Source organism: Myotis myotis, unplaced genomic scaffold, assembly GCF_014108235.1.
Source record: "Myotis myotis isolate mMyoMyo1 unplaced genomic scaffold, mMyoMyo1.p scaffold_m19_p_20, whole genome shotgun sequence".
In the NCBI taxonomy this organism is placed as follows: domain Eukaryota; kingdom Metazoa; phylum Chordata; class Mammalia; order Chiroptera; family Vespertilionidae; genus Myotis; species Myotis myotis.
The window spans coordinates 11,594,205-11,852,525 of NW_023416325.1; the positions used below are offsets into that span (position 1 = coordinate 11,594,205).

Below are 258,321 nucleotides of genomic sequence, written 5' to 3' on the forward strand. Positions count from 1 at the left end.
TCACACCATGAAAATGATGAATCTGTATGAGCCCAGGTTGTGACATAGAGAAGAGGTACCCCTCGAGCTGACCGTGGCGGCTGCATCTGAGCTTTTATGTCTCGCCATTTCTACAATGCATGTGGCTTCCTCTTATCCCAAAAGCACGCCTTCTTTAAAAATTTAAAAACCCACCACAATAAATGCACAGAAAGGCAAAAAAAAAAAAAAAAAAAAAAGAATATGCCCCCATGCGTGATTCAGTGGTTGAGCGTTGACCTATGAACCAGGAGTTCAGTTTGATTCCCTGTTTGTGGGCTTGATCCCCAGTGGGGAGCATGCAGGAAGCAGCTGTCAATGATTCTCTCTCCTCATTGATGTTTCTCTCTCTCTCTTTCTCCCTTCCTCTCTGTAATCAATAAAAATATTTTTTCAAAAAAAGAATATGCCGTTATGGTGGCATGGCTTGCTCATGGAGTGCCAACAAGCTGCTGGGTGCAGGGCCAGTCCTGAGACAGACCTTGCCTTATCCCAGCTACTTCCTGTACATTCCAGCCCCTTATCTATGTTTTGGGCCGGATGACAACTGGGCCACTGCTACCAGTGCTCCTTGCTGGGCCCTGTGGGTGAGCGGGGAAAACCCCTTTGCTTCCTGCTGCTCCGGGGCGTGCCAAACAGGACGAGGTGGCTCAGATGCTTTCTCTCACCTACACAAGCTCTCCACTCCTGACTCACCTGTTATTTGCCATCCCTTTCACACCACCTCCTCAAACCCCGCAGGGTGTGGGCAGTAGTATCTGAAGGAAATGAGGGAAGGGATGAGCTCCTGAATCAGAAACTAAAGGAAAAGATCCTCCGTTCTTATTGTGAATAGACCTGTCATTTTCAAAAAACGCTTACTATGGTTTCATGGCATCAAACACCTGTAAGACGGGAGCTGGCTGTTAATGGCCTGTCTGCCCACTGAGTACCAGACCCTACTACTAGCAAGCCCTACTGACCGTCCACAGGAGTTTGGGGCAGCCAGTGTCTGTTTAGGCCTTTCAGACATGGCAACAAGTGTCCTCCCTGGGTTTTTCAAAGGGACCCAGGGACATGACTGCTTGAGGAAGTCTATGAGGCTAAGTGCCAGGAGAATAAGCCATTTAGCAACAGAACCCTGACTTGCACCACACGCACAGGCATCGCTCTTCGAACAGTCTGTACCCGCTGCCTCCCACTTCTGTCTTACTAACCAGAGAACAGCCCACCTTTTCATGATAGAAGCAAGACCCAGACCCTTGATTAATGGGGTAGGAGTCGGATATTAGGAGAAATAGAGATTATTTAACCTTTTAAAGATTCAGTTTCATATTAGGCTTTTTTTTTTTTTTACTGAGAGGCCAGTGGTGGCTTTGAGGCAGAGTCCACCCGGGCCAGACACTGCTTCTCTGCACCTGAGTTCTCTCATCTGTAGCATGTGGATGACATATGCCTTGCAGAATGGCTATGAGAACTAAACATCATGTGTACAAAGGGCCTGGCCACATTAACTAGGCTTGGTAAGTGGGGCAATTATTACGTCTACATGAGCTTGTATACAATACTAGGATCAGATATTGATGACCATTGATAGAAACCAATCGCCATTTACAAGTGAGAACAAAATATAGGGGTCACAGGATCAGAGTTCTTAAAAGTGAGTACCATTATATAACAGGTTTGACCTGCCAAATTTTTAATATCCTGTGTGCACATATGTGCATGTATGTGGGTATCTGTGTATGCGTGTGTATACACAACTTCACTCACTGAGTTATTGTAAGCATCAAGGTAACACATGTCGAATAATTTTGAGCTGACAAGGGTGAATGTATGGGTTGAGTGAAGTGTCATAAAACGAGCAAAGCTATTATTATCTCAAGTGTGTCAGAGATTGAAATCTTACTAAGGGTTGTTATTAAATTTCTTCCAGCTAACACCATCAAAAGATAGATAAGCAAGGTGACGATGTATCCAAAAATACCGTGTTTCTCAATAAAAGACAATGTTCTAAAAGGGCTTGGCAAAGAGAGTCCTGCCATTGATATAACTGGTCACAAATAGGGGCTTCATCTCTTTAAGACTGGATTGATGGGTCCCATGGCATGAAGAATGGGAGACCATTCTCAGCCAAGCAAGGGGGCCTCCCTGCTTCCAAATGGTCAACCAGTGGCAGCAGCAGGAATAATGAGGACAACCTGGAAGCAGCCAGCCCTCAGGAAGGGAGTAGTCGATTCAGCAAGTGGTTAAATTATTACAGTCTCCTGAAGTCACTTTGTTCGGGGGGGAGGGGGGTATATAAAGGAATATACGATAATGCTAAAAGGAAGGCAGCCTCAGGTGGCCTAGACATACAAGCTGAGGACAAGTTTTCATTGCTCCAGTATCTGAAAGTAACAATTCATTTATTCACTTAACAAACACTTGCTGAGTGCCAACTATGTGCCAGGCACAGAGTTAGGTGCTGAGGGTACATTGATGAATAAGACAGGCACAGCCTGAACCTCAAAGAATTTAGTTAGTTGAATGGGACAGAGCCACACAGAGACATAATTTCACCTCAAAGAGCTGTAGTAGAACAAGAAATCGCATATAGAGGTATGTCTGTACTGCCGGGCTAACTCCGGGAGTGCTTGGAAGGTGTCACAGTAGGAAACCTGAGAGGCAGATTTGAAGGAGAGCTAGGCACATGCCCGTGGAAGAAAGAACAGCAGGGCCAGCAGAACGCATGAGCACTAGTGTGTGCACCACCCACCACGAGGAGGCAGGGGACAGTTAAAGGGCACAGGAGGAGCTCTGTGGAGCTGGGGACACCTGTGCACAGTGAGGAGCTGCAGAAGGTATGGCCACTGTTACTTAGAGAGCCTTAAAAGCCAATGTTAAGGAGTTGGAATTTTATCCTTGGGACAGCTGGGTGTTAAGACAAAGAGGTTTTTAAGGAGGGTTGAGACATGATCAGATTTATGTTCTTAGGGGTGAAATGGCCATGTAAAAGCCTTTTGTCAGACTTCTGGCTCTAGGTCAAGATAGAATAGATGCAGTTCTCCTTAATTTACTTGCTAAATACTAAAAACCCTGGCATTATATACAACGTAAAAAAAACTCTGGTCCTAGCTTGTTTGGCTCAGTGGATAGAGCTTCGGCCTGTGGACTGAAGGGTTCCAGGGTTGGTTCCGGTCAAGGGCACATGCCCGGGCTGTGGGCTCGATTCCCTGTAGGGGGTGTGCAGGAGGCAGCCAATCAATGATTCTCTCTCATCATTGATGCTTCTATCTCTCTCTCCCTCTCCCTTTCTCTCTGAAATCTCTATATATAAAAGGCTAAGTGTCCATCCGTTCAACCAGTAACTATGATGTGCACTAACCAGCAGGGGGCAGATGCTCAATGCAGGAGCTGACATGATGCGCACTGGCCATTTAAAAATAAACGGCACCACGGACAGGCGCTGACAAACCAACACTTGGCTTCCCCCAAGTGGGAGACAGGCCCTGCCACCACCCCAGAGCGACGTCCCACCAAATTGCAGCCAATGCTGCCAAGACCCCATGATGCAAAATGTGGCCCACAGCACAGCCCTGAAACGGTCGCTGTGGGCACCGGGTAATGACATCACGTAGCAACACCCAGCTTCCTCTCCCTAGCGACTAGCCTCCTTGGAGTTTCTTTAGCCCAGGAACACGACTTGCTTTATAGCCAGGTATAAACATTTTACAGTTTAATCAAATGTTTGTCAGGTGTTTTCACATGCCTCGTCTCATTTGATCCTCACAAAAGTCCTGGAGTAGTTAGATAGGAGATTTGGTAGAATCCTATTTTCTTTTCATTAGCCAGAAAACGGAGATTTAGAAAGTTTAGAAACTTGGCTGACTGAAAAGAAGTAAGAAATGGTGGAACTTGAAAGTGACTTCAGGTTTTCTCATTGCACAGAATATAGTCAAACACTGCTAAATACTTTACCCTTTGTTCTCCCTGCGTGATCTACAATAATAATCTGCTTCGTGTTGATATTTACTGCTGTGTTGCTGACAATTACCTGAAAGAGAAGTTGGGGTGCTTCACTGGGCTGGAAAAGTTTAGTTAAATCAGAAAGCAGGTCTAATTAAGCAAGTTTACTCTATATTTATAAAAGGCTAAGTTGACTCGTGCGTGTGCAATACATATAAAGCTCTCACTGGCACCAGTCACACATGTGTGTTTCTACCTGTCATTGTCGATCATGAATTTGGTTGACACTTCTATTATAGAAAAAGCGTGAATAGCAATATTAAAATATTTCTTCTAATTAATTTCCTTTCAATGTGCATGAATCTGTGCACCGGGACACTAGTAAAAATATATTTTAAAAAAAGAAGACTGCAAAAGTAGAGAGAAGGCAGATTAGTGAGGAACCTCCAGACCTAAGGAATGACCAAGTAGTGTTTTAGAGAGAGAGGAAAAGAGAAAAAGAGAGGGAGAGGGAGAGGGAGACTGTGAGGAAGAGGGAGAGGAAGAAGGAGAGGGAGGTAGGAAGAGAGAGAGGTAGGAGGAGAGAGAGAGAAACATCGATGTGAGAGAGCGGCATTGATCAGCTGCCCCCGCCCCCATGCATCCTGACCAGGGCTTGAACTCAAAACTGAGGCATGTGCCCTGATCAGAATCAATCTGGCAACCCCTCGGTGCATGGGAAATGCTCAGCCAACTAAACCACGCTGGCTAGGGCTGGGTTTACTTTTGCTTCACCTCCCCTTGACTGGGTGCTGGAGAAACTAGCAATCCACAAGTGCCAATCACACAAGCAAGAAGAAAGAAAAAACACCAATAAAAACTGGCTGTATCTAGCTAAAGGAACAAGAAACACTACAGAAAACACTTCCATCAGCCCCACCCCACTGCCATCAGCCTTGACTTCCATTTGCACCTGGCTGGGATGAGTTGTCCCCTGAGCCCCACCTTCAGGAGGGTATCAGAGAACTCCAAACAGGAAGCCAGGACTTACACACCATCTTCCAGTGGCAATGAGCACCCCACCTCCACCGCCACCACCATGGGTTAGTGGTGTCAGTGGAAGCCCAGTAGGAAGCCAGAACTCCCACTATCCAAGCAGTAATGAGGTGCCTTCCCCCACCCCGCCAAGGGTAGCAACCGAGGCTAAAAGGAAACCTGGTTGCTACAGCCCGCCTGACAGAAATAAAAACTCGATCCAACTACATGCTATCATCACTTTCTTAAAAAAGTAAACATACACTCATGATACAACCCAAGTTGCACTCGCTGGGCATTTAGTCCCATTAAATGAAAATTTCTCTCCATACAAACCTGTACATAATGTCCATAGCAGCCTGTAATAGCAAAAAACTGGAAACAACCAAAATGTCTCTCAATAGGAGGATGGTTAAACAAGTTGTGCTACATCCACACCACTGAATACTACTCAGCAATATAAGAAACAAATCATTGATGGATGCAACCACTGGATGAATCTCAATGGCATCATGCTGAGTGAAAGAAAGCTATCTCAAAAGGTCATACTGTGATTCCATTTATATAACATTCTTGAAATGACAAAATTATAGAGATGGAAAAAAGATGGGGAGGGGTGTGGTATGGCTCTAAAGCTGCTATTTTCAATTGGTATGCTGCAAGAATATTTAAAACATGCAATACCTGACTATTTAGTCAGGGACACTGACCTCCTTTCCCTTAGATTGTCACATTAAAAAACAACAACAGGCCCTAACCGGTTTGGCTCGGTGGATAGAGCGTCGGCCTGAGGACTGAAGGGCCCCAGGTTCGATTCCGGTCAAGGGCATGTACCTTGGTTGCGGGCACATCCCCAGTAGGGGATGTGCAGGAGGCAGCTGATCAATGTTTCTCTCTCATCGATGTTTCTAACTCTCTATCTCTCTCCCTTCCTCTCTGTAAAAAAATCAATAAAATATATTAAACAACAACAACAGCAACAGCCAACACAACAATAGCCATAGAGTGTGAATGCCCTGTCTTGAACCATAAATAGGTCAGATAATAGAATTTCACCTTATCGGTCATGTCGTATAATGAGGTTGCGTGTGATTGGTTAATTCTTGGTACCAGAAATCCTTATATACAAGTGTGGCACCTGATTTTTTTAAAAAGTCACTTTGGAGTAAAAAGGGTAATTACTATTATTTTTTGTAAATCAATCAAAATTATACTATTTCTTGTCAGATCAGCAACAAATTTATATTTTGGTGTGCTGCAGAATTTTAGTAGTTTATGTGTGCCATGGGATGATAACGGTTGGACATCACTGCTCTATAGGGTACGATCAGGGAAACGTTTGTGATGATGGATTAGTTTTGTCTCTCGATTGTGGTAGTGTTTACAGAATCAACATGTGAGAAAATGTCACACATAGAACTATATGTACATATTGTACCACGGTCAACTTGGTATACTGGACCTATCTGAACTATTTTTGCAACTTCCTGTAGATTTATAATTCTTTTATTAAAAATTTTTGTAAAGAGTGGGGGCAAAGCAGTCCTTTGTCAACTTTTTAAAATGTTTTTATCATCATTATTATTATTATTGTTATTGTTATTATTATTGATTTCAGAGAGGAAAGGAGAGAGAGATGGAAACATCAATGATGAGAGAGAACCATTGATTGACTGCCTCCTGCACAACTCCCCACTGAGCTGCAACCCATCCTGGGCATATGCGCTGACCAGGAATCGAGCCATGACCTCCTGGTTCCTAGGTCAATGTTCAACCACTGAGGCACACCGGTCAGGCCCTTTGTCAACTTTTCAATTTCTTCTAGTACTTCTCAGTGTGCTAATTCTAGAAACAGGGGTGGGTGGGGGTGGTCCTTACCTTTTAAATAGAAATCTTTCCCCTTGAGAGCATGCAGAGCAGCAGCATGGTCAGCTGTCCTTGTTCACTCCAGTTAACACCTAACTCGCCCTCATCAGTGCAGATTTCAGGATACTCCCTGGCTTCCAAGTTATTCTTACTTAACTTCCTCTTCACCTCTGGATGGCGAGGAGAGATAACACTCTTTCCTCAGACCAGGATATGTAGGCTTACAGAGAACTGGTACCTGAGCCATACAGTGATGGTGGAGAGACGAGATGCCAGCTCTCCCCAGGGCAATCAGCTTCCTTCTCAGCACCTAGGGGTAACTATGGGACCGCCCACCTGCCTTACACTGTTTTGTGTCTATAATTGGGAATACCTTTTTATTGTAACTTTGTGAAGCAAGAGCAATAAAACAGGGAGAACAGGTTGGACAAATGAAGTTGAAAATTAGGTTTAGAAACCAGAAGCACGTGACTTCAAAGACCTATGATTTTTTTCCATAGGAAAGGACCGAAAGGTCTTTAAGAGGAGACTTTTACTAGGAAGATTAAAGGTCTGAGTAAACAATCCAGGGCTACACTGTAAGGACTGCAGGTAGTCCTGCTACTCCTAGATGTCTATGGCAGCAAAGGCAGACACACACTGATCTGGAAAAACTCTTCCATCTCCTTTGGCCCAGCACTACCTTCACTCTAGAATTTTCCCACAAAACTCCTTAGTACTGGTTCCTAGTCCACTGTTGGCATTCCCGAAGAACGGGCTACAAGATGCAGAAATCAAGTCCCAGATTGAAATTCCTGGGAAAGAGGGTTCTGATCCTAGACCAACCTTCTGAGAAATCTTACTCTCAGGCCCAAGTCTCCCTCATTCATAACTAAACATCATCTAAACGTTCCCCTTTATGGCAACCTGAGCTCCAGTCATTTCTATTTACTGAGCACTGTTTCTGAGCCTTTTGCTCCTTCCTACTAATGCACATGGAACGGTTCCTCCCAGTTTATGCCAGAGCTTCATTGGGGGGAAGGGGATGCCCAGGCATCTCTAGAAAAACAAAAAAACAAAAAAACAGAAAACTCGTCAGTGTCTTTCCAAATCCTGTGCTGCCTTATTAAGTCCTTCAAGTCTAATCAAGACCTTGTCTATTTATTGCATAGAATGAGATTTCAGATGCTCACACAAGCCTCAAAATTAAAAAATTCAATCAGGTTGCAAATAGATGAACTATAAATGAATACACAGCTCGGTTAATTAACAAGTATTTAAAAAGTCAAATCTGAGATTTCTTATGAAAACTTCCAGCAACACAAACTTAAGAAGATCTGTATGCTCACCTTTATAATCAGATCCAATCTAATGAGACTTAGTTTGTGATCAAGAATTATCTTTCTTTGACCTAGCCGGTTTGGCTCAGTGGATAGAGCGTCGGCCTGCAGACTGAAGGGTCCCAAGTTTGATTCTGGTCAAGGGCACATGCCTGGGTTGCGGGCTCCATCCCCAGTAGGGGGTGTGCAGGAGGCAGCCAATCAATGATTCTCTCTCATCACTGACGTGTCTATTTCTCTCTCAATCTCCCTTCCTCTCTAAAATCAATATATATACATATATATATATATATATATATATATATATATATATATGAAAGAATTATCTTTCTTTGAGACTATTTTTTATCAAAACAAGGAAGGATATAGAGAACATTTTATGCTTCAGTGGAAAATTATGCATTATCCAGAGGAGTCCCCTCCAGGTTGCCTGATTTTAGCCCATAGTTGATCTAATTTACAATTCTTCAAATTGTAAATACCTCTGGAAAAGATCAGTTTTGCGTACATTTGGACTTTCAACATTCTTTTATCCCTGAGTTTTTTTCCTTTTCCTTTTTTTTTTTTTTTAGAATCAGTTATAACATCTGTTTATTTCCCTAATGAGTTAAAAAGTCTTTAACACATGTTCATGTAATATCTGTATGAGAGTTGTGATTTTACCTTTTTAGGAAAATTATCTTTTAACATATAAACAATTATCATGTAAGGCAGAAAAAAATATGTGCTACATAGAGTTACAAGGAGTGTACTAAGGTTGGCCAAGAGGAATTATTGCTTCTGATTGAGAGAAATCAGGTAGGTTTTTTAAAAATTCTTTTTTTTTTATTGATTTGAGAGAGAGAAGAAGGGAGAGGGATACAGAGATAGAAACATCGATGAGAGAGAAACATCATCCATCAGCTGCCTCCTGTATGCCTCCTACTGGAGATCAAGCTTGCAACCGGGGCATGTACCCTGACCCAGAATTGAACCGTGACCTCTTGGTTCATGAGTCAATGCTCAACCACTAAACCACACTGGCCGGGCTCAGGTAGGTTTTCATGGGGCAGGTAATGCTAAGTTAGAGAGTAATAGTAGTACTTTGCCTTAAGGGTGAGTAGAACTCCGAGACTCAGAAATGAATGGGTATTTCAGGCAAAAAAAAAAAAGGACTGCTATTCCTAAGGGACTCTCTTGACCCAAATGTTATTAGCACCCAGCACCCTAGAGTCCCAAAGGAAAGGCCAGACTCAATCCAGAGAGTCATGTAGGAGCAATGCCCAATTTGGAACCAATCCCAGAGGACGTCCCTATATATTATCCTACCTGGCAAAGCTTACAGTTCCCACTGCTCAGCGGAGGAAGGGCTCAAGGAGCATGAGGCACAAGAATAACTGGGACAACTGGCCCCATTAATTCAAAACAGTGTGTCTTGAAATGAGCATCACAACCTCTTTCCTGTATGTCACCTAGCAGAACTATGCGACAGCCTAAACAACTTCCCTACCTCCTGCTGCCTCCTTAGGCCAGGTATAAAGTTGTATGGATCTAACTGCATCTCACTTCTGGGGTCAAACTAATTTCATTAACAGCTATTAATCTATACATTTCCATTTTGCCAGTGATCAAGAGGAAGAGGTAGATAAGGGGTTCAGAAAATGTAATAGGTAGAAAAATACATATTTAGCAAAGCATTTACTAATTTCCAGCTACCACTGTTGACCCGCATCAGATTATATTCCTTCATGAATGGATTTCCCAGCCTAAGCCACGACGTGAAAGTCATACTTACTAGACTTCCTTTTAATACAAACACTATAGTGTGAGGCACTAAATGTGAATCTACTAACAACAAACCCATCTGCAGTCTTCAGAGACTTATGCCTAGCTAAACTACTGACTCCTATGGTGTTGGTTCAAGCTCCAACCCTACTGCAAACTCTCTTTTCCCTTGATCTTCCGCTGTTCATCTGTCTCAGTCCTGCTCCTTGCATTTGTCTGTATAGTCAAATCTCAGCTGTTTCTGGTCCCCCTTTATCTACTATCCCTGACCCAAGTTACTTGTACGATAAGAAAAAGGAATTACCTTCTATGAAAAAAGTCTCCCTGACCCTGAACCTAAAAGACTAAGCTGTATAACAATCAAGTTTTATGTATGGGATACAAAGTCCTAATGAGTGACATAAAAATGTGCTTGTCAGCTCTAATGGCAACTGCTTTCAACTCCTTAGTAAAAACAGAGTGCCCACCTGGGAAAACAGGGGAAGGCATGTCCTTCCTCTGGCTTAGCCATCCATTACTCAATCTTGGCAATGTGATGGAGTGGGTGGATCCTGTTGGATGAGGGTACTTACCTGTATTTAGCCTGAAGAATTCAAATGTAGGCATCATCTAGCCCTCTGGTTGAGCAACAAAAGGCATTCTAATTTGCAATTTAAATGATATACCTATCCATTTGGCAACTAGGAACTCTCTTCCCTTGATTCTCCCCCTTCTAAAAAAAAAAAAAAAAATGATGTTAGTGGTAAGAAGGCTCAGTGTAGAATGGAACAATGAGTCAAATCAAATCAAATGTCAATGTCATCATAACTTAGGGACATAGACAACTTTTTTTCTTAGGCATTAATACAGAAGGTCAAATTGGATGTGTTCCCATACCTACCTCACTCACTCCTGGCTAAACTATCCGAAACATCAAGGATTCCATGTGGCTAACCAAGGAAAGCATCAAGGCCTTGTCTCTTTGTACTTAACATGTTTCAGGCACTATGCTAACCACATACTATCTCACAACAACTCTGCTTAGTAAGGACTAGGTTATTTCCATTTCGCAGATGATGCCTGCACACAGGGTCTAAGTAACTTGCTTAAGGTCACACAACTGAAATGTAGTAGAACCAGGATTTAAACCTGACAATGGTCTTAACCACTGCATACTCTCCCCTAGCAGCAGGGCCTTTGAAAAACAGAGCAAGAAAGAACTTTAACAACAAAGAGCAATTTTTCAATCTCTGGAACAGTGATTTTCAACCTTTTTCATCTCATGACACACATAAACTAATTACTAAAATTCTGCACACCAAAATATATATATTTTTTGCCAATCTGACCAAAAAATAGGTAAAATTTTGATTCATTCACAGCAGATGGATATTGTGTTGGCTGTTGTCATTTGTTTTTTATTTAACAATCTAAGGGAAAAGAGATCAGTACCCCTTTCTACAGAGTCAGGTATTGCATGTTTTAAAAATTATTGTGGCACACCAGGCTCTAGAAGACTCTAGGGAATGTAGAAATATAAGTCAGTTTTCCCTTCCCTGAACTGAACCATGTAAATATTCTCTTACTCCCAATTCACCCTAAGATTTCAAAGCTTCTTTTATTAAATTACTATTTTGTTCTTTATACCCTAACTAGAGGCCTGGTGCACAAAAATTTGTGCACTGGGGGGGAGGGTCCCTCAGCCTGGCCTGCGCCCATTTGCAGTCCAGGACCCCTTGGGGGATGCCCACCTGTTGACTTAGGCCCACTCCCCAGGGTATCAGGCCTAAGCTTGCAGTCAGACATCCTTCTAGCAGCGAGGGATTCCTCGGGGGATGTCCGGCTAAAGGCTTAGGCCCCCAAGGGTTCGGGCCTAAACCGTTAGTTGGACATTCTTAGTGCTGCCATGGAGGTGGGAGAGGCTCTCGCCACCACCTCTGCGCTGGCCAGCCATGAGCCAGCTTCTGGCTGAGTGGCACTCCCCATATGGAAGTGCACTGACCACCAGGGGGCAGCTCCTGCATTGAGTGTCTGCCCCCTGATGGCCAGGGCGCATCATAGCAACCGGCCATTCTGCTGTTCAGTCAATTTGCATATTAACCTTTTATTATTATTATATAGGATGTCCCTATTTCCCCCCTTTTGCCCCTTCTACCCAGCTCTTGCCCCCCCCCCCCCCACTTCTCTCTGGCCATCACCATACTGTTGTCTGTGTCCATAGGTTGTGCATATATTTTCTTTGGCTAATCTTTTTTTTAAATTCACTTCTTTAAATTTTTATTTTCAGATAAGTGCTTATAACTGCACTATTATATATTTTCTATTATATCATTTAGAATTAAGATATTTTTTAATTGAACCCTTGTAAATTTTAGCACAATTTAATAAATTATGCTAGAAGCAATTAGGAGAAGATTTTTCATGTAATGCAGATACATTTCAACTAATATTTTATTTTTAATTTTTTAATATTTTAATTTGAGATAATTTCATACATGTAAAAAAAACCTATAAAATACTACAGCATATTATATGTACCCTTCACCCAATTTCTTAGATGTTAATAATTTAAACATAACCATTATACAACTAACAAAATTTGGAATATATTTTTCTTATAATCTCTTTAATGTCACTTAATCCATTTACTTTGTTTTTGTTAATCTTCACCCAAGGATATTTTTTCCATTGAATTTTAGAGAGAGTGAAGGGAAAGGGAGAGACACATTGATTGGTTGCCTTCTGCACACGCTCTGATAGGGACTGGGGATCAAGCCAGCAACTGAGGTACATGCCCTTGACTGGAATCTAACCTGGGACCCTTCAGTCCAAGGGCTAATGCTCTATCCACTGAGCAAAACAGGATGCAGCTTAATTCATTTACTTTTCATCTATATGTGTCTTTATATTTAAAGTGGGTTTTGTTTTTGATTCACCCTCATAATCTGTCTTCTTTTTTCTCTAAATGATAGTTTATTTGTATTTAAAAATACATTGGAAATACTGCATATGCCCATGATCAAGCTTATTTTCAATACACATTAAATACGGATGACATGGTTTGATCTGACAAGGCCTTTTTCAAAGTAGGGAGACTCCTGTACATTTCCACTGGCCCTGCTGCCAATGATGTATACTGCTTCCTTGCTAATGATGGCGGATGACCTTCATCTGCCATTTATTACCTGAACAGTTTTCCGACCATAACAATAATAACTGTAAGCTGATGCAACTGTGGTGAAAGCTATAAAACACCACAGTATCAGAAGATAAAAGCCGTGAGCATAATTGAAAACCAGAGCTGCCAAAGAAGCTGCTACCACGATTAACTGGACTGCTGTGTTTACCAAATCAGTTAGCCCAGCTAAAGCAAAAACTCCTAGTGCCACATTAAAATCTTCTTCAATGATCACATAGCCCAAAACTGGAGCCAAGCCAATTCTCGTCATTGACAACATATTTGGTATTGTCCATGGGTTTTCATACAGGCTGGCGGCACTCACTGGGCCCCATGGGGCCTCCGCGGCGGTGCCCTCTCCAGCTGGGGACTCCGGGGTCGCCTTTCCCGCACCTGAGCAGTGGCCCCACGGGCCTGCTCCAGGCAGCCCCAGGCATAGCACGGCCGGGCGCAGCCACCAGCGCTCTGCCAGGCAGCCCAGGCAGATGGGTACAGGCGGCAGCAGGGCCCCAAGGGAACGCCCCTTGCCCAGTCGCGCCCCGCACGCCCATGTGGCCCCATGCAGGGCACCCCATGAGCCCCGCGCCACGCGCGAAGCCAGCATGGCCCTGCGGCCGTGCTGCGGGAAGGCAGGCAGCAGGAGCTTAGCAGCTCGGGGCACTGACGAGCCGCTTCCCCACTGAGTGCCCACAACCTCCCCAGACCTCGGACACTTCCATACTTGTTTTCAAACCCCAGCGTCATAATCTGTCTTTTAATTGGTGCATTTATGCCACTGACTTTCAGAGTGCTTACTGACAGAGTTACTGCCATATCTGGTGGCTTCTGGGGCTTCCAGGGCCCGCCAGCGGCCCGGGACCAAAAAGGTCCCAGGCAGCAGGCAGGTGGCTACTGGGGCTTGCGAGAGGCTTCTGGGGTCACCCACGGGGGACTAGATGGTGGCTGGTGCTGTCCCGCCCTGCCTGCAGTATGCAAATTAGCCGCCATCTTTGTTGGCGGTTAATTTGCGTATCTCTCTGATTAGCCAATGGGAAGCATAGCGAAGGTACGGTCAATTACCATGTTTGGCTATTATTAGATAGGATGTTCTTCATGGTTTTTCACCCCTGATCTTCTCAACTTTTATATTACTGGGAATTCACCAGATTATAAAGCCAGGTGATTGGATGCCTAGCTGATTACTCAAGGTGTCTCTATGATTACTTACAGTGTGAGCTATGTTAGTGAACTTCCATACAGACCTGGCCTGCTGGAATGAACCTAATTTCTATTTAATCAGTCTTTCTTATAGAAAGGCCACAAAATACTGCAGCTTCTGGGTTCTAATCACCACCTGATGATAACTACCATGTCAGAAGTCCACAATTAAAGAATATTCCTTTCCTACCTAAACCTATTATTTGGGGGTAAGTTATAATGCTAACAAGGTTCTTTCAGGCCCATGGTTTTTAAAAGAAAAATTCACATACACACAAAAATAGAGCAAATAGAATAAAACTCAGACCTGCCAGTTACCTAGATTCACTAGCATCAGACTTTTGCTACTTATTTCATCTATTTTGTTGAATTATTTTAAAGTAAATCTCAAACATAATTTAATTTCATCCATATGTGCTTCAGGACATATCTATCTTTGTAGATATTTTCTTATACATCTCTAATGCCACCATCATACCTAAAAATTCCCAATTGCTTCCAAGATACCTTTTTCAGACTGTTGTTTTCTTTCACATCAGGATCTAAACAAGGTCCATTCACTATAGATCGTAATTGTAATATCTATAAGTCTATCAAAATCTAGAGCCACTTCCCAATTTTTATTTTACTTTTACTATTATTTAAATTTTATTTATTGATTTCAGAGAGAGGAAGGAGGAGGAGAAAGAAATGTTGATGTGAGATAGAAACACCTATGGGTTGCTTCCCACATATTCCCTGGCTGGGGATTGAACCCACCAGCTTTTGGTGCACAGGAAGACACTCCCACCAACTGAGCCACATCAGCCAGGGCTATTATATTTTTTAAATCGCTTTTTTATTTCCCATTACAGTTGACATACATCATTATGTTAGTTTCAGGTGTATACCTCAGTGACCAGACATTACATAACAAGTGATCGCCCCAATAAATCCCACACCCATCCAGCGCACTTAGTTATTCGTACATTATTGACTATATTCCCTATGCTGTACTATTCCGTAGCAATCAATTTGTACTTCTTAATCCAGTGGTCGCCAACCTTTCAGACCTCACGGACCACCAGTGGTCTGCAGACCACCAGTTGGCAACCGCTGTCTTAATCCCTTCACCTTTGTCGCCCATCTCCCCAACCTCTCTCCCATCTGGCAATCAACAAAAAGTTCTCTGTATCTATGAGTCTGTTTCTGTTCAGCTTGTTCACTTTGTTTGTGGATTCAATTGCTGATAGATATGTATTTATTGCCAGTTTATTATTCATATTTTTTAATCTCCTTCTTAAAAACCCTTTAACATCTCTTATATAGGCGGCCTGTGGCCGTGACACAGTAATGCCGCCGTGACCAAACGAGCAGCAGCTCTTGCGGTGGGCAGGGCACCAGCTACTAACAGCGGAGAGCTACAAGTGGCGATGGGCCGGGCGACCAGCTGAGGCAAGTGGAAGCAAGCTACTCATGCACAATTTCACGTGCGCTGGGCCTCTAGTTTCATATAATACTGGCTTAGTGGTGGTGAATTCCTTTTGCTTTTTCTTATCTGGGAACTCTTTATATGTCCTTCGAGACTAAATGATAGCTTTGCAGGGTAATCTTGGTTGTAGACTTTGTTTTTCATCATTTTAAATATTTCTTGCCAATCACTCCTGGCCTGCAAAGTTTCTTTTGAGAAATCAGCTGACAGGCTTATGGGAGCTCCTTTGTAGGTGATGAAATGCTTTCCTGTAGCTGCTTTTAAGATTCTCTTCGTCTTTAAACTTTTGCTTTTTAATTATGATATATTTTGGTGTGGGCCTCTTTGGGTTCATCTTATTTGGGACTCTCTGTGCTTCCTAGACTTGTATGTCAGTTTCCTTCGCCAAGTTAGGGACGTTTTCTGTCATTATTTTTTCAACTAGGTTTTCAATTTTTTGCTCTGCTTGGCCAGTGTGGCTCCATGCTTGAACACCAACCTATGTACCAGGAGGTCATGGTTCAATTCCTGGTCAGGGCACATACCCAGGTTGCAGGCACATGTCCAGGTTGTGGGCTTGTTCTCCAGTGTAGGGTGGGATGAAGGTAGCCAATCAATGATTCTCTCTTATTAATGTTTCTGTCTCTCTCTTTTCCTTCCTCTCTGAAAGCAATAAAAATAAACTTTTAAAACATTTCTTGCTCTTTCTATTCTCCTGGCATCCCCATGATGCGAATGTTGGTACATATGAAGTTGTCCCAGAGGCTCCTTACACTATTCTTTTTTTTTTATTATTCTTTTTTCTTTTTGCTGTTCTGATTGGGTGTTTTTTGCTTCCTTATATTCCAAATAACTGATTTGATTCTCGGCTTCATCAACTCTGTTGATTTCCTGTAAATTATTATTCATTTCAGTTATTATAGCCTTCATTTCTGACTGGTCCTTTCTTATGCTGTAAGGTGCTCACTAAGTTCATTGAGCATCCTTATAACCAGTATTTAGGACTCTGCATCTAGTAGATTGTCTCTATTTTGTTTAGTTTTGTTTTTTTTTCCTGGAGTTTTGTTTTTTCTTTCATTCGAGCCATATTTCTTTGCCTCCTCATTTTTCCAAGGCCCCTGTATTTGTTTCTATGTATTAGGTAGAGCTGTTGCATCTCCCAGGCCTGGTAGAGTGGCCTAATGTAGGAAGTGTCCTGAAGGGTCCAGTGGCATAGCCTCCCCAATCACCCAAGCTGGGCACTCAATGTGTGCCTCCTGAGTGGGCTGTATACACTCCTGTGGCAGTTAAGTCTTGATTGCTATTGGCACATCAATGGGAGGGATTTACCCAGACTGAACAGCAGGGGCCCCACTGCACAGAGCAGTACTTTAGCAGGGCTCTGGTATCTGCTGGGTCCATCCCAAGTGTGTCGCTTGTGGAGGTGGTTGGGTGGTGGTGCTTTGATGTGGTCTGAAGCTATCCACTGGGTACGCTGGCTCTGGGGCCTGAGAGGTGAATGCCTAAAGTCAGCCACTGCCTGTCTTCTGCCTGGGGCCACCTGCAGAAGCAATCTACGGATGGCTGCTTCTTATGCTGGGCTTGGAGGTGTCCAGGCGAGGCCAAGCTATGAAATCAAGGCTGGCTACTGCTAGTTCCAGGCCTAGGGCTTTATCAAGAGGAATAGAGCTTGCTGAAGCCAGATGCTACTTGTGAAATTTTAGGAAAATGTGAAGTATGAATCAAGACAGGCCATGCCTATGGAGAAGCCACTGGAAACAGTTTGTATGGGCCTAAAAGTTGGATGGGGCAGGGCCTCAGGGAATCACCAGGGTGTGGGAAACAGTGTGATCCAGGATGATGGAGTTTCAGATATGGTGCCTGACTGCTTTGTGAGGGAAGGGCTCATAAAAGGAACAATGGCTTCTGCCAACACTTCTGTCAGGGAGAAAGCGGCCCCACCCTGATGCCAAACAATTCACTTCCTCCCCGTATGCCTCTGATGCTTTTCAAGCTTCTGCCCCTGCATGGAAGCTCAGAGGGAGTGTCTGAGTAAGAATGTGTGAAGGCCCTTTAAGAGGAACTGCCAGGCACTCCAGCAGTCTCAGCCTCCCTCAACCTCAATCCTTGGTTTTTACAGCCAGAAATTATGGAGACTTTTCTTCCTGGCACTGGAACCTGAGCTGGGGAGCCTCATGTGGGCCTAGGACCCCCTTGCTCCTCTAGGGGGACCTCCACTGCTAAGATATCCCTCCCAATTTTTACCCACCACACCTGGGTACTAGACCAGCCTTTTCAAGTCTTTGCCCCTCCTACCAGTTTTGATGTGGCTTCATTAATTTTGTAGTTGTAGGACTTCCATTCAGTTTGATTTCAGGTGATTCAGAATGATGGTTGTTGTGTAATTTAGTTGTAATTCTGATGTGAGAGTGGGAGGAAGTGACTACCACATTTACCTATGTCATCTTAGCCATAAGTCCTCCCCATTTTTAAACTTCAAGCCATTAACTTGTTGAAGAACTTGGATCAGTTTTCCTATAAAATGACACATTTTCTTACTATCTGCTTTCTTGTGGTATAATTTGTTTCCCTCTCCCCATTCCTATAAATGAAATCCTTAAGGCTTTTCTCTTTACATATTATCTTCATCTAAACCAGAGAACAGAGGAAATTATTTGAATGACAATTTCCTCAATTCTCCCAAGTATGGTACATAACTAGTATCATTCTATTCTAAATGACTAGAGGTTAATTCATTACATACAATGGATTCTCTAGGGCAGTGAGACTTAATTTTGTCCCAGAACCCAATGAAAACTGCTTAAAGGTTTGATACTATTGAGTTTCAATTTTTGGAGGGACAAAACCACTTCATAGAAGGCACTGTGTACTTCATACTGTGTCACATCAGGAGGCACAATGTCCTCATGTTTGTTAGTTATGCTTTTTTAATTTAAAAAAAAGGAAGCACAGGCCTCCTGGTGCTTACCACAGGCTGTGTTCTTACACTGACTGTACAGAAATAGGAGGCAGAGTAAACTTGCCCCATATACACCTCAGCTCAGGCTCTTTGCCTGGTCTGTATTGTGAATGGGGAGACGTTAAAAAAAAAAAAAAAGGAAGCACAATGTCTGCTTCTCTCATTTTTAGTGATGTAAGGGTGGATGTGGGTTCAGATGATGACAATGTCCAATAGTTCCATCCATTAAGGATTGTTGTATGTGTTTTGGGGGGTGAGAAAGGAACCTAAGGCAAGAGTTGAGTGTTAACTTCTACTAAGGATGATCTCATCTTGGGAGCCTGGAAGGAATGATGACCCAGGCAATACAACACCAAACTGTCTTAAACAAAAGGGATCAATTTGACTTCTCCTTGGCATACCTCTCTAATAGTGGTCAGTAATACTGAGAACAAGACCGGAGATAGACCACTCATTTATACTTTAAGAGAGCTTTAAAAATCTAAGTCAACATATTCAAAGTCTTTCACCCAGAAGAATGGGCCTAACATGCCAGGAACACATTTGCTTTTATCTTCGATAATAGTGCCAATCTTCCAAATCTTTTTTCTGAGAAGTATGAAAAAAATACCCAAAATGGGACACAAAGAAAATAAATTATGCTCACTACACTTAGAGAAAAACTAAAAGAAATATTTTGCTTCCAAAACCAGAATCTATATAAATAAACACAGAAAAGTAATAACTGCTGCCTCCTTTATCACACCTTACATGGTTAGAAAACATAAAAGCAGCAGTTTCTACACTCTTCACCCAGTGGATAGTAAAAAAAGTTGGCAATCACTCTGGCCAGTGTGGTTCAGTTGGTTGGAGCCATTGCCCAATACACCAAAAGGTTTTAGACAGGGTGCATGGATGTTTTCCTTTCTCTCTCTCCTCTCCTCTCTTCTCTCTCTCCTCTCTCTCTCTTCAAAAATAAAAGTTGGCAATCTTATTCTTGCCCATCATAAAAGGCAAGGGTGAGGCCAGGACAATTAAGTAATAAACTGGAACAATGCAAGGGAGAGGACAGAGTTGACTAAATTAGAGCAATTTGTGTAAGCTGTTTAGGTTGGAATGTGCAGGAAAATATGTTGTGCATCAGCTTTCTGATTTTTGTTGTTGCAGGAAAACTAGTACATTAATATCCTCTGCCACCACCACATTCTGGCATTACTTCTATCACATATATGTTCCATCTCCTAGCCTGGATCCTGTAAGTGATAAAGTCCCTCTGGGGAATGGCACAGCTAAGCTTTTCTGGAGCTGTGTGCCTCTTACTGGACGTATGCCCATACTTTCCTCAATTCTTTTGTTCTGCTCTCCTAGTCCACTGTGACTTCCTGAACTTGCATCTACTCTGACAAGATCAGCGCTGAAGTCAGAATGAACTTGTCCCACCCTTACCTCACTGTCCACAGTAAAACCTATCACTAGATTTTTAGAGAGAGAGGAAGGGAGAGAAACAATGATTGGCTACATACCACATGCCGCTCATGGGAATTGAGCCCACAACCTGGGCATGTGCCCTGACTGGGAATCGAATCGGCAATCCTTTGGTAAATGGGATGATGCCCAACCAATTGAGCTACTGTGGCCAGGGCTCCCAAGCTCACTTTACAAGGCCAGCATTAGCCGGATTATAAAACCAGATAAAGACACTACAGAGAAAACTATAGGCCAATATTCCTTATGAATATAGATGCAAAATTTCTCAATAAAATATTAGCAAACTGAATTCAGCAAAAACATTAGACCATGATCAAGTAGGATTTATTCCTGGGATGCAAGATTGATACAATATCCACAAATCAATTAACATGACAGACCACTTAAACAAAAGGAAGGCTAAAAATCATATGATCAGCGATAGCAGGTTTGGCTCAGTGGATAGAGCATCGGCTTGTGACCGAAGGGTCCCATGTTCAACTTCTGTCAAGGGCATGTACCTCGGTTGCAGGCTCCTCCCCAACCCAGGCCCTGGTCATGGTGCGTGCAGGAGGCAACCAATTGATGTGTTTCTTTCACATTGATATTTCTCTCTGTCTTTCCCTATCTCTTCCACTCTCTCTAAAATCAATGGAAAAATTGAGGATTAAAAAAAAATCATATGCTCACAGCAATAGATGTAGGAAAAGTATCTATTGACAAAATCCAGTGCCCATTTATGATAAAAACTCTCAGCAAAGTGGGAATAGAAAGGTACATCTCAACATAGTAATACAGGCCATATATAATAACCTATAGTTAACATCATATTCAACCATCAAAATATTAAAACGTTTCCTTGAAGATCAGGAACCAGACAGGAATGTCCAGTTTCACCACTCTTATTAAGCATGGTACGGGAAGACCTAGCCACAGCAATCAGACAAGAATAATAAATAAAAGTCCTCCAAATTGGAAAGAAAGAAGTAAAACTGTCATTATTGGCAGATGACATGTACTATATAGAGAAAACCTTAACGATTCCACAAAAAAACTACTAGAACTGACCAATGAATTACGTAAAGTAGCAGGATACAAAATAAATATTCAGAAATTAGTTGAATTTTTAAACACTAATAATGAACTATCAGAAAGGGAAACTAAGAAAAACAATTCCATTTACAATTGCACCAATAAAATAAAATACCTGCTAATAAATTTAACCACAGAAGTAAACGACTATACTTGGAAAATTATAAGATACTGAAGAAAATAAATGGAAGTGTTAGCGTCATTAAAATGTCCACACTACCCAAAGCAATCTGCACACTCAATGCAATTCCTTTCAAAATGTCAATAGCCTTTTTCACAGAACTGGAACAAATAATCCAAAATTTATGTAAAACCAAAAGTATGAACAGCCATAGCAATCTTGAGAAAGAACAAAGTTGGAGGTATCACACTATCTGATATCAAATTATACTACAAGGATACAGTACTCAAAACAGCATGGTGCTGGCATAAAAACAGACATATAGATCAATGGAACTGAATAGAGAGCCCAGAAATAAACCCACACCTTTATGATCAATTAATATTTGACAAAGAAGGGAAGAACCTACAATGAGGTAAAGACAGCCTATTCAATAAATAGCATTGAGAAAATTGAACAAATATATGCAAAAAAACCCCCCTGAAACTAGACCACCTTCTAATACTGTATACAAGAATAAACTCCAAATGAAATAAAGACTTAAATGCAAGACTTGAAAGCATAAAACTCCTTAAAGAAAACATAAACAGTTAAATCTCGGACATTTCTCTTAGTAATATTTTCCTGACATATCTCCTTGGGCAAGAAACAACAGGAAAAAAATAAACAAATGGGACTACATCAAACTAAAAAACCTTGCACAGCAAAGGAAACCATCAACAAAACATAAAGAAAGCCTACTGAATGGAAGGAGCTATTTGACAATGATACATCCAACAAGGGGTTTGTATCCAAAACTTATAAAAAACTCAAACACAAAAATCCAATTAAAAATGAGCAGAGAAACTGAATAGACATTTCTCCAAAGAGGAGAGACAGATGGCCAATAGCTATATGAAAAGATGCTCAAGGTCACATGCTAAGTAAAACCATAATGAGATATCCCCTCATACCTGTCAGAATGGCTATTATCAATAAATCAATAAACAAGTGTTAGCAAAGATGTGGAGAAAAGGGAACCTTTGTGCACTGCTGGTGGGAATGCAGACAGGTGCAGCCACTATGAAAAACAGTAAAGAGGTTCCTTAAAAAATAAAAAATGGAACTGTCTTAAGACCCCGCAATTCCACTTCTGGCTGTACAGGGTGGGACAAAAGTAGGTTTACAGTTGTTCATAGTTGTTATGACTACTGAACTGAAAATTAAAAACATTCTTCAGAATTATCACCACTATGGTAGCTGACTGGCACCTTTAGCAATTTCTTAGCTTATTAACACCCACAAAAATTGTTTCCTTCTATTAACGTAATTACTCCCCTTCCCTTTCTCATAAAAACCCCTTGCCTTACTTCCTAATCAAAATATTGTTGTGAAACAGATCTCCACAACTTATTCATCTTGCAAAACTGAAACTACCCATTAAACAACTTCTCATTTCCCCTCCCACCAGCTCCTGGGTATGACCATTCTAACTTTTGTCTCTATGAACTGTAGCACTCTAGGTGCCTCATATAAATGTAATCATACAGTACTTGTCTTTTGGTGATTGGCTTACTTCACTTAGGTTACGGTTCCTTAAAGCTCATCCATATTATAGCATGTGACAGAATTTCTTTTTTAAGGCTGAAGAATACATTATTCCATTTTATGTCTATACTATGTTCTGTTTATCCACTCACCTGTAGATGGACATTTGGGTTACCTCCACCTCTTGACTATTGTGAATTCGTGCTGCAATGAACATGGGCGTGCAAATATCTCTTCAAGATCCTGTTTTCAATTCTTTTGGATATAGACCCAGAAGTAGGATTGCTGGATCATGGAGGCATCTCTTTAGAGTGACAAACATGTTCAAAAATTTGATAGTGGTAATAGTTGCAACAACTCTAGAATATACTTAAAACCACTGAATTGTATACTTTAGGAGGGTGAATCATATGGCATATGAATTATATCTCAATAAAGCTGTTAAAAAATACAACTCTTAAAGGCTGAATCAAGGATATAGTTACTTAAGGATTTTGACTGGACAGTGAATCTAGTTAAATAACCAATAAATTTTGTCACACAGATCATTTTGATCCTTATTTTCCATGACCTGGCTAGATGTTTAGGTGTTTTTGAGACAAAACCTAAATGCTCTTCAACAATGATCATTAGAGAAAGTATGAAAAAGAAACTGCCAGTATGCTTTTAATTCACAATATTAAACCTTTTCGTATTTTATGTCAAAAAGCACTATAAAGAAATAACAAATTGCCCTAGCTGGTTTGGCTCAATGGATAGAGCGTTGACCTGCGGACTGAAGGGTCCCAGGTTCAATTCCAGTCAAGGGCACATGTCTGGGTTGTGAGCTCAATCCCCAGTGTGGGGTGTGCAGACGGCAGCCGATCAATGGTTCACTCTCATCATGATGTTTCTATCTCTCTCTCCCTGTCCCTTCCTCTCTGAAATCAATAAAATATATATTAAAAAAAAGAAGTAACAAATTAATACTAGCTATAGGAATTTTTATTTCATCTGTTCTGTAGATATGCCATTCAGCAAATTTTTAAAAGATTGGGAACCGAGGCAGGATTTTACTCACTTTGACTTCAGACGCACTTTTGAAATGTCACACAATTATTTCACAAAGAAGATGCTCAAAAGACAGAGGGTTTATTTTCCCTTTTTTGGCAATGAAAATTATAAAATTAAAAAGGTTTATGACCAATTCGCTGAATGGGGAAAGAGGTAATAAGTTAAAACACACACACACACACCAAAAAAACCCCAAAGAAATTTTTAGAAAAAAAGTGCATCAAATTCAAATCCTTCTCATCTCTAATTGTTATATACAACTAGAAAAGCTAGCAGGAATCTAGATGACCACTGATGCGAAGAAACTCATTTCATCATCTTTCTTTTCTGCTTCTTCCAGACATTTCCAATTTTGTTAAAACTCAAAGATACAGTTTTAGAAAGACAATAAACAAGGTAATCTCAAAGATTTCTCATGATCTCTTCAGATCAGAACAGAGCAAAGTAAGATAAACCTTACTGGTCTGACTGATCATTTTTAAAACAATAAACTCCACATGGTTCACAGCAAAGAGGCAAGTGTGGAAGTCAACTTTCCATCGTGGTCCCAAGATGGAGACTGAAACGATGGTTCCAATATAATTGCAGAGACTGTTGTTACGTGGGACAGTCTTCCTTTCAGATTATACACTTTAACAGTTTTTCCTGAACAATCTCTCAGAGAATTGATTTTAAGCGAAGGCTGAAATACTAACAGTTGATTTCAGATTCTGAATATACATTTTTCAAAGTCCGTCTGTAGGCAGAAGCAAAATTATGAATGGCAGCTCGAAGAATCAAGGTCCCTCTATCACAGGAATTGATGACTGAATATAGTGCCCGGGTATAAGCTGCAAATAAAGGTTTGAACCGTGATGAATGAAGTCACATTTTAAACAACTCTCCCAACCTCTTTCCTATTACTACTGCTTCTCCACCCAGTCTCATAGGTATTAACTTTACCTATTGAGTAAATATTTATTGAGTACTTACTACATGCCAAACTCACCGTGAGGATAGGAAAGAGAATAGAGAGAATGGACAAAAATAATTGCAGTGCAATAATTCCAATCCAGAGACATACACGAAATGTCACCACATAATGAAGTTTGGAATGAATTAAAACTTCAGAAAAGATTTCCAGAAGTGGACATTTTAGATGGTCTGAAGGTTTAATAAGAGTAAAGGAAAGAAGGCATTCTAGGCAGGGAATCAACGTGTGAGTTTCAAAGGTATAACAAAAAATGTGACATGTATTGGTGTGTAACAATAGCAGATTTGATAAAGCTAGAGAGTCTTGCCTGGGGCCAGAGAGAAAATATACCAAATGTAAAAACCTAGAGATTTGAGAATAGGGGAATGGCATCATCAGATCTGTGGGGTTTTCATTTTTACTGATTTCAGAGAGGAAGGAAGAGGGAAAGAGAAATAGGAACATCAATGATGAGAGAGACTCACAGATAGGCTGCTTCCTGCACGCCCCACACTGGGGATCGAGCCCGCATCCCAGGCATGTGCGAGGAACAGGAATCAAACCCTGACCTCCTGGCTCCTAGGTTGATGCTCAACCACTGGAGCCACCCCAGCCAGGCACCGATCTGTGTTTTTAAATATAACTCACAGAACTGATAAGAAACTCCTATCATACAAATGCACTAGGAATGTATATACTTGCAGTAGTTTCAGTGCGTGCATCAAGCCTACATAGTCAGCACAGTATGTAAACCAATATATTTAAGGGTGGACAGGAAACAGAAACATTAGTGACAATAGAAAGGACTCCATTTTCTCCAGCTGGGATTCCTGATAAAGACAGAGTTTACACTGGTCCTCATTTTCCTCAGGGTTCCCTGGCAGAACTGGCAGTCTAATGTGGATACACATGGTCATAAATCTGCGTTAGATAACATTAAAGTCTTTAGATAACAGGGAATTCAACTAGATAGAGGCCTAACTTAATGGCCATAAAAGGCAAACTAACATTCTTCATTTACAGAAGAACCTGGAACCTACAGTAGAGTAAGCTGGAACCATTTCCCCAGCATAAATGGAGAAAGGATGATAACAGATCTCAAAGAGAAATAGAACTCACTATCACCAGTTTTTATTGCCTCGGAGTGGTTTTGTAAAGGGGTTGTAACAGCCTCTGATATATAGTAAGCACTCAATAAATGCTAAATTACTACAATCACTACTTTTTAAAAAAGTGCCACCAGGCCCTAACCGTTCCTTTAAGAAACTTACCTCTGTGGTTTTTATAGAAAATACAATTGTTGGCACAGGTATTAGGATGAGCATCCCAAAAATCAGGACCGCAGCCGCAGAGTGGAGGTAAAGTAATATTATACAGCCGCATTTTCTCTTGGATCTGGACCCTTAAAGCTTCTAGATACCTATAGAAACACAGTATGATCAGTGAACCACTAGAAAGAGAATGAGCATGAGTCCCCATTTTACTACCAGCTTTAACTGTGAAAACTATTCTGCACCTCTGTGCTCGACGCTTCCTCTTTGTATGAGAAATAGGAATACGTAGTGCTATTCCCAAGAGGTACTTGGTGAAGTTGTATGAAAAGACACAGGCAACTCTGGTAAGGACAAGAACACTGACCTCCCAAAGTCTCTTCTAGACCCAGAATTCCATGAGAGGATTCTGAAAGTACCTTTGACATTCCCTTTCTCTTCGTTGCTGTTTTTCTCTGGCTTCTTTCGTTTCCTCGAGCTGTAGCTGCGCTAACATCTCACTCATCTTCTCCCCTGAACATGGCTCTTCATGAAAGTTCATTCTTAATATCCTCTGCTCTTCAGCATAACGTTGCTGCTCTTTCTTTCTCTTAATTCTGAGAATAAAATCATAACATGGTTAGGAATTTTATAAAATCGTTATTTAGAATTAGCTTCTAGGTCCAAATAACTCAGGAAATTCCCAGAATTAAGGGAGTCAGAAAATGAGTTTAACACCCTAAAACAGCTTCCAAAACTCCTGCTGGCTCATCTGAGCTTTCCCTACAGCTCATGTATATAGAGAGAGCCTCTCAGATGGAAATGAGAGGTTACTATCAAGAATCCTATATAATAAAGGGCTAATATGCAAATTGTTCTCACAACCAGGAGTTCAACTGGGAGTTGGACCAGGGGGCAGGGCTGGCAGGCCAGCCACCCACAGCCCCTCCCCTCGGCTGCCTGGTCCGATGGGCTCCGATTGGGGTGGGCCAGCCGGACCCCACCCGTGCATGAATTCGTTCACCAGGCCTCTGGTTTGTCTATAAGAATCCAAGTACAAGAGCTTTCTCAGATTAAAACTACAAGTAGACAGGACTTGTTTTTGGCAAAAATGGAGTAACAGGGTCCAGAAACCAGGCCTGCCCTGCCACCCTACACAACCAAATCTATAATAATAAAAGCGTAATAGGCTAATTAGACCGGATGTCCTTCTGGACGACCTTCCAGATGAAGCTGGGGCTGCGAGGGCCAAGGTGGTGGCGGGTGGGGGCTGAGGCGGCTGCCGTGGCAGGTGGGGGCTGAGGCAGAGAAGGTGGCCTCCGTGGTGGCGGGGGCCGAGCCCCTTGCACCAATTTCGTGCATCAGACTTCTGGTATATAAATAAACAAACAAACCAAACAACCAGACAAAATACAAAAAACGATTGTTTTAAAAATTCTGGACATCAGACAATGAAAGACAATGATCCTTGACAGATGAGATGAGCCCTGTAACTGCCCAAGCTTACTGACTGCAAAGTTTCCAGGCAGCAGTACAGGGCAAAGCAGTTGAGGTAGAATGTAGTGGATTCCCTGAGCTGAGGAGATGAAGGTCAAAGTCCAGGGATACAAAGGCAACCAGAGTTCATAGGACAGAATAGCAGAGAGGAGAGAGCTGCTCAGAGAGAGGACTCAGAGATTTACAGAGGGGCTCCTTCTAACACCCAGCAGACTACTGTGCATGCATGCGAGGAAAGGGCCTGAGGTGAGAGACAGAGCCATCTAAAGGGTGTCAGGGAACAGTGCCTCGTGCTCACACAGAGCAGGGAACAGTGCCTGTTCCGCTAGTCACACTTAAAAACCTCATCATGCACAGGCACTGGGTGGTTTTCAGGAAGATCTATGTCAGTTGAGGGGAATAATAATTAGTCCTAGACCAGCCGTGGGCAAACTACGGCCCACGGGCCGGATCTGGCCCGTTTGAAATGAATAAAACTAAAAAAAAAAAAAAGACCGTACCCTTTTATGTAATGATGTTTACTTTGAATTTATATTAGTTCACACAAACACTCCATCCATGCTTTTGTTCCGGCCCTCTGGTCCAGTTTAAGAACCCATTGTGGCCCTCGAGTCAAAAAGTTTGCCCACCCCTGTCCTAGACCAAGTACTGCTCCAAACACACCTAACAAACTGTAAAAACAAAGCCCCAAAGTAACTTAACTGCATCTGAAAACAAAGCTCAGGAAAATTCATATGAATATAAAGATATCCAGCAACCAACAAAGTAAAATTCATAATGATGGACATCTAATCAAAGATTACCCGGCATGCAAAAAAGAAGGCAATCACAACTCATAATGAAGAGAATAATCAAGCAATCAAAACCAATGCAAAACTAAGTTATTAGAATTAGCACATAAGAACATTAAAACAGTTATTACATCTATATTCTATATATTCAAAAGTTAAGATATTGAAAAAAATGAAATCAAACATCTCAATAAAACTACACCTTTTGAGATGAAAATACACTGAAGCCTGGCCAGTGTGGCTCAACTGGTTGAGCGTCATCCCATAAACCAGGTGGTCACCAGTTCGATTCCTAGTCAGGGCACGTACCCGGGTTGTGGGCTCAATCTCCAGGAGGGGGTATGCAGGAGGCAGCTGATCAATGTTTCTCTCTCTCTCCCTTTCTCTTTCTCTCTCTGAAATCAATAAAAACATTTTTTTCTTAATGAAAAGACACGCCACAGACTGGGAGAAAATTTTTGCAAAGCATATATTGGATAACGGACTTACATCCAAATTAATTTAAAAGCTCTTAAAACTCAACAATAAGACAAAAACTAACTTAAAAATTTGGATTTGAACAGAAATTTCAACAAAAAACAATATACAATTGAAAAGATGCTCAAGAACTTTAGTCATTCGGGAAATGCAAACTAAGCCATAATAAGATACCACTACACACCTATATACAAATAGCTAAAATAAAAATGACTGACCATATGAAGTCTTGGTGAAGATGTAAGGAAACTTGAATTCTCTTACACTGCTGGTGGTAATATAAAATGGTATAACCACTTTGAAAAACAGTTTGACAGTTTCTTTAAAAAAGTGAAATTTATACCTATCATATGATCAGACTTTCCACTCCCAGGTATTTGCCAAAGAGAAAAGGTAACATATTTTGAAAGACTTGTCAACATGACTGTTTATTTGTAATAGCAAAAAACTGGAAACAACTCAAATGTCCATCAACCCATGAATGAATAAACAAATTGTGGTATCCATACAATGGAATACTATTCAATAGCAAAAGGGAATGAATTCTTTATACACATAATAAGGATGAATCTCAAAATAATAATGTGGAATAATTGGAGCTGGCCACAAGAATGTGTGTGTGTGTATGTGTGTACTGAAGGCTGGGTGCACGAAATTCGTGCACGGGTAAGGTCCCTAGGCCTGCCCAGTGATCAGGGCAGATCGGGGCCTTCCTGTCCTGGCTGCTGGCCGGGGACTTCCTTCATTCTGTGCCACCTCCTGGTGGTCTGCACACGTCATAATGAGCCATCCCAGTTTCCCAGTCGAACTCCTGAGGGGACACTTTGCATATTAGCCTTTTATACACACACACACTCTATGATTCTAGAAAATGCAAACTAATCTATAGTGACCTAAAGCAAACCAGTAGTCCAGGGGAGGAGGGATCAGGGAGGGGCCGGAAAGAGGGGCTATCATGGGCATAAGGAAACTTTTGAGGATGAAGGATATTTTCACTATCTTGATTATGGTAGTGGTTTCATGTATATATATGTCAAAACATCTAAGTTTATACTTTAAATACGTGCAGTTTCTTCAATATCATTTATACTTATTTTTTAAATCACCTAGAAGTAGAGAGGAAATGAGTAGCTCATTGATTCATAAGAAACCTAAGTAAAGAGCTTTTGTTAAGAAATAGGACTAACTCAGGACTAGAACTTATAAACATATGCTGATAATTTTAGTTTCTAAAAATTACTTTGAAACAAATGAGTTACTATTTTCTGAACAGCAGTATGAAATCAATTCACACTCTTAATAAGTCATTGACTACTGAAAATTTTGAGCTATCCATTAATAGCAGGCTAATTACTCCAGGGGAATTCAGGTGTTCCTTTTGTTAGATTAAGAAGTAAAGACATATAAGGCAGTGACCTAGGAATGTGAGAAAGGTGATGTGGGAGAAAGATCAAAACAGGCACATGCTCATTCACAACTGACTTGAAAATATATGTTGCCTTGCTCTCTAAAAGAGTACTAAAGTTAAAAGGTCACAGGGGCTCTTGGCTCGGGATCTACTTACACAGAGATTTTATTCCAAAGACAGTCAGTAAAGAAAAGTATTTTGAGGAAGTTCATATTTGCTTAGTTCAATAACTACTTACCTTGTGAAAAAGGGAAATAAAAAAAATATTTTTCTGTAGATAATTAATGAAATTGAGGCTTTCATTGGTGAAATTTATTTTTTTTATTTATTTTTATTTTTTTATATTTTATTGAGTTTTTACAGAGAGGAAGGGAGAGGGATAGAGAGCCAGAAACATCAATGAGAGAGAAACATCGATCAGCTGCCTCCTGCACGCCTCCTACTGGGGATGTGCCCGCAACCAAGGTACATGCCCTTGACCAGAATCGAACTCAGGACCCTTGAGTCCACAGGCCGACGCTCTATCCACTGAGCCAAACCGGTTCTGGCCATTGGTGAAATTTAAATAGAACCAAGTGAATGACAACAGGAAAGCTAAGTCACTTATAATTCCCTATACCAGTTATTCCTTATACCACTAAACTAAGAGTTAAGGAAGCAGATCAGCATTGTTTTTCAAATACTGGCACCTTAGGTCTTAATAACAGGCAGTTACTATAAATGATGGAATCAGCCTCTCCCCTTCTCCCTGTCTTTATTTCCTGATGTCCTCACCCACTCCAATATGGCTCCAAACAGCTCTCTCTAAGGTCAATTTAATCTATCTAGCACAGCAATTTTCAACCTTTTTCATCTTATGGCACACATAAACTAATTACTAAAATTCTGAGGCACACCAAGAAACATGTTTTTTGCCAATCTGACAAAAAAATAGGTATAATTTTGATTCATTCACACTGGATGGCTATTGTTGTATCGGCTGTTGTCAGTTACCATCCACTACCACCTGTAACTCATAAAGCTGCAGCGCCATCATAGACTATTCCCCCGAGATTCAAACCTATTTAACTACCTGCCAATTTGACATTTCAATGGTATTTTTCTGGGAAAAGAATCCACAGCTTTGGTCAGATTCTCAGGTTTAAGAACTACTGCCATGCAGTAGTTTCAAAAGGATCATAAAATAAAAAATGACAAAGATGCCCTGCTCAGTGGTCAGAGTGTTGGCCCACAGACCAAAGGGTCTTGGGTTTGATTCCAGGTCAAGAGCAGGGACCTGGGTTGCAGTTCAATCCCCAGACCCGGTCAGGGTGTGTGTAGGAGGCAACAATCGATATATCTCTCTCATGACAATGTTTCTCTTTCTCTCTCTGCATGCCCCCCACTTCTCCGCCCTACCTTCCACTTCACTTGAAAATCAATGGAAAAATATCCTCAGGTGAGGTTAAAGAAAAAAATGACAAAGATACATAAAAAAGCTGTTATAAATGACTATTTTATAAACAAGTTTTTAATCTTTTCTGATGTCTTTTAAGGCCTCTTGCATAAATATATCTTTTACTTATACACTAAACTAGGTCAGAAATCAACATGTCAATATATGCTTTTTTTCCAGAGCACTGACGTGAATATAATTATAGTAGTTTGCTGGGATGCTAAAGGTATTCTGAAACCATCGTCAGACTTCCAGTAAAAGCAATAAATTATAAATAAGGTAGGTCCCATAAGGCTGTCAGCTCATTTCTCAACAGGAACTTTGCAGGCCATAGGGACCAGCACAAAATATTCAAACAGATGAAAAGTAAGGACCTACAACCAAGATTATTCTACCTAGCAAGGCTCTTATTTAGAATCAAAGGAGACATCAAGAGCTTCCCAAAAAAGAAAAAGCTAAAGAAGCTCACTGCCATCAAAACAGTACTACCAGAAATGTTAAATGGACTTCTTTAAGAAAAAGAAAAAAAAAAGAGGAACATAATTATAAAGAAAATGGCAATAGCCCTAGCCAGTTTGGTTCAGGGTTGTGGGCTCAATCCCCAGTAGCGAGCATGCAGGAGGTAGCTGATCAACGATTCTCTCTCATCATTGATGTTTCTATCTCTCTTTTCCTCTTCCTTCCTCTCTGAAATCAATAAAAATATATTTTTTTAAAAGAAAGAAAATGACAATAAATACATACCTATTAATAATCACTTTACATGTGAATGGATTAAATACGCCAATCAAAAACATGGGGTAGCTGAATAGATAACAAAACAAGACCCATATATATGCTGTCTACAAGAAACCCACTTCAGATTGAAAGACAAACACAAACTGAAAATAAAGGTATGGAAAAAGATATTTCATGCAAATGGAAACAACAACAAAATCTGGGATAGCAATACTTACATCAGACAAAACAGACTTTAAAACAAAGGCTGTAACAAAAGGCAATGAAGAACATTTTATACACAACAGCCAAAATATGGAAGCAACCTAAGTGTTCATCTACAGACAACTGAATAAAGACGTGGTACATATATACAATGGAATATTACTTGGCCATAAAGAAGAATGAAATCTTACCATTTACTACAAGATGAATAGACCTAGAGGGTATTATAAATGAAGTAAGTCAGAGAAAAACAAATACCGTATGATTTCACTTACATGTGGAGTCTAAATAACAGAAACAAACAAAACAGAAACAAACTCATATATAAAGAGAACAAACTGGTGGTTGCCAGATGGGTAGGGGGCTGGAGGCAGGAAGGGGGAAGGCGAAGGGATTAAGAAGTGCAGATTGGCAGTTTCAAGATAGTCAAGAGAATGTAAAGTACAGAGTAGGAAATATAGTCAACAATATTGTAATAGCTATGTATGGTGCCAGGTGGGTAAAGGACCTACCAGGGAAAATCACTTTGTAAGTTATATAAATGTCTAACCACGATGTAGTATACCTGAAATAAATATAATATTGAATGTCAACTATGATTTAAAAAATTGTTATAAGGGACTAATATAATGTTGCTATCCCTGTGTGTGCACAATGAAACAGACATCAATATTTACATTTTAAAGAGACTCCTAAAAATAAAATATCACAGGTAAACTACATTAAAAGTATCCTATATAATAAAAGCCTAATATGCTAAGTGTCCGGTCGTCCATTCAACCAATCAAAGCGTAATGTGCTAATGATATGCTAAGGCCACTCAACCCCTTGCTATGATGTGCACTGACCAACAGGGGGCAGACAGTCGACCAGTTGACCAGTCGCTATGACGTGCACTGACCAATAGGGGGCAGATGCTCCAACTGGTAGGTTAGCTTGCTGCTGGGGTCCAGCCAAACGGGACTGAGGGAGATGGGCCGGACATACCCTGGAGCCCCCCCAAGGTCCCTCCTGGCTGGTCAAACTCCTGCATCCCTCCCTGGCCCCGATTGTGCACCAGTGGGGTCCCTTGACCTGGCCTGCGCCCTCTCGTAATCCAGGACTCCTTGGAGGATGTCAGAGAGCCAGTTTCAGCCTGATCCTGCTCAACACAGGAGCTGCTTCCTGGTAGTCAGTGCGCTCCCACAGCCAGAAGCTGGGCTCACGGCTGGCAAGCGCAGGGGCAGCGGCAGGAGCCTCTCCCGCCTCTGTGGCAGTCAGACATCCCCCAAGGGCTCCCAGACTGTGAGAGGGCGCAGGCCAGGCTGAGGGACCCCGCCCCCAAGTGCATGAATTTCGTACACCAGGCCTCTAGTATTCTTATAATTTCAACAACTCAAAAACCCTTGTTACTCAGTCATATATGATAAGGCCATACTACTAATCTTTTACAAAGTTAAAAGGAATTCTGCTTCTAAGATTAAGAAACTGATTTATTTCAGGAGTTAAAGAGGTGCCCTGTTAGAAAAATAACTTCTCAAGGAAGTGGAAGAAATCTTCCTCTTTGACAGAACAGGATTAAGGTCTAATCTGGCAGGGTCTAAATCTTTGCCTGCTGATCCTGTTTTTCTTTCAGCCTTCCTGTCTACTGTTTCCTGATTCTGACAGCATTCTTTCTCAGTGATTTCTAAAATCATTACTAAAAATAACTGAATTATTTACTACTAGACTCGCTATTTGGATTTCCTTTAAGCACGTCCAACCCAATATGCTCCAAACTAAATGTATACTCCCCACCTCTACCTACCTCCTTCCTGGCAAATCTGTTTTATAGCACCCCATTTACCTGGTAGCCTAAACCATAAACCTAAAATTTACGCTTGAATTCTCTGACAAATCTTATCAATTCTCTCTCGTACGCTCTTAAAACTGCCTTTTCCTCACTGCCTCCTGGCCCTGGCTTATCTGAAAGGCTGCGTTACAGATCCAAAGAGGTTAGGTGTTGGAGTCAAATAAATCTGGGGTAGAATCCCAGTTCTACCATTGCTAGGTAAGATCTTAAACAAGTTTCTTAACTTCTCTAGGGTTCATTTTTTTCATCTGTAAAAGGCAAAGCGTAAAATTTACCTCACGAGGTTACTGAAGCGAGGAAATGAACTAATGCCTCTAAAACACCCAACACTGTGCCTGGCACACTGTAAACGCTCAGGGAACAGTAGCTACCACTACCCTGCAGGACTGTGTGCCAATTAGAGACAATTATGTAAAGTGCTTGACACAGAGCAAGAACTTTATTGTAACAGGACTTTGTTTAAAATTTAATTTCACCTCTCATCTTTCTAAGTGTATTACTTCAATGATCTCCTAATACATAGTTTCAGTCATCTTATCTGTTCCCCACTATGCCTCTATATGGCTCCTGTTTTCAAGATAAAATCCAAATTCCTTGTCATGGCATACAAAGCTCTTTACGATCTTGTCCCCAGTAGGGGGCATGCAGAAGGCAGCCAGCTGATGTTGATGTGTTTCATTGATTCTTCTATCTCTCTCCCTTTCCCTTCCACTCTCTATAAAATCAATAAAAACATGTGTGCGTGTTTTTTAAAAGAAACAGACTCATAGATACAGAGAACAGACTGACAGCTCTCAGGGGGGTAGTTGGGTGGAAAAGGTGAAGGACCAGCAAACAAACAAACAAAAACACCTTATAGACAGTATAGGGATTACCAGAGGGAAAGGGGGTGGTGGAGGTAGACTGTAAAGAGAGGGATAAATGGGGATGAAGGAGACTAGACTATGGGTGGTGAGAACACAATATAATATACAGATGATGTATTATAGAATTGTACACTTGAAACCTATTTAATTAACCAATGTAACCCCAATAAATTCAATTTTAAAAAACTCAATGAAAAGATGGACTAAAGACCTGAATAGGGACCTCAGCAGAGAAGATATACAGATGACAAATAAGTACAGTTGATCCTTAAACAACATGGGTTGGAAATGCGTGGGTTCATTTATACTTGAATATTTTCCAATAAATCTACAGTTGGCCCTTTAGATCCCCCAGGTTTGCATGTGTGGACTCAACCACTGCAGATGGAAACAGTATTTCCAATCTATAGTCAAGAATCCGTGAATGCCAATGCCAATGCCATACCATAAATAAGGGACTTGAGCATCCACAGATTTTGGAATCCATAGGGGGGTCCTAGTACCAATCTCCCATAGATATGAGATGAGTGTAGTTAAGTTTTTGGGGAGTCAAAGCAATATGCAGATATCCAACTGTGAGGGGGAGTTGGTGCCCATAACCCCAACATAGTTCCAGGGTCAACTGTATATGAAAAGATGTTCCACATCATATGTCATTTCGGAATTGCAAATTAAAACAATGAGATACTATTAGATACTTAGAATGGCCCAAAGCCAAAACACTGAAAACACCAAATGCTGGCAAGGATGTGAAACAACAAGAATTCTCATTCACTGCTGGTGGAATGCAAAATGGTTTGGCTACTTTGAAAGAAAGCTTGGCAATTTCTATCCAAAGTAAACAAACTCTTACCATACAATCCAGCAAACGCACTCCTTGGTATTTACCCAAAGGAGTTAAAAATTTATGCCTACATAAAACCTGTATATGAGTATTTATAGAAACTTTATTCATAATTGCCAAAGCTTGGAAGAAACCAAGATGTCCTTCAGTAGGTGAATGGATAAAAATAAACTGTGGTACATTCAGACACTATAATATTACTCAGCACTAAAAAGAAATGAGCTACCAAGCCATGAAAAGGCATTGGAAGAACCCGAATGTAAAATATGGATTATAATGCGTCCATGTAGGTTTATCAGTTATAACAAATGTACCACTGAGGTACAGGATGTTAACAGTAGAAGAGGCAGGGGTTAAGTGGGAACTCTTTGTACTTTCTGCTTAAGTATCACTGTTTAAAAACATAGCCCTTAATCATCTATTAATACTTCCATCCAGATCAAAAATAGTTGTTCCCACTATGGCTCAGAAGGCAAAACCACTACCTGATTATTTCTAAAACTTAGCTTCTAAAATCACCTTAACTAGTAATTTAAGGATCACAATGAGGATCAAAAAACTCACTTTTCAATTCTCTTCCTGCATTCTTTTTGCCTTTGTTGTTCTTTTACTTTTTCTCTTTCAATATCCATGAAAAGTCGCCTATATCTCAGGTACCGCTTTTGACGCTAAAGGAAGGAAGTTAAAATTGTTAAGATTCTGCTCTCAGAGGACTTTCCAAGGACGGAAATTATCTTTGTGCCTTAGACAAGAAAACGATATGATATGGAAGCCACATGGAACGAAGTCCTTAATTTCCTTCTATTTACGGTGGCTCAAGATATCACATACAGCAAGACCTTTATATCTTCAAGCACATGGCCATTATATGTTACAGACAAGTCAGAGAAAGAAGCACTAATTTAGTTTGCCCTTAGTAGAGTCCCGTGTCAATGGCACTTGAGAAAATGACTATACTTGGTATGATAAAATATATACTATATTTACTATAACCAAGTAGTAAGTACCATAGAAGCAGGGCCACAGAAAGAATGTGAGAGGTATTTCATAACAGTAGTCACTAACTTTTCAAAATTAAAACCACACTCTAAGCCTAGCCTAACGTGGTGGGCAGAAGAGAAGGACTGAGGAATATAAGAGCATCATACTTTTAAAGGGAACAGGTATAACAAAAGCAAGTGCTACTACGATGTGTGATACATTCATACCTCTGGGTTGATATATTCTCTTTTAAGGACATAGCTACTCAAATAGCAATAGTATACACACAGACATGTTTGTAACCTTTTAGTAAAAACATTAAAAGTCTAATAGCAGTTCTCAATATTAAAGATATAGCACAATCATCAGTGACACTTTTTAAAAAATACAGATGCCCCAAACCTACCTTTTCAGATACCAAAAAATATATATATCTGAAAAAAGCTCCACATCTGATACTGGTGCATGGCCAGTGTTAAAAACTGTTGGTTTACACTAACTTTGGATTGAAAAGGGAGGAAAAAAGGAAGCCATAAATGAAAACTTTTCCTTTAAATAAGTTCTAGTGGCAAATATCACTAATTGAAGAAATTCACTAGGATAATATCTCTGATTTCACATCAAGGTACCCTAAATCCTAGGAGCTTAGAAGTTTAACATATTATAATAACTCAAGTAATTTCTTAGTCTTTATGAAATTTTTAGTATTAGCTTTTAATTATTAGGACACAACAAATTATTTCTATTTTCACATATATTGTTACAGTAGAAACACTGGTGTCCAAAAGCATTTATCATTACATACCTCTTTTTTGTCTTCTTCTTGATTTACTCCAAACTGAAGTCCTAGTGGAGTTTGGAATTCAGTGTTCCATCCTGATTGACATTTATCATAAACCTGTTAAAAAGTCCGGTCACAAAAAGTGACAAAACTGCTAAAAGTTAGCCCCTTGCACACTTTTGATATGTCCATCTATTGATTCTTTTCTCCTGCAACCTTGAGCTCAACTGAATAAAAAACCAAATACATATACATACATATATATATATATATATATATATGAGAATAAAATTTTAAAAAGAATGAAAGGAAGCAGTTTCAGACTGAATTAACCAAATAAAAACAATAAACCAAAGAAAAAGATTCAGACCCTAGCTGGTTTGGCTCGGTAGACAGAGCGTTGGCCCATGGACTGAAGGGTTCTGGGTTCAATTCTAGTCAAGGGCATGTACCTGGGTTGCAGGCTCGATCCCCAGCCCTGGTTGGGGTGCTTGTGGGAGGCAACCAATCGATGTTTCTCTCTCTCTGTTTCTCCTCCTCCCTTCCACTGTCTCTAAAAATCAATGGAAAAATATCCTCAGGTGAGGATTAACAAAAAACCAAAAACAAAGAAAAAGATTCAAGTCAAAAACATGGATGAACTAATAACAAATCAAAATGCACAGAATGAAAGTTCTTCTGATATAGTCACTTAATATCATTCTATCATGAGTGTGCTTGGGATTGAATCCAAGACATAAAACCAGCTCCCTTAATGTCTCAAATATATAAGCATTTTCAATTATACAACTCTGTTAAGAATAAGAGACTGAAAATAACAAAACAACTGACAAAGAGGGAGAAGACTGGAGCTAATTTCTCCCACATTATCAAGAAGTCTTATAACATCTACTTACTTGGACATCATATGAGTCAAATTATGATCTCTAACTTTTAGAAATAAAAGCTTAAAATTACTTTTGTCTTTTTAGTTTAAAGATTATTTTTCTTTCAGGAAAGTTGCAGGATACAAGATCATTATACAAAAATCAATTGTATTTCTATATACTTGCAATGAACTATCTGAAAACAAAATTAAGGGGGAAAATTTATTTATAATACCATCAAGAAATACTGAGAAATAAATTTTTAACAAAGAAAGTGTAAATTTTATACTCAGAAACTTACAAAACATTGCTGAAAGAAATTAAGATCTAAATGAATGGGAGGACACCTCATATTCATGGCTCGGAGGACTTAATGTTGTTGAGATAGCAGTAGTCCCCAAACTGATGGGCAGATTTAATGCAACCACCATCAAAATGTTAGTTAGATTATTTGTAGAAATTAACAAGATGATTCTTGAATTCATACGAAAATGCAAGGGACCCAAAATATCTGAGATGATCCTGGAATAGAAGACCAAGTTGGAGGACTCACTCTTCCCAATTTCAAAACTTACTACAAAAGTAGAGTAATCAAAGATCGTGTGGTACCAGGATAAGGATAAATTATATAGATCAACAAAATAGAAATGACTTTTCAGAAATAAACCCTTATATTCACACTCAAATGATTTTTGACAAGAGTGCCAAGAGAATTCAATGGGTAAGAATAATCTTTTCAACAAATAGTGTTAGGATAACTGGATATCCACATGATAAAGAATAAAGTTAGACCCCTATCTAACACTACATACAAAAATTAACTCAAAGTGAATCATAGACCTAAATGTAAGAGACATAAAATTCTTACAGGAACATCAAAATCAAATGCCACAAAAGAAAAAATAAACTAGTCTTCATCAAAATTAAGACTTTTATGGCTGCAAAGGAAACCATCCAGAAAGTAAAAAGACAATCCACAGAATGGGAAAAAAACATTTGTAAATCATATAACTAAAAAGGAACCTGTATGTAGAATATATTAAGAACTCACATAACTCAATAATCGAAAGACAAAAAACTCAATTACAAACTGGGCAGAGAATCTAATAGTTTTCCAAAGAAGAAATACACGTGGCCAATAAGCACATGAAAAGATGCTCATCACTAACCATCAGGAAAATATAACAATGAGATACTACATCACACCTATGAAGATAGCTATAATTTAAAAATGCAGGTAATAGCAAGTGCTGGTGAGAATGCAGAGAACTAGAACCCTCATATACTGCTGGTGGGAATAAACAGTAGTACAGCCACTTTGGAAACCAGTATGACAGTTCCTCAGAAAGCTAAGCATAAAATGACATATGCCCTAGAAACTTCACTCCTATGTATATACCCAAGAGAAATGAAAACACATCTCAACAAAAAACTTGTACACAAATGTTCACAGCAGCATTATTCATAATAGCAAGGTAATGGAAACAATCCAAATGTCTACCAACTGATAAATGGATAAATAAAATGTGCTAAATGCATAAAATGTAATATTATCCAACTGTCAGGAATGAAGTAATGCTACATGCTACAAGATTGATAAACTTTTGAAAACACGATGTTCAGTGAAATAAACCAGTCATAAAGGGTCATATTTTACATGATTCCATTTATATGAAATGCCCAAAAAAGGCAAATCTATAGAGGCAGAAAGTAGACTAGTAGTTGTCTAAGGCTGGGGGTAGAGGTGAGGGAAAAAGGCTATCATGGGTACCAGACTTTTCAGAGTGATGAAATGTTCTGAAATTGTTTGTGGCAATGTTTGTACCACCTTTTAAATATGCTATAAACACAGAATTGTACAGTTTAAATAGGTGAATTGTAGAGTATGTAAATTACAGTCAATCCTCCTATTCACATATTCCTTATGAATTCACCTATTTGCTGAAACTTATTTGAAATTCCAAAATCAATACTCACGGTGTTTTTGTGGGCATTTGCAGACATGCACAGAGCTGTGAAAAATTTGAGTCACCAGATGTGCACATTACCAGCTGAGGTTGAACAAGTTTGATACTGTAAACAAGTATCCTTTTCAAGGTATAATTAGTGCCAAGTTTTTTGCTTTTTTGTTGGTGACTGCTGTTTAAAGTGGCCCCCAAGCACAGTGCTACAGTAGCAGCTAGTATTCCTCAGCATAAAAAGGCTATGATGTGTTTTATGGAGAATATACATGATCAGATAAGCTTCATTCAGGCATAGGCCACACTGCTATTAGCCCCGAGTTCAATGTTAATGAATCAACAATATACTGTATTAAATAAGGGGTCTTTAAACAACAATTCATATACAACAAGGTAATGTATTGATCAGCTAACAAAAATGTGATCAGATGCTCCCAGGAACCTAACCTATATCTTCCCTAGGAGCAATGGTTCAGAATTCACTAATTTGGTGTTTGAGGCAACTATATAGAACATAGCTACCGTGAATGACAAGACTAGACTATATATCTCAATAAGGCTATGATTTTTAAAGTGATTCATTTGTTTGTTATAGGAAAATGAGAAATAGCAAAAGGCTTATGATGGTTCTCTCTAGAATTTTTGTGGAGTTTTTTTTTTCTGTTTGGATTTACTTTTGCTACAATAAAAATGAAATTATTTTCTGCTTTCAAAAAAGTAAGAAAAACTAGACTTCCAGCACTGGTAAAGGAGTAAGCCCACGACAGATTTCTCTGTCTTTCTCTCTCTCTCTCTCTCTCTCTCTCTCTCTCTCTCTCTCTCTCTCTCTCTCATTGATTGTAAAAAAAATTGTCGTCAGTGGGATCTGGGGAGTGTAGAGGGTGGGTATCCTGAAGGGGAGCGAGCTAGAAAAGAGGATCCTTTAATTCCGTGTATGAACTGGCACACATCCCAGAGTCACCCTGAGCTGTGTGTGCACAGGGCTGGACCTAGAGGAGGACAACGAAGGCTTTGAGAACTGAACTAACACTGAAGTCACTGTTCACAGAAGGCGAGAAACTACTGAGAGTCTGAACCCAGCCAGGTGATGCCTGCTGCAAACAAAAAGGATGCAACATTCTTTAGAGGATTTTGACAGAAACCAAAGTCTTATATAACATTCAAAATTGGACACGGAAGTAAAGGTAGCAAGAGAATCCAGAATATGGGTCCAAAGAGAGACAACTCTTCCTCTGAGATAGTAAGAATAGGAAGAATAGCGAAAAGTAAACAGCTGAGGCAGTTTTGTGTGATGGCTTCAATTTTCTTTATGAAAGCCAGAGAGTACGGGGAACAGCAAGAACTTTAAGAAGTGTTTAAGGATTAGAATTACCAGTGTGAGCTACGGGAGGGGCAGGCAAGAAAAATGCTAAGCAGTACTGGGGACCCAGCTGGGACTGTAAATGGTAGTATGAATGTGGTTCAAATCTACATGAATAAAGTGTTTTCTTCCATGAGGCTCGATTATTTGGGAATCTAAAATGAAAAAGGACTGATCAGGGCTGAGGATTTTCAGGGCTGGATGGCAGAAGGACAAGAGGAGGCAGTGACTACAAAGCCACACCCTCCATTGAACAGTCAGGGTTAGGTACCCCTCTTCTGTGCTCAGATAATGCCCTACGCCTTCTCTACAACTAGCCACGTTGCTTCATAACCATCTGCTTCTGTCTCAGTCTCTCTTGTTTAGAAATTGAGTGCTGTGTCTTCTTTTGCATGCTATCTTTGATATTTAGGACCTAAATAATGGCTAGCACCTAACAGGTGCTCAATAAATGTTTGACTGACTGACTTATTCATTCAAAACATATTTAGCAAGAGACTACCAGGTACCAGTATTGTGCTAAAGGCTGCCCATACAGAAGCTTACAGCCCAGTGGAAAAGATGTAAATAAGTAAATAACAACAAAGTCTTTTTTGTACTGAGAAGAAAATAGAAAGCAGGGATTTAAAATAAAAACCAAAGAAGAGGAGAGACCTATTTTTGATAATTTGCTCAAGGTAGTTTTTCTACGGAGGTGAAATTTTAGCTGAAACCGGAAGGATAAGAAAGGACCAGCTTTGTGAAGAAAAAAAAGACCATGAAGGGAGAGGGGGGGAAATATGCAAAAGACTTGAGGTAGGAAAGAGCCCAGCATAGTTCAGCATATATGAATGGTGATGCAGAATAAAACATGACATGCCCTAACCGGTTTGGCTCAGCGGATAGAGCATCCACCTGCAGACTCAAGGGTCCCAGGTTCGATTCCAGTCAAGGGCATGTACCTTGGTTGCGGGCACATCCCCAGTAGGGGGTGTGCAAGAGGCAGCTGATCGATGTTTCTCTCTCATCGATGTTTCTAACTCTATCCCTCTCCCCTCCTCTCTGTAAAAAAATCAATAAAATATATTTTTTTAAAAAAAGAATAAAACATGACAGCAAACCCTTAGGCCCGTGGTCGGCAAACTGCGGCTCGCGAGCCACATGCGGCTCTTTGGCCCCTTGAGTGTGGCTCTTCCTAAGCCTTAGGAGCCCCCTAATTAAGTTAATAACAATGTACCTACCTATATAGTTTAAGTTTAAAAAATTTGGCTCTCAAAAGAAATTTCAATCGTTATACTGTTGATATTTGGCTCTGTTGACTAATGAGTTTGCTGACCACTGCCTTAGGTCAACCTTATAGACCCAAACTAAAAATCCCAAAAGAGTGGCAGCTTAGTTCGGAAAACCTCAGCCCAAATCCTACTTTCTGCCTTTATGCCTCCTTTTCTTTTTGCTCTCCTAGAAGAGCCAAGAGGAAATTTCTCTTTATCTCTTTCATATATTGTAACAATGCTGGTTGCCTGAGGCTGTTTTTAAAATAACAAGATAAAACCACAAGATAGAAATTATCCAGACAGTGGTAAAATTCTAATAGACTTCAGTTAAGCCATGGAAAAATCTTAGTAGGGCCAGGATATTTTAATATTTTCTTGAAAAACTATTGATCTTCACTCAAAACACCAAAACTTTGACAATATAACAAAACCCTAACAAGCTCCAGCCCAAACTCTGAATTGTTTATCTCTTGGTGAAACCCTGCCATGTGCTCTAGCAGCTTATGAGGGAGATCTAGTCCTGGTCATTGGCTGGAAGATCCTCCTGACCCCTCCCTCTCAGAAACCACTCATTTCTTCTCCTCTCACACCATAAGAGAGAACAGCCACCAGAAATACACCTTTCACAAAGAACATACATATAAAATGTAGTTTTCCTAATAGGCAACAAGTACTCCTGACAATACTGTTTCTTTCAGTGAGAGCCCTAGAGTAATCTTAGGTCAGGATAGGTTTTACACTCTATGATATAAAACAAGAATCTGCTTTTTGCTCAGCCTTACCACCCGCAGCTCAGTAAGTGCCTGTACTCCTGTTTACAGTCTACTGCTCATACCTGCCTTCTGCTGGAAGCTTCTCTCGGGTGCTTGGCTGGAAGATACTGATGGCCATCCAGAAGCAAATCTCGCCATCTTTCAGCTGTTCCGACAGATGGCTGCTGCCTGGAGTATAAGCTCTAAAAAGATACAAAAGCACCCACCAAATGTATGAGCAGTGGCAGAATGGTAGTGAAAATACTACAGGCTGCAATGATGCCCTGAAGTCATCTAAATAGGTCAGAAGAATATGATACAGTATGGTATAAAAGTAGACATACTTCTGGCCACTATTTGGACCTTAATAGTGTCCACAAAGCAATCAAAAGTTTCTTCATCTATAAAACAAGGGTAATAATAAAATCTATCTCCCAGAGTTATTGTGAGAATTAAATGAGACAATGGACATAAGGTTCTAGATCAATTTTAGCTTAAGAATGTAAGCTGTCAGTCATAATAATATTAATGTTATTAATATTAAGAGACAACACTATCACCATCATCATCACTGTTGTTAGTAGCATAGCCCAGATCCAACTCTAATTTACTTTCTGCTGTTTACTTTTTACTCTGCTCTGCTGCTCTCTGGCAGAGCCTGAATCCTGGATTTAATGTACGACATATTCATGGCACTCCAGAAATAACTCCCTTCTCCATATCTCAACTGTCATATTACGTGAGACCTGCTCATAGTTCCTGTGCTGAAAGACCTCATAAACACTGAACATTTTCCAAGCAGGAGCATCATGCCAGGGCAACAGTAAATGCTTCAGTGAAGAGGCCTGAAGTCGTTTCAATAGGTCAGAATGGTGTGATACATCACAAAACAAGAAGAGATTATATCTTTGTCCATTATTACTGACCTTAAAACTAAGCCCCTGGAGCAGCTACCACACTGCCCTGTCAATCTTGAGACAAAGCCTAAGCCATTTACTCTCTGCTACTTACTCCTTACTAGAGCGTTCTCTACTTACTCTCTGGAGAGCCTAGGTCTTGAATTCTGGGTGAAACAAGCCAATGGCACTCCAGAAGCAATTCCTGTTTCAAACTCTCATTTCTCAAAAAAAAAAGGGGGGGGGGTTGCTTGGTATAGTTGTTTTAAAGGAACAACAAAATAAAAACTTCTTGTATAAGCAAAAATGATGGGTTAGTGACAATAATGTAGACTTCAGTGACAATCCCAGAATAATGATACTAGGGTAGGATAATTTAACAAGGGTGTGTGTGTGTGTGTTTAATATAAAATTTCCAGATACACATCAAAATAGGGAAAAAACAGAGTATAATGAATCCCAAGATACCCTTCACCCAGCTTCAATAATTGGCAACGTTTTATTTTTTCATCTATCTCTTCTCCCACGTTTTTCCTGGAGTATTTTAAAGCAAAACCAAGATTGTTCTGGCACTTCTTCTTTCTGCAATAGCATAGTTAAAAGAAGATAAAGCAACAAGGCAATCTATATAATAAAAGCCTAAGTGACCATTACAGTGGAACGACGAGAAAGACCAGTTGCTATGATGCACACTGACCACGAGGAGGCAGATGCTCAATGCATCTGCCCCTTGGTGGTCAGTGTGCTCCCACAGGGAAAGCGCCGCTCAGCCAGAAGCCAGGCTCACACCTGGCAAGCACAGTGGCGGTGGTGGGAGCCTCTCCTGCCTCCATGGCAGTGCTAAGGAGCAGCGAGCTGAACGGTAAGGAACAGCGAGTAGGTGGGCAGTAAGGAGCAAGGGGTCCCAGATTGCTAGAGGGATGTCCTCCTGCCAGCTTAGGCCCACTCCCGGCGAGAAGTGGCAGATGGAAATCACCCAAGAGGTCCTGGACTGCAAGAGGGTGCAGGCCGGGCTGAGGGACACCTCCCCCCCTCAGTGCACAAATTTCGTGTACTGGGACATTATAAAACAGTATTTTTATAATGTTGCTAGCATTTTCCCAAGGAAAAGCCAGGAGACAAGTTGGTGTCATTTTCACAAGTACTCCTACTTGGTGTCCCCAATAATTCATGCACAAACACTAGTAAAGTTCAGGAAGTTCTGAGGCAGCAAATAGCTTGTTGTATCCATCATAACTGGTCTGCAAACTGGATGCCTGGGTTTGGTATCCTGCATTGGTTGATCAAAAGTAGACTCCCTTCAGCATTTATAAAATAACTAGAGGCCCGATGCATGAAATTCATGCAAGAATAGGCATTCTTTCCCTCGGCTGCCGGCACTGGCTTCCCTCTGGCACCCGGGACCCAGGCTTCCCTTGTAGCCCTGGCTTGTCTGGAAGGTCGTCCGGAATAATTAGCATACTATGCTTTTATTATTATAGATGTATAAGGCCAAATAAATAGGCTAAAGGACTTGAGTTTAAAAAAACAATTTACTGTTAACCAATTATATAAAACCTGTTTCTCAGTTAACTCAAATGACAAAGGTATGCTTTCTCATCTGCAGTCTTTAGAAGGGACTCATTTTGAAATAACTGAAAAGGTGATATTGTTAGCCTAACTCTAGAAGCCTCCAATCTATGTATCCTACATATAAGCTACCTTGATAAGCTCCAGCCCAAATCTTTTTTTTTTTTATATATATATTTTATTGATTCTTTACAGAGAGGAAGGGAGAGAGATAGAGAGTTAGAAACATCGATGAGAGAGAAACATCAATCAGCCGCCTCCTGCACATCTCCTATTGGGGATGTGCCCGCAACCCAGGTACATGCCCTTGACCGGAATCGAACCTAGGACCTCTCAGTCCACAGGCCGATGCTCTATCCACTGAGCCAAACCGGTTTCGGCTCCAGCCCAAATCTTAATTTGTCTCTGTTACTCCTTTGAAAAGTGACATCCTCCCCACTGTCTTCTGTTCTACCTGATCGCCAGGGGAGGCTTGGTCCTGGACTTGAGGGTTAACATAATGATGATACTCCGGAGGAAATTCATCTCTCACTCTCACTTCTCTCAGAAAAGATGACGGCTGCTCGAAAAACATGTTCTAAAGGAACAACAAAAACAGAAAAGAAATTGCCTAACCAGGGTAACATGCTAATCATAACATTGTAGGCTGCAATGAGAACTCCAGGGAAATGCTATCAGGTGAAGATATTCTCATACATTTTGATCTGAACAAGAATGTGCCACTTTTAGCTCAACTCTGTAGGCCTTAATTTTTAATCCCAAGCCATATACAGAATAGTCTGACAAACTCCTCAAATTTTAAGTAATTTAGGATCTACTACTTCTTCCTACTTTATTTATGTCAGGGCAATTACCACAAGGTAATTCCACTAGCTTCAGCAAAAGCTGTAATGTAATCTTAGTAAATTAAAACAGTCTGATTCTATACCTAGAATATGAACATGGTGCCCTAGTCGGTATTGCTCAGTGGGTAGAGCATCAGCCTGTGGACTGAAGAGTCCCGGGTTTGATTCTGATCGAGGGCACATACCTCGTCACAAGTTCAATCTCTGGCTCTAGTCAGAGCACGTGCAGGAGGCAACCAATCCATGTGGCTCTCTCACATAATGTTTCTCTATCTCTCCTCCTCCCTTCCAGTCTCTCTAAAAATCAATGAAAACATATCCTCAGGTGAAGATTAACAACAAAAAGAAGAATCTGAACATGGTTTATCAGCCTTCTGAATCACAGAACTGATCTGACTGATATTGCTCATTAGACCAGGGACCTTTGCACCTGACTCTATTCTTCACATTACCAGTTGTTGAGAATGTCTAAAACCCAGCACTTCATTTCCCATTTATCTCTTTCTTATTCTGCTTTACCTGATCACTGATGCACACCTGGTCCTGAACTTTAGGAGTCGGAGACTGATAACCTGCCAGAGAAAAGCCATGTCTCCCTCTCTCATTTATAACAGAATATGGCTCCTTGAAGCGGACTTTCTAAAAGAAAATAAATACAAACTGTAAATTGTCCAGTAGGAGTAATATGATAGCAATATCATTCTGAGCTTTACTGTGAACTTTATGGTAATTTTTAAATTCAGGATACATTGGAATAAAAGAGAAAACCATACTTTTTGTCCGTTCTAGCTGAGAACAATTTTTGCAAGCTCCACACTAAACCTAAACAACTCAGTTCCTGCTGGTCTCTTTCCCTTTTGTGTCCGACCATGTCCCTGATGGAGGCCTGATTTTGATGGACATCCAAAGAAAATACCTCTCTTCCTCTCCTACCTATCCAAATTGATGCTGGCTGCTTTAACTTGCTTTCTAAAACAGAACAAGCACAAAATAGCAATTGTGCAGTTAGAAAGACATGTTAACCAATAGTACTTTAGGCTATAGTGAGAATTCTGGAGTTCTCTGAGGTCAGAGAATAACTGGACATCTTATGGAATAAAACAAAACCCTATACTCTATTCCACCTTAGCCCAGCCACACCCCTAAGTAATTCCTGTCAATCTCTTACTTCTTCCTTTTGGTCTAACTGATCTCTAGTAGAGGGCTGGCCTTGTAATCTGGTAAAAGATACTACTGAACACTTGTGGGCCACTCCTTCGCCCATCTTTAGCTATCAAAGCAGATTATGGCTGCCAGAAATAGTTTCCCTAATAAAGATTTTATTTAAAGTAATTGTCCAGCCCTAGCTGGTTTGGGTCAGTGGTAGAGCATCAGCCTGTGGTCTGAAGGGTCCCGGATTTGATTCCAGTCAAGGGCACATGTCCGGGTTGTGGGCTTCTGTGGGGGGCATGCAGGAGGCCACCAACCGATGATTCTTTCTCATCATTGATGTTTCTATCTCTCTCTCTCCCTCTCCCTTCCTCTCTGAAATCAATAAAAAAAATATAATATTTTATTTTATAAAAACGGTAAATTGTCCAGACAGGGTAACATGCTGCTGATATTACTTTAAGACTCAATGAGAACTCCAGAGCTTTTAGAAATCAACCAGGATATTATCTTTTCCAACTATGAATCTCCAAATTAGTTGCAATCTAGTCCCTGCAAATCCCACTCCAAACCTTAAGTAGCTTATTTCTTCTTGCTTTATCTCCTTCCCACTCCATTTTGCCTGATATCTGGGTAGAAAATCCTGGTCCTGACATTTGCATCGAGTATTCTGTTCATTGGAGAAAACATGCTGACCTTTGGTGAGAACACATTGCTCTCTGGGTAGAAAATGCTGGTGTTGAAATTTGGGTATGCTATTCTGGTCGTTAGCAAGAATATGCTGGTCTTTGGGTATAAAATGTTGGTTTGGACATTTGGGCATAAAATCCTGGTCCTGATATTTGGGTTGAATATCCTGGTCTTTGGGGAAAACATGCTGATCTCTGCGTAGAATATGTTGGTCTGGACATTTGGGTATAAAATCCTGGTCCTGATATTTGGGTTGAATATCCTGGTCTTTGGGGAAAACATGCTGGTCTTTGCGTAGAATATGTTGGTCCTGACACTTGAGTAGAATATTCTGGTCATTGGGTAGAATGTTCTGGTCTTTGGGTAGAAAAGCCTGATTTGGGGATAAAAAATCATGGACTTCCAACGTATTTCCATCTTCTAGTTCAATACTCTGGGCTTCCAGCATCAGACTCTGAGGTTCTAGCTTAACAACCTGGACTTTAAGTTCAATGGCCTGGGCTTTGGGTTCAACAACTTGGCCGTCCATAGGCTGGCCTGCCAGCTCAACAGCCTGGGAATGTGGCTCAATATTCTGGGCTTCCAGCTCAACACTCTGCACTCCTGTTAGATCACCCTGGGTCTCCAGCAGATCACCTTGGGTTTCTGAAAGATAATCCTGCGTTTCTGGCAGAATATCCTGTAACTCATTTAGCTGTTCCTCTTCTATTACAGCATATAATGGAGTTTTGAATTGTATTTTCTAAAAGTGAACATAAACATCAAATATAGGTTTTCCAGAGACTCTTAAAATAATCTTAAAAGGATATGGTAGTCAAACAAATTATTAGAATAAAATGTGAAATTATAGACTTTGCTCCACGTAACCTAAATCTATAATCCCAAACCAGTACAACAGTACTGGCATCCCTAGTCTAAGTCATTTTAGTTTAATTTCTATTATACTAACTCCTTTCACTCTGCTTTACCTGAACTCTGCTGAAAGCTTTGTTCTTCTCTTCAGAAAAGAAACCCTGTTGGTTCTTCCAAAACAATTTTTCTTCCCCTTTCTTGTCTATCGTAATCGATGAAGATTCCTCAGAGTCAGGTTCCTAAAGAACACACAAACAAAAATGAAAAAATTATGTCTATATAAAAATTTTAGAAATCCAAATGTATCTATTACAGGAAGAAACAATGTGACTGAAATAACATCCTAGGCTTTACCACACTACTAATACAATTTTAGTAGGTTAGTATAGTCAAATATTACAAAAACAGGACATTACAAAATAAGTGCAAAAATGTACACTCAAAACTATAAAATATTGTTGAAATGAATTAAAGAAGATCTAAATAGATTTCATCTTCATGGATCTCCAAAGACAATATTGTAAAGATAACATTAAACTCTTACACTTACTAGTACAGTCAACTAATTTTCAAGAAATATCAAGACAATTAAATAGAGAAAGAATAATTTTTCAGCCCTGGCTGGTTTGGCTCAGTGGATAGAGTGTCGGCCTGCAGACTCAAGGGTTCCAGGTTCGATTCCGGTCAAGGGCATGTACCTTGGTTGCGGGCATATCCCCAGTGGGAGGTGTGCAGGAGGCGGCTGATCGATGTTTCTCTCTCATTGATGTTTCTAACTCTCTATCCCTCTCCCTTCCTCTCTGTAAAAAATCAATAAAATATATTAAAAAAAAAAAAAAAGAATAATTTTTCAACAAATGGTGTTGGGGCAAGTAGATATCCATATTCAAAAGAATTAAGTTAGAACACTTCCTCAGACCACATATAGAGATTATAGACCACAATGGATCATAGACCTAAATGTAATAGCTAAGACTATAAAATTATTAGAAGAGCATATAGAAGGAAATATTCAGGACCTCTGATTAAACAATGGCTTATTAGATACCACACCAAAAGCACAAGCAACAACAACAGCAAAAAAACTAGATCAATTAGACACACCAAAATCAAAAATTCTGTGCTGCAAATGATAGCATTAAGAAAGTGAAATGGCCCTGACCGGTTTGGCTCAGTGGATAGAGGGTTGGCCTGCGGACTCAAGGGTCCCAGGTTCGATTCTGGTCAAGGGCGTGTGCCTTGGTTGCAGGCATATATCCCCAGTGGGAGGTGTGCAGGAGGCGGCTGATTGATGTTTCTCTCTCATCGATGTTTCTAACTCTCTATTCCTCTCCCTTCCTCTCTGTAAAAAATCAATAAAATATATTAAAAAAAAAAAAAAAAGAAAGAAAGTGAAATGACAACAACTCACAGAATGGGAGAAAATACTTGCAAATCATGTATCTGATTTGTATTGGGAATATATAAAGAACTCTTACAACTTAATAATAAGACAAATAACCCAATTAAGAAACAGTATCACACTGGCATTTTCTCCACAAGAAATACATAAATGGGCAATAAGCACATAAAAAGATGCCAGTGACAATTTCAGAAGCTTATGATTTTTGTCTTGGTGACCTGACAGCAGGCAAGCAAGTATATCTTCTGCTTAAAGCTCCAGGTCTGGAACAGCAATAACAACCAGACAGATTCTAATGTCAGTAAAAATAAATCTAACAAGGAAATGAAACCAGAATTCAAATAGATGGTTCTCCTTTCTGACTGGAAGATTTCCACTTCAGATAACTGAGAGGGTAGAAAACTTCAGACCTGAGGGAAAGATTACATACTTGAAATAAGTGATAAGAAAAACTTCACAAATTTCTTAATCACTCTCAATTATATGCAGATTTGTTTCTGATGTTACACCTGAAAAATACACATGAATTCTCTGAAATCAAGCAGCAGCCTGAATTCATCATCATCGTCATCATCATCATCATAACGTATTACACTTAAATGGCATCTCTGACGTATCAGCTGGCTTATGCAAGGATGTTATCTCAGGCTTCATCCTCCTTCCTTCTACTGGATAATTATCTCAGTCAGACCTGTGAATAGTACTCTTTGTGGGGAAAAACAATTGAGCAGTTTGAACATGTTCCACACCATATAAAATATCAATCTCTAGCATCAAATAAGCCCTTTTCTCTGGTTTATTAGAATGTGTCCAATCGCCTCTTTCTAACAGTACCCTGGAGTCAGTCCGAATCTACAGTAGGTATGGAAAGTGTCAAGATACCAAGCCACTGAGAAGAATTTAGGCACAAAAGAAACTCTACCTTGAGTCTCAATACGGCAATGCTCTTTAGGAAAAGGTAACCAGTATGAATGCAACTAGATGGAATGCCATATATGGATACACACCGCTGCCCACTTGTATTTTGATATTTAAGTATAAATTTCTTAACACTGAGACGGAAGACAGTATAGTTTAGTATTCTACCAACTGCAAACATATAAGTGACAAGTGTTTTTGACTGTTGAGATACTTAAGAAAAAAATACAAAAATAAAATATATATGTATAATCTAGGAAAATATAAAAGAATGCTAATTAGGAAGCAAAACTGAGGAAGAACTAAATAAAACAGTCTATGGTAGCACAAAAAAAAAGTAAAAAAGCCTAATGGTCCATTTTTCTAGATGCTGCCTACCAAAACTTGAAATTAATCCCAAAATTATGTAAACAAAGGAAAGTAAAGGAGTTTAGCATCCAAATATGTGAACACTGAAATAAGTAGGCACCAAAACAGTGTTATTTTACAAGTATAGCCTTAAATATCCTTTTCAGTTTAGCTCCGCATTTGGGTTCCAATTATTCACTCTTATGTTATCTGTTGAATCAAAACAATTTCTTTCTTTTTAAAAAATAACAGTATTTTTTCCTAATTAGAAAGCAAAATATATACATTATAGAAAACATTTTAAGTAAAGAAAACCAAGAGAAGAAAATAAAAATCACCTGTAATACAACTACTCAGAAATGATCAGTATTAACTTCTTGATCCACTTCTTTCTAGGCTTTTGTCTATGCACACAGCATTCTCTCCCCATCTCTTTATTTTACTTTATTTTTTTTCATAGCACTTACTGTTAGAAATTATATTCTATATAGAATATAATAGATATCTCTTTATTATATGCCTCCCCACAGCACAGAAGCTTCTTGAGGGATCTTTGTCCATCTTTTCACCTGCTTCTAACACAGGGGTGGGCAAACTTTTTGACTCGAGGGCCACAATGGGTTCTTAAACTGGACCGGAGGGCCGGAACAAAAGCATGGATGGAGTGTTTGTGTGAACTAATATAAATTCAAAGTAAACATCATTACATAAAAGGGTACAGTTTTTTTTTTTTTTTAGTTTTATTCATTTCAAACGGCCCGTAGTTTGCCCACAGCTGTTCTAACACAATGTCTTGGCATTTGTAGATGTCCCATAAATATTTGTTGAAAGACTTTTTAAAATTGAGATTATGCCGAAACCGGTTTGGCTCAGTGGATACAGCGTCGGCCTGCGGACTGAAAGGTCCCAGGTTCGATTCCGGTCAAGGGCATGTACCTGGGTTGCAGGCATATCCCCAGTAGGAGATGTGCAGGAGGCAGCTGATCGATGTTTCTCTCTCATCGATGTTTCTCTCTCATCGATGTTTCTAACTCTCTATCTCTCTCCCTTCCTCTCTGTAAAAAATCAATATATTTTTTTAAAAAATCATTAAAAATAAATAAATAAATAAATAAATAAAATTGAGATTATATTGTATATAATTTTGTACCCTACTTTTTTCACTAAACTTTACCTCACAGACACTTTCCCTTGTCTTCAGATGTTCTCTGAAATCATGATAGTTTTTAGAATGGCTATATATAGGTGTATCATAATTTTTTAACCATTCCCTGCTATTGGATATTTAAGGTTATTTCCAATTATTTTACAGTTGTAAATAATGTTGAAATTAGATATAAATAAATCTTTATCTATATTTTTATCACTATTAAAAAAATTTATTAGAAGTTAATTTACCTGTTGGGCGGGACAGCTTTTCCTTGTATCATGTGGAAACACTGTTGCATATTTTTGATTCATAGTTTTAAAGGATGCCAGCTGGTGACGTGCCTGTTTCATGGTTTTCCTAAGCTGTCAGGGAAAAGGGGAAAAAAAGCAAACAAATGTCTTAATACCAAATTCACTAAAGTGTTCCAACAAGAACACAGGCCCCTATTATTAAGAAATTCGAGACCTAAGACAAGAGGATTACTTATAAAGGAGACTGTGACCTGTTGATAGTGTTTTTACATTATTTTTATTAAGAGACTGCATTTCATAACTTGTTTTAAGTGCTCAAATTTTTTTAAATAAGGTATGTTTTATACTCTGTACACAAAAATATCAGAACCTAAAAGTTTGAATTATTACACTAGAAATTATTGAACAGACTTATTACCTTCTGGTCCTTGCATGCCTAATTACCTTTTATCACTCCTTGCTAGATGTCTCTAATTCCTAATCCTCCTAAAATCCTTTTTTCCTATTTACATGAACCCTTCTTCACCCCTACATTTGAAGAGTGTAATTATTTAAAGTATTTTCTCAAATCTCCCTTCTTCCATGAAGCCTTCCTAAGTTACCTGAGGACACAAACTCCAACATCTCAACAGAACCAATTAGTTTTAAGTACTCTAAGTAACAGCTGATAATGAGTATTAATACCAAGTATGCTGACTTTGTGTTCATTCCTAATCTCTACCTACTAATTTCAGTAAGCATCTATTTTTAATTCTTTTTCAGAGAAGCACAGCCTACTCTATATTTCACAAATCTGTATAGAATGTTCCTTAAAGGAAAATACAGAAATGAACAAAGATCCTTTTATTTAGGCTGAGCACTACATATCATATGGGAGAAAAGCATATCCCTGTGGCACGCAGTGAAATTATGGCAAAGCAGGGACCAGTTCTAACCCAACCAGTGAAAGTTTAATGAGATTAGTTCTCCCTTGGAAGGAAAATCATGACTCTGATTTATAGATATCTATCTATATAAAACCCTAGACTGAATGGTGTAACCACCAGCAGAACGACCAGTTGTTATAATGTGCACTGACCACCAGGGGGCAGATGCTCAATGCCGGAGCTGCTCCCAGACCGCAGGGCCCAACTGGCTTCGGCAGTGGGGGGCAGGGCTGGCAAATGGGCGGCACCAGGCCAGCCAAGGCGGGTTAGTGGAGGCCCCCAATTGCCCCGTTGGTCACCCCACAGATTGGCCCTGATCGCCAGCCAGACCTAGGGACCCTATCCATGTACAGATTTCGTGCACCGGGCCTCTAGTAAATAGTAAATACTGTTGTGATTTTTACTAATAGTGAAGTAGGGATAAAAAACACTTTCACAACCAGCCCATTTTCCTTACAGCATATATCACCTGTTTTGTTCTTGCTTCTAGAATGTCTATACCTCTAACCAGAGAAATCTGCTTGAAACATCACTCTTTATTCGACTAGGAAGGAGATTTCTACATTTGGTTAGCACAGAGTAGCTACAGGGATCACAACAGTTACTTAAAATGCAAAAAGAGGTATATGTGCAGTTGAGGTTATAAAAAAATACAAAGCCATGATTATGTCTCCTTTTAAAAACATATTTTTTATTGATTTTATGAGAAAGGAAGGGAGAGGGATAGAGAGATAGAAACATCGATGAGAAAGAAACATCGATCGTCTGCCTCTGCATGTCCCCCTGGGAATTGAGCCTGAAACCCAGGCATGTGCCCTGACCGGGAATTGAACCGGCAACCCCTTGGTCCATGGGTCAATGATCAGCCACTGAGCCACACCAGCTGGTGAATATGCCTCCTTTTACTCATTGCCCAGTAGGATGCATGTTATTGCCCTACACAATGTAACAGATTTAAATGAGGATACATAATTTTCATTTCCCATTGAGTTTAAAACTCAATTAGAGTCACAGATTGATTTTAGTCCCATAAGCAGGAATTTCAAGTGGCCAAAGCAGTTGGAATATATATTATATTCATTCTTTTGCTCTGTCATTATCTAAACCCTTCATCAAACCTCAACCCAAAGGCCCTTTCAATGACCTGCTATGAGGACTGAACAATGGCTACCCAAAGATATCTGGTCCCAATACCTGAAACTTTTAAATGTTTCTTTATAAGGAAAAAGTGCCTTTGCAGATGTGATTAAGTTAAAGATCTTAAGATGAGGAAATAATACTGGATTATCCAGATGGGCCCTAAATGCAGGCACCCCAGTGGGGACCCCCACCCTGAAGGGTGTGTGACCAGCTGCAAACAGCCATCATCCCCTCACCCAGGCTGGCCAGGCACCCCAGTGGGGACCCCCACCCTGATCCAGGACACCCTTCAGGGCAAACCAGCCAGCCCCACCCATGCACCAGGCCTCTATCCTATATAGTAAAAGGGTAATATGCCTCCCAGCACCGGGATCAGCGGAGCCGCGAGGCCTCCCGGCACCGGGATCAGTGTGACAGGGGGCAGCACCCAAACCCCCTGATCGACCCTGCTCTGTGTGTGACAGGGTGCGGCGCCCCAACCCCCCCGCCCCACGGGCCCTGCTCTGTGTGTGATGGGGTAGAGCCATAACCTCCCCATTGGCCCTGCCCTGAGTGTGAGAGTGGCGGCGCCCCAACCACCTGATCGGCCCTGCCCTGAGTGTGAGAGTGGCAGCGCCCCAGCCCCCTGATCCGCCCTTCCCTGAGTGTGACAGGGGGCGGTTCCCCAACTCCCCTATTGGCCCTACTCTGTGAGTGACAGGGGGGAGCTCCTCAACCCCCTGATTGACCCTGCTCTGTGCGTGACAGGGTATGGAGCCCCAACCCCCCTGATGGGCCCTGCTCTGTGCGTGACAGGGGGCAGCGCCCCAACCCCCTGATTGGCCCTGCTCTGTGCATGACAGGGTACAGAGCCCCAACCCCCCTGATGGGCCCTGCTCTGTGCGTGACAGGGGGTGGCACCGCAACCTCCCCATAGACCCTGCCTTGAGTGTGACAGGGGGCAGTGCCCCAACCCCCTAATCGGCCCTACCCTGAGCATGACTGAGGGTGGCATCGCAACCTCCCAATCTGCCCTGCTCTGTGCATGACAGGGGAAAGCGCCCCAACTCCCCAATCGGCCCTGCTCTGAGCCCGACCAGGGGCTGCACCTAGGGATTGGGCCTGCCCTCTGCCACCCGGGAGCAGACCTAAGCCAGCAGGTCGTTATCTCCCGAGGGGTGCCAGACTGTGAGAGGGCACAGGCTGGGCTGAGGGACCCCCCCTGCCCCCGAGTGCACAAATTTTTGTGCACCGGGCCTCTAGTCCTATACAATAAAGAGCTAATATGCTAATGGTCGTGATGCCCTCATGCCCTAACGACCGTTCAGCAGGAGGCTGCCCACGGCAGGGCAGAGCCGCAGTGTTGCTCCAGAGACAGGGTGGCAGCAGGGAGGTGCCCGGAGGAGGCGGGACCATCCCGTGGTGGGGAGGGCAGGGGTGAGAGCCTGTAGTGCCCCCTTCACCAGTCCTTTGCCACCCACTGCTTGCACTCAGCACGCCCACTGCCCACCTGCCAGGGGAAGGAGCGCAGCGCGCACCACCAGGAAGCGGCACTCGAAACTCCACAGTAGGCGCAGGCTTCCACACTCTCCTCTGGCGCCATGATGGGGCGGAGCCCCCATGTTGCTCTGGAGATGGGACCAGCCCAAGGTGACTGGGGGGGGGGGGGGGGGACTGAGGGCGGGGCTTGAAGTGGATAGAGAAGGCCAGACGGGTCGGGGGCGGGGCCAGGCACGCTCAAGCTCTGGGTGGAGAGGTTAGGGTGTCAAGGCGGGGCAGTGGGTGGGTGGGCGGAGCCATGCAATTTCGAATACCAGGTCACTAGTATCCTTATAAGAGACAGAGGAAGATTTGACCCATAGGAGAGAAGGTGATGTGAAGACAGAGGCAGAGATTGGTATGATGTGGCCACAAGCAAAGGAATGCCAGCAGACATCAAAAGCTAGTAGAATCAAGGAATGTAAAAATCCAAAAGGAGAAAAATGATAGCTATAATCAAATACTTGATGTGTTCTTAGAGCTCACCATGGTATTTTATCCTCTATAACTTGAGAGTACAAAACTAGACCCAGAGTAAAAATTATAGATTTTTACTCAATATATTGAAAAAATATTTGTAATTATTTCAAACCTTATAATAATTAAAGTCTAAAAAGTGAGTTGATCAATGGTGGCAATGTTCTAGCAGAAATTAGAGGGCCATATGTATACTTGAAACACTATAAAAAGAATTCCTTAGAGAGAGAAAGGTTAGACTAGATAATGTCTTTCCTTCTCTAACATTTAATGTAAAGTGTAAATAAATTCAAATATATTAGAAACTTCAAACACATATAGAAGCAGACAGAATACTATAACTGTTGGCCAATCTTGTTTTATTTATAACCCTCTACTTCACCTCACCCTTACATTATTTTGAAATACAACCCAGATGTCAAACTATCAAACTATTTCATCCTTAAATCACAAGAAAATTGAAAAGTACACTTACATTCAGAAAGAGAATTACATCACTATTTACTCAACCAGTTCTAGATAAACTAAAGGCGGCTGTGCTTGAACAGTCTCACTGTCTAGCTCTTAGTGACATCTAGTGGATAAGAACTGCAACAGAAACGACAAACTTTAAAAAGTGTCTATTGTCATGGTGTTGTGTGGACAAAAGTTTATAGGCTTGAAGTAGTTTTCAGTGGTCGCCAACCTTTCGGACCTCACGGACCACTGGTTGGTGACCGCTGGTTTAAATCACTGAACATTTAGTAGTTCATCTTTTAAGAAAAAAACATACTATAAAAACTTTTAAAATTTTTGAAACTTTTAAGGCTTCTCATAACTTGATTTCCTCCTACCTAACCTCATTTTCTGTTTTTTCCTCTATAAACTAGCATTAGAAAGGTTCTATCACTTACTCCAAATATATCAAGCTTAATACATATTCCAGACTTTTAACTGTCCCTCCTATCTCAAAATTCTCTTGAATTTACTAATTCAATTCAGCTTAACAATTCAAAATATACAGCTCAATTCCACCTCTTCCAGGAATTCTTCCCTAACTATTCCTTTGGAATTTAAATTTTTTTCAACTGCTAAAACACAACTTTATCACCAAATACAGCAAGTATCTCTATATTAATATCTACTAAATTGGGGGTCTATTAGCTTTGTATGTCTACTTGTAAATATAAACCCACAAAGGGTCCTATTTCACATTTTATTAGTATCCCTACAATGTTGAACAAACAGTACATCTGGTGGACTGATCTATTTATGTTTTATAAAGATGAAGTAAAATTCTTACTTCAGTGGGATTTATAGCTACAAGGACCACAAAAGCAAGGACTGTGTCCGTCTTAATCAATTTTCTATCCCTTTTACTGTATGCAGTGCCTGGCTCAATAAATATTTGCCCAACAAATTATTCATAATCTTAATAAAAGAAAACAAAAATGATTATAAAAATGATGACTACAAACAGAACAAAGACAAGAAAAAGCTGTAGTTTTGGATAAAGAAAAAAATGTTTTTAAATATTTCAACATAACATGTGCTTATAAAGCTTTCCCTATTTATACTAATAGCACAATTGGATTTGCTTCATACTGTGATCAAACACGTTAGCCGTTACACAACTTTTATTTTCACAAAATCATCATTTTCCATATTTTGCTTTCCTCTCACTATCCCTAGGAATACAATTTTTAAATGGTAAGATGAAGATAATTCCCACAGCAGACCTGAAATATATGATATCAACTGGACAAAAGCTCAGGCATACTATGAATAGAGTTGACTGGATGGCATCAAGTGATTCAAGTGAAAGGATCTACTGATGGTGGTTAATTTTGAAATATCAGGTATATAAAATGAATCACTAAATAAAAGTTACAGGTAAAAAAACCTCTGAATGTGTTAATTAAGACTTTCCTATAATATTACTTGACTTTTAGAATTATTTATTATGAGAATCGGATTAAACGACAAAAAAAAAATTAACAAACGAAACCCCCCACATATGTAGTAACCTTTTTGCAACAGAGGTTAGGATCACCCTGCCCGTATGCTACAAACTGAGACAGAGGAAAGGAGAGAGAAAAAAACATTGATTTGTTGTTCTACTTATTTATGCATTCGCTGATTGATTCTTGTATGATCTCTACTGGGGATTAAACCCGCAACATTGGTGTATTAGATGACGCTCTAACCAACTGAGCTACCTGGCCAAAGCTCTTTCTAATAACTTTTGAACTTTAACACTTTGGCACCTTATATAAGATGATTCTAAATCGGGTGGGCAAACTTTTTGACTCGAGGGCCACAATGGGTTCTTAAACTGGACCGGAGGGCCGGAACAAAAGCATGGATGGAGTGTTTGTGTGAACTAATATAAATTCAAAGTAAACATCATTACATAAAAGGGTACAGTCTTTTTTTTTTTTTTAGTTTTATTCATTTCAAATGGGCCGGATCCGGCCACAGGCCGTAGTTTGCCCACGGCTGTTCTAAATTGTGTTACCAAAAACAAATATAATATATTTTAACATATATTAAAATAAACATCATCCCACTATTTCCCACTTTATAAAGATTTTTAAAAAGGTGAGAAAAAGTAAAGTTGAATGTGATACCTCCTAATCTCTACTTCATATCCTAATATGTCATACATCTAAAAAAAATTGTAGATATAAAATAAATATGTACTTACAGCCAGGGCGTGTTGTATTAATTGATTCTGATTCTCTCTGTCTTGTATTCCATCATCAAGCTTCTGGGAAGAAGGTGACCAAGCACTTCCAATAGCAGCATTCAAAGTCTTTGGAAAAATCGTTGTTCTTCTAGAAGTTAAGTGTTCTAGATCTGAAGGCAGCATACCTACAGTGTCTTCTTTTTCTGCCTATACAAAGGAAGAAAGAGTGACATGATTCTAGTGAGATTCCACCCCAACCCAGTACAAATAATGTCTATAAGCAGCCCAAAAGATTTAAAATTGGTGCCAGGGGGAGGTAGCAGAAATCTGGCAAAAGACATTTACCAGGCACTTACTATGTGCTAATAATTTACATTATCTCATCTAATTCTCACAACAGTCTTATGAGACAAGTATTATATCCCCACTTTATAGGTGAAGAAACTACAATCCAGAGAAGTTGTCATTAGCCCAAAGTTCACATTGCTAATAAAAAAAAACATAAGCCAGGTCAGCATCATGGAAAAGTGAGAAGACCCCTTTGCATATCCCCTTACATCTACAGCAAGTTAAACATCTATACCATCATATCCCATGATCAACTGGGATTCATTCCAGGGGTGCAAGGATGGTTCAACAGCCGCAAATTAATCAATGTGATATACCACATTAACAAAATGAAGGATAAAAATCACATAATTCTGCCCTAACCGGTTTGGCTCAGTGGATAGAGCATCGGCCTGCGGACTCAAGCGTCCCAGGTTTGATTCCGGTCAGGGCATGCACCTTGGTTGCAGGCACCTACCCAGTAGGGAGTGTACAGGAGGCAGCTGAACGATGTTTCTCTCTCATCGATGTTTCTAACTCTCTATCCCTCTACCTTCCTCTCTGTAAAAAAATAATAAAATGTGTATTTTTTTAAAATCACATAATTCCTTTTTACGAAGATGGCATCGAAAGCTAAGAAGGAAGCCCCTGCCCCTCCCAAAGCAAAGGCTTTGGAGGCAAAGAAAGCAGTGTTGAAAGGTGTCCACAGCCACAGACAAAAGATCTGCACGTCACCCATCTTCTGACAGCCAAAGACACTGAGGCTCCGAAGGCAGCCTAAATATTCTCGGAAGAGCGCACCCAGGAGAAACAAGCTTGACCACTATGCCATCATCAAATTCCCCTGACTACTGAGTCAGCCATGAAGAAGATAGAAGACAATAACACACTTGTGTTCATTGTCGATGTCAAGGCCAATAAGCACCAAATCAAACAGGCTGTGAAGAAGCTCTATGACATTGTTGTGGCCAACGTCAACACACTGATCAGGCCTGATGGAGAGAAGGCGGCATATGTTTGACTGGCTCCTGACTCTGATGCTTTGGGTGTTGCCAACAAAATTGGGATCATCTAAACTGAGTCCAGCTGCCTAATTCTAAATATTAAAAAAAAATCATGTAATTACCTCAAGAGATGCAGAAAAAGCATCTGACAAGTTATAATATATAATTATGAAAAAAAAACACCCTAAAAAAATGAGTATAGGAGGAAGTACCTCAACATAATAAAGGCCAATAAGATAAACCCACAGCTAAAATCATACTCAATGATAAGCTGAAAGCTCTTCCTTTAAGATTAGGAACAGACAAGATACCCACCTTACCTATTATTCAACAGAGTATTAGAAGTCCTAGCCAGAGCAAAAAGGCAGGAAAAAAATTAAAGACATCCAAATTCGAAGGAAAGAAGGAAAATTGTCACTAATTGCAATGACATGATTACATATATTGAAAACCCTAAAGACTCCACCAACAAACTACTAGAAATAATAAACAAATCACATTCCTCAACTCCAAACTTTACTACAGAGCTATAGTAACCAAAATGATATAGTATTGGCAGAAAAATAGGTATACAGACCAATGGAACAGAATTGAGAGCCCCAAAATAAACCTACATATGCATGGGCAACTAATTTACAACAAAGGAGCCAAAAATATACAATGGAGAAAGGAAAGTCTTTTCAATGAACAGTGCTGGGAAAACTGGACAGCCATATGCAAAAGAATGAAACTAGACCACTATCTTACATCATACACAAAAATTACTTAAAATTGAATAAAGACTTGAATCTAAGACCCGAAACAATAAAAATACATAGAAAAAAACTAAGTTCCCAGACATTGGTCTCAGAGATGTTTTTTGTGAATTTGACTCCAAAGGCAAGGAAAACAGAAGCAGAAATAAACAATTGGGGCTACAGCAAACTAAACAGCTTCTGCACAGCAAAAGAAACCATCAGCAAAACAAAAAGGCAACCACCAAATGGAAAAGATATTCACAAATGACACGTCCGATTAGGGATTAAAATCCGAAATATATAAAGAACTCATAAAACTCAATAACAACAACAAAAAACAACACAAAAAATCAGATTAAAAAATGGGCAGAGGATCTGAACGGCATTTCCCCAGGGAAGACATACAGATGGCCAACAGACATGAAAATATATTCAACATCACTAGTTATTAGAGAAATGCAAATCAAAACCACCTCATTCCTGCTAGAATGGCTATTTTAAAAAAGACAAGAAATAGTAAGTGTTGGAGAAGATACAGAGAAAAGAAACCCTTGTACACTGTTGGTGGGAATGCCCTTCTGAATGTAAATTGATGCAGCCACTATGGAAAACAGTATGGAGATTCTTTTAAAAATTAAGAATAGAACTATCATATGGTAGTTACCCAGCAATTCCTCTTCTGGGTATTTACATGAAAAATATAAAAACACTAATTCAAAAAAATATATGTATCCCTATGTTTACTACAGCATTATTTACAATAGCCAAGACATGGAAACAACCTAAGTGTTAGACATTAAAAAAAAATTGCCACTGTAGTAACATGAATGATCTTGAGGGTACAATGCTAAGTGAAATATGTCAGATGGAAAAAGACAAAAATTATATGACTTCACTTATATGTTGAATATCAAACAAAAAGTAACAAAACAAACAAAAACAAACTCATAGGCAACAGACAACAGAATAGTAGTTACCAGAGAGAAAGAGCAAAATGAGTAGAGACAGTCAAATATCTGATAACAGAAGAGAACTAAATTTTGGGTGGTGAGCATGTAATAGAGTACACAGATAATGAATTTTGTTGTACACCTGAAATTTATGTATTATTAACCAATGTTACCTCAATAAATTTAATTTTAAAAAATAGCATAAGCCCGAATTCAAACCCCAAAAGGAATCCAAAACATTGTTTTTAATTAGTAGAAGCAAAAAATGAGTCAGAACCACACAGGAATAAAACATGGTTTCTCTACATACAAATCTACTGCTCTCACCAGCAAATCAGATTACACAAAGTATGGAATCTAAAGAAAGTGAGCTGGTACTGTCATAGCTTATCTCAGAACACATACACTTCCCACTCACTCTTTACTCAGGGCTCACTTTGAACTTACTTCTTCATAGAACTTCTCAAGCTGTTGCTTTTTTTTTAGCCTAATTCGTTGATTTACTCGGTGTTTGGCTTGTCTCTGAAAACGCTTCAAAGCTTCTTGTTTTTTTCTTAACTGTTCCTTTAGTTCTTTCTCAATTACATATGCTGCAGTCTTTAAAGATGAAAGACAGAAAATGAACTTTAATGTCAACCGTTTTTCCCAATAGGGCTTTGTTATTAACACAAGTCAGGAAACAATCCTGAAAAAAATAACGCAGTTCTATAATCCAAAATTCCCAGTAGAGTAAGGAAATCACAGGAATTCAGAGGTTACAATCTAGTCATAGCTAGTGAGTGCTGAGAACTTCAAAGCAAATCACAAACTAAAAATTGTTATTTGGAGTACTCAAATCCAATCTGATTTTTTCACTGAACTGAGAACAGTGTCTTCATTAATTCTTAATGAATCAATTCAAATCCATCTTATGTTCTACATTTTCTAAAATAGTGAAACAGTCCAGACACACCAGATTGCTCATCACTCACCAAAATATCTTCTTCTAAAATGCCTTCATACTCAGAATTATGCTCCATTTTTAACCCCGCATGCCCTCCTGTACGCTCTATCTAGTAAAGAGCTGCTCCATCTCCAGACCATCTAATACCCACCTCCTAGTACCTCCTACAATCCTTTCTTCTCTCAGCTCTGTGACGCTTAGTACCTCTGATTAACGTTAACTGAGTACAGTGTTTCTTGATTCCTTCATTAGATTATGATCTCTTTGAGGGCAGGAAATGTATTTAATTCTCCTTTATTTCTTCTATAGTATATAACACAGAGACCTGAATATAAAGATACTTAATATCTGTGTAATGCTCAATTCCAATACATATCCTAAACAATTTGGAACATTTTATCGCACTTGAGTCCCTGATCAGTATTCACAGACTTATCTTTCTTCTTTAAATACCATAGTCTTAGCACTTAATTATACATTACCCAAACTCTTAAAATCCTTTCTGGAAATAAGCAGAGTAGAAATAAATGAATATATACATACATACATACTTAAAAACATAAATAAAATAAACACTGCATTACTATTTAACATTTACTTTAAACATCCCTCATTTCTCCTCTCATATTAAGGACCACTAAGTAAACGTACTTCATACTTTTCACCTTCATGCTCAGCACCCTGTCTATACTATACGTTCGGAAGACCTTCACACACTGTGTGCATTCCATAAATTCTTACAGAATGCCCATATTTGTTAGGAACTAAGATGAAGATGGAAATGTGTGATAAGTAAGATTTTTCCCCCTGTGATCCAAGAACTCACACTCCATCAGGAAAAGTAGATATGTAAACAACTTACGATGAATGTAATGTGTTAAGTGTCACAATAAAATCTGAACAAATAGCGAAGTGAAACCGTTTGGGTGAAAGACTATAAAAATCTTCTTACAAAGTTATCCTCATGCCCTAACCGGCTTGGCTCAGTGGATAGAGCGTCGGCCTGCGGACTCAAGGGTCCCAGGTTCGATTCCGGCCAAGGGCATGTACCTTGGTTGTGGGCACATGCCCAGCAGAGAGTGTGCAGGAGGCAGCTGATCGATGCTTCTCTCTCATCGATGTTTCTAACTATCTCTCTCCCTTTCTCTCTGTAAAAAATATATTTTAAAAAATTATCCTCATGTGTTACTTAGTAGTATGAGTCTAACCACGTAAACAGGCACACATGTAAACTTTGCAGAAGTTTCCCTTCATCTCCTTCCTCCCTGCCATCCTGTACTTACAGCGGATCCATTCTTTAAGGACCAACACAAGCTGTATTTCCTCATTCATTCATGCAACAAGTATTTCCCGAAGACCTACCATAAACCAGGACAGGAATGAACAGCACAGGAAGGCCTCTGTCCTCATGGAATTGATAGGCACACACTTCCTCAGAATCCCCGTCAGAATTCATCTTCCCCTCCTCTATTCTCTTACGGCCTGAATCTCCACGACCAAACTTATCTAAAACTGTAAGTGATGCCCTAGCCAGTTTGGCTCAGTGGATAGAGCCTCGACCTGTGGACGAAAGGGCCCCAGGTTCGATTCCCGTCCAGGGCACCTGCCCAGGTTGCTGGACTCGCTCCCCAGGAGGCAGCCAATCAATGATTCTCTCTTGTCACTGATGTTTCTATCTCTCTCTCCCTCTTCCTTCCTCTCTGAATAATAAAAAAATATATATTTTTAAGAAAAACTTCAAGCGATAATGAATGTTGCATGAAATGTGGCCAACTGCGGTCCTGACTACACTGTAGAAGAGATAGACCGTTGCCTATTGCTTGTGCATAACAAGCATTCAAGAGTTTGTGAAGTAAACTGAAATACATACATGTATACGTATGTGAGTTTTGGCAAATACACCCGTGATTGTTCTATAATGCTAATGCAAGAATATATTATTTATGACCGAAGAGAAATAGCATCCTCAGACTATTTATCTTTAAGCACCAGAGAGGCAAAAAGAAAAAAAGGGAAAGATGGGGGAGGAACCCCAGGATTTAGTATTTCGGTTCACACTGACACTCACATACGCTGTGTTTCCCGAACTGCGCGGCGAGGCAGGTTCCACCCACGCCCCCACTGGCACCACAGGCTGGTTCCTCTCCGCCAGCACTGCCAGCACGTCCTTGCTCTTCCGGGGGTTTAAGGCCAGGGGCAACTTTGGGGTGTTTCGACGCTTCTTGCGGGGGGCCATACTTGCTGAAATCTGTGACTCCTGCTTAGGACAAAGGACAAGCCTGTCATCTTCAAACGACCGCGTTAGAAGCTCAACTTCCGAACCCATGAGCCGCAGGCCCCTTGGAGAAGGCGGCCGCCGGACCAAGAGCAAGAACGGGGATTCCTGAAGAAAGTGCGAGGAAAGAACGGAAAAGCGGTGGGAAGGAATAAGAGGGGAGAAGGGGGGGGGGGTTCAAGATTGCCTGGGGATAGAAGGTTCTGACAGAGGACTGTACCCAGGGGCGGCACGGCGAGGTGAGACTGGGAGGACCGACCGCAGCAGCGGGATAGAACGGGGGCTGGGGGGGGGGGGGGGGGGGGAACCTGGGTCTGAGGGAGAGTCCAAATAATCCGTATCCGGTTACGGGGAAGACGCTGAATGAGGAGGGGGTCCCAGGACAGAGAGAAGCCACTTTCTGAGGCCTTGGGGTCCCGCTACCGCTGAGTTAGCGCCCGCAACTCGCCAAACTCAAACGCTACCCGGGACGCTAAACGAACCCCCGCCAGTCAACCGCCACTTCCGGTGGGGCGCCCCGCCCCTCGGCCTCTCTGAACCCGCCCCTTCCGGACTACCCGGGGGCGGGCGGATAAGGCGTGAGGGCGGAGTTCGGGCCTAGTCCGTCACTTCCGCTGAGGGGGCGGGACTTGTGAAGGCGCCAGGAACCCGGCGGAAGGGAGTGGGTGCGCGGGGTCGCTGTGTGGTGTACCCGGCCGCGCGCGCTGGTCTGAAGACACTGCTGAGCCCTAACCGGTTTGGCTCAGTGGATAGAGCGTCGGCCTGCGGACTGAAAGGTCCCAGGTTCGATTCCGGTCAAGGGCATGTACCTTGGTTGCGGGCACATCCCCACTAGGAGGTGTGCAGGAAGCAGCTGATCGAAGTTTCTAACTCTCTATCCCTCTCTCTTCCTCTCTGTAAGAAATCAATAAAAAAATAAATATATTTTCGCCCTGATCGGTTTGGCTCAGTGGATAGAGCGTCGGCCTGCGGACTGAAGGGTCCCGGGTTCGATTCCGATCAAGGGCATGTACCTTGGTTGCGGGCGCGTCCCCAATGGGGGGTGTGCAGGAGGCAGCTAATCGATGTTTCTCTCTCATTGATGTTTCTGGCTCTCTGTCCCTCTCCCTTCCTCTCTGTAAGAAATCAATAAAATATATATTTTTTTTAAAAGATTGCAGCACACTTTGATTGTTGTTGATGGGAATTACCCAATAAATAGGAGAAAACTGATGATAGAGGAGAGAGATGGGATAATGTTTGCATCTACGTCCTTAAGTGGAGAAGAGGAAATGGGAATCTAGTGATCAGGTGGAGGCAGGGTTTCTTCTTATGTTGAATCCTTGTATCACGATCTATCTTCTTAGTGTCCCTGGACTCACTACTGGGAACCCAATTTTTCTCTTGCTAACTAAGCTTTGTTTTCTACAGTCCCTTTTGCCCACCTTATCCTCTGCTTCACATCTTATTTCAGAGCCTTCCTTTTTCATACTGGTTTTTCCTCCTGGGCCTGACTGAATGCAACTTCTTTCAGGAGTATAGTATGGACACTAGGCAAAGAAGCACAGGCTGAGTTGGAACTATGCAGACTTAACCTCCATGTTTCTCCTTGAAAAAAAAATCCTAAACACAGAGTTGTTAGAAGAGTAAATAATATTTGAAAAGACGGTTTGTAAGGGGCAATGCAAATGTATTACCAATTATACTTACTTATAGAATTAGACGCTGCTTTTCCAACTATATTTAAGCCCCTAGACAGGGATTGATTGTCTTCTTCTACTTTTGAATGAGCCTCCTTCCACCCTACCTTCCTCCCACTCCTCTTAGTGTTAGTGTAGGTAGCTAGTTAGTATCAATAAAGGAAGGGGGCAAATAGAATCAGACAATAAGCCTAATAAATTAGGGAGTTGAACCAGAAGGTAAGCCTGGTTCACTAGGAAGCCACAGCATTCAAAGGCTCCCCAGGGGACTGACACATCCTTGGCAGAAGGGACTTGATCTCATCCTGCCTTGTAGCAGGATTGGAGGGTTCGGGGGAGGAGGAGTGCATTCATCTTGGGCACATGCCCAATAGAAGCCAAGATGGTGCAGGGGGAGGTAGGCACATGTGCAGTAGAAACCAGATGACAGCATCAGAACATTAGGACTTGCAGCAGTAAAAGCCAAGATGGTGACCATAAAGGGGAGGTCTCTAGCCTGGGGAAAGAATCAGATTGGATAAGGGACACAGAACCCCAGAAAATCTAGGAAATGGATTGATTAGGAGGAGGATCCAGCACAACCCCTGAAGGATTGGGAAAGAGATTGGTCAGTTTGAAAGACCGGATAATATAATCAAAGCTTAACATAGGCCTTCTCTCTCTCTCTCTCTCTCTCTCTCTCTCTCTCTCTCTCTCTCTCTCTCTCTCTCTCCCTCTCTCTGTAACATGTGTTCATGAGGGCCCAAGTGAGGGCCCCAAGCGTGAACCTGGAAACAGCAAGGCATCATTGGCTGAAGCACAGCTGGGAACAGAGGCTAAGCCAGCTGGATGGGGTCAGAGACGGAACTGGGCTAAGCTTTGGCATGGATTGAACCAATGGCACAAAATTTCTGGACCCTGGCCCTTCTTCTGGGCTTGATGAAAACAAGGCTGGACTTCTTCCACGTGGGATGGATGGAGATAAGACATGATGGACCTAGCGGCAGTCTTTTATTTGTACCCCAATCTTACCACTACACCCTCCCATGTGTCGGTTCCTAGAAATGCTTTTCTTGGTACTTTGTGGAAGGACCCCATTTCCACCAGCAACATTACTAATCTCTGGAACTTGGAGTGCTCTTCACACAGCAGACTAGCTGATTTCCACTTCGGCCCCTCCCTCTTTGAAAAGAGGCGAGAGATGGAGGATGGGAGAGAATCCTTCCCGGACATGGTTGGTGAGAGGACACCATCTGAGGATCCAGGAGAAGGAAAACAATGAAGCCTTTCATGAGTTGGGGGTATTTGTGGCTTCCCCATGATTTTTCAATCTGTTTTTATTTAAGCACTGAAGCTTTAGAAGAACAGGACTCCAGAAATGTTCTCTAGAATGCCCTCACTACAGCTTAAATAGGTCAGCAAACTGGATCTTTCCATCACTTGAAAGCCAATTAATTTCTCCTCTTTGTTCCACTGGAGAGCTGCTGAATAGGGCACGTTCAGCAACCATGGACACAAGCCCGAGTTCCCCTCAGTTTCCGAGGGGGCTGGCATTCTATTCAGAAATCAAATATTTACTCTCAGCATAAAAGGCTGTGATGTTTTTCAGTTTTCCAGTATGGAAACGGGAGCACCTCCTCTGCCTTACAGAAACGCACCCAGGACCCCATGCCGCCCCGCACCCTGATCACATACTTCTCCGAGCAAACCCATACCTTTTGAGACATCATCTCTCTGCAGAATGCTCTTCCTCTGAGTGACCCCCCACAGTTACAGAAATCTGCAGGCAGCAAAACCAACATTCAGGATGAGGCTATGGGAAGGCTTTGACTCCATCTCCACTTTCTATTTGATGTTTCTCAACAGCAAGCCAGAGCAGGGCTACCTAGGAGAACTTCAAAAAAGAAAAAGAAAAGAAAAAAATGCCCTCACGAGGGCCATTCCTCCAGGGCCACACACAAAAAAACTTGTTTAGTTCCAAAGAGAGTTAGCTAATCTGTCTTTTTTGGTGGCTACTAGAACAGCAAGGCTCTGCCTCCTCAGTACAAAGCCTCACACATTCCTTGTTTCCCAGGCAATGCCACAGCTCTACAAACTCTCTGGCTGGCTTGGCCTCCTGGATTCTCTCTCTCTCTCTCTCTCTCTCTCTCTCTCTCTCTCTCTCTCTCTCTCTCAGTTATGGTAGGGACCGCTCTAACACCGTTCACCTATAGGCTTATGGAACAAAGAATCAAAAATAACTTCAGCAGTAATAGGGGCACAAGGAGTAGAAAGGCCACCTTCCATCATGTAGCTTAGTCAGAGAGCAAAGGCTACGGGTAAAAGGTCAGACCAAGCCTGAAACACACACACACACACACACACACACACACACACACACACACACAGGGAATGTCCCACTGAGGAATTAGGGAGGTAGTCCAACTCTGACCTATTTAAGCTCTGTTGGAGTTCAAACAGGGTCTCTAATCCAAGTTCTGACTCGTAGTTGCTAGATGACCTTTGCAAGTGACTAAGTTCTTAAATCTTAGCTTTTCCCGTTTGTAAAATGAAGATATAATCTCTACCTAAAAGGAATATTGGGAGAATTAAATAGGTATAAAGTGCCTGACAGTAAAGTGAGGAGTAGCTCACACACACACACACACACACACACACACACACACACAGAAGTTAGAGGAGGGAAGGTGTGGACAAGATGCCTCCATGTGAGAATCAGCCAGCAGTCCGAGGAATTAGCTTCCCCTCTCCCCTCCGAAGCTGCCCTCAGCCTACATCTGATGGTGACTAAATAGCCCAATTCCCTGGCCCCTTGGATGGGATAACTCTGAGGCATAGTCTTCATTATCTCCCAGAATTCCCTGAAAGGATTAAGCTGTTGCTGCCCGTGATGGGCATTTGATTGCTATGTAGCCTTTATTGGTTTCCTGCCCTTCCATGTCTCATTTCCCCAATATACTACCTGGTTTTACTAGGATCACCTTTTGAATAAACCAACTTCTTATCTCAGGGTCTGCCTCTGGAGGAACCCAAACTAAGGTACCAATATTCAAATTTCCAAAGTCCTAGGTCAGGACAATCTTTGACTCCCAACTCATGCTTTCTCAGTATATAATCTCTCTCTCTCTCTCTCTCTCTCTCTCTCTCTCTCTCTCTCTCTCTCTCTCATCTCCTGTATTAGTTTTTTCTTTTATATTTATTGTTCATCTTTAATACCGATTTAACTGGATGTCGTGTATTTTTTTTAAAATATGTTTTTATTGATTTAAGAGAGGAAGAGAGAGAGACAGAAATATCAATGATGAGGGAAAATCATTGATCGGCTGCCTCCTGCACTCCCCACACTGGGGACCAAGCCCACAACCATGGTAATGAAACCATGACCTCCTGGTTCATAGGTCAAAGCTCAACCACTGAGCCACACCAGCCAGGCTCTCCTGTATTAGTTTTCTATGTTGTATAACAAATTACCACAAATTAAGCATCTTGAACAGACATGCATTTATTACCTTACAGTTCCTGTGGGTCAGGAGTACAGGCACAGCTCAGTGGATCTTCTGCTCAAGGTTTCAAAAGACTTCAGTGAAGGTGTTGGCTGGTGGGCATTCCTCTCTGGAGCTTGGGATCCTCTTTCAAGCTCACGTGGTTGTTAGAAGAATTCACTTTCTTGTGATTGTGGGAGTGAGGTCCCTATTATCTTGCCAGCTGTTGGCTAAGGGTTGCTCTCAGCAACTAGGCTGCCAGCCATTGCTTGCCATGTGGCCCTTTCATACCATGGCAGTTATTTTATTAGCTGAACAATCTCTCTCTCTCTCTCTCTCTCTCTCTCTCTCTCTCTCTCTCTCTCTCTCTCTCTCTCTCCCTCCCTTTCTCTCTCTCTCCTGCTAAGTCTGGGTCTTACATCATATCACCTAATCAAGGGAGTGCCTATCCTATCACCTTAGCTATATTCAATCAGCTAGAAACAAGCGCACATATTGATTTGTGTGTAGTAAACTCTTCAGAAGTCGGAAGAGGAAGGGTTTTTAGTGTAGCAATGCAAGCTGTTCACGTTTTCCTCAGCTCCCCACCAAGTTGCTCTCCCATTCCCTCTCCCCTTCTTCATTTCTCACCCCTAATCTTTCCCCATCACCAAAGTCCTGTTTATTTCTAATGCACAGTGGTTTATCTTTTTGTTCCTTGACTACTTGTGCTTAAGGTTTTACCTTCCACTCCATATGGCATACCTAAATATTTTTCTTGTTAAAGACAGTTCCCTCTGTAAGAGGGATTTGGGTGTCATTTTTGGAAGATTTTTTCCATTCTGCTATGAAAAATTATTTACAATTTAGTGGAGGAGGCACAGATATGACTCAATAGCAGGAAGTGAATGAAGAAAAGGTGGGGGGGGGATGCTAAATATAAAAATCACCACTGATGTTACGCCATTAGTAAGGCCAAAACCTCTCTAGTAATGTCAGTGCCAGAACATTCTTCCTGGAGCCTGGGAACAAAGGAATAGGCCAAGTGGGTGGGGACATCCTGAAATCTAACGGTAGAGGGTGTGGAGGAAAGGGAACCCTTGTGCACTGTCGGTGGGAATGCAGATGGGTGCAGCCACTGGGGAACGCAGTACAAAGATACTTCAAAAAATTAAAAACGGAACTGCCTATGACCCAGCACTTTCACTTCTGAGAATTTATCTGATTAAACCTGAACCACTAATTCGAAAAAAATATATATGCATCCCTGTGTTCATTGCAGCATTATTTACAATAGTCAAGATTTGGAAGCAGCCTAATTGTCCATCAGTAGATGAGTGGATAAAACAGCTGTAGTACATTTACACAATTGAATACTACTCAGTCATAAAAAGGAAGAAAATTTTACCCTTTGTGACAACCTGGATGGACCCGGAGAATATTATGCTAAGTGAAATAAGACAAAGACAAGTACCATATCATTTCACTCATATGTGGAATCTAATGAACAAACTGAACTAACAAGCAAAATAGAAACAGATTCATACATAGAGAGCAGGCAGACAACTCTTAGGGGAGGTGAAAGTATTGACCAAAAAAGAAAAAAAAAAGGAAACTCATGTACACAGACAACAGTGTGGTGATTGTGTGTGTGGGGGGGGGGGGGGGAGTGGGTGGATGTAGAAGAGGGTATAGGGGGATAAATGGAAAATAAAATAAAATTGGTCATTATTTACATATCGTGTGTGTGTGTGTGTTTGTGTGTGTGTGTGTGTGTGTGTGTGTGTTGGGGCTCCATTCTGAGCTTCAGGAACACATCTGAGTGCTCACCACAGAGGTCTGAGTTCAGCAGGCCAGGGCTGCCATGGGTGCAGGGATGAGGAGTCAGGATCCCAGAGTCCCAGAGAAGGTGCCAAATAGGAATGTGCAACTCTGTGCAGCAGAAGGGCCAGGAGGACTGACCGGCCTGTGCTGCTCAGAAGAGGACAATGCCCTTGAAAATGCATCTGTTGAAATGCTCAGAGGAGGAAGGGGCATGGCCTTGGCTAAGCTAGGCCATTACCGCTGTCAGTCAAGCATCTGTCCACACCATTGTTTTAGCAGCCACATTATACAGAATTCAAAACCAGGCCCTGCGAGGAGACCTGTAAGAGTGGAGAGTTACAGTTTCTGCCCCAGAGAGTTTCCCAGGATAATGAGGAGATGGCTGCAGTAACCACATTTTCTGATTCAAAAATCGGACAGGCAGACTGACAAGTATAAATATACTTTTGAAGTTAAGATATGTAATGCTTATAATCAGGATGTAAATAAACAACAGCACACAGCCCACATTGTCAACAATTATATGGGACAGACATCCAGGGAAAGAAAACACACAGAACACATGGAAAGATAAAACAAGATAAGCAAGGACAGCTGAGGTCAATGTTATGTGTGAGAACAACTTGGCTTGACTGTTGACTTATGTCTCTGTAACCCAATTGCCTACAGCCTATTGGATCAATGGCCCCCTCAAAGCGAATTCGTTACTTCTGGGAATTCACAAAGGGGTGTCTCGTGTCTTCACAAAGTGGTCTGTCCTCGGCAGTCATTAGTTGGTGCCCTCCCTGCTCTCACTCCTCTATCCCAGTTCCCTCTCACAGTTGTTCTTTATTCTCTCCATTTATATCTGTAAAGGACATCTATCCATGTTCTTTATTCTTGAGAAACTGCCTCGATTTCTCGTCCATTCAATATTCAGTAACTCTATTTACAATATTCAGCACCTACTGTGTTTCCTGCCCTGTATGAGGCAGTAGGGCTACAGAGACCAGTAGACACGATCTTTCAATCGAAGAGCTCTCTACTCACTAGCAGAGAAAGTACATAAGCAGATGATATGAACTTCCATAGGTCTACTCATCTTAAAAAGACCTGAAAGAGGGCTGCAGAATGGCTCCTTCTACACTCAGACGTGCAAAGGAACTGTAGTACCTTTGTGCCTTTGCAGCTGCTCTTATCTTCCCATGAGCTTCCCACCCCCAGGGCAGCAAAGGAAACTAAATGTTAATCCATCCTGAGAAGCTCAGTTTGACCAACCACTTTAACATTCTCTTAAAGAAGCTAAGTCTCGCCGAAACCGGTTTGGCTCAGTGGATAGAGCGTCGGCTTGCGGACTGAGGGGTCCCGGGTTCGATTCCGGTCAAGGGCTTGTACCTGGGTTGCGGGCATATCCCCAGTAGGGGGCGTGCTGGAGGCAGCTGATCGATGTTTCTCTCTCATCGATGTTTCTAACTCTCTATCCTTCTCCCTTCCTCTCTGTAAAAAATCAATAAAAAATATGTTTAAAAAAAAAAAGAAGCTAATTGCTTAATCAGTGATTCACTTCCTCCCCAACCCAGGTCCTGTCTAAGAAGGTTGGGGGTAGTCTAAGTGATGCGGCTTCGGTGACCTTATAGCAACGGAAGGAGACAATGTGCATGGACTTATGTGGACTCAGGATTCCCACTGGTCTCGGATGAGCTATATGTATGACTCCCACCAGGTCAGCTGGTGGCCCCAGTCATTGCCTGCATAGTGTGACCCTTTGCTCCAAGTCAGCCCTCTGTAGGTTCTTTACCCTCTCAGTATCTCCAGGTCTTCTCAAGAGAGCTTGTGGGCACTTTGAAGCATTTACATATTCTGCGTGGGTATAAGCCGAAAGTTCATTTCTAGGGCAGGGAAAGGGGGGATGTTGAGACTTTAAATCCCTCTTCAGTCTTCCTCTGTCACATTTAAAATATATATATATAATTTCAGAGAGGGAGATAGATAGAAACATCAGTGATGAGAGAGAATCATCAATTGGCTACCTCCTGCATGCACCCCACTGGGAATCGATCCTGCAACCCCAGCTTGTGCCCTGACGGGGAATCGAACCGTGACCTCCTGGTTCATAGGTCGAACGCTCAACCACTGAGCAACACCAGCTGGGCTCCTCTGTCACATTTTTCTTTTCACAGTCTTCAGGCTAAAAAAGGCAGACCTCAGACTATTCCTGAACATCATATACTCTTTGTACCCTCAGACAATAAGCCTTAAGGCCTCGCCTTCACAGACAAAAGAGGCCATTTGTCTATAGTCCTGTAGAAGAACTCTGTTATCCAGTCCACAGGCTGTTGTTCTATGATATTTCAAGGGAGTAGATAAAAGGAATTAAAATATCCTTTTGTCCCTTACAGAGTTTGGCTTTCAAGCCTTTCGCCTTGCTACTGACTCTAAAAGACTATGTCAGAAGCTGAATGTTGACTTTCTCTTTTCCATTTCATACCTGCTGAAACAACAACAACTCTTTCAGAGACAGACAGGTGCCTTGAGCTGTCTAGGGAAAAGTTAAAGACACAAAAATACAGACGGAAAAAATCTTATTTATATAAATCAGAATGATTTTTGGAGTTCCTTTGTGAAGTTCAAAGCCAATGCTTCCCAACTCTCCTCCCCATCCTTTGACTCACTGGACTACACAATGGGTTTTTTGCTCTAGAAACTTGGTGGACTCAGGCTTTCTCCAGGATGTAAAAAGAATATTTTGAGAGGCAACTATTGCAAACCTAAGACCAGGGTTAAAGATTACCAAGAGGGGAGCTGTAAACTTTGGTCTCATCATGATATAAAGATTCCTTACAGGAATGAAAGAGAAGAAGAAGGAGACGAAGAAGAAGAAGGAGGAGGAGGAGGAGGAGGAGGAGGAGGAAGAGGAGGAGGAGAGAAGAAGAAGAAGAAGAAGAAGAAGAAGAAGAAGAAGAAGAAGAAGAAGAAGAAGAAGAAGAAGAAGAAAGGAGGAGAAAGCAGAGCAGGAGTTATTTTTTTAAAGTTTAAAATATCTTTGTAACAAAGAATTTCCTAGGCATTCTACTGTACCATGTCTTCATCAATCCTCCTAACAATTCCTACAAGGGAGCTACTGTTTCCCCATTTCACAGATGTGAAATTGAGGGTTAACAAAGTTGTGAGCCAGGTTTCAAGATTGCACAGTTAGTGAGCCTACATTCTACTGACAGCCTTCATAAGAATGGTAGACATAGCGATGAGGGGGCAGGGGAGCTAGAGGGACGCTCCTCCTCAAAGCCTGGAGACAAGAAAAGGCCACCAGGCTGAGAAGCTGGTGACAGAACCCCAGGATGCTGGCTGTTAGGGTGTCACCTTTGCCCTCGCTCTGACATGTTGGAGAAAATTAGCTAAAGGCAGAGGAATAAACAGAGTGGCTTCTGGAAAGAGGCCCCAGTATCTACATGATTCTATGATAGGACAGAGAACCCCAAGTAGGACCCGACAGGTATGAAAATAATTGAATTCAGGCCGTGTTCCAATCTCCTTCCTTTGGGATGGAACAGGGGTTTCCATTTCTTCAGCAGTTCTCCAGAGTCTCTCATTCCCCAGCCTTTGAAAAGCTTCTATCCCTCCCTCTTCAAAATTGGAGGTCTACCCCTGGCATACACCTGCCTTCTCAGGAACAAGGAGCATGAGGTGGAGACAGGATGGATTGGGGCACAAGTCCAATTTAGGGTGTGTTCCAGTTCAGTCCCTATTGAGCCCAAATCCTCATCTCCCCCTCATAGTGGTTCTCAGCACAGACAGGGAAGAATTGATGGGCCCCCGGGACCCATTTGATTGGCACCCCCTCTGAAGATTATCTCCTAAGCAAATACCCCCTTCTAAACTGGGGATGTAGGGCTTTGAAACTAGAAAATGCCAGGTCTGAAAGAGAAGAAAGAACAAGTCTAGCAACACACAGAGCTCTGTGTATTCAGAGAGAAGTTGGCAGGATTGTGCTCGGGCAGAGAAACTCCGAGTGGTACAAAGGGACGTGCCCAGAGTGAAGAAATCATGCTAATTGTCTGCACCGAAGCTGGAGAACGCCACCCAAAATGAAGAGAGAAAGGGGATCCCTGTCCAGAGTCTTCAGTGCCCTGCGCCTCACTCCTTTTGTCTACCTTCTTCTGATCCAGACAGGTAGGAGACCAGAAGGGTAAGAAAGGGTTTGGAGAAGGGACTGGGGCTTTCAAAACTGAAGGAGGGGAGAGTGGAGGGCCAGAATGCCTTTAGGGTGGGAGGAGGGGAGAGAGCTCAGCTGTGTGGGAAGCATCTCAGTGAATTCAGGCATTAGTGTTGAATGTATTTCTTCATTCTGCACGGTCCCTGCCCCCTCCCCCAAAAGGCTGCATGACTTCGGAGCTCCCACGGCATTCAGGACATTAGACGAAGGGCAATGAGCCATTTTTATAGGATGACTTGTTGGTACGGGCCAGTTCAGCATTCTTTGCAAGGATTATGGTGAGGCTTAGAGGGGTGGGGGAATCTTGGTTTTGTGCTTCCCTAACTTCCTGCCCCCACTTCTCTGAATGTAAAACAGCAAGAGATAGAAAGAATATTTGGCGATAACGAGCGTCCTGATTTTGGAGAGTAACACCAAACTACCCATAACTCACCGTACACCGTGGACACCTGTCTCCTATTTCACCCCCTACCAACTATTTGGAGAATTGATCTTATTTTAAGTATATTTGTTTATGTCCCCACACACTGTTCCAGAAAGCTTAGGAATTCACAATTTAGTTGGGCAAACAGATGCAGAGATCGTTTTAATAAAACACAGAAACTATTTTGAGTCAGATATGCAGAGGATGCCTGGGAGCAGAGAGAAGTCACCTACCCCACCAGGAAACGGGTGCTGGTGGTGCAGGGTGGGGTTGGGGGAATATCAGGGGAGGTCACCTGGGAATGTCTGCACTAAATTTTTAAAGGATCAGATAAAATAGGTAGGTGTGGGTGTGGGCATTAGAGTTGGGGAAATGGGCAAAGGTCGACAGCTTGAAATGGCATCCTGTGTTTAGGAGCAGCCCAGCTGTTCTCCACTGCTGGAGAGGAAAGTGTGAATAAGTTAGGCAAGAGCCTGGTGAAGTACACTAAGTAAAGCAGAATAGTCTGTAAACAGTGGAGTGGAGAGAGCATTGAAAGGTTCTAATCTGGGGGCTGGGAGGGCCAGACGTGTGTTGGGATAGCTCACTCTGTAGTGAGGCATTGGAGGGGAACTGGAGGCAAACAAGATGGAAAGGCACCTGTATGCATTTCCTAGGGCTGCTATAGCAAAGAACCACAAACTGGGTGGCCTAGAAAACAGAAATTTATTGTCTCACAGTTTTGGAGGCTAATAGTTTGAGATCAACGTGTCGGCAAAACTCAGCTGATGGAGATAGAAAAGGATCTGTTCTAGGCCTCTCTGCTTCTAGTAATTCCTTGGCTTATGGCAGCATAACTTCAGTATTTACATGATATTCTCCCTGTGTGTGTGTGTGTGTGTGTGTGTGTGTGTCCAAATTTCCCCTTTTTTATAAGGACGAGAGTCATATTGGATTAGAGGTCCATTTTCATCTTAGCTTATTACCTCCACAATGACCCCATTGCCCAAGAAGGTCACATTCTGAGGTACTGGGATTAGGACTTCAACATATGAATTTTAGGGGACACAACTCAACCCATAAAAGCCTACTGCAGTAGTTCATGAGAGAAATAGCATGGGCTGGAATTAGAATAAAGACAGAGGGAATGAGGAATGTTGAGATAATATTTTGGAGGGAAAGTCAAGACTTAGTGATTGATAAGAAGTGGGAGGGTCCAGAAAGGGAGGTATGGGTTCTGTGTATAACCTTAAACAAAAATTGTGGGGATATGATCATTACTGTTGTCCATGTTAAGGTTGAAATACCTATGACACATCTGTGGGAAAATGTTGAATAGCCTAAACCTGGGGAGCAGGGAGGCCAGGGCTGACGGGAGGTATTTGGAAGCTGTCAGCCCATAGGTAAGATTTAAAACAAAGAATGGATAATAGCACTTAGGATGAGAAAATAGGCTGAAAATGGAACATTGAGTAACCCCAAGATTTGTAGAGGAAAAAATCCCACTGGGGAGACCAAGAAGGAACAGTCACAGGGACAGAGGGAGGACTAGAAGACTGTGTGTGCAGAAAGTCAAGGGAGTTGAGAGTTTTCTAGAGAACCAACATCAAATGTATCGAAGAGGTCCAGTACAAGAAGTACCTAAAAGAGTCCGTTAGATATGGCATTTAAGAGGTTACTGTTGGCCTTACTGAGCAGAGTCTCAGTGGAAATGACAATGACTTGAGGAAATGAGATTTGGGGAATTGGGAATACAAAGTGCATATGAAATATACAAGTCAGAGATGTCCCTAACTCCTTCAGGCCATCATATGATAAGGAAAAAAAATTACAGAAATATATTGTTAGTCAATGTGACTGGGCAAAAACAAAAGGTGGCAAAGGGTCTAAAGTGTGGGAGAAATAATAAATATAACAAAAAATTCTAAATATAAACTATGCTAATAAGATATTAGTTATGACCTATGACAGGTAAGAAATCAGTGCAGGGTCAAGCCATTGTACTGCTGTGATCTGAGAGCAAGAAAGAGCTGACATTCTATAAGAAATTTCTGCCAAAACCGGTTTGGCTCAGTGGATGGAGTGTCGGCCTGCAGACTGAAGGGTCCCGGGTTCGATTCCGGTCAAGGGCATGTACCTGGGTTGCGGGCATATCCCCAGTAGGAGATGTGCAGGAGGCAGCTGATCGATGTTTCTCTCTCATCGATGTTTCTAACTCTCTATCTCTCTCCCTTCCTCTCTGTAAAAAATCAATAAAATATATTTTTTAAAAAAAATTAAAAAAAGAAAAAAAAAGGAAATTTCTGCCATCTTCAATATATTAATTAGGAAAATGCCAACTTCTTTGACAAATAAATTCCAAAATTGAAGTTATTGGTGTTAACCATATAGAGGTATGATGAAGTTTCCAGCTAGGCCTGGGATGAGGAAGGACTCTGCTCCATGAAGTTTTTCAGGGACAAAGATGATGGAGTTCTGTCAATTTTGACATGTGTTTCCAATGGTCACCCTGAGGTTTATCTCCATTTCTTCTAGGTAGAAAAAAATTTAAATGGGCGTGGGGGAGTCCTAAACCAGGGTATAGAGCAGTGATGGCGAACCTATGACACGCATGTCAGAGATGACACGCAAACTCATTTTTTTGGTTGATTTTTCTTTGTTAAGTGGCATTTAAATATATAAAATAAATATCAAAAATATACATTTTTGTTTTACTATGGTTGCAAATATCAAAAAATTTCTATATGTGACACGGCACCAGAGTTAAGTTAGGGTTTTTCAAAATGCTGACACGCCGAGCTCAAAAGGTTCGCCATTGCCCTAACCGGTTTGGCTCGGTGGATAGAGCATCGGACTGCAGATTGAAGGGTCCCGGGTTCGATTCCGGTCAAGGGCATGTATCTTGGTTGCCGGCACATCCCCAGTGGGGAGTGTGCAAGAGGCAGCTGATCAATGTTTCTAACTCTTTATCCCTCTCCCTTCCTCTCTGTAAAAAATCAATAAACTATATTAAAAAAAAAAAAAAAGGTTCGCCATCACTGGTATGGAGGGTACCTATCACTTTCACTAGTTCATCAGCTAGAACACAGTCACCTGGCCAAACCTAACATCAAGGGAGGCTGGAAAATATAGTTTTTAAGATTGCCACTAAAAGGGGAGCTTGGGCCATGTCACCCAAGCTCCCAAAGATTTACCTTAATCCCTTGTGCTTATGGCAGCAACCACCAAGCCAGGCTCAGATAAGTAACACTCAATATTTAATGCTCTGTCCCTAATATGGATTAATAAAATTTTCCTAAATTCGTCACAGCCCAACTCATGGAACATGCACCTAAGGCTTTCCTAGAGGCCCGGACAGTATTTTACAGACATACACACAGCATGCCACAAATCTAGATAATCTGATTTGCAAGATTTTACTCTTTGGGATCTCATAACTATTCCATCCTCTAAGGACCCAAGAAGAAGAAGTCCCTTGCCTGGATTCCATCCTTTTAGCCCTAAAATCCCCTTCACATGGTAATGGGAAACTTTTGCCAAGCAAAATTAGCACATAAAAATGAGTAGATAGTGGTGTCTTTAAAGGAAGAGGCTATTAAGGGAATCTGAGGCTATTGGCAGATACATTCTTGCACTTTACAGCTTGACATTGCTTGGTGTTACAGGAGGTCAAAATCCTATTTGATGAAGGCCGCCTACCTGACCCAGTGCGGCACTGTTTAAGTTGATCAGTCAATTTCCTTTTGTTCAGCCTTGGGTGGGAACAGACACTTCCTACATAACGATGCCTCAGAGACTAGAGGACAGTAATTAAGTTAATCACTTCTCAAGGCTGAATAGTCCTAGTCCCTTTTATTTCTACTGTGGATCACAATTGTTAGCCACTTCCTCATTTCTGTGTCCTGCTTTGGCTCCTGTCCCAGTTCTCTGTGTCCCTTGAAAGTTGTGGAACCCTGAGCGTAATACAGAGTCCAGTTTTGGCAAGAATTTTGGGAAACAGTGTTTCCTTGGCAAAATGCTCTCTTTGTCAGCTTCTGAGAAAGACTGTTCCATTCACTTCTGAACACCCATACATACCCCTGTAAGACATGGCGGGAGGAAGACTCCCACCTAGAGGAGAGTAATGCCTGGGGCAGTGGACGGCAAACTCATTAGTCAACAGAGCCAAATATCAACAGTACAACAATTGAAATTTATTTTGAGAGCCAAATTTTTTAAACTTACACTATATAGGTAGGTACATTGTTATTAACTTAATTAGGGTACTCCTAAGGCTTAAGAAGAGCCACACTCAAGGGGCCAAAGAGCCACATGTGGCTCGCGAGCCGCAGTTTGCCGACCACGGGCCTAGGGCAATCCATATACTATAGCTTCTCAGTGTTTTCATCCTGAGGAACCAGGTTTAATTGGCAGAAAGAGCAGGTGGAGCCCGATCTTACAAGGCCTTCTGGGGTTTTTTTGTTTTGTTTTTTGTTTTTAAATATATTTTATTGACTTTTTTACAGAGAGGAAGGGAGAGGGATAGAGAATTCGAAACATTGATGAGAGAGAGAGAGAGAAACATCAATCAGCTGCCTCCTGCACAGCCCCCACTGGGGATGTTGCCCACAACCAAGGTACATGCCCTTGACTAGAATCAAACCTGGGACCTTTCAGTCCGCAGGCCGACGCTCTATCCACTGAGCCAAACTGGCTAGGGCACAAGCCCTTCTGATCCCAAACTTTTTGTTTTACTCATCCTAAATCCCTCTTCTAAAGGGAATACAAATTGGGCTGGAGTTTGGGTGAATTTCCAAAATCATCTACCCCGTTGCAGGGCTGTTTTGCACTGTAAGATGCTACGTGCAGCTGGGGCAAGGATAGGAGAGGCTCTTGGTTTAACTGGAAGGTGGCCCAGTTGTCTTCAGACCCCTAAACTTCCCCTTTAGTGCACCATCATGTGACATACTCCTTTCTTTGTGAATCTGTGTCCCCATGCTTTCTCCATCACCCAACCCCACCTCACTCTCCCAATTTCCAATCAAGAAAACCTGACAAATTCACCCTAAGATCTAATGACTTATAAGCTACAGAGGATAAAAGATGTTTGTCTGTTTTGCTCAATGACATATCCCAAGGATACAGAACAGTGCCTGGCACATGGTAAGTGCTCAATAAATATTTCTATAAATGGTGTGGGGGAGCTGGACTCTTCCAGAGGAAAACTACCAGAGGCAGAGGGCCAGATGGAAGAAGAGCGAAGGGCCATGGGATGGGTGTGAGGGATGATGAAGGAGCAGAGGGGCCCAGAGCTACAGGGGGAGAAGAGAAGGCACCAGAGAGTAAGAAGGAAGGACACCTGTGAAGGGCGCAGAATGAATGGAGAGACTTGAAGACATCAGAGGAATTAAAGGTGGGAGCCCAAGGGGCTGATGCCGCCCTCTCCGCATGGGCCTCTGTTCATAGGGCCCCTGCAGGGGGTGAACATCACCAGCCAGGTCCGCCTGATCCATGGCACGGTGGGGAAGTCCGCACTGCTCTCCGTGCAGTACAGCAGCACCAGCAGCGACAAGCCCGTGGTGAAGTGGCAGCTGAAGCGGGATAAGCCCGTGACCGTGGTGCAGTCCATTGGCACAGAGGTCATTGGCAACCTGCGCGCTGACTATCGAGACCGCATCCGCCTCTTTGAAAATGGCTCCCTGCTCCTCAGCGACCTGCAGCTCACCGATGAGGGCACCTATGAGGTGGAGATCTCCATCACGGATGACACCTTCACCGGGGAGAAGACCATCAACCTCACCGTGGATGGTAAAGCACTCTGGCAGGGAAGGAGGTGGGCTGGGCCTGAGACTGGGGCAGGGTCTGTTAGGCCCTGGAACACCAACACAAAAACCACTTGGGAGTTGAGAGGAAGCCAGTTGGACATTAGCAGTTAGCAGACAGGCTACAGTAAACAGGTAAAGAGTGCTTACTCTATTCCAGAAACTATTTTAAGTGCTTTGCATATATTGACTCTTAATGCTCACAATAATCTAGGGATAGTAAATATCATTATCCCCATTTGCAAAAGGTGGCACAAAAGGGGGAAACTTAGGCACAAAAAGGTTGAGTAACTTGCCTAAGTCTTGCAGCTAGTAAGTGATTGAGCCAATATTTGAACCCAGGCAGCTGGACTTAGTCTTAGTTGTGCCACACTGGGTCAGTTTAAGACATCTTAGGAAGGTATTTGGGGAAAAGGGGAGGGAAGGTCCATGAGGGTGGGGACCATGGCTGCCTTGTTCAGTATTGTACCTCCTGTGCTTAGTAGGTACTCAATAAATAGCTGATACAGAAATGAGTGAATGGGGACACCTATAATACTTTCAACAATAAAGAGAAATTAAAAATAAGTCCATTAATAAATGAGTGAGTGAATGAATGGATGAATGGATGGATGGTGGTCAAGAACTTGACTAATGATCTCTGAAGGGCCTCTCTGATCACACACTGAGTTGTGTTGTGTTGAAGGTAGAAAGTTAGGAAGGTGGGAGGAGCTTTTGGCCCCCGGCTCACCGCGTCCCCTCCCCGGGCTCAGTGCCCATTTCGAGGCCACAGGTGTTAGTGGCTTCGACCACTGTGCTGGAGCTCAGTGAGGCCTTCACCCTGAACTGCTCCCATGAGAACGGCACCAAGCCCAGCTACACCTGGCTGAAGGACGGCAAGCCCCTCCTCAATGACTCGCGAATGCTCCTGTCCTCCGACCAGAAGGTGCTCACCATCACGCGCGTGCTCATGGAGGACGACGACCTGTACAGCTGTGTGGTGGAGAACCCCATCAGCCAGGGCCGCAGCCTGCCCATCAAAATCACCGTGTACAGTGAGTCTCCCTGCCTGCCCTCCCTTCAGGGCTCAAAACCCATGAGGGGCTACCGACATCCCCGACAGAGGGAGAGAGAGGCAGAGATGGGCCGGCTCTCCATGGAGAACAGCAACAGGTGGGAAGTGGGCCCTGGGCAAGCTCTGCCAGGAGCCAGCCATGCTGCCCGGGGCTCCTTTCTCTTCCACCCGCTGCAGGAAGCTCTCCGCACCACACCCGGAGTCTCTCTCACTTCTCTGCCTTTCTCTCTCCCTAGAAAGAAGCTCCCTCTACATCATCTTGTCCACCGGAGGCATCTTCCTCCTTGTGACCTTGGTGACCGTGTGTGCCTGCTGGAAACCCTCCAAAAAGTCTAGGTAACCCCTCAAGTTCCTCACCCTGAGCATCCTAACCCTGCAATCCACACCCAAGCTCTTTTCTAAGTCTCTTTAAATGCCTTTCCTCCCAGGGCCCTGCACTTCTTCCCAGGAGATCCATCTCACCACTGTGTGTACAGTATATGGAACCACCTCCTGCACTCACAACCCCCCCCCCCCCCCCCCAGTGACCCACACTGTTAATAATGGTTTCACTCGCAGGGCACCTTTCCCGGGCTAGGCACTGTGGTTGTGGTTAGCGCCCTACCCTTTAAGTATCATTACCTGCAGTTTACAGATAAAGACACGGAGGCTCAAATTGTCCACAGTCACAATGCCAGCGGCAAACTTAGATTTGACTCCTTCCAGCCCATCCTCCTGTTATCAGGCCCTTTTTACAGCCATCCACTCGCCCTTGTCCCCACCCCCGGACCTCCTCCTGCTCACACTCAGCAATTAAGCTCATGGAGTGCTGGGTTGATTTGCAGAAAGAAGAAGAAACTGGAAAAACAAAACTCCCTGGAATATATGGATCAGAACGATGACAGCCTGAAGCCAGAAGGTGAGCTCCCAGCGGCCCACTCGCCCAACCCATCCTCACTCAGATCAGTGGGCTTCTGGGAAAAGGCAGAACTGGGCCTCAAGGAAGCCGGCTCTGCAGGGCCCCTTCCTCCACCAACTGCCCGAAGACTGCAGAGCAGGGAGAGGTGCGGCCAAGGTAGGACCCCGCGTGTGGCTGATCCTTTGGTGGAGGTTGTGGCGGGACCTTGACTGGCCACTTGGGGAGCAGAACGTAGGTGCTGGCTGGTGGGGAGGGTTCTGGATCGGGGCCAGCCACCCCATTCTTTGCCCTGTGCAGCAGACACCCTCCCCCGAAGTGGAGAGCAGGAGCGGAAGAACCCCATGGCGCTCTATGTTCTGAAGGACAAGGTGAGCAGCTGTGGACCGGGTGCCTCACAAACACCAATGAGCCTCTACCACGTCCTGGTGCTAGATGTGTATATCCCTTTCTAGTACACAGAATGACCTGAGAAATGGGTGTGTCGTCCCCATTTTACAGGTTAGGAAAATAAGGCCGATGAATGTGACGGGACTTGCCCAGGATCAACCAAGAAAATAAGGAGCAGGTCTAGGCCTGTGGTCAGCAAACCACGGCTCCCGAGCCACATGCAGCTCTTTGGCCCCTTGAGTGTGGCTCTTCCACAGAATACCACGTGCGGGCGCGCGTGTACAGTGCGAAGTTGACTTAAAACTTTAAAGTTTATTAAGTTAATTTTAGGGAACATTGTGGAGTGAAAGAAGATGTAGTGTCGAGGATGGAGAAAGGTATATTGAGATGGTTTGGACATACAGAGAGGATGAACGAAAGGAGATAGACGAAACAAGTACACAAGACGAGTGTGGATGGGAGAGTTGGAAGGGGTCGACCTCAGCGGACGTACCTAAATCAGATTGAGGACGTTTTTTTTAGCAAAGGCCAGCTTAAGAGGACCCTAATGAAGTTAATAACAATGTACCTACCTATATAGTTGAAGTTTAAAAAATTTGGCTCTCCAAAGAAATTCCAATCTTTGTACTGTTGATATTTGGCTCTGTTGACTAATGAGTTTGCCAACCACTGGTCTAGGCCTTTAGTTCAGGTCTTTGAACATCAATCAGCTCGGGGCATTTCCCCTCTGTTCCACTAACGCTGCCCCGGGCTATCCTAGACAGGTGGAAAGAGGACAATAAGGAACAAAGCACTCAAGTTAATGCATTTCACTGTTTACTGAGCACCTATTATCTGCCAGGCACCGTACTAATTGGGGCTGGAGGGGAGGGTTAGAGGGGCGGGGAACCAGACCTCCGTCTGCCATCTTCCCAGGGGTGGGAGTGTGGAGGGAACTACCTCCTTCACTTAGGTTTGCCCAGTGCCCCTTGAACACCAGTCGCGCCCCTAAACCGGGCCGCTGTCCGCTGACCCTGGCGCGTGTCCTTGCAGGACGCCCAGGAGCCCGAGGAGGAGCCTGCTCCGGAGCCCCGCGCAACGGAGCCCGGCCCGCCCGGCCCGCCCGGCTACTCGGTGTCGCCGGCTATTTCTGGCCGCTCGCCCGGGCTGCCCGTGCGCTCTGCCCGCCGGTACCCGCGCTCGCCCGCGCCCTCCCCCGCTCCCGGTCGGACGCACACGTCTCCATCCCGGGCCCCCGGCTCGCCTGGTCGCTCGAGCATCCTGCGGACTGCGGGCGCGCGCTTGATCCGCGAGCCGGAGGAGGCCGCCCCGGTGGGGATCAGCGCCTGAGCCGCCCGGGACCCGCCTTCCCGCCGGAAAGCCCGCACGCGCTGCGGCCGGGGAGGTGGGGAGGCCCTGAGGCCAGAAAGCCGGGCGAAGAGAGGTCCCTGCAGGAGCGCACGGGCGCACGGGTCTCGCCCGAGGACGTGGATGAGCTTGGGCTGATGGAGGAGGCGGCGGGAGCCGGAGATTCAGGGGTGAAACCGGGTCGCGTTTGCTTCTGGTTCGCTGGCAGTGTTCTCGGTGGATAAGGGTTGTGCCCCCTTAGGACTACATAGATTATTCCATTCCCGGCCCAGTCCTCCAAGGGTCTTATGGAAACTAACATCAGTAACCTAACCCGCGACTATCCCGCACCCTTGCCACCCGCCTCCCTTCCCGCTGAAGGAACGCCTGGTTCCTGGCGCTTTGGGGCAAGCCCAGGCTACGGAGGCCTTTTGCTCAAAATGCACAACTGTAAGGGAAGGGGAAGTCAGATGCCGGTGACTGTGTGTACAGGGCACTGTTCTGAACATCCGGAAATCATTGTGATGGCAGCGCCTCTGGGCACCTGGTACCTGGGTACCTACCAGTTGATGCGGGAGGAGCTCAAGGGCATTCTTTTGCCCCCTGACCTGGGCCCTGGCGAGAACAAAGGATTCCAGCCCCGGGCTTGGCCTCCTCCCAAAGCCTCCGTCAGAGAGAGAGGCATGCTAAGCGTTCCTTCTGTCTCTATTCCTAGAGAGAGGGTTTCCCACTCACTCCCCTAGCCGAGAAAGCTAGATCACGTGAAGAACCGTTTTTAACCCTCACACCTGTGCCTTCTGCCTGGCTTCCTTACACAACAAGCCTTTCAAACAATCATAATCCCCCTTGAAAGGCTGTGGGCTCTCTCCAGCTGTGAGAGAATAAGGTTTGACTTTCTAGAGAAATGAAGTGTGTGTGTGTGGGGGGGGGGAGATAGTGGGGGAGGCTCATTGCTCCCTTGGCTCCCCCCTCTACCTGCCCTGCTCCCAGATACTCAGATCCCAAGAGACTGGAGAAGGGCAGACTCCCTAAGCACACAGCATCTGAATACAGGGAGGTAGGGCCATTGTGTAGCCAGGCCAGGCCCATGCCCCAGCCTATGGACCAATTGTAGGAAAGACAATAATCTACTGTGTGAGGAGAGAGGGCAATTGAAAAGCTGGAAGAGGAGACTTTCTGAGTTGACCTCTGTTTTCTGATGCCTCTAGGGGTCCTTGCACCCCAGGCCCCTCCTCAACCTCCTAAGCTCCAGTTCTGACTCTCCACCATCCCACAGAGCAATTCCTAAGGCCCCTGTCTCCACCCTTCACCCTGGGGCAAGTTTTGTCCCAGCCCCAAGGGCAAAAGCATCTCTAGTTGGCCCCTCCCCCTCTGCCTGCCAGCGTGCCTGTGGCTCCTTTGAGCCTGCATGCTTTTGCAGCTCCCCTTAGTTGTCCAGAACTCCTCCCCTAACCTTCCCAGGTGCCTCATCCAGAGATAATAGGTGTAGGGTAAGTTGCTCAGGCAGGTGTGAGATGCAGGACTCAGAGAAGGGGAAGATGCTGGTCAGCCTTGAGAGGCAGGGGTGAAGATTAGGGTGGGATGAGATGAGAGTCTGCTGTATTCCGTACCCTGATGCTGAATCCCTGAGGGCCCAGGCCCAGCTTCCCCGGCTGAAGCCAAATTTACCTTGCGTGGGGTTGGGGAGGTTGGGGGAGTGAGGAAGTGGATTTTGTTTCTCTTGTATTTTGTTTGGATCTTCATCTTTGTATTACTAGCATCTAGCAGCGTGCCTAGCACATACTGGATGCTCAATAAACTTTTGATGAAATGAAATGACATCTTTCTTCCACTTAAGCAAGGAGAACAAAACAAACTTAAAAACATCAGTCATTTCCCTTTTTTCTTCTCCTCTTCCTTCACCACCCTTCATCCTTTTTGAAAACCCCAAATTGTCTATTCCAAAATCATTCACCGACATTCATCCATTCAGGTATTCTTTCATTAATTCATAAACATTTGTTACTCTACCATGGCCCAGGCCCTGTGATGGACACTGAGGAAACAGCATTGTTAGGGTTGCCGAAGGAGGAATGCACAAGGCCAAAGTGGTAAGGGATTATAAATTTATTTGGTCATCTGGATACCAGATGGGCTAGCCCCCAAATGGCACCAGCACCCAGGGGCAGGGAGTCAGAGATTTATTTTTAAATATATATTTTATTGATTGATTTTTTACAGAGAGGAAAGGAGAGAAATAGAGAGTTAGAAACATTGATCAGCTGCCTTCTACACAGACCCTACTGGGGATGTGCCCGCAACCAAGGTACATGCTCTTGACCGGAATTGAACCTGGGACCCTTCAGTCTGCAGGCCGATGCTCTATCCACTGAGCCAAACCAACTAGGGCAGGAGTCAGAGATTTTAAAGGACTCTAGGCAGGCTTTTTCTGGGCGGAGAATTCTCTGGGCAGGTCGGGATTCTGGGAAAGTCCAGAGATAATGGTCTTAGCAAATGGAATGTGGTCTAAGGGAAAGGAAATGTCCCTTGTGAAGTGGCCTAAAAGTCAACTCCCAGGGGAGGGGTGTCGATTCAATTATTTGATCAAACCTAACAAGCATAACTATGCCAGGACTCCTACCCAGAAGCCTCATGGAGGAAGACAGATGGGTAAACAGATTATTACAATACAGTATGGAAGATGCAACGATAGAGGCAGATACAGGGCGCTCTGCGAGCATATAGGAGTGTTCTTTAACCCAGATTAAAGTATCTTGGAGGAGAATAGGCCTGAATTTCGTGTTAGGAAGATTCGTTAATCAGGTGGAGGAGAAGGAAAAAAGGATGAAAGAACACATATTGGAGGCAGAAGGAGCAGCATGTGTGAAATCTTGGCAGTGTAACATGAGTCCAGACTACCTAGTCCCCATAAAATGTGGATTGCCCAGGGATAAATGTTTACATAGCTCTGTAATGGAAACTAGTCTTGGACAAGTGACAAGGTGGAGGAGCTGGACCTGAGATGCCCGTATTAAATTGGTGTCCTGTTGGTCGTATCCCAGGCTTCGACAATAAAAATTTAGCCCTGGCTGGTGTTGCGCAGTAGGTTGGGCGTCATCCTGGTTGGGGGCTCAATACCTGGTGGGGTGACATGCAAGGCAGCCAATCTGTGTTTCTCTCTCACATCAATGTTTCTCTCCCTCTCCCTTTCTCTCTTTCTAAAAATCAATTTTAAAATATTTAAAAAACACACATAAAATAAAATTGCAAATCCTCTCTAGAGAAAAGCACCTCCTAAAATTGTCAGAGATTAAGACCAACCAAAGATGAATTACAGTGAAAGGTCATAAACACAGATGGAAACAAATCACCATGAAGGAGAGTCTGCAGATTAAGAAGCAATAGATTTGGACTCTCAGTAGGGGGTGTGCAAGAGGCAGCTGATCAATGTTTCTCTCTCATCGATTTTTCTAACTCTCTATCCCTCTCCCTTCTGCTCTGTAAAAAAATCAATAATATATATATTATTATTATATACTGTTAGCCTAGAATACTTAGCAAAGCAAACTTCCATATCGGAGGGCAAAAGAAGGATATTATCAGAAAAACAAAAACTACAGTTTACCATCAAGACTAAAAAAAACACACAAAAAAAAAACAAAAAAAAACCTCCTAAAAATATTTTAGGAAGAGGGAAAATTATTCCAAAAGAAATATTTAAGCCAGAACCGGTTTGGCTCAGTGGATAGAGCGTCGGCCTGCGGACTGAAAGGTCCCAGGTTCGATTCCGGTCAAGGGCATGTACCTGGGTTGCGGGCATATCCCCAGTGGGAGATGTGCAGGAGGCAGCTGATCGATGTTTCTCTTTCATCGATGTTTCTAACTCTCTATCTCTCTCCCTTCCTCTCTGTAAAAAAATCAATAAAATATATTTTTTTAAAAAAAGAAATATTTAAGGTACAAGAAAGAATGGTAAGCAAAGAGATGAGTACAAAGAGAAAGGCGAATCTGAACAGTCCTTTATAAAATGATAATAATGTCTAATCTGTGGTTCCCAAAATTCAGACAAATAAAATGCAGGAAAATAATAGCAGATAAATTGAAAGGGAGGTATCAGAATGAGACTACTCCAGGGTCCTTGAATTCTTTGGGAAGAAAAAGGTGGTCAAGATAGTAACTTTAGAGGCTGCACGACAGCAGCTGAAGGGTGGAGGAGGTGGTGTAGCCGGTCTCGTCCTCTCCATGAGGTCACAGCTGGTGCTGATGTTCGGCATTCAGGAAGGTATTCATTTAGTGAAACCACAGCAGTGGCACACACTGCCAGTCACAGACCAAGTTTCCCGCTGCACTGGAGAACCAGATTAAAATGTCCACACTACCTAAAGAAACCTATAGATTCAATGCAATCACTATCAAAATACCGATGTCATTTTTCACAGAACCAGAACAAATAATCCTAAAATTTATATAGGACTACAAAAGACCCCCATAGCCACAGCTATTGAGAAAGAAGAATAAAGTCGAAGGTATCACACTACCTGATCTCAAACTATACTACAAGGCTATAGTAATCAAAACAGCATGGAACTGGCATAAAGACAGACACATAAGATCAATGGAACAGAATAGAGAGCCCAGAAATAAGCCCATGCTATGATAATGGGGTTAACACAGTCTATTCAATAAATGGTGTTGGGAAAACTGAACAGATATATGCAAAAAAATGAAACTAGACCACTTTTTTACACCATATACAAGAATAAACTCAAAATAGATTAAAGGCTTAAATGTAAGACCTGAAATCATAAAACTACTAGAAGAAAACATAGGCAGGAAACTCTGACTCTTCTCTTAGCAATATTTTTCCTGATATATCTCCCTGGGCAAGGGAAACAAAAGACAAAATAAACAAATGGTACCGCATCAACTAAAACATTTTTGCACAGCAAAGGAACCATCAACAAAGCTAAAAGATAACTTACTGAATGGAAGAAGATATTTGCCAAGGATACATCTGATAAGGGGTTTGTATCCAAAACTTATGAAGAACTCAATTCAGCACCAAAAACAACAAAATTGTCCAATTTAAAAATGAGCAGAAAACCTGAAGATATTTCTCCAAAGAGGACATACAGATGACCAACAGCCATATGAAAAGATGCTCAATGTCACCAACCATCAGAGAAATGTAAACTCAAACCACAGTGAGATATCACCTCACACATGTCAGAATGGCTGTCATCACTAAATCAATAAACAACAAGTGTTGGTGAGGATGTGGAAAAAGGGAACTCTTGGGCACTGTCGGTGGGATTGTAAATTGGTGCAGCCACGATGGAAAACAGTATGGAGGTTCCTAAAAATATTAAAAACAGAAGTACCTGATGACCCAGCAATTCCATGTCTGGGTATTTCTCCAAAGAAATCCAACTAATTTTTATACCAATTCAAAAAGATATATGCATTCATTCACATGTTCATTGCAGCAATATTTACAATAGCCAATATTTACAATAGCCAAGATATAAAAGTAACATAAATGATCCTTAGTAGACAATTGGATAAAGAAGATGTGGTACCTATATAGTATGAAATAATACTCAACCATAAAAAAGAACAAAACCTTACCACTTGCAACAACATAGATGGACCTAAAAGAGTACCTAGGGGTGGTTGAGGCTGACTGAGGTTGGTCAGGGAGGAGATGTGCCATTCCTAGAACACCCAAGGGATAATTAACGCATAGCTAGTGTTCTCAAAGCAATTCCACATCCCCTACCCATAAACCTCATACCGACATATCCTGACGAGGGAAGTGGGGCTCGGAGAGGCTATGTGACACTCAAGGTCTCTCTGCCAGTGGAACCAGGATCTCCACAGAGTGTACCTGCCTTCAGTCCTACCCGAATCCTTACCTTTTACCCCATTCGCTTGGCCAGCAGGCATCCCCCACTGCATCTCCAGAGAACATGAAATAGGAAGCCAGAGGAGCCAGGAACGAGAGGCGGGCATTTTTCCTCTGGAGGGTCCTTTAGAAGGGCACTCAATCCCTGCCCTTTCTCTCCCCTCTTACAGGCAACTAACAGACACTCACAAGCCTCAACACTTTAAAACCAGAGGGCAAAGGAAGGTACTTTCTAAATTGGCCACTGGGTCTGCAGATCACCAGGGCAAGGAGCAGAACTTCCTTAAAAGTGAAGGCACCTCCCACTGACAGAATCCGCTTGACTCACGCAGCCAACTCTTCCTTCGTGTGTGGGAATGAGACAGTCAGGATGCTGATGGGCCAGGTTGCCGGAAGTGAGCACTGTGGTCTCTGGGAGCCATCTAGAGCCATCTTACTGTTGGGAACTCCCCTTGGGCAACCACTCCATGGATCCCTGAGTGTCCCTGATGCTTGGACCAAGTAAGGGGAAGGACGTTAATGGCCTACAGCAGTGGTTCTCAACCTTCTGGCCCTTTAAATACAGTTCCTCATCTTGTGACCCAACCATAAAATTATTTTCGTTGCTACTTCATAACTGTAATGTTGCTACTGTTATGAATCGTCATGTAAATATCTGATATGAGGGATGGTTTCAGGCGACCCCTGTGAAAGGGTCGTTCGACCGCCAAAGGGGTCGCGACCCACAGGTTGAGAACCACTGGCCTACAGGCACAGCTCAGAGTAATTGGCCCCTTCTATCCCCATTGGTTCTTAGCACTTGGTCCTCCGGAGTCTGGGAATAGAGGGAATGGAATGGAATGGAATGGAATGGAATGGAATGGAATGGAATGGAATGGAATGGAATGGAATGGAGGTGATCTCCAGGGATGAGGCACATGACTGTGGGGTGGGGGCCATTCCTCAGGCTGTCGTAGCCTCTGAGGCTCTGTTCCTGCCGTCCAGCACTGGCACCTTTCCGCACTGTGCCACCTGTCCATTCTCACTCAGCTGAGGACAGGGCTAGTCATGAATCCAAATTCCTTTGGGACTTGCCATCTTCCCCCCTGAGGGGGTTTTATACCATCTTTCTAGATTGCACACGTTTGAGATAAATCCAGTTGGCATTCAGTCCTTAGCAGAGAACTTGGTTAATCTCCCCAAGTCCAGTGTGCAAGCAGGAGAGGCTACCAAAGGACTGCTGACAGCAACATTCTTGGGGAGCCAGCAGTCAGTCTGGTCCCCTACCAAACAGTTCTCAGGGCTCTGTCTCTGGGAAATCTCAGGCTGGCAGGGTGTGCAGTAAATTCATCTGCCTCAGCACATCCTTCTTGTCACCCTTGGATGACTGCAGTGTCCACATGAATACCCCTTTATCCCTCTGGCTCCACGGGTCCTTGACCCGGTAAACTCTGTGCCACTCCGCCTGGCACACATGCCGTGGACTTGACCACTGCCCGTAGCTCAGAGGTTCTCAACCTGTGGGTTGCGACCCCTTTGGCGGTCAAACGACCCTTTCACAGGGGTTGCCTAAGACCATCCTGCATATCAGATATTTACATGACGATTCATAACAGTAGCAACATGACAGTTACGAAGTAGCAACGAAAATAATTTTATGGTTGGGTCACAACATGAGGAACTGTATTTAAAGGGCCAGAAGGTTGAGAAGCACTGCCTTAGCACCTCCAGTTCTGAAATACCAAGCTCTCCTCTGGTCCCAGTCCCTATCCTTCCAGCTCTGTCACTCAATTACTTTCATTGTCTATTCTCCACCCCTTGGAAGCGCTCAGGTTGTAAGAACCACTGTGTTCTCTTGTTCTAATTGTCTCAATCAGTCTTGGTCTGCATTTGAAGGGGAAGAGGAGTTGTGAAAGAGGCCTTCCCACCTCTTTATTTTGTTATTGATTTCAGAGAGGGAGGGAGAGGGAGAGGGAGAGAAAGAAACATCAATGATGAGAGAGAATCAATCAGCTGCCTCCTACACACCCCACACTGGGAGTCGAGCCTGTGCCCTGACTTGGAATCAGACCGTGACCTCCCGGTTCATAGGTCGACGCTCCACCACTGAGCCATGCCAGCCACCAGCCGGGTCTTCACTCCTCTTCATGGGCTGTTAGGGCTGTGGCTGTGGCTGGTACAACGCCAGGATGGGAAGGGGAGGAAGCGAGGGAGTCAGCTGGGTTAGGGGCCTCACGGAGGAGCTGGCCAGGAACTACTGGAAACAAAGGCTGGACAGTCTTCCGTTGAGCCCCCAGAGCCCGGCCTTGGCGGCCTTGGCGGCCTTGGCTTTCCGGGAACAGCTCCAGGAAATGGCTGACATTCCAGATTTGGAAGGAAGAAACCTGTAAACAGGAGGTGGGCTCTGAGAGGGGAATGCAGCCTCTCTCCAGGGAGGGGGGTGGGAAGCAGCAGGCTCAGAAGCTACAGGCCTGTCGGCAGCAGACACAAGGTTTCAAGGCTGGAAAGACTCTTAAATATCAGACTCAAGCCACCATCCCGGGGCCTGAAGTACCCCAGCTGAGGATGCTTGAATAGTTCCCGTGATGGGGTGTGCATAAAAATAACAGCATTGGTTAAACTTACTGAGCACGTATAATGCATTAGGTGACCGGACTAAGTGATTTATGTTTTATCTCATCGCATTCTTGCTCCATCCCCCAAGGTACGCACTGCTGTTATTCTCCCCACTTACAGATGAGTGACATGCAGGCGTTAGGGAACGTGCCCACGGTCTCCCAGCTTATTTCATCTGTCTCTGAGCGGAATAGGCATCTCCAGCTTGTCCCAGAGCCTCGGAAGCCTTCCTGTCTTCTGTCCCACCCAGCCCCCTGCTCCATCAATCCTTGAGGAATGGACCGAGGAGTGACCGCTCCACTCGGCTCAGTTTCCTCTGGCTTTCCGGTCCACTCTAGCAAGGGTCACTTGAAAGCAAAGGAATAAGGATGGAGACTCAAGGTTTAAGTACAGGCTTAGGGTTAAAGGGTCAAAGCTGTGGTTAGAGTTATGGTTAGTGTGAGGATTGCCTTTAAGAAATCCCAGACTAGCCCTGGCCGATTTGGCTCACTGGACAGAGCGTCAGCCTGCAGACTAAAGGGTCCCGGGTTCGATTCCGGTCAAGGACATGTACCTCGGTTGCAGGCTTGATCCCCAGTAGGGAGCGTGCAGGAGGCAGCTGATCAATGATTCTCTGTCATCATTGATATTTTCTATCTCTCTCTCTCCCTCTTTCTCCTCTCTGAAATCAATAAAAATATATTTAAAAAAATAAAATAAAAAGAAATCCCAGACTAGATCACAAGGTAAACCTCAGGGCTGGGGTTGGGAGCCAGGGTGTTTCTCTCCTCTGGGCGCCTCCCAGTTCTTCAAGGCACCGAGGGCCAGGCAGGAAGCATCGGTTTCCTCAGAGCTGCTTCCCTCTGGGGCAGTCTTGGCCACAAACAACCACCAACGGCCTGCCCGCCCCTCCCCTCCCTGTGAGCTCAGAGCCGCAAGACAAAGTGCTTGGGACCAGGACAGAGACCTGAGAGCAGCCATGGGCTCCGGAGGAGCGGGTCTCCCTGGGGTCTGGTGGCCCCTGCCTCTCCTGCTTCTGTTCATGGGTGAGTGTGGCCACCCCCTCTCCTAGCTCAGGCTCCCTGGATCCAGGGCCTGGCCAGGGAAGAAGAGGCCCCCCTTGCTCCTTTGCAAGAGATGATGATGATGTTGTTGATGATGATGATGGTGTGTGTGTGTGTGTGTGTGTGTGTGAGAGAGAGAGAGAGAGAGAGAGAGAGAGAGAGAGAGAGAGAGACTGACAGATTGAGAGTTCGAAAGGTCTCCTTCCTTTGAATTGATCCTCAGAGGAGAGAAGGCAGGTGAGGAATGCAGGGATCTGGGCACCTGATGGTAGTCAGACTGGGCTCCACCTCCCTTTCCCTTCCAGGAGGCACGGCTCAGGACTCCCCACCCCAGATCATAGTCCACCCCCAGGACCAGCTGCTCCAAGGCCCTGAGCCCGTCCAGATGAGCTGCCAAGCCTCCGGCCAGCCGCCTCCCACCATCCACTGGCTGCTGAATGGGCAGCCCCTGAGCATGGAGCCCCCAGACACACACCAGCTCCTACCTGATGGAACCCTGCTGCTGCACTGGCCCTCCACCCAGGCTCACGCCCGAAACAACCAGGCCCTATCCACGGACCTGGGCATCTACACATGTGAGGCCAGCAACCGGCTGGGCACAGCGGTGAGCCGCGGCGCGCGGCTGTCTGCGGCTGGTGAGGCCTGGGAGGGGAGCCGGGGTGGGCACACCTGGGTGATAATGCCTGTGCTGAGGGAGGTTTGAAGGGGTATCTGTGAGGATTAATGTGTGTGTGTGTGTTTTGGGGGGTGAGGGGGAGGCTCCAGTTAGGCTGGTGTGGGCTGGTTTTGGCTGAGGTTACAGTATGTGAGGTTCAACCAGGGATTGGCGTCAGAGGGAGGTTGGAAGGGATATCAGACTGGGAACCGTGATGAGAGAGCTGAGTTGGGGGTGAACCTACATGGAACTCTTAGGAGGTGGGTCTCTGAAGAGTGGGCACAGTCGTGAAAAAATAGAATGGGGCAGGTGTGGCAGGAGACACCAAGGGGGGCCTTTGGGGAGGGGAGGACTGGGCACTGCTCCCCCCAGAGCCTCCTTCCTCCCCACAGTCCTTCAGGAGGATTTCCGGGTCCAGCCCCAGGACACAGTGGCCACGGTGGGCGAGCAGGTGATCCTGGAGTGCTGGCCACCCTGGGGCTACCCAGAGCCCACGGTCTTGTGGTGGAAGGATGAGAAACCCCTGGCCCTCCAGCCGGGGCGGCACAGGGTGAGTATAGCCCCCTTCCCCATGCCTCCTCCTGTCCCAGCACTATATATAGGGCACGCCCTGGGGCCTGACCCATCTTCTGAGTGCCCCCTGCAGGGCCTGCCCTGGGGACTGACCCGCCTTCTGAGTGCCCACTACAGGGCACGCCCTGGGGACTGACCCACCTTCTGAGTGCCCCCTGCAGGGCCTGCCCTGGGGACTGACCCGCCTTCTGAGTGCCCACGACAGGGCCCGCCTGGGGACTGACCTGCCTCCTGAGTGCCCACTACAGGGCACCCCCTGGGGACTGACCCGCCTCCTGAGTGCCCACTACAGGGCACCCCCTGGGGACTGACCCGCCTCCTGAGTGCCCACTACAGGGCACCCCCTGGGGACTGACCCGCCTTCTGAGTGCCCCCGCAGAATTTGAGGAGAGGAAGGCGGCAAGGCCCTCAGCTTGCCTCCCCTGTCAGAGCCCCTCCCCTCACGGGAGACTGCGCATGTGCCTGTCCTGACAGGTGTCCAGTGGCTCCTTGCGGATGCTAAGAGCAGAGAAGAGTGACTCAGGGACTTATATGTGTGTAGCCACCAACAACGCGGGACAGCGGAAGAGCCGGGCAGCCAGGGTGTCTGTCCAGGGTAAGGCAGGGAGCTAACATCAGGGCCAGTGCGGGGCTGGGGGTGGGGGGGGGGCGTGGGAGGGGGTGTCTGGTTAGGCTGGTGTGGTCTGGTTTGGGCTGAGGTTAGGGTATGTGAGGTTCAACCTGGGATTGGCATCAGATGGTGGACCCCATCTTAGGGGAGGTTTGCTTCCCCATCCTACAGTGGAGATAGGAGCGCTCTAGTTCTGAGGAAGCTGGGAGTTTTGGGTTCTCGGCAGCTAAGGGATCCCGGACCCCTCAGTTCCTTCACTTGGGCCTGGAGCCCCCACCCCAGCCCTGTTCTCCCCCAGAGCCTCTGGAGCTTCTGGCTGTGCGCATTCAGCTGGAAAACGTGACCCTGCTGAACCCGGGTCCCTCCGAGGGCACCAAGCCTGCGCCTGCCGTGTGGCTCAGCTGGAAGGTGAGGCCTGGCTCCCAGGGCTGGAACCAGTCCGGGGTCCAGACAGGACCGCGTCCCTGACCCCCCACCTTTCTCCGGACTCTCTCCCAGGTCAGCGGCCCTGCTGCCCCTGCCCAGTCCTACACGGCGCTATTCAGGACCCAGCCGGTGCCAGGAGGCCAGGGAGCTCCGTGGGCAGAGGCCCCGCTGGCTGGCTCGCAGAGCGCGGAGCTCGGGGGCCTCCGCTGGGGTCAAGACTACGAGTTCAAAGTGAGACCGTCCTCCGGCCGGGCTCGGGGCCCTGACAGCAACGTGCTGCTCCTGAGGCTGCCTGAGCAAGGTCAGGGACAGGTGCCCACGACCAACAATAGACCTCTGGTGTCACTCCAGTCTGGGGGGCCTGGAGGACTATCCACTCCAGTCTGGGGGGGCCTGGAGGACTGTCCCACCCCAGTCTGGGGGGCCTGGAGGACTGTCCCACTGCAGTCTGGGGGGCCTGGAGGACTGTCCCACCCCAGTCTGGGGGGCCTGGAGGACTGTCCCACTGCAGTCTGGGGGGCCTGGAGGACTGTCTCACTCCAGTCTGGGGGGGCCTGGAGGACTGTCCCACTCCAGTCTGGGGGGCCTGGAGGACTGTCCCACCCCAATCTGGGGGGCCTGGAGGACTGTCCCACTCCAGTCTGGGGGGGCCTGGAGGACTGTCCCACTCCAGTCTGGGGGGCCTGGAGGACTGTCTCACTCCAGTCTGGGGGGGCCTGGAGGACTGTCCCACTGCAGTCTGGGGGGGCCTGGAGGACTGTCCCACTCCAGTCTGGGGGGGCCTGGAGGACTGTCCCACTGCAGTCTGGGGGGGCCTGGAGGACTGTCCCACTCCAGTCTGGGGGGCCTGGAGGACTGTCCCACTGCAGTCTGGGGGGATGGTGGGTCCTGCTCGTGGATCCCTCTGCCCTGGTCAGGCAAGCGGAGCGCTTATTCTCATCAGTGTGGCCTCTGCCCCTGTGTCCCCATCCCAGCCTTCTCCCTAGAACTCCCTCATTCCTATCTCCTCTCTCCCACCCCCAGTGCCCAGCGCCCCTCCCCAGGAGGTGACCCTAAAATCGGGCAATGGCAGCATCCTTGTGAACTGGGTCCCACCACCTGCTAAAAACCACAATGGCATCATCCGTGGCTACCAGGTACTCCCACAATCTGACACACCCCTTCCTAGGGGTGCCGAGGCCTCCCTCTCCCCTGGCATCCTGCGTGCCCTCGCTCTGGGCACTGAGAAGTGAACCCGTGCAGAGAAGCGAGGAGCACCCACTATTGATAAGTGAGCCTCTGCCAGCCCGTGCCAAGCAGTTAGCTCCCTGGTCTCATTTCATCCCCTGGTCCACCTGGTTCTTATCCCCAATTTACAGACGCGGAAAGTGAGGCTGAATGTAGGGCCCAGGACAGGATGAGAAGTGGGGGTGGTTATGAGGGGAGTGTTCCCTGGTCAACCCCAGGGCAGGGTGACCACAGGCTCGGAGTCTGACTGCAGATGAAGGGCCCAGCAGCTGGGATGGTGCCTGGGGGCACTGCTCACCCTGCCTGTCCTTAGGTGTGGAGCCTGAGCAACACCTCATGGCCGCCAACCAACTGGACAGTGGCCGGTGAGCAGACCCAGCTGGAGATTGCCACCCAAACGCCAGGTTCCTACTGTGTGCAGGTGGCTGCCGTCACCGGCGCTGGGGCTGGGGAGCCCAGTAGCCCCGTCTGCCTCATTTTAGGTGAGGAGAGTCTCCACTGGTCCCACCCACATTCCTCAGCCCCAATGCCCACCTTCCTCTCATTGTCCGCACTTCCCACTTCCAGCTCTTCCCCCTTCTCTGTCCGACCCTCGTTGTTCCCCCTGCCCCCTACCCCTGAGCTCCAAATCCTATACAGAGCAGACCATGGAGCGAGCCACCTGGGAGCCCAAAGACCCCGGCCCATGGATCCTGGAGCAGCTGAGAGCAACGTTGAAGCGTCCAGAGGTCATTGCCACCGGGGCTGTCCTGCTCTGGCTGCTGCTGCTGGGCACCACTGTGTGTATCCACCGCCGGCGCCGCGCTGGGGTGCACCTGGGCCCAGGTGAGAGAGGGAAGCAGACTCCAGGGGGTCAGGACTCACTGGGTCCAGTAAGAACACTATAGGGGGGTCCTAGCTGGCTTGGCTCAGTGGATAGAGCTTCGGCCTGAGGACTGAAGGGTTCCGGGTTCATTTCTTGTCAAGAGCACATACCTGGGTTGTGGGCTTGATTCCCAGGAAGGGCATGCAGGAGGTAGCCAATCAGTGATTCTCTCTCATCATCGATGTTTCTGACTCTCTCCCCCGCTCCTTTCCTCTCTGAAATCAACAAAAATATATATATTTTTAAAAGAACACTATTGGGGTTAGCTCTCTAGCCTGATGCTGGGGACTCTACCTTGAGCCTTCTTCCTGTCCTCTCCCAGGTCTGTATAGATATACCAGCGAGGACGCCATCCTAAAACACAGGTGAGACGTGAAAGGGGCGTGGCCTGAGGTGAGGGCGGGGCAGGGGGACCCAGGGTCACTGGAGCTGGAACAGAGAATTGGATGGAGTCTCCCTTACGCCAGGCAGTTTGGAGTCCTGCCTCGTATCTGTCTCTCTCCTCAACTTCAAGTGAGAATTGTTTTCTCTTTCAATAATGTTACTATCAGACCACTTGTCAGAGAGTAAACAGAATCATAGGCTTAAGTAGCTTTGCCCAAGGCAACACAGCTGGCCCCTGAACTCCTGATCCAGCGGTTCTCAACCTGTGGGTCGAGACCCCTCTGGGGGGTCGAACGACCCTTTCACAGGGGTCGCCTAAGACCATCGGAAAACACATATATAATTGCATATTGTTTTTGTGATTCATCACTATGCTTTAATGATGTCCAACTTGTAACAATGAAAATACATCCTGCATATCAGATATTTACACGACGATTCATAACAGTAGCAAAATCACAGTTATGAAGTAGCAACGAAAATAATGTTATGGTTGGGGGTCACGTGAGGAGCTGTATTAAAGGGTCGCGGCGTTAGGAAGGTTGAGAACCACTGTCCTCATCCAATGCTCTTGTCACCAAGCTCTCACTGATAATACTGACTACACTTTCCTGCCGAGTCATCCTCCTGGGTGGAGAATCATTAGCGTGGGAGGGGCAGCCTAGTTCCTGATTTTCTCTGTGCACTCAGAGTTCACCTAGCAGTACCTTTGCCTTTGCTTTCCGTCCGTCACTTAACCTATGGAGCCACCTTTCCTTCACGGCAGTCCACCCACAGTTCCAGTAGAGGGCGCTCTGCCCCTACACCATAGGGCGGCTGCAGGGACCTCTGCTTCAAGTGTGTCTGGCTGCAAGAGACTCAGAAAGCAAGCATGCTTTTTCATCCTGTTGGCCGGGTTTTACACTAAAATAACCATTTCATCTGCCCACATTCTCCTGCTCTTTATCGCATTAGACTTCCTCTGGGAAGTTTCATAGCCCAGGTCTGCATCTTTCAACAGACGTTTATCGAGCACCTCCGAGGTGCCAGATACATCCAGCCAGACCCTTTTTCTGTCAGTGTCTCAGCTCAGAGCAAGGTTCCTTCCTGTGTTTTCTGTGCCCACTGGCCTTTCTCTTGAGTTTCCACCTGGGCTTTGTCAGCTCTGCCCTGAACGTTCTCTGTCTCCCTGGGACTTCACCCCATCCTTGAGGGAGATTCATTCATTTCTCTAGAACAGTCTCCATCTGCCAGGAACTCAGTCTAGACCAGTGGTTCCCAACCTCTTTTGGCCACGCCCCACCTAAGCATCTCTAAAATCCTGATGCCCACTCCCACCCCGTGACATATAATTCTTATGATTCAAAAAGTGAACTCCCATTCACATGGAGGAAGCCTAAAAGGCCATTAACTTGTCTAAACAAGCTTCGAAGAACATGGCATCCATGAAAGAGAAAAATAAAAGAACGAAAGGACAGATGAAGTACTGAGAAAGAAATCACTAAGAAATTGTTTAAAATAATAATAATAATATGAAGTGATATGAAAAAAATAGCAAATAAAGTTTCAAAACACATACCGGTAATAGAGAACTGGAATGCATAAATATGTCACAATGTATATTTATAAACTGTATATGAGGCCCCTAGAGCCATCGGAAATGCAAAAAATTCACTGTTAATAACTCATTCTCAAATTGCCCCCCTTAAAAATCAAATTGCATCCCTGTAGGGTGGGGGGGTGCCCTGCGTTGGGAACCACCAGTCTAGACAGAGACATCCAAGCGAATGCAATCCAGAGTTGGACATGAAGACACATGTACAAGATACATGGAGGAGACTGGGGTGGGGAAATTCCAGAGGGAGGTTTCACATTGACCCTGACAGTGAGAAGGAGAAGGCCAACGCGGGCAGCCGGAAATCGCCGCCATGTTCGCAGGGAAGGAAAAGCCGTTTGGTCTGCCTGGGACATAACGTGTGAGATGGGTCTGGTCAGACAGTTGGAAACCAGACTGGGGGCCCTGTTCGCCATGCCAGGCAGCCGGGCGCTCTCTGGGTAAAGGGGAGCCACGGGAGGTTTCAGGCAGAGAAGCGCGTTGGCTGGTCCCCGCTGTTGAAACATGACTCAGGCAGCCTGCATGGCCCCCTGTTCGAAGGGAACCAGACTAGAGGTCGCGAGGCCACATTCACGTAGCAAGCTCTGCTCTGCCAGCGCATGACCTCATGTTTCCTGGCCCCAGCGCACAGCATCAGCCTTATATGGAAGGGCGTTGTTACTTTTACAGATGGAGAACTGGGGCTTAGAGAGGCTGACAGACTTGCTCCCAGGGATGCACAGCTGGGCTGCGACCAACGGGGATTTTTTTTTTTTTTTTTTTTTTTTTTGCCAACTGGGATTTTCAAACTGGGTTTGTCTGGCTCCAGAGAGATATGCTTTTTATCTTAGCACACAGCTGTTTCTTTTTAATACCTCTTATCTCTGGGCAACCTGGACTTCCCCAGATAACCAGGATAAGAACGGGCACTGAGTTGGAGACATCAGTGCAGAGATTTTAAAGAGTCTGAAGGGCTTAAAAGTAGGTAGAATAAAGCCTGTAGCACAGTGGTTCTCAACCTTCCTAATGCCGAGACCCTTCAATACAGTTCCTCATGTTGTGGTGACCCCCACTGTCATTGTTACAAATGGAACATGATTAAAGCATAGTGATTCATCACAAAAACAATACGTGAGCCCTGACTGGTTTGGCTCAGTGGATAGAGCGTTGGCCTGCGGACTGAAGGGTCCCGGGTTCAATTCCGGTCGGGGGCGTGTGCCTTGGTTGCGGGCACATCCCCGGTGGGAGGTGTGCAGGAGGCAGCTGATCGATGTTTCTCTCTCGTCGATGTTTCTGGCTCTCTATCCCTCTCCCTTCATCTCTGTAGAAAAAATCAATAAAATATATTTTTAAAATAAAACAAAACAATATGTGATTATATATGTGTTTTCTGATGGTCTTAGGCCAAAGGGGTCGCGACCCACAGGTTGAGAACCGCTGCTCTAGCACCATCTCCTCACCTCCTTCGGCTACCCCGTGGTTCTTGCTTTACGCTGTTTCTCCTGCCCTTGTCCCTACCTCCCCCCTTGCTCCCCCCCTCCCCCATTGCTGCAGGATGGACCACAGCGACTCCCCCTGGCTGGCAGACACTTGGCGATCCACCTCCTGCTCTCGGGACCTGAGCAGCAGCAGCAGCCTTAGCAGCCGGCTGGGAGTGGACCCCCGGGACCCACTGGACCGCCGGCGCTCCTGTGAGCATGCCCAGAGGTGGCCAGGGCCTGGCAGTGGAACAGAGACCCCAGGGCTGGAGGAGGGAGCCGTGGGCAGGATGACTCACCATCACTCCTCCTGTTGTGTCTTATTGCAGTGATCTCCTGGGATCCCCGCAGCCCTGGGGTGCCTCTGCTTCCCGACACCCGCACTTTTTATGGCTCCCTCATCGCTGAGCTGCCTTCCAGCCCCCCAGCCCGGCCAAGCCCCCAGGCCCCAGCTCTCAGGCGCCTCCGACCTCAGCTGGCCCGGCTCTCCAGCCCCTGGCCCAGTTCCGACAGCCTCTGCAGCCGCCGGGGGCTCTCTTCCCCTCGCTTCTCTGTAGCCCCTGCAGAGGCTTGGAAGGCCAAAAAGAAGCAAGGTAAGGACGGGGTCGCAGATCAAGCCCAGAGCAGGCGGGAGGAGGACCCAGGAGTGGGAATGTGGTGGGAATGTGGCCTGGGCCCTGGCAGGCGGGTGTGGGTAGCACCCCACCCACAGCTTTGACTGGCCTGTCCTCCTGGATCCCCATCACTGACGCACTCGGCGAGGGCCATGCTGGCCTCAGCTTTTCTCTACACGGGCTCTGTTTTCAGTTTGGCTGCACCAGGAGGGGCCCTGCCTCTGTAATCAGCTCAACTCCACATGTTGATAAGCGAGCACCAGGGCCCAAGAGACACCAGACACGGTCCTCGCCCCCTAAGGGCTCAAAGTCTAACGCAAGTGCCTGACCAGCACACCAGTCATTCCAGAACCTGGCAGGATGTGCCCAGAATGTGCCCAGTGCTGGCACCAAGGCTCTGGTTCCCATGAACAACCCCCCTTGTGCTCCACACAAGTCTGCCCAGGCCTGACTCTCAGCTTGCTCCCCAGAGGAGCAGTTCCTTTCTGCCAAATCTCTCCTGACTCCCAGCATCCTGCTTTGACTTTCCAGAGAAACATCATTATAGTCTGTGTTTCTTTCTATTTTTTAATATATTTGTATTGATTTCAGAGAGGAAGGGAGAAGGAGAGAGAGAGAGAAACAGCAATGAGAGAGAATCATTGATCGGCTGCCTCCTGCATGCTCCCTACTGGGGATCAAGCCCTCAACCCGGGCATGTGCCCTGACCAGGAATCAAACCGTGACCTCCTGGTTCATAGGTCAATGCTGAACCACTGAGCCACGCCAACCAGGCTAGTTTCTGTTTCTTTAGCAACCACTATGTTAGGTGCTTTACTTATATTTATTTTATTTAAGCCTCACAACATATTGACTTGGTATTATTTCCTCTAATTTCACAGACAGGGAAAGAGGAGCAAATCTGGGTAACTCATTCAAAATCCTACATCAATAAGGGGCAGAACTCAGAGCTGAAGTCAGAGTGGTCTGCTCCCAGGGCCACTTTGACTGTCTCTGGGGGCGTCCGTGGGAAATCCTATTCTCTGACTCCTTTCTCCCATCTCCGAACATTGGCCTGCACGCTGTCTGCTGTCTTCATGAGCCTTCTGTACTGATGAGTGAGACTTACAAATGCTCAACAGCCATTTTAAAAAAATATATGTCTAATTGATTTCAGAGAGGAAGGGAGAGGGAGAGATAGAAACATCAGTGATGAGAGAGAATCACTGATTGGCTGCCTCCTACATGCTCCCTACTCGGAATCAACGAATCGAACCGTGACCTCCTGGTTCATAAGTAGAGGCTCAACCATTGGGCATACTGGTCGAGCTCAACAGCCAATTTTTTTAAAGTTTATAATTGAATTTTTATTAAAACAAATGTGGATTCAGAGTAATTAGGAGCTTGTCTAATATCCAAAATTTTATGTCTCTAAATATTAATGAAGCTGGCATTTTTTCCAGCTTTGCCTCAAAGCTATTGCATTAGAAAATCTCAGTGGTAATGAAATACCAACTAAAAAAAGGTTGCATGAATCTCATTTAAAAACCAGCTTTCCGCCCAGCCAGCGTGGTTCAGTGGTTGAGCATCGACCTATGAATCAGGAGGTCACAGTTCAATTCCCGGTCAGGGCACGTGCCCGGGTTACAAGTTTGATCCCCAGTGTGGGCCACGTCCCCACTAGTCGTCAGCAGATCATGCTCTGACCTTGTCCAGAGCCATGGCGTCGGCTCCACTGCTATCACCTAGCCCACAACTGATGCGGCTTCATTTCCTAAAACGGGCAGGCTCTCTCAGCGCCCCTATTCCCCGTAACTTATTTATTCCTTTTTCCTACTGTTTGACTCTTGTTGGGGTTTTTCTCCATGATAGATATTAGCACACTCTCCCGTGTCTCAACCATTATACTAGGTTCTTAGTTCCCCATACTTTGTCAGATACATACACCGAATATTCTCATTAATTCAAACCAATATGTATTGCAATTCATGGCTGGCCAGTGAGATTTGGCCTGACCTTGATAACATTTTTATTGCCTAGTTTCTTATTCAAATAACATTGAAACTAAAATCCAAGTATTTCCGAGCAAGGGGGGAGGGGCTTGTTGTTACCAGGGTCCTTTAGAGGAAATGAAAAGGGCTGGGACAAACATGGCCTTTTCCAGAATTGGCCTTTCCCTTCCTTTTCTTTTTTAAAAAAAATACATTTTATTGATTTTTTACAGAGAGGAAGAACGAGGGATAGAGAATTAGAAACATCAATGAGAGAGAGAAACATCAATCAGCTGCCTCCTGCACCCCCCCCCCCCCAGGGGATGTGCCCCGAAACCAAGGTCCATGCCCTTGACCGGAATCGAACCTGGGACCCTTCAGTCCGCAGGCCGACGCCCTATCCACTGAGCCAAACCTGTTAGGGCTTCCTTCCTTTTCCATACAACCAACCAGCCAGCCAGCCAGCCAACCTGTGTCTCCACTTCTGAGCTTAGTTCGGAAGCCAGGTACTAGGTCATTCAACGAAAGCAAATGTACACAAACCAAATCAGGCGAAGTATGAAAGCAAACTTCAATAGAGGAAGTCCAGCCATTGTGTGGGTTTTTATCCCAGTGGCTCAGAAGATCTGGCCACTGCCCATGGATTCCCAGGGCCCAGATGGGATCTTAGTCTTGTCCCTGCTCTGAACTGGCCATGGTGGCCCCCAAGGCTTTAGGATGAGACCGACTAGACAGCTCTGCCTCCAGGGTCCTGCCTGGCCTTTGGTCTGGGCTTCTGACCATGGGACACTAATCTGAAGGCTGTTTCTTTCTTCCTTTGCTCTGGTTCCTGGTCTGGGGAAAATCTGTTATTTCCTATTTACATTACCCAGTTCCTCTCTGGTTTAAACTTAGATCACCTGGGTTTGGGCCTGACCAGGAAGCATTGTACGTGGCTGGGTCAGTCCTTTCAGTGACCTTGGCTTCCCTATTGTCAGAGTTCACTCAGCCTTGTCTCTAAGTGTGGTTCCCCCTCAGTGGGAGTCACGTCTGTATGTGTTTACACCTACATCTCTAACAGCATCCTTCATTCACTCATTTAGCCAACAAGTATTGACTATCTATGGGCAGGGCATTGCCTCTCTGGGTGAAACCAACACATCTTCCTACTCTAAAGTGCCTCTTCCTTCACACCTGGCCTGGTCTCGGGTAACTTGTTTCTGTCTTACCCATTCATGACAGTCTAACCCAGTGATTCTCAACCTTCCTAATGCCGCGACCCTTTAATACAGTTCCTCATTTTGTGGTGACCCCCAACCAAAACATTATTTTCGTTGCTTCTTCGTAACTATAGTTTTGCTACTGTTATGAATTGTAATGTAAATACCTGATATGCGGGATGTATTTTCATTGTTAAAAATGGAACATAATTAAAGAATAGTGGTGAATCACAAAAACAATATGTAATTATATATGTGTTTTCCGATGGTCTTCGGCGACCCCTGTGAAAGGGTCGTTCGACCCTCAAAGGGGTCGCGACCCACAGGTTGAGAACCGCTGGTCTAACCCATGTCCCTGGGTGAGAGACACTCAGGGCAGGGCCGGCCAGAACCACGTGAGATTTTCATAATGTGAAGAGTAGAAATGAATAGATTCTCTCCAAGAGAAGAAGGAGCCAAAACTACCGAGAAGAGTAGCCATGTGAGGCTACAGAGATCGGGAAGATGGCAATACATCCAGTAAAGGGAAGAAAGCTAGTAGGTGCCAGGAACGTTCCGATGTGTGTTTATTTAATTGGAAAAGCCATCATTTGCTGTGAGTGTTTACAAATGAAACAGGCTCAGAAAGGTTCATGGATCTACCTGAGGGCACACAGCAATTGCCTGGCTCAGCTGGGCTACGAGAGCCCATTTTTTTTACTCCAAGCCTGGTGCTCCTCCCACCCTCTCACAGCTGCCTGGCTGAAGGTGGGAAGGGGAGAAGAGGGAGGGCGGTTCTTCCCTCTTTTCTCTTTGTTCAGGGCCCTTAAAGCGTAACTGAATGATGAGGCCGAAGCTGGAGCCTGAGGTTGGGGTCTGACAGGCCCACCCTGGCTTGTCCCTCAATGGCCGATTCTTCCTTTGCAGAGCTGCACCAGGCCAACAGCTCCCCGCTGCTCCGGGGCAGCCACCCTATGGAGCTCTGGGCCTGGGAGGCAGGAAATAAAGGCTCCAAGAACCTTTCCCAAAGCCCAGGTGAGAGGAAGTGAGGCGGTGAGGTGGGGTACAGGGGCCCACCAGCCCCTACAGCCGGCTTCAGCTGTCCTTGAGGAAGCTGACGGGTGGGGTGTAGGCGCAGGAAGCTGAGGGGAGGGCTGGGCAGGGGGCAGGCCGGGGTGGGGGGCTGATGGGGGTTCCACTATTCTCATGCCCAGGCTGTTGTTCCCCAGGACCTGTGCCCCGAACTCTGGTTGCCTGGAGGGCCCTGGGACCGCAGATCCTCAGCTCCTCCAGCGAGCTGACTTGCCCTCTCCGGCCAGCACCCCTCTCTTCTCATGAACCCCCCACTCAGAATCAACAGACCCAGTAAGAGGGATGGGGTCCAAAAGCAGGGATGGGGTGGGATGGGGTGAGGGAGGGGTGGACAGGGGCTGGAAGGACCACACTAACTATCCTGCCATATGTCTTACCCCATCAGGCACACGGCAGAGCCCCGAGCTCCCTCCCCCCACCCCCTGTCAGCAGCCCCCATTCCCACCTGCAGGCCCTCCAGTACCGCCAGCCACTCCAGCCACCGGGCCTCCTCCCTGTCCGGTCCCAGCCCAACCTCCAGTCGCCTGTCCAGCTCTTCGCTGTCATCCCTGGGGGAGGATCAGGACAGTGTGCTGACTCCTGAGGAGGTGGCCCTGTGCCTGGAGCTCAGTGAGGGTGAGGAGACCCCCAGGTGAGTAGGCCCGTATTACAGTATGTTTGTCCCTGCCTCGTTCCACTCTTCCCGGAGGAATGGTCCCGCCCTACCGCACCTCAACAATCCTACTGTCTCCCATGTTGCCTCTTCCTAGGAACAGCGTCTCTCCAATGCCAAGGGCTCCTTCACCCCCCAGCACCTACGGGTACATCAGCGTTCCCACAGCTTCAGAGCTGGCAGACATGGGCAGAGCTGCCGGAGGGGTAGGGTCTGAGGTGGGGAGTTTGCTGTGCCCACCTCGGCCCTGCCTCACCCCCACCCCCAGTGAGGGCTCCCTGGCCAATGGCTGGGGCTCAGCCTCCGAGGACAACGCCCCCAGTGCCAGAGCCAGCCTGGTCAGCTCCTCGGACGGCTCCTTCCTGGCCGATGCCCACTTCGCACGGGCCCTGGCAGTGGCCGTGGACAGCCTTGGCTTTGGTCTGGAGCCCAGGGAGGCAGACTGCGTCTTCACAGGTACATCAGCTCACCCTCACCCCTTGGAGTGGGACAGCCCCTGTAAGACCCCCCTGTAAGACTCTGTGGCACGGCACCAGAGTTAAGTTAGGGTTTTTCAAAAGGCTGACACGCCGAGCTCAAAAGGTTCGCCGTCACTGCCCTAGGATAAGCACTGTGCTTGCATTCAATGACCCCTCTAGGAGGAATGCTCTTTATTCTTTTCCAAATGAGGAAACTGTAAGTCAATCAGGTTTATTAACTTGCCCAAGGTCACCCCATGAGAACAGGGGCAGACTGTTCAAGTCTGAAGGCTGCAGGCAGCCAAGTGCGACCCACCCCCCTACCTGAAGGACGCCCCCCTCACCCAGACAGGGGTCTCCAGGAAGGGCGGCTCCAGCCCCTGTGATTCAGTCCAGCCCAGTGTTCAGGTTCCTCCTCACTGTGGGACATTCTGTCTCCTCTTACCCCCGCCGTGCCTCCACGCCCTCCTTCTTGCCTTGTCTGTGGTTGTGGGGAGGAGCAACCGGGCTCCCCCTTCACTGTCTAGTGGAGTGGGACCATCATCTCCATGTCCACAGAGGCAGTCAGGGCTCCCCTTAGCTATTCCCTGCTTCATCTGCTGTATCAGGTCCCCTGTTCCCGTCATATGAACCCTAACCCTGCCCTGTGCCCCAAGAAAAACAACCAGGCTTGTGGTGCACGAGAGAGCAAGGGTTATCCAGGGCAGAAGTTCCCCTAACAGAGGGAGAGGAGGACGCCGGGAGTGGGAGAGGATGGGCAAAGGCCAGTTCGAAACATTCTCTCTAACGAAAGAATGGTTTCTGTCCCTGGGGCCAGAGACACCGAGACTGATGGGCCAAGTTGGGGTTAGACTGTACTTAGGGTTGGGTGTCTGCTTTAAGTTGGCCCCAAGCTTTGTTCCCTAAACTGGTTCCCAGGGGTGAAGGCCAACCCTCCACAGATATCTCTGCCCCCACACAGGTGCCTCATCGCCTCCCTCCCCCCGGGATGACCGCTTGCTGACTCGCACCCTCTCCCTGCCCCTGTGGGGGTGGAGGTCAGACTGGCTAGAGGACCTGGAGAACAACCACATCCAGCGACTGGGCAGAGGGCTGCTGCCCTGGCCCCCCAACTCTTAGAACTCTCCCCAGAGAAGCCATCTCAGCTGTGCTGCACCCAAGGCTGGCCGTAAGTGTCCGTCTGCCTGGCTTGTGTGGTTCTGGGTGGAGCCGTGAGGGAGCCGGGGGTCTGCAGGAGAGACAAGGAGCAGGGGGATCACTCCACTCTCCTCCAATTCTCCTAGAGACTCGTCCTGAGGCATGTCCCCGAGACTCCCCACCCCAGCCCCCCAAGAAGAGACTCAGAACTCCCTCTCCTATCAGCCACGGGCCCTGAGGAGGGCTGGGCCCTGGACTGCAGATCTTGGTCGGTGCATCTCTGCCCTTGGGTACATCTGGCCTCCAGGAGAGCTCGCCCTCCTTGACCGTGAAAAGGAATGAAGCAACACAATCAGAGCAAAGCAGACCCGGAGCCCCCGGAGCAAAGAACGGTCTCCACCTGGCGCCTTGCTTGTCCTCGGCTCTGCCCAACCCCACAACCAAACTGTCTGGCTTAAGGAGCCAGCCCATCTCCTGCTCTCCCATCCACGGGGATCATGAGACATGGGGGAGCCAGGGATCTTTCTGGGGGGCAGTGGCAGCTTGTGGGGGTGGGCCGTGGAGGAAGGGGCTCCTCAAGCCTCCCTTCAGCCTCACTGGACCGTGTTCCGTAGAGGGGCTCCACGCCCGCCCCCCCCCCCCACACACACACACCATGTAAAGGAGATACAGAGCAGAGCCCTGAGCCACGAGGCCCAACCCAGCACCAAGGCAAAGTCCCAGGCGGACCAGGGAGGGAGCTCCAGGGCGGGAGGTGCGGAATGGGGACAAAACCACCCTCCCCGCACTGCTGTCAAGTGAGCCCAAGGAATTAATACTATGACATGGCAATGCCCTGAGTTCCGTGAGCTCTTTTCCCGGAGTGTCGTTTGCGGGGTGAAGGGGGGCACGTGGAGATAGAGAAAGAATTGCCTGAACTGGAAAGGGAGCAGACATTGGCTGACACTGGGCCATGTCACTCATCCCTGTCCAGGAACTAAGGGGAGAATTATGTTCACCCATCCGATTGGAAGCAGGACCCAGGCAAGGGAGGGCTGGGCATGGTCAGGGCCTGCTGGTCTTGGCAACTGTTCCTGAGAAGACAACTCCTGCCTCCAGCCGCCCCAGCCCCCTCCCCAGAGACCAGTCCCAGGTGGTTTCTTAAAACAACGTAGCTCATCCCACAAAAGGTAGAGCCACCTGTCATGATTGGCTGGTGCACACCCTTCCACCAGAACAACACAGCAAACCAGCAGTGGAGCGGGACTCCCGGGGCCTCCGCCCCAGACAGCGGAGGGGAGCAGGTGACGATGTCTCCCCCACGTGGCAGGAAAGGTCAAGGGCAGAATCCTAAGGTTGGGTGGGGGGGGGGTGGGGATGAGCATGAGCAGGGCCACAGGAAGACGCCTTCAGGGAGGGCCCATTGGAAAGGGCCCCCAGAGGGGGTGATCATCCCCCAAAGCCCTGTGGCTCTACTGGAGGCCACACTCCTTTGGAGGCTGAGAAGGCGGGGCCTGGGGACGGTGCTGCCCGGACTACCCTGACCTGGCCAGTCTGGGCTGGAGGGTATGACCTCGGAGGAGGGAGCCGCACTGCAGATAACCATCCTTCCTCTCCTACTGATTTTCCTTTCCTGGAATCTGCTTCTCTTTTAGCTTCCTGGTAACATTCCTTTAAAAAATATTCCGTGTTCGTTAGCCCGAAGGAGAGAAAGGGGTTGTACCCACTTAGGACGAAGTGGCAGGAGCGGTCAGAGCCTGGGCATGCGGGCAGTGGCAATCCCGAGAGCCCAGGGTGGTTCCTGAGCCGGGGGAGAGCAAACAGGAAGGAAACAGGCCTCGGCTTTACCTGTGAGTGGCACTGGCTGTGCGTGGAGCGGGGGGTGGGTTGATGGGGACCATGGCACCCACGGCCAACATTGTTTAAAATTCTGTGCCAGCCAAACCATCCCATCTGGGCCGAACCTGGCCAGGAGGTGCCGGTTCGCACACACCCTCTGTGAGGAGGGGCTCAGAGGTTTGAAAAGCCGATTCCTCTTTTTTTTTAAATCCTCAGCTGAGGTTGTTCTTCCGTTGATTTTCAGACAGCGTGGGAGGGAGGAAGGGGAGAGAGAGACATCGGTTGGTTGCCTCTTACATGTGCCCTGTTTGAGGCCAGGAGTCAAGCCTGCAACCGACGTTTGACCGGGAATCAAATCGAGACCCTTGGGTCCGTGGGCTGATGCTCTAACCACTGAGTGACCAGGTCAGGGCCTGTTTTCCCCTTTTGACCCAGTTCCCCCCATGAGCTCCTCCTTCCTTTGAGTTTAAAAGTTATTATTACGCGGGCATATTCCCTTGCAAGAGAGAAGCAGCACCCAGAGGAGGCACGAAGGGAGGGCCTGGCTTAGCTCTCCGAGGGCAGGACAAGTTTCTCGCGGTTTGTTATTTGGAAAGTCTTTCTGGTTGTCACTGGGGGGGCAGTGACTTCAGCTACTTCAGCAGGCAGGACAGGTCCGGTCTCTTAGCCCTGTCCTCACCTAGAGTTTTGACAGAAGTTCAAAAGGAAGGGCCCTGATATACACCCCCTAGTGGCCCCTCCTGCCCCGTATCCCGCGCGAAACCGGACATTGGCCCAGGATGTCACTCTTTATTGTCTTTTTTACAAACGGGTCTCAGGTAGGTAGGATGGAAATGGAAGAGCTGTCTCCTGGCTTCTCAGCCGGTCCTCAGGGAGCCCCACCATCACTGCCGGGAAGGAAGAGACCCCTCCTGCTCCTTTGCACCCCCCTCATTTACCAGGGGAGGGGCTCCCATCCGGGCTCCTGGCCCGGGACAAGCCTTTCCCCCACGGATCTGCTGATTCTCCATCAAGCGTTATCTTGGCTCCTAGAGAGAGACACACACAGGTTGGCTTGCAAGGCCTGGTTCACAGCAAACAGACCACGGGAGGCGATCGCCAGGCTGATTTCTCGCCCGCCTCCCCTGACCCACTTCTCTGGGAGCCCAGTCTCCTCTGCAGTGTGGCATCTGCCTTCACCCTTTGTCACTGTTCCCCAAGACTCCCCCAGCCCCTCACTCGCTGGGCCGCCTCCTGTCCACACTTCCCCTGGAGGCCTTCTCTATCTCCCTCTTCCTAGTCATCCCTGTCCTCTACTCTCAGTTTCTCCGCCCCTAGCCCCCACCTCTCGGCATTTCCGTCCGGGCCTTTGGCTCTGGCTCTGGCTCCGGCTGCGGCTGCGGCTCCGGCCAGGGCCCCGGGAGCCCCGAGAGCTGCCAGAGCCTCTGGAAGAGTTGCTGGCGGTAGAGCAGGTGCTGGCGGCCTGGCCCCGGGACAGGAAGCTTGGTCGGCTGTAAGGAAGCCAGGCCTCTTCTGCAGCACAAGAGAAAAGAATAGCTGGGCCCAGGCAGGGGGCAGGACGCCACTCCTGGCCCCCTCCTGTGCCACCCCAACCCTCCTCCCAGCTCTGGAAGGAGAGTTGAGGGCAGGCAAAGGGCTCAGGCCATCCTGGGGTTGAGAAGCAGAGCGGCCAGTACGCGGCCTTGACATCACACGCGCTCAGAACCCTGCAGGGAACACCCACCCCTGTTCTCCTCTCACTGAGGCTGGTCCTGAGAAAGGATACGACTGGGGAACCTCAGGGGATTTTGCTCAGAGGCAGCTGGAGAGACAGGTGCCTCCGATGTGGGTCAAATGCATGAACCCAATGAAAGTGAGGGGTGAGCTGGGATGAAACTAGCCCATCATTGGCCCCGTCTGCACTGTACGATCAGCCTCCAGTCCTAAAGCCCACCTTCTATAGCCGCGCCCTCCAGCCCGCCCTGGCCTCCTTACCATCCGGGAGGGGTCCCCGATGGGCCCCCAGGGGTGCCCCCTGCACCCCTCTTCTCTCCCCGCTGCGCTCCCGTTCCAAAGAGGACATGCTGCCTGCTGCTCTCAGCCCTGAAGCCCAGCCCGTCTCTTCCTCTGGTGGGGGCAAGGGCGGTGGGGGCAAGTCTGGGGAGAGGCCTGTTTCAGCAGAGGGTCCCACTCCCCTGGTACCAGTCCCTCCCACTCCCGTTCCCTGGCGCCAGGAGGCTGCAAATAAACAGCCCAAGCCCAGGATGTGGGTTTTCCTGCTCCCCACCTCCAACCTCCAGAGCCCGCCCTTGGTTTCTGCCCGTGTCCACTACTGTCTCCACCCCCAAACCCATGGCCCCTCACCCCCAGGACTGTGCTCCCGCCGGTAGGGCACGGCCTTGGGTTTCTTCCGATGGGCGCGGGGCCCTTGAAGTGGCGGAGTCATCTCCCTCGGCGCCTGCCGGGTTCTCCCTGTAGCGTTAGGAGAAGGGAGAGGAGCAGGTAAGAGAGAAGGTCTAGAAGGGACTTCAGGAGGCGTGGGATGAGGTGAGGGTTCTGTAGACTCACCTGGGGCACTGCTGGCGGTGCTAGGGACAGGGCTGGCGCTGAAGTGATAGGCCGCTGTGGGGCCAGCCCCGGGGCCAGCAGGCCTCCCCTCATGACTGTTCAGAGCGGGCTGGGACACACTGAGAGGGGAACTGGGCTCAAGGGGCAGCCTCCTGCAACAACATAAGGCCTTAGCACTTGTTCTCTCAACAAACACTAAGCGCCTACTGTGTGCCAGGCACTGTGTTAGACACTCGGCCTAATACTCAAATGAACAAGACACAGCCGGCCCCCACCAGGCTCCCGAGCCAGTGGAATGTGAGGAAAGCCATGTCTTTGAAACGCTCCCGGGAGCTGGCAAAGTCCCTCCGAGGGAGAAACAGTCTGAAGGGAGTGAGAGGCCTTGTTAGTCTCCAGGTTTCTCCCCAAGTCATATTTCCACCCTCATGCACCCCAGATCTTACCCATCCATCCTTCCTTCCATCCATCCATCCATCCATCCATCCATCCTTCCATCCTTCCCTCCATCCATCCTTCCATCCATCCATCCATCCATCCATCCATCCATCCTTCCATCCATCCATCCATCCATCCATCCATCCATCCATCCTTCCATCCACCCATCCATCCTTCCATCCACCCATCCATCCTTCCATCCACCCATCCATCCTTCCATCCATCCATCCTTCCATCCACCCATCCATCCATCCATCCATCCTTCCATCCATCCATCCATCCATCCTTCCTTCCATCCATCCATCCTTCCATCCATCCATCCATCCATCCATCCATCCATCCATCCATCCATCCATCCTTCCATCCATCCATCCATCCATCCATCCATCCATCCATCCTTCCATCCACCCATCCATCCTTCCATCCATCCATCCTTCCATCCACCCACCCATCCATCCATCCATCCATCCATCCATCCTTCCATCCACCCATCCATCCTTCCATCCACCCATCCATCCTTCCATCCACCCATCCATCCTTCCATCCATCCATCCTTCCATTCATCCATCCATCCATCCATCCATCCATCCACTGAACAGATGTGTGCCAAGGGCCTATAACGTGCAAGGTGCCATGCTCCTCCTTACCTGGGCATCTGGTGGAGATGGGGAATGTCAGTGAGGGGCTGCGGAGGGTCGGGAGGTGAGGGGGTGAGAGTGGCTGTGGACTGCTGTCCGTAGGAAGGTGTGGGGGAGGGGGTCTCCCCTCGGGACGCAGGGACCAAGCACCCTCCGCTGGAGCTGGGCTCTGCCAGGTGGCTCCTCTCAGGCACCACCGGGGGGCACCACTCTCCTGGCTCTGAGCTGGGGAAAGAAGCAGGAGGTGAGGGTGACTGAGGAGCTTCCATATCCTTCCTTGGCCGTCCAGTTGCCAGCTCCCTTCCTCTCCAGCTCTCTGCCCTCCCAGCAGGCGGCCGGGGCTGGTCCCACGTGCAGGGCATCTGCAGCCAGAAGCATCCTTACCCGCCCTCGAGGTCCTCCTCAGGCCCCTGGAGGCAGCTCAGTTCACAGGAAGGAGGCGGTGGGGGCAGGGCTTCTGGCCAGTTGAGGGAGGGCATCTGCACGGGTTTCCCCAGAAGCTTCGCTTTGCCGGCCCTGGGCCCTGAGCAGAGCAGGAAAGGGGCAGAGGTGAGACCTGTCAGAAGTGCTGGGCCAGGTGCCGAGGAGTGTGGGGCGAGGGGCCCGGGAGGCCTACCGCTGTCCCCCTGGCTCCATTCCGGGGGCGCATACTGGCTCCAGGTGCTCGGGTCCCCGGAGGAATTTGGGGGGAAGCCCCCATGGAAGGTCTGCAGCTCCTCCCCGGCTGGGTCAATGGTGCTGTAGACAGGACCCTCGGGGGAGGCGGCCGCGCCCCGGGCCGTCTGAGCCAGGTACAGGGAGATCCCAGCTTCTGAGGAGGAGAAAGAGGGGGCCCAGGGCGGAGGCAGGGCGGACACAGAGAAACAGGACAACAGGAGAATGGAGGGCAAAAGGAAACCCCACCGGGTCGCTTCTTCCCCCACCCCAAACCTTACTCCCAAACCAGGGTACAGGTGGGGCCAGAGGGACACCCCCACTCACATCCTCCTGAGGACTGACCAACCTCAGGAGCACTGGGGCTCCCTGCAGTGTACCCCAGTAGGTGGAGAGGAGAGAAGGGTGCCGGGGCCACACGGGCCCCCGAGGGAAGGAGAACTCCTCACCATTGTAATATCTGTCGTCTGGGTCGGGATTGCTGGGGCAGCAGCCCCCCCGGGGTTCCTGGGCAGAGGGGCTTCGAGATGGGTGGGGCCAGGAGTCTGCCAGCCAAGGGTAGGGAGCAGGGCCGAGGCCCCCGGGTGGCCTGGGGGAGAGCATGTGGACGCTGGGGTGGAGAGCCCGGGAAGGCCTGGGAAGTAGAGGAGGCAGGGGCAATGGGGGGAGGGGGGAGAAGTGGGGTGGTGGGCACTCAGCTGAGGAGGCAGTGAGGCCTGGAGAGGAAGGGATGCGGCCTGGAGAGGAAGGGGTGCAGCCTGGAGAGGAAGGGGTGCAGCCTGGAGAGGAAGGGGTGCAGCCTGTCCCTGGAGGGGACTATCCCTAGGAAGGAAGTTGAGCGAATTACCTGGAACTGGCTCCCGAAAGGCCCTCTGAGTGTGGGAAGGACACTGGGGAAGATGAGGGGAGACTGGGTGAGAGAAGAGCCCGGACTGGGGTGTGAACCCCACAGGGCAGTCAGTGGTGGCTCACCTGCCGGCGTGTAGGCAAAGGAGGCTTCCGGAAAGGATCCCATGGGAGAGAGGAGAGGGAAAATGGAAAAAGCGTCAGAAATAGCCACCCTCTTGTCCACTCCTCCCCCCGCCGTCCCAATTCCGCCACTCAGGCTGCACCCTGGACCGATTTCATCAGCATCGCTAGGAGTGAGAGGGACTCCGGCATTAGTATTTTTCTAAAGCTCCCCAGGTGATTCCCGTGTGTAGCCAAGACTGGGAACCGCTGGTCTAGATGCTCTCAGATCTCTCCAGATGCGCAGGAAGGGGGGGGGGGAGGGCAGGGGGTAGCAGCGAGGCCTTTCCACCCAAACCCTGGCTCATGTGTTGCCTGGGTCCTGGCCACACCCCTCCTACCAGGCCCAACCCTCACGTACATGTCTTCTTAGACTCGCCCCCTTTATTTATTTTAAAAAATATTTTTATTGATTTCAGAGAGGAAGGAAGAGAGAGAGATAGAAACATCAATGATGAGAATCATGGATCAGCACCCCACACTTAGTTGGAGCCCACAACCCGGACCTGTGTCCTGACCGGGAATCCAACCGTGACCTCCTGGTTCATAGGTCGATGCTCAACTACTGAGCCACACCAGCCGGGCTGACTGCAGAGCCTGCTCTCTCCTCCCTTGGCGTCTTCAGGGTAAGTCTTACCCCTTCCCAGGCTCAGGTCCCGCCCCCTCCCGGCCCCGCTCCTCTCCCCATCCCCCCAACCCCCAGTCCTGTTCCCAGGGGCGGAGCTCCAGCCCCCGCCTCCCACTTTGGAGAGGCTGAGCCTCCCACGCCCTCTCTCCAGGCTGCCCGCCTCGCTCCGAGGAAGGCGGCTCCAGGCTCGGTCCGCTCCGAGGCACCCCGTTCCGTCTCCCCGCGTCCGAGGGCGCCCTACGCCCCGCAGCCCCGCGGCCCGCCGCCCCCCGACGGCTCTCACCTGCGTAATGGCTGAGCTCCTTGCGCTGCCTGCGGCGCCGGCAGAGGGCGCCGCCGAGCCCGATGAGCAGCGCCCCGCAGGCCGCGCCGCCGCCCGCCAGGAAGGCCGGCTCCCGCAGCACCCGCGCCAGCCGCTCCGCCAGCCCCTGGCCCGCCTCGAGCGCGGGCTCCCGTTCCCGGGGGGTCGCTGCGGGGGTCAGAGCCGTGAGCGCAGTCGGGGCCTGGAAACTTGCAGCCCCTCCGGCCCCCCGCCCCCCACCTCCAGACTCACGCAGCTGCACGGACACCGGGGCACTGGCCACGCCCACGCCGGCGCTGGTGGCCGCGGCGACCTGGGTCCGGTAGGGGAGACCGGGCAGCAGCCCCTGCAGCACCGCGGAGCGCGCCCAGCCCGCCGCGGACCGGTTGAGGTGGAAGCGGCTCTCGTTCCCCAGGCACCAGATCTGGGGAGGCCGAGACCCGGGTTAGAGTCAGGAATGGGATTCTGGCCGCACGTGGAATGGCACAGGGCGCTCAGCCAGGCATAGTTCAGCCTGGAGCGGGCACGGAACCCTCTCTCCTCCCCCAGGGCCTCCCCCCTCCCCCCCAAGCCACAAGGCTGGCCCTAGACCCCTTCCAATCCTAGCCCTGGCCCTCCTCCCCCTCCCACCCAGCCATCCCCCTCCCACACACCCTGTACCTGGTATTCCTTGATGACCCCATTCTGCTGGGAGGGGAGCGGGGGTTCCCAGGACACCGTGATACTGCTGTTGCCTTCACCCCCTAAGGCTACGGCCACTGCCTGGGGGGGACCGCTGGGGGCTGGCCAGGGTGGAACGTGGTGAGAGGGACTCAGCCATTGCAAGCTGCCCCTCAGGCCCCAACCTCTTCCCACCCCCACCCCCGCCCCAGTTCTAACATCTTAGGGAACTAAGGCTTCCCACCCACTTGCCTTGCTCTCCCCGCTGCAAGCGTTCCCCCTCCCACTTCCCTCTTGTCCAACCAGCAGCTCCTGCTGCCCCTTACCCTCCTCAGGTGTGCTTCTGGCCACCAAGAGGCTGTCAGCACCCAGCCCCTCCTGGCCTTGGGCTTGCACCTTGATCTGAATGCGGGTCCCCGGGGGGAGTCCTCTCAGCACAGTACTCTGCTGGCTTGGGGACTGTAGGTCCAGCACTGTCCAGCTTCCCCCATCAGGACCTGCTACCCTCCAAGACACCCGGAAACCTTGCACCAGCTGGACTGGGCCATCTACCTGCAGGGGAGAAGAGGGAGCATACCAGGCCCAGCCCCTCTTCCATTCACCCATCTCCCCCACCCATTCTTGGAGGCCCCTATGTCCCCCGTCATTATCCTGCCCTTCACCTCATCCCTATGCCACACTCACAGTCCAGGACACCTGCAGGGTCCGGGGCCCAAGGACGATGGGCTCCTGCAGACGCACAGCCACTTCAGCCAGTCCCGGCTGGCCTCCCCGTGGGTCCTCCACTGGCCTGGATGGGTTGCTGTCTGTTGACCAAAGAGCCCGCTCAGCAGGGGCAGGGAGTCACCACTGACAGTGTGCTGTGTCCTGCCTCTGCCCTGCCCTGCCCTGCAGACAATCCTGCTTAGTGCTCCAGAGCACACCCCAGGGCAGCCGTGGGCAAACTACGGCCGTTTGAAATGAATAAAACTTAAAAAAAAAAAGACCGTACCCTTTTATGTAATGATGTTTACTTTGAATTTATATTAGTTCACACAAACACTCCATCCATGCTTTTGTTCTGGCCCTCCAGTCCAGTTTAAGAACCCATTGTGGCTCTGGAGTCAAAAAGTTTGCCCACCCCTGCCCCAGGGTCAAAAGAGGCTGGGGGAGGGGGGACAGAGGTGGGCCTTCTAGTCCTGATAATCTACTGTAAGGGACTCAGGAGTGAGGTGCCACCAAGGTGACTGAATCATTCTCCACCTCGTGTGTCTCTCCCTTCCTCCTCATCCTCTTTCTCCCCCTCTCCCTCCTCCCCCCCTCCTCCTCCCCCTCCTCCCCCTCCCCCCTTCCCCTACTTCTCCTCTTCCTTCTTGTTCTCCCTCACCCTCACCCTCCTCCTCCCTTCTCCCCCTCCTCCCTCTTCTCTTGTTCCCTCAATGAGAGGGAAGCATGACCCCCTGCTTCAGGCCAGCCCCCCGCTCCCATGTAGACCTGGCACCACAGGAAAGAGCTGCCATGGTGCCATGGTTTGGGGGGAGGGGTGCTATGCAGTGTCACATGTCATAACCATGAGCCAGGGACCCTGCCCTTACCCTGGGTGCGGACAGGCTCAGAGACGGGGCTGGGCTCACTGAGGCCCCAGGCTCCCACCGCTCGCACCAGGAACAAGTAGATGGTGTTGGGCTGCAGACCTCCGACGGTGTGTGTCTCCAGCTGCACACCATCTGCCACTGTCCGCCATGTGTTGCCAGCTGCTTGGCTGCAACGGGAATGAGGTGGCAGAGTTGTCTGAGCCAGGGATCCCCAACCTGCCTACTCCATCTCACCCATTCTCGTTGGCCCCCTACTGCCTCCTCCCCCGGGAAAGGGAACTGGCAAGCCTCTCCCCACAATAGCAAAGACCCTAAGGACACAGCCCCCGCCCCCCCCCCCCCCCCCGCTTGAACTGTCCAGGTTTGCACTCACAACCTTCCCTGTACCTGAAAGCCTCTATCAAGTAAGAGGTAACTGTGGCCCCAGCCTGCGGGTTGGGCTTCCAGGTCAGGGTCACGCTGTTCTTGGTGATCTCGGTGACCACTGGCTGAGAGGGAGGCCCCGGAGGGGTACTGGGTTCTGGAGGCGGGCCTGGTAATTCTCCCCAGTCTTCTGCAGTGAGGAGATCATCTTTAAGGAGAAGACTGGGAAAAGAATGTAACCTGCGCCTTCCCAGAGGGACGGTGGAGCTGAGACAGTGCTGATGGTGGAGAGAGGGACATAGTGCACTAACCTCTACTCACATCTGCCTCCCAAGGGCACCAATTCTATCCTCCTCCTCCTCCTCCCACTACCAAGGCCATGGCATTGGGAAGATAAAATCAGTCCTGGGTTTGGTGGCCGAGCATTGGCTGCCTTTGAAGAATGTTTGGAGAAAGGCGCTGGCAAAGGAGGGAACAAAGGAGAAACTCACCCCGCCTCCTAAGCCAGGCACTCCATGTGGCCTCCCCTGTGGAACTCCTGGCCACACAGCTATAGATGCCCATGTCCGTCTCCTGTAGGGGAGGGTAGAGGACTGGCAAACTGGGAGTGGAACAAGGTAGGGTGAGAGGGTGGAGCCTGGCATTCAGAAGGATGGGGAGGATGTTGTGCACTCCAGGTGGTCTGAGAGCAGATGGTTAGAATGGAGCTAGAGTCCCAACGGGTGCTTAACGGCAGTTGGGCATTCTCAGTGACCTGGGCCCGGGGTGAGACTCACCTGCACGTTGGTGATGTGCAGGGTACCATTGGCCATTAGGTTGAGCTGGAGGCCATTCCCCTGCAGCCACTGTCCATCCTTCTTCCATTGGACGCTAGGTTGAGGGTCCCCGGTCACTCTGCATGGCAGCCACACAGAGGAGCCAAGTGCCAGTGTCTGATTTGCTGGTCCCTGGAGGATGATGGGAGGCAGCCCATCCATCGAGGCTGAGAGAGGAAGAACTTGGGTACCTCAGAGGAGGATCCCAGGTTCAGGCAACCAGCTCCTTGTCCTCATTCTCTGCTTGTTCCCAGAGCGCCCCCCGCCCCCCCCCCCCCCCCCCGCCCCACCACCGCCCGCCCTGGGATTGAAAGGGCTTCCATAACCAACTGTAGTCTCTGCCCGGAACCAGCAATCTACTATTAGTGGCTTCTTTCAAAACTTTGAGGGCATGTCTCAGGAACATGCCCCCACCCCCCTTGCAGACATATTGTAGAGTCCAAGATAAAACATCTCTTTCAGCCATTATTTCCTTCTAGGCCTTTGGGTCCCATCTTATCTCCATAGGCACATACCTCCTTTTACCTTCAACAGGGCCTTGGCCAGGATGCTGCCAGCCACACTGACCGCCTGGCACACATAGTAGCCAGCATCCGCACTCTGCACGTCAGTGATGTTGAGCTGGCCTCGGGGGGAGACCGAGAAGCGCCCTGTGGGCTGAAGGGACTGACTGGGGAAAAGCAGCACCTGGGGGCAGAGCAAGGAACCACGGTAGGGACTGAGCAGGCAGCTTCCCGTTCCCATCGACACCAGAATTCAGAGCGTTCCCAAGGCTCTGATTCATGCTCTGTGCCCAGCCAGTTATGTGACCTTGGGCGAACTAGTTAAACCTATTCACAAAAAAATGAGCGGTGTGATTAGATGTACCCCCCAGCTCTGTGCGAGCGATTTGAACTTCCTGAGCCCAAATTTCCCCAAATAGGACTCTTAGAGGATAGTTATGAAGATTAAATGAAGTAATCATATGACACTCTTAATACATTTCGTGATAAATGTCACATACTCTCCCCTTCTCTCTGGCGCTAACATTTTACATTGGATACATACACAGAAGGTAGTGGGGTAGGTGTGGGTCTCAGGACATATATGTAGCACCATGTTGAGCCCCTGACTCATACCTGCTCCCACCCTCTACCGCCACCAGCACTTTTATTCATTTCAGAATCTAATGGAAACACAGCAGACTCGGATGCTAGAGCAGATGTTGGAGGAAATTGTGGCCGTGGATTTGGAATGAGGTCATAGTGGCCTGGTTTCCCAGCGGGGGGAGTTCATCAGACTTATTTTGTTATACTGATCTTGTTTTCCAGTAGCAAAATTCCCGCCTTTCCCTTACAGGAAGTTACTTATGTTGTAACCTCAGTTAATGTTCATTCCAGTTGTATGTTCTGGGATCTGTTTGCTACGATTGCGCGCCCCCTGGTGGAGGCCTCTTATAACTAGAAAAGCAAGTCATAGTCTACCCTCCGCAGCAGCTTTGCTTACAGAGCTATTTGCTTTCTAGAGCGATGTATGACGCCGAGGCCCCACGGCCTGGGGAAGGAGGATCTAATTGAATTTGCTGCATCCTCAGGACATTCTTGACCCAAAGAAAAAGATTCCAAGGAATGACTGCACAGGACTGTTCCCTGCCACCTAAATATATTACCATTTATTTTTAAAGTGTTAGCTATGTCTCAGGCCTTTCATATTAATTATCTTATTTAATCCTCACAAACAATCTGCAAGGGCTCCTGGGAGGACCAAAGGTAAAGCGGAACCCTGAGAGCAGTTTGCAGAATGGAGAAGGAGGGGCGGTAGGGCCCGAGGGGAAGCCGGTGGGGAGCCCCTGGCGTGGGCACCTACTTGACTTCCCTCCTTCTGCCAGAAGATGGCAGGTGGTGGGTTTCCTTTGGTCTCGCACCGAAACGTCACGCTCTCTCCAGCGGCTGCCATCTGGTCCTGGGGCTGGGTCACCAGCTGGGGTGGGACTGGCAAGGGGGTGGGGGGAGATAAAGGAACAGGGAGTCAGGGGTACTAAGAAGGGAGACTGAGGGGACAGGAGAGAGACGGCCAGGCTTGGCTGAGGTAGGAGCAGATTCTCATCCATCTCTTGCTCAAGTCTGTTTCGCTGCCTCCTTCTCTCTCTTGTCCAAGTCTCAGGTGACCCCACATCTCCTGCCTGTCCTTTCCTACTTGCCCCCCCCCCCATTTCCCTCACCTCACCCCTGCTGCGGGCAGAACCAAGGGGGGCCTCACCGTGAACGCTGAGGGAGCCAGCCGCTTCCACTCGGCCCACGCTGTTCTCCGCCACACAGGTGTACGTCCCCTCGTCTTCAGGCCTCACGCGCCCAATCCAAAGGCTGTGGTCACCCCGGATCTCATACCTGCTCCACTCCCCACCCCCAGGCTGGGTTGGCCATAGCTACAGACCACTTCTGTCTCCCCCAGGACAGACACCAGGGACAAGGCAGGCCTCAACAGGGACAGGAGCTCGATGAATGGAGCCGGGGACTGGCTAGGGCAAGGCCACGGGCTCTGGGGAACAGACTTCTCTGTGTGAGAGGGTCTCTGCCTCCCAGTTTTCTAGGGCGGGGTACACACTCGAGCGGGTTGGCTCTCCTCACCTGCCTGTGGGCAGTTCTCCATCCTCCTTTCGCCAGTGTAGCCGAGGGGGGGGATCCCCTTGCACCTCACAGGGGAAATGTGCAGGGGCGTCAGCCAGGACCACCTGATTCACTGGTCTCCGCAGGAATGAGGGGCGCTCTGTGGCATGGGAGTGAGGGAACAGTCAGGGGTCTGCAGGGCTGCGTGCGTCCCCGGCTCCATGCTCCCATAACGCCAAACCTCCGCGTGCCTACCCTGTACCACAAGCTCGGCCGGCCCGCTCTCCCGTTCTCCTGCCATGTTGGAGGCCACACACACGTACATCCCTGCGTCACTCTTGTGTGCATGTGACATCATCAGCTTCCCTCCACGGATCTGCGGAGTAATCACAGGAACTCTGGTCCTTTACAGCCATCAGAGCATATTTATTTGATTTTCACAACAAACCCAGGAAGAAAACCAGTGACGTTGATCCATTTAGATAAGAAATTGTCGCTTTGTCCAAGGTGGGGCTCAGGTCTGTTGTTTCTCCCAAGCGTCCCTGGGGCACCATGCTCCACCCCCCTATCTTATACCAAGTCCATCCTACCCTCCTCATTTATCCCTCATTCAACAGCTGGCTCTCAGCCTCTAGCCAACGGATGCCCTGATCTCAGATCTCCTGCCTTATCGCCGCCGGAGCGAGCATTATTCCCCGCCTTCCAAGACCCTGGGATTCAGGCCTTACTCCTCGGAGGCAGGCGCCAGACCCCTAGCGCACGGCCCCGCCCCCTTGTGACTGCTGACTCCGCCCCCCTGTTGCATCCCCTGCCTGGCCCAGCCCTCACCGTGATCCTTCCCTCCTCCTCCTTGACCGGCGTACTGCCCTTCCTCCAGGTCACCGATGGCTCCGGGTGGCCGCGGGGGGGCACGCATTCCATCACAGCTGGCTCCCCCACTGCCACCACCACGTTCCCAGGAGCCTGCCGGAAATCGTCGCGAAGGACTAGAGAGAGAAAGAGAGAAAGAGAGAGAGAGAGAGAGAGAGAGAGAGAGACTGACTATGAGTACATATATGACTATGACCGTCTGCCCCGCCGCAGGTGAGGAAATACCAGGCCCAGGCGTGGGCATGAGAGACCAAAGGCGCAGTCCCGACGGAAGATGAATCGCCCGAGATGGGAGCTGGTTCTAGACGGGGTGGCCCGCGCCCTCCCGCACCCCAGACCCCAGAGCCCCTGGCTGACTCCCCGACTTCACCCGCCACTTCCAGCGAGGCGTTCCTGCTGGCCGCCGCCCCCAGGTAATTGCGCGCCACGCACGTGTAGACGCCCTCGTCGGGGCGCGCGCGGCGCCCGTGCACGATTCGCGGGAAGAAGAGGGCGCCGCTGGGCAGCAGCAGGCGGTGGGCGCGCGGGTCCTCGCGCGCGGTGGCCACGCGCGCCCCGTTCTTGTACCACTCGATGTGCGGCCGGGGCCGGCCCTCCGCGCGGCAGGGCAGCGTGGCCGGTTCGCCTCGGGACACCAGCAGATCCGGCGGCTGCTCCACGATGCGCGGCATCGCGTCCTCGGGCTCGACCCTTGACCCTGGAGGATGCGAGGGGCGCAGAGCGCTCAGACCCGCAAGTTGGGGAAAGATGGAAGCTCCGGAGAGAAAAGGGGCCCCGCCTCTCTCCGTAGCGGGGGTGTGTGTGTGGGGGGGGGCGGAGGGGTACCGTCTTATGGGAAGACGCCTCAGGCTCTTAAACTCGAAACGGGCAGATCAGCCAAGGGATCAGGACACCCTCCTCCTCCCCTCGGCCTGGGGTCCCCCGAGACGAGGAAGGCTTGAGTGATGGGCGCGGCCTGGGAGCCCAGGACCTGGCACAGAGCCCGTCTACTGACGCCCCAGACAATCATGTTTCGGGGTCCTGTGAAGCCACGGGAATTGACCCAATGCGAGCGGTAGTGGGAATGTGAGTGACGCTCTTTTCTGAGCGGGCACAGGTTTCGGCAGATGGTTCTCAGGGTGATGAAAGGCCACACACCATTGAGAAAGGCATTGCTGTCCTTCCCTGCGTGTTCTGCTCCTGCCCCTCCCTGGGCCTGCTGACTTCTGCTCGCTTTGCCTCTGCAGTGGTTTGGGATTCAGGAGCCGGGAGCCCAGAGCCCGGAGCGCGTCAGGCTCAGGTACCCCCAGCTTGATCCAAAGTGGCTTCGTGACCCCTGGCGGCCAGCAGGCGCCGCTGCCGCCTCACGGCATCTGTGCCCTTCACTAACCAGGACCCATGGAACCGGCTTCTGTTCTCCACCTCCCCGCCCCTGTCCGCTTCTCCACGCTGTTCCAGAATCCGCGGAACCTCTACTTCCAGCTTCGGTGTGAGCTTGGCTTTCACTTCCCGCCCTACTCTTGGAAGTTCCGATGGAGAGGACGCGGGATGGGTTGCCCCTGGTGAGCGTGTATTTAAGGGGTCAGGGACAAGAAGATCGGTTTCCCTCCCACTTGGAGAAGGGAATCATTTTCTCCATTTCCCTTCTAGATGGAAACTTCCGATTCTCACCCCATTCCCCGCCATCCCATCCCAGGCCCAGTTTAGGCAAACCCCAGCCCCAGTTCAGGTGAGCAGCACTGGAAAGACAAAGAGCTCAGGGATTGGCTGGAACAAACTAGGGCGGGAGTCTCAGGCCTCCACACTAACTCCTGTGAGAACTTGGGCAATTATTGAACTTCTCTGCGTCTCAGCTTCTTTGTAGTAATAAAGAACAGTAACCCCTAACCGGGTTGGCTCAGTGGATAGAGCCTCGACCTTCGGACTCAAGGGTCCCAGGTTCGATTCCGGCCAAGGGCATGTATCTTGGTTGTGGGCACATACCCAGTAGGAAGTGTGCAGGAGGCAGCTGATCGATGTTTCTAACTCTCTATCCCTCTCCCTTCCTCTCTGTAAAAAAAAAAAAAAAAAATCAATTTTATATATATATATATAATTTTTTTTTAAAAAAAAGAACAGTAATAGGGTCATCATAAGACCATAATGTACTCCCCCAAAAGTACTCAATAAATACGGCTGGTCTAAGATTATTTCAGGGTTCTTCTCCCTCACCCACCTGACCTTATCGTGGCTACTATAGTCTTTACCTGAATCGGATTCTACCCGGCCCCAGCATTCCCCTTTGCCCTTCACATAACCATCGGACGTCATGGGAATAGGCAGGTCTGTTATAGCCACGCTTTGTGCTGTTTTTGTGCCCACTGGGGTACCGTCTATCTTCTCTGAATTTGCTTCCTCCACTGCGAACATGACCATCAATTCCTCCCCTACAAACCTCACTGGGACAGTGTAGAGTGAACGCCCTCGGTGAGGTGAGAGCGTTGAGGTGTCTGTGGGAAGGGCTCTGTGCTTAGCCTCCTGGGGATCCGGGAGGTCAGCAGGCTGGAGAATTCCAGCTCATTCCCCATCTTCCGCCCCGCTCCCTCCGTGCAGGGCTCACCTTGCTGGTCCGCCCTTTCCCCCTAATTCCTGTAGACACATCTGCAGGCTCCCTTTCCCTGGAATTTCCTCCCTGTCATTTGGGGTCTCAGGAGAGGCTTCCACAGAAGCTAATGAATAGCTAAGGGTCATGCTAATGGGGCTCTGGGGTTTCTCCCCAGCACCTGAGTACACGCGCACACACACACACACACACACGCACACGCACACACACACACCACTGCCCAGGTCTCCTTTCTCGCCGCCTTGGGGTCTCCAGCGCAGCGCTCGCCCCAGATTCCAGTTGGCGAGGCCAGCGGATCCCGGCTGGGGAAGAACCAGAGGGAACCCCGGCCCGAGTGCCAGGGAACGCGGGAGTTCCCGGCGCGGCCGGCAGGGGGCGAGCTCGGCCGGCTCCCGGCTCCCGGGGTGCGGAGGAGCGCGCAGTCTCGGCCGCGATTTATTAATCAGCGGCATTGGCGTGGACGACCTCGCCGCCAGCGCAGCCTGCCCGCCCAGCTCTGCCCGGTGGACCGGCTGCGAGCCCGCCTCTGAGGGGCGAACTCCTAAGTTCCCTGAAACGGTCGCTGCCTCTGTTGAGCTCTGTAGCAAACACATGCAACATTTCGGCTTCCTCGCCCTCGTCCTAAGTGTAGAGTTCTTGGCAAACTTGGGTTCCCAGTGGGAAGCCTGCTACCTGGGCGGGTCTCTAAGTGGCCCCGCGGCCACGCCCCTCCGCTGTCCTCCCCGCAGGGGGTCCCGGCCTCTCCTAGCTCCAACTTGCCCGCACCCCCCTGTTTCTGCCTGGGATGGGTGGGGAGTAATGAACTCAGCAACCATCTCCCCCCAAACCCTCGACCCCCGCCGGGACACCCACTCAGGTGCTCAAAGCCCCATATCATCCCTTGATCCCCGCCCGGGAGGCGCCCCTGGGTCTCCACGAGGGGCAGGCGCTCTTGGTCTCCTCCTCCTCCACGCCGCCCTCCCACCTCGCCCCCACTCGGGATCCCACGTCCCCACGGGGCAGGGGCTTACCGTTGAGAGCAGGCTCGCCCGGGACCAGCAGGCTGTGGTTGAGCGCCGCCCCCGAGGCGTTGAAGCCGAAGAGCAGTTCGCTGGAGTTGGACGCGTCCCCGGCCAGGGAGTCCGCGAACAGGTTCAACTGCAGCAGCGCGTTGAGCAGGTAGCGCAGCATGGCGCGGCTCGACCGGGACCCGGGCGGGGGGCTCGGGACCCAGCCCCTGGGTCCGCGACCCGCGGGCCGGGAGCCGCCAGCCCCTCGGCCGCCTCTGCGCTCCGCCCCAGCCACGGTGCCGCTGTCCCGCCGGCCGGCGCCCGGGTGCCGCGCGTGCCTCCGCGCGCCCGCCTTCCCGGTCCTTCTCTCCACCCCTCGGCGCCGCGGCCCCCTGGGGGCTGAGCGGCGGAAAGCAGGTGCCACCCGACCGCGGCGTAATTAAGGGATTAATCCCACACCCTTCCTCCTCCCGCCCCCGCCCCCACGGCCACGAGCAGGGCCAGAGACTGGAGTCGCTCAGCTAGAGTTGGAGTCCCCGCCCCGAGCCCCGAGCCGGGATCCGGACGTCGCGGGAGAGTTTCCTGCTTTCTCAAAGCCCCCCTCCCCCCCCCTCCTCCCCCGAGTTGAGAAAGGAGGCTCTGTCGGACTCTGTCCTGCCTGACTTTAGAACAGAAACCCTCCCTCCCTTTTCTGGGCCCTTAGGGAAACTGAGGCACAAAGCCCAAGATCGCTCCTCTAGCTCTCAAAAGCCCGGCTCCATTTCCTCGCAGGTCCCGGGAGACGGGAGGTTTGAGGAAGGAGTTGGAGGTGGGTGGGTGGTGGTGGAGAACAATCCCACGCGTGTCCACCCCTTCGCTTGCAGTCACCCGGTTTGCAACGGAGAGCCAGGGGGTGAGGTGGGGCGTCCTGACCCTCATCTAGCAGTTCCTCTAGGAGACTCAGGACCGGGATAAAAGTGCGGGGAGAGAGCCCCGGGACGCCAGGCAGGTCGCCTCGATTTGCATACTTTTGCATATTGCTCTGCTAGGACACGCTTTATGACATGGTTTCACCTTTTTGAGGAGGCTGATGGGGAGCCAGGGAGCGCGTGACAAAGACAAAGCAATATTTCTCCGGTGAAGGCCAGTGCAAGAGAAGAGATGGGCTTGATGCAAAAGTCCTGCAAATCTGTTAAAACCTGACAACTTTGTCCTCCGGGGTTGGGGAGGGGGGCATGACCCTTCCCTCAGTCCCAGCCTGCTTCTGACTTTTCTGGAGTTCTTTTTACCTGCATCTTCCTGTCCCACATCCCCACCCCATTCTCTCTCTCTCTCTCTCTCTCTCTCTCTCTCTCCCTCCCTCCCTCCCTCCCTCCCAGGCTGGGACAAGCGGGGTGTCAGGGGGAGAGAGAGGCCAGCCTTCTTATCTGGGGTCAGGCCCTGCTGATGGGTGTCAGGTTGTGGCTAACCCCCAGGTGTGTGATGAGATCGTTGGGTGACGGCTTCTGACCAGGGAGGAGGCAGGTGAACAGGTCTAGAGCCAGAGAAGTGGATGCTGCTCAGTCATAGACGCCAGAGTCAGCCGAGTCAAGGGCTGGGGTATCTCAGGCAGACAGCCTTCAAGTGAACCCCATCCTTTCTCAAGGGGTGGGGGACTTGTCCTCTCCCCATCCACACGCCAGCCCTGGGGCCTCAGAATAATTGGTGTTTGGGTGTCTTCACTTGCCTCAGCTCCGCAGGAGACTTTGCAGGGCCAAACACAAGGTGCTGGGGGGTTGGAGGGAGGCAGCCCCCCCCCCCCCAGTAGTTCTTTGAGCCTCTCTCTGCTGGGGCTGGACTAGGAGGCTGGCGCCCCCAGAGGCCTTCAGTCCCAGCCCACCTTGCGGCTGAGAGTTGAGGGAGGTGGCAAAGGGGCCGGTGCTACCTCTCTTCTTTGGAAAGGGCCAGCATAGTAAGAGATGGCACTTGGCGCGTGTCCCTGCTCCAGGGCCAGGGTGCACTGAGTGAGAGAGATGGTAAGGGATAGATGTGGGATGACGAGCCCAGAAGCGGGATCCAATCCTGTATTTGCCAGTTAGAAGGCATCGCCACCCTAGACCTCAGGCGCTCTGCTCCCAAGGGTCCCCATCTCGGGGCTAGGGCCTCTGCTCCTCCTCCTGCTGACCTAGGTCACCTGGGTTCCATCACACCAGAGGCCGAGCCAGGACAGAAATCCGGGTCCTGCAGGACAGGGCGGGCTGTCCAGACAGGAAACCGAGGCCTGCCATGTGGCTCCTGCCCCATCCTAATCCCTGATTTGCTCGCCATCAGCCTCTCAGCAAACACAAGGCCTGCCAGCGTCTAGGGGCTTGTCACCCTGTTAGCGGATTTGTTCGCAGAGGCGTCGCAGCTAATTGGCCTTTTATGTGGGGATCAGGGAGTATTTGCTCAGGGTTCCCTGAGTGGAGGCTGCCAGGCAGCCCCTGGGCAAGGCTGCTTCCCCATCTCCATCTTCTGGGTTTGGAGGCTGGACAAATGCTGGGGTCCCTCTCCTTCCTTCCTTCCTTCCTTCCTTCCTTCCTTCCTTCCTTCCTTCCTTCCTTCCAGGACTCTTCCGGCCCACATCTCCTATACCTCTTCTGCACCTTCTCCATACTTTTTCGTCTCCCCACTTTTATGCTTGTTTCTCTCTGGTCTCTTTCTCTTTGTACTTCTCTGTATCTCTGGGATGCTCTCCCTTTAAACCAACTCAGACCTAACGCCCAAAGAGGGTGGAGCACTCTAGTGGGGTGTACTGGGGAATAAAAACCTCCCCCCATAGCCTCACTTCCTCCCCCCCAATCTATGTCCCTAAACCTCTGGCCCAGTAGGGGGCAGGGCAGAGTGGGTGGAGTCAGCCCCACAGGGGTCACACACCCCAGCTCTCCTTCAGTCCTGGCCCTGCACCTTCTCAAGGCTAAGCTTCTCTCTGGTTTGTGACCATAGGCCGTTCTGGAAGGAGTTTCCATCCCTATCTCCTCACTCCCTGCCCACTCCCCCCAAATTACCCACCCAACTCTGCTTTGCCTCTTGCTTAGAGAGGGTAGGCAGCTCACTGCGTCTGCTGCCATTCTTACCCTGCAGACTACAGGCACTTGGATAGCACCCAGAACCAGGGCCCTCCAGCTACATGCACTGTGACTGCAGGGCCCTTACTCGGGCTGGGGTTCCATCCAATTGATTTGTAAGTTTCCTCGGGCTGAAGAAAGAATCAGAGTTGAGTTCAGGAGTGCCCCCCCCCCCCCCCCCCCGGCCTTCTGCTGCCCGGGAAACTGCTTCTTTTCAAGGGTTTTATCCATAACAGTCTGCACTTTAGAAAGGAGAAAAGGAGGATGTGAAGGGGGGTTGGCAGAAAAAGGCGAGAGTAGCAGGAGGCAGGGTGGCTGGGGAGAGTTGAGTGTGTGGAGGTAGAGGGTAAGTTCAATCTGATAGTGTTATGGCATCTGGGAAGAAGTGTCTGCATATATGTGTCTGTGTGCGTGTGTGTGTGTGTCTTTGTGTGTGTGTGTGTGTGTGTGTGTGTGTGTGTGTGCGCTGAGGGAGACAACAGTCACCCACCAGGCCAACTTTCCTGTCCCAGTGCCAGCACTCTGGCCAGGGAATGTAGCTGGGAATTTTCAGTGCCCAGGCTGGAGGCTGTGTGGGAGGCTTCTTGGTGGTCCCAAGCCCGCATGCCAGCTGGTAGTGGCTGAAGCTGTTGGCATGTAATTTCCCCAGAGGGCAGTCTGAAGACAATCCTGCCCCCATCTCGTACTGATTACTGCCACTGTCTCTCCCCAACACACACACACACACACACACACACACACACACACACACACACACACACACACCGCCTAGTCCATTTACATCCCCCTAGACTAGAGCCTGCAGCTTCCCATCACTCTCCCTGCCTGGACCCCTTCCCAGGGCACTGATACACACTGAGCATATGTGTGTATTTTGGTGGGGGCGGGGAGACAAGAAACTAACATCTGTCCCCCACTTTCACTGGGCCATGCCTGTGAATGGGCAGCAGGGTCGCTGGCTTCAGAGTTCTGATGCCAGGGGGCAGTGACCAGTCAGCAAGGGCCAGAGGGCCACACAGGAGGGGGAATCAGAAAGCAAACAGCATCGGCAGGAAAGCAGACAGCAGGAGCCCGCCCCTGGCCGGAGCCAGGGTCTGTTGGCTCAACCCCTGTAGCTGCTGAGATAAGCAGCCAGCCCCCCTGCCTAAGAGTACCCCTGGCCCCATAGGGTTCCGTGGGGGAGCCTCTGGGGAGATACTTTGCAGCTCACTCCAGCAAGTCTGGAAATCTGGAGGCAACTGGGCGGAAGTGTGCACATCCTTGTGCAAACAGAACAGCGGCTGGGAACAAGAGCGTGCTGGTTCCTTATATAAAACTTGGTACAGAGCAAGCCCTCCATAGAAGTTTTATCTTTGCACTTGTTAGTCCTTACAACGGGCCCCTCAGAGCCCACTGCCTTCTCTGCCTCTCTCCACCTCCCTGTGAGCACGCCCCTCCAGGCAGTTTCTGGGAGGTGTTCCATCAGCTCTGTACCCCCTGCCACCTCCCTTGCCACTGCCTTAGTCCAGGTTCTCACCATCTTTCACTCTGACTATTGCAAACTAACTCTCTGCAGCCAGTCTCCCCCCCGAGAACCCACCCTCTGCGCTGCTGCTTTGGGGAGTTGTCCTGTTATTTGTTCATCCCTGTTTAGTAAGCCCCTACTAACTGCCAGACACTCAGCTACATGCTTGTCTCTAATGTTCAGAGCTGATCATGTCACTGGCCCACTTAAAATATACTGGCTCCTCTATTCCTGCAGGGTAGACCCCACACATGTGGCAACAAGGATCACCATAGTCTGCATGCTGTCTGCCCTCCCAAGATCTCCTTTCCCCCCTCCCCCCTCCCAAGATCTCCTTTCCCCCCTCCCCCCTCCCCTCTGGCCATCTATATCCCACCACCAAACAACTTTCTATTATTAATGTGCGGTGCGCTCTCTACTTTTATGCCTTTGCTCATGCCCTTCCCTCTTCCTGAAATCCCTCTCCCTTCCATTCTCCACCGGCTGGCTCCTTCCATCCTGGCAATCCCACTCATGTCATCCGATTAGTGAGTCCTCCCCGACTCTCCCAGACTGTGGGGTCCTCCCAAACCACTTGGTTTATTCCTCTGCTGCATAACTTAGGACGTTTTAATTTTTTGCTTACATGTCTATCTTTCCCATAAGCTGCAACTTCCCCTTCGAGAGCAGAAACTACATCTTATTCCCCATCTGAGGACAACCCTGCCCCTCATCTCATACTGACTACTGCCTGTGGGGGAGCGTGTGGGGGAGCCACTTTGCAACTCACTCCAGCAAATATATTTTTTTAAATATTTCTATTGATTTCAGAGAGGAAGGGAGAGGGAGAGAGCGATAGAAACATCAATGATGAGAGAGAATCATTGATCGGTTGCCTCCTGCATGCCCCCTGCTGGAGATTGAGCCCCCACAACCAGGGCATGTGCCCTGACCGGAAATTGAACCGTGACCTCCTGGTTCCTATGTTGATGTTCAACCCCTGAGCCACGCTGGCCAGTCTCTTATTCATCTTTGTACCCCTGGTGCCTGACATGATGTGTAGCATGTAGTCGGTACTCATTTCATGTTAATGAAGATATGAGTTATAGTAGATAACATCTCCTGTGAATTTACTATTGCCAAGGCTGTTCTAACTGGGTTACTCATTTAATTCTCCTAAAAACTCTATGAATAGCTACTGTAGTTACCTTCATTTTACACATGGGGAGATGGGTGCAGAGTGGTTAAGTAACTAACCCAAAATCACTTGGCTAGTAAATAGGGGGTCCAGAATTTAAATGCAGGCTGACCCTACACCTGTAGGCCTTGTATACCACATATCTGTGAAAGACCTGCATCTGGAGGTAGCAGAAGGAAGCCTCCCCCTGCTCCCCTCCTCTCCACAACGTTACTCACATATATATAATTCTAGTAACAGAATGACTTCTAGAGTCCTCTGCTGAGTATAATCCACTAAGACCGCCAGATCTTTTTCTATCATTCTGTTTTTAGTTCCTAAATCCCTTAGTCCCTGCTACCCATCAATAATTAAACCTGCTGCTCTTTGCATTTGCTCATTTCTGTGATTGCCGGCACTTTTGTAGTTAGTCAGAAGTGGACTCTATTCTTTATCACTCTCCATCTCAATTTGTTTGTCTTCATGCCCCCCTTCCTCCCCCTCTCTCTCTATGTAGGTGAGCACCAACTTCACAAAGGAAGAGATGCATTAATATATTCAAATCCCCTACATCCAAAGAAAGATGTCCCCTTCTTCAATTAAAAAGGATATTCCCTCTCCTCCAATGATTTACATTCAAAGGAAGATGCATTTGCATTTAATACATATGTGAAAGGCTTTCCACCCTACACCACTGAGTCTTTAGTCTGTGTTTTTTGGGTTGCTTGTGTGGCTGTTGGAAGATGTATTTGTATTCCTGAACACTGGGCCTATCTCCAGTATCTGCAGGGACCCCTTTGACATGGAGTCCTCCTTCCCACATTGACCTTCTTACATCACCAAGGGCCTCCTTACATCATCAAGGGCCTTCTTACATCACCGAGGGCCTTCTTACATCACCAAGGGCCTTCTTACATCATCAAGGGCATTGTTTCAACAAAATATCCTGGAGCTAAATTCCTTGAAGTAAAGATGACTCCAAGATATCTCTGGGTTTCCCCAGAGAAGTACAGTCTGACCTGGAAAAGTTCAGCCTCACTGACCTCACTCCCATCTGCACAGTGAGTAGGACGCAACTAGATTTTAGGGTCATGCAGAGGAGTCACTCCTCTGACAAGTCATGGGAACGTGCTTTTCCTTTCTTCCCTTTCTTGTGTCCCTCTCCTTTCCCCATTGCGTCCCTTTCATGTCTCTCCTTCCATCCTCCCTGCCCCCATCCTGCTGCCTGTTCATGTTTAAAGCCTTACCTCCTAGGCCCTGATTGCATCGCTCATACATATTCAACATTTCCTAGAAGCAACCTCGGAGTGCTACTTCACCATTCGGTGTGTTCCCCCATCTAATCAGAAACGGGGCTGGGCTTTTCTCAGGGTCGCTTGCCTCCACCCCCTGAGCCCTGCGCTCATCAGCGTGGGGCCTTATTTCCTCCCCACGGTCTTAATCATAAAGGGACTGCCCACTGTGGCTTTGGTGCCCCTATGGATTCCCGTCTTGATAGGCCCCGAGACCCTGTCTCTAAATGTGAGAATTTTCAAATATTCTGTGATGAGAAGGTTTACCTACTCCATGGCAATAACCTGGCGTCTGGAGAGGAGAAAGAAAGCTAGGAATGGATCTGGAGTTATGATTCAGGTAGAAAAATTGTAAGCACTGTACCTGGCACACAGAAGGCATTTAATACACACTTTAGTTGTGCTGAGTGATTTCCTATCTATACTAATAAAAGTGTAATATGCTAATTAGACTGGACGTCTTTCGGACGACCATCTGGACGTCCTTCCTGACAAAGCTGGGCCTGGGCAAAGCCATCCGCCTATGGTCCAGGTGCCAGCGGCTGCAGCTGCAGCCAGGGAGAGGGAGAAGCCGCCCACCCCATGATTCCCTGTGGCTGTGGCCGGCCCGGGCTAAGCTGACCAGAGGGAAGGAAGCCTAGGTCCCGGGTGCCTGTGGCTGGCCGGAGGAGGGAGGGAATCCTGGGTCCCAGGTGTGGGGCCGAGGCAGAGGCAGTTAGGGGCGATCAGACAGGCAGGTAGAGAGGTTAGGGGTGATCAGGCAGGCAGGCAGGCGAGCAGTTAGGAGCCAGGGGTCCCAGATTGCGAGAGGCATGTCCGATTGGTCCTAAACTGGCAGTCGGACATCCCCCGTGGGGTCCCAGATTGGAGAGGGTGCAGGTCTGGCTGAGGGGCCCCTCCCTTCCTGTGCACAAATTTCATGCACCAGGCCTCTAGTATGCATATAAAAGTGGAAAATACAACCAAAGTGTAATCAGTGGTTGAATTAGATGCGAAGGTATACGTATAATTTTTCCATCTTTCTTTCCCCCATTTAAAAATAGTTTGTTATTAATAATGAAAAATATAAAAGTATCCATTTTAAAGGGTTAATTAGAGAAAGCCGGCAGGCAGCTTATGGGTGGAGGGGTCTCTCTTCAGTACACAGAGCTCCCGCCTCAATGGGCACCTGGAGCAGCTCCAGCCCAGGCAGCGCCCAGTCTCTCTGTTCCTCCTTTGGGTTGGAAGAAGGACCAGCAAAGCTGTTTGTGTTGAGGGGGGGTTGGGGAGGCAGGCACAGCGAGGTGGGAACAGGAAGTAAGTGCAGGGCATCAGAGAGTGGAAGCCCCTTTGCAAAGATCCTCCCCAAACTCTCTCCTAAGATATTTGAAACAAATCTTAGCTGGGCTTGGCTTGAATCCTTGCAGAGACAGGGAGCTCATACGCTGATGGGGAAGCGGGTACAAGATGAGGCAGCACCAGGGCAGAGAATGGCTCTTGTCCCGGATACCTGTCTCATGTTGGGGGCGTGGTTCTAGTTCTGTCTCTAAGTACAGAATTGGTTGGGAAGTGGGTAGGAGCAGAAGTCAGATCAAGAAACAGAGATGGAGTCCAAGAATGAAGGAAAGGAAAACCTCTTGGTAAGATTCCAATGTGAGTTGAAACATTGGAGACTGAGGACCCAGCGCATCTTTTAACGCTGCCTTCAGCCAACCCACAGGGGACTTCGACTGGCAGAGGTTGGGGAGGGGTGGGCAGCAATGACTTGGGCCCTTGTCCAAAGGAGCAGCTTCACAACCCCCACGTAGGTCCCATTTCGGCACAGCTTAGGTAGGAGGTGGGCGTGGGGGATATTCCATGGGCTATTTCCAAAGGCCAGGGCTGCTGGCAGAGGAAGCTGCGAAAGTGTGTGTGTGTGTGTGTGTATGTGTGTGTGTGTGTGTGTGTGTGTGTGTGTTGGAGGGTCGGGGTGGGGACAGGGCCCATGTGTTTTTGGCTCTATTAACTAACTCCCTCCCATCCATCACAGCCTCCCCCCTGGGCTGCTGCAGCCCTGGCAGCTGGGTCACCCCGGGGAGGCTGGGCTGGAGGTCCCTAAAGGGAGCCAGGCTTCGGGCAGAGCAGCGGAGACACATGTGTGCCTGGCTGAGTTGGGGCTGGCGCCTCATTGAGAAGGGGGCTCTCCAAGCTGGGCTTCATTAGGGCAGTGGCACTAATAGGGGAAGGGGTGCAGGGGGCTGGGCTGACAGCCAATTACTTGCTCGTCTGCATTATGGATTAACCCATCTGGGCCTGGGAGATTGGCTCTGAAAGGGGCACAAAAGGGGGGGCGTGACCACAATCACACACTGAATTATCGCGTCTGAGCGCAATTGTCCACCAACAAATGGGCCTCAGGATGGGTGACCCCCTTGGGTTCTGTCCGCGCCCCCCCGCAACCCACCCCTCATCCCACAGGAAGAGCCAGAGATAATCTGCCGCCTGGTTAAGAGGCCCAGGGACAGGGAGAACCAGGATGCCAATTCAGGGGACTCAGGGGAGGGGCTGGCTTGGAGGTGAAGCCAGAGGAGCCAGGAACCAAGACAAAGTTCTTCCAACAGACTTACTACCTCTGCCCTCTTCAGAGGCAGAGCGGTCACGTGAAACTGACCTTCTGGAGAAACTCCTGGGCTGCCCAGCCCAGCCCAGCCCAGCCCAGCCCAGCCGAGGGGAAAGCAACTGGGAGGCCCTCAGAGTCAGGGGCTCCTAGCTCACCCATCACCCGCCTGCCCGGGACTAATTGATTCCAGGCATGAGTAAGGGGCCTTGGAGGACCCCTGCCCTGCGCTGGCATCTCTGATGCTCTCCCAGTAGGAGTGCCCGCAGCCTCCCCCACACCTCCTCCTTCAGGAATAAGCCCACTGAAGGGCGATGGAGGGGGCGCCAGGGAGAGGGCTCTCTCCTCTGGCTAATCCCCTCATTACCATCTCATAATCAGAACCACGCTTTCAATGTAAATGGGGATGTTAAATATTGGTTTCTCTAGACACAAGCTCCTTCTAGGAGAAATTATTGATGTGCCCCGTGGTGCCAGCGCTGGCGGCTCCCCCAGGGAGGGGGTGGGCGGTGGGAGTCACTAGTGAGGCCTGGAGACTTCGGAGTTCTGTTGGTGGGGGCGGCGGTGGGGTCTGACAAGAGGCGGGCAGACTGCTGTGTTCTGAGTGGGCCTAGGCAGCCTCGGTTTCCCTGATTCAGCAGGAGAAACTCAGCCAGAGGAAACTGGCTCATTTCGAGCTCATCAAGACATCGTTGGAGCTGATTGGCTTCTGGCCTCAAATGGCTCTTGACTGGAGGTCAATAAGTTGTTGCAGATCCTAAATCAGGGCACTGGGCAGTGTGTGTGGGGGAGGGGGTTGGGGGAGTTGACCGGGCAGCCCAGGCACCTCGCCCTCTCGCCTGTTGGTGGAAACCCCTGGCACACCCCAGAGAAGGGACTTGGACTGCCCTGCCAACCATTTCTAGACCCAAAGCACAACATCAAGTTACAGTGGCTTTTCACACGCAAAGCTTCATGTTGGACCTTCTGCAGCAGCCGGGGAAGCAGGGATGCAGGTACTCCCAGCCGCCAGGTGAGGCTCAGCCTCATCAAGCGACTCACCAGGTGCACACAGCTGGCCAATCGCTGATCCTATCGGAACACAGTTGGTTCTGGGCCCGCACTCGGCCCCATCCCTTGGCACCGAGCTCTATCCTTTCAATATGAGGCCACTGCTCCTATGGGGACGTGGAGGCTGTTTGGTGTGTCCATAGTCTGACCAGAGGTGTGTGCACTGAGGGTGCATATGGGGGCTCAGGCCGAGGTCATTTTCTGCTTGGATCCCCCACTCTGGTTAGGACACAGCCACAGACTGCCAGAGGGGCACCCTGCTTGTTCTCTCTCTGTTCAGGGCTGGATCCCCCACTGCCTTGGCTAAACACTGGGAATGAAATAAAAAGAAGACTGGCTTCTCACATTCACTTAGCATTTACAATTTACAAAGTCCATTTGGTGGGTTATATGATGAGATCCTTGCATCCTCCTTGTGAAGTAGCACCATGGCTTAAGGATACAAGTTCTGGGGTCACTTCAAGCCCCACTGCTTAGCTGCTGGGTCCCCCAGGCCTGTAGCTGGGTGACCTCATGCAGGTTATGTCACATTCCCTGCCGCAATGCGCTTATCCATGGAATAAAGATGATAATAATACAGCCTACCGCCTAGACTTTTGGGGAACAGTAAATGAGATTATACATGCCAAACGCCTAGAGTAATGTCTGGGACACACTAAGTGGGGTAAGGAGTATGATCCCATCTGACAGGTGCAGAAACTGAGGCTCAAAGTACTGATAACTTGTCTAAGGTTACTCAGTACCGACAGAGCTGGTTCTTAGTTCAGGTGGGAATGAAATCTGCAGGTGATCTGGGAGCCCTGCCCAGCTTCCTCCAGGTGGAAAGAGGAGGGTGGTCCTGTGCTGTGTCTTCCATAGCAAGGGCATGTTCTTTCTCTGTTTACCCGGGTTAGGCGCTCTCAGGGGAAGAAAAGGCGAGTCCCCGCTGCAGCCAGTGTGAGGCGGCGCCCCTTCTCTGCTGGGCCAGGGCCACGCAGAACCAGCGCACCATGTGGCTGCGCTCAGCCTCCCTGAAAAGAAAGGGCGGAGATGCCTTCGGAGCCCCCCCCCCCCCCCCCGCTCGGCTCCCTCCGTTTAGCTTTCTCCTCATTAACTCCCTGGCCTCATTAATCAACCCCATGAAACGCACCCCAGGGAGCACTGCCTGCCAGCTCTGCAGCTTGGTGCTTTAATTATCCTCCCAGCGGGAGGAGGAGGTGCCCCCCCCCCCACACACAGTCTCCCACACTCATATACACATACACATGCAGAAACGCACGCCATACACACACTAGTACACACACACAGCCACAATCTCCCACACTCACATACACATACACATGCAGAAACGCACGCCATACACACACTAGTACACACACACAGCCACAATCTCCCACATTCACATACACATACACATGCAGAAACACACGCCATACACATACTAGTACACACACACAGCCACAATCTCCCACATTCACATACACATACACATGCAGAAACACACGCCATACACATACTAGTACACACACACAGCCACAATCTCCCACATTCACATACACATACACATGCAGAAACACACGCCATACACATACTAGTACACACACACAGCCACAATCTCCCACATTCACATACACATACACATGCAGAAACACACGCCATATACATACTAGTACACACACACAGCCACAATCTCCCACATTCACATACACATACACATGCAGAAACGCACGCCATACACATACTAGTACACACACACAGCCACAATCTCCCACATTCACATACACATACACATGCAGAAACACGCACCCATACACACACACAGCCATTATCTCCCACACTCATATACATATACATATGCAGAAACATGCACCCATACACAATACACACAGCCACAATCGCCCACACTCATATACACATACACATGCAGAAACATGCACCCATACACAATACACACAGACACAATCGCTCACACTCATATACATGCAGAAACATACATCTATACACATATACATATACACACACAGCCACAATCTCCCACACTCATATATACATACACACATACATATGCAGAAACACACACCCATACACAATACACATACACACACAATATCCCACACTCATATACACACATACACATGCAGAAACATACATCCATACACATATACATATACACACACACAGCCACAATCTCCCACACTCATTTATACACATACACATACAGAAACATACACCCATACACATGTACACACACAGCCACAATCTCCCACACTCATATACACATACACATGCAGAAACACACACATACACACAGCCACAATCTCCCACACTCATATACACACATACACATACACACATACACATGCAGAAACACACACACAGCCACAATCTCCCGCACTCATATACACACATACACATACAGAAACACACACCCATACACATGTACACACACAGCCACAATCTCTCACACTCATATACACATGCACACATACACATGCAGACACACACACACACACACACACACACACACACACACACACTGCAAGTGCTGTTCTTACAGAAAGCACAGGACTCGATATACATGCAGAGCAGGACAACGGATGCCGCCAGAAAAGGTGTTCCTGTCAAGCATCGAAGCCTGAAGGGGGAGTCAGCCGGTGCAGGAGTGGGTGCTTCAGGAAGCACCTAGAAAATCCAAAGGACACAATATGGACAGCACTGCACATGGTGCAGCCTGGACGGAGGACAGGGGCTTGGCAAGGGCACAGCATGAGCTACGGGGGCAAATGCGGCAAAGGCCCAGGTCCTGGGGCCTCGTCAGGCGCAAAAGGGTGACTCAGGCCTAACCTAAATGTGAGGAGGAGTTACTGACAGATTTTAAAGCCAGAGAGTGACATGATGAGACTTCTGTTTGGGGAAAAACAATTTTGAGTGAGAAGGATGCATTGGCGAGGGGCAGCCATGGAGGCGGAGAGGCTAATTAGCGGCGAGGTGACTGACTGCGTGTGGGAGGCAAGAGAGGGAGAGGAGTTTGGAATATTCCCAAGCTTCCTCTGCAAAGGGAGTTTTGGGGATTGGGAGGAAGGTTATCTCGAGGTGTTCCCAGGTCTCTGACTCAACCCACACTGAAGGTCAGGCAGGGTCTGGCTGGTTCTCCCCTGGCGAGGCAGCCAGGAGTCTCGTCGTCCTAAGTCGGTTGAGGTACTTCGTAGTTCTGTCGTCTGTCAGATGAAACACAGAGCGAATCTGCTTTATAAACTCACAACTGCAGGGTCCAGGGAGGTAGGAAAGATCTGAACAGACCAGGGCAGTGCCCTTCAGCCACAGCCTGCTCTAGCCATGCTGGAAGGCGCCCAGGATTGCCAGGCCATCCAGAGGAGAAGCCAGGGCTCAGGGTTTTTCATAAGATAACCTCCTAGTTTTAAAATATCCATGCAGACCGGCCGGTGTGGCTCAGTGGTTGAGCATCGACCTAGGAACCAGGAGGTCACGGTTCGAATCCTGGTCAGGGCTTGGGTTGTGGGCTGGAACCCCAGTGTGGGGCGTGCAGAAGGCAGCCCATCAATGGTTCTCTCTCATCGTTGATATTTCTATCTCTCCCTCTCCCTTCCTCTCTGAGATCAATAAAAATCTATTTTAAAATAAAATATCCATGGAATCAAAACGCACTTGGTGTGAAACACATCAAATATATTCCAACCCATGAGTTCATAATGATGTTTTCAAAAAATCATCGCTCACCTCCGGAGGATGGTAGGGAGTCAACCTATAATTTCGACAAATAACAAGTAAAGGAAAAGAATCGGGTATTTACCTACCACTCCTATCCCCAAAGGCACCTCAGGATAAACAGTTGGGGGCAGTTTTCTTCAGAGAAGTATTCCAGCGGATCCATGAAAATGGGCCCACAGAAGCAGAACATCATGATTTGGCCATTTCTAATGAACAAACAGACGTGGGCCACGATCATGCCCCGCTGCTAACACAACAATGAAACAGACAGGCAGGCATCACTCCTGAGACAATACTGCCTGTGGGGTAGTCTTGCAAAAAAAAAAAAAAAAAAAATCAAATATTCATTGGTCAAGCCTCTTCTACCTAACAACCAATTTACAGGAAATATAGAGGCAGAAGAAGATGTTAAATGACACCACGGGGATATATTCAACAAAATCCAGACTGTGGAAATGCTGCAGAATAAATGACCCAGCTTCTTCAACAGATAAATTGCAAGGAGAGAGAGAGAGAGAGAGAGAGAGAGAGAGAGAGAGAGAGAGAGAGAGAGAGAGAGAGAGAGAGAGAGAGAGAGATTAAGGGGGAAACATCAGGTTAAAAGAGACATTCCACTCGATGGACGCATTGGGATCCTAACTCGAACAACAGCAATAACAATGAAGAACAAGAATGGAGACAATTGGGGAAGTTTGAAAATGGATTGTACCTTTCAGGGGCGATAATGGTGTTGTTACTCTGTTACTTAGTTACCTTCTACCTCAGCATTCCAGAGCCCAAACAAAGGCATCCACAGCCCAGGAAAAAAAGTAATAATAAAGGCGGGGATCTCCTAGATCAGGTCGGGTCAGAGGAGAGGGCCTCAATGTGAGGAGACAAAGCATTTGGGGCGGGAAGGGGAGCGAGTGGAAGTCCCCCTCGTCCGCGGGCACCCGGGGACGTGTCGGAGGCGGCCACGGAGCCATTGCTGTTGGGTGTCTTAGGGCGCCCGCCTCCGTTCAGTCCCCCACCCGCCTCCCTCCGCAGACAGCGACCCTTCCCCGGGCAGTGTCTGCGGCGGGGAGGGCGCGGGCGCGGGCGGACAAGAGCCATCCGCGGGGCGGCGGGTCCCTGCACAGCCCCGCGGCCTCTCATTGTCCCTGCTCCTTCTCCCCGGCCGTGGGAGCCCAGGTCAGAGCTGGCCTTCGGGGTTCGGCGCGGGTGGGTTCTTGGCCGCAGACCCGTGGCGCCCCGGGTCCGGCCGCGCCCCCCGCCCCTCCCCTTGCGCTCCGCCCTGGGGTCCGCCCTCTGCGCCCGGGCGCTCGGCCCTCCCCGCTCCCGCCCTCTCCATCATCCGCTCCCGGCAGGTCGGCGTAATGAGCCGCCCTTGGCCAGACCCCGCGCCTTTGTCTGCGCGCGGGGGTGAAGCGGGGTCTCCGCGGTGCTCTGGAGGGTGACCGCGCGCGCCGCGGCGAACCCCGCTCCACACCTGCTCCTGCTCCGCTCCCAGCCCGGGGCCGGGGCGGCACGTCCCCTCCCTCCCCGCGGGAGGGGTCTCAGCTGGGGCTGCACTTGGTAAAGAGGCCGTGGAGAGGCCGGCGACGGCCCGAGGACGAGCTATAAATTTGGAGCAGATGCGACCTGACAGTCACCGGCCGGGGAGGTGGGGGCGGTGGGGGAGGTGGGGGAGGGTTCGCGCCCCGCCCAGCCCCGCCTGCTAGTCCGCAGCTGAGTTAGAAGGACTCCAGGCCCCGGTGCCCCGGACTTTGGAATCCGGAGCCTGTCCCCCAACACGGGCTTCTGCTCTTTGTGTGGCCAAGTGTGGGGAGGAGGCGCGTGGGGCGGGGAGCTGAGCGAGCTTAGTGCTCCCCCTCCTTCTCCTCCCCCTCCTTCTCCCTCCCCCTCCCCCTAAAAAGTGGTTTCTTCAGAACAGACTGGCGAAGTCTGCGCCCTGGGCTCTGAGCTGGCACTTTTTGGCAGCGGCTGGAAACAAATCTGAAAGAGAGCAGAAGCATGCTTCGGGTGTTTATTTCACATTGTTAAGTGCCCACTTCAGTGCCAGAGAGAGAGAGAGGCACAGACAGACGGGTGCTGGAGGGTGAGAAAGGGTGGCAGGAAAAATACGAAGGAATAGTGCCCGCCTGCAACATTGCGCACTTAAATAGGGGCTCCCTTTAGTAAGTAGGGTTTTTTGTTTTTGTTTTTGTTTTTCCCTTCAGCGGAGGAGGGAGCAGGGTACAGAGCGATGAAGTTGGTGTTCAGTCCAGGTGTACCCGCCACTGGCGGGGGTTTCCACTGCACCACACCGCCGGGGAGGTGAGAGGAGGCCTCCATGGTCTGCAAGGCAGTGGAGACAGTGGGAGCTGAGCGTGGGTGGGGTGGGCATGGCCCTGCTCCATGTTGCCTGCCCTGGGCACTGTAGGACTCCCTCACTGGAGTAGTGTGAATTGAAGGCTGAGTCCGTGTGTCCAGTCTGAAGATCTTGGTTCCATAACCCATCTGACCGAGGGTGAGTTTGAGGGTTAGTGTCCAGGCACAAGTGCCAAACTGACTTGGCTGAAGCCTCTGCAATGACCATCATCTCCCTCTGCTTCTTCTTACACCCTGTGGGGCAAACTAGATTGGCCTGTAGGGTCCATTGCTCTTTCCTTGCCTGCAATTCACTCCCCCCAGGCTCCCTGGTCCATATTGACAGGGTTTTCTAGACTAGTGGCCCTCAAACTTTAGCATCAAAATCAAAACTGTAGCCGGGGGTGGGGGGTGGGGGTGGGGGGTGTTAAAACACTCCCTGGGTGTCTGACTCACTGGGTCAGGCCGGGCCTGAGGATTTGCATTTCTAACAGTTTCCCAGGTGATGATAGCATTGATGCTCAGGACCACACTCTGAGAGCCTCGATGGGAAGGAGAAGTAAGGGTTGGTGAAAGAGGAAGGAAAGGCAGTGTTTGTAGCGCTGGAGAAGGTTGTCGGAAGCTCTCCGGGGTGCTAGGGGTATCTCCACTCTCCGTGAGGGATCATAGGCTGAATCCCCAAGGAATTGTGGGCATATCCCAGAATTAGCCCCGTTTGTGTTTCCTTTCTGGAGACTTAGCACGCCCCCTAATGGACTCTTAGTGATGTTGCCCTCTCCCTTGGCCTTCCCAAGGAAGCAAGAATTATCTAATTTGTCTTCCCAACCTAACATGGCTGTCTACTGTCTCCTTGTCACTAAAGGAGTGTGTGTGAGTGTGTGTGTGTGTGTGTGTGTGTGTGTGTGTGTGTGTGTGTGTGTCTTCCACATTTCTATTTGTAAATTTATTATTATCGGTTTGGGGACTCAATAGTGACTCAATGAATGATTGCGTATGAATGAATGAGTTCATGCTTTCTTTCTTCTTTACCTGCCAGTCCCTCCTCCTCCTCACCGTTGTTTCTCCCAGCTCTTCCAAAACATTTCAAAGGTGTTTTGAGATGGCTGAGCTCCAGATATTTGCGGAAAAATTCTCCCCAATGTGTCAGTGTCACCAGTGTCCGTTAGCGGTCTTTGGCTGGTGGCAAACAAACGAGCCCCAATGGATGGGTTTGCAAAAATGGAATTAAAAACAGTGTAGAGATTAGATGAGGAGAGCTACTGGCATTTCATTTCTTACCGCCAGGTGGCAGAACTTGCCTCGTGAATGAGAATTAACCGAGCCCACACTTGAAGCCAGGCCTAAACTCTACTTCTTTCCCATCAGAACCATGCATGACCCCAGCCTGTTTCTTCTCAACTTCGGCGACCCAGACGTGGAGGCAGGGAGAGCAGTTGCTTGAAGTAACTTTGTAACTTCCACCAAGGTACGGGGGTGGCCCTTAACATTCTTCGGTGACAAAGAGCTCGCTGAAACGCTCTAGTTTTTTTTATTCTGAGAAAGAGGTACATCCTCTTGTATAGGTAAGACAATGGATTACTTATCTAGAAAAAATGCAACTTCAGGCTAGAGGTTTCTGACGCCACATGAACACGTGGCAGCCCTGGGCCACTTCACCTGAACGTCACCTGTATTCCTCCTCCAGCACCTGTCTGCAGGCAACCTCCTATTTCCTACCACCCAATAGTCCTCTGTTCTGTTGCTCATATGGAAGGTTCCCCAAAGTAAGAACAAAAGCTTTCTTCTAATTCTAGAATCTGCTCAGGGGTGATCTTACTAAAGTTCGGTTTGCTATCTAATGTGCATGTGGGTGGTCTTTACTATGTCCCGAATGATCATGACCCTCAGGTGACATTCAACATACTATACCTATAGCAAGAGTTACACATGTACATTCTTTTTAAAAATATATTTTTATTGATTTTAGAGCAGAAGGGAGAAGGAGAGAGAACTAGAAACACCAATGATGAGAGAGGATTATTGATCGTTTGCCTCCTGCATATCCCATAGTGGGGACCAAGCCCACAACCTGGGCATGTGCCCTGACTGGGAATCAAACCATGACCTCCTGGCTCATAGGTCGATGCTCAACCATTGAATCACGCCGATTGGACACACATGTACATCCTTATAGAATGGCTCAATGAATGTTTTGGGAGAAGAGGATGTGAAGATGCCTTATACGCCTTTCTTATCTCAGGTGTATGTACACCAGATACTGACAATATATTAATATCCACCACAATGCCCAGGTCAGAGCAGATCTATTCCTTGTGTGGAAAACAGGGAATTGTCTGTGCCAATATTAGGTTCTCTAATGCAGGTGGGAAATTACCCTTCTGGGTCATTACTTCTCTCAGTTGATCAGTGTGAGGCCTCCTCCCTCATTTGGGGTGGGCAGATCCCTGGTGCCCACAGACAATCTTAGACGAGGTAAAACTTGCCAGCCCGAGTGCTTCATTGGGTAACTCTCCTCTGCAGCAGCCCCCGGTTCACCTTACATGCTTATAGATATCTGCACTAAAGACACAGACTATGAGGAAAAAAAGACAACTGAGATAGCACATATTTGGTTTTTTTCTCTGTGGGTTGTTAACAGAGTCAGTCAAAACATATTTATGGAATGCCCGCAGGGCACACAGCATGGAACGTCACCCTCCATTGAAAATCCATTAAAACAATGACCAGGTCATGCTTGGAAACTTTTTTCACGAAGGAATTTGCTTTAGTGACTAGGTTAGCAGGAACTAATTTGAGATGCAAAACTAACAACTCCATTGGCACTAGGAAGCCCTTATGTAAACCATCACACACTGTGAATAATATATGTGAATGTCTTTGTACCTGTGTGAGTATATGAACTTAAAAGCTACAAACCTAACATGACGGTGTCCATATAAGGGAAGAAAAAAAATTTAAAAGTCAGTGAGTCATTTTCTACTAGTGCTCCAAAGTTAAATGTTTACCTGGAAGGTGGTGCCCTGGTTATAGGCCATTAATGATCAGAAGTAAATAAAAATGTGTTCACATCTATAACATCTTCCTGCCTCTCACACCAAGCTCAAAAAACCAAACCAGCTCTGCCAGCATGGCTCAGTGCTTGAGCGTCGACCTATGAACCAGGAGGTCATGGTTTGATTCCCCATCAGGGCACATGCCCAGGTTTCGGGCTCAATCCCCAGTAGGGGGTGTGCAGGGGGCAGCCGATCAATGATTCTCTCTCATCATTGATATTTCTTTTTTAAAAATATATATATTTATTGATTTCAGAGAGGAAGAGGGAGAGAGAAATAGAAACATCAATGATGAGAGAGAATCATCGACCTGCTGCCTCCCGCTCGCCCCCCGCTGGGGATCAAGCCCACAACCTGGGCAGGTAAACTGCCTGGGAATCAAACCGTGATCTCCTGGTTCATAGGTCAATGCTGAACCACTGAGCCATGCCAGCCAGCCCACTGCAGCTTTTTAAAATGGAACGTGCAAAGAGATTCTCCGTGGCATACACATCTACAACAAACATCACTAACAACCATGGAATCTACTGGTCATTTGGCCACTAAAACTGCAGCCAGAACCTGCTGCAGAGTCTCTTCTCTGGGCTCCCCTCAAAACTTGTATCCTTCATAGTCTCCCAATATATTGATTGGTGCAGTATTCCCAAATGTGGTATATGCTGTCTCCATAATCTGAAGAGGCCTACCAGTACTCAGCCTCCGAGGGGTAGGAGCAAGGCACAATAATTGTCCCCAAACTCAGTGGATGTTTTGGCGTGCTTCCGACAACTGGCCCCTACAGCCTTCATTGTATGGCAGGCCCCTGAATCATTTCAGGGTTTATTTTCTCTCCACTGGTGTTCAAGCGATCCAATTAACATAATGCCATCGAAAGAGGGCAACTTTGTGGTGTTCCATGTTATGTGTACCCAGACAATCAAGGTCTTTGGGGCGATACATTGAGGCTGCTGTGGGAGAGCATCCTTAATATTCTCAGATGCCCTAGTTGAGAGTGTCCTTGAGGCATTGCCTTAAATCATCCAGGGGTCTTAGCAAGGGTCCTGACAGCCATGCCCTTAATTTGACTTTTGACCTCCTACTCCTTAACTCTGAGAAGTTAGTTCAGCTGGAAAAACTGGTGACCTAAGGAGACAGGTGTATTTGCCAAACCATCGAATCGTTGGGCTTCCGTTTGTTCTCTAAGATTCTGCCTGTAAGTTGAATAGTTCCTTCTTCAGCTCATCTCTCTCTTCCTGGACATTGAGTTAGAAGAAACGCTGTTATCATTCTGTCTGAAGATCTTATCATATTTTTTTAAAGCGTATTAGGTGCATTTTCTTTCTTTCAAGTTGCCATTGGCAACATTTTGCCAATGATTACATCACCATATCACACGAAGTTGTCCTTTCTCCTGCCTCTGCTAACCTTTTTCTCTCTGCATTCCCAGCCTCCAGCAACTGTTTATTCACCATTCCCCCAGTCTTTGCTAACAGCCTCTTTGGTGTTTTTCCAGCTTCTAATCACCAGCTGTTCTAGGGGCAGACTTCCAAGAGCAAGAGAATGGAAGCTACAAGTCTCTAGTGGTTAGGCTCATCTCTTAATGGAAAGAGTGACAAAACATTGTGACAATACTTCTCAATTTATAGCAGACATCTTTGTACTAACATGTGGCTACATCTTTAGAAGAAATTCCAAAGAGTGAACTTGCTGAGTTAAATGCAAATATGTGCTTGTGAAATATTGCGAAGTCACCTTAACAGAGGTTATACCAATTTTGAATCCCACCAACAACCTATGAGGGTGCCAGATGAGGCTTCCAATATATGTTCCTCTGCCAATCTGACAGGCAAAAATGACATCTTCTTGTAGTTTTAATTTGTATTTTGCATACTATCAGTGAAATTGGGTATATTTTACTTATTAGGAGCCAATTGTATTTTTTCCTTGAAACGGCATATTTACATGGTTGCCATTTTCCATTTGGTTTGTAAGCCTGGCTCAATATTTTTTCAATGCTCTCCAGAACTTGTACATATTACTAATCGGAGACTTGGATACCAATTCTGGGGCAGGTTCTCTTGAGTCTCTGAACTAAAAATGTCCTTGCTTACCCATTTTTGGTCTTGCTGAAGGTAACAAATTCTCTTCTCCCTTGGAAAGGACCATTCGTATAAGGAGCTCTAAGGAATAATACCTGGTTCTATAGCAGGAAAAGACCTGAGTTTCTACATATTTCACTGCCCCAAAAGGCGAAAATCACAGGGCGGAGGGTGGGAGTAGGGGAGGATCCTGAGTCCTAAGTCCATAGTTGCTTCAGTTTCCCAAAACAGGCTGAAGGAGAGCTGACCATCAAGCTCCCCCTGCACATGTGTGGTCATTGCCTTTTGCAGTGTGTGGGCCCTGTGTAAAGGGCTCTGCATTTAAGTAGAACACCTGTGTTTGAGTCTAGTGACCTTGGACAAGTGTCTTCCCCTTTATTTCAGTTTATTCACCCATAAAAGGAGGATAACATTACCTGTTTCTTTTCTTTTCTTTTTTTTAATATATTTTATTGATTTTTTACAGAGAGGAAGGGAGAGAGATAGAGAGTTAGAAACATCAATGAGAGAGAAACATCAATCAGCTGCCTCCTGCACATCTCCTACTGGGGATATGCCCGCAACCAAGGTACATGCCCTTGACTGGAATCGAACCTGGGACTTTTCAGTCCGCAGGCTGACGCTCTATCCACTGAGCCAAACCGGTTTCGGCAACATTAGCTGTTTTGAAGCTCACATGTGAAAGCAATTTGCAAAGGTAAGTTGTACAAACATTTGGTTCTATTATGTTCACCTAGGGGTCCTGAATACCACCCAGGGTCTAATGCAAGGTGTGGAAACTCAACGGTTCTAAACCACCGTTGCCCACAGATGCCACTATGTCTCTCAATTTGAGAGACTAGCTATTCCTGTCTAACCTCTTGTAATGCTCCCATGAGCAGTCAAACTCGAGGTTAAGTGAACAGCCTCCAGACTGCCATGGGTGCCCAAAGGCTTTAGGCACCAGCTGCAGTTCAGGGATCCCTGGGTCCCCCCTCATGTCATCCCAGCTGGCTAAAAATGAGGGGACTCCCATGATCACCTTCAAGTTCAGTGATTTGCTAGATTGACTCACAGAACCAAGGACTTCTGATGATAGTTTTATTATAATGAAAGGATACGCATTAGAACCGGCCAAAGGAAGAGACACATGCGGCAGAACCTAGAACCGAAAGAGTTCCAAATGCAAACTTCTGTGTCCTCAGGAATGTGGGTCCCTCCTGGCTTCGGTGTGTGGTAAGAGGCGGAGTAGTGCCAACCCAAGAAGCTTGTCCACCTGCTGTGTCTGTTCAAAACGGAGCAAGAAGGCCTAGGCGGGAGCAACAGATGAGGTCAGAGAGGTAGCTGGATGGAAGCAGAAAGACCCTCTTAAGCAGTTCTTGAAATAAACTAGGCAAGAGATCATGGTGACTCAGAGCAATAGCGAAAGTGGTAAGAAGTCCAATTTTGGATACATTTTGAATGGGGACCCAACAGGATTGACTGATAGCTTGGAGGGAAGACACGCTGCTTGAGAGGGCTATGAGGAACCATGCGTAGACGTCGCACAGGCAGTGTATTGCATGAGGGTGCGCTGTGGGAGAGGCAGCCAGCCTGGAGATACAAATCGGAAATCCATCAGCATGTGGGTGATCACTGAAAACCAGGAGACTGGATGCGATCAAGGAAGTGAGTGTGGATAAAAATGATAAGGGGTCTAAGGACTGGTTCTCAGGCACCAGCAAAGGAGACCGAGAAGGAGAAGTAAATGTGGTTGGAGGAAAACTAGGGACCAGGACAGTGTCGTGTCCTGAATGCAAAGTGTTGAACGCCTTTGAAGGAGGGAGGTGTTGTCAGCTGTGTCAGGCACTGCTGCCAGGCCGAGTCAGAGGGAAATTAGGTTTTGACTCTAGCATTTAGCAACATGGAAGGCGTTGGTGACCTTGACAAAAGAGGTTTCACTGGGCTTGTGGGGGAACAAAGCCTGACAGGAGTTGGCTCAAGAATTTGGCAGGAGGTGGAAGGAAGAGACAGGAAGTGAACATAAAATGGTGACAACGTAGCCGAAACTGGTTTGGCTCAGTGGATAGAGTGTCGGCCTGCGGACTGAAAGGTCCTGGGTTCGATTCTGGTCAAGGGCATGTACCTGGGTTGCGGGCACATCCCCAGTAGGAGGTGTGCAGGAGGCAGCTGATCGATGTTTCTCTCTCATCGATATTTCTAACTCTCTATCTCTCTCCTGTCCTCTCTGTAAAAAATCAATAAAATATATTTTTTTAAAAATGGTGACAACGCTTTTGAGAGATTATGGTCAAGAGGGAAGGAGACAAAGGATTGCTTCTGGAAGGCAGTGTGAGGAGCACTGCAGACTGTCCAGTGGGACAGCCCTAACTGCTGACATTACTAGACAAACAAGCAAACAAGCCCTCTAAGTCCCTGCAAATTGTTCTCAGGGCGTACAGCAAATGAAGGGATGTTTATTCAAGAAAAATCTACTGCCCAGCCAGTGTGGCTCAGTGGTGGAGCATCAATCTATGAACCAGGAGGTCACGGTTCAATTCCCGGTCAGGGCACATGCCTGGGTTGCAGGCTCGATCCCCAGTTTGGGGCGTGCAGGAGGCAGCTGATCAATGATTCTCTCTCATCATTGATGTTTCTATTTCTCTCTCCATCTCCCTTCCTTTCTGAAAGCAATAAAAAATATTTTTTTTAGCCGAAACCGGTTTGGCTCAGTGGATAGAGCGTCGGCCTGCGGACTGAAAGGTCCCAGGTTCGATTCCGGTCAAGGGCATGTACCTGGGTTGCGGGCATATCCCCAGTCGGAGATGTGCAGGAGGCAGCTGATCGATGTTTCTCTCTCATCGATGTTTCTAACTATCTCTCTCCCTTCCTCTCTGTGAAAAATCAATAAAATATATTTTTTAAAAATATGTTTTTTTAAAAAAGAAAGAAAAATCTACTAAATCTGTGTGAGCAGGGAGAGTCTGTGGCAGTTAAGCCACAACTCACTCCCTCTTTGGCCTGCTCTCCAGCTCAACATGATAGAAGCTCTGCCCTGGGCAGCAATGGCCTTTCCACCAGCTCCCAGTCACGGACCATGTTATCTCCCCGTGCAGGTCAGATCACCAGCATCTCTCATCCCTCCAGGCTCCACGTTACAGAGGCTAAATTCCAGGGAAGTGCTGCCGAGAGGTGGGGGGCTCTTGTTTTCCACCAAGCCTCTACCCAGGCATGACAGGCCCAGAAGACGGGAGCCTAATGGCCCTCAGCCCAGTTCACATGGTGAGAGGCAGCCAAGACAAGAGGCTTACTACCCCTACCCGGTACCTTCTGAGACGCGGGCTACTCAGAGACATCTTGTCCACTGTCCTTGCCACCAGCTCTGAAGCAACAGAGCAGAGATTCGCCCAGGGGAATGGTAGGCCACAAGAACGGAGAATGCCGAGGCTTTGCACAAGGGAACCGACTTTATTTTTTTTTAAATATATTTTATTGATTTTTTACAGAGAGGAATAGAGAGTCAGAAACATCTATGGGAGAGAAACATTCATCAGCTGCCTCCTGCACACCTCCTATTGGGGATGTGCCCGCAACCAAGGTACATGCCCTTGACCGAATCGAACCTGGGACCTTCCAGTCCGCAGGCTGATGCTCTATCCACTGAGCCAAACCAGTTAGGGCGGGAACCGACTTTATTTGCAACAGGGTGTAGGAAAGTTTAAGCCTAAGGGCGCTCTTGAAAATACTGGAGATTTTTGTGGTGAGCAATTAAAAGGAGGCCGGTAGCTCAGTGAGGATAATTAGCTGATGGTAGGCCACCACGTTTATCAGAGAGGAAAGAGACAGGTAAGAGCAGCCCTCCTGGGGGCAGGAGGAGCCTCAGACTGATCTCAAAAACTACCCTGAAAAGAGGACCAGATTGAACTGGTTCCCACTGTGGAGTAATTTGTGCTCCAATGTCATTGTAGAAAACAGTAGAGCAATCAGCTGGCAGTTAATAGAGCCTAATAGTGGAGTATGAATATAGATGCAGAAATCCTCAAAAAATTAACAACACACACACACACACACACACACACACCCCAACTAACAAACTGAACATAGAAAAGGGATTATCCATCACAACAAAGTGCAATTTATCCCCCAAATGCAAAGTTGTTTAACTAAATATGAAAGTCAATATGATTCATTATATTAATAGACAACAATTGCATGATCATTTTATTTTTTGTTTTGAGTGTGTGTGTTTATTGATTTCAGAGAGGAAGGGAGAGGGAAAGAGAGAGAGAGAGAAACATCAATGATGAGAGAGAATCATTGATTGGCTGCCTCCTGCATGCCCCCTTACTGGGGATCGGGCCCACAACCCAGGCATGTGCTCTTGACCAGAATCAAACCTGGGACCCTTCAGTCCGTAGGCTGATGCTCTACCAACTGAGCCAAACTGGCTAGGGCACATGATCATTTTAAAAGAGGCTGAAAAAATATTTGACAAAATCTAAACACTCCAATATCCCTTTATGAAAAAAAAAATACTTAATAAACTAGGATTGTTGAGAATTTTCTCAACCTGATAAAGGACATGTTTGAAACACTCACAGCTAGATCGTTCTTTTTTTTTATTTTTTATTGTCTCTACTTGACAAAAGACATCATAAAGTCAGTGTGACACATTATTAGGGCAGTGTGATATTGTCACAAGGAACACACATAGAAAAATGGATAGTCGGGAGGTTGGGGGTTAATGGGGGGGATGAGGACACATTTGTAATACCTTAACTAATAATAAAAAAAAAAAAAAGAAAAAAAAAAAAAAAAGAAAAATGGATAGTCAAATAGACCAATCCATATATAAAAGGCTAAGCAACCGACCAACCGGCTGACCGGCCCGTAGGTAAGGTGCTCACTGACCACCAGAGGGCAGACACTCAACGCAGGAGCTGCTGAGCGACAGCAACTTTTCGAGTGCCCTTTCCGCACTCCGGGACCCCTCAGGGGATCTCGGACTGCCGGGTTCGGCCATGCACTGGGCTTCTAGTATAATAGAAAAGCCCAGAAACAGACCCATGTACATATGGGCATTGATTTATGCCTAAGATAGCACTGCCAAAGAGAGAGAGAAAAAGTGGTCTCTACAGTAAATGGAGTTGGGATAATTGAGTGTCCACATGGAAAGAAGGAAGAAGAAAAGGGAGGGGTGGAGGGAAGGAGGAAGGTATACAGTCTGCAGAAATACTTGCACTTCAATAGTGGGATGGAGAAATAAAAAGAGATATATTCATAAAATAGAGTATTTTGTGCATAATACAGAATAATCTTAATTAAAAACATAATATGAATGAGGTAAGCCAGACTCAGAATATATTATTTCATTCACAAAACATTCAAAATCAGATACAACTTTGAGTGATGTATAAAAAAGTGATAAATTATAGAGAGGCAAGTCAGGATGGCGATTATCTGTATAAGGGAGATAGGGGTTAACACTGGGCAGGGGTTGTAGGATAGGTCTTATAGAGTGCTGGCTAGTCTATTTCTTTACCTGGATGGTAGTTCTGTGGTACCTGCTTTATAATAATTAATAAATTATTATAAATAATAATTTGTTGGTTGGAGCATCATCCCATACACCAAAAGGTTGGGGGTTTAGTTCTCAGTTCAGGGCACATACCTAGGTTGCAGGTTTGAATCTCAATTGGATTACGTAGTGGAGGCAACGATCAATGTTCCTCTCTCACATTCTCTCTCTCTCTCTCATCAATAAACATATCCTTGGGGATAAAAAAAATTCCTGTAGTAATTGTGCATATACGTTTTATATATTTGTGCATGTTATATTTCACAAGAAAAAGTTTCTTAAAACTAAGTTCTCTTTTGTTACTATGTAAGCAGACAAGTGTACAAGCAGGAATTCCAGTTTTCCAGTGAAGACCTGGTGGAGGCTTAGACTAGGGAGTCAGATTTAGGAACATGTTTTAGAGTTAAAGGTAACAGAACCTGATGTAGAGCGTGAAGGAAAAAAAAAAAGACAAAGCAACAAACACACTGACAGTCATAAAACACAGTAAGAAAGTATGCAACAGAATGAGCTAAGCTTTTAAATGCTAGGCTGTGCGAGTGGGTATTAGATGGAGGGCTTCTGTCCAACTGGTTAAGGGAGGCTTCATGGAAAAGCTGGGAAAGCAAACACTTGACACAGACGATGGAGAAAATGGATGCGGGGATAATTCAATGAAAGGGAGCAGCTGAGAGTTTACAGGTAGAATAGTAATATGTATTGTTCTGTACTCTTTTATACATTTTATTTTTGAGACAATTCATACATCCTCTCTCAAATAGGTTTTTTTTTAAATCAACTTATGGCTATCATTTAAATCCACAATAAAAGGTGTAGTACATTACTTCAGACACAGTGCCATTCCACAAATTCTGATCCAACTATGAAGACCTCAACAAGCATATCACACGATCCTGGAATCCAGGATCAGCCATGCTAAGGCAACACAAAAAATGTGTGATCCTGGTTGCCTATATCACAAGGACTTTACACTATGTAATACACATTAATAACTTTTACAGCATTGGCTTAGTTTTAGCTTCAGGATGTTCCTGGATTTTTAAAATTATTTTGATACAGCTTTTCCTTATTGGGTAGACTGATGGGTGTGGTAATAAAGGGCGTTATATAGAAATAATATCTAGAAACAGAAGTTTGTGAGAAGGGAGATTTCTCAGTCAACCCACTTTACCTAGGAAGGCTTCCCTCATGAGTCACAGCTGATTTGAGAATCATCCAGAATTCACAAGAGAAGGCGAGAGAATTGTTTTTCTGACTTGTGGGAAAATTAGAACGGGCTACGTAGTGATTTAAAAACTCTCTGGGTTTAGTGTTTGATTTAGGCATGACTCTCCCTTCCCTACACACTAAATATAACATTAAAAAACATACTGTTGGACTGAATGAGAGTGAATTTGCTTAGAGAGATGTTTGCGATCCCCCTAGAGCATGTAAGAGAACTGAAAAGGAGAACACTGAAACCAGTGGTGGAGAGAAAGTGACGAAGGGAAGATTCTGTTAATGAGAGCACAGGCCAAGTGAGATGAATAGCGAGAGATCACACAGTGTTAACTGTGAACCAGCCACCATTCGAAGGGCTTTGCCTGTTTTAATTCATTTAGTTCTCACAAGAATGCTGTGCGATCATCCTCATCTTATAGATGAAGACACCATGGTACTCAGAGGTTGGGCAAGTAAGTTGGCTGAGATCACAGAACTAGAATTTGAAGCCAGGCATTCTGACTCTAGAAACCATAATCTTATGTTGGACAATACCTTTTTCTTAGAAAAAAAGGAAGAAATAGCATAAATCCCAGAACTTCTTTGATTCTCCATACTGGTACTTAGAAACTATGGTGGCATCCTATGTAATAAAAGCCTAATATGCTAAGTGTCTGGCCGTCTGGTCAGCGGTTCAACCAATCAAAGCGTAATATGCTAATGATATGCTAAGGTCATTCAACTGCTCGGGACTGAGCAGGATGGGCTGGACACGCCCTGGAGCCCTCCCTCGGTCTCTCCCCACCCTGATCTGTGCACTGCTGGGGTCCCTTGGCCAGAATCCAGGACCCCTCAGGGTATGTCAGAGAGCTGGTTTCAGCTTGATCCCACAGGCCAGGCCAAGGGACCCCAGTGGTGCACGAATTCATGCACCGGGCCTCTAGTTTTAATATAACATACTATGACAATTATCTCCTCTACTTTATCGTTATTGTATATTCCTTTGGCTTTCCAATGACATCTATATCATCCTCTTGGATGACTTGCAGAGTTAAAAATGTAGCTGACTTCAGCTCTATATTTTTTAACCTAACACGTTTGCTATTTTTAAAAGTGTTGCATCGCTTATTCAAATTTGGGGAAGGGGAGGGGAGGGGGGCTCTGCTGAGGTTTTTAAGTTAAAGATCCAAGATAAACAACTACATTTTTGGCTTCCAAAAATATTGAAATAACTTGCAGCTACGTATTGGATTTGCTGTGCTATGTCCCTTAAATTGTAGCACTTTAAGGAGCCTTCCGGAGCGATTAATACACTAATTACTAGAGGTCACAAAAGCTATCATAACTGAAGTCTTCTTTTTTAATCTCCTGCCAGTTGCCTGATTACATAGTGCTCACAAGAATGCTGTGAGATCATCCTCATCTTATAGATGGAGACACCATGGTACTCAGAGGTGGGGTAAGTAAGTTGGCTGAGATCACAGAACTAGAATTTGAAGCCAGGCATTCTGACTCTAGAAACCATAATCTTATGTTGGACAGTATCTTTTTCTTAGAAAAAGAGGAAGAAATAGCATAAGAAAAGCTACGTGCAGCGGGGAGGATATGGCAGGATGGGGATCGCCGGGTATGTGGCCAGTGTGTCTGCCTCCAAGATTAACAAGGGAGTTAATCTTTCATGTCAAAACATCTTGGCCCATTCCCGGGACGAGAATGGTCAGCATTCCTGAGAATGGTCAGCATTCCTGGGGCACACTCCCGAAGAGGGGGGGGAGGGTCGGTGTCCAGACACAGCGACCAGGTCAAAGTGCACCGTCTTTGATCAAGACAGAGAAGACACATGCCCTAACCGGTTTGGCTCAGTGGATAGAGCGTCGGCCTGCGGACCCAAAGGTCCCAGGTTCCATTCCGGTCAAGGGCATGTACCTTGGTTGGGGGCACATCCCCAGTAGGGGGTGTGCAGAAAGCAGCTGATCCATTTCTCTCTCTCTCTCATCAATGTTTCTAACTCTCTACCACTCTCTCTTCCTCTCTGTAAAAATCAATAAAGTGTATTTTTAAAAAAAGACAGAGCAGACATGATTTATATCTAAATATAAATAGTGGCCCACTCTCCCCTCCCTGCCCCCATCACTTGCACGGAAGAGTATGCCAAACAGTAGGAAAACTATTCAGCTTTCAAATCAGGGAGAATGGAGAATGCTGTTGCTGGGAAGCAACTTTTTCCCGAATCCTGACCGATGTGAGCTGCAGATAAACTGCACCAACGCAGCGAGGCATCGAATTCTTCTGCAAACGGCCACCCCCACCCGCAAGAGCCTGGAAAAACCTATCATCGTTGGAATCAGAGCTGCTGTTCCTTAAATCATGCGCTTGTGTTTCGGGCAAAGCGACAGGGTCCCTGCTTTTTACAGCCTCCCCGGGAGATGCTCGCCCTCCAGCTCCGGCGCCTCCCTGGATGCAGCTCCGGAAGCTCCCCGGCCTCCGCCTGGACGTCGGCCCGGCGCCCCCGGCCGGGCTGGAGGGAGGGGCGGCCGAGGGGAGGCGAAGAGGAGCGCCGGCCCCAGTCCCCCTTCACCGCGGCCCCACGCGCGCCCTCCCTCGCGGGGGCTGAGGTTGGAGAGGAAGCGGGGAGGCTCCGCTCGGTCCGCACCGCGGCGCCCTCATGCCCCCTCCGTTCTCCTCCGCGCGGGGCCCCGGCGCGCCCCCTCCCTGGCCCTCGTCCCAGGAGAGGAGCGGGCGGCGCGGGCGGGCCCGCGGGGAGAGGCCGCGGGGAGCCGCAGGGCCGCGCCCGGCCGCGGAGACACCGAGGCGCGCGGCTCCGGGCGAGCCAGGGCCCAGGGCGGCCCCCGGGAGCGCGGCGGCCGGAAGCGCGGGCGCGTCACTTCCGGGCGGTGCGGTGGCGGCCGCTAGGAAGATGGCTGCGCCCTGTGGCTCGGAGCGGCCCGCCAACTCGCCGCTCAAAATCCCAAAGATGGAGGTGCTCTCCCCGGCCTCTCCCGGTGGCCTGAGCGACGGGAACCCTTCGCTGTCCGACCCGTCCACGCCTCGGGGCGCCTCCCCGCTCGGGCCGGGCAGCGCGGCGGGCTCGGGGGCGGCGGCGTCCGGGGGTCTCGGGCTGGGGGGCCGCAGCGCCGCCTCGTCCTGGGGCGCCCCCGCGGCCGCCTGCCGCGGCATGTCGTGGACGCCGGCCGAGACCAACGCGCTCATCGCCGTGTGGGGCAACGAGCGGCTGGTGGAGGCGCGGTACCAGCAGCTGGAGGGAGCCGGCACGGTGTTCGGCAGCAAGGCCCCCGGGCCGGCCATGTACGAGCGCGTGTCCCGGGCCCTGGCCGAGCTGGGCTACGAGCGGACCCCGTCCCAGTGCCGGGAGCGCATCAAGGTAACCGGCCGCCCGGCCCGGGGCAGCGAACCCGAGGCGGAGAGGAGGCGGGGAGCGGACCTCGGGGGCGGGGCCGGTCCCAGCGCGGGGCTCCCTCCGGAGCCCGGTGGGCAGTCGACTCGCATCTCTTTCGCCTTTTTCTTCTCTCCCTGGGAAGGGTTTTTTTCTCCCAGATGGCCGCCAGCCCGTAGGTTTCCTGAGTTTGAAGTTGGGCGTGCCTGCCGCCGCCCCTCTTTCTTGCCAATGGAAGGCGTTCCTGCGCCCTCAAGTTGCTGGTTTCTCCTCGCGCGCGCGGAGGGCATCCCCGAGCCCGGCGCCTCTCCCCCCGCCGCCGGGGCCTCGCTTTGTTCCAGGCCGAGGGGGCGCCCAGGCTGAGGTTCCCCGGCGGGATTGAGGCCGGGTAGCGGGGCGGGGGCGGGGGCGGGGGGCCGGTGGGCCCCCAGTGTAGGGATTCTCGGATGAGCGCAGTGGCACAGCCAGACGCCGAGCGCCTTGAGATGCCTGGCCTTTGTGCCGGTCGCCTTGCTTCTGGCTGGAGGTGCTCTGGAGACTTGGAAAGGCCGGATGGGAGCCAGGTAGCGCTGGTGCTGGTGCCGTTCGCGTGGCTGGAAGTTGGTCTAGAATTTGGAGTGTCCGTGCCTCCAGAGTTGGATTGGCTTGAGTCGCGTTTCTGACCTAGCTCCTTCGTGAAAGCCCGTTTCCCCCTGATCCGGTTGTTGGGACCAGTAAAGCGCTCAGTGTGCAGCTAGCTATATCCTCGTGCACGTGAATGTGGTTATCATTTTGCTGTTTTTACCGACTTCTCGCCTAGGCATTCCAGTTTGCATGAGTATTGTAAGTTGATGCGGAGTTGTGTTTTAGAGGCAAGTTAGGGCCCTCGTCGCAGGGTCTGCTGAAAGGTTCTGGTAGGGTTCCAGTCTTCGCTGAACCCCTTCTCCTTCATAGTCATGGTATCTCTGTACTTCTTTTCTGATAGGGATGGCACTGTTTTCGGAACTCCTTGGGGGGGGGGGGAGGGGTGTAAAAAGCAAGTAAGGACAATGGTAATCACCCTGAAGGAGGAGGAGATGGCTCCAGAATTTAAGAGGTCTTGGCTCAAGTAGTGTTTGTCTGGGGACATTGTTTCTTAGAAAATTTAGTCCAGAAACTAAGACATTTCAAACTTATTAACTGTTGAACTTGACACCCATTTCTCAGTTACAAAATTAAATTGGCTTACTTGATAGCATGGACCTTTGGGTCTTATGACCCCCCCCCCTTTTTTTTAAAAACAGGAATGTCATAATGGCAGTTTATAGACAGGATTTGAATTGTGCAGGTCCACTTATATGCGTATTTTTTCAATAAATATAGAGTCGGTCTCCATATCACCAAGGTTCGCATTCCCAGATTCAGCCAACCCTGATTAAAAACGGTATTTTATTTTCCCATTCCCCACTGTCGGTTGGTTGAATCCGCAGGTGCAAAGGGCCTACTGTAGTTGAGGTTTTGGGGAGTCAAAAGTTTTTTTCTGGATTTCCGCTGTATATGGGGTCAGTGCTCCTCACCTCTGGGTTTTTAAAAGATCAACTATAGTAGCTAATAGTAGTCACTGTTCTCTGAATCTCAGTCATTCTTTTATTCAAGGACTGTAAGGTTCAGGGGGGCAGAGTTTTTGCACTGTGACGACTAGCTTCTATCTGTGAACTTTTCTTGAGTTTAGAAGTGCACCTTAGGCATTTGTGACTGTTTTAACTTGATTGATTTTTGCCCATAGAATTTCCCAATCAACAGGGAAAAGTGTTATGCTCTCAAAAATTCACTGAATATAAACGTATTTATGAAATTGTTTCTCAGATGACTAGGAAATCTCTAGTTGGGTTGTGTCTTTGTCCAGTTATGAGAAACTATAACCTAAAGCAAGGAAAGGAGATTGAGCTTCTCTGAAGAATATTTTTTAAAGGATCAGTTTACCTATCTCCAAACAGATAAGACCAAATTGACCTCAAGCTCTTAGAATATTTAGAGAATATGTAGATGATAATGGGTTCTGTGATCCACAATAGCAGTTGACAAGGAGGGGAGATAACTGTTAAGGGCTGTACTCCTTAAGTGACTTCAGCCAAGGAACAGACTTCTTCATTAACAGTGTCGGTCTTTCCTGTCAGAATCATAAGCTCTGTAAGGGCAAGTTCTAGTCACTTATTCCCTACTGTATCTCCAGTGCCTAGCACAGGGGTGGGGAACCTCGTTTTCTTCCAAGGGCCACTTGGATATTTATAGCAGCTTTTGCAGGCCACACAAAATTATCAACTTAAAAATTAGCCTGCTACCACTAATAGATGTGTTTCTCTCACATTGATATTTCTGTCTTTCCCTCTCTCTTCCAACCATCTCTAAAAATCTATGGAATATCCTCAGATGAGGATTAAAAAAAATAAAAAAAGTAAAAGGCAATTTAAAAAACTAGCCTGCTCTACTAGGACAAACATTTAATTAACTCACCCCTAATGCCTTGGCAGGGCCAGACCTAATGATTTCGCAGCCCTTATACAGTCTTCAGGCCGGATGTTCCCCACCCCTGGCCTAGCATATAGTAGGCTCTGGAAACATATTTATTAAATTCACCAAATAGTCTAAAGAATAATTTTGGAAAGTATAAAAATCTAGAGCAGCCCTAGCCTGTTTTGCTCAGTGGATAGAGCGTCAGCCTTCGGACCAAAGGGTCCAGGTTCGATTCCGGTCAAGGGCATATACCTTGGTTGCAGGGTCTTCCCCAGCCTGGGCCATGGTCGGGGTGCAGGTAGGAGGCAACCGATTGATGTGTCTTTCTCACATCGATGTTTCTGTCTTTCCCTCTCTCTTCCACTCTCTCTAAAAATCCATGGAAAAATATCCTCGGATGAGGATTAACAACAATAAAGAATCTAGAGCAATGTTACTTAAACTTTAACCTAAAAATAGAGACTTTGAAACCCAGTTTGAAAACTAAGCTCTGTCCCTCTAGGAGACTTAGTATGAATTTAATTTTAAGCATAGAAGCAAATGTGGTCAGTGAAATCATAGCCTTACACAATTATGAGGTGGATGTCCCAAGTAATCCAGATTATGTCTATGAAAATAAAAACCTTAAAAAAGTCTCGGAGAATCCCAAACCCCTGAAAGTAAACCTTTAGATTCCAGTTTCAGAAATGCCGATTTAGAACAGGTAATTCAGAAAAAACTTTCACTTTATTGTTTTGATGAGACCTGCAAAAAGGAATTCAATAATCTCTTTTGCTTTAGATTTTACAAAATAGACATAAAGTAGTGCAGTAAAATGGACTATGAGGAATTCTTAATCAGACTAATATAATGTGCTCACTTCAATGTGAATTCTGTCAGAGGCCCACAGGGAATAAGTAGATAATGATAATGGCTCATCCCAGTGTGCATCAGTTACATTTCTGGTCTAATGTATATGAAATACCTATCAAACTTCAATTATGAAAATGCTAATAATTTCTTCTAAGTTTGAAATGAGGGAGGAGATATATAGTAACTTAAATTTGTTTTTTTCAAGAAACTTTCCCCTAATCATAGTTTCAACATGTTGATAGCAGCTTTCATCTCATCATGTGAAGGCATCAGAAAGCTGGATCCTATCCCAGCCTCTTTCCCAACCACCTTCCCGAATAACCTAAAAGCACATCAACTCCCCTTCTCTGGGCTCTGCCTCATTCCTCTTACGTATACACTAGAGGCCCAGTACACAAAATTCGTGCACTGGGGGGGTCTCTCAGCCAGGCCTGCGCCCTCTCGCAGTCTGGGAGCCCTGGGGGGATGTCCGACTGACGGCAGTCAGACATCCTTAGCACTGCTGTGGAGGCAGGAGAGGCTCCCACCACCGCTCCTGCGCTCGCCAGTGGTGACCCCAGCTTCTGGCTGAGCGGCACTCCCCCTGTGGGAGCACACTGACCACCAGGATGCAGCTCCTGCATTGAGCATCTGTCACATGGTGGTCAGTGTAAATCATAGCGAACAGTTGTTCTGCCATTTGGTTAATTTGCATATTAGCCTTTTATTATATAGGATGGAAGTATTAAAATTGTAAACATTGAAATTGAATTAAGAGCTTTTGGATTTAGCTACCAAAGTACAATTTTTAAATACCAGCCAAGTGATTATGTATATCTCTAAGCACAGAGGATTTTAACTTAAAGTCAGATATAAACATTTGTTTATTGCTGCAAAGAATTTCATTTAGAAGTCTGTCTGACATGTCGTTATTAATATTTGTTCAATCATTTGGATAAAATGGATGTGTTTGAGACTATGTTGCTGCCTACGCTATTGTTTGGCTCTGATGTCTTGTTGCTTTTTGTTTGTTTGCCAGAAGAAAATTTGTCTGCTACCAATTCCAGCCCAATTTTGGAGCCAGGTAACAAATAGGTTTTTTTGTGTGTAGTCATTACATGATATTTTATCCTTTTGTATACTAGGCCTTTTCTTCATATGTCCATTCAGCAAATACTCGAGCGCTTAACTATGTGCAAGGTTGTCTGCCAAATGTTAGGCTGAATAAAAGAACTGTAACATACAGTCTGAGAGCTTACAATGCAGGTGAAGTTTGTGCACATACATCAGAGGGTTAAAAGCTGTACAAGACAACACAAGGAATGGTATATAATTCAGTACTTGCTTAAGTGTCATTGCTAAAATGCTTCAGGGTCGTACTAAAGCAGACAGTAGGTGTGATGGCTTCAAAGGAGGGAGAGAGCACATCACAGTTCATGCTGTGGTAGTGGAGAGATCTCTCTAGATTTGGGATTCATGAAAACATTGCCTTCGGAGCCACATGCCATATTCACACTTCCCTCGATTAATCTGACGCACTACAAAACCCATTCTCAAGTCCCATATTTTGGGGTTTTCTCCAACAGTTTGCCTCTTGAGAGTTGGCTTTATGTCTTTGAAACATGTGTTCCTCTAGGTTTACCTGAAGATGAAATGCGAAGTGACTGCATGATCTAAAACACTTTTGCTGAATCAGTGCTGGTGCTCATCAGACCTATTTACAAGAGGTAGGCAGACTTCTACCCAGCAAACACAGTGACTGAATTTTTAGAGGCATTGCTTAGATTTATTCACCAGTAATTGTCATAATGTTTGGAACAAATTTCATACTTTAGCAGACCAATCACAGTATAGTATATTTGGTGTTTTTTTAGTTAGTATTATTTTTTCATCTTCACCCAAGGATTATTGGAGAGAGAGAGAGAGAGAGAGAGAGAGAGAGAGAGAGAGAGAGAAAGAGAAAGAGAGAGAAACTTCAATATAAGAGAAGCATGGATTGGTTGCCTTCCAAACGCACCCTGACCGGTGATCAAACCCACAACCTTTTTTGGTTTACAGGACGATGTTCCAGCCAACTGAGCCACCCTGTCCAGTCTAGTCATTATTTTTGAGAACCAATAGGGCAAAGGTAACTTGGACCCAAATGCTTGTTTCTGTATAAGCATTTTAATAGACTCTTCCTACCTCTGAGGACTTTTCTCTTGTGTTTGCAGACAAGACTTTTCCTTTGCATTATCGTTGAAAGGTTTCCAAAAAATATGGTATACTATCAAATAGTTCATAAGAAAGATTTAGTCAGACTTGCTTCCTTCCATTTTTTACATATTCAGTTTCTGATGTTCCCATGCCACTGTTATCCAGAAGCTTGTGTGTTTTAGTTTGCTTGTCTCTTAGTGAATCTGACAGGGGTTGATGTGTATCTTAAAAGAATATAGTCACACACCCCATAACGACATTTCAGTCCACAATGGACCTCACGTATGATGGTGGTGTACCATTTCGCCTGTGTATATGAACAGTAGTAGCAGGCTGCAGTACATCCAGGTTTGTGTAAGTGCACTCACTCTGATTTTTTCACAATGAGGAAATCGCCTAACAACGTTATTTCAAACAACATTATTTCTCAGAGTGTATCTTCATCGTTAAGCTGCGCATGACTGTAGACTTAGACTACCAACCATGTACTACTTATATTTAGGCTTTCCATTTTGGAGGTAAGGGATTTAACAAGCACATGTTGAAACTGGATGAATAGGCTTCCAAGTTTCATTTTAATTAATTTAATTTTAAATTATAAGTAGGCACATGTTGTTAGTGCCTACCATATTGAATAGTGTAGGAGAAAACTTGTTATTCAGAGTATTAAAAGTCTTTATATTATGAAAGGATTCGCTTGGGATTCACCCACAAACCTCTGGGGAGTTCAAGATTCCTTCTTGCACTCTCTGCCACTTTACCCCTGAGTAGGAGGAACCTTGATAGAAGTCAAGAAAAATGCTCGGCCATTCTAGGAGGATGAGCTTTTAGTGGAAGGAATAAAATGCTGTGACCTCAGCTGGCTGGGGCATGTCATACTCTTGGTTCTCTAGGACAGTGCTGTCCATAGCACTTTCTGTGATGATAGGAGTTTCTGTGTCTGCACTGCCCAATAGCCACTGTGCAGTAGCCCCTAGCCACAGGTGGCTGTTGAACATATGAAATGTGGCTAGAATGACTGTGAAACTGAATTTTTAACTAAATTTAAATATTCATGTGTGGCTAGTGGTTAATGTATTGGCCAAATTTTTTGCTCATGTATTCCCAGAAGAGTTTTGAAATCCATGTACTTTCTTGAACATTTTAAAGCTGAAATTAAAAATGTTTTCCTAATATGTTTGAAAGTTTACAGGATATAGAAAATGTTAATCTTAAAATGTAAAATGAGTAAGATGAGGATTAGTCATAAAATTTATTGAATAGTATACTCTGAATGTGGTGAGAAATTCATCAGAAGTTCTGATCTGTAGGTTCTATTAAGTGTATCTTGAAAATGTTGATGATCAGACACCATTCCACTTACTTTTTTGTTTTGTTTTATTCTCACCTGAGGATATTTTTTCCATTGATTTTTGAGAGTAAGCGGAGGCAGGGGGAGGGAGGGAGGAGAAAAAGAGAAATACCAATGTGAGAGAGACACATCGACTGGTGGCCTCCCACAGTCACCCCGTGGATGGAATCTGCAACCCAGGCATGTGCCCCTGAGATGTGGGGCCGAAGCTCTAACCGTTTAGCAACACCAGCCAGGACTCCCCTTACATTTAAACGAAACAATATTACTAACCTATATTGCTTTGGTTATTCTAAATTAAGGAGCCAAGCTTCACACCTGAAAAATGCAAGACTGGGAATGACAGGAATCCCTAAGGTTTTAAGGTTCCTTGATCAGTCATTAAAGAAGGTGTGTGGATACCCCAGCTGAAGACCACCGCTTTAGAACTCTGAGTTCTTTCTTGACTGATTAGTGGGCCCTTGAATTCCACTGCCCTTAGGAAATGGAAAAGGTGTGCAGCTTAACTCTTAGCTAAAGTCCAAGCTTCTGGGGGAGGGCTTGGAGATCATGCTCATTCCCTTTTATCACACTCGATTGACAGAATCATCTCGGGGTTTCTATACTAGTAAGTACTAAGGTCTGAAATAAGGACTTTGTTTTTTAATTATTTACCAGTACATATTTGAGTGCCTTCTGCAGTAGGTCCTAGGACTACAGCAGTGTACCACTTACCCTCACTGTGTCCACCTTCCGTGGAGAGTCAGACCACTCACACACCAGTCTCAGTACTGCTCATGGTGCTATAGGTGCCCACAGGAAGGGCATCTCATAGGCTTTCAGGAGGTGGATCCTGAAGGTGAGTGAGGTGGGACTGAATTGGCAGAAGGAGTAGAGACAGATGAGCAGTTTGGGTAAAGGCCCAGGGGCCGTATAACTTAAAATGGTACAAATTGCAAATTCAGTAAAATACATTTTGTTCAAGAATCCAAAACAACCCATCCGAATAATGCCCTTGTTCCAAGCAGTTTATACACGATCAGCTGCTTAAAAGTCATGCCTTTCGCCCTAGCTGGTTTGGCTCAATGAGTAGAGCATTGGCTCATGGACTGAAGTGTTCCGGGTTCAATTCTGGTCAAGGGCACATACCTTGGTTGCAGGTTTGAGCCCCAGCCCTAGTCAGGGCATGTGCAGGAGGCAACCAATCAATGTTTCTCTCTGTGTGTCTCTCCCCCTCCCTTCCACTCTCTCTAAAAATCAATGGAAAAATATCCTTGGGTGAGGATTAATGAAAAAATAAATAAGTAAAAATAAATAAAAGTCATGCCTTTCAAATGAAGAAAAATTTGGCATAGAGTGGCATTTGGTGAAGGTATGACTTACAAGCTACAAACGAATGGTTGGTGGTGTCGTAAAGAAACATGCGAAAGGGTGGGAAAGATAGTTTGGCACATAATAGTGCCAGTTCCAGATAATTTATATGTTTTGCTAAATAACATTTTTATAGTGTTGAATTGCAATCATGCAAATATCCATGATACATCTCTTTCTGTAATTTATGTACTAAAAAAAACCACAGCAGTGCACCTTTTTGAACATATAACAAGAATATATTTTACCCTGTGGCCTAGTACTCACATAATATATCTGTGTAACTGAAACAAATATCACAAAATAATAATGAATATAGCTCACACTTCTATAGCCCTACTGTGCTGTGCACTGTTCTCAGTGCTTTACAAATATTAATCTATTCAATCCACGCAATGACACTATACTTAACTATGTTCAATACACTCTGCTATGTTCTAGTCTATTTGAATACAGGTAATCTAGCTCCTGAATCACTAGGCCAGTGGTCGGCAAACTGCGGCTCGTGAGCCACATGTGGCTTGCGAGCCGCAGTTTGCTGACCACTGCACTAGGCCATAGATCCTCTTTAGTAACATAGTTATACGTGAAAGCACCAACACCAGCTTGCACCTGGTAGCCCTCTTTCTCCACCACTGCCCCCACCCTCTTCCTCCCCAGTACTTTTCAGCACTGTCTTTCCTTTTCACCCCAGTCCCTCTGGTACCTCATCTTTCCCCAGCCCCGACCCCAACCCCAGCCTCTGTGTCTCCAGAAGTCTCTCACCTAAAACTGGTGCAAAGAAAACCTCACCAGATGGGTACAACCGCTCCCACTGGTACAGGGCAGCGGGCTTACTCCTTGGGGACTTGCAGCTCAGGGTCACATTGGTCCCCACACGGGGTGCACCCAAGAGATGGCAGGATGGAGGAGCTGGAGGAACTGGGGAAGGGGAGACAGGTTAAAAACTCACACCCAAGAGACCAATAGACACACACACACACACCAACTTCTACACACACACCCTTCAGTCACTCCATTTAACCCTCCTCCAACCTGTACACTCAGCCATTGGGGAGAGAGACCTGCCTGATCTCCCATGGGGGTTGGGGGGAGGTACTGGGAAGGGTGTGCTTCTTACCCCTTAAAGTTTTGCTGTCGTGGCCCCTGCTTGTGCCTTGCTTGTCTTGCACGTTCACAGAGCAGAGGTAGGACCCGGAGTCTTTCTCCTGGAGGCCCTGCAGCCGCAGGGACACATTCCGGGAGGACCTGGGGTAGACCAGGGACACTCCAGGTTGGCTTGTTGTGTGTGGTCCCACTGATGTGCGCCAACACCTGGTGTGGGCATAACCCCTGCCCATTATCACATGCCTGCACTGTGCACACAGGCTCAGCCAATCTCCCTCCCCCAAACTGTCAAACCTCAGATGCCCCTTACCTGCACTGTCCCCTCTAACCTGTACCAGCTCCCCTCCACCCCTTCTCCCTGGCCACCCTCTCACCACCCCAGGTCCTCTTCACCAGAACGGTTCTTGATCCCCTGTATATTGTTTCTTCATCTCCCACTTGGGGTGTTTAGAAAGGTGGTCACAGCCCACAAAATCGATTTCCCAACCCACTAATGAGTCATACCTTCAGTTACATAAAAGAGGGTTAGAAAATAATGAGGTGAGATCGATCTTTTTTCAGTCATTGTGCTCTATAGACTTAAGGTATTAAAACTCCAGGAACATTAATTATATCCTGGTGAAATGTGTTATGCTATGTAGTTCGAGATAGCTGGAGCCTAGGGTTTGAGGGGAGAGGGTGAGAGGAGGTGGGAAGTTGTAGGAAGTGAGACTGGAGACATAATAAGCAAGAGATCGGATGATGTGCCAAGGAGTTGGGACTTCATCCTAATTATCAAGGGATTTTAAGCTGGAGAGCGGCATGGTTAGTCTTAGATTCTAGAACTGGCTCTAATGTGGGAAATGAATTGGAAAGGTTAAGACTGGAAGCCCAAGGATCATTTGAAGGCTTCTTGCAGTACTATAGACAGGCAGTGAATAAAACAGCGGCAATGAAAATGGAGAGAAGAGAACCGATTTCAAATGTATCAATATCCGTGGGGCTGCTGGGAGAATCTGAAAATTCAAATTTATAGGATTTGTTAGATCTTAACCTGTCACAGAATTCACTGTTTGCTGCTGTACCAACTCCCCCAGGATTCTTTGTTGTGTCCTCAAGGATCATCACAATATTTCATAGCTTACGTTTTTAGAACCAGTGAGATCCAACTCAAACACCATTTAGAACAGCCCTGCCTCCGTTACCTCTAGGAAATATTCTCTACAGACGCTTGGATTCTGATCTGCTCCCCAGTCTTCAGAAGTGATCGTCCTGCCTTTTTTCTCTTTTTTTAACATGGTCAGAGGGCAGGCACTAAAATTCAGATCTAAAATTTCAGATGTTCATTGTCTGAGGGCACTCTGAAGTACATGCTCCAGGTTAAGGGAGGATAGCAGTCCCTGCCCCCTTGGGAAGGTTGTAAGTGTAATGTTTAAAAATGTTTTGAAAAATGGGAGGAAAAAACTTCTTGAGCTTCAAACACAAAGACCAGTACCATAAAGAGCTTTAGATTTTAAACAATTGATTGTTAGGTACTTTTTACATTTATTTCTGTTGTGTGCTTCATGCAATGTGTTCTCCTTGCTCTTTACCGTTGCAGAAACTTTATTCACTGTTCAAAATGAAGGCCTCACGGATCTGAGCCTCATATGCATATGTTACAGATTATTTGGAGTTTATAATCTATGTGGAGTCTTACTCCCTATGGTTCTGAATAATTGAAAAGTGCCTGCATATTGGAAAAAGACATCTATTTAAATCTGTGTAATACTTAGCTCATTTTGGGAGGGGCCTTGAGAGCCAATGGAATTTTTTTTTTTTTGGCACTAATGGAATTTTTTTCCCCTTGGCAAAAAAAAAAAAAAAAAAAAAATCAAGTGAGTGTTATCTTGTCACTTGGTAGCTTGTGTTATTCCTTAGGGAAATGCAAACCTGTATTTATTCTCAGACATTTTAGGCATAACAGCCATCATTTTTTTTATATATGTGTTCTCAGCTTGTATTCATAAATTACATATTTCGAGCTACCAAATAGCACTTCATTCAAAATAAATTGATACAGTAGAATGAAAGTTATTCATTTAGATGTTTTCTAGTTGCATTTTCTCAGCCTGTGTAAGACTACTTTGTTGTAATAGCCTAAATTTTTGAAACTCACTCTGTTGCTTCTCTACTATATACTTTCAGATTACTTCATTTATCAAAAAACTCAATTATGTTTGTAATTGATATTAATAAAACCGGAATAAAGTCTATATCTACCCCAAACTGTTTTTATTATTATCACTTTGAATCTGAAAATACCTTTCTCTAAATGGAAAGGTCTGGTTTATGATTTAGAAAAAAGAGTATGACAGGTTAGAAAGTACTCTAGCTTGCCCTGGCCACTGTGGCTCAGTGGTTAGAATGCCAGCCTGCACACTGAAGGGTTGCGGGTTCGATTCCCAGTCAAGGGCCCTGCCCTCGTTTGGGAGGCAGCTAGTTGATATGTCTCACATCAATGTTTTTCTCTTTCCCCCTCCCCTCCCCTCCCACTTTCTGAAAAGCAATGGAAAAAATATCCTCAGGTGAAGATTAACAACAACAAAAGTACTTCGATCTTATATTGGATCTCTTAACTGCCATATATAATCTTAAGGAATTTTTATTCGTTTCACTTATTCATTCATTTAGCAAAAATCTATTGGGCCACTTCGGCATGCTAGGCATTGATTTAGGTGCTGTGGATACATCAGTGAACAGAACCGGAAAAAAAAGAATAACTGTCTTCAAAGACTTTATATTCTGATAGAAAACGATATGCTACTTAAAATAAATTAATTCACAACAATTAACACAATTAGAAAGCCCCTTAAATATGATATTTCTTGATATCAGGTTTATTGACCTTAGAAAGGTCGAGTTCTCTACCTCACATTATTTACAAGAAATAGAAATACATTTGCCTTTGCTTTGATAAAAATGATTTACATGATTCTATATTGTGCCTTTTTATTGTGATACGTCCAGTTGTCCCTGAGGTTCATCTCACCAAGCGGCAGAGTGCAGCATTGTTAGAATTCATTCACTCATTAGGTAATGAGCACCCCTGTGCTGGGTTCCTAGGTGCAGCCTTTAGCAAAACCAGGGAATGTGCCCTCTCTCTCCTGCAACTTAAGGAACATAGTTAATAGTTGGAGTAGAATAGACTAGTTGTGTGCCAATTTTTAAAAATTCTTTTAAAAATATTTTTATTGATTTCAGAGAGAGGAAAGCAGAGGGAGAGACAGAGACATCAATGATGAGAGAGAATCATCGATTGGCTGCCTCCTGCATGCCCCCTACTTGGGTTTGAGCCCTGACCAGGAATGGAACTATGACCTCCTGGTTCATGGGTCGATCCTCAACCACTGAGGCACAGTATAAAATAATATTTTTATATAAATAATATAAACCACATTAAAAATGAAGAAAAACCAATGGAAAAATTTAACTTCATCATAACCACATATTCATGAAGCATTTTTTGAAAAGTGATGGTGAATTTGATTTTAATTCCAGTACATTTCCATTCACCAAAAAGTGAATGAGAGGTCTACATACTTTTTGTTGTAGTGAACTCTTAAGAAAATATATGGGGCATTTTTTGATTCATGCTGAGTTTTGCCTGCCTCTTGCTTCTTGTGAACACATTGCCCAGTAAGCAAGGTCAAATCCTCACTCTGGATTCCTTTTTTCTCCCGTTTTTTTATGTCAGTGTTTTAGTCACCATATTCCTGCCAAGACTATAAACCTTTGAAAATGGTTAAATGATTGCTTTTATCTGTGAATGAAGAAATATGACCAAAAAGTTCAAGAAGCTGTGATGATATAGCCAGGTGTTTCCGAAACTTGAGTAATAATGTGTGAGCTAAAACATGTATATAACAGTGTTACTTACTATGTGACAAACCTAAATCTGTAGTTCTCACATGTTATCAAATAAAAACAACTTTATAAAATACTTTAAATATGAATAAAATACAAATAAAATTAAGTTATATTCCTTTAGTATTGGAGGACATGGGCTAGCTGGAACCTGTTTACTTTTCCAAACAAGATCTTGATACTGAGTGCTGCAGTTAGGTTCTTCGAGTTTGTTATTCCTACCATTAGCTTTATGATAAAACTTTGCTGCTAATTTTTCTCTACTTGAACTAACCTTTATTCATAAGGCACCTTGGTCTCCATATTGTGTGACAGTTATTTTTGTAATAATAATGGCTAATATTTACGGAGTGTGAGCTATTGGGCAGACACTGTTTTAAATGCATTACTTATATTTTTCATTTAACGCTCATAAGTCTATGAATGAGGTACTGTCATTAGCCTCACCTTACAGGTGGGGAAGTTGAGGCACCAGAGCGATTAATTTGTCTAATGTCACAAAGCTAGTAGATAGGGAAGCTAAACTAAGCAGTCTGACTCCATACTCTTAACTACTTGGTCTTATATATTGCTCCCTTATCATCAGCACAGCTTTATGAAATTTTGACAATTGAAGTAATATTTTAGCAACAGTCAGAGCACAAACAGTCATAAATGCAACACCAAGATCACATAGCAACACCCAGATGGATATCATTATGTTCATACATGTTTTGTATCATAGAAATGAAAACATACATTTTAAAAATTCTGGCAGCCCTGGCCAGTGTGGTTCAGTATGTTGAACGTCATCCTGTGCACCGAAAGGTCACCGGGTCAGTTCCTGGTCAGAGCACATGCCCAGGTTGGGGTTTGTGTGGGAGGCAGCTGATCGATGTTTCTGTCTCACTTTGATATTTCTCCCTCTCTCCCTCTCTCTCTCTAAAATCAATAAAAACATTTTAAATAATAATAAATAAATTATTGCAGATAGTTCATGGTGTCCTAAAATAACAAATACAATGAGATAAGAAAACAAAAAAAAATTTTTTTAATAGAAACTAAAATAATAAATACAGTGAGAAGCCTTGATATGGAAGTCCCTCGCAAGGATTTAAAACAGGTGTTGAAACAAAACTTTATATATATCTATAATAATAGAATGATAATATGCTAATTAGACCGGACGTCCTTCCAGACAACCTTCCAGACGAAGCTGGGCCTGTGAGGGAAGCCCGGGTCCCGGGTGCCAGAGGGGAAGCTGGTGCCAGCAGCCAGGGGAAGGAAGGCCTACTCTTGCATGAATTTTGTGCATTGGGCCTCTAGTGTGTGTGTATGTGTCTGTGTGTGTGTGTGTGTCTCCAGATTATGATGACAATCCCATCAGTACTTCATTGACACTTCCAAAAATACTGAATATTGAAAACTTTCTAAGCAAATACTCTCAAGGTTTTATTATTATTTGCATAACTAATTCACTTCATTGTACTGATGGGGTGGTCATAATAATATGGCCGGTCATAATAATCTGGCCACTCAGTGTGTGTGTGTGTGTGTGTGTGTGTGTGTGTGTGTGTGTGTGTGTGTGTATAAAATTGATTTCAGAGAAGTAGGGAGAGGGAAAGAGATAGAAACATCAATGATGAGAGAGAATCATGGATCACGGCCTCCTGCATGCTCCCTACCAGGGAATGAGCCCGCAACCGGGGCATGTGCCCTTGACCGGAATCAAACTCCGGACCCTTCAGTCGCAGGCCGACGCTCTAGTCACTGAGCCAAACCGGCTAGAGCGAAACAAACAAAACTTTTATTGTAGAAGACATTCAATCATTCGTTCAAGTCTTTATAAAAATGATGGTATTTATTGGACTCCCAACTCCTCTTAAAGGAGTTGCATTATAGAAAGAGTTGCATTATAGGAGCTTGCATTATAGAAAGAGAAACGTTTACAAAGTAGAATTACCTTTTGACAGTCAAAGCAGGTAAGGTTGTGGCCATGGAGTGTCCATTACCTTATACCTGCCATTGTCCCCCTTTTCCTAAGAGGTGACGGGGATGAGATGGACTGTTTTGTAATAAAGCACATGAAGGTACCAACAAAAGTGATATGCATGTGAAGAAAGCTAAATAAGAATCAGAAAAGAAATCAGTGCAGAGTATAGTAATAATCCGTGTAAATATGGTTACTTTAGCTAAATATTAAAATGAGCTATAGCCCTAACCGGTCTGGTTCAGTGGATAGAGTGTCGATCTGCGGACTGAAGGGTCCCAGGTTCGATTCCAGTCAAGGGCATGTACCTTGGTGGCGGGTGCATCCCCAGTAGGGGGTGTGAGGAGGCAGCTGATCGATGGATGTTTCTCTCTGTCCCTCTCCCTTCCTCTCTGTAAAAAAATCAATAAAATATATACTTTAAAATGAGCTATAAACTTCTCAGCAGAAAGGTAAAAATACTTTTCCGTGTCTGCTGAAGAGAAGCATACCAGGTTCTAGTTTTGAGACCAAGGATTAATTTACATTTGAATACACTCTGATAGCGACCTTGAATACGTTGCTACCTCTTAGTTCTCTTTTCTGTTAAATAAGGATGCTTCACAAATCCCTTGTGCTTTTGTGATAGCACTGCCCAGATCCCTCCTCCAGGAACGAGACGAGAGTCAGCCCCCCAGCTGCCGGAGCGCTGATTGGTGATGGCTTCTGGTTGGATTCCTCCTGGTTGGATTCCTCCGGGGAATTTCTCTCTGCCCGAGGGAGCTGTCTTCCCCACGGTTAGGCTCCCTGTCCTGTGGCGGCCCGAGTCCACTGACTGGCCAGTGCTGAAATACGAACGGACGGCCTCCTTGCCTCAGTTCAGGACAGCTCTGAGGGGCCATCGAAGTTCCATACCCCACTTGGGATTAGCCCAAGCCTCTGTTCCCACTTCGGCTTCTGTGCCCGGTGCTGCTCCTCTCGGCCTCACAAGTAAGCCTCCTGCACACAGTCTCCTCAGGGTGTTTTCTGGGACGCTCTCTTTTAGCTTTATAATCAAAATTAGGAATAATAAGTTTACACTGTTTAGCCCCAGTCTCAGCGCGCAGTAGGCACTGAGAAAATAGTAATGGTTTCCTTTCATTACATGGGACATTAAGCCATATGTGGAAAATGTTTGATTTTTGTAGAAGTATAGACATTGTTTTCATCTGGCCGTTGCTTTTAGCAGTCCTCATAAAGATAAGAATAAACTATTACAGTGCTACCAAATGAGCTATAAAAAGTGTGATTGACCTGGCCTAGTGGCTTAGTTGGAGCATCATCCCATACACCAAGAGGTAGCCGGTTTGATCCCCCGTTGGGGAGCAACCGATTGATGTTTCTCACATCAATGGTATTCTCTCTCTCTCTCTCTCTCTCTCTCTCAATGAATATGTCCTTGGGTGAAGATTTTTAAAAAACCATGTATAATGATTACTTGAATTTCTTTCTAACAACTTTCTAAATAAGTTCAGGTTGCCCAAGAATAAGTGCATAAACTTAAAACATGCTTATTTTCAGGTTTTCCTAGGAAGGTATGTGTCAGATGTGTTCTTTTCACACACTTATGACCTGTAGTTTATATCATGTAAATGCAAAAATACCCCACACTTTTTGAAGTAATTCAATATTTGCCCTTTTTAAAAACACACACACATAAAAACACACAATTGACTAAATCTTGACTTAATGCTTTTCCCTAGATATCTTGATGGAGGATTTATGAAACCTTAATTTTTACATGATTTTATCCAAGTGTCAAGATTATTTTTTTCACAAACAACACTTAAAATTTACTAACGGAAAAATCAATCTGTAGTATAGGTTATTTTTGCATTATAGATGGTAGGGGTTTTTTCTTGTTTTTTCAAGAATATATATATATTTTTTGATTGATCTCAGAGAGGAAGGGAGAGGGAGAGAGAGAGAGAAACATCAATGATGAGAGAGAATCATTGTTCGGCTGCCTCTTGCACACCCCACACTGGGGATGGAGCCTGCAACCTGGGCATATGCCATCTCTGGGAATCGAACCGTGACCTCCTGGTGCATAGGTCAGCACTCAACCGCTGGGCTAGATAGTAATTTTCAGCGTCATCAAAGGTCAGGTCATTGGCGTCAGTTCAACACCAACAGAAATCCCCAAGTTGGATGCAGTGAAGGAAACTTTACTTAGTGCAAACAGCTCAGTTGTGACACAGCATGTCTGTGAAAATAGTACTGCTGTTAGGAGGCCCTGAGGCAAGGCCCCTGTCCAGCTAGACTGCTCTGCCTGTGCATGCCTGCCTAGTCTGCTCCAGAGAGATCTTTGGTGTTTCAGCCAAGGAGAGGCAGTCCTTAAGTGGAAAGGGAACGTGCGCTTCCAGAATCAGGTGAGCTGACTTACATAGACAGAAGTCCCTGCTCCTGGTCCCGGATTGGTCTGTCCTCATGCAAGTTAGGACTCTAAATTCTCACGGTTTGATTGGTCCAAAGGACATTGTCCTGATTGGTCAGAATGGAGCCGCCTCTGATTTATGAAGAAGCTGATGGGGATATAGCTGTGTATCTCTAATTAGGTGGAGAAAGTCCTATTGGTTGAAATAGGGTTCTGAGAACTCCTTCATAAAGGCCGGCTCAGATGGCAGGAACACGGTACAGGCAAGGTGCTCTGTGAGGGTGCAGGCAGCTAGTGCAGGCTTCTCCCTCAGGCTTGCATAGAAATGGTGCTAGGCTCTGTTTTCTCCCCCCTCTCCCTCTCCCTCTCCCCTCTCCCCTCTCCCCTCTCCCCTCTCCCCTCTCCCTTCCCCCCTCCCCCTCTCCCCTCTCCCCTCCCCCCTCCCGGCTCCCCCTCCCCCTCCCCTCCCCTCCCTGTATAGAAATGGCTGCTAGGCTCTGTTTCCTTCCTTCCTTCCTTCCTTCCTTCCTTCCTTCCTTCCTTCCTTCCTTCCTTCCTCCCTCCCTCCCTCCCTCCCTCCCTCCCTTCCTTCCTTCCTTCCTTCCTTCCTTCCTTCCTTCCTTCCTTCCTTCCTTCTTAATGTATTTGAGGGTGGGGAGGGGGGAGAAAGAAAGAGGGAGAGACACCACTTATTTGTGCATTCATTGATTGGTTGCTTCTCATATGTGCCCTGACCAGAGATGGAACCTGGAGCTTTGGTGTATCCAGGTAATGCTCTGACCAACTAACTGAGCTACCTGGCCAGGATCTGTTTTGTTTTTAATTTGAGCCCCATTAACCATTGGGAGCCCTTCTTAGTAGGTATCTTCTCTTTCAGGATCCACATTAATAAGAAAATAACTACAAAACTGAGAGAATAACATCATCATATGAAAGGAATAGAATAGCCTACTATTTGGGGGGCGGGGGGCTGCTCTGCACAGTTTCCCTTTTAAACATTGGTCTCATGAATAGAAGAATGTACCATCGTGTTTGGGAAGCAATACAGTACAATACAATACAATACAATACAATACACATATTGTAATGATACAGGTGTGGAGTTTTTTGTATGTGTGTACATGCTTGTGCATGTGTAAATCTTAATATTTAGACATGGTTGACTATGGAACAGTTAGTGCGTAATGCAGGCCGTTTGTATGGGAGGCCTTTAAAGATGAATGATTCTTCTCTGCTATCCTAGAAATATTTTAGATAATTCTCTTGAATGTGTTGTTCAGTTATAAGATACTACTAAAAGTTAACATTTTTTTAAAAATATATTTTATTGATTTTTTACAGAGAGGAAGGGAGAGGGATAGAGAGCTAGAAACATCGATGAGAGAGAAACATCGATCAGCTGCCTCTTGCACACCCCCTACTGGGGATGTGCCCGCAACCAAGGCACATGCCCTTGACCGGAATCGAACCTGGGACCCTTGAGTCCGCAGGCTGATGCTCTATCCACTCAGCCAAACCGGTCAGGGCTAAAAGTTAACATTCTTAATATCATCTTAAATACCACTTTGAGGTGGTGCCCGAGAGTGTGAAGTACTGAGAAAAAAATTGAACAGAGATGCTGATGTAGCAACTGTAGAGGTGATATAGGAGGTCAGATGGAAATAACTTCTAATGCAAGTCAGTTCTTTACCAAACAACTGATTTTTTTCCCCTTTATGGGAAAGAAGTTCTAGACAAGTAGTGTTATCTGACACTCTTTGATGACTGTAACCACTTGTTGCTGCCTATGGCAGAAATGGTTAAGTAATTCAATATACCCTAATTTTTTTAACCTGTCTTGTTTTAAATAGAAAAACACTTGATTCCATGTCTAGAAGGATTCTTGTATCCCAAAGAAACCCTTGAACATGACCACGCATATTAGGTATGGCTTTATAATATTGTTGGCAGTATGAGCTATTGTCTGAGTGTTGTATGATTTACCCACAGTGGAAGGTTGAAAGCTTTATGGCCATGTGAATGTAGTTCCTTCAGCAGTGAAAGATGTTTGTTTTTTAAGTATTGTCCTCTTTGACACAAGACCCTCGCTGCTAGTGTGGAGGAACCCAGAAAACTTAGGGGCTGATACTCACTGAAAATCAAAATTTCCCGAATTATTTGTTCTATGCAAGGATCTGTCTTTCGTGAAGATCGTACTGACCAGTTATAGGCATAAAAATGAGTTGCTGAGCCCGGCTGGCGTGGCTCCGTGGTTGAGCATCAACCTATGAACCAGGAAGTCACTGTTTGATTCCCAATCAGGGCACATGCCTGGGTTACAGGCTTGATCCTCAGTGTGGGACCTGCAGGAGGTAGCCAATCAATGATTCTCATCATTGACGTTTCTATCTTTCCCTCTCCCTTCCTTTCTGAAATCAGTAAAAACAATATATATATATATATATATATATATATATATGTATGTATATATATATATATATATATGTATGTATGTATATATGTATATACACACACACACACACATTTTTTTAATGAGTTGTTGATAGCCATATTCAGGAGGAAGTGCAAGCTGGTAGAATTCAGTCTGGGACAGTTCCCCAGAGAAGGGGGGAGAAGACTGAGGGGATGGTCTTCCAGAGAGGGAAGACCTCAGTTTCCAGTGGTCATTCTTCCGATTAACCCTATTAAAATCCAGGAAACACCTCCAGTCTTTTTCTATCTTTGACCGAACTACTCTATATTTTAGAAATATTTTTTATGATTTGTAGGGCATAAGAAATAATAAACTTTGGACAAGGCTGCAGAGCTTCATTTGGCAGGTGACCCCCACCTCCAAGAAAAATATGAGAATGATAGATATTTTTATTTTTTGTTAATCCTCACCCAAAGGTATTTTTTCCATTGATTTTTTTTAGAGAGAGTGGAAGGGAGGGAGGGAGGGAGGACAGCCATGTGAGAGAGAAACACAAATTGGTTGCCTCCTGCACACACCCCAACTGGGCCAGGGATCAAACCTACAACCCAGGTAAGTGCTCGGGAATCAAACCTATGACCTTTCAGTGTGTGGGCGGGTGCTCTAACCATTGAGCCACTGACCAGGGCAGTATGCTAGATATTTTTAAAGTAGCCTTGACCTTTGCAGTTAGTCTTCCTTTGTTACAAAGAAATTAATTTGCTTTGCTAATTATAGCACTGTATTTTTTTTAATACCCTTTCTGCTGCTGATTTTTTAAAAGATTTTAGGAGCCCTACCTGCTTTGATTTATTGATTTTATAAATAAAATCTACCATCATGGTTAAATGAGTTCCTGATTTTCTTTGCTAAGAAAATTTCATTTTCTTTTTTTTAAATATATTTTATTGATTTTTCACAGAGAGGAAGGGAGAGGGATAGAGAGCTGGAAACATCGATGAGAGAGAAACATCGATCAGCTGCCTCCTGCACACCCCGTACTGGGAATGTGCCCGCAACCAAGGTACATGTCCTTGACCGGAATCGAACCTGGGACCCTTGAGTCCGCAGGCCGACGCTCTATCCACTGAGCCAAGCCGGCTAGGGCTTCATTTTCTTGCTAAGTGGTTTACTACTTCAAAGTTAGTTCAACCCAGGCAGTGTGGCTCCGTGGTTGAACCAGGTGGTCACGGTTCAATTCCTGGTCAGGGCACATGTCAGGGTACATGTCAGGGTTGTGGACCCTATTCCCAATAGGGGGTGTGCAGGAGTCAGCTAAGTAATGATTCTCTCTCATCATCGATGCTCCTATCTCTCTCTTCCTTTCTGAAATCAATAAAAAAATGTATTTTTTAAAAAGTTACAGTAATTCATTTACTTAATAAATATATCGACCAGTCCTTATCTGATAGGTGCTTTTCTGGGCTCAGAGAAACTGAACAGGAAGACATAATCCCTTCCTCATGGAGCTCACAATTTAGAGGAAACATTCAACATTTTGTGGGTGGCACTTGGTAATATATATATATTTATTTTTTATTTTTGTCATTGATTTCAGAGAGGAAGGGAGAGGGATAGAGAGATGGAAACATCAAAGATGAGAGAGAATCATTGATGAGCTACCTCCTGCATGCCCCCCACTGGGGATTGAGCTGCAACCCCAGTATGTGCCCTGGCTGGGAACCGAACTATGACCTCCTGGTTCGTAGATTGACGCTCAACCATGAGCCACGCTGGTCAGCCGGCACCTGGTGGTTTTTATATGCCAGGTCTCTTTTGAAGGAATACTTATTTGTCTTGGGGCCTTGGCTCCTCACTGGACGAGGTAATCTCTAAGGTTCTTTCCATTTTAGAACTTCCATAAGATTTTGGAAGTTGCCCTGACTGGTTTGGCTCAGTGGATAGAGCGTCGGCCTGCGGACTGAAAGTTCCCGGGTTCGATTCCAGTCAAGGGCATGTACCTTGGTTGCGGGCACATCCCCAGTAGGGAGTGTGCAGGAGGCAGCTGATCGATGTTTCTCTCTCATCGATGTTTCTAACTCTCTATCCCTCTCCCTTCCTCTCTGTAAAAAACCAATAAAATATATTAAAAAAATAAAATAAAATAAAAAAAATAAATAAAAAAAAAAAGATTTTGGAAGTTGGGAACTGGTTTGTCATTAGAGCCTTAGGCAGCTCCAACAACCTCCAGTCAATCAGTAGATTACAGAAAGGTTTTTTAAAAATATATTTTTATTAATTTTAGAGAGGAAGGAGAGGGAGAGACATTAGTGATAAGAGAGAATCATTGGTCGCAACCCAGGCATGTGCCCTGACCGGAAATCGAACAGTGACCTCCCATAGGTCAACGCTCAACCACTGAGCCACGCCAGTCAGGCTATTATAGAAAGTTTTATAAGAGATAGTTGGCAAGGATAGGAACACAGATAATGAATAGTATTAAATGCTCAGGAAACTCAAATGAGTTAAGGACTAAGTTTGAGGACCATTTTTCTTAATTAAGAAGACATTGCTGACCATAATATGAACAGTTTCAACGGAATAATCCCATTGGGTTAAGGATTGAGTAAGGAGGTGGTGCCTAATCCTTTGAGACCCCTTTAGTGTTAAAATGGGAAGCTGTTAAAGCTTGGCCATTGTGACTACTAAGACTTAATTTCATGTCCGTGCTTGTTTCTAGATATGGGAATGTCCCTGTTGTAAGTTGTTATCTTGGGAGATTTATCTAGCATCGATATTGATGTTTATCAGATACTGAATGCTCCAGTACGATGTGATACAGTCGGAACAGGTAACCAGCATAACTCTGAGTTGTGTAGTATTGCTTAACTGCCACTTCAGAAAAAGATTTCTTTCCCAGGAAATAGAAAAAGTACTATATTTTGTTAAAGAGTAAATTGATAACCTTGAATGCTTCTTTCAAGAAACAGGAGAATTTGGCTAGTTTACCTTTTAAAGGAAATATTAATGGGGATTTATCTAAATGAACAGAATAGTGAGTAAGATGGGTAAATTGTACTTAAACTGGATGCCCCAGTTCTTAGACTCTCTTGTAAAATGTAAGACTTGCATGAAATCTACCTTATCTTAGGCTTTCTGGCTACTTCCTCTTACATTCTTTTGTGGAGGAAACAACCACAGGGTACAGAGCAGTTTTTTAACACGAGGTTCTTGTATGGGCTCTTCACAGAGTCCATGTTCCCCTTGAAATTGTCTTGTGTGTATTTTTTTTAAAATATATTTTATTGATTTTTTTACAGAGAGGAAGGGAGAGGGAGAGTTAGAAACATCGATGAGAGAGAAACATCGATCAGCTGCCTCCTGCACATCTCCCGCTGGGGATGTGCCCGCAACCCAGGTACATGCCCTTGACCGGAATCGAACCTGGGACCTTTCAGTCTGCAGGCCGACGCTCTGTCCACTGAGCCAAACCGGTTTCGGCTTGTGTGTATTTTTATGGGGAGGAAATCCATGACTCAAAACAGTTAAGACTCTTCTCTGGAGAGGAAAAGGAAAAGGAAAATTTAAGAATAGAGCTTTCATTTGCCAGAACGTCCTCTGTTTCCCTAAGAACTACGGGAGTGTGGAACAAGAAATGTATTTCTGTGGGTGTGCTTTTCTGGGGGGAAGGGGTGTTTGGTTGATTTTAAAGGATTTAGATGATTTGGCAAGTCAGTTTGCCAGATTTTAATGTATAAAACCCTAAGAAAATAGAGTGAAGTTCTGCTGGCCCCAGATGGATGGATTTTGCCTTAGATGATGCCCTAATCATTAGTTACATCTAGATAGATAGATGGATGATAGATAGATAGATAGATAGATAGATGATAGATATTCATACTATAGTCTTAATATCCCTCTTACTGTGCACAGAAATGTTTCTTTCAGGTTTTTTTCTTTTCCTACCTTTGTACTCACAGTCAGAAAATAAAACTAATTAAATAAATTTTGAGTCTTAAAGGTTTTGAATGAACTTGGTGTTGGTTTTTTTGCCTCAATTAACTAAGAGTAACTAATTACAATAAAGTGGTAATTAAACTTTAAAGGAAGAAGATAGATCTGTTTCACAAAGACATTTTTGCTTCAAAATACACATCTGCGTAGGCAGAGGAATTGTTCTCAACACTTTTACAATCAGTCACTGGAGAATTACTCCCAGTAAGTTCCCCCTTTCCGGTGGAACATAATATATGACTTTTAAGACTTTGTTTGCAAAAAAGTATATTCTTTACTTAATCAGTTGGGCTAAAAGGATCTCAAACGTGTCATAGTTAGTTGGCAGAGTGTTAAGATAAACTACGTGACCCATTTCTAGCATGGCCAGTTTGGCAGCTCCATTTGGAAATCTGTTTCACTGCTTGTTTTTTCTTATAACATTGTTTCCTGCTGTTATAACCAAGCTGTCCTTCCAGGGTCGGACTTGAGTTTTCATCCGACATCTCAGACTACACAATACGTTCACATGGCTGTTGTGCCCGTTGCTCTCCCCCCTCGCTGTATGCCGTCCCACCCGCAGTCAGTTCTGTTAGAACAGTGGTTTTGTCATGCTGCTGACTTTATGATTGAATGAAATGGGGGTGCATTTTGAGAAAACAGTTGAGCCAGTAGCAGAATTAGTTGGCACATGCCCATACGATTGGCTTAGCTTGCTTCCGACCTTGCCACACCACGGAAGAATGCAGTTCTTCCCACTTCCTGACAGTCAGAGGAGGAACTGGAGGACACTGAGGCAAAAGAAACCTTGTCTGTATCCCCAAAGTAGCTTCTGTGATGGCAGAAAAGGCTTTGATGAAACCACTGGCCCTACGTACAGATCTTATTTTCCAAGCCTTTCGTTATATTATTTGCCCTTTTCTGAACTCTACAATTTCCCTCTCTTGTAGCTGGTTCGATGCCCAGAACTGAATGCTGTGCTCCAGCTGTGGCCTCACCGGTGCTGACTAGAGAGGAAGAGCCACCTTCATAGCTTACATGTGATTCCTCTGCTTATCCAACCCAATACTGGATTTACTTACTTTGGCAAGATAGCTGCATTGTGCACTGTATTTAATGTTCCGTGTACTGTAACCCTGGGTCTTTCTCTGCATTGCTGCGTGAAACCCCAACCCCGCCCATCTCAAATCCCTGCCTTCGTTTACCTGCCCTCCCCCCACCCCCGTAGACTCCCCTTACATTCATCCACAATGAATGTTATCTTTATTCTCTCGTTTCTTTTCAGTCTAATCTTAAACTCGGGCAACACCTTCCCTCTGTCTATAAATTGTCGGTTGTCGGCCTTCTGATTTGTCTCCCTGCTTTGGTAACGGGACGCCTTTAAGTCTTCTCTCTGGTTCTTTTACTTCTGTGGTTATTGTACAGCTGGCACGGGATTCAGTAAGCATTCGCCTGGCGTTGCTTCGCGATCAATACCTGGGAAGTCCTCTGATTTGATCACCGACTCAAGTTGTTACCTACACTCTTGGGCCTCTGTTCAGGTTTCCTTAGCTCCTCCTGACCTCCATCCCTGTGACCTCATTCAAGATGCCCTGTATCTCACAGCTCTTCCCCGGGGGAGGGGTCCGGAGGCTTGTTTACCATGGAAATTTCTAACAAGGAAAGCGGTCTTCTTAATTGTGAATAGAATGGTCTTTAATAATTTTAAGCAAATTCTTTCCCCCCTAAGATATTCATTGCTGTTGTTGCTTTTAATGCTAGAGCTTAAAAAAAATAGAACTTAAGTCACTATAAATTTCTCAGAGGAGTGAGGTAAAGGAAGAAGGAAGGAAAGCAAGGCGATTGTTCTGAGCAGGAAATAGGAACTGGTTCTCCAGGAAAAGCTCACGTGAGGATCTCACTGGGTTTGGTGCAGTGTCAGAAATGGGAGGCGAGACTTTGTTTTTTCTAGATTCTGGAGCATTGTCTTAACTTCAGAGTTAGAGTAGGTGTTTAAGCTGGTCTGCGTAGGACTACAGACACCGTTGTTTCAGTGTATGCTTTGGTTAACCATTGGGAGTGTGGAAGGTGTAACCTGTCTGGTTTATGGGAGGTAAGAACTGGGGAGGACACCTCCCTGTGTCCTTTTGATCCATTTCTAATCCCTCTGGTTTCTTACGGTAGCGGTCAGCTGAAGTTTGAGCTCTTACTTTTTTTCTATGTCCTATTTCAACAGCTTCTCCTTAGATCTGTAATCTTTGCTGAACCTACAAGATACCTCATATGTATTTATGTTTTGAGAGTTAAAATCAATTTGGAAATCTTTTTCACATTTCAGTACATCAAATTTTATCATAACGATTGAGAATCACCAAGCATTTTTCCTTCAGACCCTACTAGACGTTTTACATACCAGCATGTTAACTATTAAAATGTATTTCACAAGTACACTACCAAGCGAGACATCAAATGCATCATCTAACCGTGCTTCCATACCTAAGACCATTCGATATGGCTGGTTTTCTTATGCACAGTTACATAGTGAATGTAAGCTCACTTTGGTGGTTTCAGTCTTTCCTGTGGTTTCCCACTGTAGGGTCAGAAATCGGTGGCTTTGTTTATGCCCACATCACGGCCTGATAAGTGTGGCCCCTTTCTTCAAAGGAACATCATTGTGTTTCCTGACTTCGGGACTAGCCCTCAGTGACAGCCCACGGGTCCCTTTCTTGTGCCGGGTGCTTTTCTCAGGCAGCCAGGCGGCGGTGGCACGGTTCCCACATCCATTTATGGCCCTGGAGGGTGAAAGGGACACAGCTGGGACTCTCCATGTACGGTCCTTGAGGAGTCAAAAAGCGTGGTTGGGGTGTTCTTGGAGGCAGCAACTAGACGTTGTGAGATAAAAATAAATTGGCAGGAGATGTTTGCAATTCCAGTTCCCGTCTCTGCCAGGAGGGCAGAGAGCATGGGGGGAGAGAGCAGAGAATCCACGGATCTCTGTGGAGGCATCTGTGTCCTTCCCCTGAAGGGCTGCCCGTGACTCCTCCCCAGTTCACTTGTGCTAGAGAGTTTGAGCTGCTACTTGTGACCATCCCTTATGAAGAGAAACCTCAGTTCTTTGAGGCACCAGTGGAGGCAGAAGAGATCTCGAGAGAGGAAGAGGGAGGAAGGTGCTCATGCAGGGGGGCAGGTTGGCTGGTTTGGGGACAGGGTGATGCTGACCACCACTCTGTTTGTGTCTGAGGAATGTCGTCCTAAGTGCCATGCTCTTATTATTCCTTTTGCCCATCTGGGTTTCCGGCATCAAGAGAAGATCTGCAGAGTATTTTATGGAGTGTCTTGTGGTTTGTCAACTGCGATTTAGAGACACTGAACTTCCATGGAGGTTCTGCAAAGGCTTTTGGTGAGAACAGGTGATGTGTTGGCTTATGGGATGCCATCTCACATGTAGGAGACATTTATAGTCTGGCAAGTGCACATATTGAAGTCTGAGGCGAACTGCTTTTGCGCAGGCGTGTTAGAAAGTATTTGGGAACCACCAGAGAAAAAGGGTCTTGTCTCAAGGAAACTCAGGGTGAAACCCAGTCAAGTAGAAGGAACATGGAGGCAGAGATGGGAGAGAGACTGAGAGCAACTAAACTAAATTTGGAAGCTGGGACCAAGTCCTTGATGTAGCCTTTGCAATATCATTCAACTAAGGAAACTGAGCTAATAATAAGAACTGTGCCTTAGAAGACCATGAAGAAAATGGAAGGGTTGTGTAAGATGATAAAGTTATCCAGGTTTTATATGTGGACTTGCAGAATGATATTTATTTGCTGTGCGTTAAAAGGCAGAAAGATAAATGAAGTAACACCCCTCTACCTCACTTTCCCCCAAAAAGGAAATTAGCGGCCTCATGTGTTGGTTTGTTTGGCTGGCAGTTTGAGTTGGTAGAATAGATGAGTCTTACTGGCTAATTTTTAGATGTAGGTATATTGTTTCTTGATAATTGATGTTTGAGACAGGGAATCGGTAGCATGATTGACTTGACCTCTCTTAAATCTCAGCAGCTTCCCCAAAGACAGTGAGTTAGTGAGGGATATGGACCATCTGAGTAATACTGTTTCCTAGTTGCTTCATTTAGGGGATTGTTTTTACCCTGTATCTCTTCTTAATCAAGAGTAAGGAAGGTTATATTCTTTGCTTCAGGGAACTCTCCTTTCTGTCCTCCCTTCCTCACTTTTTCCCAATTCTGGCCCCAAAGCAGCTCTATCTCTTCTGTGGCAGGTGTGCATCCTATTGGCTGGCTGGTATTTCTTGTTTTCTTTTTTTTTTCTTTCCTTATTCTTTTTAAGTGGGGGAGGGGGTATAAAAATATGTGTATGGGGTACATGCAATAATGTTGTAATGATTCTTGTTTAATGGATAATTAATTGCAAAGTAATTGTTTGAATGATAACATGTTTGAGTAAATGCTAAATTAGTAATTTTTTTTTCTAATATAATAATGATTTTGAAATCTAGCATTCCTGTAACAATGTGTCTGTGTTTGTCTGTCTGTGTCTGTCTCATAGTAATTAATATCTGTGGTCCGTACCTGGAAGAGGAAGGACAGCTTTAAAGGAATAACAAAAGACTTTGTGTCTTAGACCCTTCGCAGGTGTTACAGTCGGGTGAAAGAACATGGTGTTGGGAAAAGAAAGAGCAGTTACACATTTGAACAGTTGGAACAGGTGTTTGGTCAGGGAGGATGGGATGCTCAGCCCTGCCAGCCTGTACTTATTAACAGTAGTGGCTTGTACCAGGAGCTGGAGTCAGATGGCAGCACTATGGAGGAGTATTCACAGGAGGACTGGGGAAACCACAGTCAGGATCTCCATGGCTACCCAACAGATCAGGAATTGGGTAAGAAAGCCGACGTATCTGCTCCTCGTCTGTGTCTGTGTGTGTGTATGTACCTTCATATGTGCACCGGGACTGGTACTGTCCCTACTGTCAGCACAAGGCATGTAGCCCGTTTATCTGGGGCACTCTGGGCGGCCTTGATTTAGCCTTAAACTACCAGCTAGTGCTTGGTGTTGGTCATTTGCTGATTTGGGTGCCAGCAAACATCCTAAATCCACAGAAGAATTCCTCATTCTGAGCTACACAGGAAGCTTGGTGGCCGAATCCTATGCAGTTGGAAATACCCCGCAGCTCTTAGCTCTACGGTGACTGCCACGAGTACTGACTCTTGGCTCAACTGCTAGAGATGAACTATCTTTTTTCTTTTTCTGTTTGTGATTTGGAAATGGTCCCCTCCCAGACTTCGGTCTGAACAAAATATGAAGGGAAACCTCGATTTGTCTTAAAAAGGGCTCATATTTGAGCTTTCTCGGCAGTCATATTCCTTCAGACTTCACAAAGGATTCCAGCAACAGCTGAAATGATTGACCACAGTCTTAACGTTTAGAATGGAAATGAAACTCTTGGCCATCAAAGCCAAGCTTGTGTGGCCTCATTGAGAGGGTCTGTGTAAGTGTCTTTTTGTAGTAAATGCCCCACTTTTGATTTTCATGATGTGGAAGTCCTACCCACGTTTCTGCTGCAGCCATTATAGCTTAATGGTGAGTTGTGTGATGAGTACTCACTTACAAGTAAATGTTGTTACTCGCCAGTGAGAAGGTAGAGTAGGATTGGCACTACCGGTGTACTTCTCCAGCTCAAGATAATTAGCATTACTCGATCATCATCCCTGATGCTAATTCAAAAGAAACAGTATTAAATGCTTGTGTTTCTCATGAATGCTGTTTTTGTTTGTTTGTTTGTTTAATCTCAAATATTGGAAGAGAGAGGGAGAGAAGAAAGAGGCTATATAACTGTAGGACTAACACAATTTAAGAGAGAGACTTTAAGATTGGAAGAATAAGCCCTGGCCGGTGTGGCTCGGTTGAGCGTCGTGCCATGCACCAGAAGGTTGCTGGTTGGATTGCCAGCCAGGGCACATGCCCAGTGTGGCCTCGGTCCCTGGTGGCGGGTGTGCAGGAGGCAGCCCATTGATGTTGTGCTCTCACATCAATGTTTCTCTCTTTCTCCCTCTTCCTTCCTCTCTCTTTAAAAATCAATCAATTATTCTTTAAAAAGAAAGATTAGAAGAACAAACAGGGCAGATGCTAAGCGATTACTATCTCTTCGTTTCAAAACAGTCACAAGGTCTGAATTACTTTGGCATCCCATAACTCGGGTTTTGCCAGAGAGATTTAAGTCACCCAAATCTTTGGGAGAAAAATAACATGCGGAATATGTGGATCCTGATATTGGGGAAATAATTCCTCTGTAAAACCTACATAGAAAATCTAAATCTCGCAGAATTATTTTCATTCTTGTTCCTTTAAAAATCATGTTTGTGGAGAAATTAAGCTTTAAGCTCCCAGCTAGAAATCTACTGGTGACCTTGAAGAATTTTATACTTGTAGAGCTGGTTTCTGATCTTGCATATAAATGTATGCATCTCATTATAAAAGAGTTATATTTATAAATCTGGCATTGGGCAGCGTTTAAGACTAGAATCAAGTCCTCAAATTGGGATATGTGGATGAACAGTAAACATATAGCTACTTATCTACATAAATGTATGCCACCACTTAGGAGAATATAACCTGTTTCCAAAACTTTGCTTTTCAGATGAAATACCTGTCACAAAGAGAACATTAAAAATCAAACAAGAATCTTCTGAAGAAGCACAGTAAGTGGACGCTTCCCCTCTCTACAAATGTATTCATCTTGGTGTAATGGGAAGGTGCTTCCTCTGCAATCTCACTGAGGAAGCCTGTCTAGTCATTCTTCCTCACTCCCTTAGCCTCAGCTTCCCAGTGGTTAATCTAAAATGGTGAGAGTTTTATACACAACAAGAAGAAATAAATATGTTACGTGAAAAGAAGCCTGTGTGTGGATCTGGATACCTGGATGTTTTACTAAGATGGGAAGATGAGTCACAGAACCCTGAGTTTATCTGGCAAAATGATAGGAGGGTTAGAGGACACATAAATTTCTTAGGTTACATTTTGGGAATCAAAAAGTACACTCTTGCCCGGCTGGCATGGCTCAGTGGTTGAATGTCGACCTAGGAACCCGGAGGTCACAGCTCGATTCCCAGGCAGGGCACAGGCCCAGGTTGCGGACTCGATCCCCAGTGGGGGCCGAGCAGGAGGCAATTCATTAATGATTCTCTCTCATCATTGAAGTTTCTATCTCTCCCTCTCTCTGAAATCAATAAAAATACATTTAAAATAAAATAAAATTATGACATCAAAATATTCCAAAGGAAGGGTAACTTTGATGCGTATTTTAAAAAATGAGGCTACCAGTCCAGACCTTCAGAGCCCTTTTCTCCAAAGAGGCCATCGTGTCTTTCACTATGATGTCCCATCTCTCCCTTTACCACTCAGGACCTTCAGAGGAAGCCCGGTTGGTGTAACTGGGGATGAACTTGAACTGCACAGTATTGGGGTCACCAACCCCAAACCACCCAAACTTTTCCTGTGGTTGGGATTTTAAAAATTGGGAAGTGTGACAGTTCTTAAGGACCAGTTCAACAACTGGGCCTCATTCTCATTGTGCCCCATAGCGTCGAAGGGTCGATCTGAGTCTTTAGCCCAGGGAGCTGCAGGCTGATCGGCAGGGAAGAAGCTGAGCGGGCTCTGCAGAAACATTCAGCCTGTGCTGCCTCCTCTCCAGGCTCCCATCTCGGGGGGAGGGCTTTGAGAGGTTCCCAACAGGCAGTTTATTTTCCAGTGCAAGTTTCCTCGGCGCTGTTCCTTGCTGATGACTTAGGCCTGTGACAGTGCTGAGTACAATGGTTCATTTGGGCGTTGGATTTCTTCCTCTGTGTGTTGCAGGTGGCATCAGCCTGAACTAGCTGACATAACCTGTAGTAAAATACCATCCTTCAACCATGAGGAAGAGTCACTATTCTGCTCATTTGTTCAACATTTATATCAAGTACCTACTGTAGGTCAGGCATTGGGGTGCATCAGCGAGCAGACAAAAGTCTCTGCCTTCCATCCCAACTCCTTAGCCTAGTCCTTCTTGAGATCAGTAAAATATTTCAAAAGAGGCCCGGCCAGTGTGGCTCAGCGGTTGAGTATCAACCCATGAACCAGAAGGTCACTGTTCTATTCCCGGGCAGGGCACATGCCTGGGCTGTGGGCTCGATCCCCAGTGTGGGGTGTGTAGTAGGCAGCCAATCATTGATTCTCTCTGATCATTAATGTTTCTCTCTCCCTCTTCCTTCCTTTCTGAAGTCAATAAAAATATATTTTAAAGAATATGTCAGAAGAGGACAAGGAAGGATGGTGGCTCTGAAATAAGTTTTTGGGTACGTGTTTTTTAAAGCATTGACCCATGGAGAAACATGGTCCTATATCTTAACCTCACAAGTAGCACATTATAAATACTAGAAAAGTGGCCACGTGCCTTTGTGTCCTCTGAGAAGAGGGACACGTTCCCAGGAACACAGTGGTTTCATCTCGATGGCCACTCTGACGCTTGAGAAGCTCTCAAGGCACCCTGGAGGGCGGAGGAAAATCCAGGGCACTTTTTGGCCTCAAGAAGCAGCTGATAGCAAAATATGTCACATCTTTGTCATCTCGCAAAGAAAGTCAAGGAGAGTAAGAGGTCAGACTGAGAATGACTGCATGCAGATCCCTCAGTGTTGCGAAAGCTTTCCCCCTGGAAGATTTGAGAATTTAATAGGAAGTTTCCAGGGTCTGTCTCCTCTCAAGAAGCTAATAAACGGCACGTACACCCTCTTTCTTGCATACATTTGATGGTATATGAGTGGTTAGTTGAGTATTTTTGTAGCTTAAGTCTATACTTGTTGTAGAGGGTAATAGTTGGTTGCTAAGTTAATATTTAACAAACTTCAATCTTCCAATATCAAAGATTTGCCATACCTGAGAAGCAAACTTGTAATTGCATATGCCCACACATATATGAATCATGGGATATCAGTTAAGTTATATGAGTTCAGCAGCATATGCAGAAAGAATTCCCTGCCTTTTCTGTCATAACTCTGTTAATTATCCAAATCAAAATTTCTTTACTTTTTCCCTTTATAAAATATTTTCTAGAACAGTCTCAATTCATTATCTTGAATTTTTTTTAATCCTCACTCAAGGACATGTTCTTTTATTGATTTTAGAAAAGGAGGAAAAGAGAGAGAGATCAATTGGTTACTTCCTGTGAGAGAGAGAGAGAGAGAGATCAATTGGTCACTTCCTGTGAGAGAGAGAGAGAGAGAGATCAATTGGTTGCTTCCTGTACGTGCCCCAGCTGGGGATCGAACTTGAAATGTAGGTATGTGCCCTAACTATGAATGGAACCCATAACCTTTTGGTGTACAGGACGACACTTCAACCAACTGAGCCAACCAGGTCTCATTATCTTAAATTTTTATCTCTTTAAAGCTAAGCGTAATATGGACCTTTTACATCTGAATTCTCAGATCTTAAATCTGTGTTGAACTAACAGTTCTCAGTTTGGAAGAGGTAATGAATTTCTTCTATAAATAGAAGAAAATGTCATTTTCTTTTTGCAAGCATGTATCTGCCAAAATTATTGCACTTTCAGAATTTCCAGCTTTGAAATTAAGATCTTCATTATTTTAAATGATACTGTTTACCTTTCTCTTTTTTTTTTTGACTTATTGGGATGACACTGGTCACCATGATCATATAGGTTTCAGGTGTGCAGGTGTGGGTTTCTGTGTTACAAAATCTGCATATTGCACCGTGCGCCCACCACCCTAAGCCAAAGCTTCTCCTCTCACCTTCTATTAGGACTCCCTTCTACTCCCACCCCCTTCCCTCTGGCAACCAACATACGCTGTTTGTGTTCACGAATTTCAGTTTTATATCCCACATATGAGTGAAATCAAACGGTTCTTAGCTTTTTCTGACTGACATATTTCACTTGGCATAATGTTCTCAAGGTGGATACCTTTCTGACTACAGCTTTCTCCACTTGCTCTTGGTTAGGTCTGAAGGCCATCGTGCGCATTGTAATAGTCACTTAAAACAATTCATGCCCCTTGGGTTCTGAAGTCCTAGGGTCTTACTAGTACGTAGCAATAGTTGCAAAGGTTAATACGGCCAGCCTGTATAAGTAACGGAAAGCAGCTTATCATTCATTCCTAGAAACTTCCTAGGGGAGAGTGTTCTCAGATTTTATACTATGGTTATCTCAACCTGCCCCGACCCATATGGAAGCTACTAATCACATGTTTATTGAACCATAATTTCAAATTATAATGAAAAATACCTCACTCACACTGGCTACAATCTATGTGCTGATGCTAGCATACTGGACAGCACAGATATAGAATACTTCCATCATTGCAGGAAGTGCTGATGGACAGTGCTCATCTAGACCCCTGAGGAATTTGCTTTTTATTTCTCGTTCTAGGAAGAGAGACATCATGCAGAATATCGTCCAGATTTTGGAATCAGTGCAGTTGAAATGGGAACTGTTTCAGAGCTGGACGGACTTTTCAAGGCTTCATCTTTCTAATAAACTGGCTATTTTCGGGATCGGTTATAACACCCGTTGGAAAGAGGATATCCGCTACCATTATGCAGAGATCAGCTCCCAGGTGCCCCTTGGCAAACGGCTGCGGGAGTACTTCAACTCCGAGAAGCCCGAGGGGCGGATCATTATGACCCGCGTGCAGAAAATGAACTGGAAGAATGTCTACTACAAATTCTTAGAGATCACTATCAGTGAGGCCAGGTGCCTGGAGCTGCACATGGAAATTGACTGGATCCCCATTGCCCACTCCAAACCAACTGGTGGCAACGTCGTTCAGTATTTATTGCCAGGAGGCATTCCCAAGAGCCCGGGCCTGTATGCCATTGGCTATGAAGAATGTCTGAAGAGGCCCTCCTCCCCCCACATGGAGCAGAGTTCCCTGGACCCAGGAAAGGAGGGCAGGGTTGACCTGGAAACCCTTTCCGCACCCATAGAACCCGCCCGGATCACCTATTGCTACCTCGGGATCGCTGAGGTCAGGACTCTGCAGCAGTGCTTGTTTCTACACTTCCAAGCCAATACCAAAACCTTCAGCAAAGACTGGGTTGGTATTAATGGGTTTTTGTCTCAGAACTGCATTGTGGATCCCGGAGTCTCCCCCAAATCCATCTACATCAAGTTTGTGGAAGTAGAGAGGGATTTCCTTTCCGCGGGCTCTTTAGTGGAGTGCCTGGAAAAAGCCATTGGGTACCGCTTAAAATTTAACAACTGAATGTCATCCTTCATAAGGATTTGGGCTCTTACCTCCCTCTTCTCACTTCCCGTGACCCAGACTGTCCCTCATCCAGATGCTGCCATCAGACTCTCCATGGAAACTCTTTCCACCATTGGGCCAGTACAGTCTTTAAAGGATCACACTAGACTTTGAGCAAACAACACAGACCTCACCTAAAAATGCTCACTTTGAGCAAACGAGATTTACAGCGAACTTGCATGGTGGGTCGACTGTTTTTTAAAAACAAAACATTTTTAAACGGATATTAGAGCCCTAATATAAACAAACATAGCTACATTCCATATTGGACAAAACTTATACTTTGAGTTTCATATAAAATTGAAAATTTGTATTTTTTCCACAACGTTTCATTTTTACACATCTCTATGTCTCTATATAAGTATTATTTACAACCCTGAATAAATAAGCAATAGATAATGGCAAGTTAAATCTCAAGTCACAGTAAATAAGACTGTTTTTCAATATCACCTTTAGCTACTATTGTATATAATTTAGAGTTTCATTTTTTCACCAACTCAGTGTTTTGCTATTCCCAATCAGTGTTGCCTGCAAAGACCTTTGTTTCTGTGATGTACCAACTTGACGGTTGTGTTGCCGTTTAAACTTTTTATAAAAAAAAAAATTAAAGTAATTCCTGGCCTCTTGGCGTAGTAGTTGAGCTTTTTGTAGCAGAGTGTGGCCATGCTGGCAGTGGGTGCTGTGCTCTGACTTCGAGCAAACAGCAGATCTTCACTTTCTTGCACTCTCTGCACCCAATGTCATTATTTCTTGTCAGAGTGTACCCAAGGTCATTGGACATTGCATTTTGTATTTCTTTTTTAAAAAACGACTAGGTTATTCCTTCTGACCCTGAGTACATTAAAGTATAAGAGACTTTCCTTCCTCATCTTTATACTCAGTAACCAGGGGCAGCTCTCCCAAGGAGTAAAGTGGAGAATTGGCGTCATCATATTGCCTATAAAAAAGAAAGAAAAGGAAGAAGAACCCAGCTGGCGTGGCTCAGTGGTTGAGCTTCAGCCCATGAACCTGGAGGTCACGGTTCAATTCCCGATCGGGGCACACGCCGGGGTTGCAGGCTAACTCCCCAGTAGGGGGAGTGCAGGAGGCAGCCCATCAATGATTCTCTCTCATCATTGATGTTTCTATATCTCCCTCTCCCTTCCTCTCTCTGAAATCAATAAAAATATATTTTTTTAAAAAAGGAGAGAAGGGCCGACAGAAACATCCAAAAAAGTTTTTAAGTGATCCGTAGGCTAGGAAACTGGGAGGTGTCAGTCCATTAGAAAGATAACTATCACATTTCGATCTTCCCGAGATTTCTGCGGGTCAGCTAGCACTCCACCTAGAGGTCGGGACTTGTGACTAAGAGCCAGCTTACTAGTAGGGTCGTCAGAGTTCACTCTGGTGTCACGGTGGAGACTTGTTAGATTGGGTATCTGTAATGATTCCCTAACAGCTCTCAGGTGCTCGACTTTAAGTGGGCTGCAAATCCAGGTAAGAGCTATAATGCTCCCTGTTTTTCTATACAATTGAAGATAAAATTACAAATTGATAAAATATATATATTATTTCCCACACCAGTGATTTTTCTCATTCTGGTATCCCTTGGTTGGTTGGTACTTATTTTTCTAGTGGCTAGAGAGCTTATAATCAATGTCATTTGGGTCTAGGTTTGTGGAGTCGGCTGTTTTCTTATGTGAGCTGCTAAAAACAGGTGCTAGTGCCTAACCGGTTTGGCTCAGTGGATAGAGCGTCAGCCTGCGGACTCAAGGGTCCCAGGTTCGATCCCGGTCAAGGGCATGTGCCTTGGTTGTGGGCACATCCCCAGTAGGGGGTGTGCAGAAAGCAGCTGATCAGTGTTTCTCTCTCATCGATGTTTCTAACTTTCTATCCCTCTCCCTTGCTCTATGTAAAAAAATCAATAAAATATATTTTTTAATTTTTTTTTTTAAAAAAACAGGTGCTAGTTCAGGAAGAGTATAAATATTATGGGATGCTTGAGTGTAGCACCTCCTTTCCCCGGGCACAGTCTGCAGGGACAGGCCTTGGGAAATTCTCATGCGTTTGCCCTTCTCTGCAACTTGAAATTGTAGTCCAAGCATGTTAAACTCGCGGTGGGCTTGTGTAGTCCCACAGTCCTATAGTCCTTCCTTGAGGGGGCCGCGGCCTCCAGGGAGTGCAGGGGTGTAGGGGGTCGGGGAGGGGCAGTTAAATTGGCCAGAATGAAGCTCCATTCACCATCTTGTAGCAATAACCCTACAGTCTTCAGTGCTAAGAGCTGCAGAGGGAAAGCATTATTACCGGTACTACATTCCTAAAACTTGGCCACTGATCCACCCCAAAACTAGTTATGCTTCACTTTCCATCGCTGTTAAGTACTTAGCTCCAGCGGAGCATTTTGTGAGCCTTGCTTGAGATGGTTCAGATGTACCCCACATGACAGGGAATGCCACTGCCAGACCGCTGTGAGCAGCGAGGGGAAATGGCGAGACTGGTCCAGGCCATGAGTCCACCATTGGGCTTGGGATGGGTGAGGGATGGGTAAGGGATGGCGGCAAGAGGACAAAGCCGAGCACTGAGAAATGGAGACCTGGAAAGAAAGTAGCTTGTAGATACTGAATATCCAGTCTCTTTGGCCAGAGCATTCTAGAAAAGAGGGCATCCGGGTGTCAGAAAACGACATGTGCACTGCTAAAAAAACAAACAGTGGACTATTTAGACCTTAATGAAGCTTTGTAATGGGTTAGGGGGAGTGGGGTGGAGGCACTATATTCACACCTAAGAATCTGCATTAGAAAATACTTAGAGATGTAGGATGAGGTATGACTGGAGAAACGCTAGTCCCCTGCAAGTCTCTTACATGGAACTGTGAACTTGGCTCCTGCACACAGCATGGTTCCCAGGCAGCTCCCAGGTCATCGGTGCCAATGTTCTCACTTTACACCAGAGAGCAATGTTCGCCCTAAAATGCATCTTGGCAAAAACTTAAAGTAATGGAGCTGCTGTGCTAAACTTCTACCGCTTGACAGCCTTAGGCTCCGAAAAAGAAGGGGTTGGGACAGGAGATGCTGTGGAAATTCTTTGGGGCGAGGGCAGAGGGAGAGTCCTGAAGGACTGGTGCTGTGTCACATGGAAACAGCCACTGCCTACCAGTCTTGGGCTGCAGCTTTGCTTTTCAATGGTGCACATTATTTGGGGTCTGAATTACAAAGAAAAAATGAGCTACAGAGAATGAGCATTGAGACTATACCAGCCGTGGGCAAACTACGGCCCGCGGGCCAGATCCTGCCCGTTTGAAATGAATAAAACCATTGAAAAAAAAAGACCATACCCTTTTATGTAATGATGTTTACTTTGAATTTATTAGTTCACACAAACACTCCATCCATGCTTTTGTTCCGGCCCTCTGGTCCAGTTTAAGAACCCATTGTGGCCCTCGAGTCAAAAAGTTTGCCCACCCCTGGTATACCTTGGATGAGCACAGCTTATGTGATTGGGTGCTTTGGTGTTCCTGAGATATACAACCAAGAGACTTTGTGCTGCGTTTCTGGGGTTACTTATTTTGGGAGACAGCCCTCATCTGGAAACAAAGGAGGGAGATGTTTACAAGAGGGGTTTGCAATGTTAACTAAAATCAAGAAAAATTTGAGTGCGATACAATAGAAAGAACAAACCAACACTCCCCCCCACCCCCACCCCCCCACCCCATAATCTACGTGACAATTTCAAGTGTGCGGGTCGCTGCCTAAGGGTATGAGGTGGGCAGTTATCTATGTCTGTTGCCTTGGCTGCCACTGAGTTGCCAGCTTCTAGGCTCCAGAGTGGACACGGGCAGTGTAGTGTTCGCACAGGCATTTCTCAGAGCCACTGCCCCGCAGGTATTTAAAGAGCAGCCAGGCAAGTCACACTAGGACGCAGCAGCCGGAGGGTCTGTGTGCAGCGCAGGCACCGGGAACACACTCAGTGTTACAGCAGAACTCTGGATCAGTGGAATCCAGGAGGCCTGGCTGCTTTTCTCCCCAGGCCACAGCCACCCAGAGCAGGCGGCGCCAGGAGTTCGCGGTTGCGCTTTGTGTCCTCGGTGGCCTTTGCGCGGAGGTTGAGCTGCGCCGGGATGTTTGAAGCATCTTTGTTTTGTATGTTGGACTGAGAAGCAGGAACAGGTGCGTGCGCTTCCTGGAGGGGCCGCGGCCGCCAGGGGGCGCAGGGGGAGGGGGAGGGGGAGGGTCGGTTACTAAATTCGCAGGAAAGCGACCAGTCCGGGGAATAAAGCCTCAGGGGCTCGGTGCAGCCTCCCCGCAGCCCCCTCCTCCCCAGGCAGCACACGGCCCAGGGGAGGATGTTTGCAAAGGTGAGTATTCAGTGTCCCGCGCTACTCCCGGGGCGTCCTCCCGCCAGTCTTTCCCCACCCAGCTCGTGGGACCGCGCACTGGACCCCGTGGCCTGCGAGCCCTCCCCACGCCGCCCAAAGCGGGAGAGGGTCCCAGCGTCCCCCCGCAGGCGAGTCCCTTGCGGGCCTGACCTCCTGCCGAGCGGCCTCCGGCTTCTTGGCTCAGGTGGCCATAACCCACCCACTGACCCGCTCCTCCTCACGGCTCCGGCCCAGCACCCGCTGCCTCCCCACCCCCGCCCTGGGGAAGCGGTCACTCGGGTTTGGCGCCGTCCCTGACGGTCCCGGTCCCCCACACTGCGGAGTCCCAGTGGCCCCGGGGAAACGGTGCCCTTCTTCCTCCACCAGGCAGGCCACTCGGGTTAGGCTCGGAGCCAGTTAGTCGGGGACCAGTGCTCTGCGGTTTACGGTGTGGGGGTGTGAGTGGTCCCTGGACACCGAGGAATCCCCAAAGCCCCCTCCCTCCCATCCTTATCCCACCCACCCCGCGGAGAGAGCGTGGCTGCGCTGCGGCCGCTGGGACCCTGGTCTTCCCTGCCCGAGGCCGCGGTGGTTGCACCGGATTACCGGACCCCACCCTGCGCGCCGGCCAGGTCAAAGCCACCGGATCCCAGAGCTCGAGGAGGGTCAGGAGGGTCACCCGCGTGCCCCGCCCGGGAGGACAGCGACCTCTCCGCCCCTTCCAATGCCCCGCCCCCTGTCCCTGTCGGTTCCCACCCGGCCACCGGCCGCGCGCGCACACTCTGGCTAGCGCTGCCCTCGGTGTCAGTGTCCCGGCTCCCGAGTCCCCTCCGGCTGTCCCGTGGCCTCGGCATCTGGCGGTCACTGCAGCTGTCCCGTGGCCTCGGCACCTGGCGGTCACTGCGGCTGTCCCGTGGCCTCGGCACCTGGCAGTCACTGCGTCCCAGAGCCAGCGTCCCAGAGCCAGCGCCCCTGACCGTCGGGGCCAGGGAAGGCCATGGTGTCCCTGCTGCAGGTTTTGTTCCTGGGGCTGAGTACCTTCGGTAAGTTAAACCCAGAACCGGGAGGGGACTTGAGCGGGAGGTGGGGAGACTCCGACCCAGAGGGAGCTGGTTTGTGACCTGGTGAGGAACTGGGTGGGACCAGACTCCCGCCTCTGACTCTGACCCTCCCCCACATACACACTCCAGCCTCTCCCACCCACCCAGGGCATCCCGGCTGCTACTGACCCCATCCCTGTGGGTTGAGGACAGCACCCACTGCCCGCGCCCACTTCCCGTCCCAGGTGTTTGTGTGGTGGGGAGAAGGTCAGGGCATCGCCAGGGTAGACCTCTGGGGTGAGGTAGCCGAACCATTCCTCACCCCGACTCCCCACCAGCCCCCAGCAGAGCCGGATGAGCTGAGCTGCTAGATGAGACACTGGCTAAAGAGCTTAAGGACTTAGCTCCAGCTCCGCTCCTGCCCCTCCCCACACAGGCCCCGGGCAATTCCCTGGTACTGGGCCTGACACCCCACTTCACTTCAGTCCCCCAGCCCAGGCCGCCCTCTGCCCCCTCCTCCTGCTTCCTGCCCTAGGAATCAAGGGAGGTGCCCCCAACGCACAACCGTGAGGTCATTTGGGATACAGGAAATGGGGGAGGGGCCTGGGTGCCTAGAGGAGCAGAATGGTGACCCCCCCCCCCCCAGAGGTCCACCACCGTCCTTGGTTCCTAGGGTCAAGGGGACAGAGGAAATAGAGAGCGGGCCTCAAAGAGTCAGAGAGGGAGGCCACCTCCCCAGAGCAAGTGCTTTGAGGGGCGTTAGAAGCTTCCAGGGTTGCCCAGGAGCTTACGGTGGCCCAACTGGGGAGAGAAGGGCCCGGCAGGAACTAAGCCTGTTGCACCCCACCTCCCAGACTTTCTTGCCATTCCTCCTCAAGGACCCCAGGCGGGTGGAGCGTGGGTTAGGCGAGGCCATCTTGAGCTCCTTTCTGTCCGGTGGAAAGTCCAGGGCAAGCCAGGCTAGGCAGGGTGTAGAGGGAAATCCAGCACCCTCATGTGCGCTCCCTTTCGCCGGGTCTGTGCTGCGAGGACGTTGGGGCAGGAAGAAGTAGAGCCCCAGACCAAGTGGGGCTCAGGAGCAGCTCCCCAGCCACCAAATCCGGGCAGCTTCCTGCCCCTTTAGCTTGGTGGGCCTGTTCCAGGTTGCCTCCATTTCTCAGCCTCCCCGCCCCACTTCAACCTCAGCACCTCTTTTCCTTCTGCACTCTGTCCCCCCTACCCCCCATCCTCTTTCTTGCTGGGGGGTTTCTGAAGCAAGGGGGAAAATTGCCAGTTGGCTGCCTGGGCATCTCCACAGCTTTCCTGGTCGTGTGTGTGTGTGTGTGTGTGTGTGTGTAACTCTGAGCTTCAGTTTTTATAGTGACAGCCCAAGCTCCAAGTCCCTACCTGTTGGCAGGGGGATTGCGGAGTTCCCGGGCTATGCAAGGGTTAAATGGCGCTGGGGACCTAGGCTCAGGGCGGGCACTGGCTCTCGCAAGTTCCTCAAGTTCCTCGCTGTCTGTGCTCCTCAGTGGCCCAGCGCTGCTGCCCCTGGGGCGTGAGAAGCCCGAGGGGGGAGTTTCTCAGAGAAAGAGGGAGACTAAAAATAGTAGCCCTGGAAAGCAGGCCCATTCTCAGTCTTTCCCGGCTTTTGCTCTGGGGAGTGGGCCAGAGGGTCCCTTTCTTGGGCTGGTCAGGTCTCCTTTGCCCAAACCCAACCACCCCCTTCTCTTTGGATGACACTGTGAACCCTAGAGTGAAAAGGGACCAACAGTTGGGGACTTCTGCTCCAGCGGACACCCAGGGAGGAAGGCTAAAGCCTGGGGCCTCTGCTGCTCCCGGTTTCTGATGGGCCGATAAGAAAGGGAGCATTTGCCCAGAAGTGTATCCATTGCCATCATCTGAAGTACCTCTCGCAAAATGAAACACTAGTGGGGTTTGAGGGCTCAGCACTGCCGTTGGTAGGAACTGCCTGGCCTCTGGGAGCACTGCAGACGTGCCAGGAGAGGCAGCCGCGCCCCAGGAGGGGGTGTCCCGGGGCCTCGAGCTCCTTGAGGCAGTGGTTGTTTCCAGCTGTAGAACCTCTGGCCTAGCCCCCTCCTCCTCCCTCCTCCCTCCTCCCTCATTGTCTTCTAGCTTATCGCTGGGCACAAGTTTCCTGCCCGGGCCTGCCTGGATCCCGCCAGGAAATGGGAAGGAGGCTGCTGAGAAGGCTAAGGACTAGGTGTGGGGGCTCCTAGGGGCTGCAGCGGGAAGCGGTGGGGGTGGTGCGCATCCTGGCCGGGTGTGCTCCTGGCCTGAGAGGCTTCAACCAACTCCTGGCGGGCGGAGAGCCCAGCCAGTCTGCGGCCTCTGCCCGTGCCTGGGCTGCCTGGTCACCACTCAGAGGTGGCGGTGCCCAGTGGCCAGGCCTCCTGCCGCCAGGATCCTCAGGCCCGCGGGATGGGAGCCCGAGGGTATTCCCCCAAACGGCTTAGGACTCTGCCCGTCACCTCTCCAAAGGGCAAAACGCGAGCGTTTCTAGGTGCCACATGGATTCGCTTAGTCCCCTCCCTGAAACCCACAGCCCAGTCCACCTCCTGGACACGGACGCACGCAGCCACAACTTCGTACTTGGTTGTTGGGGACCTTCATTCGTGCCCCAGCTCTGCCGACGTTCCCTGTGGCCCCAGAGGATCCGCCCTGGTCGCCTGGATCCCAAAAGGGCCCGCGGGAGCCTGCTGGGTCCCAGCTCTCCTCTCTCCCAGGGAGCGCACCTGTCGGGGCTGAGAGGGCGGGGGAGGGCGCGCAGCAGCCACCGGGCGGCTCCGACCTCGGCCCCAGGCTGTCCATCCGGAGCTGCGGTTACCAGCGGCCTCCCAGCCCCTCCACCCCTCGGGGCAGGAACGCTCCGATCCAGACCAGCCCGGTCACTCCCTCCCTACCTCCCTCTCGCCCGGGAAACTGCGGGAGCAAGTGGGCTACGCAGAATGTACATCAAAACCATTAAACCTGCCCTTCCTCTCGGGCGTCTTCCCCTCCTCGCTGGAAATCTGCGCCTCTGGATACAAATAAATGGCACATAACTGTGTCCTCCTCCGCGCCACACACCCGAAGGCGGAGGTTTCGGAGGATTAGCGCTCGGGCGCTGATGACGCTGAAAGCAGGCCCCAGGTTGCGGCCCCCAGGCAGTAGGTAGTCTCCGAGCCCCTGGACAGGACTCTTGAGGTCCTTCCTATGGGCCGGGCGTCCTGCGCCCCCCACCCCCGCCCTGCCAGGATGGGCAGGTCTGAGCTCAGGCGTCCTCGCTCTCCTCCCCAGCACCCGCCTCCTGCGCCCAGTTCCAGCTGCACGTGCCCTCGGGCCGCGACAGGGTCCTCGCGGTGGAGGGAGACGAGGTGGTGCTGCCGGCCTGGTACACCTTCCAGGGGGAGGCGGCCTCGGCCCAGCCCTGGGAGACGCTCACCCTGATGTGGTTCCTGGAGCAGGAAGGGCAGGATCTGAAGCAGGTGAGGTTCCCACGCCGCTCACCTTAGCCCAGCGGGGGCGGGGGGCGCTGCTGGCGACGCGGGGAGGAGGGAAGGGGAGGAGCCAGGGAGAGGGGGACGGGAAAAAGTTTCGGCGGGGGCGGGGGGTGGGGGGTGGGGAGAAAGCAAGGTCTTCTCCATCGGTTTGATTTTGTTCCGATCTTGGAGGTGGCCCAAAAGGACTCTCTTTCCCCCAAGTTTCCCTAGAAATTTGGCCACAAACACGGCAGAGTGAAGAGGCATCTTACTTTGCTATGGGGGTGGGGCAGCGAGGATTGGGGGCAGAGGTGGGAAGAGTTAGGGCGAGTATCACACTAGATAGATAGATAGATAGATAGATAGATAGATAGATAGATAGATAGATAGATAGATAGATAGATAGATATAGATAGATGGGAGAGAGAGAGAGAGGAACATCAGCGATGAGAGAGAATCACTGATGGGCTGCCTCCTGCATGCTCCACTCTGGGGATGGAGCCCACAACTTGGGCCTGTGTCCTGACCAGAATCCAATGGTGACCTCCTGGTTCATAGGTCAACGATCAACCACTGAGCCACGCCCACTTTTAAAAAGTTGCCTATCAACCTGTGTTCACATTCTCTGTGCTTCGGACATCACAGGCTGCTGCCTCTTGTACCCACCTTGAGAGGCAAGGGGCAGCCTCCCGCCATCTCCCTTCTGGCCTCTCCTGGCATCACAGTTAGGGCAAAGGCCAAGGACACTTACCTTCCAGAGCCCCTCGCTGGCATGGCTCCTTCTGAAGCCCGAGGGCACATCTTCAAGAGGCCCTTTGCTACACAGGGGTGTGTGTGAAAGAAGCTTAGACTGCAGGGGTCGATCCTGGTTTCACAGGGCCTGAACTTGTACATTTGGTTCCTTTCAGACATAACCCCTGTTTACATGACCTCTCACCCATTTTACCACCTTTCCAAACACCCCAAGTGGGAGACGGAGACAACATACAGGGGATCAAAAACCGTTCTGGCGAAGAGGACCTGGGGTGGTGAGAGGGTGGCCAGGGAGAAGGGGTGGAGGGGAGCTGGTACAGGTTAGAGGGGACGGTGCAGGTGAGGGGCATCTGAGGTTTGACAGTTTGGTGGAGGGAGATTGGCTGAGCCTGTGGGCACCATGAGGCATGTGATAATGGGCAGGGGTTATGCTCACACCAGGTGTTGGCGCACATCAATGGGGCCACAACAAGCCAAGATGGAGCGTCCCTGGTCTACCCCAGGCCCTCCCGGAATGTGTCCCTGCGGCTGCAGGGCCTCCGGGAGAAAGACTCTGGGTCCTACCGCTGCTCTGTGAACGTGCAAGACAAGCAAGGCACAAGCAGGGGCCACGACAGCAAAACTTTAAAACTTGACGTGTGGGGTAAGAAGCACACACTTTCCAGTACTTGTGTGTCTCTCCCCGTTCCTCCCCCCTCCCCCTGCCTGCCCCAGTTCAGGCAGTTCTCTCTCCCCAATGGCTGAGTGTACAGGTTGGACGAGGGTTAAATGGAGTGACTGAAGGGTGTGTGTAGAAGTTGGTGTGTGTGTGTAGGGGGGTGTCTATTGGTCTCTTGGGTGTGAGTTTTTAACCTGTCTCCCCTTCCCCAGTTCCTCCAGCTCCTCCATCCTGCCATCTTCTGGGTGCACCCCGTGTGGGGACCAATGTGACCTTGAGCTGCAAGTCCCCAAGGAGTAAGCCCGCTGCCCTGTACCAGTGGGAGCGGTTACAACCATCTGTTGAGGTTTTCTTTGCACCAGTTTTAGGTGAGAGACTTCTGGAGACACAGAGACTGGGGTGGGGCTGGGGCAAGATGAGGTACCAGAGGGACTGGGGTGAAAAGGAAAGACAGTGGTAAAAAGTACTGGGGAGGAGAAGGGTGCGGGCAGTGGTGGAGAAAGAGGGCTACTAGGTGCAAGCTGGTGTTGGTGCTTTCACGTATAACTATGTTACTAAAGAAGCTCTAGAACTCTGCTGTTCACTGGCTGTGTCCTAGCTACCTCCATTTCCTAATTTTTTTAAAAGATTTTTTTTTTTATTGATTTCAGGGTGGAAGGGAGAAAGAGAGAGAGAGATAAAAACATCAATGATGAGAGAGAATCATTGATCGGCTGCCTCCTGCACACTCGCTGCTGGGGATCGAGCCCCCAACCCTGGCATGTGCCCTCCACCACTGAGCCACACCGGCCAGGCCGTCTCCTCATTTTAAAAATGGGACACCAGCTCTAAAAGTCATTTTGGGGAAATTGGAACTTTAAAAACAATTTTTTATGAGATATAATTGATGGAACATTTTTGTTATGGAGTATTAGATGCTTTTAGAGAATTATTAATGATCAGGAATGGTATTGTGGTTATGTAGGGCAGTATCCTTAATTTTTGGAGATTTATGCTGAAGTCGTTATTTTAAATGTCTCAGGAAAAAAGAGAAAGGAAATTAAATAAGTATAGCAAAATGTTGGCGACTGTTGAATCTAAGTGGTAGTATTTTCATTTGTCCCTCTTTCTACTTTTCATTTGACCATTTTATAATAATTCTTTTTTTTTTTTTTTTTTTTTTACGTAGCACTTACCTCATAGGTTCGTTTTGAAACTTTCATAAATTAGTGGATGTAAAGAACTCAGTCCTTGGTGTACATAAGCATCCAATAAACTTTAACTGTTATAATTATTATTTCACATAATTTTTCAACACTATCCAGAAGGTTATATTATCCTGTTTTAGAGATGAAGTAATGGGGACCCAGGGATTGCAAGTAACTTGCTTAAAGTCACACGGCCTATTCTGGAACCCAAGTTTTCTCATTCCTAGCCAATGTTTTTTCTCTCACCCCACTCTGCCATTTAGAAATTAAAATCCTGTTTTGATTTCTCTGGGTATCATTTCTTTATTATGATTTTTTAAAAATATATATATATATTTGTTGATTTCAGAGAGGAAGGGAGAGGGAGAGAGAGATAGAAATATCAATGATGAGAGAGAATCATTGATCGGCTGCCTCCTGCATGCCCCCTACTGGGGATCGAGCCCACAGCCCAGGCATGTGCCCTGACCTCCTGGCCCATAGTTCCACACTCAGCCACTGAGCACACCGGTTGGGCTGGGCTGGTTATCATTTCTTTAGCCTCCTTTCAGAATCAGTTGGGGACATTGAGCCTGGGAAATGGAGAGGGATATTGAGCCAGCAGTTCTGCACCTGGAAGCAGAACCCAGTGTGCTTACTGTCACACTCCTCCCCCAAAAACCTCCCTCCCTACCCTCCCCCCCCCCCCCCCCCCCGAGTTTCCCAGAGAGTCAAAGGGGACATTCCAGAAGAAGGGTAGGCTTTTCTTTTTTTTTTTTTTAGTGGGAAATTGGGTCCCTGGCCTGATGGCTAAATTGTGTCCACAGATGCCATATCTGGCCTTTTAAGCCTCCGAAACCTTTCCAGTTCTATGTCTGGAGTCTATATCTGCAAGGCCTCCAACAGGGTGGGCAGCGCCAGCTGCAACGTGACCCTGGAAGTGAGCACAGGTCAGTGAGGGGTAAGTGGGGCCAGTGGTTGGGGTGGGGCTGCAATAGACGGGGGGGGGGGGGGGGGGGGAGACCTGTCTACTGAGTCCTCTCATTGTAACAGGGCAACAAATTTGTTCTGATCAAATGTTTGTCCAAATATTTGGTCAGTGACCATTTTCTGCTGGACAGCCACCTCTTCTTTTTTATATATATATATTTTATTGATTTTTTACAGAGAAGAAGGGAGAGAGATAGTTAGAAACATCGATGAGAGAGAAACATCGATCAGCTGCCTCCTGTACACCCTCCACTGGGGATGTGCCTGCAACCCAGGTACATGCCCTTGACCGGAATCGAACCTGGGACCTTTCAGTCCGCAGGCCGACGCTCTATCCACTGAGCCAAACCGGTTTCGGCCAGCCACCTCTTCTTAACTGAGAAAAAGACACAAGGTGTATGGAGGCAGTGGGGTAGAGCATTGGAGAGGGAGGGGGGACAGCTGGATGTCGCTTGTGACACCAAGGTTCTTCCAGGGCCTGGGGCTGCAGTGGTTGCTGGAGCTGTTGTGGGCACCCTGGTTGGATTGGGGCTGCTAGCTGGACTGGTCCTCTTGTACCGACGCCAGGGCAAGGTCCCAGAGGAGGTGGCCAATGATATCAAGTAAGTGCCCAGACAGGACTCTCCTAGCTCCCTGAGGGAGGCTGGGAATGCAGGCAGCTGTCATCTGATGGAAGCATGGGCTGTGGCTGAAGCATTACGCCTGTGGGTAGACTTGAAGGGAGAGGAGAGTTGAAGTGGGGGAAGGGGAGAGGAAGACGAGGCCTGTAGAAACTCACTCGCTTCCAGTTTCTGACCTCACTGCTTCTTTGATGACTAGGGAAGATGCCACTGCTCCTCGGACTCTGCCCTGGCCGAAGGGCTCAGACACAATCTCCAAGAATGGGACCCTTTCCTCTGTCACCTCGTCACCAGCCCTCAGACCGCCCCACGGCTCTTCCAGGCTGGGTGCATCGACCCCCACACGCAGTCTTGGTTGGGTCTCACCCTCTGCCCTGAGTCGCAAGGGTGCTGTCCCCGTGATGGTGCCCGCCCAGAATCAGGCTGGGTCTCTGGTGTGACAGCCCAGCCATTTGTGGGCAGAGCCATCTGGTGTCTCTCCTTCCTACAGTAATTACAATGGGGGTTACCCCAGCATAAAGGCCTGAGTCTGGGGGGGTTGGCCCCCTCTAGATCTCCAGTCCTTTGCACCCATCCTTCTTTACTATGGGAAAACTGGGTCTTAGTTAAGACTCAAACTTCCAGGAGGTAGAAGAAGAAGAGGAAATGGACCTGGGGTTGGGAAGAGCCTGAACCCCCTCCTGGGGCCACCCTAATACAGCAGAGGAATGCTGCTGAGATTGGCTACCTCCTACCCCCCAGCCCTGGTGGAGACTGCCAGTCAATGAGTCCTTCCGGCCCTCTTGACCTCTATCCCACCCCCATCTAACACTACCCTTCACTCCCACTCCAGCTCCCTGCATTAATATACCCTGTCCTGCTGGCTTGGTTGGGTTTTGTTGGGGCAGGGGACAGGGAAGATATTTGTTAAACTAACTTGAAATGCGTGTTTTAAGATGTGTGTTTTTATTTTTATTTTACAAACTGCAATAAAGATATATTGTGTTTGTATGGAAAGTGAGAGTCGAATCCTCTCTTCAAACTTGGAATTCCCGGGAGAAGTTGGGGATGATGCAAAGAGGACCCCTGCCCAGGCTGTGTTCTTAGGCCAGCTTCTCCACACAGCCTCTGCCTTACTGGCTGGGGAGAGCTCATCTAAAGCCTTTATTTTTTGTTACTCCTCACCTGAGGATATTTTTCCATTTATTTTTTAGAGAGTGGAAAGGAGGGGAAGGAGAGAGGAACATCAATGTGTGTGAGAGAGGCATCAATTGGTTGCCTTCTGCACACACACCCTGACCAGGGATCTAGCCTGCAACCAAAGTACCATGCCCTTGTCCGGAATCTAACCCGGGGCCGTCGGTCCCCAGGCCAAGGCTCTATCCACTTAGCCAAACCGGCTAGGTCTCTTCCAGAGTCTTTAAAAGGTCATTTACTGTCAGTGGCATGGGAGAGGCACACAGAGCTCCAGGCTGGGAAAACCCTAACCTGCTGTGAGTAGCAAGGGAATGAAACCGGTGCACTTTCTGCAGGAGCCTGAGTGCCCAGAGCTTGGGGGTGGGGGGTGGGAGGCGCGGGGGGGGGGGGGGGGGGTGAGGGGGGGGGTGCATTTAACCTCTTGCTTCCTCTTCAAGGGCAGAGGCGAGGAACCTGATTGGGGCTCCCCAATGCCAGACCACTAAACCCTTAACACACACCCCCCTCCAAGCCTCACCTCCCTGCCCATAAAAAGGAGTGACTGTGGAAGTGGGAGGCAGCTGTTGTTGCCATGGAGACTCCCATCAGCCAGTGATAAAAGTGCCAGAGATGGGATCTCAGGGAGAAGAGGAGGGGCTTGGAAGGAACTCGAATCTCTCAAGGCATCGGAAAGGGTCTCTGGGGTGAAGCCCAAAGCGGTGATGTCTGCTGCCGGCCCACAGGTTGTCAAACCACCTACCTGTCTCCAGGGCAGGTTTCCTTGCAGAGCCGCAGGTCCCACCCCTTCCCTTCAGGTGGCCACCCCTCACCCCCTGTCCAGCCCGTTCCCCAGGGCCCCACAACTTCAGAAACTGGGGGGAGGAGGACAGAAGAAGGGAGTCCAGTCAAAACGCTTCCAGAACTGGGCCTGGAGGAGGGCGAGGCGTTTCCTTAGCGAGGGTGCCGGCCTCGCCCCTTGTTTGCTCTGAGATAGCCAGGCTCGCCCCGACCTGCATGCGAGGCTGCCCTGTGGGCACCGCCTTCCCTTCCTGCGCGGGGACACCAGACCCAAGACGGCAGGACGCGGCCATGGCCCGGCTCCCCGGGCCTTTGCTGTGCGGGGCGCTGCTGGGCTTGGTCTGCATGACTGGTGAGGAGGGGCCGGGCTGGGGGTGCGCGAGGCCGGGGAGAGGGCATCCAGGGCCGGTAGGGCCAGGGAGCCGAGCCGGGCCTCCCCCGGGGAGGCCTGAACCACTGCCGAACCATTGTTTTCCTCTCCCGGACAAACACACCCGCATACCTGGCCAGGCTCGTCCTTTTACCCACAGAACTCAGCCGCGATGTGCGCTCCTCCCTCCTGAAACTTTGGGTTTGGAGAAGGGAGGGCTGGGGGAAGACCCACCGGTGGGCCGGGCTCCAGATCCCCCCTGAGATTGGGAGTCCGGCCCCCGACCCCACCCCCTCGGCCTCCGGCTGGCCGTCTGAGCCGCCCTCCCTGTGCGCCCCCAGCGCCCGGCCGCGCGGTGGAGGTGCGTGTGCCCGCGGAGCCCCTGAGCGCGCCGGTGGGCAAGTCGGCCGAGCTGACCTGCACCTACAGCACATCCGTGACGGACAGCTTCGCCCTGGAGTGGAGCTTTGTGCAGCCCGGGAAGCCCATCTCTGCGTCCGCGCCCGTGAGCTGGGGGTGGGGGAGGAGGCCAGGGGGCGGCTCTGGCCTGTGGCTGGGTAGGCCCGGCGAGGCAGGAACTGGGAACCCACCCAGGCTGAGGGCAGGGAGGGTGTGTTGAGGGATCAGTGTGCTTGGACGAGAAAAGAAGTGGACTCTTTCTAGAATCTTTCTAGAGGACCGAAATCTGTAATCCCAGGCCACACACACGCTCCTGTAGCCACCTGCCTATCCCGTGGCTGCCTATGCAATCCCCCGCGTCAGTGCAGGCCCAGCTGCTGTTAATACACGCTGGTAATGGACCTCAGCTGCTGGGATTGAAAGTAGGATAAAATGCTGCCCCTTCCACGAATATTTGTATTTTGTTCCCCAAATTGAGAGCCATACTTAGTTGAAAGCAGCGAATATAGTCCGTTTCCCACTTGGGAAGGGCTGGTATTTGGGGAGCTAGACCTTGGGGGTTCCAGCTACAGAGTGTCAGCTTCCCTGGCTGGAGTGAGGGATGGGCCTTGTGAGAAGGGACCAAGCGTTGATGCCAGCCAGGAGAAGGAGTGCGCGCGTGTGTGTCTTCTGCTTCTCCCCAGATCCTGTACTTCACCAACGGACAGCTGTATCCCACGGGTTCTAAGGCAAAGCGGGCCAGCCTGCGTCAGAACCCCCCCACAGGAGGGGTGGCCACCCTGACCCTGGCGGATGTCCAGCCCTCAGACACAGGAACCTACCTCTGCCAAGTCAACAACCCGCCAGATTTCTACACCAATGGCTTGGGGCTAGTCAACCTTACTGTGCTGGGTAAGGGGGGCGGGGGACCCACACACCCTGAAAGACGATGCGGGACCTGGTAGATCCCCCATATCCTGACTTCCAGCCCAAGCACACAGCTGCACTGGGGACCCCGAGGGAAAGTACCTCCTTCCTTGAGCCTTCTGACCCAGCCAGTCCTGCTCCTGCTCCACCCTCCACAGGTGCTCCTCCCTCAGGCCCTATAACAAAGGTCCCGCATACAGGGTTTGAGTCATGCCCCCAACAGCTCCATCTTTGGGGAACCTCCCATTTGCACCTCAGAGTCTGTCCCTCCCCAGGTCAGTGGCAGAGGCAGGGGATGACCATTAAAGGAACAAGGGCCTCTACCACACTAAGCACCAATTCTGTGTTCAGAGCTTCCATCTCACCCCTGACTAGAGCCTGTTCGGAGATGAGCAAACAGAAGAAACGACTAAAGGGGCTGCGGATGTTTAGATGGAAAAGAGACCACTTAGGACAGCGGTTCTCAACCTTCTGGCCCTTTAAATACAGTTTCTCATGTTGTGACCCAACCATAAAATTATTTTCGTTGCTACTTCATAACTGTCATGTTGCTACTGCTATGAATCGTAATGTAAATATCTGATATGCAGGATGGACTTAGGCGACCCCTGTGAAAGGGTCGTTCGACCGCCAAAGGGGTCGCGACCCACAGGCTGAGAACCGCTGACTTAGGAGGTGTTGAATCTGAAAGGCTGTCCTGTGAAGGAGAGATCTTCCGTTTCCCTTTGTGGGCCCAGAGGGCAGGAGTTGGGACCAATGGGTAGATATTAACATAGATTTGGGCTCAACGTGAACATTTTTCTAACAATCAGAATTTCCAATCATGTGAATCATTTCCTGGGGATGCAGACACAGGACCCTCCCCGCCAGGTTTCTACCCCAAAAGTGGACCGCTGTTTGGTGGAGTATTGAATGAGGAAATCCAGCATTTCATGGGGGGCGGGGGGCGGGGGATCGGAAGCCCACCAAGGTTCTTTCTGTGACTTTTGCAGTGCCCCCCAGTGGCCCCGTGTGCAGCCAGACCGGTCACACGTCTGTGGGAGGCTCTGCTGCCCTGAGGTGCAGTTCCTCTGAAGGGGCTCCCAGGCCCGTGTACAACTGGGTCCGCCTTGGATCTTCTCCTACACCTCCTCCTGGCAGCATGGTGCAAGGTAAGGGCCGGCGTGAAGGAAGAGGAGGGGGACTCAGGACCTGGGCAAACCTGGTCTCTAAACCCCACGCACCCACAATACCAGCGCCAGGCCTGTGTGCATGAAACAAATGCTATACCTTCTCCCTGCATCTTCCTTGGCTCCTGTCTTGGTGCCTCCTGTCTGTCTCCCTGCACAGTCTGCGACTGCGTGATCCTGGACGCATTTCTCAAGCTCAGTAGACTCCTGATATTGTGGAAGAGAGTGAAAGGCAGGGGCATTCTGTGATCCCCGCTTGTCTGTTTGGGAGAGTTTTTTTTGAGATTTCTTCAGGGTCATGAATCATTTCCAAACTTCCTAGAAGGGAAACTGAGGCAGAGTAGCATGGACCGTCTTGATCACTTAGCTGGTTTCTCTGGGGGAACCGTGTAACTGGCTAAGAGCCTTGGCTTCTCAGCCTCCTCATGCTCGCTCCAGTGCCCTCTCTCTTCCCAGCCCCAGCCCACCCTCTCTCAATCCAGAGAGCCCAGGTCACTTCCTGCTGTGTGCTCCGCCTTCTTAAGAAAGGTTAGCCCTCGACGGTTCGGCTCAGTGGATAGAGTGTCGGCCTGTAGACTGAAGGGTCCTGGGTTTGATTCTGGTCAAGGGCACATGCCTGGGTTGCAAGCTCAATCCCCAGTAGGGGGCGTGCAGGAGGCAGCCAATTAATGATTCTCTCTTATCATTGATGTTCCTAGCTCTCTCTCCCTCTGCCTTCCTCTCTGAAATCAATAAAAATATATTTTTTTTAAAAGGGGGGGGAGGTAAGCAGCTTAGAAAAACACTGGGTCCAGCTTAGAGCCATCCCAGGGGATACAGTTTCTAGTGATGAAGACCCCCTCCCCCCTCCCCACCCGCCCTGCAACCAGGAACCTGACATCAGCCTGTGAGCACCCACCCCAATTCCATTGCCAGTTTCTGAGCTTCACACGTGTGCAGCCTCCCCCTCCCTGAGAAGGCAGCTGCGCAGGGCGGAAAGTGCACAGGAGTTGCAGTGGCTTTGGCATTTATTGGTTAGGAAGGGACTGACTAATACATTGAGGTTAGTCCCTTCCTGACAGGATGAAATGAAAAGTGCTTTCGTCATAGGGGGTGCTCACTGCGAGTCCAGTAATGGAACACTTACTTCCTCTTTACTCTCTAGATGAGGTGTCCGGTCAGCTCATTCTCACCAATCTCTCGCGGGCCTCCTCTGGCACCTACCGCTGTGTGGCCACCAACCAGATGGGCAGTGCCTCCTGCGAACTGACCTTGTCTGTGACTGGTAGGGATGCCGGGCAGAGGCCAGGCAGGCAGGCCTGGGCTGCAGAGGCTGCATGAGATGGTCTGAGGGGCCAAGGAGGGTCTGCAGCTCTGAGGGTCCTGTGTGTCCTTAGACCCTTCCAAAGGCCGAGTGGCCGGGGCGGTGATCGGAGTGCTCCTGGGCGTGCTGATCCTGTCTGTTGCTGTATTCTGCCTCATGAGATTCCAGAAAGAGAGGAGGAAGAGGCCTAAGGAGACTTACGGGGGTAGTGACCTTCGGTGAGCAGAAGGGTGGGTAGGGCCGAGAGAGGACAGGGCTCGGAGTAAGGGTAGATGATGCCAGCCCTCAAACTGTGACATCTTTGGGGGGTATGGAGTGCCGCTCAGCCCTGGGATTTGGGGTGTGTGTGTGTGTGTGTGTGTGTGTGTAGGGGTGTATTTGTGTGTGAGCAAGTGTATAAGCTGCCCTTACCCTCTTCATACTTATAAGAATTTTCAGTTTTCAGGGCCTTTCATAAACATCAACAGGTCGTGGATTCCAGGAGTTAGATTTGCCCTGAGCGTTCAGCTGAGTGTTAATTCTGTGTGTATATGGGGGGGGGGGGGCGGGGGGGGGGGGAGGATGCAGCAAGGAGAGGAGAGATAAGAGCTGCCTCTGTCATCCATTGTCAATTGTGGGGTCCGAACTAGGCACCAGAGCAGTATTCCTCCAAGTGTGGTCCTCCCGTTGACCTATGAACCAGGAGGTCAGGGGCACATGCCCGGGTTGTGGGCTCGATCTCCTTTGGACAGAAATGCCTGGGAGCTCGTTAACATTCAGATTCAGGCCACTTCCGACCCCTCCCGAAAGTAGCATGTGTGTGTTGGGGGTGATGGGGCCTGGAATCTTCATTTCAACCAATGTTCAGCAGATGATTCATTCTCAAGGCACAGTAAAGTGTCCAGGACCCTGGGTCGGGGGAGGAGTGTCCGTGGAGGGAGGGAGGCCTCCAGCCGCCACTAAGAATGTGTTTACAACCATCAGAGAGGACGCCACCGCTCCTGGGATTTCTGAGCAAACCTCTGGGATGACTGATCCTAGCGATGGGCTCCTGGAGAAGCCCCCCTCTGCCGCCTCTGTGAAGACCACCAAGTCCAAGCTCCCTGTGGTCGTCTGACTTCCCCGCCCATCACCGAGGGGGAACACCCACAATTAAAGCCTCCGGGTACCATCTTGTCTCCCTCTTCCTTCTGCGGTGCAGCAAACCCCCTAGGCGGCCCGGAGTGTTACCAGTCAGGGAAGGAGTGGGCTGACGGCCCGGATGTGATGCTGTCTTCGGGAAGGGGAGGTTTTATCCGACGTCCCTCGCCCTTCTCGCCCTTCTCGCCCTTCCCCCCCACCTCCACCCTTTGGTTGGGTCAAAGGAGACTTGTTCAAGTTGTGAGCAATGGTTTTGTGCACCCAGGCACCCTCCCCTCTCACACCCTTGGGACACTTGGACATTCCTGTTTATTGTTCACATTCCAACCCAGCACAGTCACATGCACACTCGTAGATTAAAAAAAAAAAAAAAAAAATTAAAAAAAAATCTTCCGGCCACAGCCCCAGGGGCCCGTCGGGGGCGGAGCCAGCAGGGCAGGGGCCGGGCCACAACGGACTCCTCCCACCGAGCCACCCCGCGCTCAGCGTCCGCAAAACAAGAAGAGCTGGTGGAGGGGTGGCTCTGCGGCGCCTGGGTGCGCGGAGGGCCGATGGCAGGCAGGCGTGGGGTGGGGTGTGCAAGAGGGACTTCCCTTCCCATCGGAGCAAGGGGTACCAGACACCATAAAAACTCTCTCCCCCCCTCTCCTCGCCCCAGATCCAAAGTTCTGGGGCTGGGCGAGGGCGAGAACGGCACAGAGAAGAAAGACGCCCCCTGTAGCCGTGCGGGGAACGAAAGGGCTTTTTTTTCAAGTGCGTGTCCTGGGCAACGTAGAGGGTAGGGCGCCCTCTGCGGTGCACTCGGGGGATCGCCGAGGAGGCCGTGGAGGCCAAACTGCATGCAGGTGCGCGGAGGCGGGGTGAGAAGCGGGGACAGACGCGCGGGGAGTGCGAGGTCTGGGGCCAGGTGGGGAAGGAGGGCGCACGGGACCTCACTGGGGTGGAGAACCACAGGGACGGGCACGGACTCGGCGACTCCTCGACGGAGCCGGCCTGGGCCAGGGTCTCTGAGGACGTAGGGCGGCTCCCGAAGCTGGCAGGGTGGCGGGAAGGGGAGGGTCACAAACACTGCGGGGAGGTCGCGTCACTGCGGAGGGGTCGCGGCATCCATCTCTCCTGGGGAACTGAGGACAGAGAAGGTCTGAGCACCTGCCCTCTCCGGTACTTCCTCTCCCCCTTCCTAGACCCGGACCACAGGGCGGGAGCGCCAGGGGCCCCAGGCACCCCGGATTCCCCCCCAACCCCCCACCGAGTCATTGATCTGAACCCAGCTGCGGCCGGTACGTGCGCGCACCACGGTGCGCCAGAGCCCCCGGCCGTGATCAAGTAGCCAAACGGGGTGACTGCACATCTGTGTTGGCTCAGGTGTGTCCCCACCGCAGCCTCGGGCGTCGGGAGGAATCAGAAACCCCCGCGGTCGCACGGCGCGTTTTCCGGCGCCGGGGGGGGGGGGGGGGGGCCGAGGGCGGGCAGAGGGAAGGGATGGGGACCGGCTCCTTTTCTCCCTCCCACTCGGGTTCCCACCCCGCCGCCTCCAGGTCGTCCTGTTACCTTCGAAAGTGCTCAGTTCTTCGGGCCGGGGGAGGAGGGGCGGAAGGGGGAGTGGAGAGAGAAATCGGTGAGCTCTCGGGTCCGCAGCGCCCTAAGCTCCCTCCCCCAACCCCCCACCTCCCGTCCCAGATTTCCAGTCCCCCACCCTTAGCTTCCCCCCCTTCTCCCTCTGCCCGCCCTCCGTCTTCCTTGCTCCTTCGGAGGAGAAGCGGGTGCTCTCGGCGGCCCCCAGGGCTGGGGAAGGACCCGCTCACCTGGCCTAGTCTCCGCTGGGGCCGCTGCCCGAGCCTCCCCGCGCGCCCCCAGCTCCGCCAGGCCCCCCGGAGCCCGGGCCCTTCCGGCCGCTCTCTCTGCTCTTGATCTTCTTTCGGGCCATGTGGCCCCGGAAACTCGCCTGGATTTTGGCAGCGGCGGCGTTGGCGCCGGGATCGTCCAGCGGGATGTCTAGGATGTCCTCGTCCGGCTTGGAGCAGGCGCTCTCCTGGGGGCGGGGCAGGGGTGTTGGTGCGGGGACTGGGCCGAGACCCGGCGCGGGTTAGGCAGGAGGAGAGCCTTAGGGGTTGGCGAGGGCGAGGCGGGGGTAGGAAGTGCAGGGAAGGGGTGGTGAAGGGCTAAGGCAGGGTGTCGCTGGGGTGTGTGTGTGTGTGTCCCTCCTGGGCAGTGGCAGGAAAAAGGGGCGGTTCACGTCCAGGTTCAGGTGGACACAGTTGTATTCCCCACTCAGGAAAGAGAAGCGCACGGTGGGATGGGATGCAAGACAACCAGACACCCCTGAGTGGCCAAGGGCCCATGGCCGTCAGTGGAGATGGGGGGCGGTAGAGCTGACAGGAGGGGGCGGGGTTGGAGGAGCCACGCGAGCAGCAGGCACTCCTGGATGTGGCTGCCTCTCCCTGTCCTCAGAGATGCCTCCAGCTCAAAAGGGCCCCTTCTGAAGTCAGGATAATACCTACCTCTGTGGGTTGTGGGGAAGAATAAACAACTCAATATGCATAAAGTTTCTGACACACTCTAGCTGTGCAGTAAATGGCAGATATTACTATAATTTGTTTAAATAATGAGTTGATGTGGACTAGTTGTTTTTGTAGGTGAAATTGGTCATATAAAAATAATTTCAGCCCAGCCAGCATGGCTCAGTGGTTGAGCATCGACCTATGAACCAGGAGGTCAGGGCACATGCCCAGGTTGTGGGCTCCCTCCCCAGTGTGGGGCATGCAGGAGGCAGCTGATCAGTGATTCTCTCTCATCATTGATGTTTCTCTCTCTCTCTCTCTCCCTCTCCACCCCACATCCCAGCTTTCTGTTTCTCCCACAGCCTGCCCCAGCTGCGAGTAGAAAGGAGCAGGGCACTGATTGGCCACAGTGATTTCAGAGGCAAGGCCCCGGCTTGGAGAGGGCCTCAGCCCCTGACCCCTGTGTGCTGTGTTAATGTGGGTTGGGAAGCAGATGGTTACTATGAAGTCAGAAGAGCATTTCTCCTTTGACCTGACCCTCTGGCTTCTAGGAACTTGCCCTTTGTTCAGCCTGAGGATTTCCACTGCTTTCACTGTGGTTGGCTCCCTGGGCGTGCGATGACCAGGTCTCATGTAGTCGTCCAGTTCTATGCACTTCCCCATCCAGTTCACAGAAGTGGGGCCTTCAGTGATCACCACCCCAACCAGGTCCTGCCCCGGGAGCACAGATGAAAACCCCAGAGGTCTAAGCGCAGATTACAAATGCCTTTCCTCGCCGTGCCTCCGACGGCTATCTTCGCTTCATAGATTTCAGAGTCCTTCAGTGTGTGCCCATCGTTAGTTAAATGCAGTGAAAGGGAATTATCAAGAGGCCGGTGTGATCGTGGAGGGCCTGGCACACGTTTTGTCCGTCCCCCCGTCCCTCCCCCCGCCCCATCTTGTGCTCTCTTCCTGACATCTTATTCCCCGCCTAGAAACCAAAGGCTTAAGCCATTTTTGGGATATTCTCAGGGAACTGGGAAGTTTCTCCTCAAAAGAGGAGAATGACCAAAGAAACCAGCCCCAGCCCACCTGTCCTCAGCTGGCGGCCTACCTGTCCTCAGCTGGCGGCCCACCTGTCCTCAGCTGGTGGCCCACCTGTCCCCAGCTGGAAGCCCACCTGTCCCCAGCTGGCGGCCCACCTGTCCCCAGCTGGCGGCCCACCTGTCCTCAGCTGGCGGCCCACCTGTCCCCAGCTGGAAGCCCACCTGTCCTCAGCTGGCGGCCCACCTGTCCCCAGCTGGAAGCCCACCTGTCCTCAGCTGGCGGCCCACCTGTCCCCAGCTGGAGGCCCACCTGTCCTCAGCTGGCGGCCCACCTGTCCCCAGCTGGAGGCCCACCTGTCCTCAGCTGGCGGCCCACCTGTCCCCAGCTGGAGGCCCACCTGTCCCCAGCTGGAGGCCCACCTGTCCCCAGCTGGAGGCCCACCTGTCCCCAGCTGGAGGCCCACCTGTCCCCAGCTGGAGGCCCACCTGTCCCCAGCTGGCAGCTGTGGAGGTTGAACTGAGGAAGGAGTTTCTTTCTCCAATAACACTTAGACTAACCTGCCGTCACCACCCCTCCCAGCCACAACAGCTGGGATAATTGTGCATTTGCCTCTTCTGTACGGTTTAGAGGGCAGCTTCTCCTTTTCTTAGGGGACTCTCCTTCCAAACATGCCTACCAACCACTCAGGTTGGCTTTCTGGGCACTCAAGAGCGCGGTCAGGGCAAACCAGGGCCGACAGGCAGAGACCCAACGTTCTCCCCTAATTACTCCTGCAGGCGCCATCTGAGATGAGTTACATTCCTTCCCCAGCCTCTTGGATTCTGTGCTCTCTCACCTCTTTTCACTCACCATGCTGTCCCCATCATTCTTACCATCTCAGCAATTGCCCCCCCGTCCCTCCCCGCCCCCCCGCACACACATATGCAGAACCCTCCATCCACCTATTTTCTCTACTTAATAAAAATACTGTTAGGGGTAAGGAGCTCTTCTTCGGTGGAACCCAAGAGCCTCCATTAAGAGCCCAGTCCTCCTTCCACAACCAAAAATTGCCTCCTGGAGAATAAAAGGAAAAGACTGGAATGAAAAATGTTACCAGGGCATTTCCAGGGGGTGGGGTTGCAAATGATTGACATGTTTCTTTTTTATGCTTATCTCTAGTTTTTTACATTTTCTTGTATGAGCAAATTACCTTTATAATGAGGGAAATAGTAAATATTTAGAGGGGAGGTAATGTATTTGGACCAGCCAAGGCTACGTTTGAATCCTGCCTTCACACTTAGAAGCTGTGCCTCCATGGACAAATCATTTAATCTTTCTAAACCTGTTTGCACATCTGTAAAATGGGGAAAATAATATCTACTTCACATGGCCATTGTGATGATTAAAGTGTTAAGTACATGATAAGCATTCCCAAATTTACAACTATTATTAATATTAATATGAATTGAAATCATAATAACAACCACAACGGCTTGATCCTAAGTTCTCTCTGCCTCTTGGTACCCAGTTATAAGGAATTCTCACCTTTTATAATCTGGGCTATCCTTTCCTTCCAAACCTCGCCCCCCCCCCTTTTTTTAAGGGTGGAGGGTGGGGAGCAAGCAAAGTCATAAGCTCTTGTATCATTAGTTGGGTTGCCTGAATGGCTGAGAAAGCAAGGACTTTGCAGTAGCCTTTCTCCATATATATGGGGCTAAAAATCAGTCATTAAAAAAGAAAAATAAATTTCATATTTATGTATGATCACTGTATTCCTCTAGTGAGCCAGGCACTTTCATACCAGAGTCCCCTGAACAGCAATCTACTTTGACGTTAGGCACTTGCGCATCTAGGTCTCCGTGGGCGCTGACAGACTGCAGACACTTCCTTCCCTCGCCAGCAGGGCTCTCCCGCGGTCACCCAGTCCCCTCTGGGGCTAGAAGGCGTTGGGAGCCGGGCCAACCCCTCCCCAGAATCACACTGACGAGGCTCTCTGCTGTCCATCATCGTCACGAAGCTAACCAATATGAACTGACTATCCTACCCTGCGCCAAACAGGGCTCGAGGTTCCGGAGCCTCTTACTGTGCGCCCACCCACCGCGGCGGCAGTGGGATGGGGAATGGGCTGGGGGCCGAAGGCGTGTGAGAAGAGTCAGAAGGGAGTCGATGCAGCATCCCTAGGCGATGGTTTCTACCCGCTCTCTAGGGGGAAGTTTCTCTTTCCCTCTAACCTGCAGCTTCCCTGCTTGCAGAGCCATGCCCAGTTCCCAGTCCAACCCAGACCGCCTGGAGGATGGGCGCCCAGACGCCCAGACGCCCCCGCAAATGGGGAGCATTTTCCTCGGGCTTCCAAGTCAGGCGGGTGCCTGCAACCACCCTCCACCAGGTCTCAGCAGGCACACCTATTGCTCCTGGGTCTTTGCACCCACTCCCTTCTCTCCCTGCCCTTACCCTCCCTCCAGGGGGTTCCCTGGAGTCCCTGCCCCAGACCAATCAGGGTGCCCGTCCCCCGGGCCCTCTAACTTACGGTGCAGCAGTCCATACTGGTGTTGGGGGAGGGGGTCCTCGCCGGGGCGGAGCTGGCGCAGGGTGGGGGTGGGTCCGAGTGGTCCCTGGAGGAGACTCGGGGGGCCGAGCAGCACGCGCTGACCCGCGCCGAACCCTCAGCAGCGCTCTCGGTCCGCTCTCCCGCGCTCCGCTCTGCTCGCGAATGTAACCTGAGCCCTGCGGTCTAGAAGCCAATCACGAGTCGCCTCGGACAGGGTGGGCGGGGAAACTGGAGGAACGGCCACGCCCCCCCGCCGCGCTGCCGCTCCTGCCCCAACCCCTCCTCCCACACATTTCCATCCACTCCTCCTACACACTCATCCTCCCCTATCCAACCTCTTGCTGCTCAGGCGGCAGACTGCCAGGCAGATGGAGGCCCCTACATCCCAGGCGCAAACACACATCTGGGCACAACGCCCTCCCACCCATATATGGAAAACCGCGCCCCCCCCGCCCCCCCCCCACCTCCCCACACTTCCACAACCTAGCCAGAGTCCCGAATAGGGCTCCCTCTAGCTTCCCTCCCCCTCCGCCCTCAAAGAAAAGCCCCAAAATACGTGTGGTTAAGAAGTCCCACCAACACAGCTGCGGAATGGAGAACGCTGTCGGTATACAACCGGCTCGTGGACACACAAACAGAAACGTTCACAAGCCCACGTGTCTATATAGGGTTCCCCCAGGTTCACGAAATGCGCACTTCAACATGCAGACCCTGTACACAGACACAACCCGCAAAAATAACCGCACAGGCCTCTACACAGGCAGTCGCCCTAGCCCAGATGTCTGCATTACATTTCTGCTATCCATCCTTCTGTCCATCTGTATGCGTTTCTCCAAACAAAGTCTTATGTGCACGGCACTCATTTTGTATGTGTTCATATATGGATACTGACTGGGGAAAAGGGACCCTTTCCTCCCACTTTCCGTACCAGAGGTTCCCTAATCGCTTGATCCACTGCTTCAGAGTAAGAGGAAAACTGGCCACTCTCACTCTTCCCCCTGGGAAGACAAATAAATACCCTAAACCCCAGCACAGGCATTGAAGTCATGGCTCTTCGGGTCCACGAAGGAAGGATGCGGGCTTCCTAAGAGGCTGGGAAGGGGAGATATGGCCAGAACATCTAAGAGGAGCAGTCACCACTCTTGTGGTCGCCAGCCTCCCCCACCCTGTCAGGGTTCTGGAGCAGCAGTGTGGCCTGTCATATGGAGGGGGGGTGGGGGGCCATGTTTGAGAAATCTATCAAGTCCTTTGCAACTCGGATCCCACAGGAGGGAAGGAAGAAAGGATGGCTGCTCCTCAGGCCTGTTGACTGAGACGGAACAAGGAGGGAGCGTGTGTTGGGGATTCTGAAACTGCACTGCAGTGAGCCCACAGCCGCTGGCCAGTCAGAGCGGGGCTGTTCCATGCTTCCTTCCTACCTGCACGCCCGGGCTTTGCTTGCCGAAGGGAAACCGAGCGGGAGGGAAATTCCAGTGGCCACTCGTGATGCAGACAGGGGTGGCCAGCTTGGGCCCCCAAGCTGAGGTGGGTGCTGGCTGGGACTCAGGGCGAGGGGTGTCAGGGTGTCTCTCCCAGCGTGGTTGGGACCCACCCACCTTGTAACTGAAAATCTGTTTTCCAATCTGTCCCTGGCACATCCTCCATCCCCCACCTCCACCAAATGGCAGGATGCCCCCGGGGAACTCAGGCCCTCCCTTGCCGAGCGGATGTGCACATCTGGGCCCTTGAGTTGTGCCACTTCCGGTGAGACTTCAACTCCAGAATATCGAGAGGAAAAAGGAGGAAATCGGGGGCAGAGTGGATATCAGGCCTGGACTCTGTGCTTTTTCTCTTCCCAAATTAGAATTCGGGATTTAGTGAGTTTGCAGTCAAGTCTCCCAAGTTGCTAGGCAACGGTCCCTCGGCAGCCTGCGCTGCCTCTGGGCGCCCTTCCTGCTGGTCAGAGTTGAAGGGGAGAGGGTATATCCTTCCATCGCGCCTCCCCCCAAACTCCCACACAGGCAGCACAGCCCTCCTCTCTTCCTAAAAGGCACTTTTGTGTGGGGCGAGGGTGTCTGTCAACCCCGGCGGGCCCATGGAAGACCAGGTATGGCAACTGCCAGTTTCATCTGCAAAACAGCCATTTCAGCAGCAGCCCACTTGAGGCGCCTACGCAGGACTGGCCAGGAGCTTGCCCTGGGGGATGGGCAGGCTCCGAGGCGAGGGAAAAATGTAGCGAGGAAGACAGAGACCGTGATGAGAAGGCAGACACTCCCAAACTCAAATATCCGGAGGCAGGGGCAGCAACACGTAGGGCTTCGTGTCAATAACACGTCCATAGAGACCCAGGAGCGCAGACACACATCCTAGCACATGCACAGAAGCGGGGCCCCTCCTCCACCACGGAGCCAGGGACATGCTTCCCCTGTTAAGGTGTTCCTCTCCTGGACCAGGAGGCCAGGGTTTGTCAGCAAGACGGGCGGGGTGGAACTCTGAGCCTCTGAGCCTCAAGTGCATGCGCTAGGAAGAGGGACCCCAGCAGCAGGAGCTCGGGGTCTGGCCGCCTGGCTCGCTGAGACTCTGGACCTTTCAGAGCAGGGCCAGGTGAGGCTCCCGGCTGAGGACTGCTTGGCCAGCGGCCTTGGTGTCAAGTTCAGCTTTTGGAGAATAACCTGTTATGAACCAGCTGGGCCTGGGCCCGTCCTGGTCCTCCTTGACTCTTGCATTTCAAAACCTCCCCCCCCCCCCCCCCCCCCCCCCCCCCCCCGCAGCCACTGAAGAAAAAGGACCTCGGGCAGATGAGCTCCAGAAGGGCCGGATGAGAGAGGGAGAAGGGCCTATGGATTGGTGGGCTGGACCCAGCAAGGAGCGTGGAGGGGGAGGGGCACTGCCTAGAAGCCCAGACCAGCAGAGGAGGAGGTGGTTAGAGGAAAGAGAAGAGAAAAGACGGATTAGAGGGAAGCTTCTGGGGTACAAGACAGAGCCTTCTTGGGACAGATGGAGGGGATTTGGAGAGAGTGTGGTCCTTGGAAGCAGAGAGAAAAGCCAAAACACATGGCAAGCTATTTGCCAATCCTTGCGGCTCCCCCTCCTTGGGGGAGGCACGCTCTGCACAGAACAGCCCACAGAGGGACTCCACGACCAGCAGAGGCCTGTGCTGTCGGTGGAGCTGATCTGGGGGCTTCTTAGGTCAGGATTTCACCCGTTGGAGTGGAAGGCGTGGAGGGAGCAAGAAATTGAGTTTTCTGTGCAAATATTTCAGCTTTGCTGTGGTGGTATTTTTAGCAACTTGGTTGGCAGAGGAGGCGCCCAGGCACATTTTTAAAGGGGCCGCTGCCAGACTGGAGGCCTCCTCCCACCCTCACCCACGTATCATGAAGGAGAGGGGGGGCCACGCAGGCCTCCATGTGTGTGTTCAAAGGTAAAGTAGGTTTGCTGGGCATTGGGTGACTAATAGCTCGTCTTCGCCCACAGCTCTTACTAATCCTCACCAGCATCATCCTGAGCAGCATTATCCGGAAGAGGAAATACTTCTGAGCTCTGTGTGCGGGGTGCTGCTAGGGACACAAGACCAAGGCTTCATGCGATGTGCCCGGTAAGACTAGAAGCAACCGACTTCTGAGCACTGGGCGCCGCTTGCTGTGTTGGTCACACTGTCTGTGCCATTTCATTTAATTCCTAAAACACGCCTGTGAGCCAGCGGTGTGTCTCCTGTGTTACAGACGATGAAGCGAAGGCTTCTAGGGGTTAATAACTTGCCCAAGGCCACACAGTCAGATTAAAACTCAGGGCAGAATAATAACATTATTCTAAACCTCAATAGTGTTCTACAAAGTGCTTCCACCTCCATCATTTAATTTTGAGGGCGTAGTCGTCATGTTTAACCCCTTTCTTGAGGAGGAAACCAGGCCGAGGAAACCTCTGATAAGTGACTTGTGACTCGTCCAATATTAGACCTCTAGTGAGTGGCAGAACTAGGGCTAAAACACAGGAATTCTGACTTTAAATTCCATGTAAGTTCACCTCGAAACCGCTGTGTACCACTTGCACGGGGCTGGATGGAATGGGTCACAGTGGTTACAAATCAGACCTAGCCTCTTCCCTCTTGGATCTTACAGTGTGATGATAAAAATATGTATGTGCGCATATATATATATATATCGGTATAAATATGTATCTATGTATATATGTATGAGATATATTTATATCTTCTAAAGTAATGATCGATCCAAATGAATGGTGCCGACAGTCAATGTTGTGGGAGCTGTGGTGTGGGAGACATAATGGAGAATTTGGATGATCAAGGAAGGGTTCCTGGAGAAGGATGGTTTGGAGGAAGAATAGGACTCAGAGAAGTGGAGGGGCCTGGGAGGGGGCAGGAGGACATTTCAGGCAGCGGCAGTGTTGGGAGCCAGGCGCTACATTTGGTGTCACTGTTAGCTTATGCTGCCCTAATCCAGAAAGGCCCTGAGGACAGCGATCCCAGCCTCCTTCCCCTCACACAGGGCTTTATGTCAAAAGCTCAGTGCCCTGACTTTATGGTGACATATTGGAGCCCGCCAGGAGCTCACCAAAAGTGTGCTCCTGCTGTTCCTTGGAGCTCTAACACACACCTACCCCTTTCTCCTACTGGTGTTGCACGTGTCTGCTTCCTTCCCCTCCACCCCTTTTTTCTCTGTGTCTCAGTGGAGTTCAAAGTCCTGGATCTAATTTGCAACTTGTTCGTATATTGCCCCAAACATCTACCTGTCCTATTCCACTCCACTTCCCTTTCCTCACTTTTCTTTGTGCATAAGAAGCTAGTGATGACCCAACCAGCGTGGCTCAGTGGTTGAACATCGACCTACGAACCTGGAGATCACGTTTCAATTCCCAGTCAGGGCACATGGCCTGGTTGTGAACTCGATCCCCATTACGGGGTTGCAGGAGGCAGCCAATCAAGGATTCTCTCTCATCGTTGATGTTTCTATCTCTCTCTCCCTCTCCCTTCCTCTCTGAAATCAATAAAAATATATAATAAAAAAGAGGAAGCTAGTAATGGTCAAGCAATCCTGGGCCTATACATCCTGCCTGTGAAAATTGGGCCAACACAATCGTTTTTATAACAAGATAACAGCGATTTTGTTAATAGTTTAATAGATTCTAGCACAAACTTAATAACTACCTCAATTTTCCTGGCTCTCAGAGAAATCTTTCCATGGATAATCTTTTTTTTTTTTTTTTTTAAATATATTTTATTGATTTTTTACAGAGAGGAAGGGAGAGAGATAGAGAGTTAGAAACATCGATGAGAGAGAAACATCGATCAGCTGCCTCCAGCACATCTCCTACTGGGGATGTGCCCGCAACCCAGGTACATGCCCTTGGCCGGAATCGAACCTGGGACCTTTCAGTCCGGAGGCCGATGCTCTATCCACTGAGCCAAACCGGTTTTGGCCCATGGATAATCTTGGAGGGTTTTATTTTAATTTTAAAAAGTTAGAAGTTCCTTTCATTGGGGTGGCCTGAGATCATAGTTGATCTCAGTTGCCTTGAATAATGCTTGTTTTAATTCGTTTTTTAAAATATTTTTTTTGTTGTTGATTTCAAAGAGGAAAGGAGAGGGAGAGATAGAAACATCAATGATGAGAGAGAATCATTGATTGGCTGCCTCCTGCATGCCCCCCCCACTGGGGATCGAGCCCAAAACCCAGGCATGTGCTCTTGATCAGAATCGAACCCGGGATCCTTTAGTCTGCAGGCTGACGCTCTATCCACTGAGCCAAACCGGCTAGGATGAATTCATTTTTATAAAAGGATTTGCACACGGTATCATTCTTATTCCTTAGTCCATTTAAAAACCCTTTCTCCTTTTGTGGTTTAGCCAGATGCTTAGATAAAAGAAATTCCTGGCTCTACCAGCAATGCGTGTCAAGTAGTGTTCAGGCCATTTTCTCCATCACTGTCTATCTCAGGGCAGAAGGGGGAAACTCGTATCCAGAACATGGAGACGCTCTGAAAACCGCCCAGCATGAGCATCTCTTGGAGTGTGTGTCTGTGGTCAGTATCCCAGCCCCACACTCCTCCAGGCTGACGTTCTAATCTGAGGGCGTGGAATGCACTGACTGATATTAATTGGCATCTAACAACTACTGCCATATGAATGCTTTTTTAACCTTTTTGCTTTACTTTAGAAAATTTAAACACACACAAAATAGTCTATAATAAGCTCCACTGTACCCACCACCCACATTCAATAATTCTCAGCTCATCATCAAACTTATTTAATCTATACTAATTACCAGCTTATCCTATATAATAAAAGGCTAATGTGCAAATTGTCCCCTCAACCAGGAGTTCCACCGGGAGTTCCACAAGGGGGTGGGGCCAGCCAACCACTCGAGGCCCCTCCCCCCGGCTGGCCCCACCCACAATTGCTCCCCACTACCCCAATCAGGGGCAGGGCTGGCCACCAACCACCTGCAGCCCTGGCCAAGCTGATCAGCCTTGATTGGGGTGGGTGGGCCTGACCCCACCCATGCAAGAATTCGTGCACCCAGCCTCTAGTTCATATTTAAGTATGTGTCTCTGAAATATAAAGACTCTTTAAAACCTTTTTTAAAAAAAACACCTATTTTTAAAGCAGCTTCAGAAGGAAAGTGATTATGGTTTGTTTTTTTCCAATGTAGTCTTAGTGCATTGTCTGGGACATAGTGAGTACTCAATAAATATTTTTCAAGTGATCATATGAATAATGGGCTGAATAAATAATATTGTCAAGAGGGAGCAAGGGGTAAAGAAAAGTGCATATTTCTGTGGTCAGGCATGATCTAATGTGCAGTGGGCCATGATTCTGTTAGAGGGTGACTTCAGTAAGAACTTAGTAGGTGGGCCTTAAATAGGGAGGCCCCTCTGAGATGCAGTCTCAGGGCTTTCATTCTTAGGAGCTGAGACATATAGATACATGTTTACGTTTATAGACACACGAGGTGGCCCCGCTTCATGGGAGAAGCATGAGAGATAGAACATCCCAGGGCCTGAGAGCCTGGGAAGGAGCCATGCCTACAAACCAGTTTCTCTAGTTTAATGTTTCCACCTATTTCTGTTTTATGATTTCCTTCCTTTGTCTTGGTTAAGCATTTCAACTTTGTCTTAGCTATACAAGGGGACATTTAAGAAAGAGTTTTACATTGAAGACTGAGTTATACTCAGTCATGGACCAGAGAGCCCAAGGTGAAACAAGCAACTTGGTGGCAACGGTCATTGGTGAAGCATCTCGAGAGGAAGCCGGCTGTCAGGGATTCAGAGTCAGGTTGTGGCCATGCTGCTCTGTCTCATTTGGAGTCTCTCTTTCCATTGATAGTCTTGGAGGGTTTTATTTTTATTTTTAAAAAGTGGGGAGTTCCTTTCATCGGGGTGGCCTGAGATCATAGTTGATCTCAATTCCCTTGAATAAGTTTGTGTTAATGACTTCTGCCTGTTGGGTGGATGAAGACCAGCCTGACCCAGATTCATTTATAAGGAATCGAGAGCCTATTACTTTCTTTAAACCAATACAGATCGGCCACCTGGCTGGAGATGGTGTCACCAACCATTGTCTTCTACTGAATTTTCCTATGAGCTCCTGTGAGGACAGTAAGTGTTGACATGAAAAGGTCTTTTGCTTTTGGGCTTCAGAAGGAAGGAGACATTGGCAAATTGTCTTAGCAGTCTGTCATCCTGTATGGCCAAGATATAGGGGAACAGATATTAGAACTCAGCCATGGTAGGGCCTGGTGGCAGGCCACCTGTAAGAGAAAGCTCCTGTAATGGCACCATTCAACATGAAAAACACATCATGCACCTGTAGGACTAGATTATGACACAGGAATTTGGTAACTTAGTCTTTGAGTAGTTCTACCCAGATTAACTCTGGCTCTAATCTTGGGAAGCAATATTTGTTTTGTTTGACTGTTTTGTTTTGTTTTTCCTTTTTGTTCAGACTGAGCACTGGAAAGCCAAGGATTAATAACTACTAACTTGTTCTTCTGTCATTTGGGTGGAGCGGTTTAAGGAGGTAAGTACTGATAGTTATTTAGGTTGACATACTTTTGTTATTTTTGCTTTGCCTGCCGTGGGATTGTGTGTTGGAGTGGGGTGAGGGTGGGGAGTACAGGAACATGAGCTGTTTTTGGATTGGATTGTTAGTAAAAATGTTCCTGCTGCTTAGAGAGAAGTCATACTGGGTAAAACCACTTTGTCCTTTTGACCCTGAAGCCTTAAGGTATTTGAATAGTCTCTACAGGTGATCAGTGTTCCCATATTCCTAGGAGACAGAGTCAAAGATCTATACAGTAGACACAGTAGATGCTGTTCACAGTGAAAGAATATAACACTTGGTCTTTAAAGAAGAGAGTGCTTTCTGTTCTGTTGGGAGCAAGATGATTGAGCTATGCTGCTTTATGACTTGCTAAACACATGCAGTTCAATAACAGGAAAGTTCCATATTTGGGCTACGATGTGAAGAGGTGCAGATATTTGGGCTGCTATGTGAAGAGGTGTAGACCTTGCCCGATCAGTGTGGCTCAGTGGTTGAGTGTTGACCTATGAATCAGGAGGTCATGGTTCAATTCCTGGTCAGGGCACATGCCTGGATTGCAGGCTCGATCCCCAGTGTGGGGCATGCAGGGGGCAGCTGATCAATGATTCTCTTTCATCATTGATGTTTCTATCTCTCCCTCTCCCTTTCTGTCTGAAATCAATAAAAATATATTTTTAAAGAGATGTGTAGACCTTAAAACTATCAAGACAGACAGTTGGTTACCTAGCCAAAATCCATGCATTCCCCTTCTTGCTTGCTAACAGAACTGTAGTTTTGTTGGGCAGTCATGAGTCCGTACCTGTTTCCACTTTCTCAGCTGTATGACGGCAAGGGCTGGTCACAAGACCCAGATGTGGCCAATGAGCTATAAGCAGATTTCTGCCGAGAACTCTTCTGGGAAAGCTTTTGCTTTCCAGACAGAAGGGGGCAGACATGGCTGGCACCACCAGTCCCCTTCTTTTTGCCTTGAACATAGACCAAAGTCTAGAGATGCATAAAGCAACAAGTCAAATGCTAAAATCATGGGGAAAAACACTTTTACATATTTAAGCCATTCTCATTCAGGCCTCCTACAAGAATTACACAAATGAAGTCCTAATATGCCATAATGATACCAGAGATGTTCCAGTGCATCGGATCAATATACCTATCATTTTGACAAGATGGGGACTGCAAGTTACTTTCCTGGATCATTTGATGACAGACCCTGAGAATTCTAAGGTGGGACAGCTGATAATTCAGACTAGTTTATGTGATCCCATACAGCCTGCCTTCCTAATTGGTTGTCCTAGGTTGGCTCTGCTTAATTGAAGGAACCATTCATTGTAGGGTTCTAAGCGACCATTTACAGTTCCGGTAGCCATGCTCAAAGCCTTTGTCCCCTGGTCTCTCTCAGCATTTCTGTCACATCAGCCTCTCCCACTTGTCCCATGGTGTGAGGGCTTGCTATAATTAGACTTACTGAAGATGAAGGAAAATTCCTTTAAGACAGAGATGAGTAGTCAGAGATAGATGAGGACTAGGTAGGTTTGGGCATTTTATCTCTGGCCAGATGGCTGATCTTGTTGGTTTTTAAAAAGTGACAGGTGGTAGACCTCCGATTCCTTACAAATGACAGTGACGGGCTGGTCTTTGTCTACCCAACATGCTATTATTGGGTTAGCTTCGTAGGCAGAAGTCATTAACACATAAACTTATTCAAGGCAACTGGGATTTAACATATTAGACTACCCAATGCAGATACTTCCCACCTCTCTTAATAGAAATAAAACCCTCCACGGTTGTATTCAAGGCAGAGCTGATTTTCATCCAAACGCTCTCATTTATCCAGCCGTTAGCATTGTTTCAGTGTATGGTTCTTTTCCTCCATCACGCCTCAGCACATTGGCCCACATGCTCTTAGCCATCTAGTTGTGCTGAAACTCTGGAGGGTTAATTAGAAATTCTCAGGACAAAGATCTCCTGCCAGTTCTTTGGCTAAAGTAGGCTGGTCTCCTTTAAAACGGGCATTACTTCCAACCCCTGCTTGGGAATGGCTTGTAGCTTTCAGCAGAAACCTCTGAGACACTGGGAGGCCACTTAATATTAAAACACTGTCATGATTGTAAACCAGGACCTATATACAAGGACTTCTGAATTTACCTTAAATTAGAGATTTCATAAGTCTGGAAAGCCCAAAACCATTTTCCTGGGAGCACTTTCTGTGCTGAATATTTACTGTTAGCATTATTTTGTGCTATCTGCTTCACACGAAATGCCGTCTTGATCAAGACTCGGTTGTGAGGAACAGAAACCCAGCTTGCATTAGCGTAGGCACAATTCACTCCAGGGGCAGAGGTGGAGCTGCGGGAACAACCAGATCCAGCAATACAAACTCTTACCAGGACTCTCTCCTTTCCTTTTTAGCTCATCTCTGCTTCCTTCTGCATAAGGTTGCCATCCCCATACTACAGGAACCATGACTGCAGGCAGCTCTGAACTTAAATCATCATAAACCACAGAGGAAATGTCATTCTTCAATCCCAACTTCATTAATGATAATTTCACAATTCGCAGGTGAGATCACTGATGACCCCGACGTGGGTTGCGTGCCCATCTCTGCAGCAATCCCTGGGGCTATGAGGACGAGGTATTATAACTGTCCCAGCCTGTGGCACAACCGTGCGGCCAGCTGGGTTATATGATTGGTAGTGCCCTCCAGAACCATTTGGTTAGAGTAGAGAGCAATTCCACAGAAGAAACGGGCTTGTTGCAGACCAGGATGACTGAGCAACGTGTCCACCTCAGTACTTCATGTCACGCCATGCTCACAGTAGTCCAATGCAGCAAACCCTATCATCCACGTTTTACAGGCAGGGAGCGTATGGGGAAACAGAGGTGAAGGAATTGGAACAAGGTCATACAGCTGGTAGGCAGCAATGCTGGGATTCCATTTGAGTCTGTTTAACTCCACAGCTACTCCATTATCTGGCTACTTCTCCTGCCTAGAAGAATTTCTCTCACTCTGTGTATAAAAGAGTCAAGAAACCATTAAGCAACCATCTTCTCCCCCTCTCCTCCCCTCCAGGAAAGGCCAGCTTGGTATAGAGGACTATTTTGGCTTCTGTTTTCTTCCGGAGTTACTACCTTAAACAAAAACAGGGATTTCTTGGGCCTCTTGGGGTTGGCACAGCTGGACCCAGAGTCTTAGATCGGTGCTGCCAGATCTCTGCTTCCCTTCCCATCTTTCAGAAGCGCTTCCCCTAGTCTCTCTTTGCGTTATGTGAACTCTCAGATTGGTGGGAAGCTTGCAGACAGGACAAAAACAACTCAAACAAAAGAGACTACCTCTATGTGTCCATATAGCAAATCTTGTGAAGAAGGGATCTGCACTGCCCTTCCTGGGCATGTGCCCACATAACTGACAAGCGCTCCAGGACAACAGGCTGGCCAACCCTAAGACGAGATGCCGGCAGCCATAAAAGCGTCTGCATCAATGTCTAATGAGTGGGATCATGATTGTAAAGAGTTGTGGTTGATCCCTTTCTTGTTCATATCTCTGGGCACGTTGTGTGCACTTTCCTAGCAGTTACCACACCATCCAATAATTGTTTGCACCTCATCCTTCTCACTAGGCTATGAACACCTGGATTACCAGGACCTGGTCTTTTAGTTTGACATCTCAGCATCTAGCATAGTGCCTGACACAGAAGGAACTCAATGTATATTTATCAAATGAATGAATAGAATAGAACGCTATGGCTTAGAAAACAAGCATTACCCAGAGGTCTGAAAACAATAGAAGCCACCACTTAGATGCCACTGTATAATTTACAAAGTAAATGATAACTACTTTGCTGACCTTATTTTTTTTTTTTATAAGTGCGTCTCATTTAAACCTAAACACAATGACAATGTATGCACCACTTCTTACAAGCCTTGCACTTAGCTGAGTGTAGAGAAGGTCACAGAAGGGGAGGACATGATGATAGGAGAGCTTGGTCTTGTGGCGAGGCAGGATAACGAAGACAACTGGGAAGCCTAGCAAAGACAGGATGTGATCAGTTCTTCCGTTCAAAAGGGTGCTCAGGTGTTCTCTGGAGAAGGACCAGTGTCTGTTCAGCTTCCAAGGAGGTACTTGGGGATATATTTAGAGCCGGGTTAGAGGAGTGACAAGGAGATGAGCTAAAAGCATGACATGTGTGGAAAGGTTAAAGGAACTGGAATGACTCAGGTTGGAGAAGAGGAAAGGCAGGGCTCCCTTGCTGGGGGCTGGCGACCAGCTGTCCTGTGCCTCTGCCTGCGAGGGGAAATGGGCTTAGACCGAAGGCAGAACTAAGATTAGAGAGAAGGAAGAACTTGGCAGCGAGGGGTGTTGTATAACCTACTTTTCGAGTCGCTTGGGGACTGAGGCGACTCCCACACTCCTGGTCTGGGCCCAGTGCATGTGTACTTGGGGATGGTCTGGCAGGCCAGCTGAGCCTGGAGGAGGGCGTCCTGGGGGCCCTGTGCATGAAACCTGATTTTTCTCCGTGTCCTCAATTTCCCCCGTGGAAGTTCAGTTCCCAAATTTTGGAGCTGGCAAGACAGCACCTCCCCCACCCACCACGCACTGCTCCTGAGTTCTGGGCTGGGTAATAATGCCTGTCATTTCCTCTCCCGGGGGAGTGGGGCTGCAACCGCCCTGACAGCCCCAAGGGATTGAAGGCAACTAAAAATAGTGCCTTATACATAATCTGTTGAGGGGCACATTTGCATTGCTTTCCCCCCTCTCGCCTGTCTCTTCAACCTTCACGTCAGGCCAGGCCTGGGTCTAGCTCTGGGCACCGGAAGCCAGGCCTGGGCTCTCATTTTCTCAGCTCTCACCCGTTTGACTCAATGGTTGGAGCTTCGGCCTGCAGACTGAAGGGTCCCGGGTCAAGGGAACATATCTGGGTTGCAGGCTTGATCCCAGGTGTTTGCAGGGTCGGGGTATGTTCGGGAGGCAACCAATTGATGTTTCTCTCTCTCTTTCTCTCTCCCTAAAAAAAAAAAAAAAAAAAATCAATGGAAAAAAATATCCTCGAGTGAGGATTAACAAAAAACAAGACAAGAGATCCAAGGGAGCAAATTCATCAAGTGCAATCTAGGGTCCTCAGGGCTGGCCCCCGCCACTCCTCCTCACATCCCAGAGGGCTGGCTGGGTCCTTTGGAGTCCCAAGGTACCCAGAGAAGAGCCGGAAGTGGGGGAGACAGTGTTAAAAGGAAAGCCAGCCCAGGCTTTGTTCTCCCATCAGCCGGTTCCTTCTACTACGCAATCTAGCTGAGGTTAAATATTAATTAAGAGCAGAATGACAGTGAGAGCTGAACGTTGTCACTTTCTGTCCCAACACAAATGCTAATTTCCTTCCTGTATAAAGTGACTTTGGAGTGGGATTGGCAGCCCAGGAAGAATAGCTGGGGAGGCAGTGGGAGAAGGGCAGAGGGGAGATGGGCAGCCCTGCTTCAGAACCAGCCTGAGGAATGAGGCAAGGGAGGTATTGATGCTGGAAATCAAGAGGGAAGAAAAGGGTCTTGTCAGTTACAGAGGATGCTCACAGTCCAGTCCTAGTCTCTTCCACTTGAACAAGCATGATCTCAGAAGTTGGGGTAGACCTGACTTGCCCCACATCTCTAAGACAGGATTCTTTCATAAACAAAATATATTTTTATTGACTTTAGAGAGAGGAAGGGAGAGGGAGAGAGAGACAGAAACATTTATGAGAGAGAAACATTGATTGGCTGCCTTTTGTCCCCCTTCCCCTCAATGAGGATCGAGCCCACAACCCAGGCATGTGCCCTGACCAGGAATCAAACCGTGACCTCCCTGGTTCATGGGCTGATGCTCAGCCACTGAGCCACACTGGCTGGGCTAAAGCAAGATTCTTAACTTAAGGTGCACACATTGGTTGCAGTGCTCGTGAAACCCTGGAAATTGTTTACAAAACTGCACATGCAGAGAGTTGTGAATTTCCGTCAGAGCTGGTATGATGCCAACAGTGTCATCTTCAGCATGAGGTACCCATCTTTGAGGTCACCTCATGGTTCAGGACTGGCTAGAATCTTAGCTAAATATCTATCTTCCAGGTAGAAAGCAAGAGAGGTCAACTCATGGGAGTGGTCAACCCATGATGGACTCTTAATGCCCTTCATCAGTTAGATCCATGAAGCCATTCCTGATTTCTCTTGCTCATACTCCATCCCACCCCCACCTCTGCCTCAAGAAACTTCTTGCAATTCTGAATCTCTTTTCATTACAACACTCATCACATTGTTTAAAACTTTTTACGTGTCTTCCTCCACTGGGCTAAGAGCTCCTTAATGATAGAGACGGTTCCGTGATTACCTGCCACAGACATCTCTCGGTAGGCTCAATACAAGTTGGACGTGAATGAACAAATTTTAAAAAGTGTTAATGAGCAGCTACTGTCAGCAAAATATCCTAGAACTAAGAAGGGAATTAAAAAAATAAAAATTATGTAGACACTGGCTTCTAGGAGTTCATAGCCTAGGGGTAGTTTTAGAACAGGGAGAGAGAGATTAATAGACGAGGGGGAATCTGGGAAGGTAACTGATTTGTGGGAGGCCTTGCAGGAAAAGTCAAACCCCATCATGGGGCAGCGACTGGGAGAGAAGGGGCAAGAAGGAAGGAGAAAACATGGGCTGTCTGTGTTTTGCATGGTTGGAGAATTGCAATGGAAGCTAAAAGTTTTTCTATCTGTTTTCACACGGGGAAACCGAGGCTCTGTGTTTGTTAGGTTGAGCACAAGGCCTGGCCAATTGTCTAGAAGGTGATTGTGTTGTTTTGTTCCTGTACTTGCAGGTGCTTGTGAAGGTGTCAGGACTGGGAGATGGAGCCGTTCAGGGAAGAGGAGGCAAGAGGTCTGAGTGGGGTGGGGCCCTGGGGCGGGTGCTGCCTTTATGTGAGTGTTTTGGAGGCCTTTGGGGAGGAGGACCCAGGCTAAGGGCTCCCCTCACCCTTCCCTTTTCCGTCTTTCTTAAAATACCCTGTGTTCCTGCAGCAGTGGCTGCTGCTCTAAATAAAAGCAGCGGAAATGCAAATGGTCAGGTTCTCCTAGCAACAGGAGCCAGCCCACGCAGGGCGTGCGGAGCATAGCAAAACTGTCCTGGGGCTGAGATGCTGGTGCCTTGGGCGAGGAAGTCTCCTGTCACAGCTTCGTCCCTCTAACTTCCGAGAGGGACTGTCTGGTGGGCAGCCACCTGCTGTGCCAAAGAAAGCCTCCGTGAACTGGACCGAGGCAAAGGATTTTGCCCTGGGAGGGGGTAAAGGCCAGGGGAGACCACAGCCATCCTGGTTTGAGACATCCCCTGACAGCCGTGGTTGGAATGGTGCCCCCAGAACCTGACACGAGGGGTCTAACCAATTTACATGATTGGGAAGGGCCTGAGTTTATACGCATGTCTCTATGTGTCCATTTGAAGCAACCCATGGAGCCTTGTCATTCTGGAGGTTATGACATAAAAAAGGAAGTTTAAAAGATGCTCAGATTCCTAGGTAAGGGGATCAACATAGGGAACCTGCAAAGACTCTCAGATGCACCTGGTTTAATCCCTTCTGGTACAAATGAAGAAACAGGCCCAGGGAGGCAAGTGACTTTCCCAGGACACAGATCGATTAGTGAAACCAGAGGTGAAACTAGAAAACAGGAATCAGGCCAAGACTCATCCCATCTCAAGGTGAAGCTGCTATTGGCCCTGTTCTGCACACAGCCAGACGATTAGAGGCCATGATCACCTTGCTGGGCCCCTGGGAGAAGACCACTCATCTTTGCTACATCAAATGAGTCTCAAGACATTTGAGAGACAAGAGGACCCCTCCCTCCCCCGTGGAGCGCCACGGGAAATGAGCATCTGAAGATGTGAGAGGTACCGAAAGGGGGAGGAACAGAAGGATGTCTGTCACTCAGGATGCACACAGCTCCTGGTGGCCGCTATGCAGCCGTTCCGTGGAGTCTCTCCGTGGGAAAGGGGAGGAAGAGCACCACCTGTCTAGGTTCCCTGGGAGGAGACTGGACAAGGGCTAGTGACTTGCTCGAGGGGGCAGATCCAAGTGTAGAACTTGGTACGGCGCCCTGGAATCCTGGCTCGCTGGCTCCCAGAGCAGTCATGCCCCAGACAGTGCGATCTCCTGTTACAGAAGCAATTCTTTCATTGCTCACACTCCGCTTCCTCTTACAGCATCTCACCCAGAAAACACAGTGGAAGAAGAGGGTTCTGAGTTCCAGCCAAGTCTTGGCAACTTGAGTCCATGGCCAATCGCAAGGATTCCAGGACAGGGGACAGGGTGGATTGCAGCCACAAGCCATGTCAGGGAAAGGGCTGCTGTCCTCCGGGCTTCCTTTCAGAAGCATTGGCTACAAAGGACCTATACGTCTGCATGCTTCCCTTCTCCGTGGCCCTGGGGCACCCCGTGGCCAAAGCCCTGGAAAGGTGCCCTCAGTTCCCACCTTCCCAAGCTGCTCTGCCCTTCCGGGCCAAAGCCCCAGCTAAGGCAGTCAGTGGATGACTAGAAGAAAGAACATGGCTTTGGTGTCAGGAGCCTGGGCATCTTCAGCAACATAGGTCCTGAGAATTGGATGTTTTTATCTACAAACCGAGAGCAACTGTGTCTGTCTCGTGCAGCCATATCTTAGTTGTATGCAAGGTGCGAGCACAGCCAGACACACAGCAGGCATTGAACGCATCGTACTTTCTGTGCTTCTGACTTGGGGTTGCTATTGCTCAGGGACCAGGTGGGAATTTCAACTGCTATTGCCAAGATGAGGAATGCTATTTTCCAGGTAGCCCGAGATGGAGCTCAGAATGTAATACTCCCACACACAAAAGTCAGCTTGCCTTTGCGATTGGTTAAACAGGTTTGTTTTTTTAATGAACTGATTTGGGGATGTGACCTCTAGGTGTATTATTTTTGCCGTGACGTCCCCAGCACCTGAGGTGGTAGGCACTCAATGAATAATGGCCGAGTGAATGAACGAACTCATGTTGTTTATGTGAGAAACGGCATTTTAAAGGAAAGATCACCAGCTTACAAAAGAATATTTGAAACATAAGGAGTTCCTGTTTGGTCGTCTTACAGAATCTGTTTGAGGCCAGAAGACAGGTCGGGATCCAGGATGGGTACGCGATGTGCTAGAGGGTCTACCCAACCAGGCATGCCCTGTAGCCCAGGTCTGGATAGCTTCCTGACTCAGAGAAGACAAACAACAAGCTGTGGGCATTCACAGAAGTGGGTTTGAGGGGGAAGGTCTTCCAAAGAGATCTCTGAGGACGATGGGGGCCAGTGAAATAGAGAGTCAGCTTTGACCTTGGCAGCTTCATCTCTACGCCACTCTTCCAGCAGATGAGGGCATATTCAACTGAGGTCTCCTCCTAGGAGTGGTTTGTTCACCCCTCGTAGTTGTATATATCACCCAACCCACGATCACAGTCTCCCTCTCTCTGTGCTTCTCTCTCTCTCTCTCTCTCTGCTTCTCTCTCAACACACACACACAGATAAGCACACATGTACATATGAGTTTGGATATTAATTCAACCATTTTAAATCCAAATTCTGTTTTTAAAATGTGGACAGCTCTGGCTTCTTTCTTGTTCTCTTGCTGCCGGAGTTGTCATAAAAGTCAATTCCCCATTGCTGAGACAGGAGCTGCCCGCGTCTCTTGGGGGCTTGGCGGGGAGGATGGCCTCCCCATTGGGCCTCTGGGAAATCACTGAGGCTGTTAACGCTGTGGGCTTGGTCTGCGAGATCCTCAGGGGTTCACCGCCCACTCCTCCTGGGAAGAGGGCACCCACTGAGCTGATGTGCAATCTCCCTGAGTCCCAGGCTCACTGCAGCCTTCAGATCCTCCTTTGCTTCCTACACTGAACACACTGTAGACCTGCAAGAGGAAGCAGAATTCAGAATCCCGCCCCACCAGCGTGGCTCAGTGGTTGAACGTCGTCGACCAATGAAGCAGGAGGTCACAGTTCGATTCCCGGTCAGGACACGTGCCCCGTTGCGGCTCCATTGCCAATGTGGGACATGCTGGAGGCAGCCGATCAATGACTCTCTCTCATCATTGATGTTTCCCTCTCTCTCTCCCTCTTCCTTCCTCTCTGAAATCAATCAATCAAGAATTCAGAATCCCTAAGTGAGAGACTTGACTTTTTCATTTCTAAAGCAGAAGTCCTCCCTCCCTGGGGTTGGGCTGCCTGATATTAATCTCCGTGAAACTGGTGGCGAGTAAGAAACATGTATTTGTCTCCCTGGGTGGGAAGTCAGGTCATCCCCCTCACAGGCACGGAGGACTCCCCTGGGCTGTGTGGGGAGCAGGTTCAGGTTTCTATCCCCCAAAAAACCTGCAGAGGAAAACTGCAGCTGCCTACTACTGAGTATGGGGGGGTGGGGGGAGGGTGGAGCTGAGATATTTTTAACATAAGGAATATCAGTGAACAGAATGCTAAGGAACTAAATAACCTATTCCAATAAATACAAAGCATATGCTCTGCCTAAAGCAAAGCGGCTTTGCTATATACAAATTTCACGAAGGAAAATAATGTCGGAAATTACAGAAATATCTGGCCGCAAGTGGGCTGCAGCCACTTGCTACAGGAGACCTGGAAGGCTGCGCAGATGGTGTGGGGAACGTGTCGCCGTGGCCACAGGTGTGTGGGATCCTTGGACATCCCTGCCTGAAGGCCTGGGGACTGTCCAGAGCCCTCTGGGGTCCTGGGAGGTCAGGCTCTAAATGGACATTCACACACACACACACACTCACACACACACACACACACACACACACACACAACTGGGGTTTGTAGTGTCAAGGTGCCCGCGCCCACCCTTGGACCAGCGGCCTCAGCTTTGCCACCCTAAACCCGCAGACATGGCAGACGCCTGTCTCCTGGCAGAGCTTCCTGGGAAACAGGGCACTGTGGTTTTGGTGTGACAGGTTCTTCCTTCCTGCAACCAGGAAAGACAATGTGTATTCATCTCCTTAGTGACGTTCTCGTAATCGGGGATATTAGTGTTACTGCTAAACCTGACAGATCTCTCACTCTTTCCCGCAGTGGGTAATTGCACCCCCAACAGCCTCTCCTTTCGCGCTGCCAGATGGAAAGGCTGTGTTTGCCATTTTCATTAACACAATTAGTACCGTCGCAGCGCCCGCCTTCCCCAGCAACGCGGTCGCTGGGATGCGCAGGGGAAGGGGGGACAGAGCGAACGCTTGCTAGGGGCCCAGGTCTCCGCGGCCACGTGCTAACCAAGACGAGAAAAACAACGCCACTGCCCCCTCCGTACCCCGCTGCCCCCGCTGTGCCCAGGCCGTCTCTCCCAACAGGGCGAGCCAGGGGCCAGGGACTGGGCGCCCTCGGGGAAGGGGCTGCGGGAGACCCTGCTCTTTTTCCAGGAGCTGGAGCTGGAACGGTGCTCAGCCGCCCAGCCCGGCTGCTCTCCAGCCCCGCCCCCCATCCCCACCCCCGCCCCCACCTCCGCCAGGAAGGGGGGCTCTGCGGGATTCACTGCGCTCCCGCCTCCCGGCCATCGCAGCGCCGACTGGCAGACGGGGTTCTGATCCATTTCTCTCCGGAGAGATCCCGGCGAGAGCAGGGGCGGCGTGGGGGTGGCTGCAGCTTGTGTCCCGATTCCTTTCTGCTGGTCCCCAAACGAGACCGGAGATACACTAACTGTTGGCTGGGCGCTCCCCGTGGTCCAGGCGATGGGGCCGCGTGCCAGCCCGCAGGCCGAGGGAAGGCGAGGCTAGACGGGGCGCCCTTTCCACGTTCTCCGCCCTCTGGCTCCTGAGTGCCGACCTTAGGGACGAGTCCGGAGAGAATCCACCTCTAAGAGAGCCATGCTCTGCTCCTAGGAAGGAGAGTGTTGCGATAGAATAAAACACAATTCGTAATCATCCTTGGATACATCAGGTGGGAGTGGCCATAGCCGGGGCTCTGTGCAGACGGACCCGGGACCTCACGTTCTTTCCCCATGTTGTCTCACCGCCTGATGCCCATTTTGGTCGGAGGGGGCGCTGCTGGCAAAGATTTACTTTAAAACATAGGTGATCACACTGGGGTTTGGAAGACCTTGGGTAGCAGAAGCCCATGATGGTTCCCAATCCCAGTTGTGTCGCCGGAGAACAGGAACCTTTGAGCTTCATGTGACCTCTCTAATTTAAGAATGGTACTTCTTCCTGAGACTGGGATTTTTGAAACAAAGCTAAATGCAAACACATGAGCTATTTCCCGGACTAGAAGGAAGTCACTCTTCCTTTCCAACATATGACCCCGTACCTCCCCCCCCCCCCCCACCACCCCAAAGAAGCTTTCCTGGACCATAGCTGTGCAAAATAATCTTCCTGGAGAAGGCACCACCTGTCTCATCCACTTACCACCGATCAGCCTTGTGCTATACAATTAAAAGTGGCAGGATGGCTCACTTGGCAGCCTGTTGCAAAGTCTTTCCTTTTTTTTTAATTTTAATTTTAATTTTTATTAATTTTAGAGAGGAAAAGAGAGCGATAGAAACATCAATGATGAGAATCATTGATTGGCTGCCTCCTGCACGCCCTCCACTGGGGATTGAGCCCGCAACCCAGGCATGTGCCCTTGACTGGAATTGAACCCAAGACCCTTCATTCCGCAGGCCGAGGCTCTATCCACTTAGCCAAACCAGCTAGGGCACAAAGTCTTTTCTTGTTTAGCCCTCACTCCAAACTGACAGCCTTATTATGAGTTTCCTGATAAATGGGTAGAAGCAACACACTTGTATGTGGAATGTTGCCTTTAAATCCAGAGTCCTGCCAATCATTGTGCCTCTATTTTTGTGGGTAGATGCAAACAATTGCCTTTTACTATAGAGAGTATATTCTAGACATTAGATCCTTAGGAACTTCACTGATGTGGCATGCCCTTGAGCTTTTTACCACTGTACCAATGTCACGGACTACTATGATGTTCTATAGCTGTGGCCAGCAAACTGCGGCTCGCAAGCCACATGCAGCTCTTTGGCCCCTTGAGTGTGGCTCTTCCACAAAATACCACGTGCGGGCGCGCATGTACAGTGCGATTGAAACTTTGTGGCCCATGCGCAGAAGTCGGTATTTTGTGGAAGAGCCACACTCAAGGGGCCAAAGAGCTGCATGTGGCTTGCGAGCCGCAGTTTGCCGACCACTGTCCTATCGGATATCAAGACAATCAAGTTTTCTCCAAGTTTATGACAAAGAGTAGGAGCATTAACAGTGAAGGGATACTATTGTCCCTACCTCAGGAAGACAAAAAGCTTCTGGTTACCTTTGGTGATAGATGTGGGGAATGGGAGAGAATTTGTTAGGCAAATATCTGTATACTGGCTTCCAAGGGCTCCCCGTTGTTTTGCAAAGTTATCACATGCATCATCAGCTGCAAATGGCCCCACTGAGCAAGTGTGTGATAAGCTACATCCATTCTCCAAGGCCATATGGCTTTTGCAAGAGCCAGGAAGTTAAATGGGGATGTAGTTGGACTCACACCTCTGCCTCTTTCAAGTCTTTAATGGGGGTACTAACTCTGCAATTCCTCCAGGATAGTGGGTTTGCTATTGGATTACTAGCTTGGCAGCGGGGCAGAGTATTGGGGTAAAGCAGTTCTTGGCCAAAATAGACCTCACTCTGTGGGTAAGGGAACTAACATGAAGACTCTTCCAGTGACTAAGTATATCTATTCCAAATATGTGAAGTAGATCCATGGTCCCACTGGACTTGGATAAAAACTACATTTTTTAACTTGACTTTCAACTCTGAATAGTGAACCAAGGTGGCATTTTAGGTTTTAGGATTAGAGTTCAACTCGTTTTTTCCCCCAAAGTAAACTTTATTTGGGGGGTTATTCCCTTTCTGCTGCTTGTTTGTTGCCTTTCTGCATCCAGAATCTCAATTCATTTCTTTTTTTTTTTAAAATATATTTTATTGATTTTTTTACAGAGAGGAAGGGAGAGAGATAGAGAGTTAGAAACATCGATGAGAGAGAAACATCGATCAGCTGCCTCCTGCACATCTCCCACTGGGGATATGCCCGCAACCCAGGTACATGCCCTTGACCGGAATCAAACCTGGGACCTTTCAGTCTGCAGGCCGACGCTCTATCCACTGAGCCAAACCGGTTTCGGCTCAATTCATTTCTTAATGCCCTAAAGAATACAGCATCTTCTGGGACCTCCTGGGCAGCCGTCAAGCAGATGTTGTGTAACAGACCCATTTTGGCACTCCCATTCTGCAACATTTAAACTTCTCTGTCTGTAGTATGCCAGGGAAGTTTTGGCATTTTGCTCCTACTGGCTGTAGCTTACTCTTGAGATTGGCCAGCATAATTGACTATTAATACCACTTCCCAAGTGCTCAAACCATGACATTAAAACCCAATTCCCAGTTGTACACCCATATAAAAAAATTAGCTAATCAAGTCTTAAGTTATGTTCTTCTTGGTTTAACAACCTTAGAATCCACTTAAATACTCCCCAGTCTCCTGTTGATACAAGTTACTAAAGTCTTACAACTCTTTTGACTTATTGCCCATCTCCTCTAGGCCCAGGTCTTGTGTTTTACAGTCTGAACGATGCTGCCATTTAACTAACTCTCCTTGAGGATCTGGAAGCAATGAGGGTAGTGGAGGTGGGTCCAGAGTAGAGTAGCATTTCCTTGGCGTAGTCATTGAAAGGTTTTTCAGTGTGTGGCAATTGGGTTGCTGGATATTCAGAGCAATTTAAGAGAATTTGAGCATTCAAGTTCTTGGTCTCATTTGTGTCTGCACAAATGTTTCCATCCCAGATCTCGGTGTCCCATTTCCCCCCATCAGTCCCCTCAGCTTATTGCAAGAGACTGAAGTTGAAGAATTTGAGTATTTAATTAGGTTTTCAACTCGGCAACCATTAAAATCATTTTCTGTACTTGCTCTACATCCATATCAATCCAGAGATTATCGGAGAAGGAGTCCTTCAGAGTTACCGTGAAGACTTTCTGATTTTCCACCTGGTTCTGAGTTGGTTACTCATGTGTTCTTTTCTCTGTTTATTTACTTTGGAGCCATCAGAAGCAGCCAGGTAGCTCCACAATCTTTATAATCACTATTGTCACCATGATGACTAAGTACAACAGTCACTTTATTCCTTGTCACCAATAATAAGCTGAGTCACTGTGATGCCAGTGAATGCCATGGATGACCAGTATCCCATTTCCTCCTGCTCTCATATTCTTAAATATGAGAGCAATAGAATATCAGAATCCTATTTTGGGGGGCTGTTTACTGGAGCCCTTTCTGGTATCTATTATTACATCAGTCTAGAGCCTGGAAGGCAACACCTAATACACTCAAATAATGTAATTGAGGTGGCTTTAATAAAGAAACTATTTATAAAGACGAAGGCAGAGCTGGTAGGTTGAAAAATTGGGTTCAATTCTTCATACCTATCTTTATCCATACCTTTTCACATCCTCATTTTGGATGAAGTGTACTTCCTTGCCTCTCATCTTTGGGCTTAGTCACATGACTTTTGACCAATGTCATGTGGGTAGAAGTGAGAGAATGCCAGTTCCAAGCTTAGGCCTAAAGAAGAATCATATGTTTTTGTTTGCTCTCGTGAGCCTCTGCCACCGCCATGAGAGAAACATACCTACCTACTGGTCCAAGGAGGATGAGAGACACGTAGAACAGAGTTGCTCCAACGACTCCATAGACATACAGTGAGAAGTATAGCTGTTCTAGCTACCAAAGCATGAAGTAAAGATGCCCAACTGAGTCCAGTCTACATCAGCCAAGTTCTAGCTGACCTGCAGATCTAGGAAAACAAGTGGTTGCTTTAAGACATTAGACCTTAGCTCTAACCGGTGTGGCTCAGTGGATAGAGTGTCAGCCTGCAGACTGAAGGATCCCAGGTTCGATTCCGGTCAAGGGCATGTACCTTGGTTGCAGGCGCATCCCCAGTAGGGGTGTGCAGGAGGCAGCCAATCAATGATTCTCTCTCATGGATGTTTCTAACTCTCTATCCCTCTCCCTTCCCCTCGGTAAAAAATCAATAAAATATGTTTTTTAAAAAGATATTAGACCTTGGAGTGGTGGATATGCAGTATTAGTGTATCAATAACTAGCTATACACTAGCATAAATACAAGCCAGTAAGAGATGGGGAAGAACCTTGAAGATGTTGATGGTAAGCTTACAGGATCAAGGGGAGGAGGAAGTTACTAGAATTAGGAGAGTCACTTATAAGGGAGGATGTTTGACAAAAGCTATGGCCTTTGGTAGAGGGATAGACAACCCATAGAATCCAAGGAGGGAAGCAAGGGGAATAAACAACTCCCCTTGCTCTCTTATTAGCAAATCTAGAAGGCAAGGGAGAACCTTGAGGCAGGCTGTTAAATAAGTTGCCCTAGCCTGGCTGGCCGGAGTGGCTCGGTGGTTGAGCATCCACCTAGGAACCAGGAGGTTATGGTTCAATTCCCCGTCAAGGCATATGCCCCAACTAACCAATCAATGGAGACTCTGACCCTGAAAGGCCACACCTGGAAAGCTGCTGAATATTCTATTGAGATCTTCCCCTGGGACTGCCCCTCAAATCTCACCCTTAAAACCCTTAGGATGGAGGACCCAGTGCAGTCTCCCTTCAGGAGCCTTTTCCCTCCTCCTACCTGCCCCCTCCCCCCAGGCCTGTCACCTTGACCTTCCTCACTTATAAACTCCAAGGGCCCTTCCTTTACCTCTATAACTTGTTTCCTAAGCCCATTTCTTCTATGGGTTACTTCTTTCACCTCTGTGATTTTATAAATATGCTCTCTTATAGTTTGAGTCTGGGCTCTGCATTCTTTTCTAGCCAGAACTCAAGTACTGAGGTTGCTGAACCCAGGTCCAGTCTAACCTCACCAGCCTCACACCTGGTGCTGTTCCTGCTGCCAACAACTTGATGGGCTGTTTGTTGAGGAGCTCCAGTGTCAATGCTGTAGGTCAGATTCTTCAGAGAAGAACTTTGTAATCTCTCATTGGGAAGGTTAGGATCTTCTGCCCAAGCTCAGGGGATGACAGGTAAAGGGTCCTGGAAGTTTCTGACTCATGGTTCAGTAGTATGTACCATGGTCACTCTTACTCTCTTTTGGGATGGTGCCTCTGGCCTCAAATGGACCTATTAACTTCTAGTCTACAGGCTGTTCTGTTTGTTCTAGACTTCAACCTCCCGGATTCTGCTAGGATGAGGATGTGGGGCAGGGTTCCCAATGGCAAGAGATGAAAAATGAATCTAAGGATGTCAGTGCCTCTCAGCTTTTACCCAGTTTTCTTTTATTTAGCCTCCCTCCTTAATATCTGTAGTTCCAGTGCTAAGGATACTGATACTGCCTGTTCCTGTGCCTGTGTGACTTTTGTGGTGCAAATTGCGTTGGTTCTCAGCCTTCCTCACTTTGGGTTTGGGATTTGGTTCTCTGAGTTCTGCTGAATCTGATTAACAGCTTTCCAAACTTGTTGATTTTGTTTCAATTCCTAATGCACTTAATTTTTTAAAATCATTTTTTGTTGTTTTAATGGAGTTGCTGGAAGATACAGAATTAGAAGCATATGTTCAGTCTTTCATCTTAATCCAGAAGTCTCCAATCCACCCTTCTAAGTAAAAAAGAAAGAAAGAAAGAACAGAAAGAAATCTATTTTGATTCCCATCTGAATTTGTCACCATCTAATCAGGGGACAGAAAATTTATTTTAATAGGTAGAATTTAATATAAAGAATTGTTGCTCTAGCCAGTTTGGTTCAATGGATAGACCCTCGGTCCCCGGGAAGGGTCTCAGGTTTGATTCCAGTCAAGGGCACATACCTTGGTTGTAGGCTCGATCCCCAGCCCTGGTTGGAACCTGGTTACAGGAGGCAACTGATCAATGTTTCTCTCTCTCTTTCTCTCTCTCTGTCTGATTCTTCCCCTCTCTAAAAATAAAGTGAGGACTAATAACACAAAAAAGAATTGTTAACATGGTGACTGAAAAAGCTAAAAGAAAACTCAGCTATTTCAGAGGTAGACACTGTAGGACGCAGATACCACTCCTGTGCTTGGAGGAACAAAGAGGAGTTGGAGTTAGTAAAACTTAGAAATGTAGTGAAAGGGCCGGGGAAGCTGAGGCTCCGGCTGGTGTCTATGAGGGAAGGTGGGGAGGCAAGGCTGGCTGGGAGTGTGGAAAAGCTGGACTGGAAAACTGCTTCTGGACTGAACGGCTCTGGAGTGAGGAAGAAGCAATGTTAAGTAGAATCAACAGGCGTAGGAAACCAAGAGGAGGCTGAACAGAAAGGAGCATGTGCCATCCTCCTGCTCCAGGCTTTAGGTCCCTCCCTCTTGCCCCCTTTGTCAGAGCCCCAAAGAGATCCAGCTGGCCAAGGAGAAATGTGGCATTCAGAGCCCAATCCCAGCATCACAACGCCAACTGGAAGGTGGGCTTGAGGCTGAGGGACAATAGCTTAATGGTATAGTCTACCCTTTCGGCTACTCAAATTCATGTGCCCCCTACTAGACAGAGTTGAACTTCCACACAACAAAAACCAACTCTATGTTTCTATCTTCTTACAAAATCATTTTCATTCTCCAATGAGAAGACACAACGTCCATGAGCACTTGTATTTATATGTGGGAGGTAGTCTCACTATTTCTGAGCGATATTAATTACTGACCAAATTCAGTAGTAGCCTGAATGTTCTGTTTCTAAATACTCTCTTTTGATCCTAATTTTTCTCCTTGGTTTGCCTCAACTGGTTCAAAATTTGAGTTGGGAAGAGAGGGGTCTTATATAACGACCTTGTTAAACACTAACAGGTATGCTTATGGTCAGCAAGTTTATTAGCTCTTGTGCCAATTTACATCCATCCCCAAAAAGAGTATAAGTGAGTTCCAGTTGTTGCATATCATCCACTTAGCATTGTCAAACCTTTAAATGAGAACTTGGGTCTCACTATTGTTTAATTTACATTTTTCTTATGGAAGAGGCTGAATTTTTTTTTTTTAATATATTTTATTGATTTTGTACAGAGAGGAAGGGAGAGAGATAGAGCGCTAGAAACATCGATGAGAGAGAAACATCGATCAGCTGCCTCCTGCACATCCCCCACTGGGGATGTGCCCGCAACCCAGGTACATGCCCTTGACCGGAATCGAACCCGGGACCTTTCAGTCCGCAGGCCGATGCTCTATCCACTGAGCCAAACCGGTTTCGGCTGAATTTCTTTTTTTATATATGCTTCTTGAACTCAGGTTTCCTCTTCTGTTCATATTTTTTGCCTATTTTTTTATTTTTGTCTTCTTAATGGTTTGCTGGAATTCATTAAAAATTTTTATGAACCATATAGATAGAACAGAGGACAATATTAAAAAATCTTCATGTTCCTACCACCCAGTCCCATAACATTGTCTTGTCTTCATTCATCGCCTCGATTCTTAAAAAAGAAATTTCTTAAAAAAAGAAATAAAACACACACATATATTTGATACCCTTTTGGCCCCCTCTCCATTTCTCTTTCTTCTCCATTCCTCCCACAATAATCACCATCATAAATTTAGTGTTTATCATTCCCATGCAAAGTTTTTGTACTGAGTAGGAGTTATATTCTGAATACTAATCCTTTGTTAATTTTATGCATTTTGAATTGCAAATACCTTCTCTCACTCTGTGCTCTGTTTTTCACTTTGCTTATGGTGTTTTTGATATATGAAAGTTTTAAATTTTAATGTGATCATATGTATCAGATGTTTCTTTTATGGTCTGTGTGTGTGTGTGTGTGTGTGTGTGTGTGTGTGTGTGTGTGATATTTTTAAAATCCTTTCTCATCTTTCCTGCACTCTTGTTGCAAATGTATATCTTATCTTCTTGATGAAAGTCTACGTTCCCTGGAAGAAAGGGTCATGATTTACATACCTCTTTCATTTCCTACAATGTTAATTCCAGTAACTCCCAGCTCCTCTTCTTTCTCCGCATCTCCAGCTCTAGCTGCTGCTCATTCTAGTCACTATCTGTGTCCTCTTTTCTCCTTCTTCTTCATATCTGTGGTCCCTCTTACCATTCTTTAACACAGCACTCACAAGTTTAGAAGAATATCAGTTACAGCTGAGAACTATTAAAAATTAAAGGGAGTCCTAGCCATGTGGCTTGGTTGGAGCATCGTCAGTACACCAAAGGTTTTGGGTTTGATTCTTGGTTGGGGCATGATTGGGAGGCAACCATTCTCTCTCTCTCTCTTCTTTCTCCCCCCCCCCCCCCCCCCCCGCCTCTCTCTCAAAAATACACACCAATAAACCTATCCTCAGGCGAGGATTTAAAAAAATTAAAGTGACTAATTGGCTCACACAAGTGGAAAATCCTTGGGCTTCAGTTTTGATTCAGCAGATCACTGACATAATCACTAAAGGAATAGATACGGTATCTGTCTTTTTGCCTTACTTCCTGCTGGGTCAGCTTTATTGTAAAGCTTGTCCTCCCTTGCAGCCACATGACTTTTTGATGCCTAATTCGGGGTTTCTCAACCTAACACTGGTGACATTTGGACTGAATAATTCTTTCTTGAGGGAGAGGGTCTGTCCTGAGCATCGCAGGATGTTAAGAAGCATCCCTGGCCTCTATTCATTAGATATCAATAACACCCCCCCTTCCCACCCTGAGTTGTAACAACCCAAAGTGCCTCCAGCCATTTCCAAATGTCTTTTGGGGGACAGGTGTGACATCACCACTGGTTGAGAGTTTTTCTCTTAATTAGGTGAGCCTACATCATCCATCTGGTTCTGGAACAATGAGGGCCTGCTGAGGGTTGGAAAGTGCTGATTGGGTTAATCTAATTTGTACTTATCTCTAGAGCTGTGTCAACTCTTGGTCTATGTTTACAAAGGGTAGAAGCCAAAAATAAAAGCGAGGTACTAGTAGAAAGGGAGAAGGCGGAAGTGATACTGAATAGTCAGGAAATGGCTACCCCAGAAAAATCTGATATTAGACCAAAGTGGCAGCTAAGTGATCATTATTTCTCTCATTTTAATATCTGATCATCAATTAACCCTTAGTCCTTACCATTAGCTCTTCATTCTAGTAGAGTGGGGGAAAGGAGAGGTGGCGGGGAGAGGGAATTTCCGGTGTCTCTTTTTAAAAGGCCACTAATTCTATCATGAAGACCCCACCCTCATTACCTCCTCTAAACCTAATCATCTCCCAAAGATCTCATATCCAAATGCCATCACATTAACTGTTAGGGCTTCAATATATGAATTTTGGAGACACAGTTCAGTACATAGTATTACTATTTGGAATTTTGGTAATTATAATTCAATTAGAGAAGAAATATAAATATATATATATTTTTTATTATAAATTAGCCCCTGACCAGCTGGTATGCCCATCACTGAGTTTTTGGATAGATGATATTAGAGGAAGCAAAGAGTTTTTAAATGTGCAGGTATGTCAGATATTTTCAATTTACCTGTCATAGGTCAGGTTGCTGGGAATGGTTTTTGAGACCAATGGTTTGAAGAGTTTGAGTAGAGGTGGTTTTTTGGAGAGTGCATTCAGGAACAATGCATGTAAGGATAGTAGGGAAGCAGGACTGGATAGAGGGTGAAGTTGAACTGTAATAAATCCTATAGCTGAGAGTAGAGCTGTCTCAATTTGAGGCAAGGGGCCAAACCCTTTTACCACCGCAGTGACTTGCCCTTAGATACAAGCTGCCCCCAGGGAGGGTAAAACTCAAGATGACCCACTCCCTAATGCTGAAGGCAATTCCTAGAAAGGGTGTAGCCTTTAGTTCTGAAAAAGAGGGCAGATCTGGGCAGCACACCACAGCCTTCATGACACTACCCAAGCAATCTAAAAGCAAAGGACTCTAGCTTGCGGCCAGTATGGCTCAGTGGTTGAGCGTCCTATGAACCAGGAGGTCATGGTTTGATTCCTGGTCAGGACACATGCCCAGGTTGCAGGCTCGATCCCCAGTAAGGGCCACACAGGAGACAGCCAATCAATGATTCTCTCTCATCATTGATGTTTCTATCTTCCTCTCTAAAATCACTAAAAATATATTTTTTATAAAAATAAATCAATAAAAGCAAGGGATTCTAAATTCATTATTGGGATAACACTGCAAGCATATTTTCTATTGTTTCAGGATTTCAAATAAACAAGTTTTCCTGATACCTTTAAAAATTGGTTTAATATCTGGTTTATCAAACTGAGCCCTACGTTTTAGTAATAAAATATTAAATGCCTGGTCAGAAACCTCTGAGACAGGTGTCTTCGGGGATAGAGTAACAGCCGACTTCATATTATATCTGACCTTTAAGGGTAGTATGTTTATACACTTCCCATGGTGACCTCTTGGTCTTGGAATGTTGATAATTCTTTGCTAGGGCGACTAGTAATGCGTGTGATGACGCGTAAGATGTTAGTTACAATAACGTCACCACCCAGCAGGCTTTTATTTTTGGCTCTACACAAAAAACACTGCTTATTCCCAAGAAAATCTCATTCACAAAAATAAGGTCACATTCTGAAGTATTGTGTTTTGCCTGTTTGGTCTCTTCTGAGAGCCCCCCAGGCATAAATGTCACTCTCAGTGGCTATATTTGTCAAAAGCACGTCAGCTTGCAAATGAGTTTATCCACATCACAAATTGGTACAAAATGGGTCATCGTTATATGTTTATTACAGATACATACGGCCACCCCAGAAAAATCTGATGTTGGGCCCAAAGTGGTAGCTAAGTGATCATGATCTCTCTCATTTTAATATTTGCTCAGGGGAGGAAAATAGGACTAAAAATGAAAACCCTAGTCTATGTGTGTAATGTGCTCTTTAGACATATCCTCAGGCCAAGAGAGCTGCATGTAGGAAATCAGTACCTGGCTCCTGTATGGCCTCCTCTCCTTCCCAGTAAGCAAGGACATGGGAATGATTTTACAGGAAGAAAGCCCAGTTTTAAGAAAATGTGGTTCCTGGTGAAAAGCTTCCAAATGTTAGAAAACTCAAGTTGATATGAGGAATCAAGAGAAACTACTGGGCGAATTTTATAGAGAAATTAGGAAAGTCACTGTTCAGTTGGTTTGAGAACAACAGCAAAGGGGAATGATGTGGTGTTTAAAGGCAGAAAGACAGCGGGGCCTCAAGAACAGCCATATCTGGACCTAATGTATATCCTGCATTTCAAGGATTTGGTGGACCTTTCAGGGGTCTTGGGAAAGGAGTGAATGTATTTTGCACGTGAGAAGGAAGAGCAAACCGCGCTCAGTTGAATTACTGGTTCTTCACAAATTTTCACTACCCTCTAGAAGCGTTATGGGCCCATGGGGTCGTCGCTATGATTGCATGGTGAGCAGTGTGTTCCTCCCCTCTTGACTTTGGGCTTGGTCAAATGACTTTCTTTGGCGAATGAACTGTCAATGGAAGTATTATGAGTAAAAGCTTGAAATACCCTTCCATTTTGGCTTTTCCTGCTTGTGCTTCTGTGACCACCATGAGAACAGCATGCCTTGGGTAGCCCTTTCAGCATGGGCTCAAATAGGACACATGCCATAGAGATACTATAATTTATCCTTGGGCTCGCAGCCTGAAACAGACCTTCCCCAGCCAACCCACAGAGCCTCAGCTCAGAGCACCTTAAACCTGAACCTAATCTTAGGTCTGGAGTCCAGCCTAGCTCCAGCTAACGTGCTTCTGATCCACAACCCCCTGAGAAAAATACATGACTGTGCAGCATTCATGTGGCAATGACTGAACGGCCCAAACAGAGGTAATTGCAATAATTCTCGAAGGAGATGGTGGAACTACCACCAGGGTGGTAACAATAGAAGAGGTCAGATTCTGGGTGTGTTACATAGATAGAGCCTGCAGGTCTTGCTGATAAATTGTAAATGGGGTGTGAGAGAAAGAGGAGCCGAGGATGAATTCTACCTTTTTGGCTTGAGCAAACTGAAGAATAGAATGGTCATTTTCCGGATTGTAGGCTCGATTCCCAGTGGGGGGGTGTGCAGGATCAATGTTGATGTTCTTCCCTCATCAACGTTTCTCTCTCTCCCCCCTCTCCCTTCCTCTCTCTAAAGTAAATAAAAAACAAATTTTTTTAAAATATATTTTTATTGATTTTTTACAGAGAGGAAGGGAGAGAGATAGAGAGCTAGAAATATCGATGAGAGAGAAACATCGATCAGCTGCCTCCTGCACATCTCCTACTGGGGATGTGCTCGCAACCCAGGTACATGCCCTTGACCGGAATCGAACCTGGGACCTTTCAGTCCGCAGGCCAACGCTCTATCCACTGAGCCAAACCGGTTTCGGCAAAAAACAAATTTTTAAAAAACCAACTCCCCGAGAGTGTTATTCCTGTGTGTTGTTAAAAAACCACATTCATGCCTCTCTACCTTCTCCTCTTCCTATTCCTCCTCCACCAAAAACATCACTACCATTAGGTCACCACGTAGACGTGTGTGTGTGTGTGTGTGTGTGTGTGTGTGCGCGCGCGCGCGTGCGCTGGAAAGCACAGTGTTAATCACTTTACAGGTATAACAGAATGATTGCATTAGTTAACCGGTGTTCCCCCCTCCCCCTCCCGCTGAGTATATACTCACTAGGGGAAAAAGTCCTTTTTCTTCTGGTCTGCTTTTCAGGACTAGGAAGCTAAGTCTTTGCATTACAGAAATTCTGGGTCCCGTTGATAATCCCCCAAGCAGGATGGCTTTGCGAAGAAACGGGGTTGGAGGGTGGTTCGTTGAATGCCATAGGAATGAGCAGCTGGGTTTTTTTCCTCTAAGTCTGGGAGAGGGGCGTTAAGGATGGAAGGAAGGGGTCCAGTGGATATTAGAGACTTGTGTTTAGCTAGCACGTAAGTGCTAGGAAGACCCTGGAAGCGGGGAGGCTGTCCGGAGGTGAGTGCAGAGTAGAGAGTGGATGCCACAATCCCGAGAGCAGTGGTATACGCCACCTGTGTTTCAGTGGCAATCGCGTGGGTAAACGTCTGTTGTGGAGCCTGGGAGTTTGCGGGAGACCACTCGTTATGCACACCCTATGGCTGGTTTTAGAAACTCCTCAAGGACGAGCCACCGGCATGTTAGTGCTTTGGGGACCAATGGCGGTGTGACTGTGAACTGAGAGAGGTATAATGCTAGATCCAAGCCTGGGACGTCCAATGTAGTGCAGACAGGAATCCAAACCAGCAGGACGCCACGTCGGTCTGCCTGACAAGGCTGCATCTTTGTGGTAGACGGCAACAGCATTGTATGGGAAGAGTCTCCTTTCCATTTTCTTTTGGGAAAGGAACTGTATCTTTTGGTGTAAGACACAAGCCTTGCAGTTTCTTGAATATTCAGGAGTGGGGAGGCCTCAAAAAGGAGACATTGAACTTTCTAAAAATAAGGCACCAGGCTTGGTTTGCCGAAGTTTGTGATTTTGTGATGAAGGTATTACCATTTCTACATTAGAGAAATGTGAAAGGCCCGGCTGGCGTGGCTCAGTGGTTGAGTGTCAACCTATGCACCAGGAGGTCACGGTTCGATTCGCAGTCAGGGCACATGCCCGGGGTGTGGGCTTGATCCCTAGTAGGGGGGCATGGCAGGAAGCAGCCGCTCAATAATTCTCTCTCATCTTTGATGTTTCTCTCTCCCTCTCCCTTCCTCTCTGAAATCAATAAAAATATTTTTATGAAGTTATGATAGCTTTCATTTTTTTCAAATATGATGCATTAGTTTCATTGTGTCGTTCTGGAGAGCAAGATAATAAAAAACTGTCAGCTGCATAAATGTAAG

The 258,321-nt window shown here is 47.5% G+C and overlaps 8 protein-coding genes, 1 long non-coding RNA gene, 1 other non-coding gene and 1 pseudogene across 31 annotated transcripts; 8 read left to right on the plus strand and 3 right to left on the minus strand.

The window, feature by feature from the left end:
* The first annotated feature begins 18,663 nt into the window (after positions 1 to 18,663).
* Positions 18,664 to 18,795, plus strand: LOC118678691. The gene has a single exon (XR_004974977.1). It is a non-coding gene; the product is annotated as a small nucleolar RNA SNORA51 (small nucleolar RNA).
* Positions 18,796 to 23,969: 5,174 nt separating this feature from the next.
* CCDC15 (coiled-coil domain containing 15) lies at positions 23,970 to 67,675 on the minus strand. Of its 6 annotated transcripts, XM_036354001.1 has the most exons (15): positions 67,501 to 67,675; positions 66,986 to 67,174; positions 64,422 to 64,571; positions 60,975 to 61,163; positions 54,225 to 54,338; positions 50,275 to 50,397; positions 49,239 to 50,048; positions 47,987 to 48,106; positions 47,077 to 47,199; positions 44,241 to 44,360; positions 37,990 to 38,082; positions 36,768 to 36,871; positions 26,553 to 26,729; positions 26,134 to 26,282; positions 23,970 to 24,740 (listed from the first exon to the last, which is right to left on the minus strand). In XM_036354001.1, exons 2-15 carry the CDS (start codon positions 67,151 to 67,153, stop codon positions 24,601 to 24,603), a joined length of 2,580 nt encoding a protein of 859 aa, XP_036209894.1. In that variant the 5' UTR covers positions 67,154 to 67,174; positions 67,501 to 67,675; the 3' UTR covers positions 23,970 to 24,600. The 6 variants fall into 6 exon arrangements, with proteins under 6 accessions (XP_036209894.1, XP_036209892.1, XP_036209896.1 ...); XM_036353999.1 differs by lacking the exon at positions 67,501 to 67,675 and having other exon boundaries at positions 66,986 to 67,360; XM_036354003.1 differs by lacking the exons at positions 47,077 to 47,199; positions 67,501 to 67,675 and having other exon boundaries at positions 66,986 to 67,367.
* On the plus strand, positions 61,904 to 62,358 carry LOC118678377 (annotated as a pseudogene).
* Positions 67,676 to 77,233: 9,558 nt separating the features above from the next.
* On the plus strand, positions 77,234 to 90,003 carry HEPACAM (hepatic and glial cell adhesion molecule). Of its 4 annotated transcripts, none has more exons than XM_036354365.1 (7): positions 77,234 to 78,284; positions 84,176 to 84,517; positions 85,284 to 85,565; positions 85,822 to 85,921; positions 86,410 to 86,639; positions 86,784 to 86,851; positions 87,903 to 90,003. In XM_036354365.1, exons 1-7 carry the CDS (start codon positions 78,200 to 78,202, stop codon positions 88,197 to 88,199), a joined length of 1,404 nt encoding a protein of 467 aa, XP_036210258.1. In that variant the 5' UTR covers positions 77,234 to 78,199; the 3' UTR covers positions 88,200 to 90,003. The 4 variants fall into 4 exon arrangements, with proteins under 4 accessions (XP_036210258.1, XP_036210259.1, XP_036210260.1 ...); XM_036354366.1 differs by having other exon boundaries at positions 86,410 to 86,483; positions 86,781 to 86,851; XM_036354367.1 differs by having other exon boundaries at positions 86,410 to 86,483.
* Positions 90,004 to 97,542: 7,539 nt separating this feature from the next.
* On the plus strand, positions 97,543 to 113,910 carry ROBO4 (roundabout guidance receptor 4). 4 transcript variants are annotated; one of them, XM_036354329.1, is made up of 18 exons: positions 97,543 to 97,700; positions 98,024 to 98,353; positions 98,766 to 98,923; positions 99,421 to 99,541; positions 99,855 to 99,964; positions 100,055 to 100,283; positions 101,006 to 101,118; positions 101,523 to 101,691; positions 101,777 to 102,034; positions 102,397 to 102,439; positions 105,586 to 105,722; positions 105,839 to 106,102; positions 110,199 to 110,306; positions 110,501 to 110,636; positions 110,749 to 110,994; positions 111,113 to 111,471; positions 112,435 to 112,641; positions 112,757 to 113,910. In XM_036354329.1, the coding sequence occupies exons 1-17, from the start codon at positions 97,634 to 97,636 to the stop codon at positions 112,590 to 112,592; spliced, it is 3,006 nt and encodes a 1,001-aa protein (XP_036210222.1). In that variant the 5' UTR covers positions 97,543 to 97,633; the 3' UTR covers positions 112,593 to 112,641; positions 112,757 to 113,910. The 4 variants fall into 4 exon arrangements, with proteins under 4 accessions (XP_036210222.1, XP_036210223.1, XP_036210224.1 ...); XM_036354330.1 differs by having other exon boundaries at positions 110,815 to 110,994; XM_036354331.1 differs by having other exon boundaries at positions 97,544 to 97,700; positions 101,849 to 102,034.
* Positions 113,911 to 115,208: 1,298 nt separating this feature from the next.
* ROBO3 (roundabout guidance receptor 3) lies at positions 115,209 to 131,327 on the minus strand. Its single transcript, XM_036354463.1, has 28 exons — positions 131,098 to 131,327; positions 127,877 to 128,203; positions 127,465 to 127,622; positions 126,892 to 127,012; positions 126,658 to 126,796; positions 126,290 to 126,417; positions 125,897 to 126,021; positions 124,567 to 124,738; positions 124,013 to 124,218; positions 123,728 to 123,809; positions 123,261 to 123,426; positions 122,874 to 123,040; positions 121,984 to 122,105; positions 121,626 to 121,851; positions 121,300 to 121,421; positions 120,892 to 121,063; positions 120,622 to 120,807; positions 119,675 to 119,698; positions 119,550 to 119,592; positions 119,152 to 119,291; positions 118,665 to 118,859; positions 118,433 to 118,571; positions 118,058 to 118,273; positions 116,976 to 117,127; positions 116,772 to 116,879; positions 116,403 to 116,564; positions 115,753 to 115,940; positions 115,209 to 115,456 (listed from the first exon to the last, which is right to left on the minus strand). Exons 1-28 carry the CDS (start codon positions 131,255 to 131,257, stop codon positions 115,445 to 115,447), a joined length of 4,158 nt encoding a protein of 1,385 aa, XP_036210356.1. The 5' UTR covers positions 131,258 to 131,327; the 3' UTR covers positions 115,209 to 115,444.
* Positions 131,328 to 162,229: 30,902 nt separating this feature from the next.
* MSANTD2 (Myb/SANT DNA binding domain containing 2) lies at positions 162,230 to 199,053 on the plus strand. 9 transcript variants are annotated; one of them, XM_036353900.1, is made up of 7 exons: positions 167,998 to 168,045; positions 182,422 to 182,495; positions 185,704 to 185,814; positions 187,907 to 187,996; positions 191,720 to 191,819; positions 193,578 to 193,638; positions 197,358 to 199,053. In XM_036353900.1, the coding sequence occupies exons 5-7, from the start codon at positions 191,744 to 191,746 to the stop codon at positions 198,190 to 198,192; spliced, it is 972 nt and encodes a 323-aa protein (XP_036209793.1). In that variant the 5' UTR covers positions 167,998 to 168,045; positions 182,422 to 182,495; positions 185,704 to 185,814; positions 187,907 to 187,996; positions 191,720 to 191,743; the 3' UTR covers positions 198,193 to 199,053. The 9 variants fall into 9 exon arrangements, 8 of the variants coding, with proteins under 8 accessions (XP_036209795.1, XP_036209796.1, XP_036209798.1 ...); XM_036353899.1 differs by lacking the exon at positions 167,998 to 168,045 and adding an exon at positions 168,406 to 168,446 and having other exon boundaries at positions 187,907 to 191,819; XR_004974864.1 differs by lacking the exons at positions 185,704 to 185,814; positions 187,907 to 187,996; positions 191,720 to 191,819; positions 193,578 to 193,638; positions 197,358 to 199,053 and adding exons at positions 162,243 to 163,003; positions 167,358 to 167,402 and having other exon boundaries at positions 167,955 to 168,045.
* A 4,278-nt stretch (positions 199,054 to 203,331) lies between these two features.
* Positions 203,332 to 212,251, plus strand: ESAM (endothelial cell adhesion molecule). Of its 3 annotated transcripts, none has more exons than XM_036354293.1 (8): positions 203,332 to 203,436; positions 203,473 to 203,610; positions 206,887 to 207,074; positions 208,263 to 208,464; positions 208,692 to 208,847; positions 210,473 to 210,595; positions 211,111 to 211,237; positions 211,455 to 212,251. In XM_036354293.1, the coding sequence occupies exons 2-8, from the start codon at positions 203,565 to 203,567 to the stop codon at positions 211,693 to 211,695; spliced, it is 1,083 nt and encodes a 360-aa protein (XP_036210186.1). In that variant the 5' UTR covers positions 203,332 to 203,436; positions 203,473 to 203,564; the 3' UTR covers positions 211,696 to 212,251. The 3 variants fall into 3 exon arrangements, with proteins under 3 accessions (XP_036210186.1, XP_036210187.1, XP_036210188.1); XM_036354294.1 differs by adding an exon at positions 205,723 to 206,756 and having other exon boundaries at positions 203,376 to 203,610; XM_036354295.1 differs by lacking the exon at positions 211,111 to 211,237 and having other exon boundaries at positions 203,376 to 203,610.
* A 978-nt stretch (positions 212,252 to 213,229) lies between these two features.
* VSIG2 (V-set and immunoglobulin domain containing 2) lies at positions 213,230 to 219,032 on the plus strand. The gene is made up of 7 exons (XM_036354322.1): positions 213,230 to 213,560; positions 213,920 to 214,083; positions 214,661 to 214,868; positions 215,876 to 216,034; positions 217,197 to 217,316; positions 217,429 to 217,573; positions 218,319 to 219,032. The coding sequence occupies exons 1-7, from the start codon at positions 213,425 to 213,427 to the stop codon at positions 218,449 to 218,451; spliced, it is 1,065 nt and encodes a 354-aa protein (XP_036210215.1). The 5' UTR covers positions 213,230 to 213,424; the 3' UTR covers positions 218,452 to 219,032.
* Positions 219,033 to 219,198: 166 nt separating this feature from the next.
* Positions 219,199 to 224,711, minus strand: NRGN (neurogranin). The gene is made up of 4 exons (XM_036354323.1): positions 224,508 to 224,711; positions 220,280 to 220,506; positions 220,026 to 220,043; positions 219,199 to 219,598 (listed from the first exon to the last, which is right to left on the minus strand). Exons 1-2 carry the CDS (start codon positions 224,520 to 224,522, stop codon positions 220,285 to 220,287), a joined length of 237 nt encoding a protein of 78 aa, XP_036210216.1. The 5' UTR covers positions 224,523 to 224,711; the 3' UTR covers positions 219,199 to 219,598; positions 220,026 to 220,043; positions 220,280 to 220,284.
* Positions 224,712 to 227,970: 3,259 nt separating this feature from the next.
* LOC118678175 lies at positions 227,971 to 235,206 on the plus strand. Its single transcript, XR_004974771.1, has 4 exons — positions 227,971 to 228,102; positions 232,468 to 232,542; positions 233,632 to 233,787; positions 234,973 to 235,206. It is a non-coding gene; the product is annotated as an uncharacterized LOC118678175 (long non-coding RNA).
* The last annotated feature ends 23,115 nt before the right edge of the window (positions 235,207 to 258,321 follow it).

What these genes read in the sequence shown, in the direction of transcription:
- ROBO4 (XM_036354329.1), top strand. Translation starts at nt 97,634, where the DNA reads ATGGGCTCCGGAGGAGCGGGTCTCCCTGGGGTCTGGTGGCCCCTGCCT. An exon ending in AGCCAGGGTGTCTGTCCAGG is followed by an intron (nt 99,542 to 99,854) that starts GTAAGGCAGGGA and finishes GTTCTCCCCCAG; the next exon opens with AGCCTCTGGAGCTTCTGGCT. An exon ending in CCTGAGGCTGCCTGAGCAAG is followed by an intron (nt 100,284 to 101,005) that starts GTCAGGGACAGG and finishes TCCCACCCCCAG; the next exon opens with TGCCCAGCGCCCCTCCCCAG.
- ESAM (XM_036354293.1), top strand. Translation starts at nt 203,565, where the DNA reads ATGGTGTCCCTGCTGCAGGTTTTGTTCCTGGGGCTGAGTACCTTCG. An exon ending in CCTGGGGCTGAGTACCTTCG is followed by an intron (nt 203,611 to 206,886) that starts GTAAGTTAAACC and finishes TCTCCTCCCCAG; the next exon opens with CACCCGCCTCCTGCGCCCAG. An exon ending in GAGGTGGCCAATGATATCAA is followed by an intron (nt 211,238 to 211,454) that starts GTAAGTGCCCAG and finishes TTTGATGACTAG; the next exon opens with GGAAGATGCCACTGCTCCTC.
- ROBO3 (XM_036354463.1), bottom strand. Translation starts at nt 131,257, where the DNA reads ATGCTGCGCTACCTGCTCAACGCGCTGCTGCAGTTGAACCTGTTCGCG. An exon ending in GGCAGAAGGAGGGAAGTCAA is followed by an intron (nt 124,739 to 125,896) that starts GTAGGTGCCCAC and finishes CTCTGCCCCCAG; the next exon opens with GTGCTGCTTTTCCCCAGTCA. An exon ending in CATCTCCACCAGATGCCCAG is followed by an intron (nt 117,128 to 118,057) that starts GTAAGGAGGAGC and finishes ATGTTGTTGCAG; the next exon opens with GAGGCTGCCCCTTGAGCCCA.
- HEPACAM (XM_036354364.1), top strand. Translation starts at nt 78,200, where the DNA reads ATGAAGAGAGAAAGGGGATCCCTGTCCAGAGTCTTCAGTGCCCTGCGC. An exon ending in CATCAACCTCACCGTGGATG is followed by an intron (nt 84,518 to 85,283) that starts GTAAAGCACTCT and finishes CCCCGGGCTCAG; the next exon opens with TGCCCATTTCGAGGCCACAG. An exon ending in TCTATGTTCTGAAGGACAAG is followed by an intron (nt 86,852 to 87,902) that starts GTGAGCAGCTGT and finishes GTGTCCTTGCAG; the next exon opens with GACGCCCAGGAGCCCGAGGA.
- MSANTD2 (XM_036353897.1), top strand. Translation starts at nt 162,539, where the DNA reads ATGGCTGCGCCCTGTGGCTCGGAGCGGCCCGCCAACTCGCCGCTCAAA. An exon ending in AGTGCCGGGAGCGCATCAAG is followed by an intron (nt 163,004 to 191,563) that starts GTAACCGGCCGC and finishes TTTGTGTCTTAG; the next exon opens with ACCCTTCGCAGGTGTTACAG. An exon ending in CCCAACAGATCAGGAATTGG is followed by an intron (nt 191,820 to 193,577) that starts GTAAGAAAGCCG and finishes TTTGCTTTTCAG; the next exon opens with ATGAAATACCTGTCACAAAG.
- CCDC15 (XM_036353999.1), bottom strand. Translation starts at nt 67,243, where the DNA reads ATGGGTTCGGAAGTTGAGCTTCTAACGCGGTCGTTTGAAGATGACAGG. An exon ending in ATTTTCTACCCAGATATCAG is followed by an intron (nt 48,107 to 49,238) that starts GCAAAATGGAGT and finishes ATTTTCTTTTAG; the next exon opens with AAAGTCCGCTTCAAGGAGCC. An exon ending in AAGCCTCCCCTGGCGATCAG is followed by an intron (nt 44,361 to 47,076) that starts GTAGAACAGAAG and finishes GTATCTTTTTAG; the next exon opens with AGCTTATACTCCAGGCAGCA.
- VSIG2 (XM_036354322.1), top strand. Translation starts at nt 213,425, where the DNA reads ATGCGAGGCTGCCCTGTGGGCACCGCCTTCCCTTCCTGCGCGGGGACA. An exon ending in ACTGACCTTGTCTGTGACTG is followed by an intron (nt 217,317 to 217,428) that starts GTAGGGATGCCG and finishes GTGTGTCCTTAG; the next exon opens with ACCCTTCCAAAGGCCGAGTG. An exon ending in TACGGGGGTAGTGACCTTCG is followed by an intron (nt 217,574 to 218,318) that starts GTGAGCAGAAGG and finishes TACAACCATCAG; the next exon opens with AGAGGACGCCACCGCTCCTG.